General features: G+C 39.4%; 13 protein-coding genes, 2 long non-coding RNA genes and 1 other non-coding gene across 23 annotated transcripts; 9 read left to right on the top strand and 7 right to left on the bottom strand.

Moving 5' to 3' along the window:
* The first annotated feature begins 7,052 nt into the window (after positions 1 to 7,052).
* On the top strand, positions 7,053 to 16,858 carry arrdc3b (arrestin domain containing 3b). The gene is made up of 8 exons (XM_008423181.3): positions 7,053 to 7,692; positions 11,403 to 11,484; positions 11,855 to 12,002; positions 12,094 to 12,196; positions 12,319 to 12,575; positions 13,972 to 14,125; positions 14,200 to 14,354; positions 15,788 to 16,858. Exons 1-8 carry the CDS (start codon positions 7,413 to 7,415, stop codon positions 15,863 to 15,865), a joined length of 1,257 nt encoding a protein of 418 aa, XP_008421403.2. The 5' UTR covers positions 7,053 to 7,412; the 3' UTR covers positions 15,866 to 16,858.
* LOC145554305 (uncharacterized) lies at positions 9,082 to 15,847 on the bottom strand. Its single transcript, XR_014090320.1, has 2 exons — positions 15,715 to 15,847; positions 9,082 to 14,106 (listed from the first exon to the last, which is right to left on the bottom strand). It is a non-coding gene; the product is annotated as an uncharacterized LOC145554305 (long non-coding RNA).
* A 7,178-nt stretch (positions 16,859 to 24,036) lies between the features above and the next one.
* On the bottom strand, positions 24,037 to 60,701 carry LOC103473175 (myocyte-specific enhancer factor 2C-like). The gene is made up of 11 exons (XM_008423180.3): positions 60,454 to 60,701; positions 58,246 to 58,392; positions 46,281 to 46,458; positions 44,501 to 44,704; positions 35,699 to 35,842; positions 35,426 to 35,609; positions 31,856 to 31,900; positions 31,564 to 31,727; positions 30,446 to 30,557; positions 30,250 to 30,373; positions 24,037 to 30,157 (listed from the first exon to the last, which is right to left on the bottom strand). The coding sequence occupies exons 3-11, from the start codon at positions 46,332 to 46,334 to the stop codon at positions 29,809 to 29,811; spliced, it is 1,380 nt and encodes a 459-aa protein (XP_008421402.2). The 5' UTR covers positions 46,335 to 46,458; positions 58,246 to 58,392; positions 60,454 to 60,701; the 3' UTR covers positions 24,037 to 29,808.
* A 6,538-nt stretch (positions 60,702 to 67,239) lies between these two features.
* LOC108166773 (uncharacterized) lies at positions 67,240 to 67,795 on the top strand. Its single transcript, XR_001777137.2, has 2 exons — positions 67,240 to 67,347; positions 67,427 to 67,795. It is a non-coding gene; the product is annotated as an uncharacterized LOC108166773 (long non-coding RNA).
* A 10,875-nt stretch (positions 67,796 to 78,670) lies between these two features.
* Positions 78,671 to 84,498, bottom strand: cetn3 (centrin 3). Its single transcript, XM_008423178.3, has 5 exons — positions 84,355 to 84,498; positions 82,562 to 82,697; positions 80,021 to 80,135; positions 79,064 to 79,255; positions 78,671 to 78,981 (listed from the first exon to the last, which is right to left on the bottom strand). The coding sequence occupies exons 1-5, from the start codon at positions 84,369 to 84,371 to the stop codon at positions 78,938 to 78,940; spliced, it is 504 nt and encodes a 167-aa protein (XP_008421400.1). The 5' UTR covers positions 84,372 to 84,498; the 3' UTR covers positions 78,671 to 78,937.
* An 8,802-nt stretch (positions 84,499 to 93,300) lies between these two features.
* Positions 93,301 to 118,268, top strand: hapln1b (hyaluronan and proteoglycan link protein 1b). 2 transcript variants are annotated; one of them, XM_008423177.3, is made up of 6 exons: positions 93,301 to 93,611; positions 107,162 to 107,296; positions 111,201 to 111,364; positions 115,877 to 116,075; positions 116,444 to 116,746; positions 117,260 to 118,268. In XM_008423177.3, exons 2-6 carry the CDS (start codon positions 107,191 to 107,193, stop codon positions 117,547 to 117,549), a joined length of 1,062 nt encoding a protein of 353 aa, XP_008421399.3. In that variant the 5' UTR covers positions 93,301 to 93,611; positions 107,162 to 107,190; the 3' UTR covers positions 117,550 to 118,268. The 2 variants fall into 2 exon arrangements, with proteins under 2 accessions (XP_008421399.3, XP_017163525.2); XM_017308036.2 differs by lacking the exon at positions 93,301 to 93,611 and adding an exon at positions 106,687 to 106,787.
* Positions 118,269 to 124,253: 5,985 nt separating this feature from the next.
* vcanb (versican b) lies at positions 124,254 to 160,914 on the bottom strand. Its single transcript, XM_008423795.3, has 17 exons — positions 160,774 to 160,914; positions 158,575 to 158,641; positions 156,980 to 157,354; positions 154,996 to 155,170; positions 153,475 to 153,602; positions 152,609 to 152,905; positions 150,225 to 150,893; positions 146,772 to 146,801; positions 138,663 to 138,823; positions 136,211 to 137,525; positions 135,999 to 136,112; positions 135,796 to 135,909; positions 130,912 to 131,070; positions 130,759 to 130,841; positions 128,097 to 128,241; positions 127,634 to 127,816; positions 124,254 to 127,554 (listed from the first exon to the last, which is right to left on the bottom strand). The coding sequence occupies exons 2-17, from the start codon at positions 158,639 to 158,641 to the stop codon at positions 127,325 to 127,327; spliced, it is 4,245 nt and encodes a 1,414-aa protein (XP_008422017.2). The 5' UTR covers positions 160,774 to 160,914; the 3' UTR covers positions 124,254 to 127,324.
* Positions 160,915 to 160,986: 72 nt separating this feature from the next.
* xrcc4 (X-ray repair complementing 4) lies at positions 160,987 to 186,050 on the bottom strand. 4 transcript variants are annotated; one of them, XR_534977.3, is made up of 9 exons: positions 185,902 to 186,050; positions 184,118 to 184,261; positions 182,705 to 182,895; positions 180,339 to 180,505; positions 178,582 to 178,713; positions 177,969 to 178,114; positions 175,006 to 175,135; positions 167,059 to 167,576; positions 164,766 to 165,312 (listed from the first exon to the last, which is right to left on the bottom strand). XR_534977.3 is itself a non-coding variant. In XM_081613309.1 (8 exons), the coding sequence occupies exons 2-8, from the start codon at positions 184,257 to 184,259 to the stop codon at positions 161,088 to 161,090; spliced, it is 921 nt and encodes a 306-aa protein (XP_081469435.1). In that variant the 5' UTR covers positions 184,260 to 184,261; positions 185,902 to 186,049; the 3' UTR covers positions 160,987 to 161,087. The 4 variants fall into 4 exon arrangements, 3 of the variants coding, with proteins under 3 accessions (XP_081469435.1, XP_008421398.2, XP_081469436.1); XM_081613309.1 differs by lacking the exons at positions 164,766 to 165,312; positions 167,059 to 167,576 and adding an exon at positions 160,987 to 161,100 and having other exon boundaries at positions 185,902 to 186,049; XM_008423176.3 differs by lacking the exon at positions 167,059 to 167,576 and having other exon boundaries at positions 185,902 to 186,049.
* An 8,460-nt stretch (positions 186,051 to 194,510) lies between these two features.
* zcchc9 (zinc finger, CCHC domain containing 9) lies at positions 194,511 to 199,365 on the top strand. The gene is made up of 6 exons (XM_008423175.3): positions 194,511 to 194,636; positions 196,227 to 196,608; positions 197,077 to 197,227; positions 197,339 to 197,431; positions 197,544 to 197,612; positions 198,787 to 199,365. The coding sequence occupies exons 2-6, from the start codon at positions 196,243 to 196,245 to the stop codon at positions 198,897 to 198,899; spliced, it is 792 nt and encodes a 263-aa protein (XP_008421397.1). The 5' UTR covers positions 194,511 to 194,636; positions 196,227 to 196,242; the 3' UTR covers positions 198,900 to 199,365.
* A 3,787-nt stretch (positions 199,366 to 203,152) lies between these two features.
* On the top strand, positions 203,153 to 203,241 carry LOC145554438 (U6 spliceosomal RNA). Its single transcript, XR_014090398.1, has one exon. It is a non-coding gene; the product is annotated as a U6 spliceosomal RNA (small nuclear RNA).
* Positions 203,242 to 204,338: 1,097 nt separating this feature from the next.
* LOC103473168 (zinc metalloproteinase nas-4) lies at positions 204,339 to 212,617 on the top strand. Its single transcript, XM_008423173.3, has 9 exons — positions 204,339 to 204,494; positions 204,669 to 204,728; positions 206,068 to 206,117; positions 207,609 to 207,678; positions 207,744 to 207,861; positions 208,042 to 208,214; positions 210,328 to 210,409; positions 210,484 to 210,605; positions 212,532 to 212,617. Exons 1-9 carry the CDS (start codon positions 204,443 to 204,445, stop codon positions 212,588 to 212,590), a joined length of 786 nt encoding a protein of 261 aa, XP_008421395.1. The 5' UTR covers positions 204,339 to 204,442; the 3' UTR covers positions 212,591 to 212,617.
* Positions 212,618 to 214,269: 1,652 nt separating this feature from the next.
* On the top strand, positions 214,270 to 221,664 carry wdr45 (WD repeat domain 45). Its single transcript, XM_008423174.3, has 10 exons — positions 214,270 to 214,517; positions 215,389 to 215,463; positions 216,156 to 216,260; positions 217,023 to 217,128; positions 217,208 to 217,302; positions 217,385 to 217,464; positions 217,547 to 217,755; positions 219,465 to 219,566; positions 219,634 to 219,779; positions 220,841 to 221,664. The coding sequence occupies exons 1-10, from the start codon at positions 214,469 to 214,471 to the stop codon at positions 220,948 to 220,950; spliced, it is 1,077 nt and encodes a 358-aa protein (XP_008421396.1). The 5' UTR covers positions 214,270 to 214,468; the 3' UTR covers positions 220,951 to 221,664.
* A 699-nt stretch (positions 221,665 to 222,363) lies between these two features.
* Positions 222,364 to 232,143, bottom strand: fbxw2 (F-box and WD repeat domain containing 2). 2 transcript variants are annotated; one of them, XM_008423172.3, is made up of 8 exons: positions 231,632 to 232,143; positions 229,334 to 229,620; positions 228,085 to 228,307; positions 227,785 to 227,979; positions 225,093 to 225,226; positions 224,917 to 225,003; positions 224,646 to 224,815; positions 222,364 to 223,799 (listed from the first exon to the last, which is right to left on the bottom strand). In XM_008423172.3, the coding sequence occupies exons 2-8, from the start codon at positions 229,598 to 229,600 to the stop codon at positions 223,511 to 223,513; spliced, it is 1,365 nt and encodes a 454-aa protein (XP_008421394.1). In that variant the 5' UTR covers positions 229,601 to 229,620; positions 231,632 to 232,143; the 3' UTR covers positions 222,364 to 223,510. The 2 variants fall into 2 exon arrangements, with proteins under 2 accessions (XP_008421394.1, XP_081469593.1); XM_081613467.1 differs by lacking the exon at positions 231,632 to 232,143 and having other exon boundaries at positions 228,085 to 228,323; positions 229,334 to 229,448.
* Positions 232,144 to 235,595: 3,452 nt separating this feature from the next.
* On the top strand, positions 235,596 to 258,572 carry crb2a (crumbs cell polarity complex component 2a). The gene is made up of 13 exons (XM_008423171.3): positions 235,596 to 235,854; positions 240,909 to 241,601; positions 244,427 to 244,622; positions 245,808 to 245,947; positions 246,398 to 246,568; positions 246,654 to 246,767; positions 247,422 to 248,375; positions 249,402 to 249,973; positions 250,974 to 251,139; positions 252,177 to 253,047; positions 253,332 to 253,448; positions 254,534 to 254,660; positions 254,810 to 258,572. The coding sequence occupies exons 1-13, from the start codon at positions 235,788 to 235,790 to the stop codon at positions 255,029 to 255,031; spliced, it is 4,410 nt and encodes a 1,469-aa protein (XP_008421393.2). The 5' UTR covers positions 235,596 to 235,787; the 3' UTR covers positions 255,032 to 258,572.
* Positions 258,573 to 258,685: 113 nt separating this feature from the next.
* pam (peptidylglycine alpha-amidating monooxygenase) lies at positions 258,686 to 281,626 on the bottom strand. Of its 2 annotated transcripts, none has more exons than XM_081613253.1 (25): positions 281,451 to 281,626; positions 279,190 to 279,315; positions 278,866 to 278,983; positions 278,662 to 278,719; positions 277,915 to 278,002; positions 277,432 to 277,523; positions 277,080 to 277,163; positions 275,660 to 275,708; positions 275,144 to 275,211; positions 273,231 to 273,311; positions 273,076 to 273,152; positions 271,865 to 271,968; positions 271,401 to 271,594; positions 269,174 to 269,224; positions 268,433 to 268,562; positions 267,743 to 267,859; positions 267,547 to 267,619; positions 266,461 to 266,671; positions 265,959 to 266,162; positions 265,705 to 265,820; positions 263,954 to 264,050; positions 263,715 to 263,765; positions 263,394 to 263,636; positions 260,413 to 260,472; positions 258,686 to 260,302 (listed from the first exon to the last, which is right to left on the bottom strand). In XM_081613253.1, exons 1-25 carry the CDS (start codon positions 281,609 to 281,611, stop codon positions 260,112 to 260,114), a joined length of 2,844 nt encoding a protein of 947 aa, XP_081469379.1. In that variant the 5' UTR covers positions 281,612 to 281,626; the 3' UTR covers positions 258,686 to 260,111. The 2 variants fall into 2 exon arrangements, with proteins under 2 accessions (XP_081469379.1, XP_081469380.1); XM_081613254.1 differs by having other exon boundaries at positions 263,394 to 263,633.
* Positions 281,627 to 282,962: 1,336 nt separating this feature from the next.
* On the top strand, positions 282,963 to 286,663 carry pomk (protein O-mannose kinase). Of its 2 annotated transcripts, none has more exons than XM_008423169.3 (3): positions 282,963 to 283,052; positions 284,031 to 284,306; positions 285,014 to 286,663. In XM_008423169.3, the coding sequence occupies exons 2-3, from the start codon at positions 284,037 to 284,039 to the stop codon at positions 285,782 to 285,784; spliced, it is 1,041 nt and encodes a 346-aa protein (XP_008421391.2). In that variant the 5' UTR covers positions 282,963 to 283,052; positions 284,031 to 284,036; the 3' UTR covers positions 285,785 to 286,663. The 2 variants fall into 2 exon arrangements, with proteins under 2 accessions (XP_008421391.2, XP_081469381.1); XM_081613255.1 differs by having other exon boundaries at positions 282,989 to 283,052; positions 284,036 to 284,306.
* The last annotated feature ends 1,695 nt before the right edge of the window (positions 286,664 to 288,358 follow it).

Here is a 288,358-nt window from a genome sequence, read left to right as displayed (position 1 = left end):
AGAAGCACACTGGCAGGTGAAACACTCGCCATGTCTGAGGGATTGATAATGCCATTTTCTTTCTGCACTCTTTTCTGAACTCAGTGCTGGTAATACTGCGTGTACTCCACCTATAATCTGTGTGACTGATAATTTCTCTCTTGTTGATGCACTTAAGTCAACTAAGTTTGTTGCAGAGAAGAGGTTACGCCTGGAAATCAGTTCAATTAAAGAACTGATGCAAACTAACAAGGTGCATCAAGTGGTGTGGTCTCAAACAAAAGACCAACTTGCAGACTGTTTAACAAAGAAGGGAGCATCTACAACCACACTCCTTAGGGCTCTTTATGAAGGACTTTGGATTCTTCAGTAAATTCAGTCCTAAGATGTTTCACATTCTGTTACTTTGAGACTGTTCTAAAAAAAATCTTTAATTGCTATGCTTTCTCATAAGTTTTTTTTTAGAAAAGTGGGAGATTGTTACTCCTTTGTTTTATTTGTATTACATGTCCACCCACTAGGGGCACTGTTATGCCAGGAGCATATGTAATGGGTTTGTGTTCTTCTTCGTTGCTCTCTGCATGTCTGTGCGGAGGATGCACATGGCGGAATAAAGCTGAGTAAAGAAACTAGTTGTTTCTATGATTTAACAACTTTGTATCACATTGTACAATCAAATAAGTGTGCAAAGTTCTTTTCTTTGGTTACAATATTTGCCACACTACATTATTAAGACATGTATTTATTTCTACAGTTAGTCATTTTAGCAGGATTTGTCTTCCATTTTTATTGCTTGTATCTTTTTACTGTTTTTTGCTTGTATAAAAACTCTTGTTGCTGTGTACTGTACTGTGTATAACTTCAGCTGACAGAGATCCGATTTCAAGTTCAGCATGTTTGCTGTGCGGACCGGCCCCTGTTCAACCAGCACGACTGGATCCAGACAGCAGGGAAAGTCACCGGACGGCGTTAGCAGTCTGCAGAACCTAACACACACCTTTCCAAACCCTTTCATCAAATTTACTCTGGCAGTTTCAGTCACAAACTTATTATCTAAACGGATGCATGTTTCTTAAACAAATACTGATTTAGTCTGATTTAGTCTTAGCACATTTCGGTTGATTGACAGCAGTGCTAAGACCCTCCTGGCTGTGATGGGTTGTGTTTGGTCAGGATTGGCAATAGTAGCTCAGTATGGAACACTTCTAGTGACATGGGAGAGAAAACAATTAGAAACTGTGGCAACAACATGTGGAAACAATTTAATTATGACAAGTTGTGACCATGAGCTACTAAATCGTCAGCACAAGTTGTTGTTTTTTTTTTTTACTTTCTCCCATGTAACCAGGTGGAAGAAGAGGAGATGAGCGATCATTTCACAGATTATCTGTCTCAGAACAAACTGTCACAACATGGTGACAGTTTTATCAGATATGTAAAATATATTCTTATAAAAGTTACATATTACAACTTTACTAAACTAAAATATTATTTGGAAATTGCATTTTGTATCTACTCAGATGATCTTTGCCTGGTATTGCAGATTAGTTGATCTGAAACATTTACAGTATGTGGGACGAAACAGGAAAAACGGGAGGACTGCGAAACAGGGAATTCTTTTTTTTTCCACTGAATTGTTGCCACATTTTTGGAACTTTCTTACAAATCTTGACCTACGCAACAGTCTTACAGCTGGCTGAAATTCTTTCAGGGAGCTGATTGAGCAGAAACCTCTCCCAGTTCTCTGGCATTGAACTCATCTCAGATTGGACAGGGAAACAGTGGCCTGATGCCAACGTCTACATCACTGTTCACCAAGGGTTAGTCATTTCCAGAACCCCTGTGGCACACTGATGTCTTACCTCTGAGTGAGAGGCGGGCTACACCCTGAGTAGGTCACCAGTCCATCACAGGGCAACTCAGAGTCCCACGGGGTCGACCGTCTCTGGTTAACCCAACATGTATATTTTTGGATTGTGGGAGGAAGCTGGACTCCACTCAGTAAGCCGCCAGCACAACTGGCTCATATACATTGTTGCTTTGAGGCGAAAGCAGGAAATTCTTTTCAACTACACAGTTCCTGAAAACGAGGAACAGTCAATGACCTGTAGTCTGTGAAGAAATGGGATTCATCATTATCAATGGAATTGGTTCCAATATGCCTAAGATAAGGTTCTAGTCGAGTAAAGTTTAGTAAAAGGCAACATTTTGAGAGAGTATCCATAAGACAGGGGTAGAGTTTGCCTGGTAAAACCCAACCCTTTGCTTCATCCACAGGGTCTGGAGCCTCAACTATTGAGAAACGATTGCTTCCTGGAGGCATGAACTCTGTTAAAGTTTTAAATGTTACCCTATCACTAACATTAACTGTGACATATGTAATGATCCAGTTTGTCGCTATGACTTACTGAAAGTTGCCTGGATTGTAATCAACCATTCTCCACTGCGAAGAGAGAAGTGTTGATCCGAACGAGGCGACTGTTGACGTTAATTCATTATTATTAATTAACATCACGGACCAAATGGCTTCGATCACTTCTTCTGTTGCCATCGCTAAAACTACAGGCAGACTGCAACAATAAAATAGTGCAGAAAATCAATGTCGTTATTCACAACTCCTCCGGTAGAAAATCTACCAGAGAAATCCAAGCAAAGGGAAGAAAGTTCACAAAGTCAGTGAAGAGAGATTTTAATCGAGTGGAATTGCACAGGAAGGAAAATTACCAGGCTATAGGATTAGAATAACTGAGGAATCTTGAATTAGTTTCAATTACAACAATTAATTTCCCTTTGAGATTAAAAAAGTAAATTTGAATTGAATTGAAGATGAAGTTAATGTTAACTTAAGTTTGGGAGCAGCAACCATTTGTCCAGCTGTCTATTCATACCCAGTTGACCCATCCTTCACAGTCCGTCACTCCTTCAACCTCACCCTCCACTAATCCTCAAGTCAACTCTCCTCTCCCATCATTCTCACACTTTTCCCTATTTTCTCGACTCATCCTTCATCTTTATTCACTCCTTGTTGCAGGAGGGAAAGCCGATGAGTCTCCTCCTCCCAAACTGTGGTCAGTAAGACTACCCAGATTACATCCTCACACCCAGTCATCCGTCCGTTTGACCCCTTCCATCAACACGCTTCTGAACTACCCATGACCTGCATATTTTAGAACTGTAAAATCAGAACTGATTGAGCAGCTTACTGCAGGGAGGGTTCCTGATCGGCCTGTCTGCCGTTCACCTCTGTCCCCCAGAGAAAATAAACAAAATATCATGAGAAAGAAAATCAACAGCTGGTGTCAAACTGCTGAACACTTGAAATGTTCCTATGTTCCTAGCATCTCTCTATTTATCTATTTCTTACTAACATTGATTTCTACATCATTTCATATTTTCAAACTACAGTAAAGCAGGTCAATAAAGACTGTTTTAACTCATCTAAAGCTAATGTCTCAGTCTTAAGTGTTTTTTCTGGTTTAAACTGGGTTCCTCTGGTTGGAACTTTTGTTCCCTTTCGATGATCAGAACATGGTGGTAAAAAAACGTTTCACCTCGGTACAAATCTGTTCACAATGCAAAGGGAACTGCTCTGCAGCTGCCAGTTGCACTTCTGCAGCAACGACTTTGGCTAGGCCATAGTGCAGAAGGGAAATGTCATTCCAGAGCGCTCACTTCTCAGCGACCAACACGGACAGCAGAAAGGAGGCTGGAAGTGAGCGGGGTTAGATATTCTCCAAACTCCAGGTCCAACCTTGGAGATGCTGTTTTCTCTCTTTATTTTCATTTGTTCAGATGTTATTTTGACGTCCCTCTGTCTACTGCAGTGCCCTTTGTTGGTCATGGTTATTTTGGTGATTAAGCCTGACTGATCATAGTGAAGAATCCTTTGGTTATAAACACGCTGATTCTGATAGTTATTTTTTTACCTTGCTGAACAGTCATGGGGAAAGATTCACCCTCTGACTGTTATATTATCAGATCGGGTTCTACAATCATCTACATCTGAACTAAAGTGTGCAACAACATAGGTACCATACTTCCATTGCGTAGAGAAGCCAAAAATAATTGAGTTTTTACAGAAAAGTAAAGTAAGTGCACCTGATTGTTCAGCATCTTGTAGAACCTTTGGTTGTAGTACCATCAAATTTCTGCGGATTCATATTGATCCACTCACATTTAGACCAAAAAGATTCAATGACATTAATTTCTCTGATCTTTCCTAATGTCCTCATTATGTCAGTAAGATTAAGAATTGGAATTTGACTAGGACATTCTAAACCGGGGACCACATTCTTGAGCCGGAAAAGTGTAGAGTGCCTTATCTGGGTTGGAGGGGATGTCATGGCTCAAGTGGAGGAGTTGAGGTAAACCGGGATCTTGTTCACGAATTAGTGAAAAATGGAGTTGGAGATAGACAGGCAGACTGGTGCAGGGTCTGCAGTGAAGCGAGCGTTGTACCGGTAAAGAGAGAACTGAGTCAAAAAGCGAAGCAAGCAGCCGAAATGATTTTTCTCCGTAGGGTGTCTGGTCTCTCCCTTAGAGACAGAGTGAGAAGCTCGGTCATCCTGGAAGGACTCAGAGTAGAGCCGCTGCTCCTTCATATCGAGAGAAGCCAATTAAGGAGACTCAGGGCTGTGCCTCCATCCTTTACACCCCTCTGGTGAGGTGCTCCAGAGGAAGACCCAGGACACGCTGGAAGGACAGTTTCCTGGCTGGACTGGGGAAATCCTTTGGATTCCCCCAGAGGAGCTGGAACATGTGGTTGGGGAGAGGGAAGTCTGGGTCTCCAGAAAAGCAGAAGACTATGTATGTATGTGTGGATGGATGGATGGATCGATGGAATGAATTCATGAATGGATTCATTAATGGAGTTTGTGGTCAACTCAATAACTGCATTCTGGTCTGTTCTTGCGGCTGCAAAACATACAAATCATCAATTTTCCACCACTGTGCTTACATAAAGCTGACATAAAATATTTGTGCTAATAAGTTGCTTTGCTTTCTCTAAATGTGTCACTGTGCACATTTCAAAAATCTCTATCTTAGTCTCAGTTATCATAAAGTCTTTGTTCAACAATCCTTTGCAGGACAGTCAGATTCAAACATGTGAAACTTAAGCCAAGCAATAGTTGAGTCTTTTATAGTGAACTGACTGAGCATTGTGCTGTTTTTCTTTATGGCCCATTTCATGAATATGGATCTTTCTTATGGTGGGAAAGAATCTTTTTCTCAATATGAGGGGTCTCAAATTGTTTAAAAACGGTTGATGAACTCTACAACTATGAACATCTTTCAACCATAAGCCTTATGGAAGCAGTAAATGTGTACTTATTTTTATCCTGATTACATATTTATTCAATGAATAGTTGAGTCTGATAATTGTGTAACTCTAGTCAGAGTTACACAAGCAGCTCATTTTCCTGATGGAGAGATTTCCCCGTTTCTCTGAGCTTACAGAATCATCCTGTTTCCTCATCTTCGGCCATGTCGATTCCTCCTCAGGCACAGATGATCTCAGTCTATCTGAAATGAGTGTCTCTGTTTTTGGACTGAGGGCATGAACCAGACAAGGACTGATCAGTGCAGTGATTCAGTCATAGTGGTCAGGAAATTAATTGACTGAGGCAGCTCATAAAGATATGAAATTATTCCTTCCTGCTGATAGCTTCTAAATCACTGTAACACAAATCCATAAGAAAGCATAACAGCTGCTGAACCGCAGGAAAATCTACTGTAATATGAGATAAGATGAAAAATCTCACCTTAGATCTAAAATTTCACGAAGTAAGACATGAAGAGCTGAAAGACCTTAAAAAGTAACACATCCTGCCCCACATTAAGGTCATTTAAAAACAGATGAGAAACAAAGTTATAGACAGTTTTCTGGAGATTCTAATCCCATTTGAAAAGTTTTGAACTAAAATACATTAACAATTCAATTAAATTTTAATAATCCACAGCAGACTTGTCCAAAACTCCACAGATGTAAAAGACTCATACACTGCATCAAGAAAAATATCAGGTGTTATACATTTTCACATATGAATAATATTGTTTAAATAGCTTTTTAAAACCCAGTATAGGTGAATGTATTGTTTTATAAAACAGCTTATTTGTGTTTACTTTATTGTATCAGTGTGATACTTTGCAAAGTCAAAAACAGAGAAAATCTGTAAAGAAGTCAATACTTTTTTTTGTGGCAGCACTGCAACCAGTTTTACTGTAAGCTATTGATTTTTTTTTTGCATCATATTTTAATTAACTGAGATGAACTTTTATAAGAAAGAGGGGTTAACATCAGTAACACCATTTGGTTGAAACAATTATTTATTAACATGAAGTGCCTCCCTCACCTGAGATCTGTTGGTAATTCTCTATATTTAAATAAAACCACAAACTTACTAAGTTTTTATTTAGCAAAATAAACGTTTTTATTTGACTAAAAATAAAACTACTTTTTTTATATAAGTTTTATTATTTTATTTATTAAATTGAATCGTTTCTTTTTAATTAGTATATTCAATAATTGAAACCGGAAATGACACTGGCATATTGATCATTTAATTTGTAGTCTTATAGACATTTTTTACAAAGTTATACAATAAGATCATTTAGAATAAGACAACGAAGATCTGAAAAAGCTCATTTTAATGCAGGATTCTGATCTTTTTGCTGATCAATAATAATAATAATAATAATAATAATAATAATAATAATAATAATAATAATAATAATAATAACAAACAAACTTTTTTTCAAACTCCAGTTTTCCCCCCGCCAGCCCAGAGGCGGGCCAACATGCTCCACCATCTTTCACTGGTGTCGTTTCTCAACTTCACCATTTTGTACAGAGTTCTTCCAGCATGTTTTTATATTTATATAATTACCGTTTCATAAGATTCGTCGGAGGCAAGTGGAGACAGATTCGCCTGTTTAGAAAAGGCTGATCCCAGCAGCAGCAGCAGCAGCAGCAGCAGCTGCAGCAGCAGCAGCAGGCCGGTTGGTCGGAGCGCACATGCTCAGTGGGATTATTATTGTTTTTTGTTTTTTTTATCGAGCGGAAGCTTTAAGAGCGCAGCCGCTGCATGCAGACGGCAGCAGAGAGGCTGAGCCAGAGCTGAGAGAGAGAGAGAGAGAGAGAGAGAGAGAGAGAGAGAGAGAGAGAGAGAGAGAGAGAGAGAGAGAGAGAGAGAGAGAGAGAGAGAGAGAGAGAGCACCCGGAGGAGGAGAGCTGCAGGAGGAGGAGAGCTGAAGCGGACCATCAGCTGCCAGATGAGCCATCCCTGACAGCTGCAGACCCGGCTCTATGCTGGGCACCCGCAGCCCCAGGCTGCTCCCGCTCCCAACTTCACCTCAATAGACTTTTTAATACACATTTTCCTACATTTTTTTAAATTTTTTTCTTTACTTGGTTTTCTAAAAGCATTTCCATCATGGTGCTGGGCAAAGTTAAGGCCCTGGTGGTCTACTTCGACTGCCTGAACGAGAACAACCTGCCCGTGTTCTCCGGGGGAGACCTGGTCTCCGGGCGGGTGGTGGTGGAGGTGACCGGGGATGTGCGGGTGAAAAGGCTGGACATCACCGCGCGGGGGCTCGCCAAAGTCCGGTGGACGGAGTCGAGAAACGCCGGGGCCAACACCGCTTACACCCAGAACTACACGGAGGAGGTGGACTATCTGCATCACTGCGACACCCTGATCGGAGAGGAGAGAGGTAAGAGCGGTGATGATGATGATGATGATGATGATCACCGAAAACTTCTGACATAGAAAACTTTAGGAATGCAGAGGGCGCAGTCCATCAGTCAGTGGTACTGATGCAACAGCTGATGCCCGAACTGCAGCTCCTCTACTCGGTGTGTTCATAAACCGTTTCCCCGCCGGCAGCAGCGGGAAGGATGGAGGCTTTTAGGTTGATTTCTGTCCAATTTCAACCTTCTGATAGCGACGTGTTTTTTTTTCCTTCCTTGTGGAGAGTTGCAGAAAACTGGAAAGTTGCAAACGCTTCGAATATACAATAAAAGCGATCAGAAACACACAGTGATCGTTACGATTTTGAGTTTTAAACCAACTTTTCCTAAACGACACATGCGGAAAGGCGATTTTCACTGCTGACATCAATGATAAGGACAGATCTGGCTACTCCCTTTGTTAGAAGCGGTTCAAACCTGTTCAGAAACTGCCAGAGACAGGGGGAGGGGAGGGGAGAACCAGGCTGACTCTCAGTCTGAGTGTGTGTATGTGTATGTGTGTGTGTGTGTGTGGAGGGAATTATGCTTCAGCTGCTGTCTGTAAGCCTGCCTCCACTTTTCACAGTCTTGTTGTTCTGTTGCCTAGGTGATAAATAAAATAAGATGCAAAATAGACCGTTGGATGAAACCTTTATGGAAATACAAGCTGCACTTGTACACATGTACAGAGATGTGTTGACCTCTGACCCTGCAGCTTGACTGGACTCAGGCAGTGGAACATGTGAATGACCCTGGAGCATCAAGACCCAAGGCCCAATACAGCATCTAAAGAGATGTTACTCTATCTCAACATCTGGAAACGTATCCGTTATCAGTATTGATGGGGATAATTTAATATCTCGATTAGCAAATTACAAAAATAATACGAATATCTTATTTCATCCCCAACAGTTTTTCAAACTTCAAATAAATTTGATGCAAACCCCACAAAAAGTTTCAATTCTGGCATTTGTTAACAAACACAAACAGGAACAAGGTGTTTCTACTCTTTTACAAGTTTGAACAAAGAGATGATCAAACTCCATATGAAAAATCACTCGGTTGTTGAAAATAACCACCAGGTTATTCTGTATTTATTTTTATAATGCACAATGGTAATACAGTAGGATGAATTTAAAGGTTTTTTTTTATTATTGTGTCTCGACACTTTTAGCTTATCTAAAGTAATTTATTCATTCAAATTGATCGCAAAACATAAGCATACTTTATATAATTAAAATAACTCTCCTAAAACATTTAAAACATTTTTAAAATGATCTGATAAAAAAAAAAGTAAGGTTATGTTCTCCAGTGTCTGCTGTTATTTTAAAAGATGTTCAGATGAACACAAAGGAAAAACTCAGGAAAACAGGCCGGAAACAAACAACTTTATTGGCTGAAATAAAGCAGACATTAACAACGGTTTATGTTAACGGGGTGTTCGCGTGAGAACAGCAGGTCCACCTGAAGTTCGTCTTTAGAGTAACAACACCCTTCCTCTCCTGCCTCACTCCTTCCTCCCCCTTCTCAGGCCACACACTACACGGGCTCCACTCGTGTGGGCGGGTAGCTCGCGGCCAACTAGCCAATCAGCGCTCGTCCATTTTAATTAGTCTCGTGTGCTTGACCAATAGGAGGCCGAGTTGCGATGCGCTCGTCGGAGTTTCCAGCTAGAGTAAGCTGCTCAGTCTGGTTCATACCGGTCTACTCCTGCTTGAGCTGCGCTGCCAGTGACTGGGTCCGCGCGCACGCCCGCACGCGCAGTAAACTCTCTCTCGCTCACACACACACACGCACACACACACACACACACACACACACACACACACACACACACACACACACACACACACACACACACGGAGGAAGTGTCTCGCGTCGCCCTCGCGCGCACATTGCAGAGATGCAGGATGAGGTGGCAGGAAGCGAGTAGCGGCGGGGTGGACTGAGAACTCTTACACAAACTGAACTGATAGATGACACCAGAAATGAGGAAGTGAGGAAGGTCACGATGACGTTTCTCCCTCTGAAGCTTTTCCTTTGACTGCTGTTCGCTTCGCTACACGTGTTGATAGCTTAGTTAGCACTCCGAGGTGCTGAAATACAGCTATAGGTTGTTCAATAGGCACAAAGATAGTATAAAAAAAACCTCAAATACATTTATAAGTATAATACATAGTAATGTATAAATACAAATATGATGTTTTTTTATACAAAAAACAAGATTTTTGTAGTAATAATTATTTTAGTAGTAATAATTATATAATATACAAGATTGTGATATGAATATACTGGTCAGTTATTAGAATAGAAATATTGTGCTCACTATTGTGCAATTGAGTTAGATGATTTGAAAAATGTCCAAATGTGCATGTGTCTGAACTTTCAAAAACACAACAGACTATACAGTACAGTATCTCAGATGTGCAATAACAGAAATGTCATTCAAAATTCTTAAAAAATAAAAATAAAAATAAAACCCAATGCAAATCATTTTACCAGCAAGGATGTAAACACAGTGGTGGGAACAGTTGAACAAGTAGCAAGTTTTAAAATATTACAGTAGTGCTACTCATTCCACAGGTTTTGAAATGGTCAAAATTAATATTGTTATCAAAATCAAAGGTTACATTTTTAATAAAAGCAATATAAATACCACAACAGAGCTTGAATTTATTACTGGTTCTCAAATTTTCTGGCCTTCAAAAGCAGTGAAATAGACTCTGGACTCCAACTATCAGCTGAGTTTACATACAATCTTGGTATAACAACCACATAAACATTTCTGAACTCATTCTTGTGAGACACTGCCTTTCACTAGAGCAGTGCAAAAAAAGTCAGAATAGAAAAAAAGATTTAACATGGACAAAACAAAACATTTATGAGAGCAAAAGACTGGATGAAAATTTTCCTAAAGGAATTAATTATTGAACCAACTTTTGGTTCATTTGGATTTGTTCTACAAAGATTTGTGAATTGTGTAAACCATAATGCTGTTTGGGATGTCAATCATTTTTGACTGGTTTAGAACTTTACTGGTTTAGTTAAGGATCACCATTAGTCTCTAATACAGAGACTATTCCTCATAGGTTCCACACCACAAGGTCATAATGTGTGGTGATTATAGTCATGCTTTTACAAACATTACAAAAAAAAAAAAGATTTTATAATATACCTTAAGACATAAACAAAATCAAAACAAAAAATTCAAATGAATCGCCTCAACTATTTTAACATTTTACAGACATTACAAAAGGACAACATAAAATACCTGTAGCATTCCTGTTGGGGGCCTGTCCGGGAATGCTAGAGATATTGAATCTTATCTAATCCATTTTTTGCATAAAACCAAATCTGCTTTTCCAGTCATTATTATAAAATAGAATTCAAAACTATCCATTGAAATGTTATTCCCCCTTGATCATTTTTCTGATTGACTTCCAAGAATAAAATGAAAGATGTTTTGACAATAAAAAGACCAAAGGAACTATCCTACTGCAACCCCACCCCCCTAAAATCAGAAGGTGTGAGGCATTTATGCTAAACATAATAGTTATTAAATATTGACTAAAAGTGAGGAAAAACATTCTAAAAGTTGATGTATTGTTACATGTTACCATGGTCTGTGTGTCCTGGGCCAGAAACTGATGCTCATGAATTACAGCGAGATTCAAACACTTGTTCTGTGTTCCAGATGAAGACGCTCTGGAGGAGGGCATGACTGTCCTGCACGCCGGCCTGCATGAGTTCGCCTTCAGCTTCAACCTGCCTCAGATGTGAGTGTCCTCAGAGTTCATTCAGCGCGCCGCTCCACCTGCAAGAACTGACCCTTTTAAAATCAGCTACTTGCATATGGAGACTGTATAATCTGATGCAAAGGTGTCCTTTCATGTTGATCATCTGAGGTCCTACTTGGAGCCTCTGAAGGGGCCCCACACCTCCGCCTGGAGCCCTAAACTAAACTAACTAACCAACCATGTATGAAGCAATTAAAACTAACTCTGTCTCAAGCAGCTTCAGCTTTTCAGAAAATATGCAGGGTCAGGAAAGTCATTAAAGCTTTGGCCTGAAGGAAAGGAATGGTTGGGTTTGACTGGACCACCCACATTTCTGGGCCTCACTCCACCTCTCTCCTCTCTCCTGCAGGGCTCTGGCCACTTCGTTTGAAGGGAAGCACGGCAGTGTGAGGTACTGGGTGAAAGCCGAACTGCACCGGCCCTGGCTGCTGCCTGTCAAAGTCAAGAAGGAGTTCATTGTGTTCGAACACATCGACATCAACACGCCCCTCCTGCTGGTAGGAGCTGCTGCTTTATTCATCGGCCTCTTTAATAGTATCGCCTGCGGCTAAATTAGATGGATTTGTGTGTATGTGTGTGTGTGAACAGGCCCCCCAGGCCGGGACGAAGGAGAAGACTCTGTGTTGCTGGTTCTGCGCGTCGGGTCCAATCTCCCTCAGTGCCAAAATAGAGCGGAAGGGCTACACACCAGGTGAGCCACGCCTCTTCTTTATGTTCATCCTCCTCTTCCTCTCAGTATTCCCCTCTAAAGTTTCACCTGTGTCCCTTCCTCTCTCAGTCTGACAGACTGATCTCTTCTCCCCTCTCTCTCAGGCGAGTCCATCCAGATCTTTGCTGAGGTGGAAAACTGCTCGTCCCGTGTCGTGGTGCCCAAAGCGGCGCTGTACCAGACACAGACCTTCTTCGCCAAGGGCAAGGGCAGGCAGATCCAGCAGTTGGTGTCCAACCTGCGGGGAGAACCTCTGCAGCAAGGGAAGAGCCAAAGCTGGGAGGGCAAGCTGCTCAAGATCCCCCCGGTGTCGCCCTCCATACTGGACTGTCCCATCATCAGAGTGGAGTACATCCTCATGGTGAGTACAGAGTGACTGTCGGAGAGTCAAGCTAACTGCTTCCCCTCCTGCTATCCACCAGTGTCTGGTGACAAACATTCAGCATTAGGAAAATAAAGATGTGAACGAAGTTGCATGTTGAGACGTACATGAGGTGTGAAGTACTCAGGCCAACCGGTAACGTTCATTAACCGAGGGATTAAATAAGCTTATGCTTCTTACTGCTCCTTTTACAGACACATTAGGTAATCATGCATATTTATAAAATGAAACCACATTCTCACAATAAAGTTTTCAATTCAAATTCTAAAATTAAATTACAGAATTAAATGTGAACAAAACTTTCATTAAAAACACTAAAAACTAAATTCGTTACCATTTTCAATAAACACATCAAAATAACAGCTTGATTATCCCTACTTGTAGTTTTTAAGTTTTTTCAAATATGCGTTATAAGTCACTGGCGCAGGAAGCTAGGAGCAGCAGCTCCCCCTGTGGTGAATTAGAGAGATAACGACTTAATGAAAACTTCAAAAGTATCAAATTGCAAAAACATCAACTGTCCTAGTCGGTGGTGATGTTGATCAAAATATTATTTGCTGTTATTTGGTTATAGACCACAAAAGATAATGTTAGCATTACAGCACAGCTCACTACCACAGGAACTTCGAAGTGTAGATTAAAAGTAAACTGAAATCTTTCAGCCCTGCCCCCAGTGGTACCCAAAAGGTAGATAAGCAATGGTAGCCTAGGACTTTATTATATCTGAGAATGTAATGATAGTTAAAAACAATAAGAAAGTTTGTCTACGAAAAACTGAGACAAAATACAACAACAGCTGACAAACGAGTGAGCATCCATGCTGTGTGTTTTATTAGCTTGTCTGTCGTCTCCTGTCTGAATGAGGAATAAAAACAAACAGTGATTGTCAGTAATTCATAAACTAGACAAACTTAGTAAAACATTAAAAGCACATAGCAGTAGAAGCCTGATTGCCTTCACTAATCTTCAAACTGACGACTCTCTGATAGCATGAACTCATAAAACATTGCTGAGGGCTACTGAAGCGTTAATCCCCAGCATGACCGCTCCTTTGTTTTTACTTCTCTGGCTTCTTGAACTTCGGCTCGGTTGTAATATTTTGGGTAAGGTGATATAAGGGCGCAGTTCAGAGCTCCATTGTTTGATGTTTTTCTGGAGAAAAGGTGAATAACAAGGTTAAGATGTTTGAGGCAGCAGGGGGTTAGAAGCCCAGGGTGTTTATGTTTCTAACATAGACCTATTGCTGTGATTGTGAAGCTGCCTCTTGTTATACTATGTGTGTGTGTGTGTACGTGTGTGTGTTTGTGCAGCTGAAATTCACCAACACAAAGATACAAGTGGCTCCTGCTAACTTGAAAGCATGTCTTCCCTCCAGGTGTACGTGGACATTCCCGGCGGGTTGAACCTGTCGCTCTCGCTGCCTCTGGTCATCGGCACCATACCGCTCCATGCCTGCGCCACCCGCACCTCCAGCATCAGCAGCAACTGCAGCTCAGTCAGCTGGATGGGCCTGCCACAGAGACCCGAGGGTACGCACGGGGTTTAACACCCTACAGCTCTTTTGGGGACAGAACGATATCTTACACCTTCTTGTTTTCTGCAGCTCCACCAAGCTACAGCGATCTGGCAATATCAGAGGCGCACAGGCGAAACTGTCTGCAGGGCTGTGATAGGTCTGATGGGGAGGGAGAGAACCAAGGATCTGTGCTGACATACATCACAGAGTTCAGATATCTCCCCCCGCCACTCTACTCTGAGGTAAACACACACACACACACACACACGCACGCACGCACGCACGCACGCACGCACGCACGCACGCACGCACGCACGCACGCACGCACGCACACAACACACTCAACACAGCATGTCAGTGGTTTAGTGCTGACAAGATAGTAAATGTAGGAAATGCAGAAAACGTATTTAAAACACACAAAACAGGCATAATATTACTATTCAGAAAGATGCAAAAAAAGTTTATAATAAAAAGTAAGTTACAAACTGTTGCAATAAATGTACACAAAATGCCCACACTGAAGCATTGTATCTACAATTTTTCACTGCAAAAATTGTAGACATGTACAAAGTTTCTGTTCTGGACCTAAGAACAGAAACATTTACGAGGCCACAAGATAAACCAGACAAATCAGAAAGATTCGAAAAACACTTCAATAAAAAATGTGGTGTGCAAAAACTTTGGTGCAGAAACATTGTAACAGTGTGTTGATGAAGTGCAGCAAACCCTTTTTCTGCAACATTGTGCCAAATATTACTAAGAAGGTAAAGAAGCTTTAAAACTTCACAAAGCCTTTGAATAAAAGTTGATAAAATCCAATAAAAAACTAAAGTAGCATAACCTAAACAATTGAAATGCAATGAATGCAAATCGCTGAAAAATTTAGTATAAATAAAATGTGTCCAAAATATTAAATAAATTCAGAAAGAAATGTATTAATTAAAACTTATTAAAATTAGAGCTGCACCAAGCAAGAGTTTTGTGGACATTTTCTCGTCTCTGTTTTTTCTAAACCTTTCATTGTAGATGACGTTCAGAATGTTTTTTCAAGCCTTCCTGCTGTGAGCACTCATTCATTTTTTATATTAGGAGCAGAGGTGACGTCACATCATACCTGTGAAACATTGTTTTACTGTTTTAATACAAAGACAAAACGACTACAAAATTTTTGAACTGTTAAAGATTAACCCAGTTGGAGCAGCTAGCATCACAAAAACAGCCGACTTTACTTACCTTAGCTATACCTTTGTGTAGCTACAGTGGGTCAGGGACCACAGTCGTCCTCACTGAAACTAAATCTGTGAATTCTTGAAACCCCCTCTAAAACTAAATAGTTCAAACTCCAAATACATCCTAATATTCATTATTATGCACAGCAGAAACCATCTTATCATTAGCACAGTTGCTAACATCTACAGTCTTCCTCACTATTGTACAGCCAGTCAGCGTCAGTGACTGCAAAAAATAGGCAGGGGCCACACAGAGCTGGTTGACTTTACTTCACTGTGTGTTGTGTTATCTATGAAAGCTAGATGTGAAGTTATTAGTACTTTATGTTTCTCACACTAAGTGAAATGAAAAGAAAAGTAGCTGAACCCTTACCTGCTGAGTAGCAACAGGCTCTGACAGGGGAGTCAGAGAATTCAGTGTCATTCTTCCTCCCTCCTGTCCTCAGGTGGACCCCTACCCCGACACCATGGAGGTCTGTGGCACTGCAGACGTCCGGAGACCCGACATGTGTCCGTCCCGCTGAGGGGGTCCTACCCAGTTTACCCATGTTCAGCCAGAAGTCCCACATGACTTCTCACCAGGATGTCACTGTAGATGTGGCCGGACCCATGCTGACCTGATGTCAGCCGGCCGACGGAGTCCACGGTGACTCATGGATGAGACGGACCAGGGTTACGTTGGACAAACCATTTCCCGTCCTCAAGACGAGGACAAAACCAATGTCCTCTGACAGCGGCGTGAAAAACTGTCCCCCCCTCCCACCACCGCTCAGAAGACGTCTCCTCCCGCCTCACAGAGAGGTTTGCACATGCCGTTCCAACCGGTTCCCTCTCGGAATGCCGCGGGTCGACATGCCTCAGTAGACGGAACGTCCACAGTGCTCTAATTGGCACATAGCGACGAGAGCTGTCTCCACAGACAGCTGAGCTCAGCGCTCAGGCCCGAAGGTGGAAGTCCGGTGAAATTCCCTGAGATTCTCCAACTCAAAACAGAAACAAGACGATGACGACAGAAACGTGTCACATCAGCGACCAACTCAAGGGCTTCAAGCTCAAGTTGAGTGTGAATGCGTATGTGTGTGTGTGTGTGTGTGTGTGTGTGAAGGCTACAGGGTGTGTGTTGACTTAAATGTTAGGACAAAGCACAACTCGGACCAACCCAGACAGTGTACCACAAGTTGCCTGTTGGTTTCTGCTCTGAGATGAAGCCTGTGTAGCTGCCGATTCTTCCACGACCCTGACGGATGTTAGAACGCAAAAAAAAGAAAGAAAAATAACAGATCAATGTTTACAGAGAATTATATCAGATTAAGAATGTTCAAACACATTTTCTTCCACCTAAAAGTTCAGATTACCAAGTGCAATATATTTTTTTATATTTGAGGGTTTTTTTGCACTAGTTTTTCATGTACTCTGTTGCTGTTTATTCCATTTCTGTGCATTATATATTATTGTTTTGATCTCATTGCTTTCACGATCAACTTTGGATCAAATAAAAGGTTTATTTTCTAAAATAATCCAATGACTCAATCGTTTGTTGCTATGGCTACAGGATATAGCACCTTGCCACGTTTTTCCACAACCTGAACCTAAAACCTCTACGTTGGGATTTTATGTGACAAACCAGCATTTAGTATTTGTGAGGAGACAGGAATGTAATATATTGTTTTAAGAGTTTTTGTTTTTTCAAATAAAAATTTGAGGAAAATCCAACAATTCAGCTGAAAGATGAAGCTCCGCCCCAATCTTAAACAGTTTCCAGCTGTGACCGGTTTTTGTTCTGGATTGCCCTGAATGCATCACCTCTCCAGGCAGAGCTGCATGACATGAGAGAAATAACCAGAATACTGTTAGTTATCATGTGATGACACTGTCAGTTGTGAGGAACACAAACGTTCCTCACATTTCCTTTTATTCTCTATCAAGCAAAAATACACCTAATTGTGCTAACTGCAAATCATCTAAAATATACCTAATATTTACATCTAAGCAATTATTTTCAAGTATCAAACGAAAGATGGTGCTGCTGGTAGAGCAGCACCATCTCTAGGTAAAGGCTTTTAAAGGCGCAGTACTGATCCTGTCAGCAGCTTACATCACTGACTGCTCCAATCTACTACAGATTTCTTCTGGAAGTCCATCCCACCGGGAAATTAGAGCATTTCCTGTTTTCAGCCAAAGAGTAAAATGAGTTATGAAGAAATGTTTTTGGCCACGGATTTCAGTGATGTCAGTTACAGTTCACACTGTCTGATCCAGATGAAACCTCTCTACCTCACACTGATTTCACTTCTGTTTTTGCTTGGAGTGCTTATTAGAATCCATAACAAGGAGCTTCACAAGCTGTCCCTTTACTAATGATCCATGTTTGATCAACTGATCAGACTCAGTTGATCAGTGGATGTCACTTTGTCCAGCCTCGTTCAGTTCAGTTCAGTTCAGTTCTGTAGCTCCTGTTCACCACACATCAACAAGTCATTTCAGTCCAATCATACAAACATTCCAGTTTATTTTTTTTTGAAAAAGGCATCAAGTTCAGTTCATTATTCAAATTTACTAAAAACGTTTGAGTCTCAGTAAACCCAGCAGACTGCCTGGAGTCATCGACTGGCAGCATTCACTCCAGCGACAGCAGACATGGTGATGTTTACAGCAATTCCTCATACTTAGCACGTAGTGACAGTGGAGAGGAAAACCCCCTTTAACAGCAAGAAACATCCAGCAGAACCAGAACCGGGCTCAGTACAAATGGCAAAAAATGAAACAGAAGATTTGATGTGGAAGTGCTTCCTATGTAAGACCAAACAACAAGCTAATACCAGGAGAAGGAGGAAGCTTAGTTTTGTTGCCAGTTGAAGTCCAAGAAGACGCCATCAGCAAATCAGACGCCAGACCAGAGAGAGAGAAAAACAACAGAAAAGAAAAAGTTAGCAGTTGTGTCATAAGGAAAAGTTCATCCTGGAGCAGCTTACGCCTACAGCAGACATAACTCAGGATAACCAAACACTTAGAATGAGGCAGGAGAGGGAATCTTTAAAATCTGAGCCCAGATATGAGGAAAGCACCGATCCACTTTTTTCACTTCCGATACCAATACAGATATCTGAGGTTTGGTATCGGCCGATATTGATCTGATGCAGAGAAACAGCTGGGTTGACTTAAAGCGCCTTTTTTTAAACACTGACATAAATGTGCTGAATTATAAATGTATTTAATAACTCTGCAGCAGAACAGCTCACTGAAATACACCAGGAGCTTCACAAGCTTTCAAACATGGAAAAACAACTTTCACTTGTTCAGTCAGTGTTAGGAGTAGAACAGCCAATGTGAAATAAATGATAAACTGAAACTGAAACAAACTGCAACAAACCTTCTGTCAAACAGGTCAGATGGTCAGTAAGGAATTCTAAATATAATGTAGAATAAATACTAAAGCATGTCACTTAGAGCACAAAGCATATAATTAAACTGACTGAGATAGACTGATACAGATATTATCTGAAATGTGATCTTCTTTTTCCTCTTTACTTCTTCCACCCAAATAATCCCAGTACGGTTTGCTTAGTCTCTCTGTTAAGTCTGACACCAATTTCAGATTCCATTTTGGGCGAAAGACAAACTTTAGTCGCTGTAACCTGAAACGCATGAATCTGCTATGTAGAGGAAATCCTTTTTAGGGCTTCCTATGGAAAATAAATTGATTTCAATATACATTCCTGCATCACAAAAGCTGAGACTTTGCCAGCTGAGCTGTGAAGCTCCGCCGCCAGCAGGCTGGGCCTAAAGCAGTTTGAACCGGATCCTTCAGCAACATCTCACTGGAAATGATCGGCACACAGATATTTGTTTCACGTGGAATAGTTTGGTTTCTGGTGCGCGGTATGACTCTTTCCTTTAGAACTTTATTCTGGATTATTCTGGATGTTTGTAAGTGCGCCTTGCAATGGAAGCAGGTCGTTCTACACAGACAGAACACCTGCTGACCCAGCAGGTTTACCCATGATCAGAGAGAAGGAGCGGCGGAGCGTCAGGGATCAGGACGAGCCGTTCACAGCCCTGCAGGAAAACTCATCCTGCCTGAATCCCATCGCTCTGTTTTAATTTGACTCATACGAACACATTTAAGCTCACATTCCAACACACACACACACACACACACACACACACACCCCCACACACACACACACACACACACACACACACACACACACACACACACACACACACACACACACACACACACACACACACAAAAGATGAGAGGTCACATGAAAAATGTTTTGGCTCCATTATACAGGCTGCTTCTGTACGGCTGATAAACAGAAACTGGTTTGAACTGGCTGGTGAAGCAGGGAGAGGCAGCAGAGAGAACAGAAGAGTGTGGCATTGTTGTAGCAGCGAGGGCAGAAACGGTCCCAACAAGACACGCACGCACGTGCACACACACACACCCCCCCACACACACACGCATGCACACACGCACACACACACCCCCCCACACACACACGCATGCACACACACGCACACACACGCACACACACACGCACACACACACACACACACACGCACACACACGCACACACACACCTGGAAGACAAGGAAACACTGGCACTGAAAATAGAAACGTACAAAATGTTATTCATGTCAAAGGTTCCTGCATCGACGTAAGAAAAAACCTACTGATGCATGAATAACATAATGAATGCACTGAAATCAAACCTTTGTAACATAATGGCCTAAGTCAATTTCTGCAACAACAACAAAAATTAATATCTATTTATTCTCAAAAGATAATTTAGGGGGTGGGGGGGTCAATTTTGGCCAAAAATGACTTGGGCCATTATTCTAGGACGGTTCTGATAGTTGTGGTTCATTCCACAAACTTCAGTATATTTCATTTGGAATTGTTGAAGTAATAAAGTCAAATTTATGTTTAAAGCACATATGATTACATTTAAAAATTCAAGTATAAAGTGAGAAACCCGAGGAAAGAAATGACACGATCACAGTGAACAGAACTCGTTCTGATTCAAAAGGCGAGACATAAAATGAGTTTCCTTAAAATGAATCCTTACACTGACTGACAGACTATTCATTTACTTTAGGAAAATTTAATCAGACAATTTAATAGAGACATAAAATTATGTTTCAGACTCATCTGAGTCAATAAAATAAAAGATAAGCCTTTTATTTTTAAATAGAAGGAAGGTATTGATCAGGAATCGGACAGGGCCAAGAATAGACACTTGGAGGTCTCCACAACAAAGTGAGGTTTTTGAGGAAAGATGCTTTTGAAGACTAACAACTTCCTCCACAACACAGAACATTCAAAGCATTTGGACACGACTAATCCAGAACCTTAGGGTTCAGGGAATCAGACCAGGAACCTGCAGCCACAGAGCCAACTGTGAAGTCAAAGGGAGATGAGAGCCGACTTTCAAATGTGTTTTACAAACAACAATCTGAATAGTGTGGAGTGCCTTTATATTCAGTCTGTAACTTCCCGTGTCTCTTTGCACATCTACAGATGGCAATTTGTTTTCAGGTGGATTTCTGTCTGGACTTTGACTGGGCCATTCTAAAAATGAACATGCTTTGAAATCTATAAATCTATTGTCTGTATTTTACAAGCCATACTGATTAGATTTTTATTTGTGACACATTTGGAAAACCATGAAATATTTGAGTTCCACTTGGCAGTAATGTGCTTCTTTTGTTTGTCTGTTGTAGAAAATTCTCAACTCCCTAAATTAAATAAACTACGACTGAAAACAAGGTTTGCATAGAATAACGTTTCTTCCTTTCTTCTCGTCGCTGACCTTCAGGAGTTCCTCAGTCTGTGAGATAAGAACGGAGCTCACTAGTCTGATGTTTAGGAAAACACAGACAACCAGGCCGGGACAAGCAGACCAGACCAACACTTTGGGAACAGGTCTGCGTCTTTTTGCAACACAAGAAAAGCCAAACAGTAACCAAAATCTTGCTTTTTATAAGTAAAATGTTCTTTAAAGGAGAAATACACAGAAAAATATAGACTATCACAGCTGGAAACAGACACAGGAAACACAAACACACTGGAGTAAAAGTGCAAATCAAAAGCAAGTGCAGTAATATGCAGAGAATAACTTGAAATAGGTTTAAATTAAGAGAGTTGAAATTTTAACTTTCTACATTTTTAGAATATTTTTACCTGAATCTGCAGTTTGGGTATTTTTTGTTTGTTTTGTTGGAAATAAAATACACTGTGAAATATTATATTTGCACAAATCTATTTTCCATCCAGTGCAGCTCAAACAGGAAGTCACACAAAGCAGAAACTGGGCCATCTTTAGGAGAGCTCAACCCCAAACGCATCGGGTTGAACGTTTTTAAAAAAATGCTAATTACATTAACATGTTTATGTGTTTGGTCAACAAGCAGATTCATGCATGTACACATGCACACACTGTCGGGTGCTGGGCAGGAATGTGGGCTGCAGGCCAACCACAGCCTGTCCTTGACGGCTTCTAAACAAAGCCCGGCTCGGCGTGCCGAGGAGCTCGGCCCGTTCCCTTCACGCGAACACTCAGTCCGGTTTATGGTTTATGTCTGCATGTGAATCAATCAGACATGACATCTGTCCATCTGACTGCATCCCCCTCTATGTGCAGAAAAGACAGAATGATAGTATTTTGGTGTGCTTCTCATCAGCAGGCGCTCTGTTGTTACTGCACACACTTCTGCAGGCATGCAGGCAGTAAACTGAGACAGCAGGTCGACTGAGAGGTCAATACCAACCAGAGATCGCTCTTCTGTAAATACAGTCAGTCCAGCTCAGAATGCCTCCTGCATGTAATAGTCTGAGTCTGAAAGGTTTCTTTCAGATGAGACAAGGACGGCGCCAACCACCGGGAAGAGAAGTCCAAGGAAATAATTTCTCACCCGGGATGTTTCAGAAGAAATTATATATTTTTATTGCATGTTTCACTTTTCCTCGTGATTCTGGTGGAGTGAAGATTTGTTGGTTTTATAAATTTTACTTTAAATCATACCCAGGGTTACCTAATGCCTTTTCCATCTAATCACACAGCAGTTGCTGGGTTTCTGCAGGTGTCATCAACTTAAATTTAAGGTTTTTAAAAACCTTTTTAGAATTTATTTTCACACTGAATGCATATAGTATCTTATAGGTTGGCTACAGAAGTGAGTCAGTGGCGAAGAAGAACATCATCCAACCAAGTGTCAATAAATACACTTACGATACTCTAGGTCAGTGGTTCTGACCTAGAGTTGGAATAAGAAGGGTTCAGTGAGTGCGCATATGCAACTGGGGGGTTCAGTACCTCAAAAAAGGTTAAGAACCACTGCTCTAGGTAAAAAAGCTAGGTAGCTAGTTGGCAGGGGTACAATTAGCAGCTAGTTAGCGGTAGCCTCAACTGCTTTAAGTCACTGAACGTTGTGATGTCTTCATGTGAATCAAATGTTTTCCTAGACTGAAAAGTAAGAAAAAATAAATTACATAGAATATGCATGATTAAATATTCCAGCCACTACAAAATTTGAGACTTGTGATTAACATATTAAAGGTCAACTTATTGGATTTCCATAAACTTTTTTTTATAATTATTTTTTAACATATTAAGGCCTTAATTTTGGATTCATGAATGTAAGGCTTTTTAAGAAGCCGATACTTTGAGTTATTTGAAAATAACCGGACTTATAATAAACAGAACTTACTCTAATGTGGAATACTTATTTTAAGGAGCATCACATGCAGATGGCAGTGAACACTGGTCTCAACTGGCCCATGGCGCCATCTAGTGTTCAGTTCTTTTAATGCTCTCTAAATGTGTCAGTCATTAAATACATTAGAGCAGTGGTGTCGAACTCATTTTCATTTTGGGCCGTATCGAAAATCGGAATGTTCTCAAAGGGCCGGTTGTTCCAGAATATATTGATAAAAACCATTAAATGGTTAAAATGTTAATAAATAGATGTTTCAGCATCTAATAAGTGTTTCTTAAAGTGAAATTATATTGATAATTCACACTGATTAGTCCAACCAGGACTTTGTGATTGTTTTTGTGTTTTTTTTTGCTATCAAAATCATAGATTTTGTAGTGACAAGATAGGAATATTTGTCAGGAATTTTACAATATTTGCGCTAATATATGATGTTAAATGTGACTTTTTATTAATTGCTGTATCAGTCACATATATAACTTGACATCAAGTGAGGTTAAATTAACGTTTTTGTCCAGTTTTGAGAAAAAATGTCAGTAAAATCAGAAAGAATGTGGGGATCTGTTGATTTTGTATGAATTTTGTGTATTTGTGAAAACTGGAGGGACTTATTGATGTAATCTGGAGTCTGGAGGGCCACATAAAAGCTACGGCGGCCAGATTTGGCCCCGGGCCTTGAGTTTGACACATGCGCATTAGAGAAATCATTTTTATGTGAAATATTTCATCCCCTGGTTTTCATTAAAGTACATATGAAGTTGAGAACTCTCAATTTGAAGTGGGAGTATTTTAGTTGCTAAAAGATCTGAAACACAGCCAAACTGGTGACGTAATTTTTCCTGTTTCATCCTTTTACTCTTACTTCATCACCTATGAATACAGATCACGTGTCTATCGCGATATGCACTGTTATTGATTTATCGGCCAGTCTTAAGTGTAACTGCAGGGACACAAAAACAAACCACATCAGACATGTGGAACAAAAACATGAGCATTTTTATTTTCTGCAAAATACAAACACTACCACAGTTTTGAGTGAGGTTCTGCGACAGCCCATGTGCTCTTGGTTGGTCGGTGAGTCAGGTGGCGACAGAAGGCCAGCTCATGCCGCTAACAATCGCTCAGTACATCCGGAAGCAGGTGATGAGGGGAGAATGCAGGCCAAACGTTTATGTTTCTTTTGTACAGAAAAGATTCACCAACCTGCTCAGATGAAAAGAAAAATTAAGTACAACTTTTTTTTTTTTTAATAAGAGCTTTGTAGGTACCTGACAGGTCCAGACAGAAACTGGTTCCAGAAATAAAACAAAGATTTGATTTGAAGCTTTTCACGCTGCTTAGCTTACGTTCTCTCTTTCTTTCTTTTTAAAGCCAGCCTTCTATTTTCATCTGCGGTCAGCTGGCGCCACCTGGAGTCCAGGAGTGAGCTCCCGACTTTTTTTTTTTTTTTCTAACGTGTTTTAGGTTTTAGACGACCATCCTGACTTATGGAGATGGAGGAGAGAAGTACCTCAGCCACGTGGAGTTCATAAAAAGCAATTTGCGTTGCTCCACCGTTTTCTAAGAGAATTCAGGCGCAGAGCAGAAAAATGAAGAGAGGCTGAGGGGTCGAGCTCCAAATATACAGTTTTAAGCCAAAATATTCAAAATTGATCCCTCAGCCACTTCTGTCTTTTCAATACACAGAAATAAAAACAACAAGAACAAAAAAAAAACAACAGAAATAAAAACCAAAGGAAAACTTTAATAGGGAGGATAGTTGCAGTCGTATGTCCAGTTTGAACAACCTGGATGTGTGGCTGGTGTCAGACTGGCTGAAACATGGCATCAAGAGAAATTATTGGTGTCTTATTTGGACTTGGAGGTAGAGAATTAATGAGCTTTAATTTCAAAAGCTAAACAGGAAGTCATTCCCAAATCAGAGTTCCCACCTCCAGGGTCAACGCAGCGTGCCATAACTGAACACTTTTAGGGGTGCGCCAATAAATAAACCAGCTGATAAATCGGCTCTGATCACCTTGGAGATCAGATGATATTTACATGTGAAGTCGATCTTATCTACCTCAGCAGAGGTCCAAAAACCAACCAGCATCGTCTGCTGCTCTGCAGTGAGAGATGTTTGGCTGACAGACCCGCTTATCATGTCTGCATGTTTGCAGTTGACAGTAGTCACACAATTGTTGCCAACTCAGGGACATTCTTGCCACATTTAGCAACTTTTCAGATAAAAAGATAGATACTGGCCAAAATGGGAATCGACGGGTCAGACTTCTTAAAGATAAAACGGTGCATTCCTACTCTGCTACATCTAGAAGCAGCTAAAAAGTTTCTCTGTCTGAGGATGGAAACGTTCAGTTGGATTTTTTCTTTGGATCTTGTTTTCCATGTTTGGTTTGGGATTCCTGATCTGCAGCTCTGAACAGTTATGATAACTGAACAGAACAGTTATAATAAACTCTTTACTAATCATAATCATATGTAATTACATCTGACCGTATTGTGCATGAACAGTCAAATGAGGCTACCTGTAACTGAATCGGAATCTTCTTATGATTTGATTGTTCATGTAAGCATTGGTTAGGTTTTATATTTCTATGAATATGAATTGGACCTGTTTTTGCCATAAAGTGCCTTGAGATGACATTTGTTATGCTCTGTTTTTATAGAAAAAACAAAACTGAAATGTAACCCTGTAGTTACCTTTACAGTTACAGTAGCTCTTACTGTAACTGTACAGTAGTAATGGGACACTGCTGGAATAAATGACCTGAGTGAATGAAAAAGCCCAGTAAGGTGAGCAGCCGGGTCTGACACCAGCCGTCAAATCCTTGTGCTTCCTGTTGCGTCTGTATATGGAGACTCAGACTGTTCAATAAAACATCCCGTTGCTATAGTAACAAAGGAACCTTTAGTCTCTAAACACACCAGCAGGTTTGTGCAGTAAAGCATCTCTGTTCTGTACGTTATGGCTTTATAGCTCCTCACTCTGACGTCTGACTTCAGGTGGACTGGACAGAAAACTGAAAACGAACCACAACAGAGGAAGTTACACAGCATTCAGACACAGCCCATTCAGACCCATTCAGACACACAGGAAACAGACTATTTAGAGCTGAGCTTAAATGACTGGATTATTTAGTGTCTGAAGACCAATTTGTACATCAGTAGCATGAAAAACTGGATGATCATCTGAGTCATTTTGTGCTTTGGAAATAAAAGAACTGAGTAGAAGGGGTGGATGATGTGGGCTTAAAGTTTTATCACAATATTTTGTGATAAACAAAACTGATAAGCACTATTTATCCCTTCTTTTTTAGGTAACTGTATGTAACTACATTTAATCATATTTTCAAATTTATTGATACTCTCAATGAACAAACAGTGGAGAAAATTGTCCATTTTCTTAACACCCTTGTCCCTCAGTGGGGTCAGGAGGGTTGCTGGTGCCCATCTCCAGCTAACGTTCCGGGTGAGAGGCGGGGTCACCCTGGACAGGTCACCAGTCTGTCGCAGGGCAACACAGAGACACACAGGACAAACAACCATGCACACACACTCACACCTAGGGGCAATTTGCAGAGGCCAATTAACGTGACAGTCATGTTTTTGGACTGTGGGAGGAAACCGGAGTACCTGGAGAAAACCCACCATGCACAGGGAGAACATGCAAACTCCATGCAGAAAGACCGGGGCCGGGAATCGAACCGAGAACCTTCTCGCTGCAAGGCAACAGCTCTTGGAGAAAATTGTAAAACTAACAATCTCAACAATATGGACAGTTTTGGGAAGTTTTAAATATTATTAATTGAAAATGATCAATTAATAATAATTGATAATTTATGTAAAAATTCATGACAATAAATTTATGATGATAAATGCTCACCCCTGCTTAGTAGAAGAATGTTTAGTGATGTAGGTGACAACCATTTAACCATTCTAAAAAACAAAGAGACAAATATTTGTTTGCTTTTGATAGAAACATTTTGCTTCTTGTTGGATTTTCTTTGAAAATCAAAGCAGCCCACAGAGATGTAGAGGAATCAAGCCTGACAGTTCTGCTTCTGTCAGAACTTTCACCAGGTTTTTTTTTTTGCTGGATGAGTTACTTCCAGCAGATGAGTTACTTCCAGTGGTTTTTAATTCTTCGCAGCGGCGGAGCCGCGTCCGCAGTGGTTGAACAGCGGACTGCGCATGTTACAGTCTGATTAACTTCTGCGTCGTCATTTATTTCCTCGAGATAAACTGCCGGCTCCTCAAATGGATTAACACAACGTTGCATTCTCTTTAGTTTTCTCTGGTCTGTAATGGAGACTTGAATTTAATGCGCCATTTCAACCAAGGGTTTTGAATGCGCTTCCTAACCAGACGCTCCAAAGCGTTATTTAACAATATGAGGTGTTTAATTTATTTTTAACATTGTATTTTCATACATTTATGCTAGGGATGCTCAAGTCTAGTTTTCCAGAGCTACCATCTGCAACTTTAGATGCGTTCCTTCTCTAACACACCTGGATCATTGACTCATTATCAGCCTCTACAGAACTGAGCTGCTGCTGATGAGGGAAGTCAACCTTTTGTCTGGGGTGTTTTAGCAGGGATGCATCTAAAAGTTGCAGTCTGGAGGACTGAACCTGGGCTCTCCTGATTTGTACCGTCAATGTGGCCCGTTGAGGGTGGTCAATATGCTGAAGTGGCCCTCGGTGAAATTCAGTTTGACACCCCTGATCTATTGCTACTTAAGATTTTATTGTCACATTAGCTTTGGTTTCAGCGTACAACCAGCGTTCAGTAGGGACTAGAGGAAATGTTGTGTGTAAACATTCTGTAGTGGTTCGTTTTCTTAGCTTCCTGTCAGATCCAGCCCAAACTGCTCCTGATGTTTTGACTGTCTGTATATAAATATCAAATTTTTTTTTTCTTTTGCCGCCAGACTCAGAAAGCTCATCAAAAACTGAGCATCTCAATACCAAGTAAAATTAATACAACATTTTTTTTCCTAAGCAACCTGTTGCCTTGACTCCATTAGACCTCTCAGCAGCCATCTCAACACCTCTGCCTGTCCTCAACCTTTCCAATAACAGAACCAGCAGGATCTTCCTGTGGTTACTCTGTTAGTGGAGAATCCCCCGCTCAGCACCTACCCTACTCCTTCACTCTTTTCCTACTTGTTTCATCGGCTTCTTTGCCCTTTAACCTGTTCTCCTTTAATTGTGCAATACATTTAGAAGCATTTGTTTATGTTGAACCTGCAATGCAGCTCGTGTAACAGCCGTGGAGCGAGAACATCAGAGCGGATCCACGTTCAAACTCGCCAGTAGCTTCACTGTTCAGAGTACCAGACTTCTTCACTTTGACCTCTCCTTTACTTGCATACATGAGAAACTCACTTATAATCCCCACGCTACCTAAACACACACTGAAAACAAGCAGTAAATGTACACCGTCAAACCTCCCCGCAGAGGATGGCCTCAGGCGAAAGTCTCATCTATCAGCGTACATCAAAAAAATTCAATATAAAATACAAAAATTCTCAAGATTTACTTATGTGTCAAAAAGTTCTTGTGGGAAAGTTTGAACTTTGGGTGCAATAATGGGAAGACATGATTAAAGTAAGCTTATTTCTCCAAAATTCAGGAGAAGGATAAACTACAGTAATTAATCAGATTAATTGGATTAATCGTGATTGATCGATTATTGAAATAATAGTCAACTAATCTAGAAATTGATTAATAGTTAACTGGTTCTAAAAAAGGCCAATTGCTGAAAGAAAAAAACACTCAAGCAGGAACTAAACTAAAAACTGTATAAAGACATCTACAATTTAGAAAGGTAAATATGATCTACCCAGAACTCAAGTGGAATTTTTAGCTTCACTTGGTTCAAATTCTGCAATAAAAAAGAAATCTCCTGTTAAGCACCTTTTGCTCTCCAAATATTAATCAGCAGATGAGTCTTACACTGTAGTGATGTAACAGCCTGAGCTTTCCATGTTCATGTCAGAAGTTTTATTTCAGCTGCAGATGAGTAAAAATGTTGATGCATTTTAGGCTTAAAAAGTGTATTTTCCTTTTTAAAAGGAATTGAATTTTGTTCATTTGTATATTTTTCATGTATTTCTAACATTATATAAAATAAGCTAAAGTGGTAAAATGAAAAATCGACAATTTTTAAAATCTGATTAATCGATTACTAGAATAATCTTTAGCTGCAGCCATAGTTAGACAATACCAAGAGACATGTCTGTTCAGTGCAGGATCTGAACAGGATGGAGCAGCTGAACACGTTTGTGCAGCTGGCATGTAGAGGCAGCATTATGTAGAGGCTCCTGGTGACTCTGGAGGAGCTGCAGAGATCCTCAGTTGACAGATAGGATCTGTCAACTATCAGCTGAAACTTTATGGAGCATTGGCAAGAAGAAAGATATTATTATGGTACACAAAAGGCTGCATATTTGCATTTTACCCGATTTTGAATAAATAAATATTTCATATGATGTTCAGAATGTTGTGACACACAGATAAACTTGAGAGTTTTGTTTTTCAGGTGATGTGTGCTGATCCTGACCTCACATCGCAAGACCAACCGCCTCAACTACAGACCACCATTAAACATAAAGCACATGCATTCAGTACAAGGAGAATATGATAGTGATAATCATAATAATAATAATAATAATAATAATAATAATAACAACACTATATGGTAACTTTACTCCCCCCTGTTCCTGTGGAGCTGCTCCCTCCCACTATGTGGCCCAGCCTTCTGATAGCCTCATCCGTTTTACTGACGGGCTGTGACGTTCCTCCTGACTGGACAGCGGCTGCAGCAGGAAGCTCTCATTGCCGTGGTGATCCTCGCGCTCCTCGCTGCCTTCGTACGAGCTACCACAGCTGGAGGCGCTGTCACCAGGGGAACTGCCGGATTCGTGGGGTCCCCGGCCGGCGCCGAGGGCATATCCGGCCGCATTGACGCCTCCTCTGAGTCCAGCCCCGCCCACACCCAGGCTCCGGTCTCTGGGAGGAGAGGCCGGCTCACACTTAATGTGGAGGTTGTGGTGAACGCCAACGTCCAGGCTGGAGTTCTGGCACAAGTTTCTGTAAGTATAGGAGACAGTGCGATAATTGTTTTGGTTCTATGCGTGAAGCCATGGTTCGCCATCAGAATGGATTCGGTCAGGTTTTCTCACCCCATGTGTCCGAGCGCCGAGTGCTGGAGGTTCTGCAGCTGCTGCTGCTGCCAGCTCGCCACCGATCCCAGACCTGAGCCCCCGAACCCAGACAGGGAGGACAGGTCACTGCCCAGGGAAAAGTCTGAGGGAGGACAACACAATGTCAGGTTGACCTTTAACCTTTAACCTGTAACAGCGGTCTGTTTGTCCTCACCTGTGCTGTAGGAGGAGATGGCAGAGGGATACCCACCAATCCCAGAGGCAGCGATAGACACTGCAGGAGTGGACAGAGTCTGAGCTGTCTGTGAGTGATTTATTCTCTGGTTCTGAAAAAAAGAGAGAAGTTTGACGATTAGAAACACTAAACAAAGACTGAATCAGATTAGGTGATCATGGTCATCTGTAAAGTTATGATACTATTATCACTAAGACATATGCAGATTTACTGCAGGTTGGAATATGAAATTGTGTGTGTCTATGTGAAAATTAACACTTCACTTTTTACATGCAAGTTTTTGTTGCATTTACAAAATGACTGTAAGTCCCTGAGTCAAGGGCTGTAATATTTTATTTTGAACAGTGATACCCAAACCTTTTGCCTCGTTTGCCAAAATTGCCAAGGTGAAAGTACTTAAAGGCCACAAAAGAAACTTAATAGCACAAAAATCCTATTGCAATTTTAATTTTTTAAAAATCTAAACCTGCAATATACAAATGCAACATGCAAATGCAAAACATGCATTGTTGTCTACCACTGACAGACCTTGAGCTGCAGTTTGAACATCCCTGAGTTGCAACAGACTGTAATTAAAAACGTACTTCATATAAAATGCTTATTCAGATGAAACACTAAGTGACTGTGTTTGCTGTTTATATTGGTGTGATAACCTAAGAACCATTAAAGCTTTTTGATTTAATCAAATAAGTTTTTAAGTGTTTGTCTATGTACTGCTGGATGTTATGAAGTTCCATTTTAATGTCGGGTCGTTTTTGGGCTGAACTAAAGTAGAATGAATTATTGATCATTTGAATGATATACATTTGTTTTTATTCTACCTTTAATGATATTGATTCAAGATAATAAATGATGAAATATTTTTCTTAGCTGTAAGGATAAATAGATTTGGTGGTAGAAAGACAGTTTAATGGTATTTAATGCTGCACTTATGTTGAAATATTAGTCATTAGCTCATTGGTTTTATCAAACTGCTGCGTTGGTTGAGGGGTCTTAGACACAGACTCAACTGATTACTAATGTCTTTCCTCTAAGAATCTAAATATTCTCTGGACAGAAGAAGGAAGCCAAGTGAGACAGTGAAATGTGATAAAAACCGTTGGCATGATGGAGCACTTGTTGGAGGGCGGCATCAGTGTGCGGAGTTCAGGCTTGTGGCTCATGCCCATGTGAGGAGGACTCTTATCCTGCATGTTCTTAGAGACGCCGGCCGGGGACATGAGGCCGGGGGAACTGCAGTGGGAGCTGAAGCTGCCATTTCCTGTCAGAGATCATAAAGTTTGAATTATTAGTTAAACACAAAATGCAGGAGAGCAGATTGGTCTCAGAAGGAGGATGGTTTAGGCCACTTGCAATTTATGGATTTGAGGAATGTGAAGGCAGCCTTACCCACGCCGGAGACCACGGTGTTAGGAAGGTCAGAAGCCATCAGCCCTGCAGAAGATGGAGACATGCAGTCACTGACCCAGGTCAAACACCTGGTTAGGATTCTGGACTTCAGGCTGAGAAGATAATGGTCTCAATATGTTCGTCTTAATTCAGAGTTTCCATCCCACTTTTTCTCAACAGTGGTTAAACTGTTAAAAGATTCATGTAATTTGGACTTCAGAAAGACTGGATCATGGCGGAAAAACATGACTCATAATTCATATCCAGTTTTGCGAAACAACTCAAAACTGTTCCTATTCTTTATGATTGTTTTCCCACTCTGTCAGCTTTACGCCACACACATACATTGCTGTGGCAACCAACTGACAACGGCTCCATTCGCCGGCAGAGCAGAGATCATGTTCAAGTCTATAAGGGTTCAACACCAACAAACCCACAAATAACAGAACCAGGGCTTAAAGTAAAAAAAAAAATCCTGAGCCTGAAACTTATAATTATGATAGAAATTAACTATACCGTTGCTATTGCCACATTTTAATAAAAATTGTCTTTGAATAGTGCAAACAATGGCTTCTAACAATACAATTAACAAGCTAAACACTCAAACTTAAACAAGACTTCAGGACATTTCAACTCAAAACAAAATGTAAAATGTCTGTGCCCTAAAGGTTTGACTTACAGGCAACAATCCCTCAACATTAAATTAGAATCCTTTCAATGTTTTTGCAAGTAATTTAGAACATGCAACATTACCAACTAAATCAGTTTCTCACCCTGTTTCAGCCCAGCGCCCCCCCAGCCTTTATCCAGGTCCCTCACCGCCCCAAACAAAGTATTTGTAGGCTACTTTGCACTGACTATTATTTTATTATTAATATCACTATCACTATTGTAGATGGTTTGAGATTTTATACTTGTTTCTGTATTTATCAAGATAATTTCCCAGAGAATAAAAAAGCCATGGGAATAGAAATTATTTTCACAGGCGTCTACAAAAAATGCAATGAACATTCAAGTTAAACTTGTTAGGCCTAACAGCAGCCAGTCAGAGTGGAAAAAATATTCTTGTTCTTTGCCATTTTCTAGTTGTTAAATATTCCACAAAATGACCAGATAAAAGATGTTCAACATGCCAGTTTAAACTTTGAACTATTTGCAAAACGACTGAGCTCTGCAACATTAAAACATGGATAGAACTGTAACTACATTAATCATAACTCTTCTTCTCTTCAGTGTTTCTGTGGGTTTCTGGTGGTGCAGCTCTGTGCTGCCTTCAGGAAAACAGGACATCAGAGCATCATCCATAAAATTTCCCCCACATGGCATTTATTGTGTAAACCAGAGCTTTCAGTGGAAAAACAAAAGTTCCAGATCCTTTTAATGCCATACAAATATGAGACAGAAACATGGATTATATCTTTATATAAACTATTGATTTATAGATTAATAGTTTTACTGGACAGAAATTACAAAGAACAAATCTGGTTCTTAATCAAATCCTAATGAGTCAAATTGAAAGTGTCATGGAGTCATCAGCCTCATGACATTAACACTGACATGAAAAATAATATTGAAGAAATAAATATATCAAATCTAGTTAAAACATAAATAAGTGATCAGTTCTTTACTGTTATGGTCTGTAAGATATATTTATTCTCAGTATTAAATGTGGTCTCAACAAATCCATGGCACTTCAACAATATTATTTTACCTTTTGTCTGGAAATCTGTTTATTCTTGCCATTCAGTCTCTGTATTAATTATTGCTCTATAGGTCTTGCCATACAAGTTTGTTCCTCTGTATTTACTTTAGTTTCTTAGTTTATTCTTGAATTTTGTTCTTCATTAATTTCCATTTAGTTTCCTTTGATTAATATTATCCTCTCTTGGTTTATTGCTATGTCCACTTTAGTTTCTTTCCTGTTGCTAGATTTATTTTATCGTTTATTGACCATCAGTAATCTTCACTCATCACCTGCTGCGCCTCCTAATCATCATGTGTTTCACATCATGTGTTGATTTTTCACTGTTCAGCGTCGGATTCTCTGTTTTTATGCCATAATTCACATCTAGTTCGTCGCTCCGTTTTATGTCCCGCTTCTCCTGTTTCAGAGTTTTGCGCGATGTGCCCCTTGGTTTTTTTTAAACCCCTAAGGTGCAGGGCGGTCTGGAAACATATCGATGGGGAAAAGGCAGACTGACATAAACCTTTAAAACAACGGAAACAATTTTGGTATTTTGATTATTGAAATTTAAAAGTGCTGTGGTACTGTTGTTCTATCACACCAGTTTCATACCGGACCACTTACAGCACCGGTGTTAACGCTACAAAATGAACGCTACAAAATGAACGCTACAAAATACAGTTTTAGCAAGTTGCTCAAAGTCTAAACTGGCATTGTTGTGCATTTAAGGTGTAAAGTTTACCTTCGGCCAAATGCCCCCCAAAGGAATCCCAGCGCCCCCTTTTGTAAAAATGTCTGTCAACTTCCCATCTTGTCCCCTTTCCTCTAGCCATGCCCAGCACCACTTGTTTTTAATTCCTTTCTCAAGTAAACGTGTTTCTTTACCGGGTCAGACAAACTCCACCGAACCGAAGCATGCGCTTCTTTTCTACAAACCGTTTTACATTCATTGGTCAAGAAAACGGAAGCTAGAACTCTGATTGGCAGACATCTTTGTAGACGGAGCTTTTTAAGCTCGGAGACTACATTTTGGTTGAGGCAGACCGTTTGGTCAAAAGCCGGAAATCCGGCCCCCGGCCGGAGCTCTTTAAGCCCTGCAGAACATAAGAACCCCAACAGAACATTTGGCCAGTTAGAGTTTTATGTTTTCAGGAATGATTTATTTTCACAATTATTAATAAATGATTGCCTGAACACCAGCTGTGGTTGATTAGTCATAGAGACTGATGATCTGTTAGAGTGTAGGTGTGTGGACCGCCTTATTTTTTGGTTTCCTGAACCGAAACACACCAAACTGTACAGCACATGTTAAGATTGTCAAAGTCAAGCTAGCATAGCTAACCTACTTCCCAATTCTTCGCTATTTCAATTTAAATTAAAACTTTTTTCTGACCTATGACATGTGATACTGTTTTACCTTATCTGGCTGTTGTAGTGCAGATAATTAAGAACAAAACATTGCGTCCCTTTTTTAGATTCTTTGTGTGATTGTGCCATTTTCCCGACCATCAATATTCTTGACTCAGTGCATAGCAATGACACATGTGTGTCTCCTCACAGTCACGTGTCGTCCAATCCAATAATATACATCAATGAAATTTGGTCCCAGGGTTCTGCGCTACAGGGCCACAGGCCCCTGGCTTGCTCCAGCCTAGAACCGCCCACGATTATAAGACGCTAGACGCCTTTGGTCTCAGCCCCTCTTGGATTAGTCATTAGCTTCACCATCTCGTAACACGCTAATCTGGATTTACACTGAATGAAAATGCCAAGAATGTAATCTACTGTAGGTGAGATATTAACTTCACAAACCCAATTTTGAAAATGCTCATCAATCCCCTTCATGGAAAACTTCTAGCCTAAAGCTAAAGTCAGTATAAACACACCTGCATTCCCAGCGCTACAGGGTCGTTGGGGGGACATAGTGTTTCTCTGCAAGGATGAGTGTGAGATGGGCAGCAAGTTGTGATTACCCACAGCGCCCCCTATGGCTTGGTGAGCGTACAGCAGCCCGCTGGGATTGCTGCCTGGAATGGTCACCCCCATGTCGTAGCCAGAGGGAGGCAGACCCTGTTGGACCAAAGTCAAAAAGTGTTTTAGAACCTCCATGAAACGACACCATACACTCGCTCTGCAAAAGAAATTAGATGTAGACGTACACAGATTCTCTGCCTGTTGATCATCAGATCGATGTCTTCGTTGAGTTTGCAGTACTTGTCGTCTAACTCTGGGCTCTGGCCAGCAGAGTCATCAGCTTCGATGTCGGGGCTTTCACAGCCATTTAAACCCTTCTTCCGTAGAGTCTGGCGAGAAACAGAAGACAAGAGTGGATGAGTTGACTGGTCTAAACTTTTTAAACCGTGGTTAAACCAAAATAACAATGGTTATTATAAAAATGCTGTACATTTTTATATTGTTGTTATAAAAATGCTATCAAAAAAGGCTTAAAAAATGTGACTTTGTAATTTATCTTTCTAAAATTGGCCTTGTGTCTCTTTAAAAACTTCTGGTCTTTCTGAAACTCACAGTCATCACAACATGGCTCCTCTATTAATCCTTTAACAATGTTTTTTTTTTTTTACCAGTGTTGCTCTAAGAAGTAGCTGCTATAATGAGCTCAGCAGATGTGCAGTTCCACCAGGTGTTTGCTAATTGCTGCTGGCTATTCTGAAGGAGCAGAGTGGAGGAGGGCTGCTCTGTGAAGCCTGGAAAATACAGCTCTGAGGAGAATCCCAGGCATTTTTCACAGCTGAATGGTTGCCATGGGAGATTAAAGGATTTCTCAAACATGCATGAAAGAATCAAAACAACACTCCTGGTATGTTTTTGATCAGGAAACAACATTGCAACATATAAAGCTAAAAAAAGTTGAGTTTACATAATACTTCCCCTTTAAAATTAATATAGCAGTGCTGACCACATGAGGGCGCTGTCTGAGCAGATACTGTCACCAGTGAGACTTAGGTTGCAACAAAAGTTGTCAGCAGTGAACTCCGACCTGATCAACTTTTTCCATGGTAGAAGGAGTCACTCTTTACTTTTACATGAACAGAAGACAAGTTCTGATGAGGATGGGTCCACTGAGCGGACCACAATGTCAGTGTTGTGAAACATCTGTTCACACAAGGATCAGGTGGTGATAAGTGTGTGTGTGTGTGTGTGTGCGTGTGTGGATGTGTGTGTGTGTGTGCGTGTGTGGATGTGTGTGTGTGTGTACAGTATGCAGTTTGGCTCGTGGTGCCTGTTTCAGCACTTCACACCCCATCACTCCAGCCTGTCAGCAGAAGGACACTGCAGGCTCCCCCAGCGATTGGACCAATCAGCATCCGACTCATCCCATCCGAATCCACCTGTTTCCCTTTACAGAGAGAGGGTGGAGTGTGGTGAGGCAGCTCCCACCAATACAAGTGTGGCTGGCGGAGGGATGGCCGTAGAAGGCTATTTTTTGCTCCAGAATGTGTGGGAGCTTCTTGTTACTCCCATACACACATGCACATGCTCGCGTTCACACGCACACACACACACGCACGCACACGCCCACACACACCAAGTAAAATCAAAGACAACACAAAACCCTTAGCTTGTTTTTCGAAGAAAACTGAACTTGAGAGTGAGTCATTCAGATGGAGGGTGGAGCTAAAGCTGAGACTTCACTTCCAGAAGGATTTTTTGGTTCTATATACCGGAAGTATCTACTAGAGGTCCAAGACAAAGTTTTAAAAGTATTAATGGGATAACTATGAATTCCCATTTTGTGCCTTTTACAAATAAAGTGAAGATTTTCCAAATGATAAACTGATTTTAAGGGCAGAAAAATCTTACGATCAGTTTGCTTTAAATTCTGAACTAAATACCCCCCAATGCTTTTCCATTGATTCCACTTTCTCTTTTTAGTCTCGCTCGCATCCCAGCGCTCTGCTTTTTCGTGGGTGGTCTCCGACTCCTCCACCACCACTACCACACCAGATGATCCTCCGGATGCGTATGTCTTTCTGTGTCTGCTGCGATGGAGACGGTGCTCTCAGGGCCGTGACGTTCGGCTTTTACAGCATCCCACAGCTACCAAAATTAGAGCTACTTTATTTGGAGACCTAATAAATATAATTGATTTGTTTTATGGCATCATACTTTCCCAATAAGTTACGAAACAAATTTTTTATTGAAATAATTCTAAACTTACCAGCAGAAAAAAAAGAGAAAAATCCACAGGTGTTGTAAGGAACAATCATCAGTCTATTTCCAGTTCAATTCACTTGGTTTGAGTTGGAACACTTGTGCAAACAAACCAGAATAAAAAAGAAAAGTTGGGTTGGTTTAAGATGTGAGCTTTTCAGAATAAAATCGGAGTTTCTGAAAGGCTGAAACAGTTTCAACGTCCAGCTTTTAAACATCAGCTTTTCATTTCTAAATGTTCATAGAGATCCAATTGTTGATGTTATTAGTTAGGTCATTTTATACTTTTATGATGAGCTGTTGCTACATGCCATGCCAGTGTACGCCTACTCATCCTGCTCAGCTGCTATAAACTGTACTGGTCACAGAAGGAAAAAGGAAGAATGGAAGCAGAGGAAGCTGTGGCAAAATAAAACTTAGCCTGAAGTTGCCTCTCTTTCTTTTCTTTTTCTTCCTATTGCTTGCACATTAAATAAGACATACACACACACACCTACACACGCACACAGACAAAAAAAACCCACTCAGTCATTCACAGCAAACCACAGTCACCCACACTTGCAGGCCGTCATGGCTATTCTTAGCCGTGTTCTGGGTTATTTTTAGACCGCTGCCGGTTTCCAGTCATTTAGCAGGGAGGGATCTCAGCCAACACAAAGGAACTGGAAGGTCCTGCGAGCGTCAGTTTCATCTGTTTCTAATCTGAAAACAGCATGGTGTTGAACACACACACGCATACACACGCACACACACACACACACTAATGAGGCAGAGCTCGCCCGAGCAGAAGAAGGTTAACAGAGTTACAGCAAGGAATGCAGAACTCCTGTGGTTTAAAAATAGCAACAAGGTTCCCAGACTAAACGAATACAAAACAATACGCTGATAGTTATCTGGCCCGCAGCCTGTTCATACACACACGCATACACACACACACACACACACACACAGACAGGCGCATGCCAAAAAGCCACATGAGGGCAGAAAAAGATGACCAAAACAAAGGAGCTTCTCTTTCACTGAATTCCTGTCTAGCTGGGTTCTGATTGGTGCAGAGACCCAGAAACACTCCAACCTCTCACAAACAGCTTCCCTTTTCCAGCCTTTAAAATGACTTCGAAATGAGTTTGAAATCGGCTTTGTTGCCCAAAAAGAAGTCTTCCATCATTCTTAAACGGTTCTGTAGCTCCAAAATGGAGATTTTTCAACAGTAAACTTAAACAAAAGGCAATGACCAGATCACTCGCACCCAGTACTTTATATAGTTTGATACACTTGATGTTAGGGATGCCATTGTGATGCTGTCATGGTCAATAACTGATATGAATAGATATGACATTTATTTCACTACTTTTTCTACATCTTAAAACCTCTCTGATCACACCACTGCTTCTTTGCTTCACTGAAACGCCCCACAGTCCTGCTCTGCATCACCATCACTGTCACATGACCAAATATCACATGACCAACTTACTCCCCTCCCCTCCAGAAACAAATATGGTAAAAATAAAAAAAAATCTGGTACACACAGTGAACACAAGGCTGTAACCACAGAAGCTAACATCTACAGTCTTCCTTATGTCTTTGTAGTCTGGCCAATCAGCACCATAGAAAATAAATGCAGCTTCTGGACTGGCTGCCTTGCAGCTAACAGTGTGTCAAGTAGCAAGCAGATATTTCAACTTCCCAAGCTGAATTTTCTTTCAAATATTTTAGAATTGGTGTATGGAAAAATCCTCTAATAAGCTGTATATGTAGAAAAAAATTGAGAATCAAATATCATTTAAATCCACATCACATGGATGCGTTTGTGTTGGTCTGTACCATGAAATTGCGTTAAAAATAACTTGGAGTTCTTATATGTTCAGCATCTTTTTGTAACTATCTGTAAGACAGAACTACACAATTATCATCACTTTATCATCTTCAGTGACAAAACAGTCATTACAACAGCTGTCATGTTTTTTTCCTCATGTGTGTCAGGTTGCTATAAGTGTGCTGTGGAGTCCAGAACTCCTCAGGAGCATACACACGCACACGCACGCACGCACGCACGCACGCACGCACGCACGCCTCCATGTGTTTCTTGTTTGCTGGTAGCTTTTGATACTCGGCCAGCTCACGCCGCTTAAGTTTGTTGATCTCTGATTAGATGATGGGAGGGATAAAGGTCATGCGTAACCTTGCAGGTTGAGGTAGCAGTGCTTGGCTCAACATGGTGCAGGGCTGGCTGAGCCAAGGTTGCTTCTGCTGTGCTGAACATGCATGTTGGAGCTCCACTTAGCTGGTGGGATATTACAGGACTGGTTCATCGTGCTGGGAGGTGGACATATGTCTCTGAGGTGTGATGAGACCTCACAAAGGCTGCTTTCAGGTCACACCAAAGATACCTTCCATCACCAGTTGTCCATTGTGTTCAGGACAGAAAACATGCGTCTACATCTAGCTTTCTAACTGGCTGCCAAGCAAACATTTTGTTAAACTGGTTATAAAAAGTTAAAAAGGGGGAAATTTTGAGCAGCTTATAATTATTTTGACCTTCATTTAACTTGGCAGTTCCTCTGACACCAGTAATCTCGTTTATAAAGACCTCGCCAAAACACCAGCCATACAACCCAAAACAGGACAAGACATTTATATAACAATAAACACTAAAACAGAATGACAGCTGCTCAATCAATATGACTTCTCAAGAAGAAACAAAGATGTTCCTACGTTATACTTTATGTAGTGGCAGCCTGGTCAAATTATGTATGCTACAGTTTCAAATACATAGCATAGGAGCATAGGCGATGATCAGGTGTCTTCCAACATAATTACTAAGTATTACGAAGGGACTGTGAGTTAAAATGAATGAGAGTGAGACCAAGATCAACAAAGAAAATGACAATAAACAAACTGGTATGACACAAAGGAGGAGGCAGCCAAGGAGCAGAGAGGAAGAAAACATAGCATGAAGGTCAAAGGTGATGCAGGTGGAATGAGAGCAGTGTTTGGCATAAATAATCCAGCCTCTGTGGATGTTCTGCAGAGATGAAGAGGTTGCCTGTGCAGATTACCATAATGAGCTAAACAGGATTGCCGTAGATTACAGAGGATTTCGGCACGTGTAAGCCGGCCTCTGACAGGACGACCATGTGGAGAGGGAAGCTCAGGTAAACACTGTTTGTACTGTACATGAAGCTGGTGCTGGTTGACACTTAAGACATACGGAGTTATTCAGGAAATATTCCTGAAAGCAATATCCTAACTTGTGATGAAGGTTGTGGAAATCTATCAGGGTCTGCAGGGTATTCAGAGAAGTCTCAGAAACACAAACAATCATAGTAAATAAATGAACAATTTATTTATGAAACAACCCTTGTTTCATATAAATTAAAATGACCAGAGAAAAGCTTCTCTCTAATTTAAAGATTTTATTTATATTACAGAAAACGTTGGAGCTTTTTGTCCAGTGTCTGTGCCTTACTGTGATTTTTTTAAGGAAATAAATAATCTAATCAATCTAATCAGCTGCTACTAGGCAGTCTTTGTTCGTTTGGGAGTACTCTACTTTCCTGTCTGAAAACCTTCATTATTACACTGAACGGAAGCGTTTTGATCAGTCTTTCATATTTACATTTGCAGTGAGTGTTTTCTTCACCATCATTGTGACCTTTACTCCAAACTTAAGTAGTTTTTTTTGCTGCCTCTGACAGATTTTCTTCCAGGACTGCTCTGTATTTAGCTCCATCCCTCTTCCTGTCAGCATACACAACAAAAACAAGAGTTCCTTCTTCCACATGCTCACTGTGTCGACTACCAGGTTTTTATATATATATATATATATATATATATATATATATATATATATATATATATATATATATATATATATATATATATGAAACAGCTTCTTCTACCTGAGTTCTGGATTTTTGCAGATCCTCCAGAGTTCCAACAGGCCTCTTGGCTGCTTATCTGATTATTGCTGTAAGCTTGAGATATTAACTTATAACCTAACCTCCTTTAAACTTTACTCCCACCTGGTTTCTATTATGAACATATGAATTGTGATTTTTGTTGTACTCTTGAGTAAAATCCCAAGAATTTTTTTTTAGATATTTTGTGGTGCTATTGTGATAATGATAAAGAATATATCATTCATTATTAAAAATATATTACTTGCTTATAGGTAATAAATAGACCTGCAGGATGGTAACTGCATGGCACAGCATTAATAGTGCCTTAATCACAAATATTGTTCTTGAAAAATATTTCTGTTTAGGTTTCTTCATTTACTTAAAAATGTGTGATTCATATCACTAAACCGAACTGCTCTCAGTAACTGCATTTAATGACACTTTTGAATTTAGTGATATTTATTGATGCTCTTGTGGAATAAAAAGTAAAAATAGCAGAAATTACATTTTCTGATCATACTGTCAGTTTTTTTTATTTATTTAATATCAGTAAGTGTTGCATCTCTTTGTGTTCAGAAAATAGTAAATAGAATAGATTCTACATTTGAGTATTGGTTAGTAGCTTTAGATAATTGTACTGTCAGCTGTCAGGTTCAGGAGGTCTGCAGCCTCAGCATCAGAATCCTGTCTGGACCTAAACGTCACCTGGGAGTCACACTTAAGCTAATATCCCCATGTGTTTACATGTGTGTGTCAGGGCATATGCTTGTGATTGAGCTCTGTTAACACGGTTACATAAGCCCTTCGTCCAGTACATACTGTATCACCGAGTCCTGGTGTGGCACTGTCACTAACATTCACTTTAACATAAACAAGTTAAATAGACTGAAAACCTTCACCGAACAGAGAAATTAGCACATTAACACACTCAGACTTTAACTCACAGAAGTTTTCTGACATGACACTAAAAAAACATCCATATGCAGTCGCAATTTCAAACAACTTCAAAAATCACTGATGCTCAGATTTTGAACATGGACATCTGTCACAAAAATTTCTTTAATGACAGAACAAGGAACAGACTATAATCTTTAGTGAGAAAGCCTCTGCCTCTGCAGATCAGACAATCACAAGTGGTGTTCTGTAATCACTTGAAACACCAGCAGTCCAGGATTTTTGTAAAAAAAAGTCTGTTGCATGTGAGAAGCAACTTCCGCACCACAAAGACAAAAGTATTTAAAGTTCTCTAGCGGTTTATTAGTAATAACTGTATAATCAAATACTGCACATGGTATCTGTTTCTGCATTGATACAGATTCCCTCAGCTCAGCATGCTGAATGCTTGGAGAGCCTGATCAGGCAGGAATATTGGGCCTGTTTTCTGATTAATTTAGCTAATATTAATTTGGCCACATAGAGGCCCTCATAGAACGTGCTGTGAGCCCTGAACTTTCAGGCCAAGATGGTCACAAGTTTATTTTGTATAAAAGAAGTTCCATCTATCCATCCATTTTCTGTACACCCTGTCCCTAGTGGGGTCGGGAGGGTTGCTGGTGCCTATCTCCAGCTAACGTTCCGGGCCAGAGGCGGGTTCACCCTGGACAGGTTGCCAGTCTGTCGCAGGGCAACATGAAGTTGTTCTTTACACTAAAACAATCTGAAATTAATTCCAAACATTGTGGACTTCCCCACTACATCCATCAGTGAATGCCACAGATAAGCAGCAACAACATCTTAATCACCACATCGACACAGCAGAGCAGAAAACAAGAAGGTTGCATCCTGACAATGCAACTTACTTTGCTCGTAAGATGATAAAATTCACACGCTTCAACCCAGTGCACATGTATTCCTTTATGTTTGAACACACAATGAAAGCACTGTTAGGAATGCCATTACATTGCATGATAAGAAATGTTAGCAGCAGCTTTCACACCCAGAAACATAAAGAGAATATGGATTTGGTTGCTGGACTGTCAAAAACTTTTTAATTCTGTACCTGACAACAAAACCTTGTTTTATTTCTCCATAAGTTAACAGAATCTTAAAATCAGGGAAGAAACTACAATTATTCACGTGTTGTACTAATAAACAACAAGCCCTCACAGTCCAAAAGGAGAATAAAACAACACACAAAAACAGAGAAAGCAAATTACTGAAAATTCCATATAAAGGCAAAGAAGCTGTTCATCAGATTATCAAAAGTTTAGAACCACATAAAACTCAGTATCTGAAATAAATTTGGCTTTAATGTCACTTTCTGTCAGGTGTTCTCTCTGTTGTGACTTGCAGGTGGTAAAAGTCACAACATTTGGGCAGATATTAATATCCAATATTAATATTGCTGTCATGACAGTATTTAGAAAAATTGTTTTTTATAATTTTCTTTCATGCAATTACTTGACAAACAATCAGAACAAGGCTGTCTGCATGTGATTGCTAAGCTGCATAAGCAAGGATGATGTTGCTGAAGATGGACAATAAGGGCGTAGTTCAAATTTTTTTTAAAACATCTCAAGGATCATGGGAAAAAAAAAATTTAATGTTGGACCAAAAATAAATTGTACTTGCCCTGAGCAGAAGGATCCTGTGAGGGCACAGGCTGTAAAAGCTTCAAAACAAAAATTAAAACATGCATGTCCTACATTACAAACTTGATCGCTTGGCAAATGGGAGACTATATATATTTTTATCATCATCATAAATACAACAAAAGAAACTGTTGAAATCCTAATCCTTACAGTTTGTGCTCTAAAGACACATGAACCTCAGTAGACAATATTCCATCAGATGTTAAAAAATCTTCTCTAACCGTCCCCATTCCACATTATCAGTATGTGTGTGTGTGTGTGTGTGTGTGTGCGTGTGTATCTATCGTTTCCTTACATCCACAATGTCAGAGTTGGTCCTACTCTCATGTGGCTCGTTGTACTCGGTGTATTTGAGCAGAACCTTGTCCATGTCGGTGCTGGCGTACTGGAACAGCTTGTTGGTGCTGTTGAAGATGATGAGAGCGATCTCACAGTCACACAGCACGCTCAGCTCGTAGGCTTTCTTCATCAGGCCAAACTTGCGCTTTGTAAATGTCACCTAAGGGCAAGAGGAAAGTGAGGACCAGTTTTATACATGAGAGTTACATTTTTGATAAAAGTAGCCACTTGGCTTTTTTCCCTTTATTTATTTATTTTTTTTTTACAACAGTACGGTTAACCTGACACTTTAGTGATGAAGGTAAAGCAAATGTTCTTTGGTTTACTTGGTTTGTTTTAAATGCAGCTGAGGAACAATTTTACTCTGCATTGCTTGGAGTTGTTGCCTCTAATTTTGCATCATTATAATTTGAGGTTAAAATAAGGTTCTTAGTTTCCCCTTTTTACAAGTCAGTTAGTTGAGCAGGTCAAGTCATGACATATTATTTTTACAGTAACTGGGTAGTCCCAGTCGCACGCACGCACTACGTGCGTGCGTGCGACTGTATCGACTGCCGAGGTTTACTGTGATCTTCAAGGTGTGCCGTTTTCAGATAGCAGTCCAAATTTGGGGAAGTTCCACTTTGTCATAATATATACCACATACGCATAATCCAGAAAATATATTTCCCATCATCCCAAGTGGCAACTCAGGAGTGGCAGAGCGCACCGTGCTGTCTACAGAGCTGATGTATGTTTCTGTGTGAAGAAGCTGCCAAAGATCACATGGACACAAAAGCTGCAACTTTTGTTGCAAAATGAGAGTTTGTCTATTAAACTGATTCAGGATGAAAATGTAAGCTGAAGAACCAGAACAGTCTGCACAATCTTTTGTAAAGTGTCCTCCTGCTTTATTATTTTTTATTGTATTAAATTGAATATAATTTTAGATTTTGTGCAATTTTCTCCAGGTTGACTTAAAAAGTGAGCTCTTGAAAATGAAGGTTAATTTTCTAAGCTACAGAAAAGTAATTGGTAGGGCTGCACTGATATGAAAATTTGGGCAGATATTTATATCCAATATTAATATTGCTGTCATGACAGTATTTATAAATATTGCTTTTTATATATATTTTTTTTCATGCAATTACTTGACACTAGAATAATTAGCAACAGCCCTAAACAGGCTGGTGAGTTTTTTTATTACTGTAAGCTGCTGCATGCGCACTGTGCTGGATGCGCCATCAACAGTCCAGGGAAGAACTGTGAGGGTAGATCCTGCCTGTTGTGGATCAGGAAGCACATGTGCTTGCACTTCCTGTCAAAACAGGAAGAGAAGAAACGTTCCCTCAAACAGGACCTGAGTGTGTGCGCGAGCTCTGCTGCGTGTTCACTTGTGTGTAAAAATGAACTCATGCAAAAGTCCTATAGACAACAAGGCCTCATTACTCAGAAGTCATGTTGCATTGAGCCAGCTGGTGCATCACAATCATACTCATACGCAGTGAGTGCTTGTGAACATCACATGACAGTGAGTCTGTGGATGCTGGGATGTTACTTTGTTTCAACTTTAAAGCATTACTTTGATAAGTTGGTGAAACCTGTAAATTGACTTTCGGATAGTAAGAACTGAACTGAGATTAAACACAATCATATAAACATGACGTCATTTCAGCTCTCAGCTTCTAGTAAAAGACTGGAATTGTAACTCTGAAACTTGGGAGACCGATATTGACTGAAAGTTGTTTGTTGCTTACATGTCTGTTCCTTTCATCCATTATTCGTGCAATCTGAATTTTTTTCCTCCCCATTGTTGCGATTTTCCCACTTATGCTTCTTCTTTTCTTTCACAATCGTTGCTTCTTATCCCTCCTGCAATCCACTTCCAGCTCCTGAAATGTTTTTTCTTCTAAGTCTCAAACTGCTGGCTGGAACCTGCGGAGAAACATCCATAAAGACACGGTCAGTTTCATACTAAAAACAATTCAGATTTCAACGAGACAAAATCAAATGGTAATAAAAAGCAGTGTGTTTTTATTATCAAATTCCAAAAATATATGTAAGTTGCTGGATGACATGGCTGAAAAACTCATCAGGATATAAGAGTTTCATATCAGTTGATGTGGATAGCTGAATATATCAATAATTATTGATTAGGGGGATGTAGGCAGATAAGTCTGCCTACATCCCCCAGAATGCTGTGCGGTTCTGGATCAGAGTTCAGTGAATATTCTATATGTTGAATATTGAATATTCTATCAGATTAATTACATATTAATATTGATCACGTGTTTACTGCAATATATTTTGTTAGTGGTTTATTGTCCATGTGTGAAAGCTGTAGGCAATAAACAGGAGTTTAAAAGTTGTTTTCTTCCTACACAAAACAGATACCAACACACAACAGACATACAGATAATAAAGTGATTTTTATAGTCCAAACCTCAGACAGACATGTATGGACGTTGCACCTAATTATAAAAATGGGTTCTTTATGTACTAAATTTAGCTGCTGTGCACGCACAGACAGGCAGCATGCCGTCTGTCTGCGTGTCACTGTATCTGTATCCCCCCAGCAACCTCCCCCCAGACACGCCCATCATCAGCTTCCTCAGGGGGGTTCTCTGTGCTCAGGAGGAAGTGAAACAGGTGACCATGTCAGAATGCAAATCACAGATTGTGGAGTTCAGATCTGCTGTAAGCTGCACCATCGCATCTGCAGCTCTTGAAAAGAAAAACTAGAAGGTAGAAATTTCTTCCAAACCACTGAGCACCTCAGCTGAGCTCAAACTACCTGTTTGTTTTCACAATCTTTATTATTATTATTATTATTATTATTATTATTATTATTATTATTATTATTAAATATTAATCAACATGAGTACATAAAACAGACTTTTTTTTATTATTTTGCTAAAACAAAATATATAACATCCCAATAGATGGAGTTAGAGCCATACTGACAGGTGACTAGCAAAATAAAAAAGTTGAAGTAATCTCAAAGTCTGCCATCTTTCAAAGGAAAACCAATGTTGGTGATAGATGTTGATGATGGAAAGGAAGAATCCTAATATCTAAAGAGTCATTCTTTATTCAGAAGAACTGATGTATGAATAAATATTACTTAAAGATCCTTGTATAAAATGAAGGTTGAACCGATACCTATTCTTTTAGTATTTTATGCCTCAGACTGTCCTTAACTGTAGAGCCCAGGCCGCCTGTAGTTCCCCAAACCGGAACTCTGTCAGCAACAGGAATTTCTGCTTTGATTTTGAAAGCACTTCTCACTCTGTGCCTCTGCAACTTACTTTGCGTTAGCAGCATAATGAATGACCAGAAATATCTAAATTGTCATGCAAAGTGTGCAGTAGTTGCATGAAAACATACGAGTGATGTATGGAATTTCTTCACCACATTCTTCAGTCAGTGTTTGTCCAATAAGGGCGTTATTGCATTACTGTAAACCAGTGGTTCTTAACCTGGGTTCGATCGAACTCCAGGGGTTCGGTGGAGCCTCTGCCGAGGAGGTAAAGACACACTTGTGTAAAGTCGTGATGATGCGCCTCTTTGCCATCACTTGCTGCAGAGGATCACGTTACATTGCTTAGCCAATCAGTGCTGCGGAGGGTTGCTACTGCCTCTAGTGGTGTGGGGGTGGTTACACAGCTAATATAATTACATTACTAAATTAGAATACCACAAAGTATTGTATGTGTCGCGGGAGGTTGGAATAAGAAGGGTTCGGTGAATGCGCATATGCAACTGGGGGGTTCGGTACCTCAAAAAAGGTTAAGAACCACAGCTGTAAACACAGATGCCGGCTTAGAGCCGCTCGTCTCCGTTTTTACACCTCCAACCACCAAGCTTCACATTATGCACTTGGATCAGAAGAGACCCAAACTCCACAGAGGATTGTTAAGTAATGGAAACTGTTAAGGAGCTCTGTTTTATTGTTGCAGCTTTTCTGTTTGCCAACAGACATGCTTTGCTGAGAACTCTAAAGGGGCAGCATTATGTGTTTTCCAGGGACAGAGTGCCATTTTATAGCACAGTCAAGTAACTATGCTAACTTCAGTTGTTATTAAAGTGCTGTATATATAAAATACGACTTAAAACTTATTTCACTTTGTAATTGAACACATTAAAAATGGGTCTCCGTCACTTTAAAAACTCCTGCTCTTTCTGAAACTCCGCCTCCTGGAAGTCATCACAACATGGCTCCTCTATTAACCCTTTCAAACACTTTTTATAGTATTTAAAAGGGTTAAATCAATGTTAGAAGAACTAGTCTATTCTACAAGCCTAAAGTAAATCTGTGATTATTCCTATTTCAAGATGATATACTTCTTGTATTGTGCAAAAGTAAACAGAGATATCATAATTATACTATCTGGTCAGATTCCAGACATGGCTTGGTTTGCAGTTTCACAGTAAATTCAGGATACATCTCTGCTCAACTTAAGGGTTTTATGTACTCATTATTTATTTATAGATTAGTAGGTTGAAGTAATCTTTCCTTTGAAGACTTGAAGAGTTTTTTTTTCTTCATGCAACCAAGCTTTCAAAATCTATGTGACAGATAGATTTGAAGTGAAGGTTACATTTAATTACAGTGCCTTGCAAACGTATTTAAACTTTTTCAATATGTTGTTGTGCAGCAACCACAAACAATAGATGTTAGTATGCTTTTGTTTAATAGACCAACACAAAGTACTAAAAACTTGTTAGATGGAATGAAGATTCTACACGGTTTTCAAAGTTTTTTTTTTTTTTTTCACAAACACGGTCTGAAAAGGAAGGCATGGTATTGGCCCATTGCCTTAAGAAGTCACCTACGTTGAAAACAGAGTCAAACAGTGTATGTGTGCGTGTTTAATCTTGGTAAAAAGCAGAGGTCAGCAGACAGGTCAGGGAGGAAGTTAGGGAGAAGCTTAAAGCAGGGTTAGAACAACTATCTATCATCTACTCCACAAATCTGACCTTTATTGGAGCAGTTGCATAAAAATCAATTAAGTAGATTGTGGCATAAAAAATGAGAAAAGTCCGAGTGGTGTGAATAAGTCTACAAAGCACTATAAATGGAAATAAAAAGCAAAGTACTACTTTCCACTAATACTGTGGCAATGAACAATAAATCAATTAATTTCATGATAAATTAAAATGAGCTTGAATATTTCCATTTGTTTGTTTTTATCTTCTCTCTCTCTCTCTTTCCAGGACCCATTTTGGGCACCATTGGTTTATTGCATTGGTCTCAACTAGCCAAAAAATTTTGTTTGCCGTGCTTTCAGTATTCATTTTATTTATTTTTTATTTTATTTTATTTTGGATCTTTAAAATGTCTTCCAGTTCCAGCATTAAATGTTTGTTAGAAATTAAAGTTTATTACTCTTCAAGCAGGTGTATGTGTATTATTATTCCATTTCTCATTATGCTACTCTCAAAATAACAATATTATAGTTTATCACAAAAACCTCTGGGACAATTTATCATCCAGCAAAGTTTGTTATTGTGACAGGCCTAGCTGCTAACTCTCCCTGTCGCCAACCTCTGTTGGACTGTGGAGAAGGCATTGACATATCAAAAATATATACTAATGTCTAACATAAACATGTTCAAGTCACTGAAAACAAAACCTTCAAAATTTGTTTCTATTGTGTGAAGAATGCCGACTGTAGCAGTTTTTGTAAAACATCAGGTGTTTTATCTGCTGCAGCACGGTAGCAAGGTCGACCTTTACAGCAACAGTCTGTGAAACCATTAGCTTTTAGAACCTGTCACTTCCCTCCTCGTTTCTGAACAGCCCATTCTACGGCAATTACCTAAAACCCAGAACTCCAAACTCAAGGTACATATTTGGTAAAAACAACCAGCAATTAAAAATGACTAATATGATTATCAGAGCACAACCTAATCAGAACATGTTGGTTTTCTGCTGGAAGGAAGCATTACCCAAGTGCTTCTCCCACTATGCTGTAACTGATGTGTTTTGTCACAACACAACAAGAAGATTAAGCTTTGTCTTGTGACAGTAACAGAATCATTGGCAGCAAGTAGAGACATGCCGATTGAGAATTATGTGAATATCTAGTGCATGAGTCAAAGAGCCTGCGAGCTCTCCTCTCTACAGGACGGCTCCACAACGGCGTTTAAATTAGCAGCACTCCCAGACATGCACACTCAGCATGTTGGAGCTGAAAAGGGAATTTTAGGTCGAGCAAAGATGGGAGTCGTTCAGGGAAGGTTGCTTCAAATCACAGAAATCAGCACGAAGGTGTCGCTTCGTGAGGAGTTTGATCATTTCCAGGATGACGGCAAATCTCCAACCAGCTCCCCCTCCTGCGTCTTCACAAACCTCCCTACTATTTATAGACCGTGTAAAACAGAAGGACTCCAAAAATAAAAGAGTGAACTTTTTACCCCAAAGAATAATACGGCTGGGTTCTGGTTGGCAGGAACGAGAGCAAACGTTGAACAGAGAGAGAAATGGAAATCAGCTGTCGAGCAATCTCTCCCAATCAGTCGAACAATCTAAGGCTGGTGGAGTGCTGTGTGTTTTTTCGGTACTACACGTGTGTACAAAGCACATCGCCCAGAGCAACAGCTAATAGGTGATATGTGGACATGCCCTCGTACTCCCTGCCGGGATGCTGCAGATAAAGAAGATCTGAAGAGAGATGATATGGCCTGAGGTAGCAGGATGATTGGTGGGGGTGATGGGTGGGTTTGTGAGGGATCAAACTGTCCTGACAGAAAGAAAGTGTATGAAGAACTGTGAGTGCTTCTTCATACAGAATCAGCTGCTGCTCATTTCACAACTTTGACATTTCAAATCTTTGCAATTTAACTCCTTTCATAGACGATTTTTCTGGGTACGCAGCTTTGTACAGTTGTATGGATGTTACAGTAAGATGGATGTTTTGCATTCGTTTTAACAACCAGCAGTTTGAGATAATTTCCTAGATTCTACTAAGGCCTAGTGCACGCATAGCCAGATATCTGGGAAGACGGCTACGCTTTTATGTGTTTTGTTCTTCCAACCAAACAAAAGCTGTTTTACGGCATATCACAAAAAAAACATAAAAACTCAGACCAAAGTGGAGATTTCAGAAAACTGTGTTTACGTTTGTAAGTGTACATGGGAAAACCGAGATTTAGGGTCTTGCGCATTTCAGACTACACCAATATATCGACGTTGTCATCATATATCGATGCTGTGCATGTGTTTTAATAATGTTACATTCTAATACACAATTTAAAAGTAACTCAACCTAGATATCTGTACATGTAAACAAAGCTCTTGGTGTATTTTGCAGGGTTCATGAGGTTGGAATCTTTTCAGAAAAAATATGTATAACAGAAATATTTGGTTGTTTAAAGACTTGGTTAAGTATGTACTAAACCTAAGACGACTGTCAGGATGCATGGTTTTTGATTCCCAACAGGTAATGTCTGATAGTCACTCAGTTGGAATTTCTTTGATTTGACTGGGGGACACATAAGAAGATGTATGAAATGTATGTATGAAATAGCAAAGGAGTCCTCTAGTTGAAAAACCAAAACAAAAAAAAACTATGAAGACCTCGGCCTCGGTCCATCCACACGTTTTGCCCAAGTGAATGGGTGCCATGGGGAACAAAAGGATTTTTCAAACATGCATGAAAGAATCAAAGCAACACTAGTGTGTTTTTGATGAGGGAATTATAACATGATGTAAACTAAAAAAAGACATTTTTAAACAATACTGCTTCTTTAGAAAATGCAAAAAAAAAAAAAAAACATATTTTACAATATTTACCTACTGCACCTGTAATAATTTCGGGGGAATATTTTTTCCAACCTTTAATATTGTCGTTGTCAGCAGTTGCTGCCCTAGGCAAAACCGCTTATGTCAGCCTATGCCAAAAACTGACCTGCTGTTCAAGTAGCATGTTAATTTTCCTCAAATAAAATGAGGTCGGCCATCTTTGAAAGATTAACAACTGGTAATAAAAATTTTATTACCAATTAGTTTTACAGCTAATAAACATAAAGCAGGTGCCAATGTCTTGTAATTGTGTAACCTTGTGATAATTCCAATGGAGATTTTGTGTGATTGTGCACAAACCCTCCTCTGTCTGAGCCACTTTGATAGCAGCCTGCAGTGCTTTGCTTGAGACGTGGACGACCTTGAGGGGTGGGGAGCGAGAGGTGAGTAGAAGAAGAACACTGGTGCTGTCTTTGAAGGCTCTAAGCATCTGCTTGCTTCCAACAAACCCTCTGTTTAAACAAGCTCATCTCTACAGCCTGAAGTTAAAACCAAGGCTAGCAAATATGTGGACTGGCATAAAATAGGAGCAAAGAAAAAGAGAGAGTGAGGAATATTGTTTGCTAAAGAAAACAACCAATCATGTGCTGTGTTCTTCAAATTATACAGTTTTTCACTGAATAAAAATAACTTTGTTAAACGATGGCAGTCGAATCGGAGTCCCCTTGAGTCACCCTTTGAAGAAAAACTCTGCAGCAGCAAAGCTTTAAAAAAACTTTTTGGGTGTCATTAGCAGCTTATGTCTGCTGGGGGAAATTTGTGATAATTTTTCTTTACAACGCAGCTCAACTTTAAATCTTGCCACATGTTTTCAATTGGATTTAGGTTTGGTCTTTGACTAGGCCATCCTAAGACATGAATCTGGTTTGATCAATATAATTCCATTGTAGCTCTGGTTGTAGGTGTAGGGTCATTATCCTGATGGAAGGTGAAACTCAGTCTCTGAGCTCTGGGTGGGGCTGGGCGAAGTGGCTTAAAAATAAAATCTGATTTTTTTGTAACAAATTAAATTTTAGATTTTAATTTATATGTTTTATCCTCACTTTTTCCCCCTTAAAGAAAATTACAAATGACAAAAATATCTTTAAAAACTAGCTTCCATTTCAACAATTCCTTATCTGAGTAGACCTGAATTCAAAGTCAAATAGAAGCTATAAAACAGGTTAATCAGACAAGGTGATAGTTGTTGGGCAGGTCAACTTCACTCTGGAACTCCAAGAAGTGCAATAGTGAGACCGTCCAGATTTCCGACAAAGTAGATCTTCAAAACAGAAAAATTGATTAATTGATCAAATCAATTAATCACCCCCTGGGAGATGTTGAAAGCTTTAAACCTCTCCAAGACGTTCTCCCTGACCAGTCTGCTGGGTTTCTCAGGCCTCATGATGCTGTTACGTCACTAATGTTCGCTAAACAGAACCAACGCATTTTTACTGAGATTCAATTACATCTATTATCCCTCCTGCACTTCACACTCATAGTACTATTTGTGTTGATCTTGACATAAAATAAAAATATTTTATGAATGTAACATGATAAAATGTAAAAAAGATTATGGAGTGTGAAAACTTGAGAGCTAGGATTGTCAAGTGCTGGTTTCAGCAATCTTATCAAGTTGTAACACAGAAAACAGAGAATGACATTTGGTTGTTAAAGGGGCAGTACTATGTGTTTTCCAGGCATTTGTTGCCATTTTAAAGCACAATCAAGTAACTATGTTGCTTTCAGTTGTTATAAAAATGCTGTACACATAAAGTATGACTTAAAAAATTTTTTGCTTCCCTATTTAACAACTTGAAATTGAGCCTCTGTCTCTTTAAAACCTCCTGCTCTTTCTGAAACTATGCCTTCAGGGAGTCATCACAACATGGCTCCTTTATTAAACCTTTAAAAACATTTTTACCAGCATTGTGCTGAGAAGTAGATTATATAATGAGCTCAGCAGATGTGCAGTTCCACCAGGTGTTTGCTAATTGCTGCTGGCTAGTCTGGAGGAGCTCAGTGGTGGTGTCGTGGGGGAGGTCTGCTCTGTGAGGTGGGAGCTTGGAAGCTTTAGCTCAGAGGAGGAGCTTCGCCTTGAAGGCGGTGCTAGGTCCACCCAGCAGTTTTGAACATCTGAATGTCATGGAGATTAAAGGATTTCTCAAACATGCATGAAACAATGAAAACAACACTCCAGGTGTGTTTTTGATGAGGGAGTAACATTATAACATGATGTAAAGCTAAAGAAATTTGATTTTATATGATACTGCAGCTTTTAAAATTGTTTACATTTGGGAAATTTTAGAACCAAAATCTGTTCTGAAGAAGAAACCTTTGAAGTGTTCTTGCTGCTCTCGCAGATACATTTGGTTCTGCATAGGGCAGAACTGACATGGACCTTACACTTTTCTGTCCTGGAGCTTTAGCGACAAAAACATGTGCTTAATGTCTGGTTTTGAACATTACAGATAATGAAACCCTGAATGTAAAAACATCTTTTGACTAAAGTCTGAAAGCGTCCAACCACTGTCTAAACCTGCTTATCTCTGCAGGGATATTGATGCCTACCTGCAGCGGTCAATGGAGGAGGTGTACAGTCTGGCCTGACACACTCACTCATGCCTAGGACTCATTTAGACAGAGCAGTTAACCTAGCAGGCATGTTTTTGGACTGTGGGAGGAAGCTAGAGTACCTGGGGAGAACCCACACATCCACAGGGAGAACATGCCAACTCTGAACTGAAAGACTCCAGGATGGATTTGAACCTCAGTGCAGACCTACTCTGAGCACGTCAAATAAAAAAAATTAAGTCACTGATAAGTCTGTTGCAAGAAGCCATTAATAAATGAATTATTTGATAAATTTTAAAAAGTATGATAATTTCCATTCTGATGATTAATATTTTTTGACAAGCAAATTAATTTACAGAAACTTAATAATCCATTTTATTTATGGATTCAGTTGTGTGCAGATTTGTATTTCCTTTCTGTTATTGGTATTGGTTTTGTGTTTTATTTTCGATATTTAAAATATCTTACATTTCCAGTGCTAGGTGCTCTTTAATAAAATTACAGTTTATTGGTCATTGAGCAGGCAATTTTGCATTATTATGCCATTATTGATATGGTATTTGAAAATGGTCCCAAAACAACATATGATCGTTTATTGCAATAATTTCTGGGACAATTTATTGTCCAGAAAAATGAGTTTTTGTGATAGAAGCCTGCACACTTTTAAAAACACTGCAGAGTGTTTTTAAAAGTGTGAAGAGTACATTTGTAATAAAAGTATGTAATCATACTTTTAAATGCCTTTAATCATGAAAGTATGATTAAAGGCACAGAAGTACCGGGAAGAGGCCCTTCAACGTTCTCAATGCACGTTTCAGACATAACATGACCCTGAATGTGAGGTATGATGAGGTACTCCCTCTAATAACAAACTCTTGAGTCACTTTGTGAGACAGATACCGAACCACATGCTCAGCTCATATCCTCTCACTCCATGCAAGTGATAGTCAAACTATGCATTGTGTCTGAATGTGATCTCTCTCAGCACTGGAAATCAGAGTCCTGCTGAGTCTCAGATTCAGGAGAAACAAGATGGTTTCCATCACGGCCACTGGATGTTGAATCAGCTCTTTTACCATGCAACAACATTCAGGGGTTCATGGAAGATGGCCCAATATGTCCTCACTTGGGTGAGGTTTGTGACCATAGACCTAAAGCTTTCCTGTGTGGGGGTACTGCAAAAGTATGGGCTGTCAGAATCCTTAAAGAATGGCCATTCAGTCCCTACAACTGGTGATGAGACAGCTTGGCCCTTAGGGAAAAACAGAGTCGCCACTTCTCTCTGTCAAAGGGAGACAGTTAAGCTGGTTTGGGCTTCTGGTTAGGATGGTTTCTGGATGCCTTCTTAGGGAGGTATTGCAGTTGAACAGATTAAGTCACATGGGCAGTGGAAAGCCTTGGACTGCCCAACATGAGTTGGAGGAGTAAGCTAGGAAGAGGGAGATATGGACATCTTTGCTGAAGCGGTTACAAGACCCTTCAGGATCCCTGCTAAAGGGGGACATTTGTAAAGTTACACAGTCAAAATTAACAGCAATAATTTAGCTTCTTTAATCTGTCAGAAGAGAAAAACAATGTGGGTTAATTTCTCAAAGACATATTTTCACCATTCATTTATAAATGTACATACTGTATATACTTGTATATACTTGCTTATTTAACACTCCACTTACTAAGTAAATGTTTACTTTGAAATTGAGACATTTATAAATGAATGAATAACATGGTGACAATATGGCATTGAAAAATGAACCACCATTCTCATTTTCTCTTATGATCCATTGATTTATGGAGTTTTGAATAAAAATCTGGTTTTAAACATTCCTATAAAAGACAACATAAATTAATTATCAAATAAATATATAGGAATATGTACAATATATTTACTTACCATGAACATTTCATATTCTATGAGATATTTGTAAAAGTGGTCTATTCACTATTTTCAGTCATTTGTCAGATGAAACTCTTATAAAGTATCTGTGAAATCTGAATACTCAAGACCCCGTCTAAAAACGTGTATAGCTACCTATTTTAGTTGTATGTTAAAGTATATTTTGTGCTCAGACACAAAACGTTTATCGGCATCACTCATGTGAATTTATGATTTTTGAACCACTTTTTGCTTAGTTTACCTTCTGTTTGGTAAATTAAACCAGGCTCAGCTGGATGATGTCATAACATAGATAATCTAAAACAAAAACAAAAAATTTATGCATGTTTTTAAGGACAATGTGAGGCTGGTATCACTCTCACAATACAAATTTAAATAAACGGAGTCAAACATCTCTCACAGCAGCTTTTCACATCAACATTTGTGAGTGTGTTTCATGACATTTAAATAAAAGTTATTATTTATGGACTGTACAGCAGCAGGTGTCAGCAAATATTGAACAATTCAGACAATGGTTGGACTAAATGTATCATACGAACCTGAACAAGCCTCCACGCCTGAACCAAAAGTAACTATTTTGCTTAAAAACTAAGCGCTTAACAATCATTGGGAGGGAAAAAAGAGAAAAGTTTGGTTTGAAATTGGTAAACTAATCCAGTTGTTTAATCTCAGGGAGTCAAAAATAATATCCACACCCCTAGAATCTTTTCACATTTTGCCATGTTATCATCTCAAACTTTAACGCTTTAAAACAAATTTGGAAAGTATGACATACATTTGTCAACATGCAAAACAGAAAACTATGACAACACTTCAGCTTCACCTCACCTATGTGGTAAAACATGGAGGTGGTAGCTTCATGCTGTGGGGATGTTTTCCTTCAGCAGGTATAGAGCGGAGATAGAATTTAGTGGATTTTAGATCAAAGCATGTTAGAATGACCTAGTCAAAGTCCAGAGTTATATGTTTGAAATATTAAATCTTAAATGATTTGATGTCTGCAGACACTTCTCATCCAATCTGAACCAGAGCTATAGAGACATTCCCCAAAAACTACCACCACAAGACTGACAAGAGGAAAAGTCTAAGGGGTCTTTAGGGTGATTTCTATCACTTACTTTTCTGAGGAATAAAAAATAATCTCTCTTTCCGACTTCAATGACTCTGGCAGGAAAATGTCCAAAGTATTCCCAAAAGTCCAAGGAGGGAAACTCGACCCTTCCTCGGTTGTGTATAAAAAGTATTCCGTTCAGCTCGAGCTCTTACCTACAAGCTCATTGTTCAATAAGCAGCAGCTGACACACCGGGTTGGCAGGAAAACTTCTCCCGCTTCTCCACACACACTTTTATCCAAAACGGCGCAGGAAACAGAGGACAGGGTAAACAACTACTTTTCTTGCTATCTGACCTGTTTAATGTCCACTCCCGCATCACATTTACCGGACTCTGTCCTCACACAGCCGCTTACCTCCCGCTTCAGTCCCGCATGATTCGTCACGCCACGTCCTGCTTGCAGCGTGTCTCCGTCCAGCGGTTCACTTCAGTCCATCCAGCGAGTCGTCTCCTCCCGGAGCAGAGCACGCGCTTCCCGGGCTGTCAGTGAGTAAGTAAGCACCTGAACGGACGTCAGGCAGCATCGTCACGCGCCCACACACACAGAGGAACGCGCAGAGTAAGACAAATAAAGGAAAATAAATTTAGAAAACAGCAGAACACCACTGTACCACTGTTAAGTAAAAACAAAAAATAAATACAGTAAATGAATCCTTATTGAAGATGTTTATTTTATTTAAGTAACATTTTCAACAGGTATTCAAACTATGAGAACACAAAGAGTTTAAAGACAGCGCAGGACAGGTACAACACTGACCCCAGGTGGACACAGTTGAAAGAGCAACTTTTCTAAAATCTGTTTTTTAATATGATTAATTATATACTTAATGATGTATCCGGTATTTCGGTTTAAAACCTTAGTATAAATTGGGGATTTTATTACCTCGTTAGGAACCATTAATGAAGAAAAAGCTTGTATTTTAATTGAGCTTAAATGTATTACATTGAAAAACAAGCCCCTTTTCGTTTCATGCTTTAACAGAGAAAAAAATGGGCTTGATTTCTTTACCCCTGTAATATTTAAATATCAAAAACAAGGCACTTCTGACTTGATGTTTTGGCCCATTAGACGAAATGTTTGGACACCCTGATGTCACACAAGCTTCTTGTTGCACAGTTTGACCAGCAGATAGCGCCCAAAAGCTTCTCATAGCTACGCTCTCAAACATAGCTATGTTGTTTGATGAATTGCTCTATTTCAAAAAATAGAAATGTAGAATCTGGCAGATTATGATAAAACTACTGTTCAAAACTTTAGAACAGTAATAGCCAGACTGAGTTCAAATGGTAAAATAAAACAGAAGATCAGCGGCTCCACGATTTTATATTTTTCTTTTATTTGTGAACCCGCCTCCTCCTTCTCTGAATTTCTTTTTCAGACTTTGTGTTACTTTGAATTTACAGCATCTGTCATCATATTCAGAGAAAGCTGAAAATACCAAACTGGCAATTAGATCAGAACATGAGAAAACAACCTAATAAATCTAATTCATTATTTTCAGTCTGTGACAGACTGGCAACCTGTCCAGGGTGACCCCGCCTCTCGCCCGGGACGTTAGCTGGAGATGGGCACCAGCAACCCTCCTGACCCCACTGAGGGACAAGGGTGTAAAGAAAATGGATGGATGGATGGATGGATGGATGGATGGATGGATGGATGGATGGATGGATGGATGGATGGATGGATGGATGGATGGATGGATGGATGGATGGATGGATGGATGGATGGATGGATGGATGGATGGATGGATGGATGGATTATTGTCAGTTTGGACAAATTTCTCTTTAAATTCTGTCATTCTTCTTTTACTTTTTTCTAAATTTCATTGTGTTTAATTTGTAATATATAAAAGTTGATCTTAGTTTTAGTAGGATTTTGAAAGTCTTGGTTTACCTTTTTTTTTTTACTATTATTTTATTTCAGTTTAATTGTTACTGGCCAAAATTGTGTGAAGAAAAGCCTTTTTTTTTTTTTTTTTACTAACAAGTAAAATGAAGTTAGACAGCGAGTGGAGGATAAATCTTTCCAATAAGACTATCATCGGCTAAGCAGGTGAGAAATGTAAACCTGAAACAACTGCAGGAGCGACGGCCCCTGATTCTGTTGACCGTCCACTTCTGACATCTGTAACCAAAATAGGTGTTTTTTTCCAAATAAAATTTCTGTAACTTATATTTTTAACATCCTATTATTTATCCTCCACAAGTCCCTGTTTGTTATAGGTTGAGTCTGTGTTGATTTTATTATTATAATAGAGCGTAGATTAAATAAAATTAAAACAGTATCATAACATAAACGTTTCAAATGTTCGGAAGATTCATGCCTTAATTAAGGACAGGTAGAAGCTGAGGACATTTTTGGATGTAAAACCAGATTTCAGAAATATAATATAACGATAAACCTCTGTCAATCTGCCTCTTGTGGAAAAGGAAGTTCAGGTTTTTCTTAAAGTTTATTTGCCCAAACTTGAACCTCTCTCAGTCAGTCCTCTGCTCAGTGTTCCTCTGACGTTTTCCTCTCCTGTTCTTCCTCTCACATCCATCAAACCATATGCTCACTCACCAGTGCTTTCTGTTTCTGTCTTCACCTGGAAGGATTCCCAGCAGCTCCAGCTGTGGGTTTGCTCACTCAGTCCCTTGTATCAAACAAGATGAGCCGAAGCAAAAATAAAAATAAAAAGGTGAATAAAAGCTAAGCCAGACCAGCTGGCTTTGGAGAGCGGGGCAGCCCGAGCTGGGCAGCGTTTGGGTCTGACTTTTCTGCAAAGTGAGCAGCTGAGGTCCACAATCCAACACCCCCACCCCATGCCCTCCAACACATACACACTCAGACACACACACATTCACACACCCTGTGACCTCCTGCGTCCCAGCTCTGTGCATGTCTGTGGAAGAGCGCTCACCTGTTGCTGCCACTTGCAGTATATTTAGCTGTGAGGTGTCACTGATGCAGTGTGTGTGTGTGTGTGTGTGTGTGTGTGTGTGTGTGTGTGTGTGTGTGTGTGTGTGTGTGTGTGTGTGTGCGTGTGTGTGTGTGTGTGTGTGTGTGTGTGTGTGTGTGTGTGTGTGTGTGTGCGTGTGTGTGTGTGTGTGTGTGTGTGTAGAGGAGAGAAAAATGTGTTGCTGACACTCAGGGGCCCTCTGTGGTCTTGGTGCGAGAGCCCAGGATTACTGCTTCTACACTGTAAATCATGGTATTGTGTTTAATTGAAAACAGACGAGTGAATCTAAGGTTTTGCTAAGACTCAATTAAACTAAGTCCAGTGAATTTTTGGCGCTGTAGTAAATTTCAATGATGATTTTGATTAAATGAATTGAGTGGTTTTAACTTTTTTATATACTAAGTACTTGATTTAAGTATTGAGGTAAAAAGGTTATAAAATGGTTTTCACTTAAAGTCATGTGAAAGGGTGACATGGGGATTTGGTATCCCATAGCACCACCAACAGCAACTAATTTAACAATTTTTTTATTTGTTACAAAACTTGGTTTTAAGATGTCTAAGGTGAAAATGTCGACTCCAAAGCTTCATATGCAGTCAGTTCATCCACAGTGAGTCATTTTCAGAGCAGTGCAGCTTGCCTAGGTTTGAATACATCAAACTGCACCATGAGAGAATTATGTTCGTTTTCATCACCACCTGGTTCTATGTTAGGGTGCAGCTTTGTATAATGATTGTGTTTGTTTTACTGAAAGAATTCTTTAGAATCCACTTTAGAAGTGAGCAAACTATCACTGCTTCTTGCGTTTGCTGTTAATGTTTGAGTAGAGAAACCAATAAGAAGCAGGAGCCAGGAACTGTTTCAATCAAGTAATAAAAAAATGGACTTCAGAAAGCTCTGAAGTTTATTTACATGTTTTTGTACATGTTTATTTACATGTACAAAAAAAACCCATAATTGTTTAAACAATTAAAACATCTTCAGAATAAGTTAATTTAAGTTAAGACGACTAAAATTGCACGGGCTTATCAGCTAATTTAATGAAAACAAACAAAAAAAATGGAGGCAACAAGTTTGCATACATTTTTTAAGTAAGAAGAACTACTGAGGTTTTACAGTGGACACGTTACCCTGCCAGCATGTCGGAGGTATCGGCGCTCCGAGCATCTGCTAGCCGGAGGATTATGCTCAGCTGTCCCGTCCCGTCAGGCCCAGCAGACGGAAAGAAAGAGGCAGGCGGAGGGATCGGCTGACTCTGACGGTCTGATTCCAGAATACGCTTAGAGACTCATTTGTAAAGATGATAGAAAAAAAAACTTTAAATAAGCTAATTTTCCACACCAAAAAAAGAAAAAAAAAAGTAGAGAAATCCAATCTTCAGTTTGAGTTTCTTATTTCAGAGTGGGTGGAAACTTTATCGCCCTTTGCCAGGAGTTTTGGTTTCCCCGTGTGGCCCATTTAAAACCCCTTAGCTGTCCTGAGGACGCCGGTGTCCACTGACTAAAATATTGTCCATTTAAGTTATTAAAGATGCAACACGATCCATCTGAGTACATTATTAAATGCCATTTAATTATTAGTTGCCTGTCTAAAGAAACCTCAGATCTGAACCACAAGGTCAAAGAGGACAGCAGTCCGGCTGCTTTTCCTGGACGTTTCTCCAGGTTGTTGACTGTCGCCCCAGGCTTGCTCATTCTGCATCTTTTTCCATAAAAAGAATTATGTGCCATGGCATTTCAGTTGCACTGTTTTGGACTTTTCAATATTGAATTAGTAAACAGAGTTCTCAGGGTTTTTGTTTTTTTTAATGAAACAGTCCCACAGCATCACAGATCCTCCACTGTACTTCTTGATGTCAGGCGTTTTTTCCCACCTGTTCAGCCACATTCTTTGGAGAGTTTGTTACTGAAAAGCTCAATATTTTCCCATCTCAGAGTAAAACTAATTGTTTAATATATTTCTTACTGTAGTAAAGAACTTTTTTTTTCTGGCATCACTCCCAAACAATCTGCTGACATGTTGATGGTGTCGAGTGGTTGCTATCAAGATAAAAGTCACTCTGTACTCTCCACAGCAAATTTCCAACAGTTAACTTTGGAGATTTTCTACTTTCTTTTCTTGTTTCTGGCCTTGTTCTGCCCTGCTTGTCACAGTTCCTGTCAGATTTCAGTCTAGACTTTGACGTTTTCAGAAAACCCTGAATCTCCTCCAGGATTTTCAACAAGAGAGCAGAATTCATCTTTCCATCAGTTACACACTGCAAAAGCACAAAATCCTACTGAGTAATTTTCATCTAGTTTCTAGTTATAAATATTTTAGTGCACTTGAAACAGACAAAAGTTGCAACAAGCTTATATTCATTCAATAACTTATTAATATTGATTAAAAATTACTTGTTCCATTGGCAAATTATTTAACTTAGAACATGAGAAAAATGTCTTGTGACAAGTGAACTTAACCACAAATGCAGCTAGTAATTTTAATCAACATTAAGAAATGATTGACTTAAAACAAGCTCCTTTATCCCACTGGAGTTATGAGTGATTTAGTTTTATCTCATTTCAAGTGGTCTAAGATATTTGCACTAGAAACTAGACCAAAAATACACGGCAAGATACATTTGTAGAGGATGATCAAGATGTTAATTTGGAAAAGGTGGGATGGATCTTTGTGTTCTCGTTGCTGAGCAATGGTATTGGCCGTGGAACTCTACCATGGGGGCCATTAGGGTCCAGCCTCTGTCTAGCTGTTGAACAGTGATTTTAACCCAGATCAGTGAGGTCTGTGAGGTTTTGACATTGTTCTGGTTTTTTTGTGAACACCTAAATATCAATGATTTCCTGGTTCCCCACTGTGGATAATGGATGATTTCTGTGGACAGTGGTTCACTGAAGCTTTAGAAATGACTGTAACTCTCTCCAACTGATAGTTGACTATGTTTTTGATTTTTATTTTTTTTTTTCTTGAGTGATTCCACTTCATGTTGTCAAATAGCTGTTTTCTAACCTGGAGCCTGGAGGTAGTTTGTGAAACTGGACTCAGCTTTCCAAATAATAAGTGGTTGTTCACAGTTAATTCATAGTTCAACAAGAACAGAAATTACTTTAGAGCTTGAATAGCTTTTCCCCTTCACTGCAAAAACACAAAATCCTACCAAATAATTTTGGTTTAGTTTCATCTGCAAATATCTTGGAATACTTAAAATTTGACAAAACTAACTTCCAAGTAACTTTTCAGCAAGATGTAGGTGTTTTTTAAAGTCAATAATTGGTTAATGTATCTGGCTGAAAAGTTACATGTAGGTTAGTTTTGATTTATTTCAAGTCTCTTAAGAAATTAGCACTAGAAACAAGACCAAAAATAAGATTGTGTTTTTGCAGTGCTTACCTCATTGTCTGACAGTAAAGTTATGTTGACAGAAAAAAATCCAAAAAGAAGAAATGTGTGTTTTTCCGTTGTGACCCCTGCCTTTAACTTTATAATTCCAACAGCATAAAACATGGCAGAAGGAACACAATATGTTACGGAAAGGTTTTGTGTTTATTGAGAGGGCCCAGTGCTTTATAGTGCAGGCTGGGTGAAGCCTGCATATCCCAGAGATAGAGTTACTGTGAAAGCCATGACCGAGTGTAAACTAATCCTGCCTCACCCAACTGCCAGGGATATTCCACAATCCAGCGCATGTCTCGAGGCATTTCCTCTCCATGTCCATCTGCTGGCCTACAGATCCTCTGATCATGCATACTATAGGCTTCAAATCTCATACTACTCCAGGTCAATTATGAAAAAAGCATTCTTATGTACAATTTGTTGTTTTTAAGTAGATTTGGGTACAATGCCAAGAGAATTCAAGGGTAAATTAAAGCCCACAGAATGAAAACAGTCCATTGGTTTCCATAGCTGTGTCTCCATTACAAATGTCCTCACAACTTTGTTGATGTTCTGCTAATGTCGCAAAGACACAATTTTGCAATTGCGGTGTTTCCATTAAACAAGAAACGCAATTAAAATCACACATGAATAAAAACGTACCACGCCATCATCATCCTCCTGTCATCTTCTTGACAGCAGTAACATCTGGCTGCTGATCACGTGACTTGTGTGATGCAAAAAAGTGTTTTCCACTGCAGGTTGGCGAAATACCTGCAAACCACCAGACCCCAGCACAAAAACCTATCAAAAAACCTGGGTTTTTTTTTTCCAAATTGCCATGTTTCTATTAAGCAAATGTATTTTTGTAACTGTAATATGCATAATTTATGGATAATGGCCTGAGAGTCACTTTGAATACCTGGTTTTATCACCATTCTCCTGCAGAGTAGATGCTAAGCTTGTCCTTATTGTCTCGTCTTGCTGGATCTTACTTGGACCAAACTGCAGCTGTCGGACAGATGACCTGAAATGTAATCGAAGTATTCTTTGATCAGAATTCATGCTGAAGCAACACAGGCACAATACTCAGCAAGGATGTCCTGGATTCAAATCTCTTATCAGGACCATTAAATGTGAACTTTGTTCTTCCTCTGCATGTATGGATGCTTTCTGCTCTCTGTTTTTTGTTCCACAGTCTGAATCTGCTGGGAGAAAATACATTCCACGTAAAGATGAAATGTGATCATGAACGGTTAAATCTTAAACATGTCGTCGTGTTGACTCTGGAACAGTGATGAACGTTCCTACTGGCCTATCAGTGGCCAGGAGGTCAGAACAGAACAACATCTAAACCTTAGTACATGTTAGTGTTCATGGTTCAACAATAAGACACAGAACCAGGGAGCTCCAAGGCGACAGCCGCTGCTAATTAAAATGAGCGTGAAGCTTTGTCTCACACCATGAATATCCTCTTGGAGCTGTGATCTCCAACTGCATTCCTCAATGTCCTGCAACATTTAGATGTGTCCCTTCTACACATAGGAATTTGAAGTTGGAGATCACTGCCTTAGAGTTTTTCAAAAATATTCGGTGGGCTGAGAAGACAAAAGCAGAATTTTTGGAAGGTGTGCATTTCACTACATTTGCTGAAAAACTGACGAAGTATTTCAGAGAAGTGGTGATGGCGATGTGATCGCCTGGCTCTGCTGTGTTGCTTCTCAGCCTGGACATAATTGTGAGAACCCTGGAATCTGCTCTCTTGAAGGAAAGAAGAGTCTGGTCATCAATCTGTAACCCCAACACTGAAAAAAAAAAAATCAAAAACAAAAAAAAACCTCTTACCAAATCATTTTTGTGTAGTTTCTAGTGCAAATATCTTGAAATAAGATAAAACTAACATACATGTAACTTTTCAACAAGACATAAGAGCTTGATTTGAGTAATTCATATTAATTAAAAATTGCTAGTTACATTGGCAGATAATTTCACTTATCAAACGACACAAATGTATTCCTCATTTTAGGTGAAATTAAAACAAGCTCCTATTTCTTGCTGGAAAGTTACTTCTAGGTTTGTCGATTTCAAGTGCACTAAGATATTTGCACTAGAAACTACAAAAAAATTACTTGGAAAGATTTTGTGCTTTTTCAGTGAACTTTAACCCTTATGCGTGCGAGGACTGAGGCAAACATAGAGGACTGTGGCAAATGATACAAGTTTTACGTGTGTGGGGTCGATTGGACCCCATTTCTAAACACAAGGCTTCCATCTTTCCTGTGGGGATGAGAGCTGCTGGGTTCCTCCGGAGCACCAGCTGAAAACTGAGACAGAGCAGAACTTCAGATGCTCACTGGCAGGAGACAACTGTGAGGAGCTGCTTGAAATGCCAGTCATTTCACAGTGGAGTTTAACTCACAGAAATCAGGCGGTGTGAGGTCATTCTAGCGGGAGAGGTCAGAGGTCGGGGCACCTACCTGGACACTGGTGTCACACACGAGTCCAGCTGACACCCGACAGAAAACACTCTGGCAGAGTCAAACGGTGTGTAGGAGTCGTCAGCAGCATCATGCGTTCCTAAAGACAGAGTCACAGACAGGTGGTCTGTAGTCCAGTCAAAACCAGCACCTGCTTCTGCGCTTTGCTTCGTTCAGAGGGTCTGGATCATTTGTTGTCATTTTAAATAATTAGATCAGATTTTACCTAATTGCTAACATTTGGCCATGAAGTATGTAATGCACCAACTCGATGAAGCTAAAGGAATCACCTAAGGTGTAAACAATCCATTGGAGAGTCATGGGCATCTTTAGAGCAATAGAATGTCTTACACATTCCTCTTGCTGTGACTGTAATTGATCAATACATTGTGTTTCTCTGCTGCCATTGCTAAAGGCAGACTACACATTACACACTACACACTACAGACTACACATTACACACTACAGACTACACATTACCTACACACTACAGATTACACATTACACACTACAGACTACTGTTGGGTTCTGCAGGGGAGTGTTTTCTCTACATTTTCAGGGTGGCAGGCTGATGGGATCCAGCTGGTGCTCATCATCTCCAATCAGCAAGGGCCTTAAATAGGAGCGGCTTCCTGGAAGAAGATGCCAGATGGTTCTGCTTCTACAGTGGTACTCTCTAGCTCTCAGTGCTGTGTCTCAAGTGTTTTACTTGTTCCTGATGCCTCTTCCATCTCTTTCTTCCTCCCAGAACCAGCTCTGGCCTCTCTCTGAGAGTCTGATCCACCTGGACTACCTGACTCTCGCTGTTCTGCTAGGCCTGGCCCCCGGATTCCTCCACAACCACCACCCTGCTGCTGCCTGTCCGCCCTCAGTTACCTGCTGGAACTCCTCCACCTGGAAACCCCCTCACTGCCCCAACTGCTGTACCCTCCTCTGCTCATCTGAACCCTCAAACCGTAAGCCTTCACCAGGTCACACCATCATTCCTGTCATTATTACTCTGTCTAACCACTCACCCATTTCTCAGTTCCTCCTCTGGCCCGGTTCCTCCCTGCTGCCGCTGATCTACACCTCTCCATCCTTCCCCCATTATTGTTCAATAAATCTGTTAAACTGAGTTTGGTGTCCGTAGTTGTTGCTTGCCTTCGAGTCCTGGTACCCCTCATTATGACAACTACACACTACCGCACATGACTCCAGTTTTAAAGTTCCTACACTGGCTCCCTGTAGCTCAAAGAATAGACTTCAAAATACTGTTAGTTTATAAATCACTGAACGGTTTAGCACCACAATACCTTAAAGATCTGTTATTGCTGTACCAACCGTCTAGACCCCTCAGATCTTCTGGTTCTGGTCTGCTCTGTATCCCCAGAACCAAGCGAGGAGAAGCAGCATTCAGCTTCTACGCACCACAAATTTGGAACAAACTTCCAGAAAACTGTAAAACAGCTGAAACACTGGGTGCCTTTGAATCTCAACTTAAACCCACCTGTTTAGAGTTGCTTATGGCTAAATTAGGGTTAGAGTGCGGGTTTTGATGTCTTTTTTTTTTGTTTTAATCTTTTCTTTTTTCTTTTTAAAAAATCTCTTGTTTTTATCTTTACTTTTTATTTCTCTTTCTCACTGTTTACGTTTTAATGCTGTAAAGCCCCCCGGAAAACGTCCCAGTTAAACGACGTTTAACTAAAGTTCTATGGGGTTTAGAGTCCCAGTTGACGGCGTTCAACTAAAAACCTGGAGGTTGAAGTCCTTGTCAAACAGTGTTTTTCACTAAAGTCTCAGGGTTAAAATCCCAGTGAAACGATGTTAAACTGAAGTCCTAAAAGGGGTGTGGGTTTTAATGTTTTTATCTTTTTTTAAAAATCTTTTTCTCACTGTTTATTCAATATCACATGCTGTTTTTATTTTAATTATGTAAAGCACTTTGAAATGCCTTGCTGCTGAAATGTGCTATAGAAATAAAATTTCATTGATACTACATACTATACAGTACAGACTACACACTACAGACTACACACTACATCAGTGGTTCATAACCTTTTTTGAGGTACCGAACTCCCGTTTCATATGCGCATTCACTGAACCCTTCTGTAGCGATAAATAAAATATGATTTTTTTTCCCCCCAAATTCAAGACATAGTTGACCCAACTAGGCTCTAGTTGGGTCACCCCAAGATCATTAAGTCTTCTTAAATGGTAGAGTCTCTGAGAACAGTTCTTCAAAATATAGTCAGTGTTTTCAGCAAAGTTGAGCTGACTGTCCAGGAACGACCCAAGGTATTTAAAATTTGCCACAGTTTCAACAGGTTGGTCATCGAGAGAAACTGGAACCACTTTAATGTTTTGTTTAGATCATTTAATTAGCTCTACATTCTTAAGAGAATGAAAAATTAATAATAAATAATAAAGACTTTGCGGTATTCTGATTTAGGTAATGAAATTATATTATTTGTGTTACCACCCCCACGCCACTAGAGGCAGTAGCAACCCCAAAAAGATGCGACTAAAGAGCAGATTTAGAAGAACACCGAAAGCTACAGAATTTGGTAAAAACTTTGAGCTTTGCTGAAGTAGTTAAAGACACAAGTTCAAATCCATGCTGAGAGTGGAGCTCCTTCAATCAGGGCTCCTCCGCAGCACTGATTGGCTAAGCAATGTAACGTGATCTTCTGCAGCAAGTGATGGCAAAGCGGGGCGTCATCACGACTTTACACAAGTGTGTCTTTACCTCCGCGGCAGAAGCTCCGCCGAACCCCTGAGACCGACTCATCGAACCCAGGTTAAGAACCACTGTACTACATACTACACACTAGACTGCACACTACAGACTACATACTACATACTACAGACTACACTACATACTACAGACTACACACTACATACTACACACTACAGACTACATACTACAGACTACACACTACAGGCTACATACTACAGACTACACACTACATACTACAGACTACACACTACAGACTACACTACATACTACAGACTACAACTACACTACATACTACAGACTACACACTACAAACTACATACTACAGACTACACACTACATACTACACACTACAGACTACATACTACAGACTACACACTACAGGCTACATACTACAGACTACACACTACATACTACAGACTACACACTACAGACTACACTACATACTACAGACTACACACTACAAACTACATACTACAGACTACACACTACATACTACACACTACAGACTACATACTACAGACTACACACTACATACTACAGACTACACACTACAGACTACACTACATACTACAGACTACATACTACAGACTACACTACATACTACAGACTACACACTACAAACTACATACTACAGACTACACACTACATACTACACACTACAGACTACACTACATACTACAGACTACACACTACAGGCTACATACTACAGACTACACACTACATACTACAGACTACACACTACAGACTACACTACATACTACAGACTACATACTACAGACTACACTACATACTACAGACTACACTACATACTACAGACTACACACTACAAACTACATACTACAGACTACACACTACAAACTACATACTACAGACTACACACTACATACTACACACTACAGACTACATACTACAGACTACACACTACAGGCTACATACTACAGACTACACACTACAGACTACACACTACAGACTACACTACATACTACAGACTACATACTACAGACTACACTACATACTACAGACTACACACTACAAACTACATACTACAGACTACACACTACATACTACACACTACATACTACAGACTACACACTACAGGCTACATACTACAGACTACACACTACATACTACAGACTACACACTACACACTACAGACTACACACTACAGACTACACTACATACTACAGACTACACACTACATACTACAGACTACACACTACATACTACAGACTACACACTACATACTACACACTAAAGACTACATACTACAGACTACACACTACATACTACAGACTACACACTACATACTACACACTACAGACTACATACTACAGACTACACACTACATACTACACACTACAGACTACATACTACAGACTACACACTACATACTACAGACTACACACTACATACTACACACTAAAGACTACATACTACAGACTACACACTACAGACTACAGACTACACGCTACATTCTACACACTACAGACTATATACTACACACTACATACTACACACTACAGACTACGTACTACAGACTACACACTACAGGCTACATACTACAGACTACATACTACATACTACACACTACAGACTACATACTACAGACTACACACTACATACTACATACTACAGACTACACACTACAGACTACATACTACACACTACAGACTACATACTACACACTACACACTACAGACTACACACTACAGACTACATACTACAGACTACACACTACAGACTACATACTACAGACTACACACTACAGACTACATACTACACACTACAGACTACATACTACACACTACACACTACAGACTACACACTACACACTACATACTACAGACTACACACTACAGACTACATACTACACACTACACACTACAGACTACACACTACAGACTACATACTACAGACTACACACTACAGACTACATACTACACACTACACACTACATACTACACACTACAGACTACATACTACAGACTACACACTACATACTACAGACTACACACTACATACTACACACTAAAGACTACATACTACAGACTACACACTACAGACTACAGACTACACACTACATTCTACACACTACAGACTACATACTACACACTACATACTACACACTACAGACTACATACTACAGACTACACACTACAAACTACATACTACAGACTACACACTACATACTACACACTACAGACTACATACTACAGACTACACACTACAGACTACATACTACAGACTACACACTACAGACTACATACTACACACTACAGACTACATACTACACACTACACACTACAGACTACACACTACAGACTACATACTACACACTACACACTACAGACTACATACTACAGACTACACACTACAGACTACACACTACACACTACAGACTACATACTACACACTACACACTACAGACTACACACTACAGACTACATACTACAGACTACACACTACAGACTACATACTACACACTACATACTACAGACTACACACTACAGACTACACACTACATACTACACACTACAGACTACATACTACAGACTACACACTACAGACTACATACTACACACTACACACTACAGACTACATACTACACACTACAGACTACATACTACACACTACACACTACATACTACACACTACAGACTACATACTACAGACTACACACTACAGACTACATACTACAGACTACACACTACAGACTACATACTACACACTACAGACTACATACTACACACTACACACTACAGACTACACACTACAGACTACATACTACACACTACATACTACAGACTACACACTACAGACTACATACTACACACTACATACTACAGACTACACACTACAGACTACATACTACACACTACATACTACACACTACATACTACAGACTACACACTACATACTACATTCTACACACTACATACTACAGACTACACACTACAGACTACATACTACACACTACATACTACACACTACATACTACACACTACACACTACATACTACAGACTACACACTACATACTACATTCTACACACTACATACTATAGACTACACACTACATACTACATACTACACACTACATACTACACACTACACACTACAAACTAAATACTACACACTACAGACTACATACTACACACTACATACTACATACTACACACTACAGACTACATTCTACACACTACATACTATAGACTACACCCTACATGCTACAGACTACACACTACATACTACCTACACACTACATACTACAGACTACACACTACATACTACACACTACATACTACACACTACAGACTACAGACTACACACTACATACTATAGACTACATACTACACACTACACACTACACACTACACACTACACACTACATACTACACACTACACACTACATACTACACACTACATACTACAGACTACACACTACAGACTATATACTACACACTACATGCTACATTCTACACACTACATACTACAGACTACACCCTACATGCTACAGACTACACGCTACATACTACATACTACATTCTACACACTACATACTACAGACTACACACTACAGGCTACATACTACATACTACACACTACATACTACACACTACATACTACAGACTACACACTACAGACTACATACTACACACTACATACTACAGCTCTAAAACAGTGCAGATTATCGACAACATCGTTCACAACTCCACCCTAATCTGCAGCTACATTCTCTATCAGGATCCAGCTCAGCTGAATATATACATAATCTTTTTAAATCTTTTTCTGTATATCTGAAAATAGTTTCCTGTTGAGATCAAACTGAACATGCCTCATGTCCAAGTGTCTCGGTCAGGGTCAAAGGTTAAGTGTCGACACATGGCTGACATAGCTGTGCCTAATGATTGACAGCTGAACTCACCAGCAGAACTCTGACTCTACTCATCAGTAGCATTGCTCTTTTCCTGCATGCTCCCAATAGACCAGGGACTAGGGGATTCTGGGTAACTGCAGATCTGATTTATTGTTTCAGATGTCAAGATTAATTATCAGCACATCTCATTTCTGTCCAGGGTGACAGAAACACAATTCTGTTTGATGGAAGCTTCAAGCAGAAGGTTCTGATCCACGGTGAGAACCACCTCCTCAGATCTGCTGTCTTCACAATGTAACAGAAAAGCAGGAACAATATAACATTAAACTAACAAAGAAGAAAAAAATATAACATAGTGTGAAATGTGGTGGTGCATGCTGACTAATGACCTGCAAAGTTAGTTGCTGGGTCAGATGTACATGCTGTCACCTTCTCATTTCACTAAGCAGAGGCCGGCATGAATCTCTGATGGTATGATAACCTCAGAGCAACATTTGTGGGAGGGGAGAGGTACACTGCTCTACAATCTGTCTACTCCAGCTCTCTGAGAGGGTATAGATTGGAATAATGGAAGATTGAGTTGTTCCAGTACCAGAAAGTTTTTAGAACTATTGTATTCATTGAGAGAAGAATCAGAACCAAGGTTACTAACTAAAACCAACGAAAACTGAAATTGAGAAAAAAAATGTTAGCTGAAATAACAGGATTTAACTGGAGAAAACAATGACTAAATATTGTGCATTTATAAAACTAAAACACTCTGAAATTATAGATATAATATCCTTCATTTTCATGTTTATAAATCTATTTATTAGCCTTGTGAACTGATGTGAAATTGATTCGTATTTCCATACACAAGCAGTTTACATCAGCTGTCCATACAGAGCAGTTCTCCATTCTCCTCCAGGTGGCGCTGATGCTAGTATGCTCAATGGTGGCAGCAAAAGTTGGAAGGAAACTGCAGAGTCAACGTTAGGTTGAAAAAATACTCCATTGTTTTAATTGTGCATCCTCATGGTATAGAGAACATATTTCTAACAGCTTTCAAATTAAAATAAAATACCATTATATGCCTGCCTTTCTTCATTTAGTCTGAAGACTCCAGATGTGATTTTCTGCTGATTGGCATCATAACCTTTTCACACAAACATGTCTACAGTAGCACTATGAAGGTACCCATTTACAGTATTGCCTTCCACATATTTGATATTTGAGTAGTTTTATGGTTAAGAAATGTATTTATCCTCTTCCAGGTTACTTCTTTCCTTCTGAAATGTGTCCTCATCCATTTTCTTAACACTCAGGCACACAGACTTCTGGAAACAAGTACGGATGTGTTTGTGTAGATTCACAGCAGAAAGCAAACAGAGCGGGTGTTGGGGTTGTAACCGGGGAGGAACTGGGTTGAGTTATTTCTGGAGTGTGTGCTGCCCTGGTTCAGGGGCCGACAGTCAGACATGTGCCAGAGCAAGGGCGAGTCATGATCCCCACACTAAAGAGCAGATGCTGATTCTGATTTACACACATTTGTTCTGATCTTCAGCCTGAATGAGCACATACAGACACATGCACACACAGGAGCACACACACTGCTTGATGATTCTCTGCTGCGTAACTTTAATTTCAACACCTTTTATGTTAGCAGGACCATAAAAAAACAATACAGTGGTTAGTCTTAGCTCAGTGCTGCCATTGTGTGGTTGATGGAGGTTTTTACCAGAAGGTACCGGGCTAGTGAGCCTTCTGGACATCAGCAGACAGGAACAGCAAACAGACAGCGGCTCTTCTTCAGAGGTCAGAGAGTTCAAATCAAGGCAAGAAATGTCATATGGAGATTTTCGTTTGAACAATAAAAAGAGGCAATGAGAATGCTAATTTTAAAGAGATAGTTGATAAGGATTATTAACAGCTGTGCTGACTGATGTTTTCCGTCCAGATGGAGCTGATGAAGAGTTTGTGTTCATCAGGGTTTCAGGTAAAAGCTTCCAGAGAGGAGCAGAGGAACTACAAGCACAGCTCGAAAAAGAAGAATTCCATAAAAAGCTTCATGTTTTTGTCACTCATTTCACAAATTATTCATAGATTCATAACACAATGAGTGAAATATTTCAAGCCCTTATGTCTTGTCATTTTGATAATCATGGTTCACAGATAATGCAAACCAAAATAAAAAAAATACATATTTAAAAAATGTCTTTAAAGAGAGGTGTCAGGTTTCCGCAAATGATGTACTCCATGCTCGGCTGGGGCTCCTGCGGCGTAGCATGGAGGAGATCAACCTGTGGTTCTGTACCGGCTGCTTTGTCTTGACAGCTGCCTTCAGGTCATCTTCATTGTTGGGTCTGGATTCTCTCATCTTCCTCTTTAAACAGCATAGAGATTCTCTATGGGGTTAAAGGTCAAAAGAGTTTACTGGCCAATCAAGAACAGCAACAACATGGTTAATGAAGTGAAGCAATGAGGATTGGTGCTAAATAAAATCAGCATCTCTATAAAGCTTGTCAGCAGCATGATGTGCTTTACACAGTTTCTCTGTGCCTGTTAGCTCTCGATGAACTGAGTTCACCCAAATTCTAAAATACAATTTGCTTGATAATCCTCTCAAGGCTGCAGTTAACTGTCGCATATTTCCCCATCACACTTTTTCACTTTTCCCTTCCACTCAACTTTCAATGAGCTATAATTTTCTGAGATACTGAATATATATATATATATATATATATATATATATATATACACTGCTCAAAAAAATAAAGGGAAGACTTAAATAACACAATATAACTCCAAGTAAATCAAACTTCTGTGAAATCAAACTGTCCACTTAGGAAGCAACACTGATTGACAACGGGGACCCTCGTCGGGTCAATCAGTGTTGCTTCCTAAGTGGACAGTTTGATTTCACAAAAGTTTGATTTACTTGGAGTTATATTGTGTTGTTTAAGTGTTCCCTTTATTTTTTTGAGCAGTGTATATGGAGGAGATAAAGAACATGGATGTTAAGACTCGGAAGCTACTAACCATGCATGGAGGGTTCCACCCCAAATCCAGCACCCTGAGACTGAACACGAGCCGTAAGGAAGGAGGCAGAGGACTAGTGAGTGTGAGAGCCACTGTCCAGGATGAAACATCCAAGATCCATAAATACATCAAGGACAAAGCCTCAACAGACGATGTGCTCAGCGAATGTCTCAGACAATGTGGAACAGAGGATGAGGTGCTGGAGGTACCATGATGGGAGGACAAGCCCCTACATGGGATGTACCACCGACAAATAACTGACGTGGCTGATATCAGGAAATCCTACCAATGGCTGGAGAAAGCAGGACTCAAGGACAGCACAGAGGCTCTCATCTTGGCTGCACAGGAACAGGCCCTAAACACCAGAGCAATAGAGGCTCAGATCTACCACACCAGGCAAGACCCAAGGTGTAGGTTGTGCAAGGAGGCCCCTGAGACAGTCCAGCACATTACAGCAGGGTGCAAGATGCTGGCAGAATGACCGAGCTAAGATCCTGTGGGACTTCCAGATCCAGACAGACAAGATGGTAATGGCGAACCAACCGGACATTGTGGTGGTGGATAAACAACAGAGGAAAGCCGTTGTGGTGGATGTAGCAATACCAAGTGACTACAACATCAGGAAAAAGGAGCATGAGAAATTGGAGAAATACCAGGGCCTCAGGGAGGAACTGGAAAAGACCTGGAAGGTGAAGACCACAGTGGTGCCTGTGGTCATCGGGGCCCTCGGGGCAGTCACCCCCAAACTGGAGCAGTGGCTCAAACAGATCCCAGGAACAACATCAGTCATCTCAGTCCAGAAATGTGCAGTTCTAGGCACAGCCAAGATACTGCGCAGAACCCTCAAGCTCCCAGGTCTCTGGTAGAGGACCTGAGCTCAGAGGATGAAACAGACCACCCACAGAGGGTGAGAGAGAGACAGATATTATTGGTATATTATTGTTGTTGTTTATTGTTTAGGTTCCCCATTAGCTGGACTTTACACCCAGCTAATTTTCCTGGAATCCTTAAGACACATCATAGAGCAGAAATCATTCAAATACATGATGGATGACAGATTTAATATACATAGCAATGCAAAAATTAATTACAAATCACACAAAATGTTGATGAATTTATAAAATATACAATAATTAACCATGTAGAGGACGACAGGTACCGTCTAAAAGGGTCAGAGAGGAGAAACTTCCCTCTGAACGTTTCTGTTGTTCTATAACAAACAGCCCCATCTAGTGGACAGCTACGGTAAAGCAAGTTTGAGACAGTCAACAGTGCACTATGATGCTGCTGTACATAATAAATCAGTGAGTCTGAAGATCTAAATCTGTCTGACCAGGTCAGTTAGTTGCCATACCAACAGCAGCGCTGTGTTCAGGTGGAGCGCTCAGTTGGCGGTGGGCCACATTGAATCTGCATCCAACTTATTCACTTTTACTGGCTGCTGTTTTCTTGCAAAATACTGTATAAACTGTATAAGGAGTACAAAGAACTTACATTTTCAGATTAAACGCAGACATTTCCTAGAAAAAACAAATACATTTCTGTTTCAAAAGGTGAAAATTTTCAACTTTTCAAATGTTCTGAGTTTCAAAACTGAAAAAGTTTTGACTTTTGAAACTCATTTATACTTTTTTCTAGAAATTTTCTGAGATTAGTCTCGAAATTATGTACCCCTTTTTTTCCCCTATTGTTGTATTGGGGAGATTTGTCCAACCCCACAGTTCAAAGAAAAGTTTTAAATCTAAATCCACCAGGGGTGTGAAGACTTTTGGGTTTTACTGTATGTATAGTTTAATACTCTGCCAGAGGTTTTGGCGAATACTTGATAGTTGTTGAATTTTCATCACATTCGCCTTGTGAGAGAAAGAGATATATACTGTACATCGTGTGAACACTAGGTGGTGATCTAAAACAAATTTTAAATCTTTTCCCACATCTGGGTTGTCTCCATTTTTTTGTTGTTGAAATGTTTAAATGTAAAAAACATTGTTGGAAAATGGAACTTCCCACTGAAATACAGATGAGCACATTTAAACAGGAAGGAAAAATAAAAAACTCAACAGATGATAACTGGACAAATTCAAATCTTACAGGCTAGTGGAAACCTGCAGGGAGTTATGGGTAATTTTCCAACATTAATCAGTCAATCATTTTCCGGCTCACTAGCAGGATTTCTGGTTTTAAATATGAAGCAGAGCACATTTGCAAAGCAAGTAAGATTTTAATAAGAGTCAGGTCTTAATAAAGAAAATATCACAAAAACTTGTTCCTGACAAACATAAGCAGTAACTGAAAAATATGAAATGTAACCGTTTTTAGAAATGATCTGCTAATTTAACTAACTTTTTCCAAGTCAGATGAAACAACAAACCCACAGATCTTAACAGTTCCCTCTTTACATCTTTTTATTTTGAACCAAGTGTGATAAAAACGAAGATCAGTCCAGATGAAAAAACAGCATCATGCATATGCAGGAGTAAACTGATCTTTACCGCCATCGCTGCCAGGTAATAAATAAAGCTAAATCAAAACTAAAATGAAAAAATAAATAAATAAAAAGACTCCAGTTCAATGAATGAGTTTAGCTCACTTCAGAGCCACAAAGGAATAGCTGGATGTCCTTTAGCTTCTGCCAGTCAGCGATTCCTCAGGAGTCTTTGGTCATAATGGCGAGGAACTCCTCCTGGTTGACTGAAAAAGTAAAGTCAGCTCATCAACACTTTCCTGTTTGTCAAATCAGCTGAGAATGTAAGAAAAGCGGAGCCTGACGTACTCTCTCCGTCTCCGTCGGTGTCGAACACGTCGATCATGCTGCGCAGCTCCTCGTCGCTGATGTTTTCACCGAGCTCCCGAGCGACTCGTCTCAGGTTCCTCAGGCTGATCTTCCCCGACTCATCGTCGTCAAATAGCCTGAAGGCCTTCATGATCTCCTCCTTGGGGTCCCGCTCCATGATGCGGTCGGTCACTGTGGTCGGCAACAGAACGTGTTTAAACGAGTCTCTGTAGCTGCGTTTTCATTACCAATGTGCGCAAGTCTTTGTCTATATTCTGCTGATGTTGGGGAGAAAAAAACAACAACACAATTTTGCAATTGCTGTGTTTCCATTGAATAAGAAATTGAAATTAAAATCACACGTGAATAAGTTTGTTCACGCAATAAATCATTAAAAAGATATATTCATAATTCAGCCAAGGGGTTAATGCTCATCTTATCAGATCATCACAGACGTAGGCGTCTTATTCAGGCGTTGTAGTGACAAGCCCCGCCTACTTGGGAGCGGCTACATATACACTATTTTGGGGAAATTGTAGTCTGTGATGGATTCAACACGTTGGAGTGACACACAACTTTTTATAAACTATGTAAACCTGTGAGAGCTCTGCTGGAGCCGGCTGCAGATTGTCTGGAAAAACAAAAACAAACCTTCATCTTAGTACTACTTCCTGTCTTCTTCTTTGTTGTTTTAACCAGTAGTAACATCCGGCTGCTGATCACGTGACTTGTTTGATGCGAAAAAAAAAAAAAAAGTGTTTCCATGGCAGTTTTACAAAATACATCTATTCTGAAATGGCTGTTTTTCTCAACAACTTTTTATCGAGAAAAGTGAGATTTTTCAAACATGGTATGTTTCCATAAAGCAAATTTATTTTCAGAATTAGAATTTGGGTAATTTTATTTTTAATGGAAACACAGCTACTGTCACCGCAGTTGCCCGCCGCGTCACCTTACCCACTTCATTGAAGTCCTCAAACGTGATCTTGCCGCTGCCCTCCCGATCGTAGTCCTTCAGGATCTTTAGAACGTCCACTTTCTTTACTTCAAACCCAAGCGCTCGCATTGCCACCTGGGGATTATACCTTAGACAATTAATAGGATTAAGTGTTGAATGGAACATGAATGTAATGCTGTGCCAGTACTAGCAGTTGATGCTCGTATTAATAATGTATTAATGACCATTACGAAAATATTACACAAATTAATACAAAAAAATGTAAATAAAAATTTGTGTAATAGTTGTTTCTTTAACATTTAAGATTAGGGCAGGCTATAATAACATTCAAATCTTTTTTTTTTTTTTACTAATATAACATTTATGAATACAGTAAAATACTGTTTACTCTCTAGTCTTGGGTCTAAATGGCCGTTTTGGTCTAATTTTGAATTTACCCTTATATTTTCACCTTAAAAACTATTTACCTTACCTTGTTTGGTATCATTATTTTCAGAACATCCTAAACTTTGTGATTTTACAGTGTTTGTTTCCTTTTGACAAAATTTATTATCACATTGGAGCAAAAAACACACACAGAAACAAAATCCGAGTAGAAAAAATATTGATATTTTTACTATAAAACTCACAAAAAATATTGAACAAACCATTTTTACAGTCTAACATGAACATTTTTTAGGTAAATTTGAAGAATTTTTGTACAAACTTAGTAAAAAACAAATTAGTAGTCATATTTTCACCAAATTGTGGGTAATTTCCCAGGCGTTTTTTTACAACTATTTACAAAATATGTCAATATTTCCATCACAAATTTTCTCCAACATCACAATGTCTCAACCCCCCCCCCCGCCCCCCTCCACTTTCAACTATTTACAAAATGGGTGCCACAAGACAAACAAATTACTTGTGCCATTGTGCAAAGCAGTTTCTGTCCATCAGAAGGCACAGTGGCACATCACAGCCCTCACATTTCCAGGGAGTGTCCTTCCTGACATTGTTCACCTGGAGGCAGTGTCTGCACTGCAGTCTGCCATTTCTGGCATTTTGCTGAGCACTAATGGGCACAGGAATGTGTTCAGCTGCCTTTCTCTTTGGAACACCTGCCATGTCCACACTACAAAGCTGACTGGCCATCTCCACATTGAAGTCTTTGTGCGTCATGGGCTTCACTCCTTTGGCTCACCAACCTAGAGATGGAAATTAGCCTGTAATCTGGTTCCGTGTGCATCTACTCTGATTATAATAATTTACTGTACATATCCCATGGCAAACAAAGAAATAAAACAACAAGAACAAAACAAAACAAACCTCATCGTCAAGCTCAAACTCCGAGTCCGAGCCATCTGGCAGCGCGCCTTCGTCCTCTTCACATTCATACATGTACTTCAGGGCTTGCTCCGCAGTCATGTAGCGACTCATTTTGACACACTAAACACACTAAAAAACGTCTACAAACACTGCACACACACACTAGCACACTAACTAACACACGTACGGTCGAAAAATCTACTACAAAACACCACTAGCTAAATCCGAAATGTCAACTACGCGCCGTTCTCTACCCCCACAAAACTCTCTCCCGCGCTGCTGTTCCGATCGCAAATCAAAATGCTTTCTGATTGGTTGCTTCAGAAATGTGGTGAGTTTGCAGGAACTCGGAAAAATGGCTTTCATGATGCATTCGTTCACTTTTTGGTCATAAAACATCCACTGATTGCACTCAACGTGCGTAAAATGCGCTTTACGCTATGGCGAAAATGATCGATCATATTCCTGGTTTTATTTGGAAGTAAATATAAAACAAAATCAATATAAAAACACTACTTTTATAAAGTTTGAAGTCTCTACTGTCCAACAGAACTGAAATGCACACTTCTCATGCCGTCTTTTTTTTATACGGAAGCCTTTTAAATGCATGACGTCATGCCCGCCACATGGCGGGCGTCGACTAGAACAAGCATGTCTTCCTCAAACACACTGTTCCTGAGAGATGGCAAACCCAAATCCTGGCAGTGGCGCTTCGTACCACATTTTCACCATGTTTTTTTTGACATAACAGTTTTGTGACATATAAAATTACTTTTGTGGCACACCCCATGGTCTTTGTGACATATGCCATGGATTTTGCGACATAACAGCTTTTGTTACATTCATATGTCACAAAAGCCGTGGGATGTCACAAAGGTATTTGTGCCATATGACCATGTCTTTTGTGGCACATGCTACGGCTTTTGTGGCATATGTCTTGGCTTCTGTGACACATACCATAGGTTTTGTCACACAGGTCACAGATTCTGTAACATATTCCATGACTTTTGTAACATAACACAACTATAGTGGCATAACACGGCTTTTGTGACACATTCCATAGCTTTTGTGACATGTGCCACGGCTTTTGTGACATGCCATGTCACAAATCATGCCGTGGTATGTGTCATAAAAACTTAGGTCATGTCTTTTGTGAGATATCCCATAGCTTTCATGACATATTTCATGGTTTTTATGACACATATTTCGCTGTTCCCCCACCCCCCACTCACCTTCAGCTCATGGTAATCTATCTCTTTATCTTTGTCCGTGTCAAATAAATCAAATGCTTCTTTAATTTCATGCTTCTGCTCTTCGGTGAGCTCTCTCCTCCACTTGCGTTTGCGTTTGTCCCCTCCGAGCTCAGTTCTGTTAAGAAACAAAATAAATTTTTTTACAATAAATCAAAAAAGGTTACCCAAGGAAATGCATGATAGAATATTGCATAAGTGTATCTTTACTAGAGGTGTGCCGATCGATCGGCCACCGATCATAATCGGCCGATTTCCGTGAAAAAGTGTATGATCGGTGATCACCGATAACGGTCTCTTGTTGCCGATCACACAAACCGATCACCTGCTTTTCATTTCGCAGCAGCCTGCCTGTGCAGCTGGTCTCTTCTTTCCTTCACACTGTGCAAATGTGCAGCAACAAATCCTAAGCGATGTGGAACTATAACCCACTGAGTGAACGGGGAAGTTTGAGTGTTGCGGCAGAAAATTTAAGCACGTCAAAATGCATCAACACGACGAATCTAATATGGCATAAAAACAATGCCATATGGAATTTGGCTACATTGAGGCTCACTGCAGTAAAAAAGACATATGGAGGATCAGATAGCAGATAAAGCAGGGCACAGCTACAAACACTCACCCGGATTAGCATGACGGTCAGAAAGCTAAACAAATAACCCGCAAAAGTCTTCGAGCTGCGATGTAAGACGCTGGTTTTTGGCTAAATTAAGGTGAATTCATGGTTCCTTTTTCCACATAATGTAACCGGTAGTGTTTATGATGAAAAAAAAAAAAACATTATGTGATCGGTATCGGTGATCGGTATCGGTGATCAGTATCGGTGATCGGCCCTCATGGGTGATCAGTATCGGCAGGAAAAAAACCTGATCTTTACTTCTACTTTATCAGTACTAAAGTACTAAATTCAAGTTCTGCACTCTGCAGTTTTCATGTACAAGCTAGGAAAGCACAAATGCCACCCTAAAATATCATTTTTTTTAAATCACTTTTGGTGTCATCTTTGTTATTGCCATTTTTAATGACATGTAGCTGTCTCCAAGGAATTTCCATGATCACAACAAATTAGGATAATTAAGATTTCATTTTCTCACATAATACAATTCTATTTCCATTTTCCAACTACACTTTTTCCTCCCACTGAAAATTCCGTGAACATGTTTCGACAGTCAGCCTCATTTGTGGCTTTGTGTCAATAACCACTCGTTGGAAAAAGGTAAAGTCAAGTATCTTTCTCTTGACATTGTAGATCATAGGATAACATTTTTGTTAAAAATCATTTTGATTTATCTTATGTATTATTTTTACTGAACTGAATTGTCAGGTTTTAATTAGTTACAAACTAAGAATCGAGTTCTGTTCCAGATGTATTGTGACGCACATAAATAAGCTATTCTATGGTTCTGTTTAAATTTAAACTCTCCTCAGTTCTAAAAAGTATTTAATATTTCTGTTTTTTTAAGAGTCCCCAAGAATTCTCAAAGTAAGCATGTTGTTTTGATTTCAGTTTAGATATTACTTTTCTAAAAATGTCTGATACCAGATTAAATACGAATAGCAGTAACTGATTACTATCCTCTAACACGTCTGCTGAGTACATTGATCCGACCCCAGCTGCAGCGGCAGTGCACTGCCCCTGAAAACAAACCTCGGCAGAGAGCGATGATGGAAGCCAAAATGCTAACTGCTAACCCGGTCGGACCAGGCAAGTTTATCGCCTTCAAAGTGACTGTGCCCTGGTAGAGAGCAGGAGTAGCGGGGGCATAGCAGCTTACCTTGCAGACAGACTCATTCTGGTTTTAGTTTCAATGTCTAAAAACAGAACTTTACAGTCAAACACACAGTTAGCGCTGCTCTAATCAACACAACAATAAATCCTTTTATCCGCGCTCACGTTCATGAATCACATTGGTCGCTGGTTGCTAGGCAGCAGCTAGGCGCTTCCTGATTGCGCTGTCGTTCTTCTTCTTGCCCCGGTGGCGCTCTTTTAGTAGCATTAGCTCCATCTTCTGATTTACCCGGTCACTACAGTTCTTTATGACATAAATTCCATTGAACCTACCATAAAGAGTAGAGTCCAACCTAGTCCAGGAGAAAAATGATGGTTATACTCACATAATATAACACGTAAGGTTGTATTTTCCTCTTTCGTGATTAAGTGTTTGTTCATCTTCATGTCTAGAATCAGAAGTGGACATCAGCACAGGCTTGCATGTGCACCATTGCACCATTTTCCTCTGGGTTCATTAAATGTATTTTTAAATAAGTTGATGTCTTGCTACTGTTCAGGAATAAAGCATATAAGCCCGTGTCACTATTAAGTGTTTTAATTTATTGTAGTTTTGAATTGACCAATACACAACTATCTGAAACCAATGATGTCACGCAAACATAAACCTTGACCACATCAAGCATAAAATAATGGCAATCGTTTTGGTGTATTTTTCAGCAGCCCTACATCATCATAGACATGCCTTTCATTGTTATTTAAACCTTTCAGGGTTTTTTTATCTTTGTGTGAATGAAGGCCATGTATAAACATGGCACCAGAAATGTCATGACATGTTTAAATAGAAACTTTTAAAACAGACAAATACAAAGAATGTTTCATTATTTTTCGTTTGAACAAGGCTTAGCAATCTGCAGTTCACACATCCTGAACTATATTGTAGATTGCATGTATGGAGGACATTTAAGTATATTTGTCCATCCAAACTTACTCGAGCCTGGGGCCCCACATCCTACTGAATGTGTCTCTGCTTACAATCCAAACAAACATTTCGACACAAAATGGTGATCTTTATGTTAGTGAAGTCAGGAGACTTTGTTATTTCATAAACAATGATGTCGGGATCTCTTTCTCTTGTGTGAAATAACAAATGGCGATAACATCTATTCCTTTCTCTGAAATAATGCGTGATGAAAAGAGAACAAAAGCTGCTGCTTATTAAAAGTAAACTCCAGAGGCTCAGTCTAGGCCTGATTTTGATCTCTAATCAGCTCTCCTATCGATCCGACCTCTGCCTCTCAAACAGAGCTCCTCTTTTATGCCTCCTTTCCAGGCCAATTCCATCTACCAGTAGGGAGGTGCTGATGAGGGAATTGGAGGACATATTTACCTTCTCCAGCATCCGTAAGCTGCACAGAGGCTGCTTTCTTAGAAAGCCACATGAGAGCGTGCCCCCTGCACACATGTGGAGCAAAACAGAGCGTTCTATATTCAGCTCATGTTATGTACATGCATACAAGTCGGTACATGTGGTTGTAACGGAGGTGAGCAGAGAGGAGGGAGAAGTGGAGGGGGGGCAAATAGGCGAAGACCTTTTTTCAAAAAGCATTAAGTGTTTTACTTCTTACAGAAGACTGATTCAGTCTTTTCACAAGCTGGTCTCCACATTGTGTCCAGGACTGAACGGCTTTGTTCTATATTCCATGAATCTCTGAGTTAAGTTGATCAAATAATGGACGCCATTTGACAAAACTCTGAATCATTACAGTTCCAGGGCATGTTTTATTAAATCACAACACTTTAAAGCTGCAGTATGTAACTTTTAATTTTTTGCATAGTTGTTAAAACTGTGGCCATGTCGTGACAGTATGGTATGAGACAGATAATATGTGAAAAAAATGTATCTCCTCTAACCTCCTTTCAGTGCGTTTATTGCCATCTGAAGAAATGCACCATTTCCAATTAAAAACAACCAATCAGAGCCAGAAGGAAGGTCTTTTCAGAAGCAGGACATTTCTGTTTAGAATACTGCTATGACCTAGCTCAGATGACCGCAACCCCTCTGTCTGGTTGGTCGTCAGGCACAGATCTCCCTCAGTCATTGACCGGATGGCTCCCAGCTCGTGCTCCCAGGTCTGATCAGGAGTAGTCCATCTGAACCGGCTCCCACACGACTGAGTCCCACACCATGTCAAACGACTGATGTGCCCCACGCCATCTGCGCATCTCTGTGGCTCTGGCTCTGATTCCAGTACTCTGTGAATGGAATGAGTCCTCCCAATGTATGGTCCAGGTGGACACGTGAAAGCGCCGTCCATCTCCAAGACCTTAACTGAAGCACAGTTAACCACAATGTGTAAGCAAACCCAGCCACCATTAACATTTTGTTCTTTTCCATTGATTAGACTTAGCCAAACTGATGTTTAGTGTACAGGTAATCTCCTCCTCAGTTCACTGTCCAGACCGGCACCTGGTGCACTCAGAAGATCTATAAGGAACAGAAAAAGCAAACAAAGAGGGAAAAATGTTCACAAAAGGCAAATAGACTACAAAACTGGAGTATCAGCGACAATATTATTGCTTCCTTTAATATATCCATCCATCCATTTTGCAACACCCTTGTCCCTAGTGGAGATGGGAGGGTTGCTGCCTATCTCCATCGAATGTCTCGGGCAAGAGGCGGGGTCACCCTGGACAGGTCACCAGTCTGTCGCAGTCCTTTAATGTGAATGTCAAATTGTAGGACTGAAAGAACAATGACCAACAAACCAAACGCTGATTTGGACATTTTAGAGAGGCCAGGAATGTCAACGGGTTATGATCCATATACACCACAATGTTAGCGACACCACTTAAATAACTATCGAAATATTTCAGGGCTAGGATCAAAGCAAACATCTCCTTCTCCATCACAGAGTAGTTTAACTGATGCTTACTGAACTTTTGGAAAAATAGCTCACCAGCTTACCAATAACCTAGATCACCCATAAGTGTAAGAACAGCTCCCGAGCCGTGTCCACGTAAAGCTGAAACGGGTGTTTAAGATGTTTAACACAGGAGCAGCACAGAGGAGCATTTTCACCTGCTCAAAAGCCTGTTGACAAAGGAGAGACCAGTCAAACTTGAAATCTTTACACAGTAAATTTGTTAAAGGCACCACCACCGATGAGAAGTTTAGACAAAAACATCTTTAATATCCCACCAGTCCAAGAAAACGCATAAGCTTCTTCTTCATACCTGGAACAGGAAACTGCTCTACTGCCTGAACCTTCAATTTAACAATGTACTGTAGACCTCACCTTGGCCAACCACACCACCTAAACAGGTTAGCAGCCGCCCTTCCAAACTCACATTTGGCAAGATTGACTGTCAACATTGCCAAACGAATGAAAAGGTCCTGGATGCGCTCCATGTGCTCTTCCCACGTGTCAGAACACATCACCGTTGTCCAAGTAGACCGCACAACCAGACGTCACCAACCACTCTGTTCATTAATCTTTGAAATACCACGGGTGCATTTATTAGGCCAAACAGCTTTACTGTATAAGACTACAAGTCTGTAGAGGACGCAGACACCTCGCCTGCACGCTTTGTTAATGGCACCTGACCAAATTTATTAACAAAGTCAAAAGGATCCAACGCGATCATCCCTTTTGGCAACAGGAAACGGTATGGTTTTGTCACTGCATTACGTTTGCAAAAATCTGGGCAAAAACGAGGGGTGTTGTCAGATTTAGGAACCCAGAATGAATGGTGATGCCCAGCTGGACATACTCAGCTCTGCAATCAAGCATATAAGCCACTTCTCCATCCAAGTACTTGTGCTTCTCCAGGTTTACTCTGTAAAAGTTTAGCATATAGCAAAATCTATACATCCACATCATATTCTATCAAATGTGTACGTCCTGAAGTGTCTGAAAATAGACACGGAACTTGATTTATCAGCTCCTCTCCCAATGTTTCTGAGTTTTCAAGACGCTCATGTATCAGCGTGCTGTCCAACCCATCCATTTTGCTGTCAGGTGAAAATCTTGCTCTCCCCCAGTGATGGCTGTTTATTGTACACACAAGTGTGGCATCATTACACTGTGGCTGAAATAAATCAACCTCACAAGAATAACATGGTTTTAATAGGCTCACATGACACAACTCAGGGTTCCTACAGCTTAAGGCAAGTTAAATTTAAGACTTTTTTAAAACCAACTGAAATTAAATTTAAGACAAACGTCACAATTAACACAATACGCTGGATGACGTTTCTTCTTGCATGTTGCACGTTTCAACCTCTTTGTTTATTGAGAAGTCTCTCTCCACTGTTGCCTGGCCATGCAATAAGCGAAGAAGCTTCTTGCAAAACTCCCATAACTCAGCGTAGCATTTGCTCTGGGAAGCCCAATGGAGGAAGACATCAACTGTATGAGATGGTTGGTAGGAGAGGAAGGTGTCATTTCTAGCCTCAATGGATAAGAAATTGCAAAACTGTTGTGTAATCACAAGAAACAGTACAAAGACAACCCAAATTAATAAAAAAAATGCAAAGTGTTTATTTTCTAATTCATGCTGATAATGTGTTTTCTGGATATCTAACACTTGTTATGATGGCATTTACATCACTCCTAGCTTATTTAACACTTAGAGACAGATATTGTAATGAATGAGGAAAGAAAACTGTTCTATTCTTTCATACCGGCTGAGACACCTCCTGACAGCTGCTTATCATGCAGAACCCTCTGCACAAGATTTCTCATCTTTCCCTGGCACCATTCTGGATAAGAGAACATCTTTCTACGGTCCAAACAGGTCAGCTGCCTCACTGTGGGATACTTTACAGGGCTCTTGTCCTGCACTTTCTGAAGGATAGTCAACATCAACTTGATGCAGTCCCTCGTAAACGCCAAGGCCGAGAGATCTCCTATCATTTTGTGCTTCGAAGTTCCTGACAGGGATGAGAGTAAATGGTAAGTGGTCTGACCACGAGGCCAAGAGTGATACATGTAACAGCAAGTAAATCTATTTTTTGGATCCTGGTAAAATTTTAACAATTAGTCGATAAACTACCTTCAGAGTTGATTCTGCACCCAAGCCAATGTTTACTTCTTTAAGAAGGACCCAGATATTTTTGTCACCAACATTCAATCTGGTTAACTGAAGTGGACTGATGTCCTGAAGGACTTCCCTCAAAATACAAAGAGAGCAGAAAAGCTAGAAATGTGACCCACACAATTATAAACACATTACCTGTAAATTATGTCAAAACTGCTTTCTTCTTTCAGATTTCTTTCAACATGATTTAACTGTGATATCATGTATATTTGCAAAAAAATCAGAAATAACACAATGCCCAGTAGAAGAAAATTACAATAATCAATTCTGCCTAATTGTTCACAACAAATGGCATCATTGGCCCATCAGTTTGACGTGTTCAGGAAGGTGCTGAAGGTTCTGATGACAGGCATGTACAAGTGAAGTTTTGCAATAATAAGAGGATCTTTCTGTGCCACTTCAAGGGAGTCTTTTTCACACCACAAATATTAATTTGACAGCATAAAACAGGGAAATACATTAACAGTGGTGGATTTCAGTATTGCACTGCTGAAATCCTGGTGATAAATTTTAGGTGATAAACCAAAATCACCTAAATAACAAAAAAATGAAGGATTTAAATCAGGGGTGTCCAAAGTCGGTCCTGGAGGGCCGGCATCCTGCATGTTTTAGGTCACTCCCTGGTTTAACACACCTGGATCAAATGATGGCTCATTAGAGGCCTAAGAGGAAGATTGACAAGCTGAAGAGGTTGTTACACCAGCAGGGAGAGATCGAAAATGTGCAGGATGCCGGAGCTAGAGGACCCACTTTGGACACCCCTGATTTAAATATTTCACTCTATGTAATGAATCTATATCATATTTGAGTTTTATTTTACAAAATATGTAACAAAAAACTTTGAACTTTTCACAATATTGTAATTTTTTTTAGATTCAATCAGAGTCCAATTAAATAACTGATAAAGGAGAAAGTAAGAGACACATAGAAACCCTGAAATACTTCATGTTCACTGAGCTCTTTCATATCATGAATTGTGAATGGCTACTAGGCGTAATTAAGGTGGGTTTAGGTGGGGCTGCAGCTTGTTGAAGTCACAGTGTTTGTGTTCACTCATGTCTTTTTAACCAAATTCCACTGAACTCCACCCTGAACCAGCACAAAGACCCCCTGTCTGACGTCCCTCTGCACATGTGAGAGAGAGCTGTTGCAGCTTCAGTGGCAGGAAGACGTGTAAACAGGCAACGGGTTTGGTTTAACCCACATTAAATGAATCAAAAATATCATTATTTTATTTATATTTTTTTACTAGATTTTGTATGAATTCTTATGTGGTTTATTTAATGCTCATTTATAGCTCATTATGTAAAGTGTTATATCAGTGAGAGTCTATTATTGTGTCACAGAACTTCAGACACTCACTTCTTCTTTCCTTATCAAATTCAAACTAGTGCCTCAAAATCAAAGGAATGTGGCAATCAACTAAGTTTTTAGTGAATTATAGAAGTGGTTCCAGGTCTTATTTCTTATTTGGTCAGTAACATTTTAAACTGTTGCTTTCAGACCTTGAAAGAGTTTTATAGTTCTCACAGCATCTGGAGGTACTTCTGCTTTCATTCGGCTCTACGGGAATTAGAATTGTTCGGGGATTGTTCATAAAACAGCATGTGTGAGGTCGTTATTAGCTCCCTATTCAGAAAAGGATCCACTTTACCCTATTGACATTTCACAAGAAAGTTTTTCAGTACGGTGAATGAGACACTAGTCACCTTGGCCTTTCACAAGTCAACTCCCCAACGAGGACACTGCCTGGAATGACGTCGAAGAAGAACCAGTCAGTGCAGGTGAAAGTCGGATAGCATGTTGGAATCAGTAGGCGTGTGAGGACACCCTGCTATGAAGAGTAGGCCCCATATGATGACCACTTGTGTGATATAACAACTTGGCTTCATGCAAACCCAAAGTCAGCCCCATGGAGTGCTGGTAGTGCTCTGTAAAACAAACAAGAGACCTTCTCTGTTTCCCGGTCAGTCTTTTGACTGATTGTCAGAAACTATAGCTGCTTCAATTACATTCATGATTGTTAATATTTTGTAATTTCTTCCTGTCATTTGTACATTGTGCATAAAATAAGTCAGTTCTTAAGAAACACTAGAAAAACTGGGACAGTCAGTACTTTGTCCCCTGACACCTAAACTGTTAAAATAACCATCTCTGGGTCTAATTTGGACCAAATTATGTCCCAACCGTACTATTCTCTCAAAGTGTTGAACTGTTTTTGACATAAAGTTTATTTCTTTCTCCTCAAAGACAATGACGTTGTAAAGTTGAGTTTAAATGCCTATTTCCTTTGTGTGTTCTTCATTGTGCTCTTGTCATGAAGCATAATAGCTATCTGCAGGTGCTTGAGCCTCATAGCTCTCCTTTTTCTTTAAAAACATTCATCTTCCTTTCAACTCCCCTGTCATCATTATATCTTAAACACACACAACAAACACACAAGTATGGCATTCTCCACTGCTGGGATTGTTGGTGAACATCACACTCAAGTACCACTCAAGTACCAGCTATTAGCGTGTCACTGTCATCAGATGCTTTGGGGAGATTCCTGGATGTGACTGCTATGAAATATTGCCCACACCATGTGGTTTATCTGTAAGGAGACACCCAGGAACTGTTCCTCATCAGCCTAATGACAGGACTCGCACATAAACCACAGATGGGCTCAATCTGGGACCCATTTAAATCAGTCCCATACTGATGGAGTCGTACACGGAAAGGAATTGAGGTGAAGCATAGAGCCGGTTCTTGGTGCTACCTAGAAAGCCAACTGCTGGACAGGACACTGCTGCAAGACGTATAAACACCACTGAATTGTAAAGAAAAAGTCAATAAAATTAGCTTGTATAAATTAACATGTCTCCAGCCTGTGCCCTGCATCTCCATTTGGTGAGGTAAACCCATGGTGTGTACAGAAAGTTACACAAATGAGGAACTTTATGACTGGGCCAAACAGCAGAGCATGTCACTGGTTGACATGATGTTCACTAGCATTTCTGTCTGACTCCAAATGGCAAGAATAAACTTGATGTAAATAGTTAAAAACTAACAACTGAAATTACTGTCTGCTTCAAACATTATTTTATGATGTAAAATAATCAAACCCAGGTAAAGTTTACATTGACTACAGATTTGGCTGTTTGGTCCTGCAGTTGGTAGCACTGCTGTTTACAGCGAGAAGATCTTCAATTCAAATCTGGGGTCTTTCTGCCTAGACTAGCTTGCATGTTCTCTCCAAGTAAGTGGGTTTTGTCTGGGTACTCAGGCTTCTGGGTACAATAACAAACGTTAAATAAATGTATTTATTTAGACAAAATACGGAGGAGACGGTGGGAGAGTCTGAAGGACACGTATACCAAGGATTCTCCTCTCAACCCCCGTCTTGAGCGAATTTGATGCATCTGACACACGTTTATAGCAAAATGTCAAGCGTCTGACTTCAAAGTGCACATGCATCAAACTTTTTTGATACAAAAACACACTCGGTGTGAACGCACTATTAGTCCTACACGCAGTTGTCACAAGTTCGAGTCCCGCCTCGATGACCTTTGCCTTCTTCCCCCTCTTTCATTACCTGAACCAAAAACCCCCAAACGAGTTTTTTTTTTAACTTAGCAAATTAATTTTCATAATTTCAATTTAGACAATGTTATCAATGGACGAGCAGCTTTAGTGACAGTTAAAATAAATAATAATAAAAAAATCACATACTGCAGCTTAAATTTGATGTTTTGAAGCTGATGTATATTCTTGAAATAAAATGTTTAACGGAGTGGGGAGCACTGTTGACACAAGGGCTTTTGGGGGAGGAGGGTGGTGGTGGTAGGGTCTCTAAATCAAGTTAACAGCACATTGAGCAACATTAGGGGCGCCTCCCCTGTTGGTTGAAAAGTGTCACAATAACCAAGAGCCTAGAAACCCACCTCAGAGCGCGTGGATGTAGATCTCCACGACAGAGAGAAATCAAAGCGAGGTGTCGCTCTCACCTGCACGCGCAGCGCAGGCGACTCGACACGCACACACTCACCAGAAGGAGCGCGCGCCGCTGTGCCATCACACAGCGGAGCCGCAATTGGACAGGAAACATCCGCACCGCCTGGTTTTCCTGCCCTCACCGGGCGCAGTCGTCCTGCGCCCCCAGTGTTCCTTCTGACCGCCGGAGAGTTTTGACCTGAGCCGCAACACAGCGCAAAAGTCCAGGTGAAGTGCTCCTCTTTATTACTCTGATTATTATAACAAAATAAGATGCGCCAAAAAGCATCGGTGTGTTGACGGATGTACACAAAATTTAACATCATGAACAGAGTTTGTATTATAAATATAAGAAGGTGCACTGCTGTGTTTTTAAGAAAGACTGTCTAGCTGAAAGTACTTTTTTTAATTAAGTAATATTCTGTAACATTATCTTTATCAAGTTGATTATAAAAAATATTTGGTATTAAAGATGACAGGAAGCTGTTAGTTTACATTAACATGTACAATTTCTATATACACCACGTGGTTAATCAGTGAATTAATTTATTTAAAGCATCAGCTGCCAATATTCATTGTGTATTACACATTCTGATTCAAAATTTTCATTTCTGTTGATTGAAACAAACATAAACTTTTACCAAAGCGTATCAAAGAGTTTCAAACCGTAATGTTCTTAGCCTGTTTTTTTCTGTATTAATCTTCAGATGAGGTAAATAAGAGAATTTCTTAAAAGCCTGGAACATCTTGAGTGTTTGTTTGAGTTCTTGTTGGAAATGTTAGTACTGGAAACAGAATGAGCTGTTCTGTTTGCTTTAGCTAAGTCTTATTCACAAGGAGCCACTTATCTGGATGTTTCCATCACCTTGCAACACTGTGAGCATGCAGGGGCGGACTCAGGAGAATACATCTATGGGACCAGGCATTGTGCATTGTCCTTTTTCCGAATGACAGCGCAGTAGAGAATGTCTCTGATTCATTTTCTACAACTTCCAGTCATGGCAGTAAAATTAAATCCAAATAAAATCAACACTACACAAGTTTTTTCCACTTGGATGGTTAACGTTGATTACACGCACCATTAAAAGTATTCAGAGGTGTGTTTTCTTTGTTAGAGTGTTTTCCCTGAGAACAGGAACCTCTGCAGGAAGCACCAGAGAATCGTAGATAATTTTACGCCCCAAGGTTCCTGCAGAGGGGGGTTGTGTTATCTCCAGGTCCAGGAGATTTCAGTGGGTTGTTTGTATTGTAGAAAATGGCTGATAGGTTCACAAGATTCTTTAAAAACCAGCGGGAGCAAACCATAAGTTTTTCCTTTTGTTTCTTACTGATGATACACAGCATAGAGCAGCAACAATTCACATTGTGTATTGATTTACAGTAAAATGGTTGCTGCGTTGACAAAGGTAGTGTTTGGACACATTTGTTCAATTGAGTTGTAAAAATGTAAAACAAAGATCTTAAATGTCAGGTTCTACGGTTGCTGCTGGACATGTAGAGCTTTCTGAGAGTTGAACTCAGAGGTACTGTAATAAACGTACAAACAGTTCTATTAGATTACTTTATCTTTTAGCAGACAGACCACATAAAATTTATAATCTAAAAGGAAAACTGTAAGTTTGTGGTGTAGATTATTTTATCTAGGATCAGGATTCCTTCTTTACATCATTGTGGTGTCCCAACATGATCGCAAGTTTGGCCTTGGGGTCTCAATCAAGGCATTTTTGAATGATTGGGATCGGAGAAACTTACGGCATCCATTTACAATCCCTGTTGTCGACTTCAGTTTAATGTCGTTATACAACCTGATGGAACAGATGGGGTTCTTCTTGGTTGTAAAAAAATCTGCAATGCCGAAAACAAGTTAATCTGAAAGCAAGTAAGGTGAAACAACACACTTTAGAGGAAACTCTAAATCTGACCTCAAGGTGGTGGACATTGGTTTTCAGTACCGTTTACAAGTGAGGAATCCAGAACCTGATCCAGAACACTGAGCTCCTCTCGCAACCCAGCTTTGTTGTGTCAGAGTGTGCTCCATGTGCTGCAGCTACTTGCACGGTTTCCCTGCTTCTTCTGTGAATTGTGTGCAAAGCTCACCATCAAAGCGGGGTGTGCAATGTGCAACGTTAGAAAAAGTGTAAAGTGTCTTTGCACAGCATCATCGAAGGAAAGCTGTCTCTCGCTGTCTCACACTTTGAAGCAAAGGTAGAAGCAACTGAACTGGTTTATTATGTCCAGATTTAGTGATGAAATTTCTCCCAGTGCATTGAGGCCGTTTTGTGTGGAATGCCAATAATGTCAAAATGTGTTGTTGTTTTAGGTTTTTGGTGAGTTTTCTTGGATGGAGAATACGGTCTTTCTTCCCTATTAGTCCATCCAAAAACTGTATTGTTTCATCTATATATCACCATACAAAGCTATAAGCAATGTTATAATACAAGATAAATTACATTTTTATGTATGTTTTGCCAGAGATGTAGTGGTAAGAGCTGGAACAAATTATATAAATATTTTCTTTCCATATTTTCAATAGGGAATACACATTCTAAATACACATTTTCAAGATTAAAATTTTCTAGTCAAACTAATTGAATTTATATTCAGAGTTTTGTTTGTTCTAGTAAGATGAGGAATTGACAAGAACAAGTCCAGATCACCTCAGATATACAAAGGCAGCAATTGATGACTACCTCAGTTGATCCCCATGAGGGATTAATCGCAGCATCAGAGAAACAGTGAGAAGACAGTATGGTCTGGTTACCAGTATGTTGGAATACTGAGTTTTAAACCGTGATGATTTCAAAACTGCTCTGGCGTGCAGTTCCTTCATGAGATGCCGTGGAAAGTACCAAAAGTTCATACAGCAGGTCTTAATGCTCAATTTAATTTTTTTGCTGGATTCCAATTTTTCAGACAATACTAGTGAATGTTGTGATATCAGATGTGAAAGGTTTACGACCACCAAAGCGATCCGCATTGTGCAGAATAATGTTGATGCTGCACAGCAGCACTCTGTTCACAGAAGCAATAGCGAATGCTGTTGTCTACGGACGATGGCATCCATACACGATGCAGTCATTGAATGGGAGCTTCAAATTCAGCTCCCATTGCTGAATTTGAAGATATTCAGCAATGGGAGCCGACAGTATTGTTACACGATCATGACGAGACGAAGGAAGTTTATAAAAAGAAACCATAACTAGTATAAACGGCCTTTTGTGGAACACTGACTGCAGCTTTTGTTTTGAGGTGGAGTTGGACCAGGAGTGGTGGGATTGGGATCAGGATTTGGATTGGACTGGGATTGGGATGAAATGCGATGCGTTACATTGAGGCAGACTGCTTTCATAAGTAATTTTCAGCCATTGTTAGCATCCGGTTTTATTGCATCTGGTATCTTCTACTGCCGAATTATGACACGTCTCATGTGAATGAAGGGTGAATAGACTGGAGTTGGGCCTTTCAGACTGCCATGAAAAAGTTAGATATAGGTCACATATGGGTACAAAAATTAGATTTGGGTCTCATTAGCCTCCTGTGTGAATGCAACCATAGTGAGCTATCTCTGGTTATATGGAGCAACACTAGTGCCTTCCTACCTGTTGCTGTGCTAGCTGTCTAACATTATTTTAGGTTTTGTTCAAATGGAAATATTTCAGTTAAAACAGGAAAGAAAAGTGATGGTGTAAAAACTAAAGGAGCCTCATGCAAGACTGAATAGCTCAGTCTCATACATGCTGATACCTCCCTCTCATACTTGATAATTTTTATAACATTATTGTACTTGTGTTGTGTGAGTGTGTGCTACAAATCTTCTGTCGCTTTTATCTTATCTTGCGACATATATTGGGCAAAAACATGTTTTATATGGGTGTAAACATGAAGAAATGAAGCACAATCTGTGAAACATCAAGTCGCTTCGACTCTGTGAGAGTCGAAAAAAATAATAATACTTTAAAACTAATACTTAATATTAGTACTTTTTGTGAAATGGCTCTAATTATTACTGAGGACAAAAGATCTCGATCGGTACATCCCTTACTGTTTTCTTAACTCTGCCTTCCAATTCTGGACATGTTAACATGTGTACTTTATGCAGTGCTCAGAATAATGTGTAGCTGAGTCCAGCTGATTAGTTATCATCTGCAGTGAGCTCTCTAAGCAAAACAATCACACCCAGAAATGGGTTGTGACATCACAGTCACTCACTCTCACTATTTTGTATGGGATTGTTACTGAGTGAGGTTATTCCTTTAATAATAATAAAACATAAAAATAATTTAAAAAAAGAACGGATGACAGACTGAACAGAACTGACCAAATCTGAGGTTTTATTCTCAAAATTTCTGCTCTCAAGCAGGAACTGTTTGTAAGTGCAATGAAAGAGTTTGGAGTGAGATCATAAAAATGATGTTTTTGTTTTAAAAATGTACCTTAGTGTACTTGTAGCTTAGTAAAAATAATTCCTTGGAAGAGTCCTGGTCACAAACCGGTCAATTAGCTTTAGCAGAGACTGAGGAGACATTCTGTTAAAGGCTGGAGAAGTTTAGAAGCATCATCTCCAAAACAATACTTTCACACTCGTTTAAACTTCACGTGATTCAACAGGCATTGTTTCATTATGTCTCACCCTAGACCACTGCATTTTTTCAAGCATTCCTATCTTACAAAATCTTCCACATTTCTCTCGTTCCTGGTCTGCTGAGTCAGAAGAGATGTCCCATTATGGAAATACAAATCACAAATGTCTTTTGAAAAGCATTATTTGGCAGATACTTTAGAAAATGAGTTTAAAAAAACGTGTTTGTATCTGTTACACGTGGACTTGTGGGCCCATCAAAAATGAACAGAGAATTCTGACATGACATGTTGAGAGATCATCTATTGTGGGTAAAGTCTACCTAGTCTAGTTAAGTTGTTCGGGTACTTAGAGCAATCCATCTGCCACTCTTTCTACAATGAAAAAGTCCTGGAACTGCTCTAGTTATGGGTTTTTCAACATATAACATTCCAGTACTTTACCAGAACTGGTGCTTGAACCAGTTCTTTGCTAATTTCATAAAATAATGATTTGCAGCCATGGAGATGACTTAAGTCAGTTGTGTCACTATAAATGTTTCTTCCAATGAATGTATGTTCCTCTGTTGGATTTAGCCTAATATTAACCTAATTTATTCACTATTTTAAACAAGCTTGACCACCTGATCTCTGGTCAGTACCAGCAGTGCTGAAACCATGAGCTATAGACAGAGTTTGAAGCTGGACACTAACTGACAATATTAAAAGACTGATAGCGTTAGAGAATCCAGTCAGAAATGATGCTTCTGGACTAATCAGAAAACAAACCACAGCACTGGGCCATGTTTGACTTACTTTAAATCTGAGCAAAGGAAGCCAGTAATGCCCATTCTCCATCAGTGTGGCTTTAACCAGTTCTTCCTCAGTCAGCCCTGGCCAGATTCGTCTTTATTTGCACAATTCTTCACGGTTTCTTGGAACCACCTCAGGGGTTGTACCAGCCAGACCTAGCTAGGTATTATGCATAAGTGATTTGATTTGCAGCAGACTGCATTGATTGACCTACCAACGGTTTTACGTCAACAACACAGTTCAACCACAACATGACCATAGTAGTTGGTGAGGTGATGAGCTGTGAATCGATATTTTATTGGTCAAACCTTTCATTGGTCCAAGCCTTTTTATCAGTTGTGGCTGAAGAGTACATAAAGCGTTAGCTGGACAAGGCAACGCGCAACGAACAGATATACCAAGAGATTTTGGAGAATTTGACCAAAATTCCACATGCACAAAGTGACATCATTGGAGCATCGACCACAGCTCCGGCACACTCACAACGAGCCCACGTTTTCACATTCCCACAACACTGCCATGGAGAAAACACCCTACCTGGCTAGTACCAAACTAGACATTAACCGGCTAGAGTGAGACTTGACAACAGAGAAGATGTCACGAAGTGCCAACAGCCCTTCTACCAGCAGCTGACTACTGTCAATCAGTATTGTGCCACTGACATATTTAGATCTAACTAAAGCAGGGCAATTATTTCCTCATTAGAATGAAGAAATATTAGAGCACAGTCCTGGTGCAGCATTGTCTGTACATTGCTGTGAAAACCCAGCTTTCATCCGGTCACTCGCCGCCCATGCAGACAATCATATTTGTGAAACTCGTCATATTTGTGGTCGAGCATGTTGTGCACTAAGTGATTTAGAGCTGTAAGCCCTGAGCTCGTGAGAGGCTCTGAGCCCAACAACCCCTCTCTGTTTGCTGGCTTAGACTTAGCGACTCCACCCTGAACCCCCCACCCATTACTCCTTCCACTTCACAACACATATATATGTGCTGTGAAGTATATATATATATATATATATATATATATATATATATATATATATATATATATATATATATATATATATATATATATAAGCACACTTAAGCAACCAGGAGGTTTGCAGGGGCCCATTTTACCCATTAATGTAAAAAGGGGGTCTTATTCTTTGAAAAGAGAAAAACCGTAAACTCCAGGTTGTGTGAATTATGGGGGACCACCAAACGACAGGTCAAAGGAGTTTATGGCTTCTTTTTGCATTTATGTGCAGAGGAGAATGTGACTTTTTACTCGCCTCATGAATTGCTGTTTTTGTCGTGCTGACTAATGTGCTTTCCATTAGTGTTTATGTTTTTGAGCTTGTCTCTGTTCAGCATGCATATAAATAGAGCTAGAACCTTGAAAGTTGAGTTTATTTAAAACCGTGGTCACATCTGACATGTGATTTTAGACAGGCCACAAGTCAACCCAGTGGGTTGATGAAGGTGAACCACTGCCATTGATACACAACCTGACTAAACGGGGTGTGTTATGTATTTACAGCAGCCTGTTGCCAAAAAACAAAGCTGGAGGAACTCTATTTGCTTTGTTGGGCTCAGTAGTAGAATTGTCAATATTGTTCACAGACATGTTAAATTAAACACATTCAGGAGAGGACTTATTTCTATGATACTCTTTGACTAATCAGCCCCTGTAGATACAAAGACAAATTTCTGTCAACAAATCTCAGAAACTTTCTAGAAAAACCAAGGAAATTTCTGAGTTTGAAAAGTTAAAAATTTGCTGGAAGATAATCAGAAATTCCGAGATTAATCTGAGAAGTTTTCTAGAAAAAAACATGGACATTTCTGAGTGTGCACACACATTTTTATTTATATCAGCAATTTAGGGAGACCAATGTGTTTTTGGAGTGTGGGAAGAAGCAGAAGTACCCAGAGAGAACATGCAAACATTATGCAGACAGACCAGGATTTGAACCCAACATGTTTATGCTGCAAAGCAACAGTACCAACTGTGCCACAGCACAGTCTAAGCCTGACTCGCTTATTTTGCTCATTTTATTATAAAAAAAAGTGTTTCTTTGAAAAATAGATGTCAGAAAATGTAAATTAGATTGTTTTTCTTGACTGTGTATACAGACTCATTCAATAGTTTAGAATATTATTGAAAAGTCTGTTTATTTTAGGAACTTTATCACTAAATGAAGCACATTATGTAGATTAATTACACACAGATGGATGTTTGAAAACTTTTATTTCTGTGATTTTTATGGGACATATAAAATGTGACAATAATAATTATAATATTACATCAGACCAATAAAAAAAACATTTTTAATACAGAAATGTGGACTTAGTGAAAAACATTCTGCTTAAATGTTTTCATTTATAAAATAAACTTTCATTCTGATTAACCAGTTACATCAGAATGCACACTTAATTTTTTGAATATAAGGAAAAGTGTTTCCTGATTTTCAACATTAACAGGTGCAAAACAAACCACTTTCAACTGGAAAGAAGAGATTAAACATGACTTTGACTTACCTGCCTCTACAGAAACCAAACCATCTGTTATCCCCACTCTGCTCCATGCTGAGACGTCTGTGTTACCACCAGGTTGGTTTAACAGTGATGTCTAATAAAAAGTGGTGGACTGGTTTGAACCTACATCTGAGTGTCATTAGTGAATGCTCTCATGCTACAGTTCTGTTCAGGAAACTGATGCAAGAATTTATAAATGCCTCACAGTTTCATTCTCCCACTCACAGGGAAATACTCAGTGGCTCAAAGAAATGGTCTGGGATGTTGAGTAGGTGTACTGTAGTTGGATGTTGGGTTCGCCGTCCCTGGATCATTCTCTGGTGACATGAAAAAAACCTGCTGTAGAATTCTTTTTTTTATGGAAGCTAAGATTAGCACGTTTATTATGAAATCTGAAATATAATAAGCGATTTTGGTAATATTTCAGTTTTTAACACAGACTTGATGCAGACTTTGATGGGATTTTGAAGGTGTCAGTTTTGGAGCTTCTTTCTCACTCAGTGGCCTCTCAGTTTGGGTTTATGTTAAACTCAGCTTCCTGTGGACAATGACGTGTGTTTCAACATCTTTCAGTGTATGATAGACTTGAGTTTCGGTGGTTCTTAGTTAGTCTGGGTTGTTCTTGGATGTCATCATTTCATTTTGTGTGGGTGAGAATTTGACCCAGATTGTTGAAACAGGGGCAAAATTTGGAGTTACAACATTTAGATAATCCCAAACCCACATGCTACCTATCTTGAAAATTCTTGTTAATTTTCTGTAATTAACAAGAAAATTGTCAGGTGGTTTTCAGGAGGCTTCTGGCCCATGTGTAGGACACTCAGAGACTGGGGTGAAGGGTTTACTTGAATACACGAACAATGAGTGTGCAGAGGTGTTGATCCAGAGGGCTCTTGGACTGAACAGGAAAAAAGGATGAGAAATGAGCCAGGGGACTGAAAGGCAGACATTTGTAAATGAGGAGGTGAGGAGCTTATGGTTGTTGAGGGGGAAGTAGGCCAGGTGGGAATGAGCAGACTTGTTGGTGAGGCGAGAGTTGGTAGGGTCAGAGGGCAGATGGGTTGGGTTCGGAGGTCACTGGAGATAAATTTCCAGTATGTGGTGAGCAACGGGAGAGTATGAGTGAAGGAACCAGAAAACATTTGGAACAGCAGAAGATCTACACAGGGCTAGAGGGACAGCTGGTGTTATCACTCAGGTGTTGAATGACTGGCAGCCAGCTCCTCTTATCCAGCAGCTGATGAGCTTGATGAATCACAGGTGTGTGTGTGTGGGGTTGGGGGGGCGTGTGTGTGGACATCCTGCTTAGCCCCGCCCTCCAGGGAAAACCTGCAGCTGCAGCAGAAAGGAAACGCACACAGACACCGAAACCCCAAACTATATGTATATAGGCAGGACTTTGCATTAATTTTGATTAATCAGTTACATAGATTTTAATGTGTTAAAAATCTGAACACAACTCATAAAATTTTTTACATTCAAAGGTTCCCCCTGGAATCTTTATATTCATGTGTTTCTTGTACGCCCATAAGTGTGATGGAGCAGTGAATTTTTTATTTTTTTATCTGGAGATGTTGCTTATTTTGTCAACAAATAGTTTTTGATAAAAATGTGATTAATTGTAATTAATTAATGATGGATCCTGCAATTAACGGTATTAAAATTTTAAATCGAGTCAAACCATTAATATATGTACTTACAGTTGAAAAATTCCACATCGTTATTTATTTTTTAGCTTTTCCTTTTGTACTTTTAAATTCAGTTCAAAGTACAACAGTCAGGCTCCTGATCAGTGGTTGTAAACTTCTGCCCAGTCCTGCATCGTAAACAGGTTTGACGTCTTATTGGCCGACTTCATGCTGTTCCTGACATGAATTAGCTTCACAACATGCGTGTAACAACAACCACATGTCACTGTGGCTCTGTAGTCTCCAGAGGAGCTTCCATTCCATGGTGTGGAGGCGCTTCCACACGGCTCGTCGAGCACCACTTCAGGTCAGCTGCTGCATCACTGCTCTGGGCTGCCTGCAGGATTTATCTGCTAACGTTTTGTTAAGCAAAACTCTCAAGAAAGATCAGAGTTAAATGACAATGCATCCTCACTCTGCCTTTAAAAAACCGAGGAACTGATGTTCCAACTGTGATCTGCATTATATGAAGTTGAAAATGCCTGGAGTGTGATTTAATGTCTTAAAACAAATAAAATATGCATTCGCAGCATTTTTCTTCAGGATTTTCTCCTGCAGGCGGCTGTGTTTCCTGCACACTTACTTGAACTTAAAACCTTTTAACATGAAAACTTTTGATGTATCCCAACTTCATGTTGTTAGAAAGGTTCTTTTTAAACAATCTGTTAATTTTAAATGTCTGCCAGTAAAGTTTGACTAGTGAAATTAACAAACATTCTGAAAAATGTGGATAACCCCAGTTAATGTGTGATTTGGTGAGATCAATTTTGCCATGTTAACTTAAATCGTCATTTCAAATCAAAACTACGTATTGCATTTATAAAGTTTTCTTTGATATAAAACAACTATTAAATTATCTGTAATAGATAAGTGTTAAATGAAAGCAAAAACAGAAGATATCTGTAAAGGAGGAAACAGTTTTCTCAGCGTTGTACCTATATTTTGGAGTAAGAAAGGAAGTAGTTTGATGTAATTTAGCGTCTGGATTCGGCTCTGGGCCCTTGAGTTAGACATGTGGTCTAAAGTGTACAAAACTTTTATTCTTCTCACTTTTTCAGCATTTGCTCTAGGGGTTATACATCAAATGATTTGGCAGGAATCTGACTGAGGATCCATTAAATAAGTGAAGGGAATTAGCTTGTAGCATTGTAAATTTGTACTAGAATATTAAACTGAAGCTACACAGAAAATAAATGAATAGCCAGCAACACATTGACCAGGATGTTGACACAGTCTCTAACTGAACTCAGCAGACATTACAGCGAATGAATGTGAATGTTCTGACCTGACGTTTGTCAACTTCATTTACATACAGGGCCTGTTGAAAGTTCCTGGCAGCAGAGTGATGTACGGTGCAGCCTCACAGCGAGACGGTTTCAATTCTCACCTGAAGCTTTTCTGTCTGGAGTTTACTTTCCTCCCACCATCCAAAAACAAATGAAATGTTAATTGGTCATTCCAAGGGTGCCGTTGCTCTGCCAGCCACAATGAGTCTCCGTTTTTTTCCCACCCTAAGACAAGACTAAGTGCTACTTAATTTAAACTCTTAAGCTAGTCATTTAATCTAACATGCTAATTAATTACAATCACTAATTGCAACAGTACAGAGTTTCTTTTTCAACGTTGCAAAAGCGACATCAAATCATTAAAATAATGAGAAGAATTATTAATTTCACTGTATAGAACAAGTTGGTTTTATTAGATATGGTTGTGATTTTCCAGTTTGGATTCACTGACTGGTTTTAGGTTCAGGTGTAAAACTCACAAACTTGCTGTGGACACATAATAATCAGAGGAAAACGCTGAATTTGAATGAAGGAAATAATGGTAACGCTAACATGTAATTTAATAATAACATGTAATAATCATCTGAGTTTAAAACCGATCTGCAGTTTGCATCTGAGTCAGAACTTTTCCAGAGTCCAATGATTCAATTTAAACGCAAATCTCTGTTTTTGTGATAATGTGAAGCTTTAGTAAAGATTTTAAAGCCAGGCAGACCCATGCCTCTTTTTTTCATTAGAAAAAAACAAAACAATTTCCTCAGCTCTCTGTCTGGATTTAAGCCTGTCAGTTTCTTGCAGCTCATTTGTTTCTCTGTCCCAGAGGTTTCATCAGGGTCAGTTTACTCTTCAGGATAAAGATGTCCGCCACAACGTCAAACATGGGATGGCTTTAACTTTATTGGAAAGTAGACAGATTATCTGTCTTACACCAAACTGTCACTATGACATGTTCTACAAATATGTAAAAAATATTTTTTTTGATAAAAGTTACATACCGCATAATTAAGAAAATATCATTTATAAACACCTATAATACATGTAATAATATTTGCAGGACGGATCCATTAGAGTTTGTTTTATCTTGAACTCAGCCTCTGAACATCATTCTGAAAACTTGAGTGTTGTTTGATGAACAGCTGGAAATCTCTGCTGTGTTACATTAACTGCTGCTAATTGCACCAAAAAAGTCTGAAACTGCATCATTTTTCCTGCTGCAGCGTCCTCCCTGCCTCCCTTCCTGGTTCAGCTAAACCTCAGGTTTCCCTCACTGTCTTCACCTCCCTGCTCTGTCCCACACTGACATGTTCATACTTTGCCTGCACTCCTTTTGTCCTGGAGCGAACAGTCAAAAGTTTTTTTACCCTTCTTAGAAGGACGTCTTATCTTCCCCCTCAAAAAATCACTCTAGCAGGAAAATGACTTTTTGAGGCAGGGAGGGGTAATAGAGGATGTATTTGTAATGAGTGTAGTGTGTATGCGTGTGCGTGCGTGTGTGTGTGTGTATGCTGCAGTTATTCTGCTGACTGCAGGACGTCCACTTGGCAGGAGTGGGAGGTGCATCAGCAGTTTGCAACTGAATGAATGAAGATAAGGAAAATAGGAGCTAAAAGATCAATCTAATTGATTACTACTGCACACACAGCTGCACTTAAGCACAAGATGAAAAAGACAGTCAGTTCATACACACACCCTTCATAGTTCATGCCCCACAACATTAACTGGTTGTCGTTCATTTACCATATTTTGTCTCTGTGATAACCTTTTAAAAACACAAAGACAGCTTTTAAAAGCTCAAATAATAGTTAAGGACTCTTACACCTGCCTATTTTAGTATTTCAAACAACAAATATATCTTAATATGCATTGACACACACAACAGAATCTGTCTTAGCACTACAGCAGAAGATAACATCCAAGGTCTTCATTATTACCACTCTTTGGGGTCCAGCCAATCAGTGTCAAGGAAAATGAATGATGCTTCTGGATTGGCTGTCAATGTCAATTAGCATTGTGCTTTGATATCTCAGATCTCCAAGCTGCCTTTTCTTTCAAATATTTTAGATACTCTGAAAATATCTGCAAATAGACACATTTCCAGAGAATCATTTACAGTTGCTTTGGCTAATTTTCCACTGAACAAATTGTAAATACTGAACTGTAAATAGACGAGGGGTCCGCTGCACTAAGTGACTTCTCGAAGCAAATGGTTCTGGTGAATTTTATCCAGGGATGACAGAATAAAAGAGCATTTAGCATAAATACACCAATTCCCAGTCATACCATCTTTATTATGCATGTCAGGGTTTCTCATAATTTTTTTTGTTGTAATTTTCACAATTAAAATTTTTTTTGGCTGACATTTTTCAGATGAAATCTGTGCAGAATGTGAGGGTTATTCTGAATGTACTCTCTAGTCAGGGTTGAGATTGAGAGAAGCTGACTGAGGCAGTCACTGCACTGTGGCAGTCTGCCTGCAATCTGGAACTGCTGGTGATTAGGACATGCTGCCTCCTCACTCTGCTGGTGTTTCTCACACAGTAGGTACACTGCGCTTCCTTTAGAGTGTATTGTGCTTTTCGTGTTCCTCTGTCCTGACGGGATTCTTGTTTGAAGTTCAGTTTCTGCATCTCAGATTTTTTTTGTTTATCTGCTGAGTCAACTTTGCAGTGAGACTCTGAGACTTTGTGTTTGGCTGTGGAAGTGCTCGAGGCGAGTCGGCAGCGCGCCGCTCTGCTTCCCTGTAGTTGCTGGAGATGCTGCAGGGAAGAGCCATGCAGATAGAGATGCTGTTCTCCGAAGCTGCATGCGTTAATATGAGCTTTCTGTCTGTCCTGCAACAATGACACGGTTCTACAGGACAAGTTTGCGAAGCATTAACCCAAAGTCCCCCTCTGTGTGTGTGTTTCTGCAGTGATCGGACCTGGAGTACATTGAGTGAAGATGATTCCTGTGCTGATCTGTGCTTTGGTCTCCCTGAGTGTTGCGGAAACCAATTTAGACATTCTGTACCCTGATCTGGAGCACTCCAGAACCATCTATGTCACAGGTAAGTTTTGTTTCCCTTCTGTTTGCTCACAGTGTCGTCCTGAGCTCTGCTCTATCAGGTGAGATACAGAGTTGTTTTAGTGTTCTTTGCTGTGTTTCGTTCATGACACTCTCTCTGCAGAATACTTGACTTATCAGTGTGGCTCAGAGATAAGGCTACAGTCAAACACAGATATTGTTCTAGAGTTTGTGTACTGACAGATGAAAACTCTGTAAATGTCAAGATTCCAAAAGCTGTTCGCAGAGTTCTAATATCAAAACTCTGTATGTTTGTGGTATGTTTATGTGTTTTCCCACCTGATTGTCCAGTAGATTCGGTTGGATCAAGGACCAAAATTATAATATTTGTTCCATTTTCAGCTGCTGTAGTTCTCTTTCACGCTGCACTGTGTCAAACCCACCAAACCTTTTTAAAAACATGTTCCTCTCCTGGCCTGTGGTGGCGCGACACAAAAAGCCACTAAAGGAAACGACACAAAAACCTCAGTAGAAGACACTGAGAGCAACGTCCTTCCTCATAAAATGTAAACAAAAATGATGTGGCATCAGATTTTAGAGGTTGTAGGATTTCTCTTTTGTTTTTGATAAAAGACCACGGGTCATCAGCTGGCTACACAGTGGCGCAGTTGGTAGAGCTGTTGCCTTGCAGCAAGAAGGTTCTGGGTTTGATTCCCGGCCTGAGGTCTTTCTGCATGGAGTTTGCATGTTCTCCCTGTGCATGCGTGGGTTTTCTCCGGGTACTCCCGTTTCCTCCCACAGTCCAAAAACATGACTGTCACGTTAATTGGCCTTTCCAAATTGTCCCTAGGTGTGAGTGTGTGTGTGTGTGCATGGTTGTTTGTCCTGTGTGTCTCTGTGTTGGCCAGCGACAGACTAGCGACCTGTCCAGGGTGACCCCGCCTCTTGCCCGGAACGTTACCTGGAGATGGGCGCCAGCACCTCCTGGCCCCACTAAGGGACAAGGGTGTAAAGAAAATGGATGGATGGACCACAGGTCACTTCTCCTGCTAGCGCTAGACTTACGCATTTGTTTTAGTTGTATTTACCCAGAATGCCTTGCAATTATAGTTCTCTTCCTCCTTGTGGAGCGGTCTCCGGTCCGGTTGGCGTTCATATAAACATTCAAACCGAACTAGAGTTCACTTCTACCAAACTGAATCCTAAGTTTGGACCAGAGTTTACTGTTTTGGTCCACATCAGACTGAATGCACCCTAAGTCTTCACTGGATTCTAAAATTCTCATATTAAAATGTTATTGTAAAAGTCAAATTGTAAAATCTATATATGAAAAGTATATCCATGATGATTAATATCCTGATGTATAATCTTTAGAAACATCAACTTGACACAGTTGCTTTCTGTATGAGTTAACTTCTCTCTACTATGGATACATTTTGACCTACCTGACTTTATATTATATCAGTTCAATCCTTGCATAACCCAGTTTGGAGTGACATTCTGCCTCACACTTCAACCTACAATACTTTGGTATACAAAGCTGATGTTGACTCAGTGATTGCAGGGTGGCTGGGTTCCTGTAGCTGCAAAATGAGGCCCAGTCATCAGCTGTTAGGGTTTCACCAAACATGGACAGGACATTGTTCCAGCCTTCTTCTTAATTTAGGAGTATTTTTGCACACTTAGGTCATGCTGTCATTTTCTTCCCAGAGAGAAAATGCTTTCTTTGGACACACGTTTCTAATTGAAACATTATAAACTTGGACATCCTAACTAGGGCCTTTAGCAGCTGAGATTAAGTTTCTACTGAATTATTTTCTACAATTTCTCTGAGCAATGCAATGTCAGAGTGATTTCAAAAAGATTGACTGCTGTCTTAAATATTTACGACTTCTCAATTTTATCTTTGTCTTTAGAATAATAGGCTTCAGTTTGTTCAAAACTGGTCCCTACAGCCTTTATCAGATTGATGGACATTTTACAGTGCATTCACACCAGTCCTGTTTAGTTCGCTTTAATCCAACTCCAGTCTGTTTGCCTACAAAGTCCAGTTTGTTTGGGAAGGTGTGAATGCATAGTCGAACTCTGATCTGCCTGAAAACCTCAGTCTTGGTTCAGCTGAAATGGCTCCGGTGTGGTTCAAATGAAAAGCAAACCAGAGACCATGCTAAAAGCAGGAAGTGGAATATCACACAGGGCATTCTGGGTAAATACAACCAAATCAAGTGCACAAAATTAGCGCCAGCAGAAGCAATAGATTGTAGTCTTTTACCAACGACAGAAGATAAATTCTACAACCGCTAAAATCTAACACCACTTCATTTTTGTTTACATTTTGTGAAGAAGAAAGTTTTGCTTCTGAGCTTTAGGTTTCGTTTCCTTCAGTGGTTCTTGGTGTAGCGCCACCACAGGCAAGGGGGGCAACATGTTTTTAAAAGGGTTTGGTTTGCTTGACACAGTGCAGTGAGAAGGAGAACCACAGCAGCTGAAAATGTAACAAATGTTGCAATTTTAGTCCCCAATCAAACCAATTTCTACCTGACTATCACCTGAGAAAACATCCTAAGTTGCTTTTTAAGTCAAGGCTGATGTTTGTCCTTTAAGTGTTAAAACAAAATGATGAATATGTAATAGGATGTGGTGTGTTTCCACCCAGCCTACTAGCTGCAGACTGTTAGCAACATGAGTGTCATGAAGAGGCACAGGATCTCACTCTTGCAGTTCCTCAGCACAAAGCATGTAATCAATGTGCCATTTGCTGTTTAGCTAATCTCATTCATGCTTAGGCAGCAGCTGGAATTAAACGTTTTGTGTGGAGGCAGCCAACATAAGCTCAGTGAAGGAGGGGAGAGTTTACAGAGGCAAACTCAAACTAGGGCCATCAGTTTGCTCAGAATATTCTTGGATCACTCTGAAGCTGGGTATTTGTCAGAAGGTTTATGACTAGGCCAGATGAAAGGAGGTCAGGAGGTGGAGGTTACCTAAAACTGCCTCAGTTACCTTTAAAGTCACCTCTGACTGACATCTTTAGTAAACATTTTAGTCCAACAGAGAACAATATAATTTTATCTACAGAAAGCCAACGAAGCAGTGAAGGTCAGGGCTGTGTTATTGAGGTTTATTGAGCTATCAGAGAAACTCAGTCAAGCATTAAAATACAGCAACAGTTATGGCTGTTGCCTCTTTCAGTGTCTCCTCCTGTTATTTTTTAAATTTGTCTGAAGTAATTCTAACAAATGCATTTGTTAGAATAAATCACATTTTGACTCTATTTCATCTTGCAGTCTTGGTTGATTAATGTGTTATCAGAATCACACTTTAATATTTCTCCAGTTATGGAAACATTCTTCAAATCTATCAGATTATCGGCACATCAGCTCTCTTCAGGTGAACGCACAGATGGAAGGTTCGTTGGGTAGGCCAAAGTGATTATAGGGATTTGAATTTTTTATTTATTTGTGTTTTTGGAAAAACAGATTTTTGGTTTGCAACTTACTGTATTTGTTTATGCATGGAGAGTACATGAGATTGTTGTCGCATGTAGGAGACAAACTGTCCTTAGAGATTCTTCAGCTTTGCTGTTGACTTTTTATCTTAAATCTCTCTAATTAATTAATTTGGGAGAAACTGATGATGATGTTTCTAATGTGTTTTTTGTCTCATGTTATTGGTGACTACCTCCAGCTTGCCATGGTGAATGGATAGTACTGTAGGATTTACTCTGGACCCTTCTCCTGACTGATACTTTTGTACAATTAGATCATTTTTTGTGGAAAAAAAAGCACTACCAGTTCATGAAAACATTCAAACGTTTACAAAATGTTGGTTGTGTTGATCTTAACCTAATGAACAAATGGACTTCTGCAAACATTACTTTTGTTGTCCTGTTTGGTCTTGAATATCAATAACTATACTGGTTGCAATTACAATAAATCTCTGTTTTGCAGAAAATGGGCCCAAGTTCAATGTCATGGCTGAACAAGCCAAGGTTGTAACGAGGCGAGGGGGGAATGTAACATTACCATGCCTGATCCAGAGAGAGCAGCAACTGCCACCCAGTCGCAAGATGAGGATCAAGTGGACCAAACTGACTTCAGACTATCTGAAAGAGGTAACAACTGATGTGAATTAGATGAAAAACTTTTCTATTTTCTCAGTTATAATGGCTACGGCAGGCCAGGAGAGGCTGAGCAGCTAAAGCCTTTCCTCTGCCTGCATCTCCCAGAATGCTGTGCGGTTATGGATCAGAGTTCAGGAAAAATATTGAACATTGTATCAGACATATTATCTATTAATACCGATAAGGTGTCTATCTTGATATACATTGTTATTGATTTATTGTTCAAATATAATAATGACATTAAAATAATTGAAACCTTCAGTGGAATTTCAATTCAAATATGAAGCTAATTGCCTTGTTAAAAATTTAAGATAGTTTGTTAATGCATCATAAGAGTTCCGCAACCATTTTGACTCCTAATTTAGCATAAAAATAATGTTGGATTCAAATAATCTCAGGTCATCATTTAACACTGAACTGCTTTCAAATAGTCAACAAACACTAGTCCTGATATCATGGCTGTTGCTTTTAATGCACCTATAGGCAGGGGTGAAAGTAAGGGGGTACGGCAGGGTACTGCGTACCCCTAAAAGATTTAGCCGGGGAACCGGTACCTGCAAGAGAGGAGCGGCTCTCTGCTGTAAAAAAAATCAATGGGTTTACTGTGCTAAAACATGACTTAATCAGTTAATAAATATTTTTTTTCCTATTTCATATTGTTTCTGAACTGTTCGTGCTTTGCTAGAGCAGGGGTCCAATAACACGTCGATCGCGGAAGGTTTTGAGTCGATCTCGGCATTAGGTTACAAACTATACAAACTGAAAGCGGCCAGGACGCTGAGAGCAGCACGTCCTCCTCTGGCTCGTTTAAATCGTTATTAACTTTATTAAAGAACAACAACAACAAAAAATAAACAAAACGCGCTCAAGTTAATAACAAAAATAATAATCTCAGTAATTATTGTTTCAACAAGGTGTTGCGCAATTCTGTGCGTTTCGCTTCCATTACCAGAAGGTGTTTAAAATTAACTAATCAACCATCTGTGTTCATGAGAGGTTTATCAATGATCGCAAAAATAAATGTCAAACCTGCAAACCTAATATCGTAACGGACTGAATGTTATGTTTTTAACATAATCTCTGGTTGCCATGAGGTTGCGCAGGAGGTTGCCATGGCAACGGGTGTGCGGAGAGTAAAAAGGTGCGAGTGGTTTAGAGTTGATCACCTGTTCGGGTTGTTTTACCTATTTTTATTTTTGTCTTGACGCATCACAGCCGCTGTAGTTTCTGAACGTTCAATAAACGACAAACTTGGACTAATTACCTCGTTCTGTGACTATACGTCATTTACAACAATATGTTTCATTGAGTATTTAACAAACAAATGGCTTTTACCGCGATAATTGTGTGAAATTAAATAGTTGAATATATATATATATAATGCACAAAATGTTAAATGTATGCCTGATAAAAGACAAAGGGTTGCAGTGCTTTGCTACACTATCACTAGATTAACAGGTCAGGAAAAATGTAAATAAGAAAATAATATGGAGGGAGAGGGAAGTAGTTCAGTTATGACAGCTTGACTTTGACATCCTTAACATGTAGATGTGGTGTGGAATTTTGTTTGAGTTCAGTTAGAAAATAAAAGGCTTAAGACTTAAACACCAACTCTGACAGATCATCAGTGCAGCAGGTGTTTAATTAGCTAGTTAATGCAGCTAATAGCTGCAGTAGCTAATCTACCACATTGATCACTTATTAATAATCACATAAATAAAAGTCAAGCCATAAAAACATAAGACTGTAATGGACTGGATATTCAGAATTTTTTGTGGGGATATTATTAGTACTATTATTATTATTTAAAAAAACAATAGTAATAATAACAATAATAACTTTATGTTATTATAATTTAATATTGTTACGTTATAATATAACTTTATGTTATGTAAATTTATATAGTATTGCTAATGTTTTTTAATCATAATAGTACAGGGCTTTTTTAATGATAAACACACTGATTGTGTTAAAAACACAATCAGTGTGTTTATTATGTATAAATATGTGTTTATTATATATAAATATGTTACTATTTATATATAATAATATATAAATAATGTGTATTATTTATATAATAATATAAATACTAATATATACTATAGAATATAAATAATAATATTTATATTCTCATAAATATTATTATTTATATTATCATGAATATTATTATTTATCATAAATACTACAAATATTATCATAATACATATTATTACAACAATCATATTATTATTAAATAATAATTTGGTTATTAATTAATTTTATTATATAATTTTATTATATAATTAAATTGATTAATAATTAATTATCATTAATTATTCGGCTCTTGGGACATTTCACGTCCCAAGAGCCGAAACGAGTTTTCTCCGTTTGCTCTTTGGGATTAGAAAAATTGTTCCCTAGGACGATTTCTCTTGATGGGTCCGGTCTTGTAATGCTGCTTTCCTCAGACATCAGGTTGAGCTTTTGGATGCCTTGATTTCCTCCTTATTGCTCCAACCCTCCTCAGTCTGTGTACTTTGGGAGAACTGGGGAAATCGTTGTCCTCATCCGCTGTGTCCCTGTCAGAGTGATCTGAATAATCCGTCTGTTTTTTATGTCCTGTTGAGCCACCATAAACTGCCCCAGCCGGGGAAGCTTGCTGTGCGTTTTGGTTTGATGTTTTTGTCACAGTAGAGGAAGGTTTGAACAGATACGCATCAAACTCATCGTATTCGTTCTCATCCTTATAACTAGTGATATCGAACGTAACTCCTGGAAGTAGCTTGTTGAAAATCTTTCTTACTCCTGTTGTTATTAAATAACCTGCTCCAAAAGTAATTGGAAAAAAAATGGTCTTGAATGCAATTTGTTCCATGGTAAAAGTACTTGTTGAACACAGTGATCACTAACAAAGAGATGCTTGGGTATAACCTCTTGTTTTGAGAGCCAAGCTTTCATAACCTCAGATGTTCTTTGATCTTTCTCATAGATGAGGTCATAGCTACAATGAGCTCACTGTAGTTCTGGGGGAATGTCTTTCTGATCGTTGCTATGGAAACGATCAAATCAGTTCTGCATAAGTCAAACTATTAAAACTTTGCAACTGCGTCACGTAATCATTTGAGGCGCCATGACGGACTTAAGAAGGGTATATTTTTGGAGGCTAGGAATTAAAACAGGGATCTTAATGGTTAAATATTATGTTTAGATTGACAATGGTATATTAAAACCATTAATTTAAGTTGGATTTTTCATTATTATATCAGGTTTAAAATTTTGAATCATACTTGACTTAAAAATATCTTAAAAGTAAAATTAAATGTAACTTACAAACATTTGCTGCTGCTGTTGGAAATTGTGACAAGAAATTTTGCCTGATTGGAGAAGAGCAACGAAATAATTTTGGTTTAATAATTTTACACGTTAGCATAGAAATAGAATAAAGGATGATCCCAAAGAAATGATGCTGCTGCTGCTCCATATTTGATGGGTTGTAAACGACCCACTCGAACACATTTGTTCTGTACGGTGCGGAAACGTGAACAATAGAACAGAACGTAATGTCTTCCAGCTTTTTCTGTGTAACTGAGAGCTCGACACCAACAGCAGCACAGCGTCAGCAGCCCACATTGCTGATAGCCGGGAAGGAGATAAATTAGTCAATTTCTATGCTTTCCTGTAAACTGGTTATTATGAGTCTGTTGGTTTTTCACTTTCTTGTATTCTAACTATTTAACCAACTGGTAAACAAATGTTTATATCTGTTTTTAAAAGAATAGTAGCTTCTCTCTTATGTCTCCATCAGATGAGCAGCAGTAGCAGCTTTTAGTGACATTATTTTTAATAATAATTAGATTGTTTTTGAATATGATTCAGAATTTAAAATGAACCAATGAAGATGGTCTATGTGTCTAGTCTGGCCTGGGAGAGATGTCTGTGGTTCCCTTCTGGACCTGTTACCCCATCAACCCGATGTGGAAAACTATGTTCAGAATTTAGGTCTCAAGGCATCAACGTGTCGACATTGCAGCCAGTGGGCTGAGGGAAATACAGCTCCACTTCGTAGCAATTCAAGAGCTACACAGCTTTTATCGTGTCGCAAAAATTTCATCAGCATAGAAACTCCAAAGTGTGCTTTATACTTTTGTCAAAGTACCCCCAAGAATTTAAAACTACTTTCACCCCTGCCTATAAGCATTCATCCAAATAACTCAAATATTCTAAATTGACCTGTAAGAAGCTGGCAAAGCGATGAGACGATCATCTGGACTTTTCTAGCTTGTTTCATGGCACAGTGATGTATATCCACTTCTGAATTTGCAGAAAGTAATGTAGGAATGTTCCGCTCAGTGTTTTGATATTTAGGCCTTTCAGATATTGTTGCTAATCCTACTTGACATAAAACGGGAAACATTTAGTCTAATCTAAAGCAACTTGTATAAAAAATATGTTTTTTACATATTTGTTCTAACTGTCACAAGGTTGTGACAGTGTAAAATGAGACGTACTTTGAATGTGCTCTAGGTGGACGTGTTTGTCGCCATGGGTTACCACAAAAGGAGTTACGGAACTTTCCAAGGACGTGTCCAATTGCAAGGCGCCTCCCCAATGGATGCCTCCCTGGTGATGACAGATGTCACTTTGGACGATTATGGGAGATACAAATGTGAAGTGATTGATGGTCTGGAGGATGACACAGTGGTGGTGTCCCTCAAACTTGAAGGTAAAATGATTGGGTGATCGAGCTTTTTAGAACAGAAAGCAATGAGCTCTTGGAAGGAGTACGCAATGTCAGTGTTGTATTGTATAAATGGGTTCCATCTAAATTTAGCTCCAGGGTCAAAGACTGCTGGGAGGAATGTCAGCAAATGTGAGCATGGTGCACATTAGCATCAAAGCAGTTTCATTATGTTTGTGAGTAGCTGGGGACACCTGCTATTAGAGCCTAAAGCTAAAAACGCCGGCAGCAGCTGTGCTTCATCTCCTGTCATTCATCAGGGTCAATAAAAACTGGACAAATTCTAGTTTTATTTCCCATGTACAACAGAATTATTGCATCAAGGCTTTCCTGTTGTTGGCCTCTCCCTGCAGGTGTTGTCTTCCCCTACTTCCCCCGCCTGGGCCGCTACAACCTGAATTTTTATGATGCCGAGCAGGCATGTCAAGACCAGGATGCTGTGGTGGCATCCTTCGACCAGCTGTATGAGGCGTGGCGCGGCGGGATGGACTGGTGCAACGCCGGCTGGCTGAGCGACGGCTCTGTGCAGTACCCCATCACCACCCCCAGAGAACCCTGTGGAGGGAGGAACACGGTGCCGGGCATACGCAACTACGGCCTGAGAGACAAGGACAAGAGTCACTACGATGTGTTCTGCTTCACTTCCTTCCACAAAGGTGAGGGGTCAGACTTGTGTCTGTGAAGGGGGTTTTTCCCTCATGCCCTGATACCTGAATTCACCTTGGTTCAACATCTCCTACAGAAATGTTTATCAGAATACCTACTTAAAGCTGCAGTATGTAACTTTTATAAAAAAATATGTTTTTTGTTTTTTACATATGTGTTAAAACTGTCATTGTCAACTTTGATATGAGAAATGTAATCTGTAAAAAGATCAATCTCCTCCCTGAGCTGTTATTGCCCATATGAAGAAATGCAACTCTCCCGACCAAAAACAACAGAGCCAGAAGGAGGGTCTTAGTGCTGTCAATCACCTAGTGTACATGCCACTTAATGTGCTAATGGTGGAGAAACAACTTTCAATGCTAACTAGCCATAGCATTCACAGCAGGCTGTGCTAGCTGCAGAGAGGCAGAGAGCAGCGGGGAGAAGGAGAGGGATGATGAACAGTGGCAACACATCGTATAACATGGTTCTGGTTCTCTTATTGTTTGTGTTTTTCCTCCCAGGTAAATTCTACTACCTGATCCAGTCGTCTAAGCTCACCTATGACGAGGCTGTGAGGGCTTGTCAAAAAGATGGTGCCCAGATCGCCAAGGTTGGCCAAATGTTCGCTGCCTGGAAGCTGAACAAGTACGACCGCTGTGACGCCGGCTGGTTGGCGGACGCCAGCGTCCGTTACCCAATCTATCATCCAAGGCGCCGCTGCAGCCCCACAGAGGCCACTGTGAGGTTCAATGGCTTCCCCGATAAGAAGCACAAGCTGTACGGAGTGTATTGCTACAAGGAAAACAACTAATCCTGCAAACACCTACATCTACACACAAGCATGCACAAACATAGACATCAAAGAACACTCTCAATGGGTTAAAATGCATAGAAAAGAGAATTGTAATAACAAGTGATGCTTTCACTCATGGGAGATGTTGCATCATCATTCAGGACCTTAAAATATATTTTACACATATATTAGATATTATTTAATCAATGCAAATAATCAGTTGGGTGGGCTGACGTGTGGGTGAGATTTGGAAATATAAAAGCTAATGCAAAAATGTCATACAAGAAAAAACATGCCAACAAATCTAACAACAGCTAAGTGTGTCAAGGTTGGACCAAAACTTTGGGCACTTATCCTGTTTTCGATCCCAACATGAAGAGCAGATGAAAGCTCAGCCTCTGTGAAGCTCGTTAGGCAGGACTCGTTAGCTGATCCGTTCCCGACTGCCCCTCCCCTCTCAACAAGGTGCTATAGCTGCATCCTACCGTCCGCTTTTTTTTCATGTTTTTTCTACAAATGCATTGGACCAAACTTGGACCAACAGTAAAGACAAAAACAAATAGGAACATCTAGCTGTTAGCAACATGTTTTCTAAGTATGTAGACTGTGATAAACTTAGAAATGTATTTGTGTTGATATTTTTTATACACTGTAGAAATGTTTGTTGCTGTCTCTCTGGCCAATGTCTTCTTGGTTTACGTAAAACATACTACAGTATTAGTAGGGTGGACTGGGACTGGGGCTGGGGGTGAGGCTGGGCCTTGAGGCTGGGGCTGGGGGTGAGGCTGGGCCTGGGAGGTGTTTGCACTGATCAGATGACATTCAGGATAGTGGACGACATAAACAGCAATTTTCCTCCCAAAATGCTTTGCCTGAGTAGAAGCAGCGTTGCTCGTGTCGCTTGGGTCGCTGTCACTTCCAGAGCGATGCAGGGACTGTAGGCTGTCGTAGTGTTTGGCTTCAGAGCATGGCTCAGCTATAAGAAGCACACAGCTAAGCAGCTTCCAGAAGATTTACTCTCAACTTCGTGTCAATGCTTTAATAAAGCGTTATTTTTGATACGGTTACTGGGTTTAAGTTGAATTAGCAGAACAAGCCTTGTTAATGCTTGTCATTATTTTCTTTTGGACACAACACTTTTAGCATGACCTGTTCAAAAAGTTAAAAATGACTCTTACGTCTTCATCTGATGTTTTTTTCTGTAGATGTAGACTGGATGAAATGGTGTTTGCTGTATTTTATGACTTAATTCAAAGGACTTTCCTTTTTTAATGCTCCCTAAAATATGGAACTTTGAGTTAGTTGCTTCAGTGGTTTAAATTAGTAAAGGAAACATTTTAAGATTTTTAAATTTAGTACATTTCCAGGATAATCGAAGAACCCATACAATACGTGCAGTAAAAAAGTATTATGGATTGTTTTAGGGTTTTTGCTTGTGTCACACTTATCATGATTTAGATCATGAAATAAATTTGAATTTCAGATGAAGATAAACTAAGTACAAAATGCAGTTTTCAAATGTATTTATTAAGGGATTAAAAACTATCCAAATCAATGAATAATATATGATTAATTAACTGCTAAAACTTATTTTTTGGAAATGCATATCCAGACTTCATTTCTGCCAGATGCACCTGCTATCATGTGAACAAATACACTTGTTGGTACACGAGCATGATTGACAACACTAATACACTCCCCTTGGCTCTTTGGTTGTTTTTAATATTGTTCAGATGGCAACAGTAGCACTGGGAAGAAATAGAGGAGCTCCATCTCTCCACAGATTACCTGTCTCATTTTACACTCTCACCACATTGTGACAGTTTTACAAATATATTCAAAAATATATTATTGTTAAAGTTACATGATGTAGCTTGAAGTGAATGAAAACATAAAAATGTACCTAAAAAACAATCGGCATAAGTATTCAGTGATTGGGATTCTGAGGGCTAAACTAGGTAGTTTAGTGAATTGGTAAAGTTCTGGTGTGAGTTAGACTGGCAGAGCAGTAGGACGGACAAAACCTGAAGGATCTGACAAAGGGTCGACTAACAGAGAGGTGTGTATGCCAGACAGGTGGTTGCTTAGCAGCAAGCATCAGCTGGGGTGGAGGTACGGAGCTGGAGAGAGCTGAGACAGAAATGACTGATAAACAGAACCAGACTCAGCTGAGAGATTAACACACAGTTAGCAAGAATACATAGAAAAAACCCCAAAAACCCTAAAACTCCAAACCAGATCAAACCAAAATCCTAAAACAGCTGCGGTGGCTTAATTTATATCACTTTTAGGTTTAAGTTACTTTCAAGATATGTTCGTCATGTTATTCAAGGTTCAAACAGTAAAAATACATGAACCTCTCTAAACCTACTTCCACCTTTATTTGAAGCAGACACAGCTGTCTTTTGGAGTTTTTTCAGTGCTCATAACAAAGAGAAATAATGTTTTTCCTTTTCCATCAACGGATAAATTCGGATTTCCACTGTAATCAACAGTTTAGAGTTCATAAAATCTAAATCTGTGCAGAAAGTGCGCAGCCCAATCCCTAGGAGGCAGGTGAAAATAAAAACGGGTGGATGAGATTAAACAGGAAACGCTTGGTGACAAAATGTTGATGGCACATATATCAGCTGAGGTCACACACTGGATGAAGCCAGGCCTGCGTGTGAGCAGGGCAGATGTGCTGGCAGTAAGTGGCTCATGACATGCTATCTTAGCTCTCCAAGACCCTGTTGAAAGCGTCTCTCAGTCTCCCAGCATGCTGAGCAAACAACAGCCAAGCTGTAGCAGCCTCCTGCTTTCTATATGAAAGCAGGAAGGGATTCTTCCATATATTGGCATTTTGCGTTCACAGGCACAGATACAGGTTGAGGTTACCAAGCTGAAGGCTGGCATGTTGCTACTGTCTCTGGCTGAATCCCTGACAAATTACTGAACATTATTTCATTTGATTTAGTTTTTTTATTTCTTTCACCCAGTCATAAATATGAATAGTTCATGTAACAACTACAATAAATCATGAATGAAGTGAGGCAGAAAGAAACATGAACTAATAATATCTGCACCATATTCACATGAAAATAAAATGAGATATTCAGACTGTTACAAACTTCTAAATGCACAAAAAATAAACCAAGAATCCACAACAAAACATCGACTTATTCAACGCCAAATCACTTCGTCATGATTATTTCCTAATTTCTCACTTTGTACATAATTTTAAAAATATTTTACTAAGCTCATGACGTTTCAATAAGTTTGAAACACAATGCATATCTCTTGCATTGTGGGATCTCCACTCCCACTTATGACAGCTCTCTTCTCTAAAACAAAAATCAAATCTACAAATGTTTTACATTTACTACTCCACACTTCCACACAATATGTCAGATATGGAACAAAATGTAAGTTAAACAAAGCATACAATATTTATCATTTAAAATATTGTTAAAATAGTTCAGGATATTTTAACTTTTACATGATCTTTTACCGCTGACCTTATGACAGCCCAATGTGGGCTCTGTTTCCTAATTCATATCTCTGCTCAATGACAGAGCATAAGGACCATACTTAGAAAAAATAAAAATAAAACTATGAGAATAAATTCATAATATTGTGAGAATAAAGTCAAAAAATACGAGAAAAATGTTGTAATATGAGAATAAAGTCATAATATTTTGAGAATAAAATCATACAATTACAATTCTCTTATTTTTATAGGTTTATTTTCTGATATTGGCCCTAATACTCCGTCGTACTGCCCAGCCACAGCGCCTGCAAAGTCAAATTTGTCATTTGTACTCCTAGAGCCAGGATCCTCTACGCTCCTCAGGATGTTTATGAGTATCCAGGGCAACAGTGACAGTAATACCCTGAGTTAGAACGTGGCTCCAGAACAGTCGACAGACCTCATTTTGAAGAAACACGATAATGAGAGATCTGCTGTTTTCCAGTGTGAATAATTTATCTCTCAGGAATAACAAAGATCTGGAAACAGCATTGATGTTCTGGGTATTTATTCACTTTATTCTCTTCCTCTTCCTACATGGTGCACTGAGTGTAATGAAAACGCAGTGATTGAGCTGAACTATGATATGAATAGGGACACGTTTGTTCATGATGTCCAAGCATCAGATGTAGAGAGGTATATCGAAATTTTGACACACATTGGTTAATTGTTGGTACTGGTACTGTTGACCTTTACTCACTGTCTGGACTGACCGTTGGCCAGTCAGATGACGGTCAGGCAGGCGCTTGTGAAGGCCCCACATGGTTGGGGTGAAGTCGAACAGTTGACGCAGAGTCACATGGTTTCAGGACATTCGTTTTCACACACTCCTTTTTTTCTGGGCAACAAAACTGGAAGTTGAGTAATTGGGGCTGCTGTACACACACACCCACCAAATTATGAGCAGTCACACAATATTTTCACATGAAGAGAGGGGGGTGCAAAGTTCACTAGAGGGGCAAGAAAAGGAGGACAACAGGAGGATGAGAACAAAATGACACAATTTTCGTCACGCGACTGCAACAACTACTACTGATTTTGTCAGTTGGGCCCGACCATGCAGAGCCCTTATTAAGTCTTGATGCCGTACGTATGTTACGTTATGCTCCTCTCCTGTCTAGAAGCGCACTACTTTAGCTTCAAGTCAGACCATTATTTTTCTGTGCTTAACTATGTTTGTCAGTCAGAATATTTTGTTGGATTTTCTCATTCATCGGGGATCTTCGTCATTCCAGTTGCAAAATAAGGAAGACTTTTAAGATCTTGAAATAAAAAGTCAACTAAACGCATCATTATCCCTGACACCTTCTTTATGTGCCCACTGTCACCACGTAAGAGGACAACTAATGAGGCAGGGATTACAGCAGATTAAAAAAAAAGAGACGTTGGCCAGAGGAAGGCTGTTTGACTCCACACAGGCCGTCTGCAGATGGATAGTTCCTGAGTGATGCAGTAATGCAGCATGTGTGTTTCCACAGGGAGGGGTCACACTTCCACAGAACACAGAGCCAATTCACCGAGCTCCCTACAATCGGTTCTGTAAGCTTCCTGCCAAAGTAAAGGTTGCTTTTAGGAAGCGAATGAGAGCAGCTTTGGTGACGTCTTGGTTTTCATGTTGACGCACATGAAAACACATGAATCCAGTCTCACACTGGATTCATGAAGGCTGTTTGTGTAAAACATGACAAGTCAGCTGCCAGGGCTCAGGTTATCTGCAACATTTCTACCATAACTGGTAGCAGAGGCATCTACCATGATTATCTAATAAAATGAGTGGAAGAAAAACAGCTGAAAATAGCAAACAATATCAGCTTTCTTCACTCCAGGTGCAGTAAAGTTTAAGAAAAAAAGACACATCACAGTTCTCAGCTGTTGAGCATGATTCATACGTTCCCACTGCAGCTCCTCTGTGACTGAGTTTTGCTGTTTGAGGGAATCACTGATGATCTTACACAAGCCGTCAGTCTGACACCAGTTTTTAACGACCCGGTTCTCAGTCTGAAAATCTGAGTTTGAAACAATGACGCTGCAAAAAATAAATATTACACAACATGAAAATCTAGATTACATCATGTTCTTATTGATTTCTCTTTTAGGCATTGGATTAATATATAGTGTCATCTGTAAATGTCTCCTTGTTTTTTTTGCTTTTATTTTTTTGTTGTTCATTTCTTGGCATTGTAATTTTGTATCACACAATAAAAAGAAAACTGTAAAACATGGATTGTTGCAATTTAATTTAATTTCTTTTCTTTTCTGTTTTTCCTGACTTCTGGAAGAAAAGGCCTTCTAACTCATAGAGCTGAAATTCATTTCCAGAGAAAAATCATCAACATATCAGAGGAAACATGTAAAAAGCTGGTCAGGAATTATGATAATATCTTGATTAATATAATCCATACAAATGATTTCCACTGATTATTGAGGAGAGTAATGATACTTCTATACATGCAATTTATTTCTAAAATTAAAACAAAAGAGATTTTGTTTTCAAACAGTACCTGAGTACAGACGTTGTACCTGTGTTCATTGTGTTATGTTCATTTTGTGAGATCTCAGTCTGATTTCCTAGATATAAACTTATTGATTATACAAAATAACTTTCAGTCTAATTTAGCCTGGAGGAATAAATGATTCCAAGCTCTACAATATCCGAATATAGATGCAGTTTAGGTTCTGGTGAATAGGAGAGTAAACAGTGTTTTATAGTGTTTGATCTACGATTTCAATTAAAAAATTTTAAAAAATCCTCAGGATTATCTATTATTGATTAATTTTAAGTTTGGCAGAAACAGATGCTCAGTCGGGACACATCATGGAGGTTTCAGAACATAATATAAACTGTAAAACATCTGTGGGACTTACTCATCTCTGAGTTTCTGAAGTGAATTTAGATCAGCATCATCAAATATACACAACTGCACACACTCAGGTTCCATCATTACTGCATTACTGTCTGCATTACATTACTGCACACAGTTTGTAGTGACTTCAAGTAGTAACAGCTACAGGAAACATCAGACTATAACAATAATATCGGTCTGAGTTCACTGCTTTTTCACCGCCAAACAGTACTCATGCCTTTTGGAATAAATATTGAAATGCTTTATGTGTCTAATTTCATGACGTTCATATTCATCTGATTCTACATCAGAAGGTCTCCAGACTGTAGAGCAGGAGATGAGAGCAAGAGCAAGAAATCAGAACCACAACCTTTTCATAAAGCTGTAAAAGTTTTATTACAACATCTCGACTTTAAACACAAATACAATAAAACACCGATAATGAGATGTCGCGCAGATAAAATGGATGGAACAATGATTACATAAAAATAAGCCTTTTGCACCACAGATATATCAAGTATAGTTACGACATAATGTAGAAAAATATTTCAAAAGGAGCATGAAAAGTTTTATATCTGTCTGTTATTTCTAGACTTCAGAACACAGATCCCAGCTGTGCAGCACGTGGATGAAAACAAACCTAATGATGGAGAAACTACAAGAAATTTTACGGTCAATTTGTTGCACTGATTTTGAGTTGCACCATGTCAAAACACATACATCAAAAAACAAACAAACAACAAAAAAAACCTAGTAATGCACCATAAAAGACTACATGGTAACAATGTTTCAAATTCATATTAATGACAGGCAAAAATCTGTAAACATTAAGAATGATGATAATAATGGATAAATCACCCCTAGCCCAACAGCCTTTACTTAATCACAGTCCATTCATAGTAAAAGTATGTAATAAGTTAAAGTCAGATGGTTTCATAATACATAGCTCATGAATAACTGGAACAGCACACATTGTAAATTTTAATATTCCATTTTTACCTTTGTGTGCATCAATGTCCTATTTTCACCCCAACTACATAAAAACTCTAAAGAAAAAATAAACCATAAAAACAACTATGTGATTAGAATACGAAAAGATAAAATTTGCTCTATATATTATAATTTCATATTTGAAAAGTGATCTGCTTTGATATTTTGGACTTGTTTTAGATCTGCATTGGAACTGGCCTGTCAATGTACAGTCTCCATGTGTTTCTGTGCAGGTAAGATAGCAACTGCTCACAACCTCTCTGCAAATCACCACCTCAGAAAATCAAAACATTCCTTTAGGACTTAAAAAAAAAAAAAATCAGTCAGACTGTATAAAAGGATCAAACAGGGCGTGTCTGACTGATCCAGTACTTGGTGTTTTATGAGTAACTTATCCTATAAGCATTAAATAAGGCACCAGTGCAACTCCTCAGCTAACTCATATGTTGTTGTTGAACACACTCTCTCTGGTGTGCATCACAGTTCCCTCCATGGCCACACCCAGCTGCCAAATGCATGCAGAACGATTACTTTATGGAACATGCAAACTTTATGTTATTAGTGCACTCCACCTGGTAATTTGTGGTAAATTGTCCCAGCAGCTGCAGGCACCATTGCTTCATAAACTTCTGGAACTCCAGACAAAATCAAAACAAGATAGACACATGTTGTTCTTTTCCTGGGCCATAAAACCTGGAATAACAGTTCCTCAGTCTGATCACAGTGGCACCTCAACCCTTAAAGAGTTAGATCAATTCATGTCATGTTACTTCATCAAATGATGAAAAAGAAGACTGAACTAACGGCCAAAAAACACATCACATCTGAATCACCAAAACATAATGAAACCCATTCATGTTCAATCATTAGTAATTATATTCCAGTCTAAAGCAAAGTGTTCAATCAAATGCTTAAAAGGGCAGTTTCATGTAAAAATCTACTTTTTAGAGCTTTGCATCATGTTATAATGTTATTCCCTCATCAAAAACATACCTGCGGTGTCATCTTGATTCATTCATGCATGATTGGAAAAAAAAAAAATCCTTTAATCTCCATAGCAACCATTCAGCTGCACAAGACGCCTGGGTGGACCTAGCCCCGTCTTTGAGACGCAGCTCCTCCTCTGAGCTGCAGTTTCCAAGTTTCCACCTCACACAGCAGCCCTCCCCGCAACTCCCATCACTCTGCTCCTTCAGACTAGCCAGCAGAAATTAGCAAACACCTGGTAGAACTGGTAGCTCTACTGAGCTCATTATAGGAGCAACGGTGATAAAAACGTTGTTAAAGGGTTAATAGAGGAGCCATGTCGTAATGACTTCCTGCAGGTGGAGTTTTTTTTTTTTTTTTAAGAGACAGAGGCCCAATATCAAGGCCTTAAATTACAAAAGTCAAATTTCTTTTAGGTCATATTTGATATATTGAGCATTTTTATAAGAACTGAAGGCAACATAGTCACTTAAATGTGCCTGGAAAATACATAATACTGCCCCTTTAAATGATGACGTACACAGATCTGGCACAACGTTATGACATGCTTGCCTAACAGTGTGTCCGTCCCTCTTTTTCTGACAGAACACCTTTGACCAGAGGAATGTTGGTTCCCTCTGGACCACAGAGGTGTGCTGTGATGTCCTGCACACCAGCAGTAAACTGAGCAGGTGTCAGAAGTGGAGAACAATCCTTCCATTTGTCCAGCCCAACCTGCAGATGCTCAGTTCTATTGAGATCTGGGGAATTTGGAGGTCAAGTCAACAACGTACATTTATGGTTGGGTGACTGAAGCTGTTCTATTGTTGCTGTGTGCCAGGGTGCATTGTACTGCTGTAAGGACCCAAAGTCATCTGGGAAAACCATTTCCAACTTGCCTGTTGGATTCAACAGAAACACTCCTCATCTAGCCATCACTTTGAATATTAGTGGTTCATATACTATGCAGTCTTTCTGATACTAGTAATGTAATTTATATTGACCAAATTCAAAACTTCATAACAAAAATGGTAGTTTCTTGGTGTGCTTTTACAAAAATCGTGTTTTCTTGTTCTATAAAAGGTAGAGTGAGAGAGTCCTATCATCCACATACAAAACTCTCTGAGATGTTGTGACATACTTAGCAAAGTGTTCTCAGCATGAACATTTTCTAAAACTTAAAGCAACAAGAAAGAGTGTCAATGACTCAAGTTGTTCGACATTGTGTGAAAACTGAGACAATTGACGAGTTAAGAAAAAAGTGAATCAGTCCCAAGTGTTACAGTTAATATCCTATAGTTTTTTTTTTGTTTTTTGTTTTTTAGAAAATACATTTTGGCACATCTCACATGTTGTTCTTGTGAGACCCATCAATAGACAGGCGATCTAACAACACTGCTTCTGTCCATCTATGCCTCCGGACCAAGAAGGCCAGTCTGCATTGATCTGTTGCCGTCACGATTCTGGAACAAAACCTCAAACTCATTCAGTGATCGGGGTGATCCCTGTGGTTCGCGTGCTTCTTCTGCCGGAACAGCTGCTGAACTCGGGCCTGTAAGGGGCTCCAGAGGCTCTGCAGGATGCCGTAGCTCTGCTCCTGCTCCTGGCTCTGATTGGCCTTCTCTTGGCCATTGGTGTGATGGACGTGGTTCCTCTTTTGCTCTACCCTCTGGTTGCCGTAGTGCTCAACAATCATTGAGTGGTGGTAGGTCGCAGCTGAGAGAGACAGATAAAAAAAAAAAGTGTTAGCAGGATAACTGCTGCAGCCATTCAGTCCCATTCAGAGCTCACTTACGGCTCATGCAGGTGATTTTGGGTGTTTCCCACTGGCCGCTGGCGCAGCAGCGGACGATCGGGGTGTGTCTCTGGATGAAGCCCTTTTTGCAGTGATACCGGACCAGGGAGTTGATCTCGTAGCGGGGCTTCTTTGCTCCAAACACTTCGGCGTGCTTCACTAAAGGCGGCTGGCTGCAGGCCACTGCAGGGTCAGAAACAGAGAGCAGCTAGAGCGACGGACACGTTCTGTCATCAGCAATGGACGGTGCAGCGACAGGTAAACACAACTCATGAACAATCTTATATGTCATCAAATAAACCAATATGAACTACTGGGTGTTCAGTCATTCTTCCATTCATGGTGGTGAGCTTAACACACTCTGTGCCTGTGCTCAGACACCAGGGGGCGCTACAGAAAGACGTTCAGTGTCGTTCTAAACACTGAGGGAACTGAAAGGTTTGACATGCGGGTTGGAGCCCACCTGTTCCCTTCTTGCAGGTGAAGGTCAGGTGGTAGTTGCAGGGCACGTCGTTCCACTGCCCCCCCTCATGCCAGATCATCACCACGCAGTCCTCCCCCGACTGGAAAAAGCTGTCCGGCTGGTTTGGCCTCCAGTTGTCATATTGCTGCCAGAACAACGTTTCGTTTAAGTGATGAACAGTCAAACAATAATGAGACGTTCAAATTTCACTTGAATTATACTCAGACTGCACTTTTGAAATTCAGATCTTGTATCTTGTACCTGCTCCTTTTTTGAGCAAATTATGGAAAACTGCATGCAGTGGGCATGATAATTTGTTTTATTTTATTTTTCCTGTTTTTACTTTTTGTCTGTTAGAATAAATAAATAAATAAAATGTCCAAAAATGTAAAAATATTGACTTTTGAAACTGAGAAATTTCCATGTTTTTTTTTTTTTTTTCTAGAAATTTTCTGAGGATAATTAAAACATTTCTGGGGGGTTTTCAAGCAAATTTTCAACTTTTCTAACTGTTTCCAAGTGTTATAGTTAAAAATATCTGAGTTTTTTGGTGAAAATGTACTCCTCCTCTTTTTGTTCCCCTCCATTGGTCCTAATATGCTGTTGCAATTATTTATTTTCCACACAGGCTCATTTTTCTTAGAAACATCTAAATGGAAAAAGGTCAGCATCTGATTCTTTCCTCATTCTGCCAACCTTACTTAATGAATGAAAGAAATAGGGTACAAAATGTACCCAGAAGCTTAATGAGTAAATGAAAACTGGAAGTTATTTCATAGTAAGTGCTCTCTAACATCTGCAGACTCATGCAGGACTGAAGCTGCAAAACAGCAGCAGCTACCATCACTCTTCTTTTTCCTCACCAGGAGCTGGATGTATTTCACTGAGCTACCAGATGGTGGAGCTGGCAAAATAACCCAGAGATCAGGGGTGGAGAAGCTGAAGCCCCATGTCGATTGGGGTAAACATCCAAACAAAAGAGGTTCCTGTGCTTTGGTTCAGATGGCGTTGGTAGTGAGAAGAAGTGAAGCTGCAGGTTTAACGTCTCTGGGTGTGTCCTCTTCTTCAATGATGACACATCAAAACAACATTTTGCTTGTTGCTCCCATCAACTAATCTGGCCCACATGCAGCCCAGCTCTCTCCAGAACACACACATGAGCAGCACACACACGTGTGTAGCTGTGTTGGGGTTCCATGTCAAACAAAAACAGGTCTGCCGTCAGGGACTCCGTGTGTCACCGTGTCGCTAGGTCATCTGTGTAGCAAATATTTTACCGTAACTCAGCAGAGGAACGACTCTTTCTGTTGGTAAGGTAAAAAAAAAAAAGTGAACGTTTTATGTTCAAATTTGTAAACTGTTGCTGTGTGCAAAAATCTGCAGAAAGAAAACCTCTCCATGGTCCGTGTGTTGTGCAAGCTGCTTATAATAGTCATTTACAGCACATTCCTGTGTATCTCCAGTATGTGACCTGATTGTGTGTGTGTGTGTGTGTGTGTGTGTGTGTGTGTGTGTGTGTGTGTGTGTGTGTGTGTGTGTGTGTGTGTGTGTGTGTGTGTGTGTGTGTGTGTGCGTGGGGGGGTGTGCGTGTGTGTGTGTGTGTGTGCGTGTGTGTGTGTGTGTGTGTGCGCGCGTGCGTGCGTGTGTGTGTGTGTGTGTGTGGACGTGGGGGTGCTTTTTTTTTTATAGCCGTAATCAGTAGATTGAACAGTATCTGATCACCTTTACCTAAACATTCTGAGGCACTTTGGATTTCTGGAGCAGAAAATCAGTTTTAGATTCAGATTAACTGCCTGTCAGAAGCAGAATCAGCTAATTGTTTCAGCCTGCTGGAATATGAACAGTTGATTGTTACGGTGTGTTTTCCCTGTGCGCAGTGAAGCTCCGTCTGCCTGGCTCTCTTGCAACAAAAAGAAAAAAAAAAAACAAGGTACAACTAAGAATTAAGAGTATTTATTTTAGTGTTAAAGGGGCAGTATGATGTATTTTCCAGCCACATAGTGCTGCTTTATGTTGCAATCAAGTAACTTTGATACCTTCAGTTGTTATAAATATGCTGCAAATATAACTTAAAAGAAATTTGACTTTTTAATTTAATGTTTTGAAATTGGGCCTCTGTCTCTAAGAAACTCCTGGTTTTTCCAACACTCCACCTCCAGGAAGTCATGACAACATGGCTCCTCTGTTAGCCCTTCAACAATGTTTTTAGCAGCGTTGCACTGAGCTGCAGCCCCTATAATGAGCTCAGCAGATGTGCAGTTCCACAGGTGTTTGCCAATTGCTGGATGCTAGTCTGAAGGAGCTTCTCTGTGAGGAGGAAGGTTTAAAGCTGCAGCTCCAAGGAGGAGTTTTGTCCTTGTAGGCGGGGCTAGGTCCACCCAGGTGTTTTGCTCAGCTGAATGGTTGCCCCAGGAGATTAAAGGATTTCTCAAACATGCATAAAAATCAAGACAACACTCCAGGTATGTTTTCGATGAGGGAATAACATTACAACATGAAAAAAGTCGATTTCACTTAATATTGCCCCTTTAAGTCTTTTGTTTAAACTATTTCATAATAATACCCTTTTTCACTGCTAATAAAAATCAAAGCGGAAGTTTAACATTTGCTCGATCCAATCCACTCTGATCATTGAACCCATCACCCGCCATCATCAGCTCACCATTGGATTCCCATCGGTCCACCTGAAGTCTCTCTCAAACATTCGGTCATTCAGGCCAATCCACTGGTAGTCACTGCCCAGACCTGCAGAGGGACGGACGGCCTGGTCAGTGAAGCTGAAGAAGCAACGCAGCTCTTCCTGCGACAGACTCACGGTTGACAAAGATCTGCTCCTCCTGCGACAGGATGCTGGTCAGGTGGCCCCCGTGCAGACGACACTCCCTCTCTGCAGCGTCCCACGTCCGCCGGTGTTTGAAATATTTGTAGCAGTGGGACTGAAACTTGGCCCAGCCGATCCCACACACCTCAGTGTCTGCACACACAGAAACACAGCATGCTAAACACTGCTAGCAAAAGGCAACAAACACACACAGTTCTTATAATTCTAGTATGATTATGAATTCTCCATCTCGTGGTTGCATCCTCGATATAGTTTAGATGCGTTTCATTTACTTGGTAGTGTTGTATCTGGTTGGGTTCTTCATTATAATTTGTGTTTGTCAGTTAGCCACTTGGCTACAGTATCATGTATTTTCAAGGAAATGTTCATTGATATGCATTGTTGCGATTTTAAAAATAAACTGAGCTGAATTAGAAGACAAGCTGAGGATGCTGCTCACTTTGCATGAATGAAAAAGGTTTTATTCTGTTGAATGTTCATTATGTTTATTATGGGGCTAAACCAGCCATTGTCTTCAATAATGATGATTAGTGATTAATCACAGCCCTAGATAGCTTAATATTTTAATTGACTGACAACACAAGATAAAATATAAAGGATCAAAGATATGAAATATAAGAGTGCAACTATTTCATTAACAGAGGGATTAAATTTTTTTCTCTGTCACATAAAAAGATGTGACATTTAATTTATCCATATAATGACAAGTTAAATGTAAATGTATGCTAAACAATTAGCTTTTGAATAAGACTGTTTTGAACCATATTTGTGTTTCTCTTTTTTCTCTTTTTTTTCTGCCACAAATATAAAGAACGAATTGACAATCATCCAACAAGTAATCATTCCATATCCATGAGTCAGGGTTGCCTTAGTTAAGTAATGTCATGTCACAAAAAGGAACTTAATGTATTGAGTCAACACGTAACTGTCGCTACGTGTTCGTCCAGGAAAGCGAATGCTGAAAGTCAATGACTCAATGCAACCTGATGGGTTTCCTTAGAAACCTTTTAAACTTTGAATAATTAACTGAGCCTGATAACTGGGATGTCTGTGTAGTTGCACTGAAATGACTTTTTCATAAAACGCCTTGAGGCGACATTCGTTGTGAATTGCTGCTATATAAATAAACTGAACTGAACAACAAAATTTTTTAAATTATTTTTCCAAAAACTGTATTTTCCGCAACAGAAAAAGTCAAACAGCAGCTCTGCTCGCCCATCACTGGGACCAAACTTTGATGAAACATTAAACTCCAGCTGAGCACAAATGTGGAGACGTTGCATAAGAACGCCACCGTGAACGGGCACAGTAATCAGAGGCACGGAGGGTCCAACCGAGCGTGTGTGTGACGGCTTTGTTTTGCTTTTTTCGGTCAGGCTGTGTAAATGAGGGAGTTGAGCTGGAGCCAAGCTGCCTTAACAATGACCTCCAGCTGTTCCACAAAAGCTTTCATTTGTTTTCTTCTCATCAGACTCAGTTGTTGCAGCGGCCAGATCGATGCTGAAGTCCAGCTGGGTGAATAACCCTCACACACACACACACACACACACACACACACACACACACACACACACACAAACACACACCGCATCCCCCAACTCACTGCAGGAGTTCAGTAACTCACAGTTGGACTTCATTAACCCTCACAAACATCCCGTTGTGTGCAGGTCAAACACACAGACAGGCACATTTAGCTCCATGTACAATGACTTTGAGTCTCAGAGTCAGCGCTCTGCTTTGTTGACCTCATCAAACAAAGCCTGTTTTGTGCCACTGGCTTCAGGATAATGTGAACGCCAATAAAAATCGCAATGGAAAGTTGCTGTCCAGGCTTGGTGGGTATTAGCCTTCGTCAGCCAAGCTCGTCCTAATGGCTCCTCTGTGCAGCCACCTGGAGGCTCAGGTGAGGCCTGGAGCGCTGCCCTCTGCTTGTAGCCATGTCAGATGAGCTGCGCCGTTCTGACGTGTTGCGGTGCGGGGGTCACAGGAGGTCAGCCTAAAACACCTCCTTGTCTCCTGCATCCAGGAGACGAGGTGGGAGGCACCATGTGGCAGGAATGAGTCGGTGCCAAGCAGCTGCAAAAGCTTTCTGCTAGAATAATAGAGCAATTATCTGTTTTTTTTTCTTCCTGATGCTTTCCGCTATGAGAACTCTACAAGAGGACATCTGTGTCCCTGTCGCTGTGTCCACCACCTTCTGAACACAATGAGGAGGAATTTGGAAGTTTTATCTAACGCTACACGCAGCACATTTATCTTGCAAATGGATAAACTGTGCAGACAAACAATTTGAGGCTGGGGATTTCCTCACCCCTCCACTCCTCCACCCTCCACCCTCGGCCCATAATGAAACGGGAAGCAGTGTAAATAATGAGGGCTTCAGCAATACCCCCAGCTCACGAGACGAGAAGATGCTGCATGATGTTTGGTTTATGAGAATGAGATGAGATGAGATGAGATTTCACTGGAGCTCCTCTGCTGGAGGCAGAGATCAACATCTGGCCAATACAGCAGCATGCTCAGTGAGACTTCTGCTGAAGCTTTACAAGGATGAAGAATGTTTTCTGCTGGATCAAGTTGAATTAACACGCTGATTTTCACAGACTGCATGGATGAGCTTCATCAGTCAAGAAGAGGAGTCTTGTGCAGAGTTACAATAGTTTAGGGTTTGTTATAGTCTAGTAATTGTAAGAAAGTGCATACCTGTTAAATCTGAAGGTTTTACATATTTTCTACTTATCTCTGGTTTAGGGGGTTTAAGATGATCTTCGGTTTAGCCGCTACATTTTCCACACACTCTGAACACTGCCATGCAGCTACTACATGACTTTTTACCGAAGGCTTTGTAAAACCTGGACAGCAGTGTGATGAAGAGGAGCGGACAAGCCAGGTGTGGTGAGGCCATTCACTTCCGACTCTGAAAACGAAACCTTTAGTGGTTTTAGTGCGAAGCGGCAGGAGGAAGATAAAACGGCCATCAATGGCTTTCATTTTCTTCAGGCACATGCAGGGTTCGGAAAAAGTATTTACAGTAAGCTGCAGCCGGTATGTATTTCATTAAAAGCTTTAAAAAAAAGTGTAAATATGTCATGTCGTGTGGCCTACAAATAGACTGATTTATTGTTTTCGAAGTTAGTGGGTGTGGCTTCAATAAATAATGACATAGTAAAGATTGTGGTTTGTATATTTCTACATGAGGTTAAATTCAAAGGGGTTCACAGCTTATCTGAACCTGTTTGTTCAAATAGGCTTGTTGTTCCTTTGTCCCATGACTCTAGTCTAGTTCTTTTAAAGCAAATCTTGAGATACCAGCAACAACAATTTGCTTCAAAAGACTGCATACCTAACTTTTGAAAAATACATGCACCTTTCCTCCAGATGTGAATCAAATGACTGTAAGCTCTGCTTTTAAGTTAGATAACTTCTAGCCTGCAGTTTCACAAATCACTTTAGATTAGAAGTTGCATGAACAACCTTTTTACGTCAAGATATAATACACTATAATCGAAGAAAGAATGCAACTGGTCTGCCTGAAATTAGTTTAGTGTTCAACATACTCAAGCTTATCATCTTTTTAAATTTACTCAGTGCTCATTTGAATACAGAATAAAAATTGCAGCTGAAAACCAGCCGTCAGTTCTGCAAAATCCGATTCTCGAGCGCCTCTTGAGACCTCGTCCAAACCTGGACGGAAGGCTGAGTAATGACAGAAGAATTGGACGGCAGGCTGAAACTAATCTGCAGAGGAGCCGACGCCCGGTGCTGGACATTGTCCAGCTGCACTCACAAATGTGTGCACAGCTCATGCAGACCGATAGACAAGTTGGACTTAAGTGCATGTGCACATCGGCGTGTGGCAGAAAGCTGGAATTAAACCCAAAACTTTCAGACTGTCAGACCTTACCCACTGACTCAGTCAGTTCATGTGTTCTTTGAAGTCACCAATAGAATGATGAAATATTACTGTACATCACCCTGTAGCAATGTCTTCAAATATGGAAGTTAAAGACCCGATTAGATCCTTCAAAAGCTTTCATCCCTCATTCATCCTGCACTTATCTTATCTTACCTATCTTAGCCAGCATAGAGACGGAGAGGAAAATTACATCCAATCCAAACACAAAAAGTGTTGTGAAATAACATTTACATTTGGTGCTCTAATTAATGTGTGGATGGATAAAACGAACTGTGATTATGATGAATGTTTTGTTAAAGGGGATAACAAATCAGTCACCGGTCAGGGTTAGGTCCATAAATTTGCTCAGTTTTTGTAGTCTGGTAAAAAGCAACCCCTTGTTCTACATTTGCTTCATGTCTGGACCCTCGGCTAATGAGAGATGATCACTTGCTACAGGTGTGGAGTCTGATTAAATATAAAATTTTATGCAATTGCTATGGTGACATTTTTAATACGGCAGTTCAATGCAATTGAGCTTACCGGAATTTGCCTGTGGTGTGAATAACCATCCTCCACACTGAAGAGAGAAATGCATAGATGAACGAGTGGCTGTTAATTGATATTTGGAAGCATTGCCAATCCTTACTGAACGACTTCGTTCACTTCCTCCACTTCCATTGCCAAACTACAGGCAGAACACAATTTTAAAACACGCAGAAAGTTGACGTCATTGTTCACAGCTTCTGCTTTTGTTTGATGATTGGACCAGTTCAAATTCTACTGGAGAAAGTCCAGACGGATCACTGAAGTGAGATTAAAATTGTGTAGGAATGCAAAGGTCATGATCAGATACTCGAAAGAAAAGTTCCAGTTCTTATATACTTCAAATTTATTGACCCAACACTTCTTTCACAGAGCAGGCAGCAGCATCAAAAGCTTGTTTAGGTGTTGTACTCGACCTTGTTCGCAGAGCTGTCCTGTGTAGCTGGGCAGGCAGAGACAGGTGAAGGAGTTGACCCTGTCCAAGCAGGTGGCTCCATTCAGACATGGATTAGAGTTGCACTCGTCTACATCTGCAGACAAACAACACAGGGCATTATTATTACACATCATCAGTCTCTCAGCATGGGGATCGAGTGGTCGGCTCTCTGTGTCTGGGTACCCGTTTCACAGCGGAGGCCGCTGAATCCAGGTGCACAGACGCAGATGTTCACTGGGCCTTTCTCGAAGCAGGAACCTCCATTCAGACAGACGTTGACTGAGCATGGTATTAGGTCTGCACACATTAAAAAGAAAGGATGGAATGGTTAGCTGAGCTGTGATGTCCAGCATCTGTTTGTATGTAGCTACATGTAACTGGTCCAAACCTTATACCTTGAACATTCACAGGGCTGGGCTCCACAGAAGGCTCTAAATCAGACCTGGCCTCTCCCTGCTCTGTGATTCCACTCTGTACAGGGGTCTCCGGGTGGGACTCCACCAAAACAGGGGAACCTTTACTGTCATAATCCACAGATTCTTCATTTGGGAGAGCGCTAGCTGAAGGGTCATGGATTGGAGCCCATTGGGGGGTGGAGAGCATTGTCTGGTCAACAGGCATAAAGGCTGCAGTGGTTGGCTCATCCCTCATGCTAAGTGTGGAGCTTGTGGTGAATGGACCTGAAGTATGATCAGAAGTTGGAGGTGAAGGCTTGTTGGTGACAGCTGAATGTTTCTTGAGATCCGGTAAAGTGACAGAATAATGGGTAACCCTGCTGGTTTTGGAGTATGTGTCCTGTGTTTCTGTTGTACTTTGGTGTCCAGGAATCAGAGGTGCCACATCTTGTAAAACAGTGGCACTGACCCCTGGAGGCAGGTCAGCCGGACCACCATGATCCCCAGAGGCCTCGCCCTCTCCAGACATCTGCTCCGCATCTGAGCCTGTTTCTTGACCTCCATCGGCAGTCTCTGCAACTCCGTCTGTTTCTTTTATGACTGTTGCGTGTAGAGGCTGCTCAGTGTGAAGGGTGGGGTGAATTGATGGGGGTGTCTTGGCGAGGCTGGGTATATCTGGAAGGTAATCATCTTGCCCCGAGGCCTCCTCCTGTCCAGAAGCAGATCCTTCAAAGTTGCCTATCTGGGTGTCTGTGGACGTTTTCTGGGACTTTATACCTGGGCTAGAAGTTGGAGGTTCTCTCCCTCCTATCTCTGCCTCATCTGTCATCACACCAGGAAAAATTGAAGCCAGAGTGGGAACATTTCCATCTTCAGAACGCTCTTGCAAAGCCTCGGCATTATTGTCCGCTGTGCCTTCATGGTCGATGTGAGTTGGGCCGGTCTGGGAAACATCGTGGACGATAGGACCTAGCAGTGTTGTAGATGTTATTGATGACACTGTAGATAATGATGTGGTGGTGGTGGCTGCTGCTTTTTCTGGCCCTTGAGGTTCAGTAGTCTGTGGGTCTAGGAAGACTTTGGGGGCTAGCTTGTCATCAAGGACTGGTACAGTAACACCTTGTTGGTCTGTATCTGTGGGAGGAGTGGCCTCATCGAGGTTGTTGTCTTTGTGACTCTGTAAAACACTGTGGTCTAAAGGACGCACACTTAGATCGTCTTTGTCCCCCATGTCCACCTCCACAACATAAATGGGAGACGCAGTCTCAAACTGATCCCCTCGGGCTTCTTCTGGAGGTTGTGGGCTGAAAGACACCTGGATGGACCGAAGCAAATAAAGAAGTTCATGAAGAAGAATATTGGTCACCTAGTTTTGCTCAAACGGGTCAAACTTTCACTGACATCACTGACAGACCCTAACAGGAGGCACAGATTGACGTGTGGATAATTTTTCTTCTAACTTGCTGGATAGGAACGAAGACTCAGTATAAACTGATGAGCTTTAAGATTAGTTGTTTGTCCAGTGGATGACCTTGTTTGTTTTTTTACAGCCAAAACTGAGACTTGTATAACCTTTTGCAGTCTAGTCCTCTCAGAAGTCTGGCTGAAGCCACTCCTGGTTCAACAAAGTCAACTAGTGGTGCTCTACTCATTTTGTTACCTAGAAAACAAAACTGCTGACTGCAATCAGAACCAACCAGCAGAGTGCACCAGCTTATAACTAAATAATAATTTAAAAAATCAGCTTGATGAACGTAGACTGTCTTTTAACTTGACAACGTCAAGGCCTACTACTTTAACTGATTCACTCAACCTAATTTCAATGACAATAGAAATAGTTAGTATTACCGTATTTTCCGCACTATAAGGCGCACCTTCAATGAATGGCCTATTTTAAAACTTTTTTCGCATAAGGCGCATAGAATAGACGATACAGTTAGGGTTGCCACCCATCCTGTACTCTACAAGTGTGGATGTGTAATAATACAGAAGTGGTCCCCGAGTACTTTATATAGTAGTCTGTCCCAGTCATTGTTTCACTCACAGTGTTGGTGTTGCGATATTGTGCCCAACTGCTTTCTGGATAACACAGACCAACCGCCGCAGTCTCTGTCTCTCTAGGTCAGTCAAACTTTACTAACAAACCAGCGTTCTGACAACTATCCCAGCATGCACCGCGCCCTTCTTCTTCTACGGGCAAAATGAAGTTGGCGGCTGCTTACCGTAGTTGCTAGACCTGTTTTGGCTCAATATTGGTCCATATATAAGGCGCACCGGATTATAAGGCGCACTGTCGGCTTTTGAGGAAATTGAAGGTTTTTAGGTGCACTTTATAGTGCGGACAATACAGTAATAGAATTATTACTGCACATCTACTACGACAGATAGAAAAGGAGAAACAAAGGCTGGAATGACAGACTGAATCATCAGGTGATTGAAGTCTCCTCTGTACCTCATGTTTTCCGTTGACAAAGCGGATCGTCTCAGACAGGAGTTCAGAGTCTTCATTGTTCAGGACAGCCTCACTGGACACCTGAGTGAGTCCGGAGATTTGTGGCAATAGAGGATGGGAGCCGTTTGATGGCTTGTTAAGGAAATCCAAGACTCGACTCACTGGAGGCAGAGGAGACAGAACAAGCTTTAACACAAACAGACACACTCTGGTCTGATGTAAAAATCTTCATCTATTATTTGTACCAAAGTGTGGGCCATGATGAATATGATGAACCATGGGTGTTAAACTACAGTTTTCGAGGGTCCTTGTTTTTGGTCCTTTCAAAGCATCTGTTTCAACACACCTCAATCAAATAATTATGTCATTATCAGTTCTCTGAAGAATTTGGCAACATGCTGAAGATGCAATTTAGCCATTAGATCCAGGTATTTTACACCAGGAACACATCCAAAGGTTGAAGGACTGCAGTTCAACAGCCCTGTGATAAAGGTTTGAACTGTAGGACTAAAAATAAAAATGTGACACATTTTTGGAAATGAACCCAAGATATTTATGTGACCAAGTTTCATTGTCCAGTTCTTTATATCCATGTTTTCCTGCTTTTTACTGCTTACAACACTTACCAAACTGTACGACTCTCATATCATTTATAAGTTGCAAAAATACTTAAAGGAAATATTTCAGTGTTATTGGGTACCAATGTATCTACAAAATATAGTATCGCCATCATCACATTTGAATTTGTGACACAATTTCTCTTGATTACAGGTTTGGACTTCAGAAAGGTCGATCCTGAATTTGCATCGTCAGCCATTCGTTTGATTTGTGTGGAAAGTGGTAACATTTATTATTTAAAGGGGCGGTATTATGTAAAATCTACTTTTTGAGTTTTTCATCATCAAAAACATACGTGGAGTGTTGTTTTGATTCTTTTGTGCATGTTTGAGAGATCCTTTAATCTCCCATGACAACGATTCAACAGTGCAAATTTGCTTTAAGTCATATTTCAGATATACAACATGTTGATAACAACTGAAGGTAACAGTCACTTGACTGTGCTATAAAATGGCATATTTAGCTGGAAAACACATACTGCCCTTTTAAAAAATCCATGGATGGCTCTGGGAAAAATGTGCTCCTAAAATCAGCTTATGTTGTTCTAAAGTATATTATGCAAAAGCAAGTACAGATTGGAATGGATATAAAACTTGTGAAGGTTCTGATTGTCCAAAGCAGCACTACAGGAACCAGCCTTACAGAACCCCATGTTCTATTACGATACAGACACGGTGTTCTGGACTTTATAAAGAGAGTGTGAGAAGACATTTTGTGTGTGGCTCTTCTTGCCTGCTCAGAGGTTTAAACATCGGACCACTCTGTATACAGAGCATGCAGAGTGACTGCATGACATGACCACCTGGACTCAAGAAAACCCAACATGCTTCCAATATCAAACTCTGCTGATGCCAGGGATGCAGTCTGTTAAACCTTCAGGAACTGTTTTGACATCGTTCATGGTTTCACAATTTTTATACAGTCCAATCCAGAGGAGAATTCAGAAAGACCGTTCTCCCTGCCTCACACATGTCAGTTGACATATGTGTGAAATAAATTAAATTGAACTAAATTTTATATTAAATAAATTAAATTGAAATTTGGTGTAGGTTCTATGCTTTCCATTAGATTCTGTCACTTTCAATGGCCATTATTGATGTACTTCTGTATCAAAATACACCACACAGGACTTATTAATTCAGTTTTCTAAAAATGGTAGTTTAAAGTGTTTGTCTGAGAGTATATTTTTCGTCTTTTTTCTAAACATTGTTAATGGTCCAGCTGTTTTTGTCTCCAGATTATGGTCATCTTAAAATAACTAAAAAAGAAAAAAGTTGTTTTTCTACTTATGTAACTTGTTGAAGAAATCTCACTGGCGTCTTTCAGAAGGTTGTAAAGTCATTTTTTGTAAGTTCTAGTAAAGAAACAGATTTGCCCCCAGCTGCTCACTTGGAATCATGATATTATGAGAATAATCTTTGAAAATGTATCCGTTTGTTTTCTCTTCTCTTTGCCGCAGATTTATTGAGTCTTCTGTTTCCATGCAGTCTACGGATCAGAGCGTTTACTTTGAATCCTGCTGGAGAAACACTGGTTGCTAATAGTTCTCCGAAATTTATGTCCTCTAATTACTGTATGCAAACTGTGATGAGCACATTTGAAACAAGATATTAACATAAGTTTATAAAAACAAACCACTTTTTCTCAGTGATTGATGTAAATGAAACCATTTACATCAATCAGGATTACCAAAATATGTCTCTCCTCTAAATACCATAACAATGAGAGAAAACGTTTCATAGGGAAGTTTTTTCTTTTTTGCTTTCTTAAAGACTTAGGGTTACAAGAACTAAATTTACGGTGCATTAAAACAATTTGTTTAAATCCACAAGATTATGTCAATCTGATAAGTTAAATTACAAATTTTAGCTGTGTTCTGTGTGTACGTCTTGTTTTTAAGTGCTTGTTTTTGGACAGTTTCCCTGAGGATCTAGAAAAACGGCTGGATATAAAATAAAATTGTTTTCATTATTAAATGCATCTGTGGATGTATTTTAATGGAAGCACCTCAAAGACACGCTGTCTTGAGTGACATCATGTGAAAAATAAAAATAAATGATTCACCAATGATGACCATTGTCATCATAGGTGAGAAAGGTAAGAATCAATCCGAGAACAAAAGCCGCTGCTGAAAGATGCTGCTGAAGCATCTTTAGACCGATCCACAGTGAAACCGATCCGATATCAATGTCAGTATAGCCGATCTAGAAAAGAATTATAGATTGGCTATCAGTGACAATGTTAGCGATGCATAAGTACAGATCTATTCAGTCTGGAATGTAGAGTTATGAAGGAAATGTTTAATTCGGTATATTTACATCTGTGTTTTAAAAAAAAGAAACACACTAAGTCAATTCAGCACAGTTTTTCAAATTCAAAATTCAAAAATACTTTTATTGATTCCAAAGGGAAATTAAATACTGTTGTAACTCATTATCAATTGATTTTTCAAGGAGTTATTTCTGTATCAGATCGGTATCGGTTTATTCAGAGCCTCAGATATTAGTATTAGGTGTAAGTAAAAAAAAGTAGATCAGTGCATCGCTAGGTTGTACAATCTATTCAAATATACTGTCATCACAACATCGATCTGTGTGATATTCATTATGTAAAGGGCTGTTTTGAGTGCTTTAATTGTTGGCTAATATTTTCCTAGCGTTATGAACTTGTATTTTTCATACTTGTGCAATATTCAGGAAATTAGAGTCCAACAATAAATACTCACATTGGAAAAGAATGACATTGCCTAAAGCTCTGATTAGGAAGATGACAGAAGAAAATAGGTAGATATCGCAACTGATTTCATCTCAATATTTACCTATATTATTACAACTTCAACATTTTTTAACACTGTGTACCGCTAATTCTTAGACATGTCCTGTGGTGTGATTAAGCTATAATTAAACATCTGACCATAATGATTGTTTTTGCTCATGGTTGAAATGGGCAAAGTCTGCAAATCTAAGAAGAGAAGCAACTGTGAAGCTCATTGGTGGCAGCATGATTCAGAGGAGACATTGCTGCAGGAGAGACTGGTGCGCTTCACAAAATGTACGCCATCATGAGGGAAGAATAATACGTAGAAATATTAAGGAATATCTTAAGACATCAGCCAGGAAGTTGAAGCCTGGGCATAAATGGGAAAATTAATGTTATTATGCATGTAAGCATCTGAATTTAAAGAGGCAGAGGTGGAAAAACAAATCCCTAAAAACCTTTCTGTAACAAATTGTTTTGGTAATCCTAGCTGACATAAAGCAGGAAAAATTTAGTCTGGATTAATGTTGTCATACAGTGAGGGGATAAAAATCTCTGTCGTTTTTTACATTTATGGAAATGTGTGGGTTTTTCTGTACTTCTTCTGCAACCAGCGTTGCCCCACAGCAGCTCCTTTCTGATATTGATTTAAAGCAGCCACAGATCATAAACAGTTTCTGGCCTCTGTTTGTTATGATTAAGACCCACTGCTGCCAGCAGCTGCTCTGAAACAATGCATGCTTTTGTCTCCTCATTAGGATTTTATGTTCAAAATGGGAGAAAGGTTGTGGGAAGTTGGGTAAAATTCTGCTAGGAGGGATTCAGACTGACATCCGAAGACTAAAAGAACGCCATGCCTACGACTTTAAGAGGCCAGAAAGAGTTTCTTGATAATTCAATGGCTTTAATTATGTCAATGTTTAATGAGACGTAGGCTTTCAAAATTTGTGTAGGCTTATTACTTATGTGATAAGACAGCTAGAACTGCTGAGGAGAAGTTAAATCACACACTAATCTGTGTGTGTACAGTGAGGTGTGTGCACTGAGTACTTTTCTTATTGAGAGGTACTTTTAGACTTTCTTTAAATGCATGTAACAAAGCTCTTCAAAGTTTCCATACACAATTTTCAGATTAGCTTTCTTTTCTCAGTCAGGTACACAAATATAAAATCCTTACATTTCAAATGACCTTCTGTGAAAAAAACTCTAGAAAAGCCCCAAAGTTTACTTTCGTTCTGCCTTGCTGGTACTCAGGAAAAAGCCCAAAGTGTCCCTTTAAAATCTGTAGAATCTGTATTTTTATTTAATTTCTTCAACTGAGCAAATATGCAACAAGATTTATCATATTTCTCACTAAACAGCAAAGGTCGGCGTCACGGTTCTGTGAGCTGATCTTTGGGTGATTTGTTTAGTTCAGCCTTGGGACGCGCTGCTCCATCAATCTGCAAAATCCACAGATCAGGAATAAAATGTCTCTGAATTGTTGCAAGAAGTCGGAGGCGTTTTGATCCCACTCTTTGTTTGTGGCAGAGTTCTTGGGCTGAATTGCGAGGAGGCCCACTCTTTTGGATGACAAACAATCCCACATGTATTGTATCAGGATATTTTATGTTTGCATAATACTGAATTCACTGAAGACCTTTTGTTCTCTGGACAAATGAATTTCCAGATGCCCCCAAAGGATTTGGATCAGTACCTCCTGCGGAATTTCAGTCTGCCCTTGAAGTTTTTCTCGGATAGTAGCAGTGTGCCCTCCTGGCCGAGCAAAAAGACCCACTCAGAGATACCTGCTGCCAAAGCTGAGCAAGCTCTGTGCTGGTGGTAAATAGGGCTGGACAATAAATCAATAACAGTATTTATCACAATAGATGTATGATCAATATCAATAGATAAAACATCTGATAGAACATTCAATATATAAAATATTGACAAAAGTCCAATCCAGAACCCTACAGCATTGTGGGAGATTTAGGCAATGGAAAAGTTTTAGCTGCTCAACCTCTCACAGCCAGCAAATCAAAGTGAGTGGTATCAAGTAACTAAATCTTTGGTTACTTAGCAACAACCTAGAAACATCCCTGCCCCTTTTGAACAGAAAGTCACCTGTTTAGCTACTGGTTGTCTTCATTTTATTCTTTGATTGATACAGATTTAAACCTGTCTGATGACGGATCAACATGATGCTGAGTCGTCATGGCGACTGGCTGGAGCATGAGGGCGTGGCAGAATATTAAGTTCCAATCCCTTTCCGTTTGCCTTTGGTTGACTCTAGATCACATATACAGTAGATAATCTGATTTGCACCAAGCTGAATATGAATGATCTTTGTTGACCTCTAAAGAAGTCAGTATTATTATATTGGGATCTGACTTCAGTGTGCCCCCTAGATTATTCCAGCTGCGATATCTCCCTGACACATTGTCCGATCTGCACCAGATTTTTTGTGCATCATCAGCAAACACTGCTGCACACATTGGTGTGGTACATTAATGGCATCACAGAAGTCCCCTCCATCGAGAGAAGACATTGAAGATTATTGGGTGACTTCTCCTGCTTCCCCAGCTGTAGAAGTTTAAAACAGTATCCACTAATTCTTGATAATCAGATGACATGCTCAGAAGCCTGCAGGAAGTCTTAGCCAATACTTCACCACAAAACTGGAAGTGGTAATAACTTGGCTTTCATCAGAACTTGTAAGAATCGCCGCTGGACTCGTACTGAACAGGACTGAGGGGGCTTTAGAAGATCTGCTGGGCGGTACATGTGGCTGTGATGATGTGAAAGTGTCAACAACAGCGTGGCAGAACCTCTGCTGTCGCCTCGATGCCGAACCGGCACTGAGCTGCGAGAGCCACCCACTGCTGTTTGCAGATTTAATTTGTATTTGTAATCTCTGATCTCTGTGTAATTTTAGAATTAGTGCCTTCAAAATGCTTTCATTGTCTTAACCTTTTATATTTGAGTTTAATTTTACCAGCTGGGTGGTTTCCAGAGTTGTTTTCATCCAGTAAGGCATTTTGAAAAGTGTTCCTGCTGAGTTGGGAGGTTCTCAGATGTGAGAAAAAAGGCTTTCCTCAATAAAACGCGCTTTATTGTGCGATTTCATTCAATTCCTCAACCACAGCTATTTTAAGGCTGGACTCAAACCCATGTTCTCCGTTGGCAGTTGTATATCCATCACCCTTGCGCGCTCCAGCTTCCGAACATGGTTTGATTTACTTGTTTATAGGGAGAAGATATCGCTTTTATTTTCCCTCTGTGTTTCCTGTTGGAGCAGCTGTGTGCAGGACCTGCCTGTTTGCAGGAAAGCGACAGTAAAGTGACACCCAGAGCGTTTAGACCCCGACACAAAGATGGCCAAGAGTCAGCATGTGATGATTTGGGAGTGGGAATCGGATGGGAAATAACAAGCTAATAGGTGCTAATAAAAGCACGGAGTGGAAGCGCTGAAGGACAGAGAATATCGGCGCTGACTGATGAGTCTGGACTGTTTCTGCCCACCTCAGCAGCTGACGGCCTCATGCAGACACTTTATGGCCTCTTTCAACACGGCCCTGTTCTCAGGTGTCATTTCACCTGGAAATAAACATTTCCTCTGCTGTGCCTGATCTCTGAGTGGATATTAGCACTTTTTCCTGCTCTTGTGGCAACATTTGAGAAAGGGAGGACAAGAGACCGTTTGCTTCAGGCTGATGGACGGGAAAAACAGAATCTGGTGCAAGAAGCCAGTGAAATCTAAAGAGTATTTTTTTTCCCGTAGAAAAGTTCCGAAAAATAACATAAAGACAGCAAATCCACAAGAAATGCAAAACAACCTGGAATATAAAATTTACACTCCTAGATCAAAAAAATTACTAATTGTGAAAAAAAATGTCTGCATGCCTAAGGGTGTCCACTGAACAGGTGAAGTGATATTTCTGCATGTCTATGTGACAGTCAGTGGGGGCTTTATGGTGACAAATCTACTTTTGGCTTCTACACTGTCAGTGGTATTTACTAACCTGACAAAACATCCTGTGCAGTCGGGCCGTGTTGTCATGACGAGTCAATCTGATTTGTTATTGGTCTCAACATGAAAAGTCATCTTGCTGTGCTGTCCAGCCATGTTGTTATGACTGTGGTGAAGTTGGGTCTAAACATTTCAGAGCCTCCAGTTCATATGATCTTGTGAGTCTAAAGTAATGCGGACACTGGTTTTAGTGGGCTGGAAAAATCAGAAACATCCATTTTCATACCGTTTTAGTGCCTTCCATGGTTCATATTTTTAAATTATAATTTTTTTTTCAAAAGTTTGCCATGTAAATTTTTGACTCCAAATCAGTTCTGACTTGTATGCCTCCTCTGAGACATACAAGTCTGAGTAAAATATGTTACTAATAACATATTTTAGTGTTAATATTTTCAATGTTTTCAAAACTGACTTCAACATGGTCATAACAACAGTGAAGCAGCTTTACATGGTGACAGTCAGACAGCAAATCCCAACGGCACAGCAAGGCAACAGGCACAAAGACACGAGGAGAAACTGAAACAACCAGCTCCAACGGAGCAGCAGGATTATGGTTCATGTACAAACATGGAGAAATGTTTTGGCCACATTTGGATCCCTACACATACAAATCTCTGCAAACCAGAAAACCTGGTTTGCAAGTCGCAGAAGATAACTTGAAGCACTTAAACAAAATGTTTTTTTGCAGGTGTAAATAGAGTTACAATAAGTCATCAGTATCTTACCTGCAGCTGACTGGTCTTCCTGATCGTTCCCTGAAAGCACACAATGATATGAAGGTAAGTGTGAAAAAAGAGAAAGAGGACAGAGAGCGGGTTATCTTCTCTGATGTAACACTCTACAGTTTCAGTGCAGACATCATGACTGAGATGTTCACTATTATGCATCATGACATTCATGAGTGGATCTCACATTATTTTTATAAACTTTGAACCGAACGATGGTGTTTTTTTATACAAAGAACTTAAAGTGACACAGCTCATCCTCGCCTCAGGTGATAAGGAGTTTTTTTCATGACTGAACATAAGAGTGACAGTTTTCTTCAGTGACTCACTTTGGATTCTTCATGCAAAAAAATTTTGCAGCAGTTTCCCTCGTGGTGAGCGCCCAGTGACTGCAGTGTGGAGCAATTTTTACGTGTTTATGAGGACTGATATCAGCATCACCCCTTGCTTTAAACCTGATTATGTCGCATTGAGCTTCATTTTATGCATTGTGTTTTTAACTGAAAACTCGAGTCTCCAACTCTCAAAACTTATAGAGTAAACTGAGGTTTTCTCACATTTTTGATTGTGAGTGAAAGAGACAAGCTCAGAAGCTTAATCTATAATCTATTATACCTATTATTTTTCTCTTAGACCATTCTATAGGTAAGTATACTTAAGATTACAGTACAGATGTTTTTAATTTTCATGACTCAAGAATTTGTCAGTTAATATGAATGAATACAGAATAATCTAAGTGTTATTAGATTATTCTAATTCAACAACTTCAACTTCTTGAAATTGAAGTTGTTTTGTCTACAACTTCAACTTCAAGAATCTGGTAGTGGAATAACAGTTTAGTAGACAAAACAAAAGAACTCAGCTCAGATCCTGTCTGTGCTGCCAGAGGAACAACAGTGACAACAATCAATTTTATATATATATATAAATATATATATATATATATATATATATATATATATATATATATATATATATATATATATATATATATATATACACACATATTTGAGTATTTCTGCCAAAAATACTCAAAGATTTTCTTTCTGAGTTTCAAAAGTCAAAAATGTTCAACTTTTGGATATTGTTTTAATTTCAAAAGTCAAAAATCATTGACTTGATAAATTTTTTTTTGTGCAAATTGTTAACTTTTGTAACTCAGAAGTTTCCTTATTTTGACTTGACTTCTCAACATTTTTGAGTTTTTGGCAGGAATGTACTCTTCCTTTTTTCTATCTACAATGGCCCTAAAACACCTCTGTAGGAACATGAACATTAAGAATTTATCTAAATCTGGCTCAGCTGAATTTACAACCAGTTTATAAGGATAAACCGGAACAACACTGATGATGCTCTAGAGCTGAAAGGACAGAGTCCCTGGTGTTTCCCAGGATAAACTGACATGTTTGCTGTATGTTTGGACACACTGCCGACCACACAGTCATGTCTACTTTCAATGAGTCAACATCTGGCTTTGCTGAGCAACTTGTGTCCATGTGCATATTTGAGAATGTAAACCAAAAGGTAAGAAGCTGTTGGCTGTTTTCTGCTGAGACACACCAGAAACACATCAGAATTGTTTGCAGTATTTTCCTCTGGAATTTCTGACAGAAACTTCTGCGAAGCCTTGTGCTAAAAGACAAAAATGTTGCTGCCCAAGAGTTTACACAAAGCTTACACAATTTAAAGGGATGCATGTTACAGCATATGACGAAGTGGACATAAGAGGGAAGCTGCTACAGTGGAAGTCTCTGCCTCTCTAAGCCTTGTACAGATCTTAGTGGTGGTACATGAGCCACCTGGACCGTAAAATACAAGGTCGTCCTTCATTCCACAGATAAATGTCGAGTCAAGTTTTGAACCAATTTGTTCTGTATTTTCACGAGAATTCAATACAACACTCACAAATCAACACTAGATGTAACAATAAGGAACAAAAACAACACTGTTATGTACAGGCAGCCAGTTGTTGTGATGGGGTCTATGTGGGGCAGCCAGCCGGCTACGCATCGCTGTTACCTGCTGCTGTTTTTGAGGTTGCCGAGAGACAAACACCGCTTTGCTTTTCCTTGATAATTTTGATGATGCCATTTAACAAATGTTTATTATTTGTTTTATAATTGGTGACCATGCAATGTTTTTATGATGCAAAGTTCTTTGAACTAGTCTGGCCACTGCTTTGCTGTGCAATTCTGCTCAATCTTAATCTACTCAGTCAGTCTGGGCTTTCTCCCATTGACTTGGATTCCCTCTGGTAGATTTTCTACCAGGCCAATAAGAATTGTAGTCTACCTGTAGTTTTAGCAATGGCAGAGGAGGAAGTGGAGGAATCTTTCAGTGTTGGTCACGCTTCCAAATAATGAATTCACATTAGCAGTCGCCTTGTTTAGATCGCCGTTTCTCTCTTTTCAGTGGAGGATGGTTGTTTACAGCACAGGCAACTTCTGGTAAACTTCTGAGAGTTGGACTGGTGCATTAAATACGACATGGCCAAACGTTAGAAACTAGGTAAGATTTAAAACTTTACTTTATCAATTTTTACAAAAGCCTGAGTTGCATATAAGAAGAATCAACCCAAAGGGCAAGGAGAGCATTAATCAGAGAAGCAGCCAAGAGGCCCAGGGCAACAGTAGAGGAGGAGCTGCAGATGGAGTCCATCATGATGACACTTACTAGTCATGTATGCCAGAAATTTGGTTTTTATGGAAGAGTGGCAAGAAAAACAGCACTACTGAAAGGAAAGTATATTAGTCCTGTTTGCAGTGTAGAAGCCATGAAGGGACAGGAAATACATGGAAGAAGGCGCCATGGTCAGCCGAGGCCAAAGTGGAAGTTATTTGGTCTATATGCAATAAACTATGTGAGACAAAGGTTTTCCTAAGCTAAGAAAAAGATGAACAGAGTTAAATACAAGACAAAAACCAGAGAGGCTGCAGGACAACGACTCTAAACAATACAGCAAGAGCAATAAGGTTTAAATCAGAGCATATCCATGTGTTAAATGGCCCAATCAAAGTCCAAACAGACACATGTCCATAATGAGAATATGTGACACACTTGAAAACTGACGTTCACACACACTTCAATAATTCTGACTGAGCTTCAGATATATAAAAAAAAAAGGTCAAAAATGACTTACAACTGTAAGTACAGCTACAATGATATCTACAACATGTTATTTCGTGGAGCAGAGTCAAATCTTTTCACTTTAAAATTTGTGAAACTTTTAGCAACAACCTATTGTTTTTGTCCCGTCATGATTATCGGTCCTATACAGTCCTCTGAATTTAGTGGTTACAACGTGGCAAAATGGTCAAATTCAAAGGATTTAAAGGTTATGAATCAGCAAGGAGCTAAATGTGACTAACTGTAACTGTAACTGTGTGGCTCTTTGCTCTTTGACTTACTCACATTCTGCCGGTGCACTCCTGCTGCAAACCTATGCAGACTCACCTGACTGATTTCCCCTCAGCACATTGACGACGAGGATGTGGAGCGGTTTGTCTGATGAGTCTCCACTTAAAAACGACTCTCCGTTTGGTTTCAGCTCCATCGCCGTCGTTGGCCCTTGGCGGACCTCGTCTTTGAACACCACTGCAGGCTGCTGACCCACTTCCGGCTCGATGATCAGGGGACTTGTCTTTGATGGAACAGCTTTGGGCAATGAGGTGGTGAATTCTCCAGCCAGGCTCGGCGTCAGGGTGCTTTCTGGTTTAACTTCTCCTCCCACACCCACGATGGAGCCGAGATCAGCCCGGACTGGCTCTCCACTGCCATCCGGCTGGGGGGTGTCCAGTAGTGAAAGCTGATTGTGGGAGGTGGGTAAAGGAGGCAGCTGGTTAGGCAAAACGTCCCCTCTAATTGGCGTTGACTCCAGCTGGTCATGTAGTGCAAAATCTTGAATATCGAACTCGTCCACGGTGGTGGAAGGAGTGGGCATGTCTCTGATGTGAGGTGAGGTGACCAACAGTGGGCTCGCTGTGCCAGGCTCTGGCGTTCTGCCTCCAAGTTCAGATCTGTCTGGGTGTGTGGACGTTAGAACGTGCAAACCGGAGGCGGAGGTGTTGGGTTGGGATGCAGCTGGTCTCGTCTGAGAGCTGACGGTTGGTTCTGGTAGCTTAGCTGTCAGACAAGAGGACATGAGACAAAAACATGTGTAAACAGTTAATGCATAAAAACTGTACTTGTATCGCGCTTTATCAAAGAGCTTCTCATTACATTCACCCGCTCACATGCTGATGGCAGTGAGCTACTGGACAGTAGCCACAGCGGCCCTGCAGTCTGACAGAAGTGTCCTCTGACCACTAGCAGGCCAGGCGGGTTAAGTATCTTACCCAAGGACACAATGATGGAGACAGGGCTCAAACCAGCAACCCGCCAGTTACAGGACAAACTCAGTCACCATCACCCACATTAACCATCCTAACCATCAGGCCCTCAATAATATGAAAAAGTAAAGAGATTGTATTTAAACTATTTTTGTTTTTATTGTAGTGCTTCCTTGTGTGAAAACCATCCCAGTTAAGTTCTGAAAGACATAATGGTGACCAGGAATAGGAGTTTGTCCTGTAACCGGTGGCTTTCTTGCTCAAGCCCCTTCTCCGTCGTTGTGTCTTTGGACAAAACAAAGAACACCAACTGTTTGATTCCCGGCCCCGGTCTTTCTGCATGGAGTTTGCATGTTCTCCCTGTGCATGGTTGTTTGCCCTGTCTGTGTCTCTGTTCCCCTGTGCTGGGCTGGCGACCTGTCCAGGGTGACCCCGCCTCTCGCCTGTTGACTGCCAGAGCTCCTCAGGTTCCCTCTAGGGATAAGCATCTAAAATAATGGATGAATGAACTTCACCCGCCTTGCCTGGTGGTCAGAGGGCCCAGTGGTGCCGGTTCATGGCAGCCTTCCCTCTTTTTTTTCTAACTGCTTAGGTTAGATAATGGTTTGCAGTGATATGTTTGAAGTTTTCTTGCTTCTTCCAGCAGAGCTCAGGCAGACGGTGTCCCGCCCCGGCAGACTCCGAGTCCTCGTCGTGTTCAGGATTTCTGTTTTGCGCTCTGAAAGCAGCTCCGGCTGCACGCTGAGCCCAGCCCAGAGATGATGTCATGTTTTTTGGCGAGCTGTGGACATCTGGCCGAACTGAGCTGCTTTCTCTTTACTCTACATTAACTCTTTCCTGCAGCTCTGCCACTGCTCTGAGAGCCTGGCAGAGGCAACCACGCAGCCATCAGAAAGTACCTCTGCAGAGCCAGACATGGGAATGTTTGCAATTATACCGTGTGGAAAAGCATCACGCTGGGAGTTTGTGCTTCTCTCTGCTACGAGCTGACCTCTTTATTAACACTCTGTGGTGTTATTGCCTCTTGTTCACTTCCTCTGTCTGTGCTGCTTGGGCTGAGGTCCAGCTGTGGAGTGTTGCTATCTGTGTTGGCCTGCGCCTGATGGGTTTTCCCCTCATAAAAGCTGCCCTCCATAAACAGGACAGGAGTTTTATTCTTTTCCTGCTTCGGTCTGAATGCGGTTTGCTTGTTTGCCGTCCTTCTCTGATATCTGCGCGGTCATTAGGTGGCTTGTTTGCGCTGAAACATGCATCCCCAACTTAACAGCTTGCAGCTGAAGTTAAAAGTTCTGGCAGTGAGGCAAAAGTTGCATTTTGCAAGATTTTCCGTGACACTTTTTATGACGGTTCACGTAGTTAGCAGACAGACATAATGGATAGATCAGATCCATAGAAAATAACTTCAAGCTTTATGCACTTAAAATACTTAGTATGTAATAAAAGCACCATATTTACTTTGTTTTTGTTTAATTATCTGTGTTTTAGGTATAAAATGTGTTTAGCTCAAACCTTTAAAGCAGAATGCTCCGTGCTTGTCAGTGGGGTCTGGGAAGCCGGTTTGGTTGGTGTACTTATAGAGGGTCCGGACCCCCAGCAGGCTGCCTCCACACTGAGGCAGGGGGATGTTCATGGGGTACCGGACGCTGCCGTCAGACAGCCAGCTGTAGTCACAGCGGCTAAGCCCCGCCCTCCAGGCTGCAAACAGCTGACCCGGGGACGCCAGCACGGCGTCGTGCTTCTCACACTCCGCCTTCGCCTCTTTCCAGGTGATCTTCTCTGTGATGGAGGATGGATAGAAGACTTCACCTGCACACAGACCATAGAAGATTCAGACAGTTGGGTTTGCAATTTTAGACCCATGAAACTTGTTATTGTTAGCTTCGAGTTATTCAGCCAAGGGTCAGTCCATAAAGTCTTCCTTATACAGTTACAGAGACAGATGATCTGATCCTCGTCTGTCTCTGTAACTGTTGTCTCAATCCTCTGATTGCCAATCAACACTGTGCTTAAACTGTCAACTCATCCATGGTCATATGCTTTTCTAAACTTCGGCTTCCCTCCCAAAGAAGGAATGAGTGAAGATTTGTAAATAAGCAACAAAAATAGAGATAGATAAAATTTCTAAAATGTCAAAAATTTGACTTAAATAAAACACAGTAATAGATATTTGACTATGGAGACATTTTTTTAAAATTAAAGCTGATGGCACATTAAAAAAAATAAAACTACAATACAAATAAAGTGAAGAAACCAAATCAAAATGTCAAAATAAAATTCAAGTCTGAAATATTTAACTGTAGAACACAAATATTAGGAAAAAACTAAAAAGATAATGTATTTTAACAGAAAATAAAACTTAAAAGAACAGAGTTTACCCTGCAGCTCGTCTACGAAGCAGTACACATCGTATCTCTCTGTGGGGTCGCGACGACCGTATGTCCTCACACCCGGGCGTTGCAGGAGGTCACCTTCACAGCCAGGACGAGGCTTTATGATCGGATACCTGCAGCAACAAGGAAACCTCTCAACCAGCCTTTCTATTGATTTACTTATTTCAAGCACAAGAGGCGGGTAGCAACTAATTACTTTTATTCACATTTACGTGAATAACCTTTTAGAAAAAAATTTACTTTTAGAAGCAGTTTTACTACTCCATATTTTTTTTACTAGGTATCTGTGAAGTATCATTACTCTTGAGTATAATTTCTGGGTACTCTACCCACTGTGAGTAACTTCACTGAATGAAAATCAAAAATGTTTTAACTACGAATGCAGCAGATACACATACACCACTACAATTTATGTAAAAGTGAAAATTCTTGTTTGAACACAAGCTTTGTTGTTCTGCTCTCTTAGTTTATATCTGCTGAACCTGATGATAGAGAGGGACAGATCCATCCAAAAATATTGATATTATTGACACGAGTTGTTATCAGTATCAGAATCCGATTGATTATAAAATCGATTCTTTGTTTTCAGATTCCCTCTTGAAATTGCTTTTGTTTTTGTAGTTTAGTTTCTAAGCTCTGCCTATAGATGTTTTGATTTGATTTCTAATGAGAATTTTGTTTTTCACTTTATTGATTTAGAAAAAAAATGCACACAAATTTGTTTTGTTTTCCTATTTTTTCTGCCTATCGTCTTGTTTTTAAAGTGTTTTATAGACACCTGTGAACTTTGTCCAAAGACTCTCCTGGGTTTTAACAAAAATAATTCAAAGAAAAAAAAAACAAAAATGCCAAAAAGTCTGAAGTTGGTTCAAACAACAAAGTTACATATTAAAAAAGTAGCAGCATCTGTATCAGTATCAGTATTGGTGTCAGTATCGGTATGGGCAATGCCGATACTATTGGTGATGGATCAACATCAACTTACAGTATCACACAACCTGCTGGCAAATTTGAAGGTGAAAAATATGCAGTAAAGGCAAAGTACTTTACCCTGTTCTAACATGCATATAATACCCACTGTGTTTGTTTAAGAAGTTTCATATAGAAAACATTACATTTGGAAAACTCTTTCTTCTGTCCAAATTTATTTTTTTATTCATTTTAGCCTTTAAATACCAAACTTTGATGTAACTGTATATATTTTGTATGTCTGATGATGTCATTTTTAAATATTAAATCAGAGATTCTGATCAGTAACTCGGTACTTGAGTAGTCTTTCTACTAAATACATTTTTACTTTAATTTGAGTAATTTCTTTGACAGAAACTTCTCATTTTTACTTGAGTGAAAACATGTTGAAGTAGTAGTGTTACTCTTACTTGTGTACAACATTTAGGTACTCTATCCACTTCTGCATTGCAAATACACCTTTGAAGATGTTTTTTTCTCCTACTAGTAGAAAACTGGAATGGACGTGTGAATGGGAGAGATTAGACGTGAACGAACCGGACAGTGTAGTCTGCGAGCCATCCTGCGTCGCACTGATCGAAGCCGTCCTGGAAGGCAGCAGTGAGCTGGTCAGCTGTGGCCATGGAGGCGTTCACAGACAGACAAGCCTCCGTCGCTTTTTTGAAGTCCAGAGAGTAGCGGCTGGAGTTGGCTCGGTAATGAAACACCACGCCTGGACAGACACCACCAAGGGTTAGGGGAGCAAAAATGAACTGAGTTAATGGGATTTCAATGGTTTGAGCTGGAGTTGATGCAACTATTCTAAAAAGGTTTTCATAATCTTGAATAAGATTAAAACTTAAAGGGACAGTACTGTCTTTTCTAGGCATATGCCATTTTATAGCACAATCAAGTAGCTCTGTTACCTTCAGTTGTTGCTATATATATGAAATATAACTCCATAATATAATGCCTTGAAATTTAAAACTCCACCTTGAGGAAATCATCACAACATGGCTCCTCTATTAACATTTTGCACTGAGAAGTAGCTCCTATAATGAACTCAGTTGATGCTCAGTTTCTCCAGGTGTTTGCTAATTGTGGCTGGCTAGTCTGAAGGAGCTAAATGAGGGGGGCTTTGACAGGCAGAAGCTCAGAAACTGCAGCTCTGTGGAGGAGCTTTGTTCACGAAGGCGGGGCTTCGTGAACAAAACACCCATGCATTTTGCACAGTTGAATGGTTGCCATGGAGATTAAAGGATTTCTCAAATAGAATCAAGGCTCCAGGTATGTTTTCGATAAAGGATTAACTTTATAATGTAAAGCTCAAAAAAGTTGATTTTACATAACACTGCCCCAACATATAATAATAAAGAAAAGTGGAAAAGTGTCTCTCTCCTTCACAGTTATTTATAAGAACAGAAATTTGCTGCTGACAGATGCTGAATCAGATACATGGGAGTACAGAGAGAGAGAGCGTTTCAGCTGTCATCCTGGGACTAAACATATCACTGTATCCCTGTGTCATTAGGTCTGGTGGAACATTTCTCATTGAGGGGAAATCCTGGCAGAGCCACAGGAGGACGTGAAAGGATGTCTGAGCCGCTAAATGGAGAGTTGTGTGTCTGTCATAGGGAGGGCCTTTGTGTGGGTGACCCCCAACAAAGAGGTCTGTTCAGCATTAATGTGGAATCTGTGGAAATGTCTGAGAGAGAGAGGCTGGATTTGGTCGTTGGATGAGCCGTTTCCATAGGGACTGATGGATGCCAGAGAGCTGAGAGTTTCAAAGTGCCTGTAGGGAACGTCGGCTCACCAGCCGCCAGGGTTTATAACAGGGGTCATTTAGCGGCTTTAACGGGGCTAAGTAACAAACAGAAAACAAATTCAAACCTTACAGGTGATTTTATCTGTACCTGCAGCCATGGAAATAATTGGAACACCTGAATCCAATAATTTTGGATACTTATTGTGTTTGTCTGACAGCTTAAGCTTAGCATCAACTAGTTTATTCAAGAGGATCAAAGTGATGCAAAGCAGGAGACTTACAATAGCTGGGAGGAACCACTGGAGACTGAACTCCAGGACAGAAGGGGACAGTAGTCATCAGATCACCACTGGTTTGCTTGCGGAGCTCATTATCTGGTTAAGTTAGTGATTGTGTACCAGAGTACTGGAGAACTAAATGCATAGAAGGTTCTGTAGATTATGTCAACTATTGATTTTCTGCAAAAATGATTGAATTTTTGCACGATGTTCATACAGTTTGTCTCCAGCTTTACAGGATGACCAAATAATAAATATTTTAAGATCAAGAGCCTTCCTACGTCCAGCTGACAGGTAAGAACGCAGGCAGACCGAACCTGTTTGAGGAAGGGGCTTTGAAGGAGGCAGCATGTGGACAAGTTTTACTTCATGCATTTGTTAACACCTTTAGCTTTGAACTCTACCAGCAGTAAACATCTGGAGGCGGTCAGAGAGTTTGTAGACTCTTAAAGGAGTCTGTTTATTTGTCCATAAAGAGTATATAGAAGGTTTTACTCACCGGAGACGCTGAGGTGGACCACGTTCTGCTTTTCCTCCAGTCCTTGTGTCACCTTGCAGAGGTATGGTCCTGCGTCTCTTACCCGGAGCTTCGTGATGGTCAGTGAGGCGTGCCCCAGTGACAGCGGGTCGCTGGGCACAGACACTCTGCCTATGAACTCACTCCACACCCTAATCTGCCCGCCCTGGGCCACCAGTACAGGCTTATCCTTCTCCAGCTTCACCCATTGGATTCTGACCTTCTCGTCAGGAAGGGGTCTCTGTGTGGAGGTGGCAGAGGGAACGCTGGGAGAAGCTGGCATCGTGGGAAGGTTGCAAGGCAACACCACCTTGCTGCCCAGAGAGCCAGTTGCATCCATGCTGCCAGGTATCCTCACTATGGTTTAGGGGGGGAAGCAGGAAAACAAGTTTAGAGTGAGGGTACTGCAGTCCAAACAGATCTACGATGGGGATGAGAGAGTTACGTTTCACTGCAGACTAATTCAACTGCTATGTAAAGATCATCTGTCAGATGTTACATTTTATTCAAGTTATCCTGAAGACGTTTTCCACAAGTCTTTTAGAGGACACAGCAGATATGTGGAAGGAGGCGCTCCGGTCCACATGTCTGGTCAGCATGCATGCTGTGAGTGGAGGAAAACTAACACTGGTCCGCTCTCTAAACACAGCATAAACACTCCAAAACATGATGGTGGCCGTATTAGGCTGTGGGTTTTTTTTTTCCCATGAAGTAATGTCAGTGTTAATAAGACAGATGTTAGTAAATAGAGGGGAAATATAGAAAGGAAATCACTGAAACAAACCCTAAGCCTAACATACAATTGTATTTGCAGTGAAAGTTGGAGCTGCAAAGCATCGACTCACAGGGCTCAATACCAATGTGAAAACCATGCATCATTTTAATTCCCTTTGATAATAATCTATATTGAGTGTGAACTAGTGAATTACATGAAAACTCATTAAAATAAGTAGATATTTGTGTTAGGAGAATGTGGAAAAGTTCCAGGGCTCATTTGAACTGAGCTGTTCAGCCCTGATTCCTTCAAACATGAACAAAAATGTTGGTTCTCCATCAGACATGGAGAATCAACATTTAGCTTAAAACTTTACAATTCTAGAACAAACTTAGACAGTACCATCTACTTAGCAACCCAGAACAACTGGAACCAGCATTTAGTTTTATACCTCTCTAATCTTTTTGTCTTTCTTTTTGGTTTTGTTGTTTTGTTTGTGTTTCCTTCTAATTCATGTAAAGCACTTTGAACTGCCTTGTTGCTGAGATTGTGCAATATATACATAAAATTACCTTACCATACCTTACCTTACTTATGTCTCTTTTGGAGAAGCATTTGGTCTAACTAACTATTTTCACCTACTTCACTAACCGTGTCACAAATGTAGTTTTGGTTGAAAATAAAATAAAAATATATTCAGTTGGATTTTTCTTTGACATACTGGCGAATGGAAACGATGGTTTAAAAAGTGTCATTGAAAACGTGAAACAACACGGGTTGGACACTAACAGGAAGGTTCCTCCTGGAGGACATGAATTACTGTTGTGCTTTAATCACACGGTTTGTTTCTGGACCAACTCACCTGGCTGAGGGTGAGCCAAGCAGAGACACACCAGACAGAGCAGGTGTGTGATGATGTGTCCCGTCATCTGTAAGAAAAGTCTGAAGATCAGTGTGACGTAAAGTTGTTTGTTTCCTTACTCTAATCTAGTGATGTCCTCTTTGGTTGTATCTTTTCAAACATTCCATGTATGTATCAAGGACATTTCTTTGAAACATATAAACCAACCCAAATGTTTTGCATTTTTTCATTTCATAGTTGGGATTATTCCAAAGATTCACCATAAACAATAAAACAGAGAAAAAGTTAGTAAAGAAAATTATTTTGTGTCTTTTGAACATTTGTGTCCAGTGTGACAAGAATTAGTCAGATAACATTCATTCCTCTTGCTTAAAATACAATATTTTATTTTGCAATCTGACAGTAAGTCTATGGATGGAACTACAGATTAGGGTGATGGGAAAGAAGCCTTTCCTCCTTAATGCCACTACAAGAAAGGTTGGATACTTGCACTGCCAACAGTGTTTCCACTTATTACTTTTTGACGCACCACTTTTTAATAAACAAAAATAATGTTTCCTAATTGGTTTGTCCTTTGTTAGTTAGCTAGACCTTTATTTCACCAGGCAAAACATTATGAACAATGTCTTATTTACAAAGTTAGCCTGAAAGTGATAAAACACGTGAAACATTTTATTTAAAAATTGCATCTGCTCACAGCTATTTGCACATGTATATGAATCGGAACCACCAGTTAATGCCAATAGAGGAACATCTACCAGCTTTCTCTGCACCCCTGGCAACAGGAGTAACAATGATTCAATATACCAACCATAGTGATGTCACAAAACAGAAATGATTCAATCATTTCTGTTTTGGTTTTAAAGTGAAAAACCTTTTGTTTTTCAATGGTCAGAGTAGCAAGGTTCTTTTTTTTTAAACTGGTTGCCTTTATGAGTTTACCCCCCCTCCACTCCAACCCACCCCCCAGGGAACCAGAAAAGCAACGACACTAGAAACCTGTAGCTCAGAGAATATACTTTCAGATAATGTTAGTTTATAAATCACTGAATGGCTTAAAGATCTGCTGTTGTTGGATCAACCTTCCAGACCTGTCAGATCTTCTGGTTCTGCTGTGCATCCAGAACCAGAACCAAACATGGAGAAGCAGCATTCAGCTTCTATGCTCCACACATCTGGAACAGACTTCCAGAAAACTGCAAAGATGCTGAAACACTAAAACCCCATGTGCTCACGGTTCTTTGATTCATAGTAAGTGGAACATAAATCAGTGTATTTGATGCATATTTGCTTGATAGTTTTGATAATGGCATTTGACAAAGTGTAATGTTTACTGCTTGCTTCATAATTGGTTACTCTATTATGGTTTTGTACTGTACAGCTCTTTGAACTGCATTGTTGCTAAAATGTGCTATACAAATAAATAAACCTCAGCTTGACTAGAAACAGGAACATATTTACAAAAACTTTATTTGCTTAACGTAGAAATATTTGCCTCCATTGCTTTAATCACACTTTTTAGAATACCACAAGCATCCCGAAAGTAAAAAGATATGTTCCTCTGATACTCTACAAGACTTTAATGTTGTGCCACCAAAAATGGCCTCATCATTATGCAAAATAATTTGCTCTAAATGTTGAATATTCTCACAGCTATGATCGTTTTGAAAATAATTCCAATTAACTATTTGCAAACTTATGAACCCAAGTTGCTTTAATTAAAACAAATTAAAAACTAATCTAGAAGCAAAATTACCCAAACATTTCTGGCATTTTCAACAAAAGTCTATCTATAGGAAGAAAAAAAAATATTGGTCTTTGTACAATCTGAAAATAACAGAAAGAGCAGCTGAAGTTGTTGTAGTTGATAACAGCAGCTCCATCAGCAGCTGTGACAGCCTGGTCATTGTGTTTTACAAAGATCAGCTGATATCACTGCCAGTCAATGTAAATGACATAATTGGTCTCCAGTGTCAGTTTCCATAATGAGCTTCTCATCTCCCTGCTTCATGTTGTCAGCATGGGAAAATTCACAGCCACCAGAAATCGGCCTTTTCAATGGCAAGACAGCAAATAAGCACATTCATTAAATATTATTTTTTGATAAAATCCCTAAAAAAATGACACAGGGTTGAGGTACATTGCATACAAGACAGTGTTCAACATAAAAATTCATTTTAGAGACTCTTCCTCCCTTACCTTGCAGTCCTAAAATTCGGAGGGATTTATCATTTGAGACTTCTCAAATCAAACTTCCCTGCAAGCCCCAGATAAATGTCTGTGCTGAGCTCCTCTCAAACAGATGTCCTCGCCCACTACTCAGCGCTGGCTGCAAGTTCAGATTCACTTTGCAACCAGTATTATCCCTTATGAGGTAGAGGAGGAGTCCGCAAGGCCAACTCACAGAAGAAGAGGGAAGTGAGAGAGGAGTGGGACGTAAAAGTTGGGGAGTGGTGGGGGGTTGAGAGAGGGGAAAGCCAGAGACTGGTCCAAATGGAGAGAGTAGGAGTGACTCACTGTAGAGTGCTGAAATAAAGTAAAATACAAAGAGAGTGACACATTAAGAGGCGAGGTCTGCATGTCAAGAACAAGCAAGAAGAGAATTAAACATCCAAAAAACTTATAGATCAATAGATTCACAACATATCACATTCCATTTGCATTGCATTTATCTTCTTTATAAGGACCTTATATGTAGGATATATAAACATAATAAAGTTTCAAAACCTTTGTAATAAACAGTTGCTAATGTCCATCCATCCATCCCATTTACCCTTGTGAGGTCACCGGTCACTGGGCGAGAGGCCAGGTTCTCCCTGGACAGGTCACCAGTCCATCACAGGGCAACACAGACACACACACTCATGCCTAAGAACAATTCTAAGAGACAGTCTGTTTCCATGGTAGTAATAAGATATCTATAACAAACATTGTGTGTTTCCTTGTCATTTGAACAGCTATATGAATCAGATGCTTGGATAAAGAGCATGCAGAGCTCCCAAATGACCCACATGTGTGCTGGACCTGAAGCCCTGGAGGACAGACAAAACTGAATAAGTAGTAATGGAACCGAAGGGAACATTTGGTAAGCGCCCTATCTGAAGGTTCTCTGACTCTAGGAAAGTTGTCCACACCTTCCTGTAGAGCCCCGGTAAGTGGTATTAGTAAATGTCTCCATTGTAAGTGTTGATTTGGAAAGCATAGTCTAATTTAGTTTTAGTCATCTGTTGTCATTTTAATTGCATTTTAGGCGACTAATGACTCGTTTGCATTCAGCAGTACCCAACTGATCGGAGATAAACAGAACAGAGTTTCCACTGCCAGTTGGATTCTCACTGGGTGGGCAGGGTTAAACCCAAATGCTCAACATGGCAACGTGCTAGTATGCCTCAAACTTGTCACAAACTAACAATTTTCTGTTCCCCAATCAACAGACTGTGTTGTGTGGCACAGTCCATTGGCTGTCTAAGATGTTTTCACTGTTTTTATCTTTACTTTTCATCTAGTTATTAACTTCTTTTTATTTCTCTTTCACACTGTCTATGTAAAGTCCCCTGGAAAACGTCCCAGTTAAACAAATCCATATCTAGGGGTGTGAGAATCCTTGTTAAATGGCGTTTTAACTAAAACTCTGAGGTGTGAGACGTTTAACTGAAGTTCTAACAAGGGATGTGGGTTTTAATGTTTTTATCTTTTTTTTTACCTTTTTTCTTTTTCTTTAAAAAAAAATCTGTCTTTCTGTTTATTCAATGTCACATGCCGTTTTTATTTTAATTATGTAAAGCGCTTTGAAATGCCTTGCTGCTGAAATGTGCTATACAAATAAAATTTGATTGATTGATTGAACGGAGTCCAGTAATGGTGCTACTGGTGGTTATAATTGGCCACTTTTACAATAGAAACAGACAAAATAACAGCATCGCCCCGTAACCATGTTGCTCAGTGGCAATGAGGCATTTTTCTTACTTAATTTTAATTGACTAAATTTACTTTCAGTCTTGGCAACTATGTCACAGAAAAATGTTTCATATTTAAAAGCTTCTTAAATCTTTACATATAATCTGAACAAAATGTACATATGAAATGTTAAAATTTTCACAAACATGCTACTGATAAATTCTCAAAAATTTTAAATAAGAAAAATTTTTCATATTATTAGGGATTAATTTGAAAACCTGAAACAGGAAATGCTATCATTCCAGTGCCAAAGATGTGTAAGTGTTACAAATAAAGCGGTTGAGACAATTTGGTTTCTTAGATTTCTGTTTTAGCATCCAAGCTGAGTTGTTGTTCCATTCTCTGCATTCTGTTGTCAACCATTACAAGAGGTCTTCTATGTCTGATGTCTCTTCAGGCCCACAGCTGGTACATGTTTCTATCCACACAGGAAGTGTCTTGCTGCAGACTCTTCAAAGGAGCAACATAACCTTCAACTAAGAATGGACATAGTCTCACATTTTGATGCCATAGACAAGTGTATAATAAGAGTAAGTGTGAGTACTTTGGTACCTTTATGAAATACACACATATACACACTCTCTTGTAGAGTGAATCTATGTTGACATGGTAGGGCCAACGAGACATACATTCTGTTTGGTAAAGCTGTCAGGACAGGACCATTGACCCAAAGTCAGTTGTTATGGAGCAGTTGGAATATTTGAGTCTTTTTCATGAGCAATAGTTACAGACCAGTGAATCATGGCCTCACAAATGAGGGCACTGCATCAGTATGATCCAACCCTGACTTATGATCATCTTAGTTATGACTCAACCATATAATTAATTATTCTAGCAGGTGTAAAAATTGGGTTATGTTGGGAATGTTTGGAGCAAAGCAGCTGCTGCTTTACATAAACAGACTCAGAACTTACCAGGACTTAACAGACAAGTGTATACCTGAGGTATTTTGCCTGCTTTCTGTGTTGGACCTATTTTTGGTCTTCTTCGTCCATGTTTGTACGTCTCCAGTGCAGACCGAGTCCTTCTAGTTGTACGACTCACCTCAATAATAATTATGCTGGAATTTCTTCTTGATTAAGTACCATTTGGCAACTTCATTAAAGTGGTACATCAAAGGTCAAAGATTGAATTTGTAATCTGCAAGTTTGAAACTAATCTGTATTCAATCCAGCTGGAAGATCTCAGTTCAAGTTTATAATTTTAGCTCCACAACTAAAAAAGCCTGGAAATTCAAATTTAATCCACTTAGCTCCTTGTCTGAACCTCAACATCTGCCACGAAATTTAAACAGATCTATTAGAAATTATCATATAATCAAACATTTGCAGTAAAACATTTTATTGAGACCAATCAACTCTGGAAACTTGAGTTCTACCTATAATGAACTTCTTTAACTCATCTCATCAGCAAAAACAAACCAAGATTTCTTTCAGAAAACTTCTCCATCTTAACTGAGGAAAATACATCTGGATAGTAGCAGGTGGCAAACCTTCAGACCTACATGAATTCCTTGTGGCCTAGATTCAACAAGGTGGTGAAAATACCTAAGACAGTTTGTAGCACCATGGCGGTCCCCACAAGGTTCTTCACTTTACACACATCTGACTTTCAGTTTCATTTCAGTCATGACATGTCCAGAAGCACTTAGGTGACACTGTCATTATGGCATGTATCAAATCTGGGACAAACTTCCAGAAAACTGCAAAACAGCTGAAACACTTAGCTCATTTAAATCAAGACCAAAAATAGGAACAATGACCAACATGTTTGATGTGAATTGATGATTTTAATCATGGCACTTGACAAAATGTAATGTCTATTATGGGTTTTCATAGCTGTTGATTATATAATGCGTTTATGCTTTCACAAACTGCTGTGTTTCTGACATGTGCTATATAAATAGACTTGATTGATTAAACCTACAGCCATCAGAACACATAACTGACCGTGACAAATGACCTGGATGATTTTATTGCAATGTTAGTTGGACATTGCACATCTGTTACATTCTAGTATGTGGCTTTATTTTGTGCTTGCTTACTTATTTTTTATTTTTCACTAGACAAAATAATGTTTCTGCAAGGATCAATAAACTAATATTGAATCAATGAAACTCAAAATTATTTTTGAAATTACAGTAAAGAAGTGATTCAAAAATAATAGTTATCAAACTTTAGTAAGTTTTACTAACATTTTTGTAGCAAAAGTTAGTAATGAGACTATGAAACCCATTTTAGTCATTTCTTGCATTTAATGACATAAATATTTCAAAAAGTCAGAAAAGGTCAAAAAACAATGCGTTAATATTTATACAGTTTGAAATACAATCTACTCAATACAACTGACAAGAATTCATTAGGCTAGACTTGCATAAAGCAGGAGAAAACAGCAAATCTTTCATTTCATGTACACTGTTGTTTTTTTATTGTAATAACACTCAAATTCCAATTTATTGTTGAAATTTTACAAAAATATTAATCTTTTATGAAGACTTTGATTCTCAGCATAGATACAAATATATATGCATATGCTCTTTTGCATCTACAGATAGCTCATTATTAAAGGATTTAGTGTCACCATCATCATTTATTCAGTTTACTTTTAGAAAAATTGCCTTTGAGATGAATACTTGCAGCAGTAATGGAACAGAGGCTGTTTGGAAGTCAGAAATCATCAAACAGGTCTTCAGCTTCTGAAGGTCCTGCTGAAGCTGCTTTTGTAACATCTACAGAGCGCTGGGGAGTCTGCAGCTGATTGGATGCTGCAGAGGAGTCCTCCCTGTTCAGTACACACACACACACACACACGCACACACACACACACAGACAGAGAGTGAGAGAAGATGAGTGGGCTATTGAATCTGGTCTACAGGAGAGAAGAAGTTTGTCATGTGGCCAATCAGGTGAAAGACGAGGCACAGCCTTTCAGACTGTATGTAGATGGAAGGGCTGGTGTGTGAATGGTCTTAAGACCATTTGGACTTGATGTAGCTGCATTGCCATCGACCATATAACAATTCGACATATCAAAAATAAATCTGCTTAATGAAAATATGTCAATTTTGAAAAAAAAAAAAGCTCTCGTTTTTTAATAAAAATCTGGGGGTTTTTGGCCATATCAAAATTGGGATATTTCACAAATTTGCAATGCAAAAACTTTTTATGCATCACACGAGTCACGCAATCAATAACCCAATAAACAGATGTCATTACAGGTGTAAACCACTAAGAAGAAGACGACAGGAAGTAGTTGAAGGATCACGGCGTGGAATGCTTCTTAATGACTTTTTGCGTGAATAAGCTTATTCACATGTGACTTTAATTGTGTTTCTTCTTATTTAATAAAAACACTGCTATTGCAAAATTGTGTTTTTTCAAAATTAGTTGAATACTGACAAAGTTTTATGCACATTTGTAAAAAAAAAAAATGTCGCTACTGTCAATATGTTACCAACTTCCCTTAAAACTGTCAGGGGCAGGAAAATGATTCTGTGTGAAGCAGTCACATCCAAATCTAAGAGCCAAACAAGACTACCCAGAATCTGGAGTCAACTAAGCCTTCTTAAACCTTGCAACTCTTCCCACCTTCCTGAACCTAAGAACCAACCTGAGGGCTGAATACAATCCATCATCAACCTCATACCCTTTTTTTTCCTCCAAGCTTGCTGTAATGACAAAAAAGTTGAACATGAGAAGAAAAGTACAGCGTGAGAGAGGGGGAAAGAGGCCCAGAGGTAGTTTAAAATCATTACCAACTGTATTTCGGGCACTGCTGGAACCAGTTAAGAACAAACAACAGAAGTGTTTCAGTGGCGAGGGAAGTCTTTGCATGCTGCAGAAGAAGACCACAGGGGGGCATGACTAGAGGATTTTTTCTTTTAGCCCCAAGGAGCAAGGTTAAATTCGGGTGGCGAGTGTTCAAGAGCCCCCACAGAGAGCTGATCTGAGGAAGAGTCAGAACAGCAGGACGCACAGTACCATAATAACGAGTTTGTTGGCAACCAAGAAGCTAAACTGAGATTTAGTTTGGACTTAAGGAGAATTTGTTCTGCACAGGAAGAACCATAGTCAGCTTTTGCTGATGTATGCAATATTGCCAAAAGCATATATTCACATTATAAACATAAAACTTCCATTCTTAACCTTGAACCCTAGACCTTTTCTTTTTTGTAGGGTTATACTAGAAAATGACACTGATAAAAAAAACACAGGGATTATTTCAATTATTCTGGTATCGCAATAAAGAGAAATTTGAAGAATACCCCAAAGTAATAAAAAACATGTTAGTGAAAGAGCAAATAACTATGGCTCACCACAGAAAGAAATCCTTTTCCATTTACAAAAAAAGCACTTTGTAATTCTTTTGAAGGAATGTGTATGATATCCAAATCATGGATATAACCACTGTTGTCAGTCTACAGTCTGACAATTAACTGCACAAAAATGAATTAAAACCAACAAAGAATTAAGGTTTTAAAGACATATTTGATAAAAAAAAATGAGCTTAGCAAAACAGATTACAGACCTTTCTGGTCATCAAATTTTAGAATCAGTATTCGCTCATAGGGGGCTGCACAGTGGCGCAGTTGGTAGAGCTGTTGCCTTGCAGCAAGAAGGTTCTGGGTTCGATTCCCGGCCTGGGGTCTTTCTGCATGGAGTTTGCATGTTCTCCCTGTGTATGCGTGGGTTTTCTCCGGGTACTCCGGTTTCCTCCCACAGTCCAAAAACATGACTGTCAGGTTAATTGGCCTCTCCAAATTGCCCCTAGGTATGAGTGTGTGTGTGCATGGTTGTGTGTCCTGTGTGTCTCTGTGTTGCCCTGCGACAGACTGGCGACCTGTCCAGGGTGTACCCCGCCCCTCGCCCGTAACGTTGGCTGGAGATGGGCACCAGCAACCCTCCCGACCCCACTGAGGGAAAAAGGGTGCAAGAAAATGGATGGATGGATGGATGGATATTCGCTCATAGGTTAGTTCTTGGATCCACTTTGTTTATCCTCTCCATCCTCCACATTGGTCACTTATCACAGGATCTTTTTTCAGTCTACCAGGAAAAAAAATACTGTCCAATCACCCTTTTTTGTAATTCCACAATCTTTGTAAGGTAATTAGAATACTGAAAACATTTTTTTTGGAATAAAAGTTTTTATTTTTGAAATATGATATGTCCACTACAGTGGAAATCGGAACCCCATACATTTGAAATTGAACCTTGATGGCAACCAGTTTATCCCAAAGGCAATATCCAAACATCAACATAAGAATGAATTTCACATTGACAAAACTGAGCACTGTTGCCTAGCAAGAAGGTTCTGGGTTTGATTCCTGACCCAGGGTCTTTCTGCATGGAGTTTGCATGTTCTCCCTGTGTATGGTGGGTTCTCTCCAGGTACTCTGGTTTCCTCCCACAGTCCAAAAACATGACTGTCAGGTTAATTGGGCTCTCCAAATTCTCCCTAGGTGTGTGTGTGTGTGTGTGTGTGTGTGTGCATGGTTGTTTGTCTCTGTGTTGCCCTGCAACAGATTGATGACCTGTCCAGGGGTGACCCCGCCTCTCGCCCGGAACGTTAGCTGGAGATGGGCACCAGCAACCCTCCCAACCCCACTAAGGGACAAGTATGTATAGAAAATGGATGGATGGATGAATGAGTGGGTGGATGGATACAGAAAAATAATTAAATGTCCACTACAGAGGACAATTTTTAAACACTACGATAAAATACAGTCAAAATAATTCATAGAATGTTTTAATATGCTGCTAAGAGACTTATTTATAATATGCCAACAAAATTTTAAACCAAAATTTGCACAATAGAAACTTTTATGTACTTACTTTGTCTCTCCCCATAAAATGTGCTTCTACTGATGAACGTCATTTTTATGAATGAGAAAAAGGAAGGTACAAAAGTCCCACCCCTTCACATGTGGCATCATTGAAAAGCCCTAAATGTCCTCTGTAGATACCAAAAGGAATTAATTGAGTTAAATGCAGGGGGTGGGAGATATTCAAGTTCAGAAATGTCCTCTACAGAGGACAAAAATGAACTACTCAGCTCTACACCAAAACTCTCTATAAATTCTTCCTCATTACTTTCCACTCTCACAAGCTGTCTTAAGTAAGTAAACACCCTGTGGGAACGTCGATCTACTCCAACTAAGCATCAAAACCAAAAGCTATTCTAGGTTGGTAAACAACATCAGATTCTCCTACCTATTTCCATACAACCTTCTCTGGCCACATCATTCCTCTTTCTTCTATAACCACTCTTTTTGGTGTATGATCATCTTGCATTCAATATATGTCCTTTCACCCCAAGAACATATTCAAACTCAGTTCATTACTTTGGCTTACTCATGCTGAAAAAAATTGTTCGTGCTTTCATCTCCTCAAGATTTAACTGCTGCAATGCACTCTTTTATGGCTTTCCATCCAAACACATCCAAAAACGTCAATACATACAGAATGGTCCAGCACAGACCATGATAAAGCAAAGAAACCAAGACCCCCCAACACCCCAACTCTGAAATTCCTCCACTGACTCCCCATCTCACTCCATATCGGATACAAGATTTCCCACCAATTCATCTATGACTCCATGCTACTTAAAATAACTGTCTGCTCATTCCACTAACAGTAATGTGGGCAACACTCCACACCATGGGTGCTCTGTTTCACCACGTCTGTGGAATACCCTCCAAACAATCTGAGGAACCCACAAGCTCCTAATAAGGTACAGGAAAGGACTGAAAACCTTCCTTTTCAAGAGATTTTAGAGTGTTAAAAGTATTTCATTGTCGTTTTTCATTCTTTTATATTTTCTAGACATCTATACTGTAGCACTTTGAGACTGCAAAATGTAAAGTGCTGTACAAATTCAGTATCACATCAATCAAATTATTAATAGTTTCATTGGGATCCCAATCTGTATAAACCAACTCCTCCTCTGAGGAAAAGTCGACAGGACACAGCCGAGGTCGGCTACCAGCCGCCAACATATATAGCAACTCCTAAGCATGAAAAGCTTCTTGTCCTAGCACGCCATTATTCTCTCAACATGTAAAAGATCACAAAAAGTTGAAATACTGTAAAAAAACATCTCTGTGTAAAAATGTTCAATATTCGTGCCAGCCATACTAAATTGCACACAGGGCAGTTTCTCAAGAGCAATTTGGATGATTAACACATACATTAAACAGTCAAGGGCCAATAGATTTGGGGGTACAGTGACCCAGGGTCAGCAGACTACAGGAGCCGAGTGGAAATCTGTACTCTCTCATGGATTATGACCATAAAACAGCAAAGCTTATATGTCAGTTATGGTTTCATCAAGGTAGGTTATTTTTCTGTCTTCTTGGCCGCTGGTTCAGTGCGTTTTGCATGTAGAGCAAGTAATACTCCTTTGGAAAGACGAGAGTTTGGAGTTTTTTTGACAGGTTGTTTGTGTGGGTAGGCTCGTATTGAGGTCATTTGTGTTTGTCAGGTGTGTCTTTTCAATTTTTTTTCCCCATTTAGCAACTTCAAGTTGGAATTGGGTTGTTTTAAAATGTTTTGATCCTTTTACAAGAGTCTCTCCTCGTTCAGTGGACAGGAAATAATGGTTTATATATATATATATATGTATATATATATATATATAATGTCTGTCTTGAGATTAATTTTGCTGATCAAAGTGCTGCTGGTCCTGGTACTGGGGGTGTTCACATTATACAGCTGTGTACAAAATGCTTCAACTCTTCTGGTGAAGACTGCCTACAAGGTTTTAGGCCATGTTTACGGAAACTGTTGTCCACTCTTCTTGGAGAAAATTTGTGAGGTCAAACACTAATGTTGAATGAGAAAGTCAGACTGACTCTGTTCTAATTTCTCCCAAAGATTTTCTAATCAGGTTTATGTCAGAGCTCTGTGTAGACCAATCAAGTTCCTCCACACCAAGCTTTCTAATTCTGGACATGCTTTCATGCTCTGGTGAGCCTTCATGTTCGAACTGAAGGGGGCATCAGGAAAATGCTCCCACCGAGTAAGGAGAATAAAAATGATTAAATATGTCTTAATATGCAGAAACATTAGCAGTTCCATTCAATAAAACTAAGGTGCCAACTCAAACTCCTAAAAACCATTCCTAAACCGGACACATTACACTCAGCCAAGTATCATTCTCCAGACATCCACCGAAAAAAAGAAACACTTTCAGTGGGTTTTCAGACATACAGTCTTGATTTGTCACTCCACAAACCACTTGGACTTCATTATAATACCACAAGCTAAATATTCCAGCTGAATGTGGAATATTTATGAGTGAGGAGCCTTCCTAATGGCCTTATTGCACAAGCAGCATCCTATCACAGTACCATGTTGAAACTCACCGAGGGTGACGCATTCTTTCACAAATGTTTGTGAACGCAGTTTGCATGTCTAGGTGCTGGATTTTATACACCCGTGTCCCTGGCACATCTTGATTTAACGATTTGCATGAGCGACCCAGTACACTGGAGTATGTCAGGTTAAACAACACAAGATCAATACAATATATCGGCATTTTGTCGAAGATGCAGTTTATTTGACCATAATGGATAGAGAATTCATAATGATTTATAACACAGTAAATCTTGGAGAAATATAGTGTTATGCTCACATCGGCTTTGTTTTCAATTTGAATAGATTTTCTTTGAACAAAGCTTTGTGTTTTCCTGTCCCCTGAGGTCTTTTTCCTGACTTACAATGAAAAGATAAAAATGTTGTTTGATGAACATTGTTGTTTTATTGTGTTTTCTGCTAGTGACCAAGTTCAACAAAAACAATACCATTGTGAGTCAAACTGTTTGGATGAGTTTATGTTTGGCACCCCCAGAATAAAACTGTTAACTGACAATGCTCAAAACATGTATGCAGTTTTGATGTGGATGGTTTGGGAACAACAAAAGTATTTATGTTTGTGGAAATTTAATCTCTGATTAAAACAGCAATGATGGACAAATGCTGCCTTATTACTGATGATGCTGAAGATTGATATAAAGTACAAATCCCAGAGAAAAGAAAAACTCCATAAAGCATGCAAGTAAACTGACAAGATTGGGACTTTGTGTACAACTCTAAAAACTTTATTAGGCTGGATAACTACTAAAGTAAAGGTCATGTTCAAAACTGCACAAAAAGCTACCAAAATTTCCCAAGGACTGTTTGGATGCAGTATTTGATGGAGTATAAGATTTCAAGGGTCATGAATCAATGTTCTGCATCCCAGTTATGGATCTTGAGAGTTGAATGGACTCTCTCCCATCCTTAACCACTCAATTCTAATGGACATAAACTGAGACACCAAGGCTCACCAAAAGTGATAGCAACATTGTGAAAAAAACTAAACAAGAATAGGGAAAATGTGGCTTAATTAACCACAAGCACACCCACTGCGAAGACCACCACCAAAGTTTGCAAGCTATAATTTGTCTTGTTGAGAAGTAAAGCAATTGTTCTTTAAGGCTGTGGTTTCTCAGTTCATTCTTTTAGGGGTTTTTTCTTTTATTCTCCAGGTGCAGAAGCAAATATCCAAGTGTTTTTTTTTTAATCCTTTTTCTCTCCTTTCTCATCTACTCCTCATTAAGTTAAATAATGAACAAACAAAGCCAACAAGTGTTCTTTTCATTATGCTTACCTTTTTATGAACTGAGTTTTGACTGAGGTACACTCAGAAGGAACTTGCTGTCATCATCCTTTAACAGCAACCATTGAAGATTTCCATTAAAGATTATTATTCAAAAATGATAATTTTCTAGGTTGTTGTGAGCAGAACACACACCCTGCAGTTTATCCCTCCTTAGATGAAAATGAAGAAGTTATATTTCCAACTATGTACAGATTCTTCCTTCTGCCTTGTTTTAGTCCCTGTTAACACGTCATTTAGCTTTAAGTGTTTGTGCTTAAAGGAAAGTTTTCCCACGAAAATCAGCTAACAGAAAGTCACAGTAAAATACTGTATTTGAAACATGCACTGGTTCTGCAAGTGATCAAATATGGCTCCCAGCCATCATGGATAATCACTACAAGACACAGTGGTACTAGTGCCTCACTGCGGGTTTGACTTTTGCTTTTAACTAACATGGGCACATTTTGTGGTTTGAATGGAAAATGTGCATTACTCTGACAGAACGTGAAATATAGTTGAAAATGAAATCTTACTTACCCCACTATTCTAAATTGAGTCCAACATGTTGATGTGTTTTGTGACAAGGCTTTTTTTAAACAGAAACCGGGCAGCGTGAGAAGAGAGTAGACATGCAACAAACAAATGAACCCTAAAAATAAACTGTTTCTATAGTAACTTCCATTAAGGCAGCCATATTGGATTTTGACATCTGGATTAATAAAAAACAATAATAACATTTTACTCTTGGAATTCCAGTTTTCTAGGGAGCTTCATATCATTTTTTTCCAACTTCAAAATCTGAACATTTCAACTTCTGAGTAAGAGTGGAACACACTTGAACTGAACCTTTAGTGAAAAGTGCAATGCCAAAAACCATTTTAGCTTTAACTTGATATGAAAAAATGCGTAAGTTTTTTTTCCCTTTCCTTTTTTGTAGATGGAAGACTTGATATTAATCTTGGGTACTTGTTATAAAAATGTTTGAGAAGTACCAGCTTAGAGGATGCAGGATGCCAACTAAATTAAATAATAGATTTTTAAACTTCAACCAGATGCTCACTAGACTAATGGTGATCCAGACAGCCAACACAGCCTAATGATTGTGGAAACAACTGCGTGTGAACTGCTGACCGCTCTATCGGACAGGACAATTCAGTCCTTCTGTCATGGTAACTGAACACTGAGAAGGTGCTGAACTGTAAAGGCTTCTAGGTGGATGGGAACCTTATAATGAAGAGTAAGTTTTTTGTGATAACAACAACATCAACATGAAAATTGGAAAGTTGAGGCCAGAACTCTGAGAAACTTCAAACAAAATGCAAAAGGCCCCAGATTCTGTTCAGCATCAACTGACTCATCATTAAATGAAATTGTAATGACACAGTTATTGCAAATAATTTCCAAGATTTCGCAATGCCTTAATTACTCATCCCTCTTCTTGTTCTGACATGACCGTTCATTTCATTCTGGTTCCTTTAGCCAATAAATGTTCGGTTTCTTTTTCTTTAAATCTCCATTCCAAAAAAAATAAATAAATAAATAAAATAAAATAGTAAAGGGAACAAAAAAGGAGAAAAGTGAAAACTGAAAGTACCCCTGTCCACTAACAGCCACCAGAGAGCAATGATTTGTTGTCCAGGCAACAGCAGCTGCTCACTGGCAGACTGGGAATAGAAGGCTAACTCTGGGGAACAGTTTACAATCAGCTGCTCTTGGGAAAGCTTAGATGCAGCGTATTCACCTATTATTTGATGAAGTAGGACTGCTACAGAGAAAGTCAGACTGAGACAAGTCTTTGGATTACATTCTAATTGAACATGTCCAAACAGAAGTTGGCTCATGAAGTATTTGGCCACCAAATCAGCATCTTTTTAAAGTTTTAAAAGAGTGGCAACAGAGCTGGAGCACTGACACAGACACCATAGAAAAGTTATATAATTGTCTCATTGAGGTCTGGAATTGACTTTTTAGCTTTAAGTTCTAAAAGTCATTTAGAAATCACACCTGAACAAAGATCTGAAGAAGAATAATTAAAAGCATATTACTGTAAAACAAGGCCAAGTAATTTCTATGAGAGATGTTATCCAGCTCTGAAATGTTAGCTAAAATTGTATCATCTGGAAACCAAACATCTACCAAATGGTCACACTACACCTGACACCCTGGTACCTGCAGAGAAGAAGTGCAAAGAAACTATAACATGTTAAAGGGGCAGTACTATGTTTTTCAGGCGCATAGTGCCATTTTGTAGCACAGCCAAGAAACTGTTACCTTCAGTTGTTATAAAATATGACATAAATCAAAAATTACTTAAGAAATTTACTTCCTGATTTAACTCCTTGAAATAAGGCATCTGTCTCTTTAAAAACTCCTGCTCTTTCTGAAAAATGGTTCCTTTATTAACCCTTTAACAGCATTTTACCAGCACTGTACTGAGAAGTAGCTAGTACAATGAGCTCAGCTCATACACCGTTCCACCAGGTGTTTGCCAACAGCTGCTGGCTAGTCTGAAGGAGCTGCATGTGTGAGTCGTGGAAGAGGGCTGCTCTGTGAGGCAGAAGCTCAGGAGCTTGAAAACTGCAGCTCTAAGGAGGATCTGCACCTTAAAAGTGGAGTTAGGTTCACTAGGGTGTTGTGAACAGTTGAATGGTTGCCGTGGAGTTTAAATGATTTCTCAATCATGCATTAAAGAATCAAGGCAACACTCTAGGTATATTTCTGATGGGGGAATGATGTGATGTAACATGATGTAAAACTCAAAAAAGTCAATTATCCTTTAACAGGAGCACACACAGACAGGTAGCGCTGAGAACATGGAACACAAACTCGTACCCATTCTTCTTCTCTGGGTTCTGCTTTTTCACAGCCAGCTCTGGAGCCCCAAGATGGCGGAAACGACGCTTGCGACAGGGAGCAACATCAGTGATGTCACGGAGGTTCAAAGGGCTTGGAGTAGCAGAATCTGAGGAGAGAATAAGACGAGGTATAAGATATGTCAAAAGAAACTTTTCTTTGATTATCTACATTTTATGAGGATACAGATTATGACTAAGGTTGAGTCTTAGTAATGATCAGCGCTATAGCACCAGCAAATGTAATAAAACTCTGATTTATCCATTTTATTTTTTTACAGAAACAATGCCAATTACCACAACATCAATTTAAGTCATTAGCTACACTTGCCAATAACTTTTCATATCCAAGATTACTTTTCACTAGATACCTGTTTTATGTATCTATTTACTTTCACCTATCCAAGGAGTGTAATTAAAATCAGATCTGATTTTGCTTGGAAGGCTCGACCCAGATAGAAATTAAGCAAAAAACTTTATTGAAAAACTTTTTCCACAAAATTGGCATGTTTCCATTAAGAGAATTTATTTTCTTAATCTCAATTTGCGCAATTTTATGATTAATGGAAACGGATATTGTGTTGAAGTGGGTATCATGTGTGAAAGCAACATTGCTGAAAATGGCACTCTGCTTCCACCACTTACTTTCTTCCACATGCAGTCAGGTTCTGATGCCCATGTGTCCATTGGTGCTTTCAGCAGTGTGGGCACCAGGACTGGCACCGTGTGGCTCAGAAGCCCCATATAAAACCAACTGTGATCCTCCTATGAATTCCAATACATTTTAATCAGAAGGAGACTTAATTTCTTCAGAAGTCCGAGTTGCAGCAGTTTAGCTGTTGGATCTCCACCTACATCACTGAGTCATGGCTCCGTCACCAGTGTTCCTTCCTTGGCCCACTGTGGACAGAGATTGGGAACACCGCACAAAGGCTGCAGTTTTGGAGAAGCTCTGATTCATTTGCCTACTTATCACAATCTGACTCACCAATACATGCACTGGCAACACAAACACAAAACACCTGCTAGTGGTCACCTCGATTAGGATCAAACTAAATGAAAGCAAAAGTCTTTTTCCTCCTGGTTATTACTGGGTGTGAACGTAAGAGTACACAAAATTTTACCTACTCCGTTCTGTGCTCATTTTTTTCCCCTGGTAGCAGTTTCTACACAAAACAAACTCATTTTCAGACAAAACAAAACCTAACATTTCCCAACACTTCATTTACCCCTCTCCCCCTGCTGACCATGTTAGTTAGAACCATGGCAACAGAAACAACATAAATCCAGCTAGTTTTTCCTCTTAAGATGGACGAGGAAAGTCAACAAGGACCAGAAAGTTGCCAAAAAGCCTTGATGGATTAAAAAAAAAACCTAACCTGGCTGTGATGTTCTAGTATGGAATTTTTTTTTTTTTTTAAACTGACACATTGGGAGTTCTGCCAACTTTTATAAAGGCTTTCCACAGCTGTCTGAAAGGTAAATAATGAACCGCACATCGTATTCTCTGGTGATGTCACGCACTACTAGTGTCCAGGACAACAGCGAGTAAAAGTCAGGAGGAAAACAAAATGTAATGTCAACATTAGCGGCTGCTTGTATTTAAGGCTGTGTGGGGATGTTGGTTCACAGAGGTCCAACTCGATGCATTACCTAACCTCTCGGTGACGTCATGACTGCTACAGTAATGGAGCAAAAACATTCGGCTCCAATGACAACAGCAGCCAGAAAGATCACATTGAACCAAATATTACAAATCTATGGGTTTTTCATTACACTTCCCATGAAGGATCTCAGTGATGTTGAAGCATATATAGCGCTTTCTGTAAACACCAAAACATACATCTGCTTACTTCAGACACACAAAAAAGCCCAGTAAACTACAGTAGTTTTCAGAACACCTGATTAAATGTTGACATACCTACTTAAATTAGTCAACCTGGAACTTAAAAACACTACAGTTGGATTTTATTAACCAAGATTACCACATTTAGACTCAATTAATCATTTGACATCTCTTTTATATAAAAATAAAGAGAATGAAAAGATGTGCTTAGAAACACAATACTGCTGTGATTAAGACATAAGGAAACCAGACCGACTCTTATCCTCTACAACAATTCATCTCCATGTGCAGCATAATGATGTTTTTAATCTCTAAGATCCAATATTGGCAGTAGAACCAATTTACAAACTGCTTTCCTATTCTGTTGGGATTTTAAGTGATAAACAAAAACTAGTGCATAAATGTAACGTGTAGGAAAATAGCATGCTCTTTTTACAAATGGAACTCTGAAAAAAGTGTGTGTTTCAGTCAAGATGGCAGTACAGCTGGGGAATCTATCAGCTTGCTGACTATTCTTTGAAAGAAAAGGTCAAGCCAACAGAAGCTGCTCTTCTGTTAAACTACAACACAGTTGAGTTACGATCCAGCTGCTCGTTTGTACAAAAACAGTGACTGGTGGCACTTTTTGAAACCAGGTCTCGGAGTGAAACTTTTCTGCAGCACGCTCCGTGGTGGTGTCAAGTACTAAGCAGGTGTAAAAGCTCAGATAAGCGGTGGAACGAATGGCTCTAGGGTTTGTTCTACGCAGGCATAGGCAGGTAACAACAAAAACAATCGCAAATAGCAAATGTACTCTGTTGTGCCACTCAACATGTTCAGTTTAACAACAACTTCTGATAAGTACTATATATTACATGAGTACTTCATTCATGAGCGATGGAGACAAGTCGCCCATAAATAAACTGAAATAAACAAATTGAAGCTATTATAAGACTTGTTTTTTGAGGGCAAAAGCTGTTTAAAATCTGAGCAATGTGTATTAAAACCACATAACATGAATTTGAAGTTTGTCATATTCTCCAGATGGCCCTTTTAAGGCCACAAAATCACATTTGTGTACTTTGGAATGATAAGTATTTGATTAACAATAATCTTACCTTTAAATGACGGATGAGAAGTTCCTGTTGACTGCTCTTCCTTCAGCTCTTCGTCAGTACTGCCTCCATATTCATCATCCTCGCTGTTGTGACCTGCTGTTCGATCCGATGTTGCAGAATCCTTGTTTTTCTGTTCATCAGAATTCCTACAACAAAACCACAACAGAGTAATAAACTACTTAGTTATTTATAGCTCTGTAAGATCTAACATTTCAAACACATGCTTCTGGGACCCTTAGTCAAAAACATGTATTCAATCCAATAATTCTTTTCTGCCTTCTTATGAATGGTCTAGATCCAAAATGGCAACACTACAAACTCCTTCTTCTGAAATAATTACAGGACATAAAACAGGGTTTTTTTTATTTTGTTTTGAATAGGGTCGTAAAAACTTGCGTTAAAAAACATAAAATAACAGAAACTGGAGAGAATGTGCATCTTTGATAATGTCATATTTTCAGTCAATAGTTTCTCCCTTTTTTAAGTATATAAATTATGGCATATATGTTATGAAAATATAATCAACATATATGAAGAAAAACTACAAATGTATTTGTTACAAAAAATTCTTTGTTCCTTTGTATGGAAAGCCTGGTTAATGACAGCACAGCACCTTGTTTCCTGCAGCTTTGTGAAAGCTTCCTGCAGACTGCGAATCTTTGTTTTCTTCTCATTGAGGAGCAGGACGAACCGAGAGTACAACTCTGCCTTCAGGGTCTCTATACTTTCAGCGTAGTGCTTCAGCCTGAAACATACACCAACATAGGTCACATATACATCAGACATGGAGCAGCAACCTAACACTACTGCTATGTGATGGATGACAGAGACAAAGGGCACAGAGGAATTTCACTTTAGAGAAAGACATGTTAGTTAGATTTTTATAAGTTTTCTGTGCTACTAAAGTGGTAGTGACATATGCTCAACCTTACTAATTAAAGCACAATCAATGTTAGAGAAGTGTGGACATTCAATTATGTTGTCATTGTGATCTCAAGTTGTTCAATAGCAGTAAAACAGTCTTGCTTTGCAGATTTACAAGAAGTAGTTGCCATGCGCCAAGATTATTAAAACAACATCCATAGGACTTTATACAAGTCAATAAATTATAACCTGGATCAGTTTTAATAAGGAGAGAGCAGCCATTTAATGCGTCAGATCTGGGGAAGCTAGCTTGCTGCTGACTACTCAGTTTGGTTAATCCATAGAAGGATTAACTACATCTGGGATGGAACACTCAGATGTAGGCCCTTAGAAATCCAGACTGGTCTTCTCCAATAAACCAGCCTGGATTTATCAGGGAAGTGGTCGATATTCACCGGATTTATGGATCTATCCATCCCTAGGGTAGAGAGGCGGTTAGATGTTAACCTCACAGAATGGGTGGGTAGTTAGCTGGAAGAGGCTTAGCACTTTAAATAAAAAAAATGGTGACCTCTCAGTGAAGGGATTTAGAGGGGAAGCGTTCAGGATGTCACCAGGACACGTTACTATGAAACCTAATCTCTGCTGCCTGGATATCGAGCTGTCATGAGTCTGTGTCTTCAGTCAGAGGCATCAACAGATTGTTGCAAGACAGACTGCTATCTGAGATACTTCCTGCCCACAGCATCACCAACAATTGACGACTCTTTGATTATACTCAGATGGATGGATATGAGTTACAACATTCTTTTGGGATGAATAATGTTCTTTTGAACTGAATAAAGTCTCAAGTCAAAGTGAAACCAAAGGAAAAATAAAAATTGCAATACATTGCTTATGAAAGTGGGAGGTTGGCAAAGGAAAGCAAAAGTTTGTTGGTTATAACTATAGGCTTAAAGAATAATACCGCTATTCTGTCTTATTCTTTAAGACATGGATAAATATACTTGGAAGTATATTGCAACAATGATCTGCTGCATTAGCTAATACGCATGCTAATGCAGCTTTCAGACTTTTAGTTTCCAAACTCTTAATCCAAACATATGGAGTAGGATCAGGTTTAAGCCATCCAATATCTCCCATACAGATTCAAATAGGCTTTGTCGCAAACAATGAATCATATTTTCCGACACTGATCATGAGCTTCAAATGAAAAATGACAAGACCAAAGCTGAAACATTGACAGGTCAATGCTGTGTTGCCAAGGAAGCATATTTTCTTTAAACAGCTTAAGATACAGACCAAGTGAATGTTAAACATTAGCTGAACACCATGACAGTCATCATGAATGAGCTAAAAAAAAAAGAAAAAAAAAAAAGAACAGAATGCTTTAGAATTTTAAAAGTTTGTTGACGTTTTCTTGGGTTCTACCGATACCAATTTGGAATTTATCCAACATGCCTGTGAACTTCAGCCTTCCAGGAGCAGAACTTATCTGTCGTTTACTTTTCAGTGATGTTTTGGTGTTCCTGCATCAGCCTCTGGTTCTCCTCCTTCAGTTTGTGGTTATGTTGCTGCAGTTTGTTTCCTTGCTGCAGTGTGTGTATCAGCACCTCTCTCACAGCCTCAGCTGGCTCCTCGACAGCATCCAGCGAGACAGAGCCAAGTTTGAACTGAGGGAGACAAATTTCACACCATTTAGTTTATTTTGTTTGAAAGGAAGTCAATAAGGTTCATTTCCATTCACAAAGATCTGTTTTTATATAAATGAGTATCAGACTAAATTCAAATGATGACACTTTTATAACATTAATAACTTGCCAATGCAGGCGTTGGGATGTGCTTCTCTAGTCTGCAGTTTTTTGTCCATTCATGGATTAGATAGAAAGAAAACTACAACTTCTTTCCTTTTTCTAACCTTTATTTGAATTGGGAACCAATAACTGGCCACCTAATCAGATTAAAATATATTTACCCCATTTGCTTTTAGTTTAATAACAGCTGAGATCAATTAGAACAGGAATTATGGCCCAACTTCCTAACTGTGGCTGAACTCGCAGCACAAAATAAGATGATTTCATTGTGTTTATCTGCTTGTACTCTGTATAATAAAGTTATATATAGTGTTTAATCTATTTGACAATAAGTTATTTTCTTGTCATTGAAGTATTTTTATTATTGGCAGATAAAAACCACACTTGTATAATGGTGTGGTAGCAGTGACAGAGGCGTCTCTGCAGCAGTTAACTTAAAACCAATAAACAGACGTTTCTGTCAGATCCACTGACCATTTTGCAATCAAGACCAAACCTAAACCAGAAAACAGATGATGGTTGTAATTACTAATGTTTGCCTGAATGCAGTAAATCGACTTTGATGCAAATGAGTAAAGAGTTCCTTTTTAGTATAAATTATGAGAAACATCAATTATTTTGAAATTCTTGTTCAGCATTTGTACTCCAGAATATTGGGGGAAAAATCCACAAGTTTTAATAACCCTGAAATATATGTTGCAGCATGAAAAAAAAATACAGGGATTTTCAACAATGACTTAAATAATACAGTAAGTCTGCCGTCTTGTTGACAAGTAACATTCACTGATTATAAAATCTTTTTTCAATGTTACAAGTATAGTTTTTGTGACTGCAAAACACTCGAAAATTTAACAATGGCTAGATTTTAGTAAATATTGTGATAATAATCATAATATTTATGCTTATTTAGTTCTTTCCTCCTTCATTGCTTCCATCACTCTGTGACCTTTAGGATTCTGGGGAATGTCATGTGTGTCCACTGTGAGCATCTGCTGGTGTGAGACCAAATATTACATTAACATGAAAAATCCAAGTTCATAACACTTTGAATATAGTATCCAACAATTACTGCATTCCAAACAAACCTTTGTGATATAAATACTGCATACATCGATATTGTGATGACTATTTAGCCACAATATATTTTTCAGACCTAATAAGCATCACAATATTCAGCAATAACATTGCAAATATATATTTTGCTGCTATATTGCAGCCCAGTTGTTTAAAGTATAAATAATTCTTATTTTGTAAATACAGAATTATTATGGAGATTTATGTGTATGAATGTGACTGTAATATCAAATGCAAGAGAACAACTCAAAGTGGACATTATATAGACTTTAGGGTCAGTCAAATTATTTTAAAGGACAAATAATATTTGAAGGTGAAGCTCATAACTTTTAATTTTTACGGGTTAGAAAGCTGCCAATCCCTCCACATCACAAATAACTGGGAGGAGAAACTAAAGAAGGAAAGCGCCAAGAATGAAGGAAGGGAGGCCAGAATGGGATTTTACCAAAGTACTCCTCTGAAGGAACGTCCTCACACTGCTTGCATAATTTAAAGGGAAACGAGAGATCATCTTTTTTGTTTGCGTTTTAGAGAAAGGAAATTCTCATCTGACTATAAACTTCTGCTAAACTGTCAGTTTAATTGTCTCCGTTTCTGTAAACAATGATTCATTTCTTCCTTTGCAGCAACACATTTCCATTCTGTCACAACAAGGACTTTTTGCAGTTTCAGCATAAAGGAGGACGTATGCACAGCTGACCCTTAAACAGGGTTCATTCAGAGAATTGTGAAAATGTTTTACAAACTAATATTTAGGTACAGGATTTGATGAGCTGAGCAACTCTAGTAATATTAAGTTTTATTTACATTTGTTGAGAGAAGAAAATACTAAAGCAAGACTACTGAAAATTATGTCAAATAATTTGTTTTTCAGTTACTTTAACCTGTCAAATAGACTTCCTGTTAAGGCTGCATTATGTAATTTTGTTAAACTTGTCTTTATTTGTGAATATACAACATGCTTAAAAAGTAAGTAGTTCTCACGGATATGTCCTTCTGCATCTTCTCATATGTCAGAGTCACAGTGCGGCTACTGGTGGGTGGGTGTGGCTTCAGGGTGAAGCAGTAGGAGGCAGAGGGCTCTGGCTCTGTTAGAGCCTGCTGGACGTCCTGGATGTACTTCTCCTTCGCCATCTCCAGTTCCTCTGCCTCTTCATTCACCACCGCCTCACTCACTGCACACATACAAAACACATACTGATGATTTTAGTGGTATAAAATGGTTATCTGCATATAAAATGCTTTTCTTTGTATAACCTTCCTTCATACAGTCAGACAATAATTAAGTGGATGATTGAGCAGCCTGTAGAACAATCTGTAACAGCCACAGCACTGAGTTATTGTTTTCTGTATGACTTTATGTATGAAGAATTTTGGCTCACTCCTCTTTGGAGGGTTGCTTCAGTGAATTGAGGTTTGCACACATTAATTCCTGCACAGCTCCTTTAAGGTTCCTTCCACAGCATTTCAATAAAGCTGAGGTCTGGACTTACCCTGTGATTTTGAAACACCTTTATTCCTCCTTTTTGACATTCTGCTGCAGACTGGCTACTGGGGGTGAGATCAATATCCTGATCATAACTCAGCTTCTGCCAACATTCAGCTTCTGAATACATAGCTTTACATTCAACTAGAGTATTTTATAATAAATGCATTCTTGACAAACACGCCATTATGCATTACAGTAATGCATCATTATGATGGTTTCATCTGCCAAAGGAAATTGTCAAAGAAAACTTGAATTTCATTTAGATGCAACATTATACATCTAAACCTTGAGTTTTGAAGAGAAAGGCGCTCTCCTGGCAATCCTTCCCAACATGCCATAATTCTTCCGGCTTGTCCCCATTTTAGGGAGTAGAACATTTAACATGCTAAGTGAGGCCTGAAGAATCAGTTAGCATTGTATTAACACACACATTTATGCTCAAGACCAACAAGCTGCCAACAATTCTATTTTTATAGAGCTTTTCACACCACTAATGATCAATTATTAGTGCTTTAAATAGCAGAACGAGGAACCTATGATTTCTTTAATTTATTGTTGCTACACCAACTCCAATCGTTTACTTTGTTTTTATTGGCACAGAAAACTTAGTCATCTGAGAGTTCTAGAGTTGGTAAGGTTCATGAAAATACATTAAATCATGTCTTAAAGGCTAAACATTTAAGACTGGAGGAGACTCGACTAGCACCTGTAAAACCACCAGGACCGAAATGATCTTTACAAAGACCTCCAGGAAGTCACTGAGAATCCCTTACAACATACCCTCCAATTTTTACTGATGGAGGCAGTGATGTTCAAGACAAACTCAGGTGAAGAGGGAATAGTTAAATAACTTAAGCAAAAAATCTGTTTAACATCTTCAATGAATTATCACAAAGGATGACTTTTACCCTTTCCTCTCCATGCCTTGTGTCCATCAGTCAAAAGCAACTTGAAGCCGAAGCCTAAGCCCCGCCCCTCCCAGTCCACCCGTAGAAAGTAGGAAAAGTCAGCCTGAGAGGAGAGGTGGATTTCACGCACTGATGTGTTCATCCCTGAAGAAACACAAAGAAATACATAAAGAGGTCAACCTACAGCATAGTATTCTGATACAGCTTGTTGTAAAGAACAAGTAGGCGTTGTAACTATTTAATAAATAAGCAAATGAATAAATACTATTAGAACCTCCAAAATTGCCTTAAAATTGATTGCACAGCTACAAAATTCTAAATCATATTTTAAGCATGAATAAATTTAGAATAAATTTTCCACATAGTTGCTCCCAGTGACTTGCTGTCACTGGGAGCAATATTAGGTTTTTCTCTCTTCTCAAAAGCCATCAACATGGATGTGGAAAATAGTAGTTGGTGATCAACAAGATCGTGTTACCTTTAAAGCCGGATGAGACTGAATGACATACAGACAATATCTTTACTGAATCATTATACAAAATGTTGCCTCATGTGTCCGCGCACATCTATTCTTCCTGAGAAGTCTCCAATTTTATGCATTTTCTTTATAAAAAAAAAAAATGAAGCAATAATTACTGTTACATTTGACAATACAATAATAATCTACCATCATTCCTGTCTGCATAGTGGTACAAGTTTTAGCTTTGCTGCCTTTCAGAAATTTTGCATTAACTTTTTTCTGAAATCACTTTATTCTTACTTTTCTTCCAGACAGTGTAAAAACAAGCTCATGATGGTTTGTAAGAAGAAGTTATTCATCTGAGCTAAAAAAATAATATGGACAGGAGCGCATGCATGGTCCAAGTGAAACTTATACATGGACTTAGAGAAGTACGTCAAGCCTTTTTAGTTTTTTCAGGTCATGAAACAAAGCTGCACCTTTGAACTATTTTGTCCCATCATTCTGCATCCAAGTTGTACTGAAAGAAAGGGGATGGAGGGAATATTCTGTCAGAGCTTTTAGCTGCAAAGCAGTATAAATAAAATGCAATGAGTGTTTTTGTCTAAGAGAATTTCACCTTCCTGTTTTTGTTTTTTTGTTGTTGTTGTCGTTTGTTGGGTTTTTTTAACCATTACTGCAGGTATTTGACTTTGTAATAGGAGCTTGAAAAACAAAATAAATAAAAAAAAATTCTACCAGTAAAAAGTGACTGCAATTAAAAGCATTGCCTAAATACAACATTCTTCCGGTAAAAAAATATTTTCTTTTGGAAACTATAAGATGCAGTTTATTAAAATGAAGACAGCTGGAGAAACCAATATAATGCTTTTCAATGTCATATTACAAATCTGCTCATTAGAGAATAACGCCAGGAGGCATGGAGTATGACGCCATGATATCTATACCAACATGTCTGGTGAATTCCATGAAAATGTACTTTTAGATGCAGTGAAAAGTCACAGTATACCCTCCCAATATGGCGGCGTCTTTGACGTACGAAAGTGTGTTGTTATTCTTCTGCCCATTAATTGTTTCAGTTAAAAACCAAAATAACGGTAAACCCTCCTGATACATAAAATGTTCCAACTGAAAGATGACTTCATTAATATTCAGCCTGTAAGATAGTAAGCTGCAGAAATGTAGGTGTTAGCAGTTAGCTGGTCAGAGCTAACAGATGGTGGAGCTGTTTGTAAACACAGAGCGGCTCGCGCTAACACGTCAACAGAAGCGCGAGGAAAAGCTCGTCACTGCTTCGAAAACAACACATTAGTTCTTGTCTTACCTCAAGTGGAACAGTGACGGTCTGGCGGCTGAGTTTAGAAGAAACCCTGATGTTTCACTTGTTTGAAACAACTGACTGAAAACGTGAAGCCAGTGTCACTAGAAGCCACACAAAGCAAGGCTTATATTACGTCATCAATAAGCGACAATACGGAATAACGTAATATAAGTTTTTCAGTTTGGAAAAATGTAGACGAAAGAAAAGAGGCTTTCCAAATGGACTAGCAACATCTTGGACAAGATCCCTGTGATAATCATCTGGGTTCTCCACTTTATGAACTGCTGATATTCAGACTGTCGTGATGTTATGTTGTTGAAGACCGAATTTAATTTGCAGGAGATTGGTGAAATACATCATATCAATGACTAGGAGGAACACGAAACCAGCATGAAGATTATACTAAATTTGTTGACAAGCTAATGTTTGACAGTGAATCATCCTGCCTATATGTTATAATGCAGTTCTACTAATTGGATTAGCTTGTATCAACATGTCCTCTGCCGTAGACTAATGCCCAATCCATACTCTTTTAATAGCTATTACACCTGAAAGTGATGCATGGACAAAAACAAAAAAATTCATTATTCATACCTAGCCCTGTAACTAAAAGCTGCTTTGTATGAACATTCCTAATATTACATCCAAGCTGCCTGATGTGACGTTCCTGTTGTTGATGTTGCCATGACTCTGATTCAATAATTTGTGTAGCTCTAAATTAAGTGTTCAGAGATGCCTAAACTGATGTGTATGTAATGAGAGATTTTTGTCAATAGTGCAGAGTAACTTGGCAAAAAGCAGATTAATGAGTGAACAGTTTTGACAATATTTTTTCTTCAACATTGTGTCTGTTTGCTGAGCTCAAATCACTGTCTTCCAGTAATCCTTTCATTTCCTCCTCAGCCACTGAATCCATCAGATTGTTTCTTTAGTCTCTGAGTAACAAGATTAAAACAACAGAGAGAAGCAATCAGAGCGGGGGTATTATTAATAGTTTTCTTTACTGTCTTCCAGGGGCGGATAGAGAAAAATATTTATGGGGTGGCAGGGATATTTTCAGGGGTGGCAGCATATGCCAGTACCGTGTTTCCCCGAAAGTAAGACAGTGTATTACTTTCTTTTTATCCCCAAAAGCCCCACTATGTCTTACTTTCGGGGTATGTCTTATATTGGGAAAAAATTGTCAAATTTTTAAGCAGGAGGCGGCAGTGACAAGTGCAGGGGACGGCGCGGTGATGTATGGAGAGGGGGACGGCGCGGTGACGTATGGAGAGGGGGACGGTGCGGACGTGGGCAGGAGACTAGGTGAGAGGGAGGCGGCAATACCCCCGTGTTTCCCCGCTTATATTAGCCGACCCCCCCTGAAACCCCCGATACGTCTTACAATCGGGGGTGTCTTACTATCAGGGAAACACGGTATGTGTGTGTATATATATATACAGGGGTGAAAGTAGTTTTAAATTCTTGGGGGTACTATGACAAAGAAATATATATACATACATATTACTTCTATGTGCTTTGGAGTTTCTGTGATGATTATTTTTTTGCAAAGCCATAAAAGCTGGTAGCTCTTGAATTGCTACAAAATAAAGCTGTATTTCTCTTAGCCCTCTGGCTGCAATGTTAACACCTTGAGATGCCATGAGGCCTAAATCCTGAACATCATGGCATGGAGTGATCCTAGTTTTCCATGTCTGGCATATAACCATGCATTTCTTGTAAACTGGTTATATTGATCCTGTGTCCAGAAAGAGGGATAATCAGTAGTCTAGCATCATGACCTGTTTGTTCTGAAGATCCTGCAGCTTCCACTTCTCTTCCTAACATGGAGCCTCCTCACCCTGACTCTCATACTGATAGGAGGAACCACAGAGCTCTGTTAGGTTAAAGCTCATCTTCTGAAGTTGGGATATTTTTTCTCCAACAGGTTCCAGAGGAATCACCTCAAATCAGATGTTGGACTGGATTTTATTTCAATGTCATTTGTGAATGTTAGAGCCTCATTTTCAACAGTGGAGCTATAAAGTTTGAAAAAGGTTATTATTTTTGAAGAAAATCTCATCAACATCAATATTTCCACTAAATAAGAGGCAAAAAATAAAACAATAGTTTGATAAAGGAAAAGCCTCTCAGACTCTGAGCCGACAGCACCAAACTATTCTTTTATATTAGATAATTAATTTAATTCCACATAATTATCGCAGTCGAAGCCATTTGTTTGTTAAATACTTAATGAAACATATTTACTGTGTTTGATGTTTGTGGTAAATGACTTGTACTCACAAAGAACAAGGTAATTAGTCCAAGTTTGTCGTTTATTGAACGTTCAGAAACTACAGCGGCTGTAAAGGTCAAAGGTAAGCAAAGGTAAAACAACCCGAACAGGTGATCAACTCTAAACCACTCACATCCTTTTACTCTCTCTCTCTGTCATGGCAACCTCCTGCGCTCCACAAGCCGACCAGAGATTACGTTAAAAATATAACATTTAGTCCGTTACAGTAGGTTTGCAAGCTTGATACTTATTTTGCGATCATCAATAAACCTCTCATGAACACAGCGGTGGTTGATTAGTTAATTTTAAACTCCTGCTCTGCTATTTATTTTGGTAATGGAACCGAAACGCACAGAATTGCGCAACACCTTGTTGAAACAATAATTACTGAGATTATTATTTTTGTTGTGTCATTAATTTGAACACGTTTTGTTGACTTTGTTGTTGTTGTTCTTTAATAAAGTTACGAACGTTTTAAGCGAGTCAGAGCAGGACGTGCTGCTCTCAGCGTCCTGGCGACGTTCAGTTTGTCACCTAATGCCGAGATCGACTCAAAACCATCGCCCTGCTGCTCTAGCAAAGCACGAACAGTTCAGAAACCATATAAAATGGGGGGAAAAGTGATTTACTAACTGATTAAGTCGTGTTTTAGATTGTTCTTGAAAAACTAATCAGTCACGGCGGATTGGTGGGTGAACTCACGGCTGCACAGTGAACCCATTCATGTTTTACAGCCGCTCCTCTCTTGCAGGTACTGCGCTAAATCTTTTAGGGGTACGCAGTACCCTGCCGTACCCCCTTACTTTCACCCCTGTATATACTGTATATATGACGTCTCATTCTCACGTTTAGCTTACACAGACCTAACATTGGACTTAATTTACTTGCTGCAAAATGTTTTAACTTGCATTCATGTAGCACTGAGGATTAAATATAATTTCTTAATATAGTATAGTTAATTATTTTTATGTCTTTCATACTCCTGCTCATTGATATGCATTACTGGATTGGACAGTGCCTATTAGTCACTATGTGATTCATTGAGTTATGTCCAGAAAACCATTTTAACCCAATGCAGGACCAGCAGAAATCTGCCGCAAAAATATTTGTAGCGCCATCATTTGTACTTTGTTTCTGTCAGTTCTGTCAAGATGCAAGAAGGATCAAATTTTTCTTATATTTGTCAGTCGTTTTATTTTAAATATACTGTAGGAACCATAGTTTGATGATTAGTTCAGTTTTTTGTCGCTTGTTTAACTTTTAGGAATTGCAGCGAGTGCAGACATTGCGCCACAATAAAGGTACAATAAAGCTGATAAACAGGTGAAGAACCAAACACCACTTCTGGCTTTTCTAGCTGTGTGTGTCGACTTTACGTGGACCCATTGCCATGGCAACCGACAGACAACAGCTCTACGAGCAGATAGAGCAGAGATTACCGATCAGGGGAATCAACACCAAAAAACAAAAAATTTCCCCCACAAAAAAGAAGCAGAAACACCAAAACATAACATTGAGTCTGTTACATTATTCCGTCAGGTTTGATGTCTATATTGTCATTATTAATAAGTTTTCTCCCGACTGCTGCGGTGGTTGATTAGCTGATTTAAACAGCAGCTCTACTGATGTGACCTGATTTAGTGCTAACGGAACCAAAACACACCGAACTGCGCAGCACATGTTAAGGTTATCAAAGTCAATAGAAGGTTAGCAACAGTTAGGCTAACATAACTGACCCACTGCTCACTTGTTCAATGTTTTCTTTAAGTTAAAACTTTTTGCTCACCTGTTAAATCTGAAACCCTTGTTATCCAATTCATTGGGTTGAATTAACCGCTAAATATTGCGTCCGTTTTTCAGATTCTTTGTGTGACTGTGGTATTTTCCTGACCACCCATAATGTTGACTCAATGGACAGCAATGGTGCCTGTGTGGCGCACGATAAGTCAGGTAATGTCCAGTCCAGTAATATATCCATCAGTCCTGCTGCCTCATGCTGTCCTTCTCTCGCACTTCCCGCTACTCCGCAGTAGGTGTCAGGTTACGTTGTGTTGCATTCAATGTTGTCGGAAAAAAGAGATTAGTGCGCTTAATGTCCGATTTCCCATAACTATTTGGGGTGGCAACAGGGGTGGCAAGGCTCTCATTTGGGGTGGCAACTGCCACCCCATGCCACCCCAGTAGATCCGCCCCTGCTGTCTTCCTCTCATTTGCTCAAAATGTTCTCTGTCTTGTCTTTACTGTGGCTATGAAGAGGCAAACAACACAACCTTCACAACAATGACAACAGTGTTTGAGCAGCTTGGACTCACTTTGTTCAGTAACTCATGTTGTATCATCACAGTGTGCATAAGAGTCAGCTCTCTGCCTTCTCTTCAATTACCTGTTTGAGTCTGCTTTGTGCTTTCCTTCCAGCCTTGAATGAATCGCCTCTCCAACTCTCAGCAGCTCTGCTCTTTGCCTGCGCCTGTACCTAGCTGTATTTAACTAACCTGTTCTCTATATAGCCCTGTGATGGACTGTCCACCTGGTCAGGGCGTCTGACCGCTGGAGGAACCAGCCCCACCACAACCCTGCAAGGAAAATCAGGTATAGGAAATTATTGGATGTGCTCTCTACTCCAGCATCTGAGGTTTCGTCCAGTTTCAGCAGGATGCTCACTTGCCGTTGGTTGGAACTACCTACCTTGATTTTTCTTATATCATCATCAAATGTTTTTTGTTTTCCAGGCAAATTTTTTCATTGGTGTTATCTCGGCCTTTCAGCTAAGTGATGGACAGTAATACTGTACTTGCATACGTTTTTGAGTACTTTCTCTTTACTTGAGTATTTATTTTTGGGATACTTATGCTAGTTAGCATTATCACCAATGACAGCAGGTAAACGGTTGTCGTGGAATGGTAAGTTGTTTCTCTGCCATTAGCACATTGAGCAGCATTGATTAGCAGCACTAAGCCCCTCCTCCTGGCTCTGATTGTTTTTGGTCAGGCCCAACAGTAGCTGTCTGATATTATATCGTCACAACATAGTGACAGTTTTAACAAATATGAAAAAAACATATTTTGTAAAAGTTACATACTGCAGTTTTAAGAAGTGTGTGTGAATGAGAGAGACACATGGAGTGGACAGAGTGTTTTGTTACATGACGGTTGTAAATGTGAAGCACATAGCAAGACTGAAAATGGATGTTGAATATCATCACCTTCCTTAAAATAATGAACTACCTCATTTTTTGCCAAAAGGGATTTTTCTTTTTTGCCCATATCATCTTTTGGCAAAAATTAACGTGATGATTCTTTTTTTTGCCAAACCACTTTTGGCATAAAATGACTTAGGCCATTATTTTAGGAAGGTGATGGGAGTTGCCAAGGAGGAAGAAAAGAGGAAGGCCACAGAAGGTCCATAGATATGGAGGACAGTGTTAGGTTGAGATAAAGAAGATCATCTACTGTGAAAAAAAAGTAAAAAAATGTTACATTTTTACTGAAATATAGTCTTAAAAAGCTAAGCATGACAATTTATCCTAAGGTACCTTTAATATTTTAGATTGTACAATAATGTTTAGATATTCTCATAATGAACAAGACTTTTCTAAAACATAATCGTTCTAAAATGCATTCAATGATTAAATTGTAACAAGAAGTCCAAAATTGGTATCTGAGCTCTTCTTTTTAAATTCTCATTATATTATTGAAAGAAAAAAAAACAATGTCACTTCATGGCAAGAAAGCTTATGGCCCCAAAGAGCTGAACAGACAGCAGATTTATTAGCTCCAGCGGTCTCTACACAGATCTACATGGTGCCTTTGCTTTCTGATCTCTTCTCCAGAGTCATTAGCTGTACCTCACTTTCATCTCTCACTCTGTTCCACTCAGGGATTCTTCCTTCCGCCCGACTTTAGCATCACTTGCATCTAATTGCCTAAGGGACACATATGTGCATGACTGTGAGCATGAGTGGAGCTCTTCAGGCTAGATACTGCAGTAATGACTTCCAGCTCAGTCTTTAGGTAATGAGCATTTCCTGGTAGCTGCCGCTGGAGGATGATTTACAAAAAATACACTGATTTTCTGTGGACTAGCTGGGGCTCTGTCCTCTGTTAGACAAAAATGAAAAGAAATTGATCATTTTTCTTGTGAATTTTTTGACAGGACTGTGAAAAAAGTATTACCCCACTTCAAAATGCTGCATTACTTATGAAATCCAAATATTGTCAGAAAATATTAACATTCTTGCTGCACTGGGGAATATATTGTTGCATATCCACAGAACCAAAAAAACTACAACAGTTATGGAAACTAAGGTCTACAACACTAAATGAGCATGAAATTTTAAAATATCATCTCTCCTACATGTCTACATTAAGTCTCATTTTGGCTTAGCTCTGTGTTAGCTTTAAGTTACAGTTTTAATGATAACATTGGTAAGCCAGAGAGTCTGTTTTTATTACAACGTACTGCAAACGTAGGCATCTGATTTGTAGTTTTCTCTTGTTTTGGAATCTGAACTACATTACTGTTGTAAAAATAAAGTATCCTGTCAGTCCTATGTGAAAGTCCTCTATTGTTGTACAATGAAGGTCAGCTTTCCCGGGTTTTTTTTACAGATAGGTTACAGTTACACCTGAAGAAATAAAAAAATAACAAGCCCTGATTAACTGAGTTGCCCATGCTGAGACATGGGCAACTCTGAGACATTTGTCTTGGATTTATGGAGTAGAGTGGAGAGAACCGTAAGCAGTTTTGCTACAAAGCCAGCAAGAACTGTGGTTAACTGACCTTTAACCTCACCTTTCACCAGCAGCTGTCATTTCACAGGGAAGGCAGTTTAAACACTTTCCATAAAAGGAATCAGTAAATTTTGTTAGGCTGGGCCTACGTCCAGTAGCAAGGGCATCAGAGAAGCCTTAGATTAAATAGACTGTAGCCGTGGAAAATGGATGAGATTCGGGGCATTTCCTGCTGCGCGGATCTCAGTGAGCTGTTTGCAGTAGAGCCAAACAGTGAAGGGGTCCTGCTTGACAGGATTATAAAACATGGGGTGGTCCGCATCCAAGTCTGAGCAAGCAGCAACATGGGCCAAGGTATTTCAGTGCTAACTCTCTAAAACGTTATGTTCAGCAAGAGCAGCGTTAAAGTAGCACTGATCTTGACTCTAGAGTAGACAGTGAGTTTACCTTCTGTAAAATGCAAAGTCAGTGCAAACCTTATAGATAGGTATAGCCTGGGGCATACTAGCATAAAGGACTAGGGATATTCTCATTGGGTCAATGGGTAAGTGGGCCAGAGTTTTTAGAGCAGCGGTGTGTTAGTAGGCCTGTGTATTAGAAGGCCAGTGTGTTAGAGGGCACTCTCCCTGAAGTCACGCAGCACACTCTTGTTTTGCAGCACCACAGTGCCTGTGTCACTTTGACCGGCGGAGGTTCTGCGGTCAGGAAAGGAGGCGAGGCAACAGAATGTAGTCGAGATGGATTTATTTGAAGCTGCAGGTCACATTTGAACTGACACCCATTTTCCCAGTGAGACAAGGAAGCTGGCTTTTATGCTTTGGGCAATTCCAACACTCATACCAGGAAAAGGGGTGATAAAACAAAAGAAATAAACATTTACACAAACCTAACACAAAAAAATAAATGGTACCAACACATATTTACATGCATGCAAATCATTAAAACTAACTAAGATCAATCAAAGAATAAATTTAACTTAATATAACTCGTCAGAGTATTACCCTGCTTAATTGAAAATGGTATGCTCCAGGAGCTGTTTAGCAGCACCTTTGTCTCCCTTTGCTGCTCCACCCTGCTGAGGAGACACACCCAGAAAGGTAAGTACTCAAACAATTAGCAAACTCAAATTAAACCAATCTAAATCAGAAACAAACTGACATTTTCCCCCACATTCTCCCTGAACAGGAAAGACGGCCAGTCTCCCCACCCAAAAAGAATACCGCCTAAAACATGTTTGTTCATCATTTAGTTAATTGACTCATAATGAGTAGAGAAACCAGACATTTTGCACAAGAACAGCAGTACTTCATAATGACATTAAATACCACTAAAAAGTAGGATGCTGTAAAACTACACCATAAAAATATTTTTTTTCATAGAAAGGAGTAAATGTAACTAGTTTACAACCCACCTCTGCAAACAACATGTGACTGCCATGACAGCATAGATCACATAAGTAAAACTTGAAGTCCCAGCAATATACACGAACAATATCTTGCAACATGTGGTCCTGTGATGTTTAGTTCAAATGGGGAGAGTTCTATGTTTGTATTTACAAGAAGCCGAGAAATGTACTGAGCTCGGTTCATTTTGTCCTTACCCGCCGCCTTGGCGGTTCAAGTCCCAACTTCTGCTACCAGGTGGTGGCGGTATATGCATAACCACACCTGTAAAATGAGGACGAAGAAGACGGGGCTCTCACTAAAAACTACACGGGCGTATATCGTCTAAAGGTAATAACGTTTGATTCTTTTGTAATGCTTAGTGTATTTACAGCCTAATTTCGACCATATCTTCTTATTTTTCCTGGTGCTCTAATATCAGAGGCTTTTTCCGGTAGCGCAGCTAACAACGACTCAGCTGACATGTGCTGAAAACATCCAGTGCTAATACAGCCCAATGTTAGTTTTCTTTCTTATCCACGTTGCTTTCACTAAAGCTAATGCCCAAACCTTTTCTATGAAGTTTGTCGAACCCACTTCAGATAGCGATTCTTCCACGTTTTCAGTCCTTTTCGGCATTTAATTGGAAGAAAACAAAATATTGGAAGTACACATGCTGACCGGGTCTTCGCCTGTTTTCCATCCAGTTAGTCCTTCCACCAGAGTGGAAAAAGAACGAATTATATATATATATATATATATATATATATAAGGAGCGAAATTTCATTACAAAACTCCAATAACAGTAAAATAAGTAAATAAATAATGAAAAGTACAAACATTATCATGTACAATAAAAATATTAATGGCAGTTTAGTATTTTATGGCATGAGGGATGAAGCTGTTGTGGAATCTTGTTGTTCTGGTTCTATATCAGTTACGAGGATCCTGATTGGTTCAGAGCTGTTTCATTCTTAGAAGAATGCTTATTTGGAGTCCCCCGAAATATAATTGGACGTCTTAATATAATAATAATTAAATGGACTTTAACTATGAGATAAGAATGAGCTTGTGATTCTCTCAAATTATATATTTTTTGTACTTTAGGAGCAAACAAACACATTTGTTTTGTTGTTCTGTTGTTTTTGTTTATATTGTTAAAATGCTTGCCTGCTGTGATAACAAATTTTGCTGGATAAAAAATAGTTCCAGAAGTTCCATCCATCCATCCATCCATCCATTCATCCATTCATTCATTCATTCATTCATTTTCTTTACACCCTTGTCCCTAGTGGGGTCAGGAGGGTTGCTGGTGCCCATCTCCAGCTAACGTTCTGGGTGAGAGGCAGTTCCAGAAGTTAAAACGATAAAAAATTATATTGTTGTTTTGAGGCCATTTTTAAGTATCATAATGCTAATGGTAAAGTAATGCAAGAACACATTCTCAGAGATCGATAAACTTTAAATTCTAACCAACATTTAACACTGCTAAATGGTGTTAAACAGGAAGACATTTTAAATATCCAAAATAAATAAATAAATGCAACAACAAAAACAAGAATTATAATGAATTATGAAGTCTTGGTAAACAAATTTCTCCTTCATAAAAAAGTGGATAGTTGAGATCAAATCACCAGACTGAACACTTATCATCCAGTTTTTGGTAGAAAAATGAAAAATAATGCAACTGGAAATTTTTCACATGTATCATCATGATTGGCTTATTGTGACAGGCCTACATATTGTTAGCGTTCTAAAATAATGGCCTACATAAATCACAGCCTTTTATTATAGCCAAAGGATGATTTGGGCAAAAGGAAAAAGTCACTGTTGGGGAAAAAATGACTTTTGCCATTATTTTAGGAAGGTGGTGATATAAAGTTGTTGATCAGCTTTTCATGAGCTTAAAAGGTTTCCTGAACATCCTCTTGCTGTTTCTAGGCCTTCTTTTGAAGCCATGACCAGGTGGGCGAGAGCCAACAACGTCCACAAACACAAACCAGCCGAGGCGACTCCCTGGAATCAGCTCAGATCAGCTGGAAGAAGAAAAGATGGAGGTGTGCCTGCTGGGACGTCACGGCCGGATCAGACGGACCCTCTGAGAAAGACCCGCGCTGCCGCCGAGAGAAAGCCCAACCGCAAGAAGAAAGAGTACACCAGCGAGGACGTAAACGGGTTCCTGGATTACCTGAAGCAGAGCGGTCAGGACGGAGGCAGGGAGACGGAGGCGGAGCTCAAGGAGACGGTGGAGGTGGCCCTGAAGAAGGACAGGAGGAGGGAGGACAGGAGGGTGAAGAGGCAGAAGGACAAGAAGAGTAAGATGGTGAGTTCTGCTGAAGCTGAACCAATCAGCAGCCTGCAAACGTTGGCATACTCACTTCTTGCTGCATTACAAACTTTGCTTGGATTTTAGTAGTTCATCATTGGGAAGCGGAAGAAAAATAGTTTTCACAACAGTGTGACGTGTTTGTATTAAGTAAATTCTTGAAGCAGTTCTCTGATCGTCCTCTAGGCCTGTCACAATGACGCATTTAGCTGGGCGATAAATTGTCCCTGAAGTTATTGCAATAAATGATAATGTTATTATTTTGAAAGCATTTTCAAGTATTATAGTGGTAATGGCATAATAATGCAATGACATATTCTCAAACTTTAAATTCTAATAAAATGCCAAAAATAAATTAACAAAACAGCGAAAGCAATTATGAAGTGTAAACAAAACTGTCCATCCAAACTCTCTCCCTTCCTCTCTGTCCCCTTTCTGTCTCTCTCTCCCTCCCTCTCTCTCCAGGTGTGCTTTAACTGCAGGAAACCAGGTCATGGTCTGGCCGACTGTCCAGAAGCCGACAGAGACGAGGAAATGGGCCGCGGCATCTGCTTCCGCTGCGGTTCCACAGAGCATGAGATCCAGAAGTGCCGAGCCAAAGTGGACCCAGCTCTGGGTGAGTTCCCCCCACACACACACACACACACACACACACACACCCCACCTGGACCAAGCCTGACTCCACGTCTGCATGTTCAGCTTTTGTAACTGTAACTCTCTCCTTCAGGTGAATACCCGTATGCTAAATGCTTCATCTGCGGTCAGACTGGACACCTGTCACGCTCCTGCCCTGACAATCCCAAAGGGCTCTATGCTCAAGGTACACACACACACACACACACACACACACACACATATGGAAATACCGTCTCTGGTTCCTGATGGGTGTTCTACATGTCGAGACGTGACAGAGAGGATGGTTGTGTTTGCAGGCGGCTGCTGTCGTGTTTGTGGTTCTGTGGAACATTTCCAGAAGGATTGTCCGGAGCACCAGGCAGCAAGTGAGTTTCAAACTTCTGATTGTTCAAAACACAATTACCGTGTTTCCATGAAATAAGATGCATAATTAAAATCACATGTGGATAAGTTTGTTCACACAGTGAGTCGTTTAAAAAAACAACATGCCCGCCATCATCTGCCTCCCACTTCCTGTTATTTTCTTCATTGTTTGCCTCAGTGCCAACATCAGGCTGTTCATCATCTGAAACAATGTTTCTGACATGTTGATGATCTTTTTTTCTTTTCTTTTTTTTGCTTTTCTTTAGACGTAATGACCCAAATTCATTTTGCACAATCATCTAACATGTGAGCTTCCGATAAACCAAATGGTGAAACTCTGGAGTTTGTGAAACATTGAATTTAGTTCATAAATCATTGGGTCAGGACCTCCTGCTGGGCGTCACCTTTGACTCATGGTCTCATGTTTTACAGTCTGTGTTTTTGCACAGAGTCAATTCTAATAATCTGCTGTAATGGCACATTATGTAATAACTGACTCAAGATGTAATAACGTTACTATAGATGTGGCAGAAAGTATAGCTAAATGTATTCAAAGATTTCATAAAAGTTTTATTTATATAGTGGCAATTCACAACAAATGACATTTTCCACCGATTGTTATGAAAAGCTCTTATTTTTTTTAAACGCTACTGTAATAATGTGGCGCATATGTAATAAACAATCACAAAGTGTTTATGTTCATCCTAATTATTATATTTCTAATAACGATCATGTAGATCCTGTATGCTTCTTAGTTAAAATAATGCTGAACTTTTGGTCATTTAGTCGCCTTTTCAGAACCTGTTTTATTAACATGTTGTTCAAGACAAAACAATTCAAACCGCCCTCACAATTTTATTACATTTAGTGTTTATTGTTACATATTGGGGTTGTAAATATGTTTTATGACAATTTAATGCTGGTTTTTATTACATTACATACTTTGGCGTCACAACCTTTTGTCCCTGGATTGATGTCGGTTTCACCTTTACAATAGGAAACTGTGGCTGTTTCCCATGTCTAGTTTCCTATGATTAATGCCAAAGAGAGGAAGGAGAAAACCTCACCTGGGTTTGCGGAACAGAACTAGACCATTATGTTGAGTTAGAATCATGTACGAGTCTTCTGGGGTTTTCATGCGTTTAATCCATCATATGCATGTGTCGGTCCTTCCAGCTAACTCGGTGACTCTGGGCTGGTTGTCCAACAACATGAGCGCAGACCTGGAGGACGTTCATGTTCCAGTGAAGAAAGCTAAACCCAAGCAGGCCAAGGTGATAACCTTCTGACGGGACCTGAGAGGACGTCAGAACCTTCACCTGGTGGACTCTTCGGAACCGGACCGATGGGTCAAAATGTGACTCACAGTCACTGAAGTTTTGTTTCAAATGTTTCATGTGGCGTTGGCTCATCCATTCTGCTGGAGGTGACTCATCACTGAATGTGTGAATACTGGCTGACGTTTCGCCACATAACAGAACTCAGGAAAGCCAGACTGTCCGACCTGAGCTGTGTGCCGCTGGTGTTCATGTGTGTTTGCAGAACATATTAATTATGTTCGTCTGTTTTACTTCAGACATCAACTGTACAGCACTTCTAATACATACGGAATAAAACTAGGGCTGCAACATATGCATCCAATTATATCGGATTAAAAAAACTTACATATTTTACAGATTTTTTCCTTTAACCACTGAAGCCTCTTGTATGCAATACATTTAAAAAAAACAATAAAAATGGATTCAAAACCTTTTCTAAATAAGGAAATATTTTATTGCCTAAAAAGCAATTCTTTTGTTATTCTGAACCAGGTGAAGCTAAACCTGTACACTTTGTGTTTTGGCTAAAATATACAGTCACAGATGTTTTTGTCTTAAATGTAAAATAATTTTCTTTCTTTTACAGTTTTGGCTGTATTACTGCTCTCAATGTTGTTTTTTGTCTCACTAAAATAGCCTTTCTTGAATCTGTATATTCCCGTTAACAATTAATCAATTACTAAGTTAGTTGAGGATTATTTCAATAATCGATAAACGGAGAATGTCACAAACTCCTAAACCAATATCCAGAGCACAGGAAGAGAGCGACTGGTCTTGGTAAGTTGGACTTCACTGGTCTGGTGGTGGAGGACTGATCCACGCAGCAGCAAAGAAAGTCTTCCTCTGCGGAGATTTTCTCCAGATGGAGGTGGAAAGACGACAAAAGCTTTTATTTTCTTTTGTGCATCTTCACAGCCGCTGCATCTTGATCTCTAGAAAACGAAGTGAAACTGTAACCAGGCAGCTGCTGCTGGCTGCCAGCCCACTGAAGATGATTACGCAATTTACATGAGTTTCATCCACAGTGTGTGTGTGTGTGTGTGTGTGTGTGTGTGTGTGTGTGTGTGTGTGCGCCTTATAACAACACAGAGGACTGATTCTAATGTCTCCTGGTTCCAATTTGACAGCAGCTGTGAGGTCTTTGGACAGAAAATTGTTCTGCTCTTGTTGCGTTGCCCAATATCCCGCCTGCGAGACCCAAACTTCTATGCACAAAACTTTGCAGGGGGCCTTTTGGTAATATTCTCATTATTTATGACAAGTAGAATAAAAATAGACCCTAGTAACTTATGTCAGTTATGCAACTTTTCTCGACTGTGAATGGAAAAAGTAGTAAAGGAAGGCAAAGATGTAAGAAATGCTTCCAGACATACAAGGAATAAAAGAACAAAAAGGACATTGTGTATCAGAAACCACTACCTTAAATCTAAATCAGACATGGAACTGGATGTTAAAAGGTGACAAAACCTTTTTAAATACTATGTTTTTGGGATGTGTAAAAATAAAACCATGCTAAGTCACTTCCAAACTCTGGCCACCTTTAACTGGTCATGGCTCCTGAATAGTTCATCTGCTGGACAAAACATGAAAAGGTGCAACAACCTGGTTGCGTAAGTGTGAACACTCAAACACTAAAACTTTGCTCAAGCTCTTTTTTCTTAATTGCATTCAGGTTTTGTCAGGAGACTGTCAGGGTTTCTCATCTCCACTCGATCAAATTCTCTCACGCTACCCTTCAAAGAGACTTCAGACATCTCCAGCCCTCCTGTAAAGATCCCACACCTTTTATATTCTGGACTCCAAAAACCTCCAGAACTTTGATTTCCTTCTTATGAAGTCATTTTCTGTTCATTTTTGATGTATTCTTGGTTTTGCTGCATATCTTCTAAAAAAATTACATTATTTTTTCGTCTCCAGCTCACTGTGGCAGAAGGTCATTTTTGCTGCTTTTGGCAAAATGTGGAAAACCCTCAATATGTTTATTTTGTTGTATTTTTGTTTTACAAGACAATATGACTAACAAATAATTTAGTCATTAACTTGGATCTATCCAAAACCTGAGTACGTTTTTCATGTAGTAGCGCTTTTTCGCCACCAGAGGGCATTCACTGTCAGTTGCAAGGTTAAGCGTGCACACAGTGGAGAGCAAGAAAAGATAGTATGAGTCAACATGGAAGTCGCCAGACGACCTTTTTTATATACTATAGAAAGTACAGTACTACCACCAGAAACCTGAAGGTTTTGTGCCATGCGAGGGTATTCACTGTTTGTGATTTCGAAGTTTGAGAGAGCGTACAGTAAAGTAAGGAAAGATGTCTATGTTGTACACCATATTTTGAAGCAACAAAAATTGTATGAAACTCAACGGACATCCTATTTCTTCTTAGTGCAACGTTAGAGCAGACACCTAAAGGTTTTTGCCAACATTGTCTGCTGTTTAAACCATATTTTACTTTGGCAAGAAAAGTCTATTTTGATCTTCATCTTGTTGAAGAAGAAACAGCATAACATCATCCAAAGGATAGTTATCCAGTGTTATTTTAAGGAAAGGCAGCATGTAAAAAATGATTTTCACCTTCTAAATGAAATAAATGAAAAAACGTTTTAATTGGCCTTACAGCAATAAAACAATAAAGATAACTGCTGACGTGTTCTTCCATATGTACCCTGGCCTCATGAGCTCCACGGCTGAGGTTGGAATCCCTCCTGGCCATTGTTCTGGTAGCTCCTTGGCATCTGAACGCCACTGATGGAAAAACAATAATCTTTCCAACATTATTGTACACCAGCTGACATATCTTTTTTTTCAGGACAGAACTTTGTTATTGGCCAGTTTTTTATATTTTTCCAACATAAACGTCTCATTGGAATGGAGTTTATATTTTTTGCCAACTGTATCTTAGTGAATCTGCCTTTGTTGAAGAAATGATTTAATGATCTTTGGTAGCAAGTTGCATTATGAGGTTTGATTCTGAGGATAGCAGTGTGGTATGTATAAAATATTTATTTTTCCCCATACTTTACCAGTTCATAACAACTTCTTCAAATTCAAAATCAAAAATATTTTACTAATTCCAAAAGAAATTAAATTTTACTTGAGACCTTTTATATTCCATATAAAAATGACTGTACTATATTTGGCATTAGCATACTTGTAACAAACATCTAGGCGAGGACATCACAGGACAAGTATAACCCCACGCAACAATAAAATTGCCTTTACATTTATGATTAACGCGGCACCAAAAAGGGAGACCACACCATGGCAGATGTTCAAACAATAAGTTTATTCTGGGCATAAAATTATTTGTCACCCTCACAACTAAATTGGCAGATATGACCAAAAATAGCACATAGAATTGTGACATGTTAATTAATCAAAAACTATCAATTCAACTCTGCAGTGTCAACAATGGTAATGAAGGAGCTCTTCACACGATGGCACCAAAGACCACGGAACTGGAAACCTTGGAGGTATTGAGCCCTTTTCCGACATAGTCTTTACGATTATTTAAATGTACATTATCTAAGTTCAAGTTCAAGCACCACAAATGGAGAACACACCATGGAAGATATTCAAACAATAGAAGTTTATGATTTAAAATTATTTGCTAAAAACAGGTAATGTTTTTTCAACCTCAACTAATACATTTGCAAAGTTACACCATAGCATGAGACAGAAGTGTAACACGTTACTTAAGCAGAAGATATCAATTCAACGCTTCAACATGCCATCGATAATAATGAAATTGCTATTTTCAATTTCTTGATTGAAGTTGCACATCACGTTTTAGCCACGTGATGGCACCAAAGACCATGGAACGCATACACTTGGGAGTAATACGTCTTTTTCCGATACAATCTTTAAATGCTTAAAAAAGTTTTAATCAGCCACCACTGCCAGGGATCCAAAACATGTCGATGGGGAGAGTTTAAACTCTTCATAAAGTAGTTTGTTTGTTACAACACTGTCATAAATTGATTGGCTGGCTGAAGATCAGGCTGGAAACCAGACAGCCAATCTGGTGATATCAGTCTTGATTTACATGTCTCCGAAAAGCTAAGATCAAAAGAAAAACTAACAAAAACAAAAGGAAACTAGGTCAAAGAAACGCATATCTAACCGTTCAGCCACACATATTCTGGTTTTGATCGACTCCGACCCGCAACAAAATAGAGAAACCTGAGTAGAAACAGGAACGCAATCGCAAGAGGGTAAATCTGCCTATGGCATATAAAAATTAAGAACGATACAGAGAAGATTAGCATGGCCCCTGGCGCAAGGATGACTCGAGAAGCATTTCTCCTTTTTCACTCTCAAAAATAAATTATTTGCTTTGTACAATTTTTTTTCCCACGAAACAGTGGAGACTTCCGGGTAAGGTAGTCTCTTTCCGGTGTTACCCGGAACAACGTCCCATAGTGGCGGGTTCACGTGTATCTCAAAGCGCTAGAGACCATGCTCGATAAACACAAAAATTCCGAAACAGCGTTGAGATTTGTGATGAAAGAATATTAAACGCTTAATATTAAAATCACAATAAAAATAAATAAATACGAAATTAAATTAAAACTGACCACCGCTAGAGGCCAGGGAGTAATGCTCTGGAGTCGAAAGATGCTTACACAAATTACAGATCCAGTAATACACACACAGGTGTTAACTATTGCCAACAATTATTATTATTATTATTATTATTATTATTATTATTATTATTATTATTATTATTATATTATTATCTGTAGTAGTGTGAGACTCCACTAATTGCCAGTCGTAGCCAAGTCTTGTGCTGGCAAACCAAAATCTCGCGTACCTGTTTTTCTCAACCATTTTTGGGGGCTTATTATGTATATAAGCGCCCCTGTATACATTATCCAGGTCCGTCACCGCCCCCCATCAAAAATGTGTTGGTTACTTTGCACGGAATATTATTAATATTATCATCACTATTGTTGATGCTTTCATTTTTTTTTTTGGTTGTTTCTGTATTTATTATCAAAAATAATTTTCCGGAGAACAAAAAGGCCATGGGAATAAACTTTTTTTTTTTATACAGGCGTGTACAAAAAATGCAATGGACATTCAACTTAAAATCAGTAGGCCTATCAGCAGCCAATCAGTGGGAAAAAAATTCTTCTTCTGTGCCATTTTCTGATGTTAGTTGTTAGATATTGCACAAAATGACCAGATAAAAGATGTACAACAATAACAGTTTAAACCTTGAACTATTTGCAAAAGACTGGGCTGTGCAACATTAAAACATGATAGAACTACAACTATATTAACCATAGCTCTTCTTTTCAGAAGAAGAGCTATGATTCTCTTCTGAAAACAAGAAGAGAATCATCAGAAACTGGTGTTCTGCCGTACCGCCCCCGTTGAGAAACACTAGTCTATATAATGAGGTGGGTTTTCCAGCTCTGCTGGGTTTTCAACCAGGCTGCAGCTCCCAGCTGATTCTACTTCATGTGATAACATTGGGAGTGGTGCTGTAAGCTCGACTGGAACACATATGCTGCTTCAGATCTTAGTGGCTCTAACTTTTGCTGCCTATGTGAAAAATGGTAAGAAGTCACCCAGCTTTTAATCCTGTATCGTTGTAAATGTCCGTAGAAAGAACTGCATGGTTCCTCACTGCTTTTGAGAAACTGTAAACTCCAGTTCTCTGGGGGAATTGGGTGCTATGATCAGTGTTTTCTTTAGTCATTATGAACGGTTGATTGTGACTTTTTTTGCAGTGCCTCTGTTTGACATCGAGGTAGTACAACATGTGACCAATAACCCAGAGACATTAGAAGGTAAGGTCACCTTGTCAAACAGCTGATAGTTTTGTCGGTCTTGGGTAGAAGGTAAATAAAACGGTTTCAAGAGCTGCTGTCACCTGAGTGAAGTTACCCCCGCCACCCACCTTCTTCAAATTAGACAAAATTGGTGTCAAACATTTGTGCTATGCTTGTGCTGGTTTGTGCAGCAAAAATTTTTGTTTGTGCCGCTATCGTTTTAAAGATATAAAGAGATGTTTCTAGAGGTCATCCCCCACCCCACCTTCTTCAAATCAGACAAAATGGGTGTCAATCAACTCTGCTATGTTTGTGCTGGTTTGTGCAGCAAAAATGTTTGTTTGTGCTGCTTTGGCTTTGAAGATATAAATGAAAGTGTAAAGGGCAAAAGGTCAACCAGCCCCTCAACTTTTATGAAATCCAACTTTCTTTATATCTTTAAAATGATAGCGGAACAAACAAAAATTTTTGCTGCACAAGCATAGCACTAATGTTTGACACTAATTTTGTTTGATTTCATAAAAGTGGGGGCACTGGTTGACCTTTTGACCTTTACACTTTCATTAATATCTTCAAAGCCAAAGCAGCACAACGAAAATTTTTTGCTGCACAAACGTAGCCGAGTTGATACCCATTTTGTCTGATTTGAAGAAGGTGGGGGGCTGGTTGACCTTGGATGACCTCTAGAAACATTTCTTTATATCTTTAAAATGATAGCGGCACAAACAAAAATTTCTGCTGCACAAATGTAGCACAAACGTTTGACACCAATTTTGTCTGATTTGAAGAAGGTGGGGGGGCCAACTTCACTCAGGTGCTGCAGTCCTGCAGTTTTTAGATGTGCCACAGGTACAAAACACTGGAATGAAATGACTTAATTACCTCCTCCTTGTGTAGATAAGTTCTCCAGAGTCTTGCTAATGATTTAATTATTATATTCAGGTGTGGCGCAGCAGAGGCACATCTAAAGGTTGCAGGGCAGAGGCCCACCAGGACTGGAGTTTGTGCATTAAGCATTTCAAGCAACTAAAGGAGGCAAAAAACCAAAATCAAAACTATAAGAAAAACTGATGGAATGCTTTCAACAGTTTAAATTAAAATAATTTTAATTTTAAAAGGCACACTGACAAGGACATTGAAACTTCCTCTCATAAGAATCATGTCTTGCTTTTTCTAAATAAATAAAAAAATTGTTCCTGAAAGTAGTCTTCCTTCTTTATGCATGCATGTCCTGAAGTATTTCAAAGGTGCCATTAATGGCAAAAGTGGTATTGCAGAGCTGTATCTTGGAGTATTTTTTTCCCCCCTTAAAATCAGAAACTGTAAAGTAATACATTTAACATGAATGTTTTCCCAGAACTTTTTTCTGATGACATGGCAGTGGTGGAGGGAGACATGCTGGTATCGGTGAGTAAGGACAAGCAACACTTTGTTGCTCATCGACACTGGGGGTCTACTTGCTATGCAGTCTATTTTAAATCAGCAAAGTGTCAGCTGCAAATTTTTTTCTTAATAATTGATATGTGCGCTCATGCTGCCCCTCACAAGATGTTACCTAGGGCAGTTGCCCATGTCGCCTATATCAGAAATCACCACTGGTTAATAACTTGACTGAATACCTGCACTTTAATGCAGGGTGATTTAAAAAAAAAACAAACAAAAAAAAACAGACTCATAAGATAATGCAATCACAGACAAAACTTATTTCTGATCGGCGTGAGCATTGACGGAGCAGATAAGGCTCCAGGGTCAACTAAGCCTGGCTGTTGGCAAGATCTGGAGCAGGCTAGCTGCACAGGATCAATCACCATGGTAACTTATTTGTTGCCTTTTCCTTGAAACTAAATTGAGACCAACAAGTTCAACAAGATCTAGGGAAACTCATTCATGCATTTATCTTTAGTTTAATTTATTACTGCCTTCACAGGTCTGGTTTCCCTCCACCTCTTCATTACCTAACAATACATTTGCTACAGAGTTGCATAATTATACTTTACAATATTGTTAATCACATATCAAGTCTTCAACACAGTATGTCAAGGTTGATTTCCTTATCTCAACAGACCTTCCTTAATTTTTCCTCTAGAAAACCAACTGAACTCTTTAAAGCATCACAATGATTGATTTTGTTTGTCCCACTTGGCTGCTTGTTGACAGACAGAATCAACATGTGATACTGGAGGCTGTGGTAGAGTTGAGACGACACTCTAATCTAGCACCTACTGGATGCTGGCACATGTCTACTTGGAATAGACTAGTCGTCCTTTCAAGTGACCTACTATTGTCCCAAGATATTTGGCATTTTTGTATGTGAAGCATGTATTTTCATAAAATAGTCTTTTAAAATGCATGCAAGGCTGAATGTTTGAGTATGAATAGCCAAAGGTCACCCAATTATTCTCTCTCAAGCACATGTCTACTTGGAATAGACTAGTCGTCCTTTCAAGTGACCTACTATTGTCCCAAGATATTTGGCATTTTTGTATGTGAAGCATGTATTTTCATAAAATAGTCTTTTAAAATGCATGCAAGGCTGAATGTTTGAGTATGAATAGCCAAAGGTCACCCAATTATTCTCTCTCAAGTCCCCCCAAATATGCATATTGGCTTTATTTGGATTTAAGAGTGTACATGAATGGTTTTGTCTTGTCATATGTGTTGCCCTATGATGGACTGGTGACCTGTCCACTCTGTACCCTGTCTTGCCCCCTGATTGCCAGAGATGAGCACTAGGTCCCCTCGGTTACTTACAATAGGAGAAGGCGGGTGTAGAAAATGGATAAAAGTTTCGGCCTCAGCATTATGTCTAGGTCGAAACCAACTTTAAGACAATGTTGTCAACTCAACACCTGTAATATATATGTATATTTTTTTGTACACCTGTATGTTGCTTTGCAGAAAAACAGGAATGCAGTGGGTAAATTTTGGCCAACTACAGACTTGCCATACGACATCAATCCAGACATAAGTAAGTAGTAAGTTAACTGGTTAGCACTACTCACAAAAAGCTTTAACTGAGTTTATTTTTTTAAGACTACAAAAAGGAGGATATCATGGCTGCCATGGCAATGGTGTCTGAGCACACCTGCATAACTTTCCACAGGAGAAACTCTACTGAGTCAAACTATGTGCTCTTCCATCCTGGTAAAGGGTATGTAGACTTTTCAACCAGGTTTGGACATGGGCATGGTGCTTCATGCGGGGTTTTAGCTAATTCATTTAACATGCTTAGCCCACCAACAGAACACATGCTCAACCCAACCTGCTCATGAGCGAGTTGGGTTCAGATTCTGTCAAATAACATGTCTGTATGTCATCTGTCGCCCCTTAGCTGTGCTTCAAACGTGGGCTTTTTCGGAGGCCGGCAGTTTGTGTATGTTGCGGCGTCATGCAGTGTGGGCAACATTGCTCATGAGATCCTTCACACTCTTGGCTTTGAGCATGAACACACCAGGTTGGACCGGGATGACTTTATCGAAATTATCAAGAGTAACATCATCAAAGGTAATGTGATAACGTTTACATTCCTACTGAATCCAACAAATACAGACAACGGCTCAGGTTTTATTTGTCACAACAACAAAAAGCAGTTTTAAAATAATTTAAATCTACAGAGACCATCAAAGGGATATTGGTGGAGTTTTTTTCCCTTTATTGTCCCTTTAGGAACTCCATAGAAATCTAACCTTGAGTATAACGTCTAGATCACTGCAACACCTTTATTTTTATATTTTTCTTATGCAGTTTCTTGACCTGGTTTAGGCCAAGCTTCAGTGGTTTGCCAGGGTCTAATTTAGACACTGCAGGATGCCTGGGTGGGCCGAGCCCAAACACTCCAACATATTTAACAGTTGGTATAAGGAGTTCATACCAATAGCTAAACTGGGACACTGTTCCAGAAGCTTTGTGGGTCCATCAGATGCATTGCTGAAAATTTAAGTTGCCCCCTCACGAGTTGAAGGCTATAAAATCTGAGATTGTGCTAAGATGTCCGTTTGACCAACAAGGAATGTAGTTGGTGGGAACTGCGCAGTGAGATTGCCGAAGAAGAAGGTGTAATTCTCCAGATAAAAGATGATGTCTTTGACTGCAGGCCCGTCGCCTCCCTGTACCCTGTGTTGGGATTCAGATCATTTATATAGGTCATCTCTTTTCAGAGATCAACAGGAGGATTGTTTGAGAAATTAGTTTGATTATGCTAGTTTTAGTGATGTTTAACTTTAGTGCATGTTGAAATATTATATTGATCATGATTGTTTGTAGTAGACCTTAATTTAGGTTAGATTTATGATTTAATCAATACAGATATAACCTGATCAGTTGAACATTTTTCTTGGATATATGGAGCATAATTTGATTAAAATTAGTTTAATCAGTAGTTTTTATAATGGATCACATTCTTAACAAGTGTGCAAGTCATACATTCATCTGAAAATGTTTTAGTTCATTATAACCAAAGAAGTAGAAAACTAATAAACTATTCAGTGTAACAGGTTTTTATATTGAAACTGTTCATGTCTGTTTTGTAAGAGTGTGAAGATATTGTATGAAACGTGTGCCAATTTTTATAATCAAAATGCACTGGGTCAGAGGAGAGGTCAGGAGAGCTCTGTGCTGTTCAGGAACCAGTTTGAGGCAGTTTGAAAGAATGAAACACACGGATAACTTTGGCCCCACTTTCTTGAGTATGAAATGAACACATCAATTGTTCCTGCTCTGGGAAAATGTGCAGGGAGTATTAGAGAGTGATGAATTCATCCCTTTGCCTTGGTAATGCGGAGAATGAATCGTTCTCCATGCCGAGTTCTTTATGAGTAAAGAGTCAGTGAGTTGAATTCATGAATTCCATTTATTAATACCAAAATACAGCTGGTTCATTATGACCTGCTACCTCTAAGAGCTAACAGACTGTGATCTCCTTTATCAATCAATCAAATTTTATTTGTATAGCGCATTTCAAGGTGCTTTACATAATTAAAGAAAAAATAAAAACAGCATGCGACATTGAATAAATGGTAAGAAAGAGATTTTGGGAAAAAAAAGATTAAAAAGATAAAAACATACTTTTGTTACAGAATTTAAGCGCCTGTCGTCGCCGGACTCCGCCGTCCATTTAACACTGGTATTATCCAGGCCCCGTCGCCCAACAGGACAAGGTCTCCAACCTTGCAGCACCAGGCTCCGTCTACCTGTCACGCAAATTTTTGCACTAGGACTTTGCCGTCCTACACGGATTTTTGTGCACTATTTTTACCTGTTAGTCTAGAATTTACTGGGTTTTCTGTCCGCGCAACAACCCTCGGTCACTTGTCACTTTTGCATCATTAGAAATAGGAATAAAAAGAAATGAATAATGGGATGTATGAATCCCAACAGGGGGATTCATACATCCCAGAAATCAGAATTGCTGATTTCTTTGCTTCTCTTGTGGCAATCCCACTGAATAAACTATTTATTACAACGGTTCCTGCGATTGAACATGTTGAGAGGAAGAACAATGGTTTCATCTCCACTTTAGGCAAGCATTGAATTCTCCTTTCCTTCAGAGCCACTGCTGATCATATAGCATTATGTGGTTTGAGGTGATCTGTATAAAAAGTTGGTCTGACTGTTTCAGGTATGGAGGAAAACTTTAAAAAGCTTGCTGGGAAAACTTTTGATATTCCGTATGACTACAGTTCCATACTACACTATGGACGGTAAGGTAGTTTGGGGGGGAAAAAAAGTTTGTTAAATGTAATTTTTCTAGTAAAGATTATTGTTCATTTGTCAGGACTTTCTTTTCATCAAACGGAAAACCCACCATCATCCCAAAGAAAAATGTAAAGGATATGGGACAGAGGAGTCGACTGACGGAGACAGACAGACAGAAAATCACTCTTCTCTATAACTGTGGTACGTACCGATGCGGACCTGCTGTCCAGGTGAACTGTGGCCGTGTGTGTAAAATTAAAATTAGTGACTGTGTCTCTAGTCTTCAGACATTGGATGGTGGACATTACATTTAAAAAAAAAATGTTAAGATTCTCACTGGTCACATTGTGTCACGTGAGAATAAACGTAGGGATGGGTCAGAAATATTTTTGCAGCCAGTAAAAACACGACTGTTTACAGTACTCTGTTGTATATAACATAATCATAAATGTACCTTCAAATCTTGATGGAGTTCCTTTGTTAAAAAGATCCAGGTAAAACGGAAAGATGTCAATTAAACAGACTGTTGATGTGGCAACCTGCAGAAACATCCGCTTTTTAAATCTCAATTAGAAACCAACAGATTTCTCCATAAAGCACGAAAGGTTTATTCTATTATTTACTGCCTTTATTATTTTTTTATTTATTTTTTGGCACTCAACAGTTCAAATTATACTCTGAAATTTTGAACAAAGGTTTTTGTGGAAAACTCAACTGAACAAAGAACTTGGTTTTCTTTTTTCTTTGAATTGCCTTGTTGCTCAAAATGTGCTATATACAGGTCTTTCAAAAACCTTCTGGACAGCAGAAGGTCATCATTGACCCATGATTGCGGTTTTGAGTTATTAACCAGGCTGGGAGTTTTTAAAAGCTTCAGGAATCTTTTGCAGGTGTTTAGAGTTACTTCGTTGATTCAGATGATTGGGTTACTTGCTCTTTTTCACAATATGCTAATTTTTTGAGATAGGAATTTTGGGTTTTCATGAGCTGTATGCCAAAATCATCAGTATTAAAACAATAAAAGACCTGAAATATTTCAGTTGGTGTGCAATGAATCTAAAATATCAGTTTAATTTTTATAATTACATTATGGAAAATAATGAACTTTATCACAATATGCTAATTTTTTGAGAAGGACCTGTAGATAAAATTACCTTCCTAGATTCTCTCAACTCAAATGCCACAGTGGAAAGCTGAATTCCTCTTTTTTTCACCATTGCCTCCTGAAAGCACATGAAAACCATCAGAGGGTTGTTGGAAATATTAGTTTAATTATGCTAGTTTTAATGATGTTTAAACTTTGGCGCATGTTGAAATATTAGATTGATCATGATTGTTTTGAGTAGGCCTCAAATTACCGTAGCTCATAGTTTAATATAGACTCATTAAACTGAGTCTAGATTTACTCATAGTTTAATCAATATGTGTTTTATAAGAGTTTGAAGATATTATATGAAACGTGTGCTAATTTTTATAATCAAAATCTGCTGTTTGATGCACTGGATCAGAGGAAAGGTCAGGAGAGCTCTGTGGTTCAAGAACCAGTTGAAGCAGTTTGGAATGAAAAACACAGATAGTTGATGAACTTTGGTCTCGCTTTCTTGAGTAAAATGTTTCTGTATGAAATGAACTCCTCTATTGTTCTTACTCTGGGAGGATTAGACAGCGATTAATTCATCCCTTGGCCTTGGTAACACTTGCATGGTCTCTGGCGTGCAAACAGCAACACGTCATTACGGGCTGTTTGAGTCCACCTATAAACTGTACTTTAGAACGCATCAGACAGTAGAAACACGCCTGGATATAAAAGTAATTGAGGTAAAACAGCTGGTCAGATCACTGGGGTGGAACTGTCTTAACTGTCACACACAGTGGTCTCCGAAGGCTCGTCTTCGTATTTTGGTATCTTTCTAAGGTAATTAATTTGTTCTTTGTGGCTTCGGTTTCTGATGATTATGATGAGCTGTTAATGGGATTTTATGCATTTGATTGTTTGAATAAAATTCTGGTTGATTGTGAAGTTGAACAGTGACTGTTGTCTTTATGGTTTCACTTTTACACACGTTAACGGATCTGGGGAGACGAGATGACGAGCAACGGGTAACTGCTATCTCACTTTCTCAACAGGGGCGGTAGCACCAGCAGGGAACACAGAACCTTCACTGATCAGCATTTTTCCTTTTTAAATAAAAATAAAGGATTGCATATGATTATGATTATTTCTATGTTTTTTTGTTTGTCCAATCCCAACAGTTTAGACAAGCAGACTGATGCGTCTGGTGCCTTTACAGTGTCAGGACAGGTTTCCTCTACTACATTGGCATAGTGGATTATTCTCCTTGTTGTATATATATATTTGTTCAAATATCTGACTAACCTGGGTCATGTGATCACAACAATGTATATTTTCCTGGTGTTTGCTAAATATTTTTTTAATTTTAAATCTAGTAGGTGGATGGTTTCTGTAAAATCCCTTGTCCTGGAGCAGAACTCAATACATTATAATGGTTTAAAACAATTAAAGGAATACTAAGATAATATGACAAGAATAAGTAGTCATATAATTATAAAAGTATCAAATTGAATTGATCATTTTTATATATTTTCCAACTCCATTGAAGTTTGTCCCAAGTTTTTGTCAACACCGTCCGACATAAGAATGCAAAAAAGAAAAAAAACTGGCAATATTGGGGGGCACCAGAACTTCTGAGGACCCCATGACCTCTTCCCCTCTCTTCCTTTGCTAAGACATCTAAGCAGGTCTAGTTGGCTAATGTTATTTAGTTTTTTCTTCTTTTTATTCCTATGTAACTCGTTACAACCATGATGTGTCAACACCATAACTGACAATTTACAAAACTTTGAAATTTTGTCAAATAAATGCTTAATTATAGTATACTGTAAAGATTTTGTGGACCTGATGAGCTACAATATGGCCTCCTTCAGAATAACATGGAGGTAGTTTGGCATTTCGTCAGCTCCGTCAGATGTCAACTCCATCAGTTTTTGTGACTTTCAGTGAAATTGTTGAGAAATCTCAAATGTGCAATTAATTCATTTTAATGTATTTTACATAAATTGCATTACTTCACATGTATCAAGTATTTCTTTTAACTCACTAGCTTGTCACCACCTTCAGTTCTGTGTCAACTCCGTCAGATGGACTTTTTGCTGTTTTTTGTTTTAAATATTTCATTTCTTGAGAAGCATTTGTCTGTAAAAATGAGTAAAAATATCACTAATAGGGTATTTTAAAAATAATTTTATATTTATTTTTGTCAGATGGTGATGACAAAGTTCTGGGTCATGTCCATTAAAAATTTAAATTTTTTTAAAACATGTTGCAACTGGGAGCCTGCACCTTAGCATCTTTACATTTCCAAAACATTGTCATATTTGCATACATATGAGAAATAATTTTAAAAAGATTTGGGAAAAATAAAACCCATTTTGTCCCTATTCTCAAGAATCACATTACATTTCACTTTCTGCTTTCAAGTGGTTTACCACAGATGTCTTTCCATCCAGACTGGACATTTCCAGTTTTTATTTTGTTATAATTCCAGCATGAATGACACTTTCAGAACAACACATGAGATGGAAGAGTGGGTCAGAATATCTCAGCTCTGTGTACCTGAGAAAACTCGCTTTGTTTACAAATGTCTTACAATTGTAAGAGTATGCTGCCCATAAGTGATCATGTCCTGTCACTGATTTCATACATTTTAAATGGCAATTGAGTTGGGCCATTATTTTAGGAAGGGGACGATTTTTGCTGAAGTGTCATTAAAAAGTTCTTTAGCAAGTTAGATTTTTAGAATGCAGATTTGTCCTCCCGACCACTTGGTGGCAGCGATGCTGGAAGAAACCAGCAGCAATGGAACAAAGCAGAGGAAGAGCAGCGGTTTGTGTGTTTACATCTAAGCTAATGCTAATGACGCAGCTGTAGTTCCAGCTGCAGCGGCTGTATCTCTCTGCCTGTCGCCTCTGGCGGTCTGTGTCTCCTGTTCCAGTTTGTCCAGTGGTTGTGAATAAAGACGTAGTTCCGGAGGATTACAGCAGCCATGGCTCAGCAGAGGGGAGTCAACAGCCTCCAGTTCAACCAGGACCAAAGTAAGCTTCACTCTGGTCCCACTTACTTTAGTAAAAAAAAAAAAAAGCTTCGTCAGTAAGGCGAAGTTTTACAATCACACAAAATATCACAACTGCCGCAACTTCTGGATGTGTTCCAGTAGGAGAGCAGAACAGAAGAAACCACCGCAGACGTCTACAGGCCTGGAGGAGGCTGCTGCTGTTTTGCTCTCTCTACTTCAGCAGTTTTGGTTACATTAGAGCTGTAGATGTTCGGAAAGTTATTCATCTAATTGACACATTTTTGTTTCATGGGACTGATTCTGAAAATGAAAATGTGTCCTTCTTGATTTTATTTGGTGGTCAAGATCAAACACTAATGCAAACCTTTTATATTCATTTTGATATTTGTTCTCCCATGATAGATCGTAAGGTATTATTCATTACAGTTCATTTTTATTAATATAGCACCAACTTATAAATGTCTCGGGCTCTTTATAAGACAGACGGGTCTGATATAAATGACACTTTGAGCCATGAGAAGTTTCTGTGGAAAAGGAAAAAGTTGACAAAGCTAAAGAGAGCAATAGTTAAGAAGCTTCTATGAGAGGAAATGCAGTTACACATCAAAGCTCTGAGCCACTGGTATATCTGGAAATATACCAGTTAACTTGTCATGACAACTGATCTTTTTTCCTAAAAGACACTGATGAATAAAGAATCACTGAGTCAGGTGTGTTCTCTATTGAGAGGAAAATAAATATTTAAACTGTAATCCATAACAGTAGGAAATGTCCAATCAAGTTGTTATAATTAAACTTTATTTAAATATGTTTGTATTTTCTGGACTGTGGTACTGAAATCTGTCTTCTAGGACTTATTGAGATTTATGTGCAGTGTTTGTCATCTACAGGCTGTTTCTGCTGTGCGATGGAGACGGGGATGAAAATCTACAACGTGGAGCCGCTGATGGAGAAGGGCCACCTGGGTGAGTCCTGGTGGAGGTGGCTGATAGCCGCCTACCGTCACTCCGCCGCTTTAATGAGTTTTTATCAGCAAATCAACAAACCTCTGGCCTGTTAGTGACTGGACATAAATGCTTTGCAGTAGAGGTGGGCAATACGGCCTGGTCTGGTATCGCTGATGCTGATACTGATACTTTTTATTACTTAAGTTTGATATATCAGAGTTCTGACATTTAGTCATTTTTATGGTTTATCAATTCATTTTCCAGCAAGATTTATAACAGGCCTACATATTAACAACATAAACAAAAACAATAGAAAACAAAACAAATTTGTCTACATCATTTAAAGTAGAAAATGATGTAGACATCATTTTCATCAAATTATATACAAAAATATATAATTTGAGAAACAAACACTTATTTTCTGTGTTGGAGTTGAGGAACTGCAACATAGAAATATGAAAGTTTGTAAGTGAATCTGTAACTAAGGTATACATTTTTTCCACAACATACTGTCAATATTATCCACACTGTCAATATTATTGATGTTTTGGATGGCTCCGCCCACCTCTGCTTTCCAGCTCAGGCAATGGGGCAGGGAGAAAATGGGATCCTGAACGTATGCCTGAGATGAAGACCTCTGTCATCATGACAACTGTCCCAAAACTGTTGCAAATCAGTGTATCGGTGCACATTGAGTGTTTGTGTTGCAGACCATGAGCAGGTGGGCAGTGTGGCACTGTGCTCCATGCTTCATCGCTCCAACCTGCTGGCCTTGGTCGGAGGAGGAGTCAATCCAAAATTCTCCGAAATCTCCGGTGCGTCATCTTCTCCAGAATGTTCTTTTATTTTTTATTATCAGCTTGACCTGTCTTTATTTATACTGTACCTGCTGTAGATATTTAAAATATTTATTTGCTTAGTAAAGGATCCCCACTAGTCCCTACTGTAGCTGAAATTATTCTTCCTGGTTTCCACACCAAACATTATAAGCACAAACTATTTCAGCCGTCCACCCAATTATCATACACCCTTATCCCTAGTGGGATCACCTGGTGTCTAACAGTCAGTGGACGACATGACGTCATGTTTTTGGACTGTGGGAGTAACTGGAAAAAACCCACACATGCACAGGGAGAACTTGCAAACTCCATGCAGAAAGACTAGAGCTGGGAATCAAACCCAGGACCTTCTTGCTACAAGGCAGCAGTGCTACCAACTGCGCCACTGTGGATTTTGATATGGATATTTTAGCCATATTAAAACTAAATTAAAAATAAAGATAAAAATAAAACGATAACAGACTGAATACAAATTTAGGCATTCCATCAATTTCATGTTAATTCATTCTCTATTATAATGTACATATTTCAGAAGCCAATTTATTCCAAAAAGAAACAGCTGTTTCTTTCAGAGTGTTGGTTTGAGGCAGAGGCATTGTAAGAGTACTGACAGAGTTTTGTCTGGTATTAAAAGCCTGTCTGTTGTAGGTGGGTCACACCTACAGTGAGAATAGAGCATGTGTTTCTCATTCATTAAATTCTTGAGCATCACTTGGATCTGCTCTCCTCTGGTTGAAGTTCTGATCTGGGATGATGCTCGAGAGTCCAGAGACCCCAAGGATAAGCTGGTGCTGGAGTTCACCTTCACCAAACCGGTTCTGGCCGTTCGCATGAGGCACGACAAGTGAGTGTCCTCTGACCACTGTTACCCGTCCCTGTCCAGCCGCACGGATCCACTGATCATGAGATCGCTATTGTCGTAGGATCATCATCGTGTTGAAGAACAAGATCTTCGTTTACAGTTTCCCAGATAATCCCGTCAAGCTTTTTGAATTCGACACCAGAGACAACCCTAAAGGTGAAACTCTTTCTTCCTCTTGGCTTCTTTGTCTCTCCTCTTATCTTCTTACTACTTGACAGCATTTCTCTCCGTCCTGCAGGTATCTGTGATCTGTGTCCCAGTCTGGAGAAACAGCTGTTGGTATTCCCAGGTCACAAATGTGGCAGCTTGCAGCTGGTGGTAAGTTCCAGACTCGTAGGAGGACGAGTGCGTCCGACTCTGTTGTTTTGGCCAACAAGCTGGCATGTCTCGTCTCTTTCAGGACTTGTCCAACACCAAGCCCGGCACGTCGTCGGCGCCGTTTACCATCAACGCCCACCAGAGCGAGATCGCCTGCGTGGCGCTGAACCAGCCAGGCAGCGTGGCGGCGTCAGCGTCCCGCAAAGGAACCCTGATCCGACTGTTCGATACCACAACCAGAGACAAGCTGGTGGAGCTGCGCAGAGGCACTGACCCGGCCACGCTCTACTGGTGCTTACCGCAGATCAGATCACATCAGATCTCATCAGATCACATCAGATCTCATCAGATCACATCAGATCACATCAGATCTCATCAGATCACATCAGATCACATCAGATCACATCAGATCACATCAGATCTCATCAGATCACATCAGATCACATCAGATCTCATCAGATCACATCAGATCACAACAGATCAGAGTGGAAGGTGGATGTAGTTTGGGTCTTTGGTCCAGACCTTCATTTAGTATTTTTACAGTCAGTGTCCTACTAGAAGGAAACCCAAAACTTGGGTCAAAACGTTTGTCCCAAGTTACACTAAAGACATTTATCCCTCATACTGACCAAATGTATGTAAAGACAGGGAAAAACATGTCTGGTAAAAGAAAGAAACAAGAAAAGTTTGGTCTGATTTATCTTCAGATAGTGAGATAAAAAAAATGTGTGGGTTTTTATTGGGTGTATGCAGTGGCACAACTACACATTATTCAGGTGGATGCGAAAACATAGATCGGTGCCCCCAACCCCAGGGAAGGAGTGAAGGGTGAAGGAGCGACGCTCACTCGCTTTCCCCCCACCCCTCCTCCGAGGCTACGATACGTGAAGGGTTAAACTCGCTACATTTACCTCGTTATGTGCGCGAGGTGAAGGAGCGTAAGGCGTGCTTAGGTGTATGGGAAAACATCACCGGTGCGCCGCCCCCTCCAGACGGGGTTTTGGCGCCCCCTCTGGTGCTGCACCCCTATGCGTTGCATACCCTGCATACCCACTTTTTGTGCCACTGGGAGTATGTAAATAACTGGTTTCAACTGTATCACCCATTTTGCTGTCCCTGTTGAAGAACAGTATCCCCACAGCATGATGCTTCCACCATATTTCACAGTGCAGATGGTGTGTTCAGGGTCATTTCTTCTAGGACATTAAGAACACAAGAATCTAATTAGTTACAACGTTTATTAAATTCAAAACTACTGGATTTGTCCCAAAGGGAAGCAAAATGTTATAACTCTTATCATTTAAATACCTTAAGAGTTATTGTTAGTTTTGCAATGAATCTGAAGAGGTTTCTGATTGACAGTTTGTCAACTCATATTAGGGCCATTGCAGACACAAAAAAGTAAATTTCTGCCAAAAAATTCAGAAATTTTGAGAATTTCACACATTTTCTAGAAAAAACATGGAAATTACTGAGTTTCAATAGTTTTTTCCCTGGAAAAAGTCTGTGATTTATCTCAAAATTTCTAAGTTATTTCTAGCAATTTTTCCACATTTCAAGCTCAGAAACGTCCTGGCTTTTTCCCTCTAGAAAAACACAAAATTCAAGTTTTCTGGTGGAAATTTAACTTTTAGAGCAACTTTGCATTAAAAGTGTCGTTATTTACCGAATGACACTTCATGACAACAGTCATAAACATTCATAAAGACTTCTTTATGTTCATGACAGGTGTTAAGTCATGTTTATGACAGCGTCATGTCAGTCTTATGTACACCCCTTCAAATAAAGTGTTACCCTTTTTTAGAGACGATTGTATTAGTCTCCAAAATGCACCATCGTACAAAGTAGCAATTTTTTAGATTGTTAAGCCATTTTTGAAAAAATAAACAACTCTGCGTTCAACGTAAAGTTAAGACTTTATGTGAAACACGTGACTAGCGCAGCACACAGACGCCGTCGGCTTTCATCCACAGAAGCGTTCCTCCTTTTCTCTCTTGCAGCATCAACTTCAGCCACGACTCGTCCTTCCTGTGTGCCTCCAGCGACAAAGGCACCGTCCACATCTTTGCTCTGAAGGACACCAAACTCAACCGACGCTCGGCGTAAGACCTCCACCTGCTCACATCCTCTCACTGCTGCCGTGAGCTGAACCCGTCTCTCTCCCTGCAGCCTGGCCCGTGTCGGGAAGGTGGGCCCGGTGATTGGTCAGTATGTGGACAGCCAGTGGTCGCTGGCCAGCTTCACCGTGCCTGCTGAGTGCGCCTGCATATGTGCTTTTGGAAAAAACACATCCAAGAACGTGAACTCGGTCATCGGTGAGGAAACCTGCTCTTGTGTTCTGGCTGCATATCATCACGTTTATAAATGTGGCGTTTCCTGCATGTTACATGATGCAGAGAAGCTAGAATGAAGCTCAGTAAGTGTTATTGGTAAAAACGGAGCAGTATTGTTTTAAGAAGATATAGATTAAAATCTTTGTCGGTAGGATTTCATTTATACCAATCAGGGCTGCAACTAACGATTATGTTAGTAATGGAATTATTCTATTGATTATTCAGATGATTAATTGGTTAAAAAATTAGCCACATTCTGCAGATTTTTTATTTGACCATTTCAGCCTTTTTTATACAATATTAGAAATACGTTAAAATATGTAATATAAAAATAATTACATTTTTAAGAAAATAAAACATTTTATTGTCTAAAGTGCAATAACAGCATTCCCTTAGTGAACACTTGATCACTTACAAAAATCGCAGATTAATTTTTGTATTAACAACCAATAATATATGGCAAGAGGTAGCCAATAGATTTTGTTTTACATAATTTGAATCAGGTGAAGCTAAAACTACGACTTGAGGAGGTTTGGGTAGGACATATTTGCAGACAAATGATTTTTCTTTTAATCTTAAATGCAAATTGTACATATTTTTGTACAGTTTTGGCCTTATTACCACTCTGAGTGTGTTGTTCTTTCAGCAAATGTTCTTTTTTGGAGTCTGTATAATCTAGTGACAGATCTATCAATTACCAAATGAATGGAAGATTATTCCAATAATAGATTAATCACAATTAACCATTTGAGCCCTAATACAAATACTCCTCTCTAGTAACCTGGAGCTTTTTACGCTTGGCATTAGTGAGACTGACAGGCGCTGTAACCTGATGCGGTCGCCATCTTTAAACACTTCTAGCAAAAGCCAGTCATCTTAGCTTTTGCATCCTCATCCTGTACTTTAGCTTCACTTCTACATCCTGACAGAAAAAACATGTATTACAAGTTCGTTTACTTCCTTCTCTAAGCTTATATTTCTAAATTAATTTTGACAATCACTATAGTTTTCTATCCTTGCCTTCTCGTGCCTCTGTTCTGCAGCCATCTGTGTAGACGGGACCTTCCACAAGTACGTCTTCACACCGGATGGAAACTGCAATCGAGAAGCCTTCGACGTGTACCTGGACATCTGTGACGATGATGACTTCTGAGAGGAAGGCAGAGGGACGAGACTGACCTGAAGAGACCGCTGTGGTCTGGAGATGGAAAAGACCAACAAACTCAGCTGCAGCCTGTTTTATCAAGAGCCACGTTTTAATCAGTTGTATTTACAATGTGCAGCTCAGTCGGTCAAATGCTGGATGATGAGTAACATGACTAGTGTACAGAATTTATGGAAGCTGACAGTGAAGTCTGACTAAAATTAGAAATGTTTTACAAAAACTCTTTCTTTTGTTGTAAGTAATAAATGGACCTTTTATTTATATGTTGCTGTTTATCATTTGACATTTATGTTAAGATTTCAGTGTATATTTTGCATCTTTAGTGCGTCACTTAGTTGCTGTGTATCAGAGGAATAGTTTGGATTGTCAAAGTAGGGTCCTGTGGTATTTCCATACCATATTTCCACCAGGAAAGACAAAAAACCAGCATAATGATGAGAATGAAAGCCATAACTTTGACTTTCTGAATCCTAGTTATGAGATAAGTGTGACCTTGAAAGTCTCAATTATAACCCTTATTATAACTTGTAATTATGACTTCCTGTTGGGCTTTTATTTTTGTTTCATGGCATAAATGGGCTTCCATACAGTAGAGACCTTGTAGTAGCTAGCATGTTCCTGTACAGGAAATGACTCTCCACAGAGTCACAATCTCACATGTAACTCAAGTTAAAGGGCATAAAATGACTTTTTTGAGCTTTACCTTATGCATAATGTTATTCCCCCAGCAAACACATACCTGAAGTGTTGCCTTGATTATTTCTTGCATGTTTGAGAAATTCTAAAATCTCCCATGGCAACCATTCGGGGTGCCTAAAGGCTATGTCTCGCTGTGTGTTGCCTTTTCAACAAAGATCTTCCTCCAGCTGAGCTTCAGCGTCACAGAGCAGCCCAGCCCCACTCAGCTCCTTCAGACTAGCCAGCAGCAATTAGCAAACACCTACATTTCAACAAACAGGTTTACATCTCAAAACTTTGACATCAATAATGTAACAATTATTAAGAATAACAGTTATTAATATAAGAATAACTACTGGTCAGAATCGATAGCTAGCAGTGCAGTAGGTTACTTAGTTATGGCTTGTTAAGTTGTATTCATTAATCTGTTATATTTTACAAGAGTTAACGAGTCAAATGGTTTAGCGCCCCGAAGAACTGGAAAGCAATATAAAGTCTTCAGATAATAAAATATCTTTAAAGGGGCAGTGTTATGTTTTTCCAGGTATATAGTGCCATTGTATAGCTCAATGAAGTAATGTTAACTTCAGTTGGTATAAAAATGCTACATATATATCAAACATGAAAAAATAAAAACTGCCTTCGGAATCTGACACCTTAAAATCTTTTCTTTAATCAAGATTAAATAAAAATGTACAAAGTAATAAAACACAAAGCAAAGAGGACTTTTACTACGATGTTTTATTAGAAAGAATGAAGCGGTGATTAAGGTGACTCATTGTGTGGCAGAAAACGTGACAAACACTATGCAAGTCCATGTAAATATATTAAACCTAGAAAGATTTCAACAGATCACCTGGCTTTAGTCTTATCATTATACATACAACTGACATTGTTGTTTTGATTACCTGAATTAAGTGCTGCAGGGACAAGGATACAACGTAAAGTCAACTTACAGTCTGATTACTGTAAATGATAAATGTGGTGTTTTAGATATAAATAACCATCAACTCAAAAATAAAAAAATTGGCCCAACCAAATTCATTCAAACTTACTTTCTTTACTGTGTAACTTTCTGTGGAATTTCACAAAAATATGCTGAACACAATCAGTTCAGAAAAGCACTACAATGAGCAAGAAATATCCAGAATATAGCAATTAATGTACAGGCGTCTGAATATGAAAAGATCCTAAAGTGGTTTCTTAACTGCAGTCTGCTGGAGCTGTTGTAAAGAACTGAAAGGCACGTCACATTTATCAAAGCTGACATTTAAACCAGATGTCCTTAAAACGAACAGAGTGTGTGACATGGTACAGCGCAGCACTGTGTGAGCTTCAGAACCCTTCATGTCTTCATGCGTTGCCGTTGGAAACGCAGTCAGCTTAAGGCCTCCCTGCTCCTGTTCCAAGATATCAGCTCAGTGACTGACATGGCAACTCTAGCCAGCTACAGACGTTCTCACTGGCGCAATGCCAGCAAAAGCAAAACTGCAACAATCCTGCACTTTTACACATTTACATACATTACAAAAAATATCAATGTTATTTTGGTTACTAAAATGATTTTTTTCTGCTTTCTTGGTCGTCGTCATTTTGGCTTCATGGAAGTTTTTTTTTTCTTTTTTTGAAAGAGGTGCTGATCCATTTTTAGCACAAAAGTAACCATTTCAGTTAATTCCTTAGCTGACCTTCAGCTCCATTAGTTTGTGTTCATGTGTAAAGTTCTAGAGGAGGACTTGAATGATGAGGACGAAACGGGTGAAGACAACATGCTTTGGTCCATAAATGATCTTTCTTGGCAGTTATATATTTTAGAGAACATAGTGGTAGCTCACAAGCCAAACGTCCACAGTGTGACCTCTCCGATCTGCTAACCATTCTCCTTCCATAAAACTAAGTGAATGCTATGGTCGGGCATGCTGGTGGCAAATACCAGTCCAGAGTCATTGCCCCCATCCAGGCCGTTCAGCCAGGAGGTGACGCCTGCCAGGAAGCTGGATCCTCGTTTGGATTTCCTGTAGGCTGGAAGAGGCCAGCGGCCTGAGACAGACTCTGTCCTCAGGTCCATGACATACAGGAAGTGGTTATCAAAAAGGAGAGCAAACACCTCACCGAAGCTTAGCAGGGACAGGTTGGCTGGGTCCTCCATCTTTATTACTCTGAGAAAAGGAGAACAGAGTTGTAAGGGTTAGAGCGACATCGGCTGAGTGTCCGTTAACCACAGAACTGCACAAGTTGAAAATAAATTTGCTCAACAGAAACACGACAATTTTGAAAAAACTCAGTTTTCAATTAAGTTTTTCTATATTGAGGTGGATTTTCAGCTGCATCGAAAAAGAAATATTCAGCAAAATTGCGATGCAAACATTTTTTTCCGTGTCACATCATCAATGTTACTACCAGCAAAAACGAAGAAGAAGACAGGAAGTAGCTGGAGGATGACGGTTTGGTTTTTTTGGCTCCATCAGAGCTCTCACGGCATCACAGTTCATAAAAAGTTGTGTCATTCCAACGTCTTGAGTCCAAAACGTTTTTGGAAAATCGTAGTTCACAATTTCCCCAAAACACCTCAAACATAGCTGCTCCCAAGTCGGCGGAGCTTATAACTCCAACACCAAAGATTGGAAAAACTTACAAAAAACCCCACTAACACTGACTTCAATATCAACCATTATCAACTTAGTAAAACCCATAGTACATGACTGATGTACCTGCTTTTAAAAACTACTGACTAACCGTGAGTATTACAGTACATTTAGTCAGTATGATTACTGTTAAACATATTTTTCTGCTTAATAATATTCGTCTGTTTTCTGCTGTATGATATTCTGCTGTAAAATGTTTTAATGTTTTATAAACAGGTCTCTGCTGAAAATGAGATTTTGTTCTCAATCAATTTAGCTGGATGAATAACTTGACTGATAATATCTTATAATAATAATTATTATTATAATTATCTTATAATAATAATATCTTGAACTAACGTGATGTTCTGAACATTTTACCTCAGAATTTCAAAACTGGCAAAATCCCACTGATAGACCCCAAGGTCAGAGCTGCAGATGATGTAACGTCCATCAAACTGCAGGCGAGGCTGAAGGCTGATGCTGCGGTCCTCCGACACCGACAGCGTCTTCAAACACATGCAGTTGATTTCTCTTCCTAAAGGCCAAACCTGCAGAGCGAGAAAAGCATTCAGTTTCGTGCTGTGGAGCGCTTACGAGGATAAGAAAACCTCCAATGAAAATATGAATTCTAGTGGGGTGAGAACTTTACCTTGATTTCATACTTATCAGCACTTAGCAGGATATAATCTCCAGGACTGTGTACCATGGATTCTACTTCGCTCCTCTGCAATATCACCTGATGGGAGACCACACCAGGAGGAGAGCAAACAGTGAGAGTCAGCGTTACCAACAAGAAAACGCGATGCGTCAGCATGCTGACCTCACCTTAGTGACCCACTCGGTGTGTCCAGTGAGCGTGTTGAGGCAGGCACCGGCAGACAGAGACCAGACCTTTACCGTGAAGTCTGCAGAACCGCTTACCAGCACATCCAGTTCATCATTGTAGTCCACACTAAAGACTGTATACACACACACACACAGACAGTAATCATGCTTGTGCATCACCCTGAGTTTCTTACATGTCAATGTAGTAAAAACTGTGGAACATGATTGATGTACGTCTATGTCAGGGCAGGAGGGGATTCTAAATCACTCCAAACATTTTGTAGTTTCAGCATTTATTCGCATCAGCTGTGTTTAATCTGCTTTAATCCAACTCCAGTCTGTTTGCCTAGAATGTTCAGTTCATTTGCAGAAGTGTGATTGTGCAAATTCTCAAGTTTCTATTGCATTTTTTGAAGTAGTTATTTTCCCCCTCAATCACCTCAAAAGTATAAAACTAAACTAAAGTCTAAAGTAGCGGTTCTCAACGTGGGCTGTACCGCCCTCCAGGGGGCGTTCAGAGGACGGCAGGGGGCGTTGGCGGACATTTTTACAAAAGGGGGGCGCTGGGATGCCTTTGGGGGGCGTTTGGTCGAAGGTAAACTTTACACCTTAAATCCACAACAATACCAGTTTAGACTTTGAGCAACTTGGTAAAACTGTATTGTGTAACATTAAATCATGCTTGGCTGCAACTGTATCGATGGCAGCTCTTCTTCTATTCAGTGTTTGTAGCTTCTTGGTGCAGCTCCGTTCCTGCTAGTAGCTTCACCGCATCAGTTCAGCGTTACACCGGCTGATGACGTTGCTGTGATTCACTTTGTCTGGTATTTTTGTACATATGTTTTGACAGTTCTGTGATCATGTTAAGCAGCAACTTATATTAAAAAGAGTTTTATTTCCGTTTGAAAGCTGCACGCTTCCAATCAAGGAAAACAGAAAATCGCTCTTATAAACATGTAATTACTAAAATCACGATACCCTCACTGTGTATCCCTCTGAAAAATGAACCTGTTTAAATAAAGAAATCCCTCCATGGGTGATACCTCGATAGAGAGCGTTCATTTTATAGCGTTAACACCGGTGCTGTAAGTGGTCCGGTATGAAACGGGTGTGATAGAACAACACAGCACTTTTAAATTTCAATAATCCGAATGAAGAAATTGTTTCCGTTGTTTTAAAAAGTTTGTCAGTCTGCCTTTTCCCCATTGATACGCTACCCGACCGCCCTGCACCTTAAGGGGTAAAAAAAAGAAACGACAAGCACATTGCGCAAACCTCTGAAACAGGAGAAGCAGGACATAAAACGGAGCGACGAACTAGATGTGAATTATGGCATAAAAACAGAGAATCCGACGCTGAACAGTGAAAAATCAACACATGATGTGAAACACATGATGATTAGGAGGCGCAGCAGGTGATGAGTGAAGATTACTGATGGTCAATAAACGATAAAGTAAAACTAGCAACAGAAAAGAAACTAAAGTGTACATAGCAATAAACCAAGAGAGGATAATACTAATCAAAGGAAACTAAATGGAAATGAATGAAGAAGAAAATGCAAGAATAAACTAAGAAACTAAAGTAAATACGGAGGAATAAACTGGTATGGCAAGACCATTCGAGCCATAATTAATACAGAGACTGTATGGCAAGAATAAACAGACACTATTTCCAGATAAAAGGTAAAATAATATTGTTTAAATGTCATGGGTTTGTTGAGACCATATCTAGTACTGAGAATAAATATATCTTACAAACCATAACAGTAAAGAACTGATCACTTATTTATGTTTTTAACTAGATTTGATATATTTATTTCTTCAATGTTATTTTTCATGTCAGTGTTAATGTCATGAGGCTGATGACTCCATGACACTTTCAATTTGACTCATTAGGATTTGATTAAGAACCAGATTTGTTCTTTGTAATTTCTGTCCAGTAAAACTATTAATCTATAAATCAATAGTTTATATAAAGATATAATCCATGTTTCTGTCTCATATTTGTATGGCATTAAAATGATCTGAAAATTGTTTTTCCACTGAAAGCTCTGGTTTACACAATAAATGCCATGTGGGTGAAATTTTATGGATGATACTCTGATGTCCCATTCTCCTGAAGGCAGCACAGAGCTGCACCACCAGAAACTGACAGAAACACTGAAGAGAAGAAGAGTTATGATTAATGTAGTTACAGTTCTATCCATGTTTTAATGTTGCAGAGCTCAGTCGTTTGGGAAATAGTTCAAAGTTTAAACTGGCATGTTGTTCATCTTTTATCTGGTCATTTTGTGGAATATATAACAACAAGAAAATGGCAAAGAACTATTATAACTATAAATATTTTTTCCACTCTGATTGGCTGCTGTTAGGCCTAACAAGTTTAACTTGAATGTTCATTGCATTTTTCACGCCTGTGAAAATAATTTCTATTTCCATGACGTTTTTGTTCTCTGCTAAATTATTTTTGATGATAAATTCAGAAACAAGCATAAAAATCAAAACATCTACAATAGTGATAGTAATATTAATAATAAAATAAGTCAGTGCAAAGTAGCCTATAAATTCTTTGGTGGGGGGCAGTGAGGGACCTGGATAAAGGCTTGGGGGGCGCTGGCCCAAAAAAGGTTGAGAAACACTGATCTAAAGCGTTGCAAACTCCAGATGGACATTTGGTCAGCATTTATACTGACCTGCTCCAGTGTGGCCCCGGAACTGCTGGATTTTAGCCCCTGTGCTCCATTCCCAGCATGCAATAGTGTTATCAAAGGACCCGGTCACTAGCTTCTGTTCATCGAATTTCACCGTGGCACATGTGTGTGTCTGAATTCCATAAATACACTGTCCAGTTCGCACGTCCCATAATTTGGCAGAGAGGTCATCAGACCCTGCAACAGAAGGAGACAAACATGATGACAGCAGGCAGAGTCACATTCTCCACAGAGTCACACAGAGGAACTGACGCAGTCAGAGCCAGAGCCAATCAAAGGTACCTGTGCAGAGCAGGCCGTCCTTGTAGTACAGGGCGTAGACTCGGGCACTGTGGCCAATCAGGGACGACGTCTCAAAGGCCTCCTGGTCCTTCAGCTGCATCATACGCAGTTTAGCTTTTAGGTAGACGCCCTTCCAGTGGGCTGCATCCTGAATGGATTCATCGATCCGCCAGCCTAGCTCCCGACACACACTCTGCCACACCTCTGTGCACGAGCTGATCACCTACACACACACACACCTAAATAGCTTTAATTTAAATAGCTGCTGGGAGTTAACTAATAAGACTCATGACAGGTTTCATTACAGTTCTATGTAAATATTAACTTTTTATTATCATCTGATGTTGAGTGACCCAACATAAAGTTATGCAAGTTCCTGATCTGGCTGCAATTACCAATTTTGTAATTGATTAATTTTTATTTTCCGATTAATCAATTTATATTGATGAATAGTCCAGGAGAAAAAATGGCACATTCTGTAGATATTTCATTAAACCCTTTTTGTACAATATTAGAAAGGATGCAAATAATTTGATTCCTTTAAATAAGAAAACATTTTATTGCCGTATCAGCTTTACTGCAGCTAAAAACAATCCTAACATCAACATGTGAAAAGCTGAGCCCTTTCTGCAGGACTTAACATCAGTATGGTGTATAACTGAATAATAATTAGAGAGCAAAAGCTGATTAGTATAAGACAATTATTTATTTTTTCTTTTTTTTTTTTTTTACAGATTTTGAAGCAAGTAAAGCTAAAACTGCCACTTGAGGAGGTTTGGGTAGAACAGATTTACAGGCAAATAAATGTTTTATCATAAATGCAAAATGTAGATATTTTGTGCAGTTTTGGCTTACTTATTGCTCTAAATATACTATTTATTCAGCAAATGGCTTTTTTAAGTCTGTGTACTCCAGTTAATGATTGATTGCTAAATTTGCTGACAATTATTTCAATAATAATAATAAATACTAATTATTTTCACAATTAATCTTTTCAGTGCTGGTTTCTGTTGATATTTTCTCATATCTTAACCTTGTTGTCATGATGCCGATATGAAGCAAACCGGGCATCATATCAGTGGAGCTTTGCCGCCATCCAGTGGTCAGAGTGCGACTCTACAGCATGAAGCTGTATTTAAAATACTACCATGAACCAGAACAAAGTTTATACTGTAATTCAATGTTATTCCTCCATTTACTGTGATGGACTGTTGTATCATGTTACACTACATGGGCTCAGGACCTTTACCTTATTCCACTGTTTGCAGACCAAGCAGCAGGTGAGCAGGGTCTGAGGATCCAGCCACCGCAGCAGGTAGAAGGCCAGCTCGAGGGGAAGGAGGCGCAGGAAATCCCGTTTCAGCAGCGTCTCCAGGCCGTTGGACAGGTGACGGAGCTGGGCGGCGCCGCTCAGAGAAATGAGCTGATCCAGACACTGGTTACGCTGCTGGTCGCTAAGAGAAAGGAAGGTGGCAGAGACCGACTCCAGCCACCCCTCAAAGGCCGTTTTGTCCATGGGCACATGACCAGCAACACCTGCAAGAGCAAGGAGTCCAAAGCATGACTTTCAGTTATGCGTTTACTAAATTAAGGATTTATTTTGTGCTCATGTGGAAAAAGCAGATGCATACGACTTTCTTTAGTATTTAAACTGAAACCAACAAGAGGACAGAATCTGAAATGTAAATGTTCAGCGTTGGAGCAGAGTTCTCGAACCCTCAGTTCACTGAGCCAGGTTCTGGTTCTGCTGGAGGTTTCTTCCTGTTAAAGAACAGCTTTCTCTCTCCACTGTTGCTACATGGGTTAGTATGATTATATGCAGTGAGTTATAAAAAATATCCTTATCCTTTCAACTTTTTCAAATATTGTCAAAATACAACCACCACATTTATTCTATTCAGATTTCATGTTATCAACCAAAAAACTATGAACTGGGAAGAAAATAGTACTTAGCTTCCCAAATTACAAATAAGAAATCTTAATAGTGTGGTGTGCACTTTTATTCAGTCTTATTTACTCTAATAACACTACACAGTGCATTTCAATGCAGTCGATTTCCTTCAGGATTCACCTAATTAGTAAACAGAGTACATTTCAGTGGAAAAGCAGCAGTTGTCTGAAGTTTGATACAGACCATTAGTGGAAACAGTATCAACAGATGTTTTTCAGGAAAGTCAGTGAAGCTTTGCGCTGGGAGGTTGCCACATGTTCAGTCCTGATCCAGCATTCCCATCATTTTCTCTCAGCCGTCTCCCAGATTATTTTACATTTCCTATTCACTTCATATTCCAGAAGAAACTCTACATTTTTGTTTGCAAGCAGAAAAACAGTCACACCTGCTGGATATCATAGTGTTTGCATTCAGATACCATGAATAAAAACGACCAACTTCAGAGAAAATATTAAAGGAACCAGGGACTTCCCCTTTAAGCATCTCCTTGGATACGAGGCGAGAGTAACTCTCTCATTAAAAGTTTTAAACGATGTTAGCTGGTAAAGTTCAAATATTTCTCTGCATATTTGTGTTCTGAGAAAGCCTGTCACAAGAAACAAATCAATTCATCGCATTTTAAATTAAAAGGAGCTTGATCATTTTCATTTGTTGTTCTCGTGTTTCTCTCTTTCTACCAAAAGTCTGGATGAGAAAGGCTTCAGTCGGGTCCTTTGGCCTCAACTAAACCTGCTAAGAAGGACAATGTTGACAGAGACAGCAGTTTCCTGTTGTCTTCAAACACTTTATCAGCTGGATAACTGGAGTGCACAGTAAAGAAAATTGTTAAGAGTAATTTCGAGTTTTTATGCACCTGGAACGAATGTCCAACAGAACTACACCAATAGTGCAAAAATGTTAAGAAGGTTGTGACCTCTAACATTAGTTCAACAAACCATGTGGTTTTTCTCCTTCACTTTGCATAAACATGTATTCTTTATATCCTGTATGACCTTATCTGAGCTAGATTAGTTGAACGAGATCATCGATTTTTCAAAAGTTGTATAAGTTGTGAGGTCAACACATTTATCAAAACAGGACGGCTGCAAAATAGAATGATCTTCCAATGACAGGTGTATCTGCGTTTAGCTTTAAATGTGTAAAGTTTACAGAACCTTCTAGCCAAGAAGGTTCCGTAAAGTCCTCCTCATACGATGACATCTATTGTCATCACAGACAATAAATTAGATTGTATTTCGCATAAACTGGGCTTCAAAGCGGGTTGCAGTTACCACTGCAGCTGACAGGCGTCCCCTGGCAGGTGGCGGTGGACGCTTAACGTAACTTCATTTCTGAATAAAATGTTCCTGGTCCTGTCAGAGGAGCAAATTTAGTCACCCTGACATGAAGGTGCATCGATGCACTGTTTGTTCGGATTCTGCGCCTGAAAAACCTTTATTGTCCATAAACGATCTCAGCACCACCGCACATCTATGAGCAACTTAGCGAAGACTGTTGCTGTCTTACTCATCTTATGTGCAAAATAATTATCATGGGTCCAATTGTCACTACAGGCAGTTTAAATGCAACACATACAAGTTTAACATTTCCACCAACCTGTAAGTTGCAGGAAGCTTTTCTTCGCCTCTTTCCTTGTTTAGTCAGCAGCAGAGTTAGCTTCCAAAAGCTAACCTACCTAACTAATTACACTGTCCACGTAACATAGCCACCTAGCTTCTGAGATCTAGCTACCATACATAGTGCATTTGATTGTTTAATGCTTAAATGCAACGTTTTTAACCTAAACGTCTTATTCGCATTTTGAAAGCAGAAAAACCAGCAGGGAGCAGACAAGGATATCAGTATTTGACAGCATGAAAACCAGCCGATAATAGAAACGCATCATCCTCGCCAACGCACGTAATGCCCTGCGCGTTGTCTCAAAGGATGTACCTAAAGCAAACTACTCTCTAATACCAGAAATTAGTTTGTAGCTTGTTATTCTTTTAAACAGTTTCATTAGATTATTCATATTCTCGTAAGAAACGATAGTAGCATTTATTATACTTGTAAATTATTTGCCTGTACGACAAACCAACGGACATAATTTAACATAGTTCGCAGGTATCTGACTTCCGGTGTTACACAAATAGTGTACCGGATTGAAATATGGATGAAAAACATGACCGGGGTGGGTTTCCTTTTGTTAGGCTCCCACAAGTTGCTTTCTGTCGTGAGATTAGGAAAAGCCTGTATAGGAACAGGTGGCAGATATTTCTGACAACAGCCACGCAGATACTATGTTTAAAAAAAAAAAATCTTTACCTGAAAAATATTCCAGCAGGGCCAAGCACAATTTGAGCTTCATGTCTCTCAAAAAATGGGGACTCAGACCAGTCCAGAAATAGTTGAATGACATCTGCATTATTTTAAAGTTATTCAAAATTCAGTGCGGGTTTTTCCTCTGTCCTCTGTCTCAACTAGGGTTTTGAATGAATGTGGAATAAAAAAAAAACACACTTTTCATTTGATTCTGCTGTAAAAAAATAAATCAACAAAACAAAAAAAGGTAAATTGCTTGTGCTTTTACCTTTCCTGCGTAGGATTCCAAAGCATTTCATATCACAGTCATTCAGTTTACATGCCAATGGTGGCATAAGCTACTGGATATTAGCCACAGCTGCACTTGGAAAACCAGCAAGGAGTAAACAAGAGGAAGTTTGACAGAGGTGAGGCTGTCATGCACCAGCGCCACCAGGTGTCTCTTGCCCCAGGACACAATGACTAAGGCAGACAGAACCGACATTCCACCAATCGATAGATGAATTTCTAAAATCACCATTGTCCCAAATGGAAATGAACAAGAACAATTTAGAGTTTGACAGGAAAAGTTATTTGGTAAATTAGATGTTGAGAATATTTTTTGTAATATTTTAAAATAACTAAATAATATATTTAAATATTTTTTAGATCTGAATTTCTGCTTGACAAAGTCTTATTTTCAACTAAGAGAAATTTCCGTCTAATTCTTTTCTAAGTTGATATTGGTCTTTGTTCTTTATCAAATATATAAATCCTGAAAACAAATTCATTCATTTTATCTTTTTGTGTCATTAGTGCCATATTCAGACTTCGAATATGGCACTAATGTGATGTCTTAGATCATCAAAAAATGTCAATATCAGACAAAGACAACATGTACACATACAAAATGCAACTTTGCAAATTATTTTATTAATCCATCAACCCATTTATATATCTACAACTTATAGCAATCACTGGGCAAGAGGTACACCCTGACAACTCAGAAAGACAGAGAAACAACAGTCTCTCTCTCACACACACCCTACGCACGCACGCACGCGTACACACACACCCACACACACACACACACACGCACACACACACACACACACACACACACACGCATGCGCATGCACACACACACTCCTAAGGGCAATGTAGAGAAACCAGTTGACCTGAAGAAGTCTTTGGACTGTAGGAGCTACAGTAGCATGATTTCATTAAGGGGCTTAACCAGTTTCTAAGAAGATTTGTTTAATTGTTTCTCTTTAAAGAAGGTGTTTGAAGAATTCTTTTTATCAGTTTCAGAATGTATATTGTGATGTTTGAATCTAGGCAGATTTTAGGACAACCTTGTTGGTAGCTGTTATTACATATCTAGGTAATGGGTGGACCTATCATGGAAAAAGTACAGAACTGGGTCAAACAGATCATGTTTTGTCACAAACCAGGAATAAATTGCTTTGAGCCTTTAAATAGCTAGTGTAAGAGCTTTGCTAATAATGTACTACAAAAGATTTCTGTAAGAATGACAATTTAGTGTAATACAATAAAGTGCTTTAGAAAATTCATTGAAACTACTCAACTTCCGTTGTCTTTATACAAGTTTGTGAATAACATTTTGATTTGTTGGCAAATACAATTTATGTGAGATTACGATGTTGGAACACACGGGGTACTGCAGAGAACAAGCAGACCCGGAGGTGTCAGGTCCAGATTGTTCAGATAAAGGTTTCTGAGCACCTGCTGGTGGTGGAGGAAGGGAGACTGAACAAGTGATAGATTTCTGCTAATCTCTGTGGTGTGGCGAAGCCACTTAAGCTTCTGTGGACACTAATGAGCTTGGAAGTAAATCCTGGCCTGGACTCACTGGAACGTCCAAATTTAATATGTCCAAGTTGTTTGGCTACTTCATGCACAGTCCAGCCTCTGGAAAGAGTACGACATACTGGAGTGAGCTGTTTTTTATCCAGATCTTCTATAATCTGTTAGCATTTTCTAGTGGGGGAACAGAAGATATAAGAAAACAAAAGGAAGAAACAACTTTTTAAGACTGTAAGACGTATAAACAACATGATTTTAAGTAAGCGACCAGATTGGTGGTAAAATAAGGGGAATATGAATATCAGTTGGACTAAAAATATCAACATGTCTAAGTTTTATACATATGAAAAAGTTTTTCATTCGTGGGACGTCACACAAGACACATCTTATGAAGGGCTCTCAACCTCTGTGTTTTCAAACCATACCTATTGCACCAGATAAAGACATGTTGCTAGACATCTGGATGTTCCACTGAGTGGACAGAACATCATTTTCCCAGAAACCAGCTGTGTTCAGATGCTCCTCACCAGGATTCCAATAGAGTCAAAGGAATAACCTGAAGAGATGTCCAAGAGTCAAAGACCACAAACTAAGAGCTTCAGAAAGACATTTTTGTAGGTGGGCATTTTTCCATTTAAATAATAAGTAATCCACTCATCGGTTTTGGGTTCTTTGCACATTTACTTCACAATGCTCCACTGCTGAAGAAAAAAAAATCTGTTTTCTTCAGAACATTTGGGCAAGCCAAGAAAATACTGGGTTAAATGGATCTGGCCAGATGAGATCAATGTTGAACTTATTGAGTGAAATTGCACAAAAACCATATTTATAGAAGAAATAGTGCTGCACTTCAGTTTTATAAGCCTGGTGGGCCACCAGGCTTGACTTGTGCCCCCACCAGGCTAAGAATTGTTCTAACCACTTCCGATCTTTACTGGTCTAAATGCTCAGAACTTCAGCAAATAAAGTCAAGAATAGGGGATAAACAAGTTTGAACATTTTAATTAGGAGGAAAAGACTGAAACAACAGTTTTTTGTTTGGCTTCTTAAGACTCCGCAATTGGTATTTAGTGCTAATAATATCTTCCAGCAACACATAATTACCTAGTCATATTTTCAAATTTCCTGTCAACTTAAAAAAAGAATTGACTCAAAAACATGGTTTGCAGCAGGATGACTACCACCGGGCTTAGCAAGTTTTCTGTGGGAAACCCTGTCATACTGACATGTGTGAATTTTACATGAATATATATATATATATATATATATATATATATATATATATATATATATATATATATATATATATATATATATATATATAAATTTGTTTTTTAAAACAACTCCTTTAATTCCAAAAGTTCAATGAGAGAGTTAATAGCAGCTCTTGCACAGGAGCAGGTGCTAGTCCACCTCATGTTTTCCTGACAGCTCTCTCTCTCTCTGATGGCTGATCACTCTCCTTATGACCAGGGAAGGCTGTCTATGGCCAAGCATGGAGGGTGGCTGTGGAGAAACAGCCTCTGCACTGAGGCCAGCCAGGAGCAACATGTCGGGACTTTAACACTTACTTGCCTTTTTGCTTTTTTTAATCTGATTGTTTTTTTGTTTTTTTCTTGACTGGACCTACATCTCCAGCTTTAGTATGGAGCTGGGGAAAGTTCATTTGAATTTAAAGACACTTCTGCTGACAATGATGATGTTCAAGTGGGGTGAGTAGAAACTTTTTATTCTTCTATTTAATGTGAAAGTCCCACCTTTTCTTTACTGACACTTCAATAAAGAAAATCAACACAAAACAACTAAATTAAATGATACAGATTACTTTAATCACTGTCCTACATGTAACATTTGTAGAAGTGAAAGTCTGTAAGAGAAGTGTTGTATGGGAAGGAATGTTATTGTGCCTCTTAATGATGGTGCTTCCCAAATGAGGGGCTTTCACAAAGTTTTGTGATGTAAGACCTCTTCTGAGCCTCAACTATGTATAAAGAAGATGAAGCAATGAGGAGATGTTGTGTTTTGCCACCCTTAATGATTATTTTGAACTTTAATCATATCCAGTAAAACTGAACAATAGTGAAAAGACCACTATGATGAGGACAAATCATTTCAATCACCAAAGCTGTAAACTTTCTTAGACTAATAACGTAAAGAGAGCGTTCTGAACTGGTGGGAGTTGAGTTAATCTGTGTCTGATTTGACACATGACTGACTCAGAATGAGACCACTCAGTCATGCAGACTCAAATCAGAGCAAACAATGGAGGAGTAGAGAAAGTTGGTTCATATCTTTCCATGCTTGAACGAAGCTTCAGAATGAGGTCACGTAATGTCCCGTTATGTTATTTAATTTTCCACAAAGTTCTGGTTTATCACATAATGGTTGTCTAATGTGTCCCCTACCCAAAATAGGATCTGTTGTTTAAAGGGTCTGCATGAATGCTTAGAGTGAACTTGCAACCATGTCAAAGTCTTTACAGCAGAAAACTGACCTGCAAAAAACCCTTTAATGTTAATGAGGCAACTTTGACATATTATTGATAACTAAGCATTTATCCTGCACTTATATATATATAACTAATGGTTAATTAACGTGACTTTAAAGACTTGAACTTGAAGTCCACTGAACATTTTTACAGGCTGTTACTGTTAGAGTTCATTTTTATTATTTTATTACCAGATTATTATTTCAAACTGTTTGTGGTGCTAGTATGGGTTCTACAATGTATGCAAGTTCAAATAAGTTCAATAAAATAAAAGCAGCTGCTGTTTGTCCTAACTGAAAAAGTGAATGAATATACATTTATACATTTATACATTTATACATTTATACATAGATGGCTTGTACTTGTATATCACTTTATGAAGAGTACCCCAAAGCAATTCACACTACAATCAGTCATTCACCTATTCACACACACACACACACGCACCCCCCCCCCTCCACACACACACACACACACACACACACACACACACACACACACACACACACACACACACACACACACATGCTGTTGGTGGCAAGCTACTGGATAGAAGCGAGGTTCCCATGCAGACCTCTGACCCCCACCAGCAGGCAAGGTGTGTGAAGGGTCTTGCTCAAGGACACAACAGCAGAGGCGGATGGAGCGAGGATCGAATCAGCAACCCACAGATTGGAAGGCAAAATAACCAGCAGCTATCAAATAGGCTCTAAAATCAGATTTTATTGACTTTTATTTTCATTTTTATTAGGAAATGAGAAAGACGTGTTATTGAAGCTGTGTTCCAACTGATTACACCACATCATAAGGATTCTTTGTTGTGTCTGTAATTACTGAGCTGATATAACAGGAAAGATTGTGTTAGGCTGTCTTTTAGCCCTTAGTCACTATGAAACTTTTCCAACTCTCCCCTGCCACTCTGAAGCAGCTTAGGCCAGGACTCAGGACACGTCTCATTCAGATTTGAGGCAGATTGTAATGTCACAGACACAGCCCAGACAATTATCATACCTCCTTATATTTATCACTAAACACCCAAAGAGTCACAACTCACGAAAGATAGAGGTGAAAAGGAAGGATAGATGAAAGAATGAAGATTGAATCTTCTAGACTTAATCTGTCCAGGTATCGTGCCAGGAGATTAGAGGACCAAGGGGGATTGTCCTCAAGACGCCAAAGGGATTACAACATGGAGAGCTTGGGCAGGTCAGGGTGGCTCTCAGAGCTGAGGTGAAGGAAAGAAGGATGACTTAAAAAGGTGATATGGAACATATAATGCAGCAAAAGAAAAAAAAAGTGAAGTCAAATTAAATAGTTTTTCTTGGTTGAAGAAATACATCTGTCTGCTGGAAATAATGTGATTTACAAAATAAAAATAAAAATAACAACAAAAAAACCAACCAAACAAAAAAAACTTTGTAACAAAACAGTATAATAATAAGAATAATACTATAGGCTAAACATTAACTAAATACATTTTAAATTGAATGTGTTTGGAAAAACAAATGTATTTAATGTACTTGAAGAGCAGAATATTAACAGGAAAAACACTTTCTCGCTTTTCATTACTTCATTTATCATTAATTATCAAATATTTATGCAAATGTTATATATATATATATGGTTTTTAGATTTTTAAGTTAAAAGCTTTATATTTTAATGCACTAAGCTAGTTAAAATCTATTCTGTAAATTCATAGGTTGGTCTGACTTTAAATTGTCTGGGGTTGCTTAGGTTGGTCGTGGTGCTGCTCAGTGGCGCCCACACACACAGACCACCTAGTAACATCTTGCAGAGGTTCAATGAACTGAGTTTTGTCAGGATTTCCTCCACACAAATAGAATAGTGAGTATTCTGTGTTAAGCTCAAGTTCATGTTCAAGCTCCAGTAGTTGCGGTGCCTATCATGTTTTACGTCATGTTTTTGATTCCATTTTGGACTCTGTTATTTTATGAAATCATCTCATATTTCAGCCTGTCTGAGACATGCTCCTTTGTTTTCCACATCATAACTGTCCATGTTTACTGTGACTACAAATGTTCCCAAACAATTACATTTTGTCTTTCTTAAGTGGCAGAAAACTGTTGGAGCCTTTTTCAGTTGACTGACTGGAATTGACTGGAAGGCAGGAGGGACCTTTAAGCAGACCCTGCTCCCATGGGAACATTTTTCTAAAGAACCTCCACAAGAAAACTAGATTTTAGGGGATCTCAATTTTTTCTTTTTTGTGCGGATATTTAAAGCACTTACACATCAGCCCAACCTGACCTTTTACCCCAAACATGTCATACACAAAAACCACCATGTTTATCCTCAGAGTTTATTAGAATTACAATCCAACGTGACACAGAGAAGAAGCTCAGCTTCATTATCAATCCACACAAAACATTCCACACGCTCTCTAATGTTTGCCATTTTATTCTTGACATGTTTTCTCACATGGAGGCTTTAGGCCCAGGTCCAATCCTCCATGTGTAGCGCCACAAAAAATTACGTTTTGAGACAATCTTTTGATTCTGTGTTGATGAAAATATTTCTGGAAACAATCCAATGAGGAAGTGGCTGTTTTTTCCCATCATCTGTTATTAAAAGAACTTTAAATTGTGGGGAGCACGTGATGGATCATATTTCTTCATAAACTCCATGCTTTGTAGACTGGGGACACTTTATCTTTATCTTATCTTGTGAATATGTAAATTGAAGCAAAACACCAACTTTCAGGCTGGTAGATCCTAACTCCCGAGCCAACATGGTTGATCAATGCTCTATGCCTTTTCCAGTGAGAAGCCCAATCACTTCCTCTCCTAATTGCTAGAAACATTCCTGATAGCCTTCTTACACCTTCTTACATGACTTGAATCTAATCTTAAAACTCCAGACAACCACGTGTAATTCTGTTACTGTGCAGGTGGCTAACCCCCCACTGAAGCCCACAGTAATCTGTGAAATTTCAAACATAGTTAGTGTCTCCACCTTAGACTAGAGGCAGGATGCATCTTAGCCAGAATTGGAAATGACATCATCCCTCTGTCGTGAAGGAAGGCGGGGCAGAGGGGCCCCTCTCTTAAAGCAGATTTCCAAGAAATGAATAAAAGTAGAAATAAAGAGAGAAGACTGTGTCTGTTGCAAAAAATGTGCAAAATACACGCTGGTGTCCACACAAAGAGGAAAAAATGCTTCACAAGGACAGCTGGACCACTGACACTGTGGGTAGAGAGCTACCACTTTATCTTCTGTACAGACACCTCAGCTTACAGGGTAGCATGATTAACAAGGTGCACTAATAATCAGCCTGGTCCTTTATCTGCTGTGTGAGCTGCTGTGCATGACATGCATTCTGTCATGTAAAGGAGACATTGTTCTTGTATGTCATTTAACCTCCTTGTCAAAGAGGAAAGTCTACTAAATTAATCAGAAAAAGGAGAATCACCCAAGACAGAACCGACCCAAGAATCAGTCACACTGACAGCTGGTCTGAGTGCTTGGTCTTACTTCGTCGGTTTACTCAGCTCCTTTGTGTGAATGCAAGAATAAAAACCAAAAGGAGAACAGAGAGATTAACACCCCATTAGAAAATAAATCTTCTTTCAGTTAAGTCATGTGGTGCAGTAAAAGTACTCGATTAGTAATAAAGCAGATCGAACACTTAAAGGACCATCAAAAGTAAATATTTTGTTGATTTTTCTCATGTATTTGTAGCATGGTTTTTAGGGTGTAAAATAAACTCTAAAGTACAATGAGGATTAATGTAGGAACAATAAGAGTGGAAAAATATAGCATCCAAAGGAAAGTAAGTTGGTGAAAAAACAACTACTAAGGTCAGATAAAGTATGGGTTTAAAAAAATGACCTTTAACATTTCATACATGGTAATGGTTTCACTGATTAGACTTTAACTAAGTCTAACTTTTTAACTGTATTTTTACACATCCTGTTATAAAATCATGGCAACGACAGAAGTAAACAGTTATATGAGATACTGTCTGTCCAAAATTGTCATCACTCAGTTATCTGCTGAGGCCTGATGGTTGCTGATGTTGCTTCAGGCCTGGACGTCTAACAGGAACTTAGACAGGGGAGAATCGTGGAAGCCATGAAACTGTTAGGGATTAAACCTCTTTATTAGTCTAACTTTTTAAAAATGTTTTTCAAATTTTAGATGAAAATCCAGAACAACACCAAGGATGAGCAGTTTTCAGAAGATTTGATCACCATCACACAGATTGACAGATTGTTTTTTTAGTCTTACATATTTAAATTTTTTTTTACTTTGCCTTAGGAACACTCTGCTCGGCCACATCAGAAAAATGCCTGTCTGCGCCTTGCCAGAACGGGGCCACCTGTGTGGACACCATGGATGATTATGCTTGTATCTGTACCAGAGAAGGTGTGCTGTACATGGGCAAAAACTGCGATGAACTTTACGATGGCTGCTCCTTTGTGCCATGTGATGACTGCACCAGCACCCCGGGAACCAGGGAATACCACTGCATATGCCCGGACGGACTCACAGGAGACAACTGCACTGAGGAGGTGGACGAGTGTCGGAGCAACCCTTGCTCTGAACCTCGTTCTCTATGTGTGGACCAGCTTCACGGATACTTCTGCAGGTGTCCGGCTGGATACGGAGGTCAGGACTGCAGGACTCATATGACCGACTGCGTTGATAAACCCTGCATGAACAATGGCACCTGCGCACTCCGACCAAATGGCTTTGAGTGCCGCTGTGCAGCAGGGTTCAGAGGAAGCACCTGTGAGGAAGACGTGAATGAGTGTTTATCGGAACCCTGTCAGAACGGCGCCATCTGTATCGACGGAGTGGCAGAGTACCGCTGTTTCTGTGTGCCCGGCTTTCAGGGCCACAACTGTGAAATAGACATTAATGAGTGTGCTTCTCAGCCATGTGAGAACAATGCTACCTGCATCAACGAGAAGGACCACTATGAATGTGAATGCCTGGTGGGCTTCACAGGTAAGGTACACACACGCACACACACACACACACACACACACCGCAAGATTTACCCCAGAAAACTTGCTAAACCCAGTGGTTGGGTGCTAGAGCAGTCATTCGTCCAGTTTCCCATCATGTTTTTGAGTTAAAAAATGTTTAAAGTTGACAAGAAACTTGAAAATATCACTTGATAATTATGTATTATTGGAAGATTAATACCTGAACGCCAACTATAAAGTCTTAAAAATGCAAACGTATAAATAAATAAATAAATAAATAAATAAATAAATAAATAATTAAATAAATAAGTCCTAAGCCTTGTGGGGGCACAACTAAAGCCTGGTGGCCCGCCAGGCTTATAATACACTGGAGAAAACCTTGCACTGTAATTCACAATCTTGGTTGGTTGGTTGAAAGTAAGGGGGTACGGCAGGTAAAAGATTTAGCGGGGGTACGCAGTACCTGCAAGAGAAGAGCGGCTGTAAAACACGAATGGATTCACTGTGCAGCTGTGAGTTCACTAATCAACCGTGACTAATTAGTTTTTCAAGAACAATCTAAAACACGACTTAATCAGTTAATAAATAACTTTTTTTCCCATTTAATATTGTTTCTGAACTGTTCGTGCTTTGCTAGAGCAGGGGTCCAATAATACGTCGATCGTGGAAGGTTTTGAGTCGATCTCGACATTAGGTGACAAACTGAACGCGACCAAGACGCTGAGACCAGGACTTCCTCCTCTGACTCGCTTAAAACGTTTGTAACTTTATTAAAGAACAACAACAAAAAAAATCAATATATATCAATATATTTTTCCATCCATAATTTAACTTCAGCTGAAGAGAATCATTTGTACCATTTTACATTTTAAGGGGCAAATAAATCTGGATGTCATCTGCAAAGCAATGAAAAACACATTTTTGTGGGGGAAAATCTTACCAAGAGGCAGTAAATACAAGATAAACAAAATGGGCTCTAAAATTGACCATTGGGGAACACCATACTTTAAAGGTCTGGCCCCAGAACAGGATTGGTCAAGATGAACAGAGAAGGTTCTGTTTTCTAAGTAAGATTTAAACCATTCTAATACTGAGCCCCTCAGGCCAACACTGTGTTTTAATCTATGTAAGAGAATCTGATGCTCTACAGTGTCAAATGCAGAGCTCAAATCTAGAAGTAATAAAACTGCAACGTTGCCTGAATCAACTGTTAAGAAGAGATCATTATACACTGGGAGCAAGGCAGATTCAGTGCTATGAGCAACTTTAAACCCAGACTGAAACTTCACAGTTATATTATTATCTTTTAAAAACATTTTAAGCTAAATAAAAACAAAATTTTCAAGAATTTTAGATAAAAAAAGGCAATTTAGAAATGGGCCTGAAATTTGCTAGGTCACTGGAGTCTAGATTAAATTTTTTAAGAAGGGGTTTGACCACAGCATGTTTAAGAGTAGATGGGACACAACCTGACTGCAATGAGGTATTTATCTAAAGATTGACTTAAAGATTGGCTTTATTACACATGTATCAAACAACAATAAGCCAATTAGCAGAACTCTGTTGAACTTGACTGTCTGTTCAGGAGGTTATTCAACCATCTGAAGGTGCATTGGGCCAGAGTTCCATCTAAACGTTACAGGATTTAACTTTTAGACCCCAGAGCTTTCTTCCTGTGAGGCAGTAGTGATAACCACTGTACAAATTAGTCAGTAAACTGCTGCCTTACAGTTAAAAGCCTTAATGTAGTTCGAAAAATTCATTTTTTTATGATTAAGAAAACATTGTGTTTGTACTAGTAAAACAATCCAAGATTTTATGGTCAAAAATATGCCTGACCAATAAGTAAATTGTACATAAATTTGGGCTAGAAGTGATTAGTAGATGTCTGTATCATGTTATAGACATCTAACAGAGTGATGAAGGGAATCAACCAGCAGTACCTTATGAGGTCAATGTTTTAGCTCCACCAAACAGTGTTGGTAGTGAAAGAGGCTATGTAGCCCATTACAACAAACTAAAGATTTTAAATTGATTGGATCTCACATTTCTCAAAGTTCTGTTGATGATCTTGAAATGTTATTGTTGGTTTTACAAACAAAGACATTCTTTTGTCTGACATCAAATTTGGCTAATATTGCCAGAATTCCAGAACATTTTCTTAAGATAGAAACGTTTTAACTAGTTGAGCATACTACTGTTTGATAGCTTGGATCAATCAGAATGTATGTGTGATTGAACTGAAATTATTTTTTGTAAATAGACGCTTGTTGTGAATTGGTGCTATATAAATAAATTGAATTGAATTCAGATATCTGGCAAGAGCACAGTGAATAGTTTTGTAGAGAAATCTCATTTCCTCATTGAAATAAAGTAAAGAAGCTAAAAGTCTGTAAACATTAATGACAGTCTGGAGATACACTTTAAAATGAACAATCTTCTAGCATGTCTTTAACCACCGTCTGATACTGTACTGCATTGTCACAACGGCTGCACCTTCTGATGATTTTCCTGTTGTTTCTGAGTTGTAGACCAGCTGTAATTGGCTGTATTACAAGGGGTAATATTAAAGCCTTTCCATATTTTGCCTTCACCTGGATTAAGCAAAACATGTGGATGACCTCAGAGGTAAGACAAAAACCTCTGATGTCATCCATCCAAGGACTGAAATTAAGAGATGCAGCCTTGAGAGGGTTGTTTGGGTTGTGTGTTGCTTGTCTAATGGAATCATGACCTTTCAACTCTCATGGGTTCAGAAAGAGTTGATACTCTGTTGTTTTGTTGATTTACAAAACAGCTTACCGGTAATTGAATTCCAAACACTGACTCCTGTACGTCCCATAGGAGTCAACTGTGAAACTGAATTAGACGAGTGCGACTCCCATCCCTGCCAAAATGGAGCCACCTGCCATGATTTGACTGGAATGTACTCTTGTGAGTGCCTGGTTGGGTTTGATGGCATCAACTGTGAGGTTGATGTAGATGAGTGTGCCAGCCAGCCCTGTCAGAATGGAGCCTTCTGCCATGACATGGTAAACAGGTAAGTAGTTTCCATAACAATAATACCCAGCTTAAGCAGAAAAACAATGTTGTATCGTATCCACTTTATTGATATTTGACTCCCATCACTGTTGTAATGTGTGTCAGCCTTTTATTTTAATGGCAGTAGATGACTTAATTCCATAGGAAAATGATACTCCCACATAGCCTTTTGAAACATTTACTAAGTAAGCTAGCCTACTGCTAACCTCTAGATTCTGTGAGGAGCATCATATGTGCATCACTGATGCAGCATTGGCACAAATCAGACTTCAATTTTGCAGTAATAAACTAATAGTAGCATTGCTTAATCTGACCATTATCTATAACTTTTACTCACATCGGGATGCCAGAAGCTTAAAAGTCAAGGAGAAACATATCACATATTATCGTAATAATTTGGGTAATTAATATTTACTCACATTGGGTCACTCTGAAGATTGAAGTCTCATTCTCAAAGTGCCATCTGACGATTTAATATATATTTGTTAGTAGTAATTAAAAATATATTAGTAAAACAAGACAGTGAAGACTATGGAAAAGTAGTATACTAGGTCATGATGCAGCCGGACACTGTGAATTCCACACCACCACTGATCTCTATATACAGAGTGTATCAAAAGTGACACATATACTTTAAAGACATTGCAGGACTTGATGTTCCACAAAATCTTTAAATCTTCATGTTTACACTCAAATTAAGTGTTTTTCAAAATGGCAGCATATATGGAAGGGTACAAATCAACCAGCTTTAGAACTCCCTGAGAGCAGTAGTTTTGTTGTCAAGAACCTGGACAGGTCACCAGTCCGTCACAAGGCAACACAGAGACAAACAGGATAAACAACCATACACACACACACCTAATGTCAAATTAATTAGCCTAACAGTCATGTTTTTGGACTGTGGGAGGAAGCAGCCGTATTCAGAGTTAATCCTTGCATGTACAGGGAGAACATGCAAACTGCACAGTGGTACAGTTGGTAGGATCTTTCTGCATGGAATTTGCAACCTTCTTCTAATGATTATATACTTTTCTGTAAATCTTCCACACCTTTTTCATTTGTCACTGATGGACATGTGTTTTATAGAAACTAGAACATTTGTAAAAGTAACACATGTAATGTCTTGATTGATCTCAGACTGCTGATCCTCTCCAGTCTAATCACTAGTTTCTGTCTTTGCCAGCTATGAATGTGACTGCAGTGACACAGGGTTTGAGGGCGAACACTGTGAAGTGGATATTGCTGAGTGTGCCTCAGATCCCTGCCAGCATGGTGCCACATGTATAGAAGAAGTCAACGGATATGTTTGTCTTTGTTGGCCAGGTATGGAAAACCGTCCCTTTCTCTGCAAAGACAAGCTCCAGTATGGCGGACTCACAGGTCCCTGGATGTGGAATACTTAGGACACAGGATGAGCTTGTGATTGGAAGTATTTAAACTTTAAACAGGCCTCTCCTAAGAGAGACAATTCCTTAGCAAAAACAAAAGTAGGAGTAATAATGGTTTAGTAATATAGACATTGATAAGGATGAGGGAGAATGATGTACTTAACTGTATTGATTAAAAAATTGGAAGGTATCTGAGATTAGATAGAGAGAATTTGAATATATCCATCTGACTTTGGTCTAGGAATTAATGCAGGAAAAAATGTTTTTACAAATTTTGCAAACTTTAAATTTTTTTCAATTTCTGCAAATTATGGATTGCTGCATATACATCAGTCTCCCTAGTGTAAAAACTGGCAGATATATATATTTTTGCCTTTCTTTCCAGGTTATGAAGGAGAAAACTGTGAAGTTGACATTGATGAGTGTGCTGAGCAGCCCTGTCAGAACGGTGGCGAGTGTTTTGAGCGCTCAGATCCTTCTCACTGGGAGCTGGACTGGGAGCTCAGGTTTTCAGACGCAGCCGGCTACATCTGCCAGTGCCAGGGAGGTTTTGCAGGTTGGCAAAGAATGAATGAGAAACTAAATTATCTCTCACACTTCCGGTCTGATGATGCCGACTCTGACGTTTTTCTACATTTCAGGAGAAAACTGTTCCATAAATATAGATGAATGTGAATCTGAACCGTGTCAGAATGGAGGCGCTTGTGAGGATAAAGTCAACGGCTATGTCTGTGTGTGTCCTGTTGGATTCTTAGGTAAAGTTTCTAATTTACAGCCAGCCAATCAGAGCCAGGAGGAGGGGTTTAGAGCTTTCAGTTTTATAGTAAATAATAATGGAGAAGCAGGAAAACTGTTTATTCGCTGTCATCGGTGGCTATGCTAACTAGCCTATCATTCATGGCAGGCTCTGCTGTGGGGGAGGAGCTGTGGTAGAGCAGAGAGAAAGGGGGGAGATTGTGAGAGGCATGTACACAAGCATGATTGACAGTGCTAAGACCCTCCTACTGGCTCCAATTGGTTGTTTTTGACCAATTAAGTGGCATATTTCTGCAGGTAGCACTGGCAGAAGGCAGAGGAGCTAAATTTTTTTTTTTTACATATTATCCATCTCATATTATGCTGTCACAACATAGTGACAAAATATGTATAAAAAAAACATGCTACTGCCAAAACTTTAGTTTGTGACTATATAACACAGAGCATATTATAAATGCTGAATTTTGATATTTCATGTGTTGGTGCATAATTCCTTGTTCACAGCAGAATTATACTATATTTTAATGGAGCAGCAACATTAGAATATTGAAATTATTAAATCCCCTCTTGTTGCTATTGTGTTAACTTTCTGCTACAGATACCAGCTGCAGTTTATGTCTAACATTCAGTGTTCTCTCTGTCTCTCTCTCCAGGTGAGCTGTGTGAGTTGAACATTGATGAATGCGAGAGTCAGCCCTGTCAAAATGGCGGCTGGTGTGAAGATGGCAGAGCATCGTACACCTGTCACTGTCCTGAAGCTGAGCCTGGTGAACTTCCATGGGGAGGTGACCACTGTGAGGTTAAACTCTATGGGTGTGTTGGCCACAAATGCCAGAATGGAGCCAGCTGTCTTCCGACGTTGGAAGAGGGAAAGGACAGCCACACGTGTTTATGTCCGCATGGCTTCTACGACGAGCAATGCTCCACCAGAACAACGTTCTCACTGTCCTCCCCTGGGTTCATTCATATCCAGATTGCTCTCAAAGAGAAAGTCCGCAGGGAGGTGGAGCACCGTGGTCACCAAGGTTTGGGGTTGCAGCTTCGCTTCCGGACGACCTTACCCAATATGTTGATCTTCTACAGAGGAGATCTGGATAACTATCTTTTCCTGGAGATTGTTAACGGTGGTCTTCATGCAAAAGCTTTTTCTGAAGAATCTGAATTGGATGTCACATTTGCTGGCCTGGTGAGTGATGGAGACTGGAGGGACGTTCATGTGTTTTTGGACAACGGAAGTCTATTCTTGACCCTAAAGGGTCCTGACTGTGTCAGAGATGGATGCACAGTCACAGATGGTGGTGATGGGGAACTTCCTTTCCAGCCCTCACAAGCCTTCACTGATGTTTACATAGGGGGAGCACCAAATGACCTTTTGGAGCTCTCTTTAAGTGGTGCAGGATTCCTTGGATGTATTGAAGACCTTATGATTGACTCGAAACCTATCCTACCCCAATCGCTTCCAGAAGACCAGGATCTTGAGTTGGGCTGTTCCAAGACAGAGTGGTGTAAACCTGATCCCTGTAATGGACATGGCCACTGTGTGGATCTGTGGACTAGCTACCAGTGTGACTGTTTCCGTCCCTTCCATGGGGAGAGCTGCTCTGAAGGTAACTATATGCTCCAGCCAAGTTCCAACTTCCCAAACTTGGCAAATTGTTTTACTGTAGTCTAAGGCTGTTTTCTGAGTGATCACATAATAGAGTTAGTGTATATAAGGTATAAGGGCCCAGCTGTACCTGGTATGAGAATAAGGGTGTTACCTGATAGTCTGGTACTTGGTTTGATTGGGAAATGAAGTTGCAACATAGGCAAATGGACTGGCGTTCAAGTAAAATGGACCAAACGGGATTCACACCAGCCCTCAGTGTCCTCTTCAGAGTAAAGGAAACTTCCTACAGTGGTTCTTGGTGCAGTGCTCCCACAGGTTGATGGGAGGAACAGGTTTTTGAATAGGTTTGGACTGCTTGACACAGTGCAGTGCAAAAGGGAACCACAGAAGCTGAAAATGGAACAAATGTTGCACTTTTGGTCACCAATCAAACTGAGTCTCTACTGGACCATCAGGTGTGAAACACCCTAAGAATTACCATGCTACTACCACAAACTCTCATGTATGTAAATCTTTGTATGCAGATAACCAGTAGGAGTGCTCTCATATACTAACTTTATTTTAGTATGGAGTTAAATTCTTGTTGATTTCACCTTGTTGGTGGAAGAAAACACATCAACCAGTGACAGTAGGAGAGCTTTCTGTTCCTGTCAAAGAAGTTCCAGTGCTGATGCTGGATCTGTCTCTTGACATATTTTCAAAACCACACAAAAAACTCAACTGTTTTCCTTAGCATTACAGCTACCTAACACACCAAACATTTTTCATAGAGAGATTTAGAACATGTTTTGAGTACACACCAACACACACTTATTTGCCATTTTGTTGCGCTATGTTGTTTGTTGTTTTCAAAGATGTAGCCATTGATTAGCAAAGGGCTAACTTTAAATAGGCTTGCTTAAATTAGCATTGGCTTTTTAATTAATTCAAATCTTATCTGCTTTGTGTGTAATGACTACTTATTTTCTGACTACTGAAAGGTCAGGTAAATCTTAACACTAATCTTCTTTTTGTCCCCTGACAGAATATCCTTCATGGACTTACAGCCATGAGGACACAGTGAGTTTTAGCTCCTATGATTTGGAAGAGAGTCATGGAAGTAACTTCAGCGTGTCGTTTTTGCTGAAGTCCCTGAAGCCGGACGGGCTGCTGTTCCAGCTGAGAAGACCCCGTGCAGAAGATGAGGGGGAGGCCTACTTTTCCATCTACCTGAAGATGGGGAGGGTTTTCGTCAGCACTCTGCCTGACAGCTCCTCGCTGACAGCTCCTGTATTTGTGACCACCGGGGAGAAGCAGCTTCTCTCTATGGAAGTCAAACACACACATGTGATGTTCGATCATGCAGGACTTAACTACGGAATAGGAGAGATCCCTGAGGTGGCTGTCCGGAGTGGAGATAAGGCTTTTGTTGGAGGGCTTCCAGAAGGCTGGGACGCTGCTGGTTGGGGGGGACATTTTAAAGGCTGCCTCCAGGACTTTCGTCTAGACGATGCACATTTAGATCCGGGTGGCTGGAGCAGCCCTGATGAAATAGTTTATGTATCAAGTGAAGCTGGAAATTGGAAGGAGGGCTGCATCAGCGACGATGCCTGCAAGGTAAGACGGACCATCCGTTTTTACTTTGTTGATGTAATTGACTAAGAAATATCTTTGTACATTTTTCCATGAGAAACATCACTTTATTTTGCTCTTTCTTATTAGATGGAAATTTCAATGAAATTAATTCCAGACTTTGATTAGACCTCATCAAAACTTTTATTTTGTTTTTCGCTTGGTTTTGGTTTTTCTGGCCCTTCAGAAATGGACTTGCTGGTATGAGTTAGATTCAAATGTAGTTTAGTTTCTGGTTATGAGCTGAAGGTGGAACATTCTCCTTCAGGGTTTTCCACTACAACATAGATGTCCATCAGTTACAATAAGCCAAGTGGTGATCATCAACCCTACCACCACCATGTTTGACAGTCAGGATGAAGTTGTTTTCCTGAAATGCTGTGTTAGTCACAGGTTGGACAGAAACACACACCCTGGGAACGGATTGACAAAGATTTTGGCCTCTGGGCTGGAGCCGGGTTTGGTTCCTGTTACAACAGGGAAAATTCTTCTACTAAGGCAAATTACAGTACATTAATAGGTAATGCTATAAACCATCAGGTATGAATTGATGCATTGTAGGTTTAATACATCGTCTAGCCAATAACTCCATGTTGTTACCAAAGAAATCTATTATAACTTCATCATTTTCCAATACTTGAATATTGTTTATATTTCTAAAAATCCAGAATACAACTCATCGAATTTGGGCCAATGAGTTTTATACAAAGGGCAATATTTGTAAAACAGGCATTCAAAAAAACAGAAAGAAAAGAAAAATCTTTGGTGCCCCCTCAAAAGTTGGGGCCCTGGGTTACTGCCCTCTAAGCCCTCCAGGACTTTCGTCTAGACGATGCACATTAGAAATGGACAGACCTGTCTATTTCAGGTCTGTTATCCTCAACATTTCTGTGGAACATCAAGATGTCTCCATTTCTGACAGTTGTCCTGTTTGTGCTGTGATAGTTTGACGTAACCAAGTCACTCACCATGTTTCCTGTTACAGACCAAACCCTGTCAGAATGGAGGAGAGTGCACCATCACCTTCAATGACTTCACCTGTTCTTGTCCAGAGGAATACACAGGGAAGAACTGCCAAACACGAGTTTGGTGTGTCAGCAATCCTTGCGTCCATGGCGGCTTGTGCGTGGACCTTCCTAACGGATATGAATGTAAGAAATCTGCGCCAATGCTTTTGAGCAAGTCATCCATCTATTTGTTTGATTAATGCAGCTGCTTGTATTTTGACCTGGTTAAGTCTTCTATATTCATGGACTCCAGTTAGTGTAAAATGCTGGTGCTTGTCTGCTGACTGGCACAAAGTGAAAGGAGCATGTTGGCTTCCCTTCACTGGCTCCCTGTCTATTTCAGGATCCAAACTAAAGTTTTGCTCTTTGTTTTTAAATCATTGCTTGGTCTTGCCCTTTCCTACTTGTCACAGCCAACCTGTATTCATGCTCATACCTTTGGATGTCTTTCAGCATTTTGTTTGTTTTTTCCTTGTAAAGCACAAATTAATTTGACCTTGACCTTGACGGCGGGGGTTGCAAAGACATAATATAACCATTCAGTTGTGCAAAATGCTGGGTGGACCTAGCCCAGCCTTTGAGACACAGCTCCTCCCCAGAGCTGCAGGTCCAGGCCTCTGAACTTCCACCTCTCAGAGCAACCCTTTCCTGCAGCTCCCCACTCAGCTCCTTCAGACTAGCTAGCAGCAATTAGCAAACACCTAGTGGAACTGAGCATCTGCTCAACTCACTGTAGCAGCTACTTCTAAGTGCAAAGCTGGTAAAAAAAAAAACCAAACAAACATTGTTAAAGGGTTAATAGAGGAGCCATGTTGTGATGACTTCCTGAAGGAGTTTAAGAAAGAGCAGGAGTTTTTAAAGTGACAGGCGCCCTATTTCAAGCTGATGAACTATGAAGTCAACTTTCCTTTAAGTTATTTTAATATATATAAAAAATTTTAGAATACCTGGCGTTAACATAGTTATTTGGTTGTGCTGTACAATGGCACTATGTGCCTGGAAACCTGACATTGATGAATTTTGACTTTGCTAACTACCTTGAATTAAAACAACAGGAGAGAAAAGGCTGGTGTATTTTTGTACGCTTTGAGAAAGAGAAAGTTCACAGAATGACTTGTCATTTGATGAATAACATATGAACACTTGAACAATAGCAATGATTCCTCCATGTTTACTGCTAGGTTTGCACAATGCCACGTTTGAGAGCAACCCAGTGCAGTACAGTGCTGGAGGCTCCCTGGCTGGACCCATCGCTGACATCTACATGGAGCTGCGGACCCGATCAGAGAATGCTGTGCTCCTGAGGGCCTCCTGGGGCGCCAACCTGCTGGTGGTGGGCATCCTTGATTCCTCAGTCTGGGTGGAGATCCAGACGGACAGCAGCGTCAAGTCGGTGACCCTTAAGGGAATCCGTCATGTGGCTGACGGAAGCTGGCACCGCGTCAACGTCTCCATGGCAGACTGGAAGCGCAAAGCCTCCCCCTGGGTCATCACTGTCGATGGAATCACAGATGCCACCAGCAAACAAGAGCGCACAGGAAGTCTGAGCTTTCTCAACAAGAAAGGAGCCTTGCTGGCTGTTGCAGACAGCTACACTGGCTGTTTGGGTGCAGTGAGGCTTGGCGGGATTTATCTCCCCTTTGCAGATGACCATAAAGCTCCACAGCCCTCTCAGTTTCACATAGTTGGGAAACCCAAAGTGCATCTGGCCTGCAGCAGCACACCGGTTTGCGATTCTGGTCCCTGTCTAAATGGAGGCACGTGTGAAGACTTGTTCAATAAATTTGGTTGTGTATGTGACACGGGTTGGGAGGGAGAGCTGTGTGAGACGGACACCGATGACTGTGCGTCTCAGCCCTGTGTCTACGGCAGCTGCAAGGACTACCTGGCTGGCTATGAGTGCCGCTGTGACCCCGGTTACACCGGAACGCTGTGTGACGAAGACACTGACGAGTGTGCTCTTCATCCCTGTGAACATGGAGGAACCTGTGAGGATGGGGTTAACATGTTCACCTGTGTGTGCCCCACAGACTACAGCGGCCCCCGCTGCCAGTGAGTGCCGGCTGTGCTCATTCTTGTTTCTATGCTACATCCCATCTATTGACACAGTCATGAGGTATTTCTTATCTTTGAAATATGACAAACCGTGAGACAGATCACCCAAACTATTGATTTTGTTATGACAAAGTGGTGTGTCTCCTATTGCCACTTAAATATTTTGGCTCTGGACGAGGGATTGTCTAAAATATTTGTAATGGATTTAATATATAATCAAGGCAAAGTATAGATCCAGTATACACTTTTGAAATTCCTTTAAATTTTTTTTGTTTTTTTAGGTGGGACTATCCTCCATTACAATGTGACACAGATGTCCAATGTGCTAATGATGGAATATGCAGAGATGGTCTCTGGGGAGCTAACTGCACATGCATGCCAGGTTTCACAGGCAGCAGGTAAAATAACCTGAACATTTGCAGTGTGTAGCTTTTAACTTTTACAAAAATGTGTTGTTTTTTTCTATATTTGTTAAAACTGTCACCATGTGATGAGACAGATAATACTGTCTCATCACTAAACTAAACTCTTCCACCTGCTCCTTGAGCTGCTATTGCCATCTACAAAAATGATCCTCTCCTGGAAAAAACAACCAATCAGCCAGGAGGAGGTTTTAGTGCTGCCAATCAGCTCGTTCATGCGCTGCTCAATGTGCTAATGGCAGAGAAACAACTTACTGTTACAGAAAAACTGCTTATCTGCCATCATGAATGCTAAAGCCATTCTAATTAGCCTTAGCATTCGTGACAGGATAGCAGACCTGAGCATATCTGGATAGCAGACCTGAGCATATCTGGAGGCATGAAATCAGACAAACCATGATTAACATGTAATGCATTAAACAAGTATTGCTTAATGCTGAGGCAGGTGGATATGCTTATTTACAGTAATGTGTCTTTTTGGTGTCATAACATTGCTAACTGTGTGGGGAACTCCACTAGCTTCACTGATTTAAATGGATTTCACACAAAAACACTTCCAACAGTTATCTGTTTCAAGCAGACCAAGTTAAAGCTCAATTCTAGAATAAATATGAAGAACAAACTGCTTTTCACACGACAAAAACACAAAATATTCCCAAGTACTTTTGTCTAGTTTCTAGTTCAAATATTTTAGTAAATGAAATAAGACAAAATTAAATTAAAAGTAAGTATTAAGCAAGATATACTCTATAATGCTTGAATATAAAAAAAATGTTTTTTCTGTTTTATGTGAAAAAGTCTGCCAGTGAAACTGGTGCTTTGGCATTAGTGTTATTGACCTATAATAATTCTTCATGTTTTGTTGCATTGTCTGTGGATTAGTAAAAGGGGTTTCCATCCAGGAGTTAACTTTAGGGGGTGGCATGTAAAGTCTGTGAATCCTCCTTCAGCAGATTCTGATGATGGATTCTGCTCCTCAGTATGCCACCAAGGACGGTGGGCCCTGGGGTCCAGGCCGGGCCATCACTGCCTGTTATGACATCACTTCCTCTTTTCTTTAGGTGTGAACTGGAGATTGATGAATGTAACTCCAACCCTTGTCGGAATGGTGGCTCCTGTTTGGATCGCTTCAACATGTTTGTGTGTGAATGCCCGGCGGGGTACAGCGGCCCACTCTGTGACGTCAACGTACGTTTCCTCCGTTGATCTTGTTCTCATATTTTCTGGCTGTATGGATATCTGGGATGTGTGTAAGCCAAAGACTGCAGCTAAAAAAAAAAGAAAAAGAATGAAGCCCCCGCATTATTGCTAGTGTTTGTTTTTCTGTGTGTTTGCAGAAGGAGGCCCATAAACAGGGAATCCCATGGCTGATGGTGGTTATCCCGCTGCTCTGCCTCTGTGTGGTGGTCCTGATCATCGGCGCCACCTTCATGCTGCTCACAGCCAGGAAGAAGCGCCAGTCAGAGGGGGCTTACAGCCCCAGCGCTCAGGAGCTGGCCGGAGCCCGGCTGGAGATGGACAGCATGCTGAAGGTCCCACCAGAGGAGCGACTCATCTGACCACTGGCTGCTGGGTGGAGGGAGTTCGATCTGATCGGAGCGCTGCAGGATGAGCTGGGCGCTCTGACGCATCACAAGGCACAGCCTCTGTGTGGTGGCCGAAGCTTCCTAATCCTGTAAACGTTGTTTATGGCGGAGCCTTAAGGCTAGTTTTCTACCAACCGCTACTTATGTGGACTGTGTGTGTGTGCAGCGTCACAGTCCTCTGGCTCTGCACCTGCGTTAATGGATTACAGCATGTACTGTACTGGACCTATGACTTAAATCTCTGGCTTAACTTGTTTTCCCTGTGACACTGGGGCGCTCAGATCCCTGCCTGAGGAAACGTCCAGCAGCGCCTCTGATCTTTGCAGCTCTTCTCGTGGCGCAGGAATTAGTGGAGAACTTCACTAAAGTTTGATGTCATCAGTTGTTTTGTCTCCGTTAAATATCGCAGATTTTTACTCATATGCTGATGTTAATTTGTGTACAGTGCCTTGCAAAAGTATTCAAACCCGTCAGCCTTCATGGAGGAGTCAGAAGAAGGAAGCTGGTGTTGAAAGAAAATCATAAGAAGTTCTGTCTGCATTTTACCAAAAGTCATGGAGAGGAGACAGCAGGAAGGTGGTGTGGTAAACACATGGGTTGCTTTACTTTAACAGAGCCAGAGAAGTTAGCCAGAAGGTGGATGAAACTGAGTCCAGAACAGTCCTCGAAGAAAACGTGTTTTTACAAACACGCCTTGAAACTGAGGCACTGACTCACCTTCCAGCAGGACAACGTTCAAATGAAGGATTGGACTAGATCAAATCATATTTGTGTGTTTCAATGGATGAGTCAAAGTCAGGATCACTGGAAGCACTACAGCAATACCTGTAGGTTCTATTTTCAGAAGCTCTGCTGCCAATTTTAAGTTTGAGCTTCTCTGCTGCCAGAAAGACTGAGCAAAACTCTCAGTCCAGACGGAGCGTACTGGCAGAGATGAACTCCAGAAAAGTGCTCTATGAATTATTAACTCAGGGAAGTTGAATATAAATGTGTGACATATTTTTAAGACGTTTCATCACTTTGCATAATTTTCCTTCCACTTCACCATAATGCTTTATTTCTTGTTGTTACAAATCCCAATGAACTACAATGAAATTTCCGGTTGCAATGTGAGAAACTGGAAAAGGTGCAAGGGATGCAAATACTTTTGTAAGGCACTGGAACCTGAGTCAGAAAGGGTCTGGACTCTCAACACCATGCTGAAGTTTTTATTTATTTAACAAACATCACCTAGAAACTAAATGTGATGGAAATAGGGGGGCTTAAAACAGTTCTGTTTTTAGTCTGCATGTTCTGATGCTGTTTAAAACGACAGTCAGAACGTCAGACATGTTATGCATGTCATGCACAGCAGAACTCTGTATAAAACCTTTAGCTGCTGCCTTGTTCATACTGTTGTTGCACTGAATTTCCTACAAAGTTCTATTTTTCAAACCTGTTCAGATTATTTATATAGTATTAATTCACATCACGTCATCTCAAAGAGAAAATCGAATTGGAAATCCCAATTCAGGTCCAGATACCCACTCCAGTAATCAGTTCCCAATACGGACCCATCCAATACACTGTAATATTATTGAAATGTCCACAAACAGCTAATAAGAACATGACATTTAACATGATTATGTTCCACCTGCGAGGTCATTACTACAGGCTCCTACTGTCTGTGCTGTAAATAACTACAGATTACTATGGTAACATGTGTAATACAAATATATGAGTTTAATGAAATAGTGTGTGTATCTTCCGTTGTACTTGTTGGGAGTTTTTTGATTTTTCCAAGCTGGGTGAAGCATGTCAGGATTACAGGACCAAACTATTACAAACTCAAGAGTAGCAGAAATGTATACAAAGAACATAGAAACCTTATGTTGCAAGATCGTTGTTGTTCCAGTTTCTTATTATTCATGAGTCATAAATTACAACTCGGCAAAATCTGCTGTTACACTTGTGCTAGTGATGTGACCAAGTATTTGTCGTCTTCCAGGTTTTCTTTTGCTTTTTGTCACAAAGGTTTTAGATCATCAAACACAACTGATTAAATACGGAATGCAGATTGGTTTAAAAAGGTAATCTCTTTCTAAACATAATTTGTGGTTGTTCAACCCTTGGCAGCAACAAGCGTTTTAGGTGTCAAGCAATGAGTCTTGTAAATGACTGTGGAGGAGTTTTGACCCACTCTTCTTTGCAGAATTGTTTTAATTCAGCCTCATTGATTGGAGGGTTGTCTAGCATAAATGGCCTGTTTGAAATATGTCAATTCTAAACTTTTTTTTTTTTTTTTGTCAGTCAGAGGTGACTTTATCTGGACATTTTCTTATACACTTTTTTATACATCACACGAGTCATGTGATCAACAACCAGCTGTTACTGACAAAAACAATGAAGACGACCACAGGAAGTAGTTTCTTCTGACTGTGCAGCAGGCTCTACTAAAGCTCTCACTGCATCACACAGTTCATAAAGGTTATGTCATTCGAAAGTGTTGAATCCATAACTCTTCTGTAAAATTTCAAACTACTTCTCCTAAATAGCTTCTCCCAAGTAAAGTATAAGGGGTTTGATGCTCCAACGCTGTCAATTTCCTGTAGTTAATCTACCACAGGTCAGCTGCTCCCTGGACAGATAGCTGCATTGCCGCAGGGCAGCAGAGGACACACACACACACACACACACCCCCACACACACACACATGCGCCTCAAAGCCATTTAGAGACCAATTAACCTAACAGGAGGGAGGAAGTCAGTGAGCTTACGTAACCTGCACCCACACAGCGAGGGCATGCAAACACCACAGAACAGCTGCATCACCATGCAACCTCTATAGCAAGTTTAAAATAAGCCTGTCCTTACTATGTATTTTTATTTATTCATTTAGTCTAATTTGCTCTGCATGATTTCAGTCCTCTAATATTTTGAACCCCAGCAGGTATTTTTTGCATTTGTGACAGTTGTTTTGTGTATCTTGTCCCCCAAACTGACTTCATTTCCTTTCACACTACTCACAGGTTGATCCTGTTTGGTTGGAATACGCTGTCTATCTACGATGACGTATTGGTGCCATTGTATGTAAAAAAAAAGTAAATTTATGTCAAAAACCTCAGGAATTTTGAAATTCATTTTCAGACATTTTGTAGAAAACAATTTTTTTGGCAGAATTAAAAAAAATTTCTGTCTACAATGGCCCCAATATGTCGTTACACCATTATGTTTGAAAGAAACAAAAACTGACCTAAAATCTCTTCCTGCGGTTTTTCAAGTTTCGCATTAATGCCATGATAGATAAACTGCTGTCTTTGTTTCTGTTGTGAATATTTTCATTGTACAGTAATTATGTGACATTATCCAAGTGGCACAAAAACAATGAAAAATGGTGCATATGTGAAAAAAAAGCCAAGTTTTCTCCTCTTGCTGCACTTGAATCCTTATTGATGCCAGTGTTTACATTACTGCTGATGCATGTATACATGTGAATAAGTTCATGTGAAAAATAAAATGTGCAGTTTTTTTTGTGCCCTCAGTCTTTGCTGTTATTTCTTTTAGCTATGAGTGTTTAAATATTAGCAATTATTTCAGGAAATGTAATGAATGTCAAAGGTCAATTAGACAAAGTAATTCACAACAAAGTGATGCTTTGCAGACACTTTATTACACAAATACAATAGTTACTGAAAATAGTACTCTTGTACTTAAACCGGTGCCACAGCTAATATAAGGTAGGCCACATGTGACAGCGTAGCTAAATATCTATGGCATGCGGTCAGGAAAGCCTCTCAAGCTCCATAGCAAACTATGAGCAGCGGCAGAAAACATAGAATACGGTTTTTAAAAAATGACAACCGAAAAACTGATCCACTAATGTAAAACCTGACAATACAGAAAGTAACTTAACAGATCGTTAATTTTTATTTATTTATTTTTTTAAAGATGCGATTCACTAAATTATTTACTTGAATTCTGCCGTAATAAAATATCTAAACAGCGGTTAACTAGAAAATAAATTCTCTTTCCATGCTGTCCTGAACACAGTTCTGGGTAAATGTGCTGCTCTTGGTAAACTCTGGAAGTGAACAGAGGAAACAGTTTAGTTTCCATTAGCTGGACAGAGAAAAAAAAAAAAAAAAGCACAGTGGGTTCAGATTAGCCTTTGACAACAAGCAGAAAGCTGCAGCAGCATGAAGCAGCATGAAGCAGCATGAAGCAGCATGAAGCAGCATGAAGCAGCATGAAGCAGCATGAAGCAGCATGAAGCCTACTCCCCACATGTTAAATAGTTAGCCATGCCATACTACAAGAAGATCTGGGCTATTTGCCTTGAAGAAAACAAACCAGCAGAAGGCACAGAATTACAAGTGAAATGATAGTAGACCAAATACAATGATGATGCTGAAATGTCATAAAGAACATCAAATGACATCTATAATAAGAACTGCAGCAACAGATATCAGGATTCTCCTCTGAAATCCTGATTTATCTCACCCCTAAGCTGACACTGAAACACTGGAGGGTTTAATCTGAGCCAACATTCAGACTGAGCATCAGCCATGTTTAATAATCTGACAGGAGCAGGAGGAGACAAACCTGGCTGACAACAGCCCCACCTAGTGGTACTGTAGGCACTACAGTCACAGGGCTGCAGGATTTTATGAAAACGATTAAAAAGTGAGAGCTAAGAAACAAAAAGAAAATACAATAAAAAAACCCCATAAAATAATAAAAACTACATGAATATTTCTACATAATGCATTTGCAGATTTTCTTGGACTTTTTAAGGCTAAACCTGATATTAGTGGACGGTTGTTTTTGGGGACTGTGCTGATATTTTTTCCATAAAGGCAATCTATTTTTTATAAAAGAAAAATATAAATATAATCATTTTGTCTCCAAGATTTTATCAAGATGACAATAAAATGAATTTTATATACAAGAACACATTTAAATATATACATTAAATAGCAATATTGGCAGCTGACAACGGTTACAAAAACAGTGAATTAGCACATGTGAGAAATCTAAGCTGTGTTTGGAGAGGGGTATGGTGGGGGGGGGCTGCCTAAGAGGAGGACTGAGGAGGAGGAGGGCGAGGAGGAGGAGCAGAGTACTCCTCTGTGTCCGAGTCGCTGCTGTCCTCCACGTTCCTCTCCTGGTCGCTGCCCTCAGTGCTCAGCTGGTCGAAGCCCTGGCGACTGTAACCTTTGTGAGACGCGAAGAATTTCCCCAGGTTCAGAGTTCCCACTGCTTTACCTGACGGGGAGGAACAGGGGAGTTACCTGCTGCTGGAGTTCAGGATCAATCTATAGGACATGCAACACAGCCACAGTCTAGAAATGTCTCTTTTGTTTTTTTTCTCTTACCTCGAATTTTACCCAAGACTCCTCCCACAGAGCGAGGCTCCATTTTGATTTCATTTCTCTCTGAAAACAGTCAGTAAACAGAAAATGAGTGCAGGTCACACAGCAGAACCAACAGGAAACCGTAATCAGTTACGGTCAGCACAGACCTTCCCTTTAGAACACCTGGTCTGTCTCCGGGCTTAAAGTTAAAAAAAATCCTGAGCCTGAAACTTAGTGATGATAGAAATTAACTATACTGTTGCTATTGCCACAGTTTAATAAAAAGTGTCTTTAAATAGTGCAAACAATGGCTTCTAACAATACAATTAACAAGTTAAACACTCAAACTTAAACAAGACTTCAGGACATTTCAACTCAAAACAAAATGTAAAATGTCTGTGCCCTAAAGGTTTGCCTTACAGGCAACAATCCCTCAACATTAAATAAGAATCCTTTCAATGTTTTTGCAAGTAATTTAGAACATGCAACATTACCAACTAAATCAGTTTCTCACCCTGTTTCAGCCCAGCGCCCCCCCAGCCTTTATCCAGGTCCCTCACCGCCCCAAACAAAGTATTTGTAGGCTACTTTGCACTGACTATTATTTTATTATTAATATCACTATCACTATTGTAGATGTTTTGATTTTTATGCTTGTTTCTGTATTTATCATCAAAAATAATTTAGCAGAGAACAAAAACGTCATGGGAATAGAAATTATTTTCACAGGTGTCTAAGAAAAATGCAATGAATATTCAAGTTAAAATTGGTAGGCCTAACAGCAGCCAATCAGAGTGGATAAAATATTCTTGTTCTTTGCCATTTTCTAGTTGTTAAATATTCCACAAAATAACCAGATAAAAGATGTTCAACCTGCCAGTTTAAACTTTGAACTATTTGCCAAACGACTGAGCTCTGCAACATTAAAACATGGATAGAACTGTAACTACATTAATCATAACTCTTCTTCTCTTCAGTGTTTCTGTCGGTTTCTGGTGGTGCAACTCTGTGCTGCCTTCAGGAGAATGGGACATCAGAGTGTCAACCCTAAAATTTCCCCCACATGGCATTTATTGTGCAAACCAGAGCTTTCAGTGGAAAAACAAAAGTTCCAGATCATTTTAATGCCATACAAATATGAGACAGAAACATAGATTATATCTTTATATAAACTATTGATTTATAGATTAATAGTTTTACTGGACAGAAATTACAAAGAACAAATCTGGTTCTTAATCAAATCCTAATGAGTCAAATTGAAAGTGTCATGGAGTCATCAGCCTCATGACATTAACACTGACATGAAAAATAATATTGAAGAAATAAATATATCAAATCTAATTAAAAACATAAATAAGTGATCAGTTCTTTACTGTTATGGTCTGTAAGATATATTTATTCTCAGTATTAGATGTGGTCTCAACAAACCCATGACATTTCAACAATATTATTTTACCTTTTATCTGGAAATAGTGTCCGTTTATTCTTGCCATACAGTCTCTGTATTAATTATTGCTCTAAAGGTCTTGCCATACTAGTTTATTTCTTTGTATTTAGTTTAGTTTCTTAGTTTATTCTTGCATTTTGTTCGTCATTCATTCATTTCCATTTAGTTTCCTTTGATTAATATTATCCTCTCTTGGTTTATTGCTATGTCCACTTTAGTTTCTTTCCTGTTGCTAGATTTATTTTATCGTTTATTGACCATCAGTAATCTTCACTCATCACCTGCTGCGCCTCCTAATCGTCATGTGTTTCACATCATGTGTTGATTTTTCACTGTTCAGCGTCGGATTCTCTGTTTTATGCCATAATTCACATCTAGTTCGTCGCTCCGTTTTATGTCCCGCTTCTCCTGTTTCAGAGTTTTGTGCGATGTGCGTGTCTTTTTTAAATTTTTTAACCCCTTAAGGTGCAGGGCGGTCGGGAATCGTATCGATGGGGAAAAGGCAGACTGACATAAACCTTTTAAAACAACGGAAACAATTTCGGTATTCTGATTGTTGAAATTTAAAAGTGCTGTGGTACTGTTGTTCTATCACACCAGTTTCATACCGGACCACTTACAGCACCGGTGTTAACGCTATAAAATGAACGCTACGAGTTTTAGCAAGTAGTTCAAAGTCTAAACTGGTATTGTTGTGATTGCAAGGTGTAAAGTTTACCTTTGACCAAACGGCCCCCAAAGGAAACCCAGCGCCCCCCTTTTGTAAAAATTTCCACCAACTTCCCATCTAGAGGAAAGCGCCACTTGTTTTTAATTCCTTTCTCAAGGAAACGTGTTTCTTTACCGGGTCAGACAAACTCCATCTTCTTTCATATTGCATTTGATTTAACCACCGAACCGAAGCATGCGCTTCTTCTCTACAAACCGTTTTACAGTCATTGGTCAAGAACACGGGAGCTACAACTCTGATTGGCAGACATCTTTGTGATTCACCAGACACAAACCTGCAGTTTTTGTTAAAGTTTCAAAGTTTTACATTGAAAAACTGATTTTGAAATAAAAAAAAAAACATTGCCTAATTTTTTAATTTTACGTCACTTAAGTGAATTATTGTTATTTTGGTCATTACCAATACCAAAATATCCACTTAACTTTATAATATGGTCCATTTGTTGATGTAACTGTTAAATATTAAATGATTGATTATTTAATCAGTTACTCAGGACTTGAATAAACTTTTTACCATATACTGTTTACTTTTACTTGAGTCATTTCTTCTTTCATGTTTACTTGAGTCAAAATATGTAGACGTAATGCTACTCTTACTTGAGTATAATTTTTGGGTACTCTGCCCCGTTCTGATGGTAAAGCACTCTGGCAGTCTGGTTCGCTGCGTTATAAAGGGTTACATAAATCAATAAATGATTGACAAGAAAGTCAAGTAAGTGTTTTCAGCCGCAGCTGCACAAACACAAATGTGCAGATATTTGTTAACTCTTAGAGAGAATCAGTGCATGAAGTCAGGTTAGACGTCCTGTTTTCTCATCATACATACTGTTTTTCATCCAGCACATGAAGACTCCCAGGAAGATGATGACCAGCAGAAGGACGAGGAGCAGAGAGACAACAACAGCAGGGAGGATGCTGTTCTCTTTCTTTGACTTCGGTGTGCTTTTCCTGGGTTCCACTTCCACCAGCGGATGGTTCTTCTCTGCGACGGTTTGCTTCTCCTTGACAGGCGCAGTCTTTGAAATGTTGGGATGTGGCCTCAGCTTGGCTTGAACGAATGCCTCCACTTCTTAACAGAGAGCAGGAGGGATGAAGCTGGGATCTGACAGAGCAGTCAGGCATCACGAATGGAACTTAGTCTGCTTACCTTCAAGTTCCTGGACCTCGATTCCAGCTTTCTTCACAGAACGGTGCAACTCTGAAAAATGGAGACAAGAAAGTTTCTAATAAAAACTAATGTATGCAGTTTGTAACCAACAAATCTGTGAATGAATCACATGGAGACAATTAAATATGTTGGATAAGCTGAATTTGAACCCACGTGAAGAAAATAAAGCACATTTAGTTAAAACATTTAGCATGGCGTTATAATGAGCATGAACTTACTTTCTGCAGTAAACTTAAAGACTGAATTGCTTCCTGCGTCTCCGACAAAAACACTTCCATCCTTAGTTACGACAATGTCATGAGGCATTTTAAACTCCTGTGGAAAGGAAAACACAACAGTAACCATGTTATTAACATACTGTAACCTTTCAAAAGTATTCATACATTTAGCCTTTTCACATTTGTTACTTTATGTTCACAAACTTCGATTTTATGTTCTATCTATCATAGATAACCATACAGATCTATGCAGATAGATCTGTATGGTGATCTATCACATACAGTGATCTATCACTGTATGTGATAGATGACCATACAGTAATGCATGATTGTGAAGGTGAAGAAAAATAATAGATTGTTTAGAACCAAAACTGAGAGATAAACTTATTTTCCAACAATATTTAAACCCAGCCACTAACGATGAATGTTACAGTGTTTGAACTCAAAAAACTCAGTGGAGAAATTGAATTAAATGTGACCCTATTATGTTTTTCTGAACAGGTCAGGATAGGTCTGTGGGTGATGCAAAATCATTCTTACATAATGAGACTCCAGTCTGCTCTGTTCTGTTTCAGAATGAGTTGTTTTAGGGGCTCTGTCACTTTAAAATCCAAATAAGCTGCCTCTGGCCACGCCCCCCAACTCAACATTTACACTCCCACGTTAAAATGACATGTGCGCAAATATACAACTATACATCTTTAAAAGCAGAAGTGGAGCCTCCTGCACAACCAACAAACATGCAGCAAGTGGTTTTTGGATGGCAAGTCAACAATACTTCTCTTTTCCAGCAGCCATTGTATGGCGCATGCAGTGGTAAAACCAATTGACCAAACGTAATGGAGCTTGACAGGGGTTGCTAGGTAACAGGCTGGGCGTCGTTACCTGCTAGGCGAGGGGCAGTGCCCGCTGATAATGTGATGTTAGATTCAGAAGGTTTTTGAAACAGCTCATTTTTCAGATACAAAAAAACATCAACTTGTTTCCAAAAACTGGCTGGATGTTTTTTTAACACTTTGGCTGTTTTTAGAAGCAGTTGAAATCCAAATGAAAGAACAAAATGTGCAAAATGTGAATTTTGTATGATACATTGTCTTTAAAGAGAGCACCAACTTCAAGGTCAGCACATCCTCAAATACGAAAAGAAAGAAAAACACTCAAAGCTTTTTTTTCCTGAGCTTTTAAAAGTAAAGACAATTTGTTTTAAGTGTTTATATTCTGAGATTCAAGATAAATTGATCACAACTGTATAAGATTGCTGATTATTCAATAATTCTTAGTTTGAATGGAGCAGAAGCTTTAAGAGACATCTCACAGTCTTTAGTTCTTCAGCTTTGATTAGGGATGGTTTCCATTACATCATGACAAAAATACCAAAAACGTTGATTTTACACATAAATAACCTTGCCTCCTCTCTTAAGTTCTCCACAACGGGAAAATCCAACAAGACATTAGAATCAATTACATCATCACATCTGCAAAATTATTATTTTAAAAAGCCAACTTGACTGCATTAAACTGATTAAACAATCCGGCATTAAATTACAATTGTCCTTCCTAATCTAAGAAGGTTTGTTTGACAAACCTTTATGAGAGTTTCTAGTGTCGATAAGAAATAGAGGAATACAGAAATGGATTTTTAAAAAAGTCACAAATATCTAATAATGACGTTCCGGCTAACACTTTTGTTTCTTCTCTAGCAAACATCTGTTTTTAAGAAAAGATCTGTCAGTGTATGTCAGCGTGTTTACCTTCTGGGTGGGGCTGAAGGAATCCAGAATTTGTTTGGTTGAATAATCTAGAACAAACCCTCTGAGTGGAGCTGAGTGGTAGGGCGAGTCGCCGTTCACTGCAAAGATCAGGCCGTCTTCAGGACGAGACGACAGGAAGGAGATTCATTAAAACAACTAAAATGACATATTCAAAATTTATAAAGCCTCAACAAAGATAAGTAAAGATGTTGAAACTACACCTAACTTTGGAGCAACAGTGCCAGTGTACTCACTTCCAGCAGGGCTGTAGGTGATGGCAAACACTTCTCCTCCAAACTCTTCGTTCTTTATCTCTTTGACAAACTCGCCGGTCTCAGCGATGAAGCACTGGATTCGGCCGTTTTCCCTGTCAGCCACACACACTTCCTTCCTGTCAGGAAGGAACACCAAGCTGTGGGGGATCCTGAACGGCGTGCGCCTCCTTCTGTCTGACGAACCTTTACCCAGAACGTAAAGATGAGAAGGTGAATTTCTGATCCACAGAGCATCAGTGCTGGTAACATGTAATCACAGTGAATTACACTGTCATTGTTGCTCTGACTGCACAGAAACTGGAATCCTGATAAGTTTGGTTGCATTGATTAAATTTGCACTTTGATATTTGGCACTGAGGAATACCTTGAAGTTTAATATATTTCCTGAAGCATTTATTACAATTCTTTGGAATAAAACTAAAACTTCTAGGTTTTAGGACTTTAACCCTCCATGTCTCTGTGTGTAACTTGAGCTGGCTACCTGCTCCCCACTGAGTTAAGTATGTGCCATCGGCAGCAAACTTCAGGATCCTGGCATTGCAGTAGCCGTCGGACACAAAGATGTTCTTGGTTTCAGGGTCGACGGCCACGTCCGTCGGCTGGCAGAAGTGCTCAGTGTCGCTCCCCGGAGTGAAAGCCTCTCCCAGGACCAGCAGGGTTCTGTCCCTGCCGTCACCGCTCACTTTTAACACCTGAAGCACAGCAACGCAGAAAACAGCTGAAGGAGACTTCACTGCCACTGTCAGGGTGGGAATTTATTCTATTGTTTATCAGTTATCTTGATAAACCTCTCATCATGATAAGAATTTTGACTGATTGCTGTCATGATAAATTGTCTGGCCTCATGCTGTGAGGAACTTACAAAAACACGCCGAGATGGGCAAAACGTTGGTCGTATTTTGTGGATTTTTTTTTTTTGCAGGTTTTTTGTCTGCAGAGTGAAGCTGTGACTGCACATCTCTACAATCACAGCCCACACACTGAAACACGCTCTTAACACATTTTTAATGAACAACAACTGATCACTCCAGAGATATTAAATGGTGCATTTTTATAACTAACCAGAACTATGTTAAGTTTTCAGGGTTTGCATACATAATCATGTCAAATTTATTGTTGTCAAAAAAATGACAAATTCTTCAGATGGTAAAAACATTTTCACACAATAATAGTAAATTGGTACAATAATTGCCCATCCATATTGCATACTTTTTTCTTCTAATTCAAGATTATGCCTACTATGTATCGGTCCAACACATAACACCCAAATACTGAAGTTTGTTTTTGACAAAGTGTGAAAAAAGTTGAAGAGGTCTGAAACACTTCGTTTGTGCTGAATTCTTCAAAAACACAGTTTATCTTTAAAACATAAATGATAGCAAAATATTGTTTCATTTTGAGAAACAAAAGCAATTTTGAAGGTGTAACCTTTATTTCACACACACACACGCGGAAAAGAACATGTACGTTTTTATTACTATTTGATAGTAGGTTAGCTTGATGCTTCTACAAACTGTGGGTTTGTGTAAGTATCTCCAGTGTGGTTAGAGCTCACGCTCCAGCTCACCTGATGCAGAGCCACATCCGTCACCCAGTAGTTATTCTCCTGGTCTGTCGTTATTCCATGAGGCAAATAAAACCTGCAAGACCAGAAAACGATCTGAAGTTAATAAAAACAGACCCAACTCTGCAGGGCTTCACATCATATCCCAGCATTATAACCTTTACATTTATAACCAGGAAACATTTTCTCACACACTCACATGTTCCGGCCTGAAGCCTTCAGGATTCTGCCGTTGGCCGGATCCACAACCAGTATAGTAGACTGCTGAATGGGCCCCAGGGACCGCTGCTGGTACCGAGCCTGGCTGTTGAAAGAACTAAGCAAACACACAAGGGAGAACATTTATTGTGTGTAACCTTGCAAACTGCAGCTCCGAGGAGGAGCTGCATCTTGAAGGCGGAGCTAGGTCCAACCAGGTGTTTTTGACAGCTAAATGGTTGCCATGGAGATTAAAGGCTTTCTCAGACATGCACGAAAGCATCAAGGTAACACTATAGATATGATTTTGATGAGGAATTAACATTATAACATGATGTAAAGATCTAAAAAGTCTATTTGACCTATTACTGCCCCTTTAAGTTGAGCAGAAAGGGCTGGGCGTCTCACATGTTGATGTTAGAAGGATTTCTTATCTGCAGATGAATACTTTGCTACAAATGATCAAATCTACGCCAAAGTAAAGTTGTTGTTGTATTTAGGTGCCGTTTCAGACCTGCCAATGAAGCTCAAATGAATGTACAAAAACTGGAGACAAAAAAGCTGCATGTGAGATCTCCAAGTAATTTCTTAGTAGTAGCGGTTTTGGTGAAAACAACAGACATTAAAGTGCTTAGATAACATTCATTAATAATTTATTAACATAACTATGTGAAAAGTGAAAGTAACCCACTCTGCCCCCCAGTGGTGGTCGCCTCTGTGAAAAATGACCAGGTTGGAATCAGAGTCCAGGGCGAGTCCTGACACCTGGCCCAGCTGAAGAGAACTCTGCGGCCATGCTGACACCTGCTCCAAATGAGAATCTACAACCACACCATAAATACACACACACACACACACGCACACACACACGCACACACACACACACACACACACACACACACACACACACACACTTCCATATGAGCTGAAGAATTCTCCACGATTCTTCCTCATAAATGTTTATTTTCACAAAGCCAATTGGGAAACAAAAACCGCTTTTTACTAGAATCCAGTCAAACCTTCCAGCTGGCCTGGCACACAGTCACTACAGTACAGTCAGCCTTTTATTTCACTGTTTAGTGAATCATATCAGATGGGCATATGAAGTCATTATTCAGTGCAGTCTGGTTTATCGTCGAGTTGTATCTTGCAGCAAAAAATAAAAAATTCAAAAATCAAAAAATATGCAAATGGAATATTGTTAAATACAACAAGGATGATATCAGTAGCAACTAGTCCACAATTTCACTTTGCTATTTATATTGTTGAAATTAAGACTATGGTTCAATATTACACTACATAACATGCTGCTACTTATACTAATCTGTTTTTTGTGTGTGTTTTTTTTACATTTCAGCATCTGTTTTATTACCTATGAGCTGGTCATGTAGTGTTATGGACATAGTTCACATTTGATTCCCTTTGAACTCACCCTGATCCAGAACCGGCTCTGCTTTGTTGGCATTCATCGGCTGTTTGTCGTCTTGATTGAGAAATGAAAAAATAAAAAGAATCAGATGTAACTTTGGGATGAAAAACAACTAAATGAACCAATAAAGACAATTCTATTCAAAATTACTTTATGTTACACATCTCTGAGATTTGTAACCAGCCACATTTATTAAAACCTTTGTATGTTTTTGGAGTTATTTGTAGATTTTTTTGCATTTTTTGGACTCAGACCTGATACTTAAAGACAGTTATAAAGTCATGATTTATATTACAGAATTTTATGCCCAAAGCCATTTCTGTTTAAATATAACCTTTTTGAATTGTATACAGTATGGGAATGGTTTAATGAATGTTCTGTTTACAATGTCTTTTCCTTTTGTTCCATAACGCAAACAGAATCTCTAGATTGTTTGAATAGATAAAATGGTTTCTGAATTAAGAATCATTACTGAATCTAATCGCCAGACGTTGAAAGTTTTGCATCTCTCTTTGAAGAGCCTTGTTGCTGAAATGTACGACACAAATAAACTGGACTGCACTTTTTCCAAGTCTTGTAGAGATTAAGAAACAGGATGTTGTCCTCTCACAATTGCCACTTGCTGCCCTGCAAGTTACTGTACTACAGTTACCATGGAGACTGCTGCATCATCAGCGAACAGAAATGGTAAATGGCCTGCACTTGCATACAGGCCTTAGAGGACCTCTAAGTGCTTCACGCTACATTCAGTCTAGAGAAGCAGATCTTTGCAACTGCAGGTTCTTCCTGTAAAAACAAGGTTTCAGGTTACATCAGAGAAAGCTGTGGAAGACTGTGTTTAGTTTTATAAAGTATTCATCAACCCAAGAGGGAGTGCCGCTCAATTATCAAGAAAAAAAAAGTCCTACATAAATTACATAATTTTTAATGGATAACGATTAACTGGAAATCTTATTATCTGGCTTTTAGTTCATGCTGGCTTCACAACAACGCCTGATGGACTCACTTTCATTAAATCACTTTCACACAAAGTAAAGCATAATGATAGTCTGTAATGAGCCTAGAGATTAGTGAACGTTTAAGTTCTACATCTCTCTTCTCATCTGTCCTCATTCAAGCTGTTTTGCTGTAACTCATTTTTCACATAACAAGGACACAAACTCAGAGTAAATCATTTATTTACTGAGAGGAAATAAATGAGGAGGATTTTTTACAGAACAATAAGGAAGTAGAAGGAATCACTGAAAAAACGGTCGACTGATTTAATAATTGATTAATCGTATTAATCGTTAACTGGAGTATAAAAACTAAAAAAAAGGTAATTTACTAAAATAACGTTCAGAGCAGTAATTAAGTCAAAACTGTATGAAGAATAAAAACAGTCTGTACTTAAGATAAATTAAACCTTTGTCTGTAAATATGTTTTACCTAGACCTCCCATTACGCCCGTTCTGCAATTCAATTAATAATTGGTTAATTAAAAATAATAAACAGATCAGATCACTGTATTGATATTAAAGTTGAGCAGGAAGAACTGAATTCTTTTACATGTTATTTTATCTGCAGATGCATTATTTTCTACAAATGATCAAGCTTTCACTGAAGGAATGCTGTTTTTCACTTTATCCAGCCAAAATGCTTATTTTTTAATTATGTGCCTAATTGCATTTTTAATGTATTCCTACTAATGTATAAAAACAGGCTTGAGTGGTTAAATGAAAAAACTCTAGAATTTGCAAATTTTTTTCCCCAATTAACTGATTAACCATCAGGATTATTGATTACTAAAATAATCAAAAATTGCAGTGCTATATAGGAGAGTTGATAAAGAAAATTAATGGATAAATTGACAAGCTAACTGCTTGTGATGCTGTAAAAACTCGTTTATTATGCGTTTGTTTGGCTCTGAGCTTTTCTGTGAGTAGTTTCTGTAGAACTGTTGCTTTACCACAAGCTAAAAGTTGTTATTACGCATGGAGAATGACGAAGCAGACGCATGATATGGACATGACACTGCAGTACTGTCACCTTCAAGAAGCACTGAGCTGAAGATGATTCACTCATCTGGCTGAAGTAACACAAAGCACAAGACTAAAACACACAGCCCTCCCTGAAGCCTGAGCAGGACAATGAAGAAGCTAAATATTTATACAGGATATTTATTGCCAATGTTGCTCACTATGCGCGAGTCTGTTTATGAGACAGACGTAGATGAGGTAGATCTATGTACCTGTAGCGTTTCCCACTGGCATCATGGCGTGCATGTGACCTGGACTCACAGCGATGGGAACATTTGCCTCTGCTGGAATATGTCGAAAGAGTTCTTTAGAGCCCGTCTCCATGCAGCTCATGAAGGGAACGGCATGTTTGCTGTCCATGTAGTACATCATATAAAAGTTGCACATTTCATCATTTGAAGTACCCCTGCAGAAAAAAAGGATTACGACAATTAAAGCCACAAGCAGCACTTATTGGTGGTGCTACCTCAAAGCCACTTCAGTCTGCATCATTTACAGGCATTGTGAGCCTGATGGTTGGCATGGAAACTCTGACAATGCTTCACAAGGTTATTTGTGGGCACAATCACTAAACTACAAAAGGTGGGAAGAGAAATAAAAAGTTCAAATGAAGTTTAATTGACAAAATATGCGTTGTTCTACTTTCTACTTTCTGGCAGTGATTTATGAAACTCACCCGATGTACGTTTTGGAGATCCGGCCCTCCCCACTAAAAACACACCTGGCAGCCACGGTGTCACCGTACCGCACAGTCACTTCCTTGTTGGCAGGATAAAAAGCCTGGAATGAAAACAATCACTAATGAGCAAAGAACAGTGTGGAAATGTACAGGAGATGAATGAGAAAAGACATTCATAAATGAGAAATAGAACTTCTATTCATTATTCACATTCATTACAGCTAGGAGATACAGAAACAGTTCTGTTTATTTAAAATAAACAATACAGAATTATTAAAAACATAGATTTTGATGATGTTTTAACTATGTTCTAATAATAGATGATGATGATGATGATGATGATGATGACGATAATAATAATGTGGTAAAAAGTTAAAGAAAAAGACACTTTATATAATAAGTTGACAGTAAAAAATACCTAAAGGAGATTAAAGCCCCTTCCTGATCATAGTTTCATAATAAATACACAACCATGAACCTTTCACATCATTTAAAATGACACACCAACATCACAGGCTGTGTGTGTTTTCAGGTTGCGTAGCTGGGATGTCAGAATCAAAGCCCAGGACCAGCTCTGTCTCTCAGTCCTCATGCAAGCTGATTATATTCATTCAGGCTCTGAATACCAGCAACGTTGCTGTGCATCATCATCACCATGGGACTAACCGCCTCAGGTTGGGCTAATCAATGGATTCCTCAGATGGGACAGACACTGGAGGACCATGCAGCGGACAACCTGAAGACAATACTGCTGTCTTTGTTTTCACCCCAAACTGATTTAGATTGTTTTTTACATTCTACTCTGAATGGAAGACAGTAGTCATGGTTCCATCAATGTATTTTTATGCACATTTTGAAGAATCACACTAGATAAGGCTGATGGAAGCATCACAATGTGAAATACCTTCCACAAATTAGCAAAAAATGTTTTTATGGTCACTAGAGGTTTTTGGCTTTTCTTAATAGAGTCAATGTGTTTAATGGGAGATGGAAACACATATTACATATGAAATATGAGTCTGATAAAAACATTCTGAAATCTTTTTATGAATGCGCCGTTCAAAGTGGGGATTTTTATATGGAAAGAAAATGTGAAAAATTGCAGTCAACTATCTTCCAAACAGACAGCAGTGACTTTTGAGAGAAAAATTTGAAATCTCTCAGAAAAACAACAGTTGTATAAAACTGATGTCACAGTGGTTATCTACCTGTGGTAACTGAGGGGACTGTCTCCCAATCAGACTCCATTTCCCATCCCGAATCCTGTAACCGCTCACCACTTTGCCTGTGAAAGAAATGACCATGAAGAACTAAGGGTGTAACTCCAGGAGACACAGAAGCAGTAAATGACCCGACTCCTCACCGAGGCTGTGTGTGTGGGTCCTGAAGGCAAACGGGTAGATCGGGTAGGAATCATAGTCACAAGCAACATCCGCATTTGTAACTGAAAGAAAAAAAAAACAATGAACTGTTTTTTCTGTCAATGCATTTTGGGATTATAACTCATGTAGCTCTCTCAATTTTTGTTTGTTATAGTTACAGATCCCATTCTGGGTGATCTCATAAAAATTTAACTTGGGGCCAAAATCTGACTGCATAATTAAGTTACTGAAGTATAACTAGTAGCTACTTAGAACAGTAAGTTCCCTTTCTAAAAATTACTTGCTCAAAGTAAAGTTCATAAAAAACTCATTGTCATAGTTCTCCATGTGGAACGTCTTATCTCATCATCACACACTCACACAGCAACACACTTCATCTGCATGATCAACCTGCTCTCTGCTGCTTCCTTTTTCTGTTTGTCTGCACAAATGTGTCACATCTTACAGTCAGCTTTATGCTGACATTTGCCCACATCTATCTGAATTCAGTAAAACCTTTCACTGTTTACTGCAGAGAAACGGAACCAGATTGTGTTCTCGTTATAGATTGTAGCTATTGGAGACAATATACTCAATCAAAATAAATAAATAAATAAATAATATACTGTATATATATATATGACAAATCCCAGCATCCCTGCCAATAGTTCAGGAGGTCATTAGTTCCGTTTTAAATAACAATCGCTGCTTGTGAACGCTTCACAATCCTGATCAGCTTTCATCAGCTGTGAATGCAGCTGATAAAAGATGACAGGTGATTTCAGAATAAACTCCAGGAAAATTAGCGACATTCTGATGTTAATCTAACATTTTCAAATCATTGATGCATAATGTCTCCTCTTTCCTGTACTGGTTCTGAAGCCGATTTTCTGGGCTGCGGCTGGAGTTTGTCTCAGTGGCAATACAAGGAACAACGGCTTAGGAAGCTCCAGCACCAGTTGAGAACTGGAACCGATTTGGTGGAAAAAAATGTAAAACAAAAAGAGCCTCAGCTACCCTCTGATTTTCCAAGGTAATACTTGTTAGGTTGATTAATAATTAGCGGGTTCTAAAGAATTTGAGAAGAAGGAAACTCGACTTCATGAAAATGTTCCGTCCTAAAGTCACAAATCCTAAATTAAAAGCCTGAAACTTTCCAGTCATTTAGAACCCTTTCAGATGAACGGGCAGTATTATGTATTTACCAGGCATATAGTTAATGTGCTAAAGGGGAAATGGAAACACATATTAACCAAAGTCTGATAAAGCATCTGTTACTTTCAATTGTAACAAAAATACCATGTATATCAAACATAACTAAAAAATTTTTACTTGAAATTGGACCTCTGGCTCTTTAAATTCTTCTGCTCTTTCTAAATTTTGCTTTCAAGAAATCCTCGCAACATGGCTCCTCTATAAACCCTTTAACAATGTTTTTACCAGCATCTAAATGCTGTAGAAGTATTTAGATGCTGTACTTCTACAGCTGATGCACAGTTTCACCAGATGTTTGCTAACTGCTGCTGGCTAGCTCTTGAAAAACATTCTGTTAGTATTATGTTTCTTCAGTGCACCAGTCACAAAGAAGAGTGATTTTTATCACTAAACTGCTCACAGCAACTACATTTCATCAGTCTCGGAGAGTTTTAACCAGCATTACTTAGAATTTATCATGACTGCAGTAAATCAAAATTCTTACGACAAGAAATTTATCACAACAAATGACCACCACTATACTGGAGCTACACAGATTAATAATATGGTCTGACAAACTATAAGCAGGTAAGCCATCATCTATTACAGTGCTCCACATGATTACACTACTTGATAAAGTTTTTGAGTCAACAGCCAGTCAGAGAATAATACAGAGACTTTGAGGTTTACCAAACTAAAGCTTCACAAACAACAAATGTACCTTTTTTCCCTGGAAGGATGACCGTGTCCACAGACATTAGCAGGTAGATGCCCGCAATGAAGGGCTGCCTTTAATGGACAAACAAAGAACAAAGGAAGCTCTTACTTTCTCCATTTTAACTCAGTAAAATGGACATAGAGGCAGTACCAGCCAACAGGCCAGACCTTCCTTGATTTCACACACAGCTTTAGTGGAAGGTGTTTTACGTTTGTTATCCCATTTACTGCAGGCAGGTACACCCTCTTTAATATGGCAACTTAAGGAATGTTTTCATTTTATCTCTACAATCGCCAAAAATAACTCTGCTTTCTTATTCCTTCAAAAATGGCCTTCAAAAGTACCTTCACTATCTGCATGTGGCATACTTCCCCCCAGCTAAACCAAAGTGTTGCAGTATTTTTCCATCTTTTTCTTTAAGAAAACAAAAATAAAATCCTATTTTATTATTTATCTGAATGTATTGAAGAGTCAGTAATCCGGACTGGATGCTACTGCAGTGTCAGTAAGTGGACTTACGGTTTTAATGCCATTCTTAAAGTTAGTCCAGAGCAATCTCTGTGATGATCTGGAAAACAGGAGAAAAAAACAATTATTAATAGTTACTAACAGGGCTGCACAGTGGCGCAGTTGGTAGAGCTGTTGCCTTGCAGCAAGAAGGTTCTGGGTTCGATTCCCGACCTGGGGTCTTTCTGCATGGAGTTTGCATGTTCTCCCTGTGCATGCGTGGGTTTTCTCCGTGTACTCCGGTTTCCTCCCACAGTCCAAAAACATGACTGTCAGGTTAATTGGTCTGTCTAAATTGCCCCTAGGTACGAGTATGTGTGTGCATGGTTGTGTGTCCTGTGTGTCTCTGTGTTGCCCTACGACAGACTGGCGACCTGTCCAGGGTGACCCCGCCTCTCGCCCGAAACGTCAGCTGGAGATGGGCACCAGCAACCCTCCTGACCCCACTAAGGGACAAGGGTGCAAGAAAATGGATGGATGGAATAGTTACTAACATCATCCACTCTCCAAGTCCTACTGATATGGCCATGGTCTGCTCATGGCGCAGAAAACGTTCCACTGCTAAAACACTGTTGCTAAAATCCATATGCATTTTTCTGGCTCAGAATGGCAGAATGTGGAAGTGACTGTAAATGCTGGATGTCTGATAGACAGAGCTCAGCAACAATCCAACAACTCATCAGTCTTCAGTGAGCTTATATGGGCTCTGGAGAAAAGTTGACCTTTTCTGTCTGAATGTAGCTCCATAAAAATATGGATCCAATTTAAAGCTGATAACATTCACTGGAAATTCAACAATGCTAACACTTTCTAATTTAAGAGCAATGACCAAAAACCTACAACTTATCAGTTACTGAAAAGAAATTTAGATAACTGCTCCTGAAATCGCATTTTAGTTATTTCACAAATCTCCGTTAGTAGCTTTTCTAAATAGCTTTTGCCATCTTTGACTATTTTGCTCTACTGCTGCAGAGCAATGAAAGGTGGATGCTTTTGCTTGGCTGGAATATTTTCACATGTCTGTCTGTAGATGTGTTCAAGGTTGTTCAGTCTGTTTCTCAACAGTTTATCAACCAGTTTTTTCAATATGTGTGGGAGTTTCTTTATCACGAGAATAAGACTTGAAAGTATTTAGAAAAGTAAAAACATTTAGTCCTTTTTTGATTTGTGAAGAAATACAGGAAGAAAGTTCAATAAAGTATTCTGAATTGAACTGAAGGTGGATCGAGTGTGTAATACTGATGGGATGACGCCAACACCCGGATTCATTTCACTTGATCGCAAAACGTAAAGATCACTGGAAGAAAGGATGACCTGAAACCGCTTACAACTTTTTTCCCCATTTTGTTCTTTGCAGTAACTAATAAATTGCAGCAACTTGGATCTTTTCAGAAGTTTGGGGAGTTTGATAGAAAGGTTAAGAAACACACACCTCTGAAGGCACTGACATCTCCATAATGTATCTGCAGCACAAAGTAGGACATTCCTGAATTTCTTCCGACTTTAAAGCCAACATCTGATGGAAGAAGAGGAGGAAAACAAATCAGTGAAAAACAGACAGCCAGAAAACACAAAACCTTTTCTCTTTTCTGTCTGAATGTAGCTAACCAACTATTCACTAAATAAAGAATGAATTCTGAATATTGTTATCGGCAGCTATTTATATTCATCTGAACCTTTCCTAAAACTGTTTTTGTTAATGTTTCTCCTAATAAAATAATACCTGTTAAAACAATACATAACTTGAAATGATGCAAATCGTTTACCTTGAGTGTGTGACGTACCTTTAGGTAATTTTGTTGGTGGAGCGTTTCGAGCCCAGGCATACATGATGGAAGACTCGTCTTCACAAGTTCCCTGTACGCTGCCACAGTCCCTGAGCAGAGAAGGGATAAAACCAATGCCATGAAAAGACATACAACCTTTTTGATAGTCTTAAATTAAACCCAACTAAGCTTTTACCGTTTTAGGTCATTTAGGATCAGCAAAATTATTTCTATTTGCTAAATGATAGAATGATGGGAGGTTTACAAATATTTTCTTAGCATCTCTCCAGTCTCCAACCAGCTAATGTACATGCACCACCAGGAGTTCATCTGCAATCTCTCATATCATGATGGGACGTTTTAACTGATCAGAGGGCTTAAAAATAATGAGAAAAAAATGATGTAGATTATGGATCAAAAGTTTGATGAAATACAGCATTCAAAACTGAGCTCCAGCTTGTGAAAATGATTCTGTGTGTTATTTTGAAATGTGGGTTTTACCAGTAGCTGCTGGTGGAGACAGGAGTCTGGCAGCCAAACAGCAGCATGTGGTGAACCGTGTCCATACTGGCATGAGGTAGGAAGTCCACTGAGAGGGGAAACACACTGTGGTTAATGGAAACATTTTCAACTAAATCAACAGAGTTAACAATTTTTCAACATTTCCATATGAATTTTACAACTATTACTACTGTCACTATTCCTGACAGTATAAGATGAGACAGATAATCTAAATTTTAAAAATTTAAAAAAACTGAAATTCCCTTGCCTCTTCCCTGTTGCCCCTAGACAACCAATCAGAGCCAGGAGGAGAAGCGTAATGCTGTCAATCATGCTTGTGCACGTGCCGCTCGCACCCTCTTCTGCACAGCGCTCATGAGCTCCAGCTGTTCCAATGGTAGGCAGACAACCTAACGTTACAGGAAAACAGCCATTGGTGGCTGACTGACAGCGCTAAGACCCTCCCCCTGGCTCTGATTGGATGTTTCTGACAGGAAGCGGTGTATTTCTGCAGATTGCTGTAAGACCATATTGAGGAGGCAAAGATTATCCGTCTCATATTGCACTGTCAATTTTAACAAATATGTAAAAATCCTTTTTTTTTTTTAATTCAAACTATTTTTGTGCTTGAATTTTTATATTTAATTTAAACAGACCATGTTGCTTTCTTATGGTGAATAAAAACATGGTGTTACCAAACATCTGTTTATTTAAAACAGCTATTTCAATAGGTGAAGATTTGCTCACCAATATATGAATCACGACTAGTTGGCACAGGAAAGGCCATGCACAGGTAAGTGTCCGACTGAAACAACAAGAGGATGAGGCTCACTTTATTTCAACCAAACACAAATGTTCTGTGTAACATTTATATGAAGGTGAACCAAAAACCTATCATAATTTTCTTAATTTAAGAGTAGATTTAGGGGAGTAAAAAAATAAAAGACTCACCTCAGTTGGTAAAACTCCAGGCATTCGAAGATCCACTGTGAAATTCTGAGAGTTAAAGAGCTGTGGCGGCCTGACTCTGGACACACAGTCACTGGGATTTAAGACATTTTCCCAAACCCTTAGGAATGACAACAACATACACTCAATAAAATATACACTCCTTTATTTATTTAAAGCACATCTGTTCTGTTTGTCATTACTGGGAGTACATTCAGCAGGAAACCCAGAATTTAAACCTCAGTCAATATAAAGGGCATGTAGATATTTAAGCTAGAATCTTTTAGTGAATAAAAGGTTCTGAGTTGAATTTAAGGTGTTCTTTACCTCTTCGACCCATACAGGGAGGGCTGCAGTTCCACACTGTGACCGTGATGGAGGAACGCTACCACCAAACTGACCACCAGGAGTCCCATCACACCTACAGGTTTCACTTTGCCGTTCACTGCCAGGCTGCAAATGGGAAAACAAGCCATTAGAACATAAAGATAACTAAAATACAGAATGCGGAGTTCCTGAACACGCTACAAACAAAACACGCTACACTGTTTCTTCTGAACAGACATTTTAAGGAACGTCTGTTCCTTAAAATGCTACAGTTACATACATGGCCTCTGACTAAACAACATTTCATCCAACCAACATTTCTTATAACCACTATAAAGGCATTAGGGTGGATGATGCCGTCATTGTCCCCCCTCTCACCTGGACACTGTCAGGAGCTCTGTGAGAATCATGTTTTATCAGCATCTCCAGTTACTTCAACACCATCTGACCCACAACTCTGAGAGACAAGCTGGAGAAGAAAGGAGTGGACCATGAGCTCGCCTCATGGACCCTGGACTACCTCACAAACCAAGGTCAGGGCTGTGTTTCAGACAGTACTGGAGCACCCCAGGGAACGGTTCTGGCAACTCCACAAACTGCTTTCTACAAAGCACAACAGCTGCCTCATCACAGATGGGGACCACAAGGACCATGAAAAACTGACTAAGGGCTGTGGAGCAGTGCAAGCAGAACTACCTCCAGACAAACAGAGGAGAAACCAAAGAGATGGTGCATTCTCCACTGCACTGGGGACAGAAAGAGGCTGAACAGGCTGATCTGGATGACATGCTCTGTTCCAGGATGCCCTCTGGACCCAGTGGAGGTGGAGTGTGAAAGAAGAATGGCAGACAAGCTGTCATCCCTGCTGGACAACATCACCCAGCCCATGCAGGGAATGTGACAGCACTGAGCAGCTCCTTCAGAAGGTCTTTCCTTCCAACTGTTGTCAGACTCTACGACATCCTTTGCAGCTGATCATTCACACAACAGGCTGACAAACACACTTCTTCTATAGACTTGGTAGTTTTCTGTTGATGTGCAATATTTCTATGATTATGAACATACATGTCTGTGGGTGCATGTGTATCTATGAGTGTATGTATGTGTAAGTATATATGCATGTGTGTGCATGCAGCTGCGGTTTTGTAAATGTAAACTTGTGTGCGTATATTTTTATACATGTATCTTTTATATATTTATATAGCTATTTTCATATTTATGTTTCCATTGTAGCTTGTATGGTTCTACTCTGTACCATTCTTTTATTTCCGTTACTCTTTTGTTCCGTCATGACAGCTTAAATTCTCCACTTGTGGGACTAATACAATAAATAAATAGTTTGTTTCAACATATAACTACTGAAAATGTGGGGAACATTCCTACTTACAGCTACTGCAAAGCTCAGTGGTATTCTCCTCAGAGTTGGGAGTGTGCCAGCAGCTGTTGGCATCATTGAACTTTAAATTTAGAGGATGTTTTTCAGTGTTAAAACTCATTGAAATGCTCTGCTCTCCTGATGACTCATCCCTCATGGTGGATCCAACTGAGGAAAGAAGGCTGAAGGTCAGCGCTGTGCTAACATAACAACCCTCTGAGAGCAAAAAGGAAACTATGGAAACGAGGCTCTTCCCACACACGGAGTACGCAATAAACCGTCAACCACATTAAATCTATACGCAGTGTTAAGATGAACATTTATACGACTGTGCAGACTCTCAAGAACGACTTTAGAATCATTTTAAATTCCCATTGATGTTGTAAACACGACTTATTTGGTTCCGAGGTGACAGCTGGTTAAGGCCAAGCAGAGATAACAAATGTGTTAAATATAGGAGTTTTTACGATAAGCATGTAGGAACTTGACGTTTTCATTTGGTGGCGTTTTTATTTGGTGTGCTAAAATATGTTTGGTTCAAATCATTTCGAACTCTAGGACAGCTAAAACATCGATGGAGAGCCTAACTCAGACGAAAACATATTACCATTCTGTTTTCCGACTACCGGCGTGTTACACCTGGTCAAAATGGATAAAATAGAGCTCACTGCAGCTAATAAGTGCTGGAACGATACACCTTCGCTGTAGAGATGCTCTAACATTGTTAGCTAATGTGGCTAATGCGGTTTTAACAGTAATATCTATGAGCTCCATAGGCTAAAGGTGGTTGTCTATATTGTAACCGGCTTCTATTAAACTGCGACCAAACAAGAGAAGACAATTCGCAAAGATACGGCTAACATTTTCTATCAACGGAATACAATACCTGCTGGTGGTCGCAGCACGTCTTTCCAGATGACGATTGTTTTCTCGTTTTTTTTTTTTTTTTAATTGATAAGAAGTCACGTCTGCACTTCCCTTTTCAGAGTAAAAGCACCAAATAGCCCATGATTGACCATAATAGTCCATGGGAGGCACAGACAGCATACGTAGACGCCGAAGTGACGTATAACCTTATTGGATAGTTATGTCAGCGCGTCCGACGTTTTTAGCTGTAAAATCAATCAATCAATAGGAAACTGATGTTCAGTGCTCTGCTTATGAGACAAGTAATACTGTCATAGAGAGAAAACTATCATAATACCATTTATGAATGTTTGTTTTTCTTCCTATGGTTTTAAAATATATTTATGTTCTGCATTATAAGCCGATGCTTTCTTTAACTAACCACATTAAATTCCTTTTAATGCAATAGCGTCATGCAAAGGATGCCAGTGCATTAAACTGACAGCACTGACATGAAAACCTGTAACTTTAACATTTTTATGTTTTTTTGTCTGTTTGTTTTTTACATTACAAACAACATTTAGTGACTGTTTCTTCCATCTTAAAATGGTCCCTGCTCAGTCAGATTGGATGGTACCATTGCTGACCCATTCTAACATAGAATAGAATAGAATAGAATAGAATAGAATAGAATAGAATAGAATAGAATAGAATAGAATAGAATAGTCCTTTTTTAATCCCAGAGTGGACAAATTCAGTTGTTACAGCAGGACACATTAAGGAGAAGTAGGACAGAAGTATGAAAAATTGAATCTGATAATAACAACAATAATAATATGAATTATAAAGATCATAATTCAATAGAATGTGATTTGACCTAATGTAGTTATGGTTGTATGTTGAGGACCATTATCCTATGAACCTACAGGAACCTTACTTCTCCAGTTCTTGTGCAACGTTCCAGCATTCTGCTGCTCCCATCATGAGACAGGTGCTTTTCTTTGGGCTGCAAAGTTTTGCATACAGCCTGAAAAGAAAGTTCCATTTTGTCTGAACAGGGCTTCTCTTTCCAGGTCACAGGACCTCCTGTGGTTTGCTTTAAACATCGACTTTCTTCTTGCCACTATTTTAGAAAGCCCAAATTTATTAGGAGCGTGACTAATAGTTGCTTTGCCAAAAACCTCTTCCATAAGCTGCAGATCTCAGTTTAATCTTTCAGAAATAAAAACAAAATAATTGGAATTAATTTATTATTTGCCATCTCCGCTCATGCATTACTTTGTGTATATATAATTCCAAAAAATACATTGACGCATGGAATTACATTTTAGTAGTAACTCACTTCAATTGTAAACTCGCTGTTTTGCAAGATAAGCGAGTCTAGAATATAGCCAATGAGTTGAGAACAGTCCGAGGTACGAAATGTCAGTTGTTTATGTCATGTCAAAGGAGACTGAACAATAACAGAAAAAATGCTGAAACAGGAATAAAATACTTGATATTTAAAAGTAAAAAAGAGAGATTAAATCGATTAATCCACCAGATGGCAGTAATGCAGCTCTGCAGTTGCAAGCTGCGTTAATAAATCTCGAGGAAGAAGAAGCAAATGGAAAATGAAGACGTTGAGCTGTCAAATTAGAAGGTATGTACATAAAAACTGATGATCAGGATCAGCTGGTGAGATTCTGTGATTGAAGCTGGATTTGAAAGAGACTTGGTGGCTGCGCTAATGCCTGATAAACGGAGTGTAGAGAAATAACACACAATATTCTAGGTTTTTAGCACATTAAACATTTGTGCTTTGCTAGACAATCTTTTGCTGTTTACAATAGCATGCTGTGATAATGAACGGTGCCACAGTGAGCGGAACTGGCATATTTTTAATTCTTTTTTCTCATTGCTTACACTGTAACAAACAGATATGATCTGACAGGCATAGTCATGTTGCTTCCTGGAGCGTCTTATGGGGATGAGAAGTTTGGTTCAGTCTAGGGTGTCCAAAGTTTGTCCCGGGGGAAACTTGGACTCAAGAAATATTCCAAATTTCTGAGAACCTCAGAACAATAAAAAATATTTCATTTTCAAAATGTTTTTATTTGCTGTAAGCCATAATCATCTAGACAAACAGAAAAATGAGTGAAATGTTGAATGAGTTCCAGGTTTTTGAATTGATGTTCTGAACCTTTTCCTGTACAGAAGTATTTTATATTTCTTAAATTTATATTATTGACTGTTTATTGAATAGAAAAGCCTTTGGAAAAGTCTCAATTTTATTTCATAGTAATTTAAAGCTTTTAATGATTTGCACACATTTTTGGATGGAATTATGAAAACAAAATGTGATGTTCTATCAAGTTTATTCTAGATTTCCTCAAATCTGGATAGAATCAAAATTAATACACAAATATTTAAATACATACACATTGAATAATATCTGGTTAAATGTCTTTTAGTAAGTTGCACTGCAAACACAAATGTATCTTTGGATTCCTTCACCCAGGATATTATGATGCAGATGTTATATACAGTGAGGATGATAATTATTTGATCATCTGCACATTTTTATATTTTTACCCACTTTTTGTGTACAATAATATTTTGCTTTCTCTTTTACCCGCAGAGTAGCATGGGTCACCACAGCAGCAGCATTAACTCCCTTGTGTTTCCTGTTGTGATGGGATGCCTTGCTGCTTTGATGCTCAGCAGTGCCTTGATATACCTGTACCTGGATGCTGTGTATCAGTCGGAGGAGCAGCTGGTGGACACACACTCTGGCTGTCTCCCTCAACACTTTAAACTGCCGGTCATGAAGAACTGTAGCCCCTGGCTCCAGTGTTCACAGATTGAAGCAGAAGTACGCAAGATAAAGCTGATTGGCCAGGGAGCAGTGAAGAAGGTGTTTACCTTTAAATTCAGCCTCGGTTTAATAGATGGATAAAAAGATATGAAAGTGAGACCAAAACAAACTTAAGTAATTAAGCTCTACCAACCACTGTTGGTAGAGCTGTTGCCTTGCAGCAAGAAGGTTCTGGGTTCGATTCCCGGCCCCGGTCTTTCTGCATGGATTTTGCATGTTCTCCCTGTGCATGTGTGGGTTTTCTCCAGGTACTCCGGTTTCCTCCCACAGTCCAAAAACATGACTGTCAGGTTAATTGGCCTCTCCAAATTGTCCCTAGATGTGAGTGTGTGTGTGCATGGTTGTGTGTCTCTGTGTTGCCCTGCGACAGACTGGCGACCTGTCCAGGGTGACCCCGCCTCTCGCCCGGAACGTTAGCTGGAGATGGGCACCAGCAACCCTCCCGACCCCACTGAGGGACAAGGGTGAAAAGAAAATGGATGGATGGAAGTAGAAGGAGACAACATGGTGGCATTTGGCTATGAAATGAGGTCATGAATTGGCAATTGAATGTTTTTTTTTTGTCATTCTCATTGGTTGCTAATCATTCCCCCAGTTTGCCATTTTATATCAATGCAGTTTTGGTGTGCCATCCCATGAATCTGCATTTTGTAATATTGAAGTGTTAAACTTTTCCAATTAATCACGTTAACATTGACAACCCTAATTTAAATATAACTGGAATGTTCTGTGTTATCTTTCCTCAGGTCTATCTGGCAGAATGGAGAGGTCATAAGGTGGCTCTGTCTGAGCTGGCCTCTCTGGAATACCGAGAAGATTTCCTCCATGGACTGTCAATGTTACTGGACCTTCAGGGTCCACAGGTGGTGCAGTTGGTAGGGTTTTGCCTTGAAGACGACATTATAGTTACCCAGCACCATCCACATGGCTCACTGCTAAACCTAGAAGACGTTCTGGCACAACAGAAATACCAGCATCTAAATACTTGGCACCTTCGACTGAGATTGGCCACAGACTACGTCTCGATCCTCCACTACCTCCACAACAGCCCTGCTGGCCGGCGGGTGATGTGTGACTCCAACAGCCTGGAGAAAACCCTTTCCCAGGTCCTGTTAACGAATGACTTCCACCTGGTAGTGAACGACCTGGACGCTCTGCCTGAAGTAGACGCATCTAAGGGCACCTTGGTGAAATGCGGCAGCCGAGAGCTCACTGGAGACTTCGTGGCCCCAGAGCAGCTTTGGCCTTTCAGAGACAGTGGGCAGCCATTTTCAGATGATCTCATGCCACCGTACGATGAAAAGACAGATATCTGGAAGATTCCAGATTTGACACAGTTCATAATGGGAAGGACTCCAGGTGGAGATTTAGTTCATTTTCATCTTTTTCAGATCCATAAGCAATGCAAAGATGTGGACCCTAAACTCCGGCCTTCTGCTCTTGATGTTTTGAAGGCATACAAATCGGTCTACAGTGCAATCGTACGAGAAACATCTGGACACAGAGATATGCTGTAGGATCACTCTCTGAAATTGATGATTACAAAGACTTCAGAACTGTGGTTGAAAGGTGTCTGTTTAGACCAGTGTTTCTCTACCCTGGTCCTCACTGCCCCCCTGCTCTGCATGTTTTAGATGTGCCTCTATTCCAGAACAGCTGATTCAAATGATTGCATGACCATCAAGTCCTGCAGAAGCCTGGTAATCACCCAGAGATACAATTCAGGTGTGTGGCAGAAGGGAAACTCCTAAAACATGCAGGACAGGGGGGCGGTGAGGACCAGGGTTGAGAAACACTGGTTTAGACAAAAGGTGTTTTCACAACTTATAGATTGCTTTTAGATTGAAAAACTTGTTCACCTCCTCGCCTGTGGGGGCGCTGCGCCAAGAACCACTGAAGAAGAACATGAGCGCAACTTCCTTCTTCACGAAATGTCAACAAAAAGGGAGTGGCATCAGATTTTAGCGGGTTTTTTTCTTTTTCTTTTATGTCGTTGCTTCAGTAGTTCTTGGTGCAGCAGACAGGTGAGGAAGGAACAGGTTGGAACAGGTTGCTGGATCATTTGACACAATGCAGTGAGAAAAAACCACAGCAACTGGAAATTTAACAAATGTTGCAATTTTTGTCCCCAATTGAACTGAGTCTATCGGACTATCATGTCTGAAAACACTCTAAATTCAGATTGGGCAAGTGAGTTCAAAAAGTTCACTTTTCAATGTGTTTTTATAGCCTGAGTAAAGGCATCTGGTAAAAAGATGTTCATGAATGTTCAGTGTTTGGGGGGAAGACGGTTCCAGACAGACCGTAAAAATACTCAAGTCAGAGGATATAGGAAACTGATTTGCTATTAAATGTAATGTTTGTATGTTTACTAAAATAAACTTAAGTAAAAACTATTTCATCTGGGTAGTCATTTTTAACATTCAGCAAGTCTCTGCCACTTATCTGATGTGGACAGAAGTGAGTTTGCAGAAACAGACATCAGTATGCATGATGGAGGAAGTTTCATAATTAGGCTGACTAGAGCTTCCAATAAAACTTCTTTAAGTTAATAGAAAAAGAAAATTCAAACTTTCTTCTTACTTTAAAAATAATACAGGCTGTGAATCTGTATTTTTATGTTTATGCTATTGCTTACTTTATTGTTGTTGTCTGAGCCAAAGAGCCAAGTGATTTGATCAGCCTCATTAACTAAGAATTATCATTCTGACTGTATTATTTCAGACAACTAAAATGCAGTAATAGCTGTTGATTACTACTTAATACACTGCTTCATATGCTTCAGAAAAATCTGAATTAACACCAACTGTGTGTTGTCAAATTGAAGATAAAATTAAAAGTATTTGAAAGAAAAACTGTTGTGGTGAGTTCTAATAATGGAGACTACTGTCTCACTGACAGTTATAATTTCATTTCAAGGTCATTAAAACTGCAGAATGTAACTTTTAAAAAACATTTGTTTTACATGTTTGTTGAAACTGTCACTATGTTGTGACAGTATGGCATGAGGTAGATAATCTGTGGAAAAATCAAGGTCCTGTGTTCTCCCAGTGCTCCCAGCGGTAGCTAGAAATAACCAATCAGAGCCAGGAGGCGGGACTTAGTGCTGCTCAGCATCTCCCCACACCCTGCTCTCTACCACGCTACATCATCTTCCCGACAGCAGAGCCTGTTGTGAATGCAAACGCTAGTTAGCATGGCTACTGATGACAGCGGATTAACAGTTTTCAAATAACTGTAAGATGTTTCTTCAACATTAGCACATTTAGCTAATACGTGATTTACAACACTAGGACCCTCCTCCTGGCTCTGATTGGTTGTTTCTGACCAACAGCAATACTAGATCAGGGAGGAGATTATTTCACAGATTAATTGTTTCATATCACACTATCACAACACGATGACAGTTTTAACAAATATGAAGAAAACATGTTATTTTGTAAACGTTACGTACTGCAGCTTTAAGTTTGTTTCACATTCGAAAAAAAAAAAACCTTTAGATTCATGGCAAGAGATTCTTGTACTATAATCCAAAGTACTAAACAAAACAAGTTTATGTGATAATGCCTTATTTTAAACATGGATTTAAAATAAGACATTGGGAAAAATTATCAGAGAATGAAAAGTTGGTCTTAAATGTTTAAAAACTATAGACTATTTTTGAAATATCTTTATACATTTATTGTAAATGATTAAAAAAAATTGTAGTTATAACATTTCCATTGTATTAAGGCTACCAACTGTTTCCCCATGCAGGAATGTTTACAGTGACATGAAATTAATCAACTCTACTAAATGCTAGTTTGTTCATTGTTTTTCTTTTTCCCTCAGCGCTTCTATCTACTTTCACCTCTTTTTCATTTTATTTTATTTTTTCCTTAGATCATTTTCACCCATATATTTACTGTGTAGTTGTTATTACGAAACCAGCATATTTTATCAGCATATTTTTCACTGCCAGGAGTCAGGAAGAAAATAAAAGAAGATACCTGACTTGGGGCCTTACATAAACTAAACTGGAAGCCAAAGATTGGAAATCTCTTCCAACACTATTAATTCCTTTACTTTCTTATACTTTCCTTTTACCATTG

The sequence above is a fragment of the Poecilia reticulata genome, chromosome 12 (genome assembly GCF_904066995.2).
Source record: "Poecilia reticulata chromosome 12, P_reticulata-male-v2, whole genome shotgun sequence".
Lineage (NCBI taxonomy): Eukaryota > Metazoa > Chordata > Actinopteri > Cyprinodontiformes > Poeciliidae > Poecilia > Poecilia reticulata.
This window is presented reverse-complemented; position numbering and strand designations above follow the sequence as displayed.

Excerpts from the sequence above, each read along its gene's own strand:
- arrdc3b (XM_008423181.3), top strand. The coding sequence starts at position 7,413 with ATGGTGCTGGGCAAAGTTAAGGCCCTGGTGGTCTACTTCGACTGCCTG. Across the intron at positions 12,576-13,971 it reads GAGTGGAGTACATCCTCATG|GTGTACGTGGACATTCCCGG; the intron begins GTGAGTACAGAG and ends TCTTCCCTCCAG. Across the intron at positions 14,355-15,787 it reads CCCCGCCACTCTACTCTGAG|GTGGACCCCTACCCCGACAC; the intron begins GTAAACACACAC and ends TCCTGTCCTCAG.
- LOC103473175 (XM_008423180.3), bottom strand. The coding sequence starts at position 46,334 with ATGGGGAGGAAAAAAATTCAGATTGCACGAATAATGGATGAAAGGAAC. Across the intron at positions 44,705-46,280 it reads TGGATGAAAGGAACAGACAT|GTGACATTTACAAAGCGCAA; the intron begins GTAAGCAACAAA and ends TCTTGCCCTTAG. Across the intron at positions 30,374-30,445 it reads CATCTCCTCCTACAGCACAG|ACTTTTCCCTGGGCAGTGAC; the intron begins GTGAGGACAAAC and ends GTCCTCCCTCAG.
- cetn3 (XM_008423178.3), bottom strand. Across the intron at positions 80,136-82,561 it reads TAGATTACCATGAGCTGAAG|GTGGCAATGCGAGCGCTTGG; the intron begins GTGAGTGGGGGG and ends TATAATCCCCAG. Across the intron at positions 78,982-79,063 it reads CACCGACGGAGACGGAGAGA|TCAACCAGGAGGAGTTCCTC; the intron begins GTACGTCAGGCT and ends TTACTTTTTCAG.
- hapln1b (XM_008423177.3), top strand. The coding sequence starts at position 107,191 with ATGATTCCTGTGCTGATCTGTGCTTTGGTCTCCCTGAGTGTTGCGGAA. Across the intron at positions 107,297-111,200 it reads CAGAACCATCTATGTCACAG|AAAATGGGCCCAAGTTCAAT; the intron begins GTAAGTTTTGTT and ends TCTGTTTTGCAG. Across the intron at positions 111,365-115,876 it reads CTTCAGACTATCTGAAAGAG|GTGGACGTGTTTGTCGCCAT; the intron begins GTAACAACTGAT and ends AATGTGCTCTAG.
- vcanb (XM_008423795.3), bottom strand. The coding sequence starts at position 158,641 with ATGACGGGACACATCATCACACACCTGCTCTGTCTGGTGTGTCTCTGC. Across the intron at positions 155,171-156,979 it reads GGTCCACCTCAGCGTCTCCG|GCGTGGTGTTTCATTACCGA; the intron begins GTGAGTAAAACC and ends GTGTCTGTCCAG. Across the intron at positions 127,817-128,096 it reads CACCTGCAAGAAGGGAACAG|TGGCCTGCAGCCAGCCGCCT; the intron begins GTGGGCTCCAAC and ends CTGACCCTGCAG.
- xrcc4 (XM_008423176.3), bottom strand. The coding sequence starts at position 184,259 with ATGAACACATCAGTGCGTGAAATCCACCTCTCCTCTCAGGCTGACTTT. Across the intron at positions 180,506-182,704 it reads AGATGCAGAAGGACATATCC|TTCAAACTTGGCTCTGTCTC; the intron begins GTGAGAACTACT and ends TGTCTCCCTCAG. Across the intron at positions 165,313-175,005 it reads AACCCAGAGAAGAAGAATGG|GGAGGACTCCTCTGCAGCAT; the intron begins GTACGAGTTTGT and ends TGTACTGAACAG.
- zcchc9 (XM_008423175.3), top strand. The coding sequence starts at position 196,243 with ATGACCAGGTGGGCGAGAGCCAACAACGTCCACAAACACAAACCAGCC. Across the intron at positions 197,228-197,338 it reads CAAAGTGGACCCAGCTCTGG|GTGAATACCCGTATGCTAAA; the intron begins GTGAGTTCCCCC and ends TCTCTCCTTCAG. Across the intron at positions 197,613-198,786 it reads TCCGGAGCACCAGGCAGCAA|CTAACTCGGTGACTCTGGGC; the intron begins GTGAGTTTCAAA and ends CGGTCCTTCCAG.
- LOC103473168 (XM_008423173.3), top strand. The coding sequence starts at position 204,443 with ATGCTGCTTCAGATCTTAGTGGCTCTAACTTTTGCTGCCTATGTGAAA. Across the intron at positions 208,215-210,327 it reads CAAGAGTAACATCATCAAAG|GTATGGAGGAAAACTTTAAA; the intron begins GTAATGTGATAA and ends TGACTGTTTCAG. Across the intron at positions 210,410-210,483 it reads TCCATACTACACTATGGACG|GACTTTCTTTTCATCAAACG; the intron begins GTAAGGTAGTTT and ends TTCATTTGTCAG.
- wdr45 (XM_008423174.3), top strand. The coding sequence starts at position 214,469 with ATGGCTCAGCAGAGGGGAGTCAACAGCCTCCAGTTCAACCAGGACCAA. Across the intron at positions 216,261-217,022 it reads AAAATTCTCCGAAATCTCCG|TTCTGATCTGGGATGATGCT; the intron begins GTGCGTCATCTT and ends CTCTGGTTGAAG. Across the intron at positions 217,756-219,464 it reads GACCCGGCCACGCTCTACTG|CATCAACTTCAGCCACGACT; the intron begins GTGCTTACCGCA and ends TCTCTCTTGCAG.
- fbxw2 (XM_008423172.3), bottom strand. The coding sequence starts at position 229,600 with ATGGACAAAACGGCCTTTGAGGGGTGGCTGGAGTCGGTCTCTGCCACC. Across the intron at positions 225,227-227,784 it reads CCGGGGCCACACTGGAGCAG|TCTTTAGTGTGGACTACAAT; the intron begins GTCAGTATAAAT and ends GTGTGTATACAG. Across the intron at positions 223,800-224,645 it reads GCCAGTTTTGAAATTCTGAG|AGTAATAAAGATGGAGGACC; the intron begins GTAAAATGTTCA and ends TCCTTTTCTCAG.
- crb2a (XM_008423171.3), top strand. The coding sequence starts at position 235,788 with ATGGAGCTGGGGAAAGTTCATTTGAATTTAAAGACACTTCTGCTGACA. Across the intron at positions 244,623-245,807 it reads TGCCATGACATGGTAAACAG|CTATGAATGTGACTGCAGTG; the intron begins GTAAGTAGTTTC and ends TGTCTTTGCCAG. Across the intron at positions 246,569-246,653 it reads GTGCCAGGGAGGTTTTGCAG|GAGAAAACTGTTCCATAAAT; the intron begins GTTGGCAAAGAA and ends TCTACATTTCAG.
- pam (XM_081613253.1), bottom strand. The coding sequence starts at position 281,611 with ATGCTGTCTGTGCCTCCCATGGACTATTATGGTCAATCATGGGCTATT. Across the intron at positions 278,003-278,661 it reads TAGTCGTGATTCATATATTG|TGGACTTCCTACCTCATGCC; the intron begins GTGAGCAAATCT and ends TTCCCCTCTCAG. Across the intron at positions 271,595-271,864 it reads ATCTCCAAAACGTACATCGG|GGGTACTTCAAATGATGAAA; the intron begins GTGAGTTTCATA and ends TTTTTTCTGCAG.
- pomk (XM_081613255.1), top strand. The coding sequence starts at position 283,024 with ATGAAGACGTTGAGCTGTCAAATTAGAAG. Across the intron at positions 283,053-284,035 it reads TTGAGCTGTCAAATTAGAAG|CATGGGTCACCACAGCAGCA; the intron begins GTATGTACATAA and ends CCCGCAGAGTAG. Across the intron at positions 284,307-285,013 it reads GCCAGGGAGCAGTGAAGAAG|GTCTATCTGGCAGAATGGAG; the intron begins GTGTTTACCTTT and ends ATCTTTCCTCAG.